Below are 288,358 nucleotides of genomic sequence, written 5' to 3' on the forward strand. Positions count from 1 at the left end.
TTCTGGGATCAGTGGAGGACACAGAGGAGTGAAGATGGGCTAGAAGGGAAAGCTGAGAGGGCCTTCAGGAAATTAAAAAAATGTTTTGTTTATGTGTGTCTTGCCTGTATGCATATATGTGCACCATGTGTGTTCCTGATAACCTGTGGAAACCAGGGGGTATCAGATCCCCTGTAACTGGAGGTGCCCTGTGAATGCTGGAAATCAAACTTGGGTCCACTGAAAGAGCAGCAAGTGCTCTTAATGGCTGAGCTATCTTGGCAGCCCCATTTTTCAACCTGAATGAGCTGATAGGTGAAGATAAATTTACTATAAAGCAGGTATTTCCAACTTTCTAATGTGTCTTTAAAAAGAAGTATTCACTGGGCTGAGTTAAACGAAGCATTTGGTGGTGGAGGTGACAGCCAGGACCTTGCTACTACCTATTGTTACCTTTTGGATTTCTCTGAAGTGGAGGCATTCTAGGTGTGGGTGATTCTTCTGCCGTCTTTATGCCTGCCCTCTATAACTCTGCACAAGACACTTGTATTTCATAGCTCCTGGCCACAGCTGCCTAGACACAGCTTCACTGATCTTTCTGCCTCCATCCTCTACAGCGCTGGGGTTAAAGGTGTGTGTGTGTGTGTGTGTGTGTGTGTGTGTGTGTGTGCATGCGTGTGTGTGTATGTGTGTGTAAGTATGTGTATATGATGTGTACGTGTGTGTATGTATGTGTGTGTATGTACGTGTGTATAAGTGTATGTGTGGTGTGTACATGTGTATGTATATGTGTGTATGTTAAGCATGTGTATGTATGTGTATGTGTGTGTAAGTATGGTGTGTATATGTGTGTATGTGTATGTGTGTAGGTGTGTGTGTTGGAGTATGTATGTGCATGCATGTGTGAGTACGTGTGTGCATGCACGCATGTGTGTGCACATGCATGCCTGTGTGTGTGTGTGTGCGTGTGTGTATGTGTGTATGTGTGTGTGTGTGTGTGTGTGTGTGTGTGTGTGTGTGGCCATGCTCAGCTGTTTACATGGGTGTTGGGGATATGAACTCCCGTTCTCATGCTTGTGCAGTAAGTAACTTTCCCGCTACTCCTTCTCCCACTGCCCCATCTCTTCAGCCCCAGAGACTTAACAGTTTCTATGAGTCCCATGATTGCCATGCAATCATCTGTCATCATGGCAACAGTCACCTTCCCTCGTGGCAGCCAGGCAGCCTGACCTTCCAGGAATTGGTTTGGAGACACTGCAGGCTGCATCAGGACCCTTAGTGGGAGGCGACAAGGTGCCAGCAAGAGCATACTCAGTGCTTTCTTTGTTTCAAATATTTTATTAATCTGTTTGGCCAAACAAGTAATGGAAACTGAGAATAATAATTGGCTAAAAAGTTCAGGTCATGAGTGCCCCTTTCCCCCAGGAAACAAAAGACTCCATGGTTCCAGAATGCACCATTGGGATATGACACCATTTCAAAATCAGGTTCCCATTTATATGTAACAATGTAAACTTCAAAAATAGTAAACTCTAACCCCAGTCCCTCTATACAGATCTATCACAGATAGAAGTTTCTGGCAGACTAGATTGTGTAAGTAAACAGCCCGGTGCTTAAAAGTTTCTTAAAAAGGTTTACAGACTCTGTAAGTAGTGTTTCAGTCTTAGTCTGGAAGTGAAAGCCACCAACAATTCCTCCCACACAGTGCACCTGCTGTGCGTGCTACACACCAACCACCTTCCAAACACACTGGCCACCAGCTTTGTCACTTTTGTACACACATATACACATACAGTTTGTTTTTTAAAGATTTCTACATCTAAATTATAAGACGGCGCCAGTGACATATGATGTCACCTCGCTTCACATAGGTAAGGACAGAGATGCTGTAGAAGGCACTAAGTTCTCATGGTCTTGTGAAGACACAAGAAAGCAGGCCAGCTAGGTCAGATTTCCACTTTCTATTATGTGACCTGGCACGGGCCTGTCCTCCAATTATCTTCATGCCCATTATCCTTGTCTGCTTCGCCTTTCTCTTCCCTTCCCATCCACCCATCTGTCCACCACCCAGCTATCCATCTATCCATCCATCCGTCCATCCATCCGTCCGTCCGTCCGTCTGTCTGTCCGTCCATCCATCCATCCACATTAACTGACAATTATCTTTTGGTTCATTGAAATTCCTTAAAATTAAGTATACAGTTCTGATATAAAACAAAATATGACCTACTGTAGCTGAAAAATAATCACAGTGTACAATGTCATTTTCAGTTGCTAAGAGGCAGAGCATTTGCCCCGGTGTGTCCAGCTTGCCTGCCCTCTGAAGCAATCAATGCAAGGCTCATTTTACCCCATTTTACATTCATTGAAGAAGCACTGAGAGTTTCTTTTCTCCTCCCTTTTGAATTGGTACCCTTAAGTGGAAGGTCTGATGTGGGAAAGTGCAAGCAAATTGGACATGCCAATAAATACCATAGAACTTACTGCAGATTACCAAAACTGTACATGTATGTACACCTCACCCACCTGAGGTTCCTCCCTTAGGAATAGACCTCAAAAACATTACCATGGGGGCATCCCAGAGTCCCAGAGCAGTGGTCTCAGCGAGCAAAGGATGGGCGGGCTCTTCTGCTCCTGCTCTGGGGACCTGTGCCCAAGTCCCCGCTGCTCTCTGCAGTCTCTTCCTTCTTCCTTACTTTGAGGCGGGTGAGCAACTTGATCAACCAGACATCCCACTCTTCTGGCAGGAGCAAGAGGAGGAAACCCAGGCCGATAATGATGATGGCGATGACCCGGACTCCATTGAATACTATCTGACTGGTATAGTGATCGACCACTACGGGAGACAGAGTAGCATTTACTCAGCAGCAGGGCTGTGGACATGGTAATATAGCTAAGCATCCTCTAGGGCAGGATGTTTGAAATCCTTTGGGGACCCAGAATCCTGCCCAGCAGGGTTTTGTTAATGCCTGCTGGGGTTGCCTCTAGGATATCACAAGGAATTTCTTAAGACCTGCCTCCTCTGAGGCCTTGGGTTGTGTGTTGCCATCTGAATCTAATCCAGCACCAGGCTGTAAATGGTGACTTGAGTGTGAGAAGAAAATAAATCAAGAGTAATTGGAAATGTAAGTATAATTAGACATGCCAAGGTTTAGTTCTGGCCAATTTGGGATTTCAGGATGAAAAAAATACTATTTTATTTTTGGTACTTTTTCACATTACATTATACATGACATTTATTTTATAATTTAATCTCACTATATGTGCATATATGTGTGTATGTTTTGATAAATATGATCCTGTTCTTTTAGGATACAATTTGTGGAATTTTAAAGCTTTATTTAGTTAGTTATTCATGTATTTTTGCTTTTATGCTGATGATCATGTGAGTGTTGGGGTGGGGGGGCACGGTGTGGTCAAAGAACAACTTTTGGGAGTCATTTCTCTCCTTCCACTTTGTAGGTACCAGGAATCGAACCTAGGTCACCAGGCAGAGTGGCAAGTATCTTTGCCATCTCAAACCATGCCCCTTGTTTTTGTTTCTTGAAATAGAGTCTCATGTAGCCCAGGCTATCCTTGAACTCACTATGTAGCTGAGGAGGCCTTCCTTCGCCTCCTGAGTGGGGGCTTACAGATGTATGCCAGCATACCCAGCTGTAATAAAGACTTCTTGATATTCCTTGCCCACTGGTTACTGTGAGGCTCTAAGTCTCAGGTGAAGTCCCTTGCTCTGAGGGCTTCCCTGAAGACCCCTGGCTTGTCCTGATGAGCAGTCGGGTGACAGGACTAAATGGGAAGTAGGATTAGATTGATCTATATGAATCCAGTCACTCTCCTAACAGCCCTGATGGTGTTCCCTTCTTTCCTGTTTGGGAGTGAATCTCTTTTCTCCTTGGCTAACACAGATTAGGCCCATTTGAAGCCTGCCTGCCTCAGAGAGATAGTCTAGCCTAAAAACAAAACAAAACACAGAAAACAAAACCTGTCCTCTACTCGAGGGTGCAAACCCTGAAGTTCCCAGCTCTTAATGCTGACTAACTAGGCAGCTGTCCACCACTCACTCTGGTGGGGACTGCTTTTTCCTCTCAGTGTGGCTCCGTTAATTACATAACTTCCTACCTCCTTCTCCTTCTCTCCTCTCCTTTCCTCCTCGTGTTGTCTAACAGGGAGGCAGAGAAGGAATGGGAGGGTAGTAGTTCATCCCAAAACCAGTTCTTTTCAGGGCCGTCCTGTAGACTTTCAGAAGCACTTCAGGTTTTAACGTTGATGGTGTTCTGTTAATTCATTAGCTGGGAACGGTACACCCAGGGCCCCCTGAGCAGATGCCAGGGTGAGCCTACAGGCTGGTGACTGCTCTGCTCGGCCAGTTTCCAGAATGCTGGTCCTTGCCTCCCTCCTCCTTGCAGGAACTGGATTCAGCAGTTGACATGGGATTAATAACCCTCTGCTTTTGGCTGCAGGATGTGGCCAAAAGTAACTCTTGATGTCAAACAAATGTGGGATATGCCTTTTACCATATATTCATGTTAACACCAAATTAAAACACGAAGGTTGCAGGGGAAGCTGTGTAAGAAATGCCTTCCAGGTCCAGGAGCTCAGGTGCCTTAACTTGAAGATCTCTCTCTCTCTCTCTCTCTCTCTCTCTCTCTCTCTCTCTCTCTCTCTCTCTCTCTCTCTCCCACCCTCCCTCATTCCTTCCCTTCTCTCCTCCCTCCCCCCCCAATGCATATGCGTGTACAAGCATATGTGTTCACATGAGTGCTGTGCTGTAGGTGGAGATGAGGGTCTACTTCAGCCATTGTTCCTTGGGTACCATCTACCTTTTGGGCAACAGGGTCTCTCTCTTGCTTCGAACCCATTAAGTAGGCCAGCCTGACTGATCCATGAGCCAAGGGAGCCTCCTGTCTATGTTTCCTGGGGGCTGCAATTGCAAGGGTGTACTGCCATGCTGGCCATCCACCCCCAGCTCTGAAGAGCTGTCTTATGAATTGTTTCCTTTATTTCTCAATAGGGTGCGAAAAGAGCACGCACAGCCTTCGATTGTGAGGGGACAGGCAAAGGGGCTGATGAATGGGGACCAAAGACATCTAGGATGGGGTTGGGAGTGCTGGGCTGAGCCCAGTATTCTGAGGTCTATTCACACTGTGACCATGAGGCACCTGGGAAAGTCTGGCCAAGGCAAGGCATATACAGAACTGGGGGGCAGGGTGGGGGAGGGGAGCCAGGGAGCTGGGCTTCAGGAGAGTCTTGGAATCAAGAGGGACTTTGCTTGGGAATAGGCTATGGGGCTGGGTCCCTGGGAGACAAGTCTTTTAATGGGCTGGAGTCAGGGGCCCAGAGGCAACTTTTCAGGAGCCAGGGCATGAGACAGAGGATTTTGGAGAGGAAATCCAAAGTTCAAACCAACAGTAGGCAGGACGGGAGAGTAGGTGGGGGACAGATGAAGGCAAGCTTTGGGAAGAACTGCCAACTCATGTCAGCTACAAGGCTCCAGGGCAGGACAAAGTGGGTTCCCATACCCAAACAAAGGACTTTCACCCTTTCCCAGGAGGCAGAAGGAAATAACACCCCCGCCTCACTGGAGTGCCAACCTGATTCCACATGACTACCCCGTGTGGCAAAAAAAAATCAGTCATTTTCTGCTCCATGCTTTTCTAGTTATATTCTTTGTTAGAAGAGAGACAGCTTTGGACATTCTATGCTCAACTGGACATAGAAATCTCTCTGTTAAGTAGGGCCTGATGGCATGTGCCTGTAATCCCAGAGGCTGAGCAGAAGGACTTGAAATCAAAGACTATCTGGGCTATGATGTGACTTCAAGGCTAGCCTGGGAAGCTTAGTGAGAAGAACCTGTCTCAAAATAAAATGCTTAGAAAGGACTAAGGAAGCAAAGCTCAGTGGTAGGGAGCTTGCCTAGGGTGCATGAGGCCCTCACTTCCACTCTAAATACTGTAAAATAGGTAAACAAAAGAATATCAAAAAATACAAGTCTGTCATGGGAAAATACTGCATATGCCACAAACAGCATTATACTAAATGCATTTTCTTTCTTTGCAGAGGTTAAACATGCCTTGTGAGCAGCCATAGTTAGAATAGATATGAGTGGCTATGTGAAAGTGTGCTCTCAAGGGTGTGTGAGCCTGAAAGATGGTGTGTTTAAAATGAACAGAGACAGAAATCCATGAAACAATGCTTACCTGCATTCACAGGTACACTGAGGACAATTCCAAGAGACATCAGTGTGGGGTACGTAACAGCGATTCCAAAATTTAATACAATATTGAATGCTGAAATAAAGAATTTAGAAGAGTGCAGTTACTCATAACTGTCCTTCCTTGACCTCTGTGCTGGCGTATTTGACCCCCCAGCTTCTCATGGAGACAGGAGGCAGGCATTATAAGGAGTCCTGTCATTCCATGAACTTAAGTTCTTTCTTGAAGGTCCAGGATTGGGGTAAGAAGAAGAATTCTAACAAGTCACAGAACTTGAGTTTTGGAGAAGGGTAAGGATCTGAAAAAGGTGACCAAAGAGCCAGGGCTAGGAGAGAGGACCAGGCAGTCTGATGGACTCTATGATTCTTCATAGTTTCTGTTCCTGGGGTGGGTGAATAGGGATACAATGACCTGGTTAGCTTTAATTGTCAACTTGACAGCCTATTGTCACTCAATTGGGAGTCTCAATTGAGGAGTTGCCCGAATCAGACTGAATCAGACTGACCTGTGGACCTGCCTGTGGGGGATTGTCTCCATAGTTAATTGATGTATGAGGACCCGGTCCACTGTGGGCAGCATCGATCCTTAGGCAGGTGGTCCCGGGCTACAGAAGCTACTTAAGTGTAACCCAGTGGCTGAGCTCAAGAACAAGCCAGCAAGCACAGTTCCTCTATGATTTCTGCTTCAGGCTCCTGTCATATGTTCTTGCTCTGATTTCCCTCAGTGTTGAACTGTGTGACCTGGAAGTGTTTCCTGCTCTGATTTCCCTCAGTGTTGTTAGACTGTGACCTGGAAGTGTTTCCTGCCCTTATTTCCCTCTGTGTTTGTTAGACTGTGACCTGGAAGTGTTTCCTGCCCTGATTTCCCTGTGTTGGGCTCTGACCTGGAAGTGCAAGCCAGATGAATCAATCCTTTCCTCCTCTAAGTTGCTTTTGACCATTATATTTGTCACAGCATCAGAATGAAACTAGAATGAACTTGTGGGTGCCTTCTCTGCCACTCTCCTTCCTAGCAGCAGCCTTCATCTGGGGGTGGTGATGATGGTGAGACTCTAATAACAGTAATTAATCATTTTTACTGAACAGTGACACTTTAGCAATGCTCCTCGGGTGATTGTTACATTAATTCACTAACCATGGACTGCCATTGTGCTATTCAGAACAGCAGTGACAGTTGCAATGACAATGACCATGACAGTGACCAATAGACCTGCAAAGCTCTCATAAAATCCAAGGAGTGGGACTGGAGAGATGGCCTACAGCTAAGAGTATTAGTTGCTCTCACAGAGGACCTAGGTTCAATTCCAAGCACCCACTTCATCAGACAGCTGCTGCAAACTCCAGATGCAAGACATCTCACAACTCCTTCTGGCCTCCATGGACACCTGCATACATTCATACACACACACACACACACACACACACACACACACACACACGTAAATAAATATAAAAATACGGGGGGGGGGGAGAGATGGCTCAGTGGTTTAAGAACACTTCTTCCTCTTGAAGAAGACTGGGTTTGTTTCCTAGCATCCACATTGTCACTCATTACAGCCATCTGTAATTCCAGTCTCAGGGGATCTGATATCTTCTGCTGACCTCCACAGGTGTCAAACATTTCCTGGTGCACATACAGGCAAGCAAAACTCATAAATATAAATAAACTCATGCACCCTTATATGTATAATGAAATAAATAAATCTTTTTAAAGGTCCTACCTTCTAAGACCATCTCCCAAAAATCTTTTTTTTTTTTAAACCTTAAATATTGTTCTTTAAAAATATCCATGGACTTTGAAAAAAAGAGTGAGAACTTTAGGTCAGCAAGGGACCATGGATTTTTTTTTTTTCCTTCCTAACTTGGGTTTCCAAAGAGTTCTGTGTCTGTTGCTACTTGCTGGGGTTTCTGCACAGGGCGGGTGCCACTTACTCAATAAGAGAATGGAAAACCCACAGAGGTTTCCCCATGGAATGTCGTCGAAGGAGTTCCAGTACTCCACTCTGGTGAAGTAGAGGATGACGGGGATACAGGTGATGAAGAGGATGTTGAATACACCCAGGATGGACAGGAATAAGGCCGCTTCTCCGAACTTGGCACTGCCCAGCAGCAGCTTGAACAGAACCTGCCAGAGAGAGGAAGAGGTGACGGTACCCTGGACACATACATGCATGTGGGAGGAGAGTAGTGCATTCTCGACAAAGCTGGGGCTGAGCACGCAGTGGGCACTATGGTCCCACTGGGTTTGCTTTTCTATGCCTGCCAGTGAAGGCTGGTGATATTTGATGGAGTGCTGCAGCCCACATGTCCTGGTACAGCAGCTCAAGCTGAATTACGTCTGGCCTCACATTGCTCATCGCCAGGAGTCTAATAGGGCTGCATACTGGATGAGGCTGTTCCATGTTGTGCTCGCAACGCTGCCTCCCTTAGAACTATCTGCTGTGATTGTACATCCTCTCAGGAGCCTTCCAATGGGTCCTGACCCAGGACAGTGTGTGTGTGTGTGTGTGTGTGTGTGTGTGTGTGTGTGTAGTGATATGGGGGCCAGAGATTGACCTCAGGTCTCTTCCTGGATTCATTCACCACTTACATTTTATGACAGGGTTTCTACTTGGACCCAGAGCTTGGCGATTTGGTTAGTTTAGCCAGCGTCCTTGGAGGGGCTCCCATCTCTGCTTTCCATGTGCTGACGTTGCAGCTGGGGTGTGCCGCCCAGTTGGTATTTACACAGCACTGGGAGTCTGAACTCTAGCCCCCACGCTTGCAAGGCAAGTGCATTACCGTGGGCAGCAAGTTAAACAGTCACTGCCCCCAGAGAGGACTTCACCTTCAAAGATGCTTTCTCTGAACCCAAGTTGAGGGACTTTGCCAGTCCCTGCTCCATCTTACCTCCCTTTGTAGAAATGACATAGGCCTTATTGAGCTGCTCTAGACTTTGCCCCCTGCAACGTTCTTGTTTGCACACCATTTTGGCATTCAAAAGGCTGAGAGGAGGAACGGATGTGCCTGAGTGGCCAGAGGTTTGACTCAGACATGGCTGTGGGCCCCGCCCAGCCTGGTGCTTGGTGAACAAGGTGTCCAGTCAGGTAAGCATTGACATGGCTGTCCTTCCTCTGTCCCTGTGGCTCCTTTGCCTGTTGTGGTCTCCACATATGTCCAGGCAACAGGGAAAGGGAGTGAAGAGCTTTTGGCCGCCAGTGAGTCCCTCTAAACAGGTATTGTGGTTTGGGTGTGACATGTCCCCATCAGGCTCAAGTGCTGGAACATGCAGTCCCCAGCTGGTGGCACTGTTTGGGAAGGGTAGTGGAAGCTTCAGGTGATGGAGCCTGGCTGGAGGAAGAGATGACTGGTGTAGGGGGCATGACCACGACATCTGACATTTTACAGCCCTGAAAATGTCTGCGTTTTTATTATCCATCTGAGGGGGAGAGAGAGGACCTAGGTGAAAGGAAAAGGCGTGGGGGAAGAGCTAGGGGAAGGGACAGCATGGAACCTCACAGAATTGGTCTAAGAGCTGCACACCCCACCACAGACAGTCATTTGCTGCTTCTAGACTGGCAGCTAGGAAGTACTTTCCAACAGCTTCCAACATTTTGTCAGAACTTTTCTTTTCTTTAAGCAAAGATCTGCTAACATAGCCCAGGCTCTCCACAAGCTTCTGGCAATGCTCTTGCCTCAGAGAGTGACACCATGACAGATATCCACCGGGCTCTTGCCAAAAAGATACTTTAGTGCACGCATTTCACAAGCATTGTTCTAACAACTCGTGGACTCAAATTGGCTGGTGCCCTCAAAACCACATAGCCAAGTATTTACATGACAAAGCTACACACATAATCTAGTCTTCATGCCACATCAGACACAAATACAGGCCGGCTCAGGGGTCCAATCTTTCTCAACTGCCTACCTGGCCCTGACCTGGAGCTGTCTCTTGATGCGTACTGAGAATATCTGCTCACCTCAGAATCCCAGACACCATCCAGAACATCCAAAGTGACAGGCTGTGAGCTCCAGAGCGCTGCTACCCTGATGCCTGCCTGCCAAGAAGGTGGGTTCCTTGTGCCTACCTTGTAGAGGGCTGACATGGAAGCAGAGCCCACCACCAGGGCTATGCCGATGACTGAGTGACTGTGGAAACCATCTGCGTAGGTCATCATGACAATGCCTGCGATGGCGAGGATGGCGGCCACGATCTGCAGGGAAGGAGGGAAACATTGTCAGGTGATGGAGGGAGTTCTAAGTGCCTGCCTGAGAGCTACAATGTTCTTCTACTCATGGGGTTCTTCCAGGTGAAGGAAAGTGGTGTTTCATTCTAAGACTCCTGGGGAGAATGGGCAGAGGTGGCTGATGGGTATCTCTTAAGGACACCTATCCAAGCTTAGCATGACCCAAATCTGAGGCAGCTGGTACAGGGTGATAGTGTAGCTTTGTCTCAGGCTGCTGCCAGGGCTGGTCAATGAGCCTTGGAAGACTGGTGATCATATTGTGCAGACTGGTTGGTGAGTCCTGATAAGGCCTGAGGGACAGTCCTTGGTCAGCACCTGGGAAACTGATGACTCTCCTTCAGTCTTCTATAGGTACCTTACAGGGCCCGGATGTGGTGATTTCCCTCCTCAACAGGGATTGCATGGTGGGGACGGCAGCAGTTGTCCTCATTTGACAGTACCACTGACCAACAAGGGCTGCAGACCACATCCTGCCCGGAGTACGGCCCCTTTCCCTTCTCCTTAGCCTTGTCTTCCCTGTGTTTTCCCTCTATGCTGTTCTTAGCACTTGGAGGTTATAGGTTTGAATCGCGGAGGGGACAGTGCCCTGGCATCCAGTGCAAAGTTCAAGCAGAGGCAGCCACAGAGCTCCCATGGCCCCAAGAAACCAGGAGAGGGGAAGAACTTTCAAAACTGACTGGGGGCAGCATCCAACAGCTAAGCTTCAGGGGGTTCAAGCTAAGCATTTCCTGTGTGCTTCCTCGCTTAACCTTGAAACTGGAGATGGTGTCATTCGCCACCTTTTATAGGCAGAAGGACCAAGACTCAGAAAGGATAAGGAATCTGCCTGAAGGCACAGAGCTGGAGGAAGAGCTAAGACAGAGACTTCTTCAGGTCTATTTGATAACAAAGCTGGTTTAACACATTTAAATGGCTGCCTATCATTCCCAGAGTGTGTGGTTGATCATGATGGTCAACTTGATGGGCTTAGACTCATCATGGAAATGCCAGACCTGTCTATGAGGGAGTTTCTAGATTGGGTTAGTGAAGGTAGGATGACCCACCATGATTGTGAGTGGTCCCTTCCCATGGGCTTGTGTCCTGGATTGAATAAAAAGGAGAATAAAAAGCAGAGCATTCACGTCTCTGCTTCCTGACTGTGGATGGAGTGTGACCTCACCCTTCTGCTACCATGCCTTCCTCACCGTGTTGAACTGCACTCTCAAACCATGAGCCAATGTAAACCCTTCCTTCCTTAAGTTACCTTTGTTGGGTATTTCGTCCCAGCAATAAGAGAAGCAGCTAAGACACACAGTAAGCCACTGCCAGCCATGCTCTTAGATGGAAATAGAGGAGTGTCTGGGACCCACGTAGTCTTTGGGTTAGTAAGAGGCACTGTGGCTGACTCTCCGGCTGAACCACATGTGTCTTCTAGGGCCTGCTTTCTGCAAGGGTTCCACACTGTGCTATATTTACCTATAAAAGAGGTTAGGGGAGCTGATGACTACCAAGTATGGGGAAGCCTGGCCCCATCTGCCTGCTCACCCTTGCTGCGTTTTAGCTGCTTCAGAGTCAGCTGTTTCCCTTTTCATCTAACACACACACACACACACACACACACACACACACACACACACACACACACACACTCCATACACAGATGCTACATAGACTGAGAGAAACTGTTTAGCATGAGGACACGAAGCAGGGATGTCAGAAAAGGAGCATCCCTCATTCTGCGAATGAGAGCAGGTGAAATGCAGAAGGGGGACAAAGCACTCCTGCCCCAAGACCACGGTGCTCAGCTCCTGCTAGGTCTTAGAGGCATCTGCCCAGAGGAAGAATTTAAAGCAGGATGATGTGGCTCAGTTGGTAGAGAGGTTGCCTGTCATGCACAAAGCCGCAGGTTCAGTCCTCAACCTTGCATAATCTGGGAGCGGTGGTGTGCACCTGTAATCCCAGCACTGAGAAGTTGGGGGCAGGAGGATCAGAAGTTCAGGGTATGAAACCCTGAAAAGAGGGAAGGAAGGAGGGAAGGAAGCAGAGAGGGAGGGAGAAAGAGACAGACAAACAGACAATAGATAAATGAGAGATAGGTGATAGATAATAGAGAAATGAGAAATAGCTAGATGATGGACAGACAGATAGACAGATAGAGGAGCCTGATTTCTGATGATCCCAAGAGCATGTATGGCTGACACCTGAAATAGTAATAGAAGGACTTTTTTTCCCTGAAGACTTGCAAGGCAGATTCTAGCCTCTGCCACTCGCTCCACTCTTGGTTAAAAATCAGCAGTGAAGAGCTTCCACCTGAACTGGGCTAGAGGGGTCAGACAGGGCAGGTGATGGCCCCATGGCTCCCCTCGGATGTGGAGACAACACGTAGGTGGCACCAGAGACTGACTTCCTAGGGTCCTGACAGGGGTCATGAGGAGGTCTGTAGATCTGACAGTGGGGTTCCTGCTCTCTGAGTTTCAGCAGCCCCTTTGGAACACAAGGCCCCAGCCGGTGTCAGAAGTGTGTGGACAGTTTTCCACCTCCCTTTCAGGATCCTTCCATGCCTAGGAGTTCAAGGGTATGATGAAGATCCACCTGCTTCATGTTCCAAACATAAGACACAGGAGTTTGTTTGTGTTTGTTTGCTTCAGTGAGAAAGTATTCCCAGCCTGTTTTCTGTGCCACAGTAAGCTCTCCTCAAACCCTGTCAAGCTTGTCCTGGCTTTTCAAGTTCTGGGTATAACTTCTTAATCCAGGGCAGCCAATGTGGCCTCTTCCCTGTCCACTTTAAAGACTGAGTAAGCAAAGGTTCAGACATTGGTGTTCTGCTCAAGGACCCACGGCCTCATCACCTACTCCCAGATGGAGCATTTGACCACCATGCAAGAACTTCTGGCCCAGGCTACACATGGAAAGTACTTGTAAGTAGAGATGGGGACAGTTTGAGTCCTGTTCAAGCAGACACTTCAGCAGCACCTTGTCCTTTGATACCAGGACCGACCAGGGTCTCGAATGTATTATAAGACAATTTCCTTGGTTTTGGACCTGTCTACCTGATTTAGGATGCCCCTTTCCCATCTTCAACAAGCTGTAGCTTGAAGCAAATATTCTAATCACACAGGTTGTTTGCCACCCTCCTACCCCCCTCATCACTGCCCCTGCACACAAGGAGGGGCCTTGGTCTATTCTTCAAGCCTGTGAAGCTGACATTGTTCACTCAGACCCCGGGCTGGAAACTATATCAACTCTTACATCTTTGGAAACTCCCTAGTGGAAGTAGCTGCCTGCTCCAGATGTCTACCTGAATGCTGAGTGATTTACAGCTAGACACGACCTTGGGCCCTCCTCCAGCTGTCTATTGTTTGATTTCACAGATTCCATGAGCTGTCTGAGCTTTGTATTGAACCTGCTGCCTGCAGTGGGAAGCTCCTCATTGACTAACCATGCACTGTTAAAAGGAGACCGTGCCTGCACAGTGTCTTCATGTTACAGCATCCTGTCACCCATGCTGACCCAGTGGCCTCTCCTACAGCACCTACTGAGCATTGAAAACCTTAGCACAAACCTGTAGCGTGCAGTGACCAGCAGAGAGCACTCGAATCAGAGGCTAACGTTAGCAGTTGGAAAGTTCCCTCTCCACCGATGACAAACAAGCACAGATCTCAACCACCCCGTGTTCCATGAGTCTGCTGAGTAGTTCAAGTGCATCCACACCCACACCCCTCAACCTCAGACCTTTCTGTTTTCTCTGCAGCACATATCATTGACCTTGAAGTCTACCTTTCCAGTAACAAAAAATTGCTTGGGACATCTGCTCCATGCCCCAATGCTCTTTGAAGGCTCTTGATTTTTTGACCCCTAAATGAAGCCTGGAAAGGCATGGCCATGGGTCAGTGTCCCTAGGACATCCAAGTCTTTAGCTCTGAGTCTGTGTGAAGCACCTGCAGTCTCCCCAGAGATGTATGTATTAGATCATTTATTTGCTGAAGGCTTTTCTGGGTGGCAGCCCGGGGCGTGAGTTTTTATTCCAAAATTAACCCTGTGTCTCAAAACAAACTCTACCCCCCACTGTAAGCTAAAAATATGAACCAGCAGTTGACTCATGTCCTCACTGCTGTTTGTATAACTCAGGTGGGCGTAAGCCCACCCTTAAGGTGATGTCATTGTTCCCAGGACAATGAAGCAAGGGCAGAAACAGAGGATCTCGAGTCTGTCTCTTGATAGTTGCCAACATGGATAGCTCGAGGAGGCTACTGAGCACTGGGCCCTGAGCATTCAGGAGGAAGGAGGAAATGGTTAGCTGCACCAGTGACCAGTGTTCTGTCCTGCTCTGTGGTAAGGAGATGAACAGCAGAGGCAGCCCCTGGCCACCAGAGGGAGCACCTGTTGGCTCTCCTTGGGTTAGGTCACTCCAGGTTCCTACTAGGATCTGACATGCTCCATGCAACTGTCAGGAAATCTGGCTAGCTTTAAATTTACTACGACTCTCCTGGAAAATGCCAGGCCATTTAAGTGATGTCATTGTGTTTGTTCTTGATCTACAGTTTGAAGTGGAATGCGCCCCCTACCCCTACCCTCTGCACCACCTCTTAGTTTGAACTCAGCAGCAATATTTCTGGCTATATGGTCCGGGTGAGGCTCTAAGTCCATATTATACATGTACGCTAAGGATCCACAGGGTTTCAGATGCATCCTAACCTAAGAGTCAGAAGAGTGTCAGATAGCTCCTAGCTGCGGGACACACACATGCCATGTGCTGCAGATCAGAAGGTTGCCACAGGACAGGAAGAGGGCAGCATGAAGGCATCACCACTCCCTGGCCAACTCCCCGCTTGGCACAAACTTTAGGGAATGCAGTGCAAAGGCTTGGGATGAAAGGGGCTTACACGAACACTTATCTAGCATGGTTGGCAAGCAAGAAAGTTTGCAAATCATAGCAAGAACTGAGTGTGGCTGAGACTCAGAAGGGCAGTGGTCATAGTTGATGCTTGCAGTTTAGCACATGCAGTCACTGGGCAGGTTTTGGTGGGCATGACTGAGAGAGGGAGGAAGACAGATAATAGAGAACTTACCCTCACTCCCATGAATCTGTCCCTGAGAACGATCCATGACAGCAAGAAAACAAAAGCTTTGTTGCAGCAGAACAGCACGGAGACATCTGTAGTGTTTATTTTCTTTATTGCGTGTAAGTATAGGTAGTTTGTGAGAGTCCAAAGAACACCGAATGGTGCTGCCTTGGTAAAGAACACTTTCAAAGTCAAGCCATTGTCTCCAAAAAACCGACAGCATTCCCTAAGACAAGGAAAGAGAGAGAGAGAGAGGCAGCATTACACAGGGTTCAGGGTTCATTCAGACCATGACTTGTCATCTACTCAGCTAGTAAGTGAAAGAAAGTACAGGAGGGCTGTGGGTGTGGTTCGTTCAGTGGAATGTTTGCCTAGCATGCAAGAAGTTCAGGACTCTGTCCCTAGCACAGAATAAACCAGGCCTGTGGCTCATAATTCCAGCATTTGGGAGGTAGAGACAGGAGAATCAAAAACAAGAACAGATAAAGAAAACATAAGAAAGGACAGGGTCTTTTACTTGTTATTGTGTATTTGTGTGTGTGTGTGTGTGTGTGTGTGTGTGTGAATCTAAATGGGTGTGCAGGTGCCCGTGGGGGCCAGAAGATGTTACATTTCTGGAGTTGGAGTTAGAGGTGATTGTGAGCTGCCCAACATTGTGACCTGGTGTCACAGACTGTTCCTTGTGCTTACTCCAAGTTAGGAGCCCATGGCTTGCATGGCAGCTGTGCTGGGACCATCTGCCCTGGAGACTCAGGTCCACAGTGGCTGACTGAGGGCCTCTGTAACTTTTAAGAAGAAGAGAGTCCCTGCCAGGTGGCATCTGATCTGTGACCCACGGGCTGCAGGCTCAACACAGAACCATAAACTTACTTAAACACTGGAATTCCCTTTGCAGCGTGACTGTGTGGCTTTCAAGTATGAACATTGTAGATGAGAATGTCATATCACAATGTCTAAAGTATGAAACACTCTTATGTGGGCTAGACTTTTTATTTATTTATTTATTTATTTATTATTGATGAAGAAGGTGGTGAATAAGAATGGATAGTTTGTCTTTGGGCTCAGGCAGGGATGTGCACTTAAAAAAAAGATTTATTTGATTATGTGTGTTTGCCTCTGTCTGTATTTGTGCAGATGCCCATGAGGGCCAGACAGTGCTGGTCCCCAAAAGCTAGAGTTATATGGTGTTGTAAGCTGCCTTATATGGATGCTGGGAACTGGACTTGGGTCCTTTACAGATGCAGCAAACATCTCTCCAGTCCCTAGACAGGTAATTTTGGTGGCTGTGATACAAACAGTTGGAGCTGTCTGCAAATCTTCTCCCTGCTTTATTCTACCGTGTGACAGTGCGCATCTCCCCATTGCTAAGCTTACTAGAACAGAAGCAGCAAGCGCATCCAGGAAGTCAGGCTTTTGCCAGATGGGACCAGACAGGACATACCACAGAAGAAACCTTTCACACCACTCCAGATGTTCCAAGGGAAGTTCAGTGGTTTAAAGATGTTTGAGGAAAGCAAAGCTGCCTTTCACAGTCAGTGGAAGGAGCAAGGGAGGAGAAGCCTGGGGGTGGTAAGCATGGAGAGAGCCCGTGGAGAGGGAGTACCAGCTGCGGCTGTCTAGGAAGGAAGATCCTGGTGAAGAGAAGGATGACTGGGCAGATGCTGTCCTTAGTAGCTCACCCTGGCTGAGCAACAGCAACTGGCCAGAAAGGCAGGCACCTGGCCTGTGACTTAGAAGTAGATTCAGGCCTTACTAATCCTTACACAGCAGAAGAAAAGACAGTACTAGCTAAATACTAAAAACACTAGAGTTGAGAGTAGTGTGCCTGGGGCCACATAATATTAAAATCCAGCAATGAAACAAAATTAAAAACAGGAGCTAAAGGGGATTTGGTAATACTTTGAATTTAATTATGTTGTTTGATCTAATGAGCAATCTAAAATGCAGCCCGTGTTGTTTATTAGTCAACTATGAGGTAGTCACAGAAGAAACAGGAAAGTTATTAGAGAAGGAACCCAGGATCTGTGAGGTTTGAAGAACATGGCAGAGTATTGCCACCTGCACTGAGCCCAGGAGTCCAGTTTGGCACCCAACAAGCCAGTGCCAAGTAGAATATGCCATTCCCTGAAGAGGTCACAAACTGATTGACAGCAGCATTTCCGTTTTAGTGGGGTGGCAGCACAGTGTCCCACTACCTCAGAGGCTAGTGTCTGCTGAGAGATGCTCTGACAAGCATTCCAGCTTCTTTCTGAAGCCCCCATGGGCTCTGCAGGAGGGGTGACAACTTCCTTCATGTCTGTCATGTTGGTCATTACACAATTCCATGAGTATGCCAACAGGGTTACAGGTTTTGTCCTAGTGTGAATCCCAACTAATTTCTTCTGCTTCATAGGCCATCACCATGTGTTATGGTAGGAATCTCAAAGGTCCCCACAGGTTCATACTTTTTGTTCCCTGGCCAGTGCTGAAATGTGGGGAGGTTGAGGAACCTTGAGGAGGTGGGACTGGCTGGTGAGAGCAGATCATGAGGGATGGCCTTTGAAAGCCGTAGCCAGACCCTGGTTCCTGCCTCAGCCTCTACTCTCTGATCCACCAAGATGTGTATGGGCTTAATCTCAGGTCCTGCCATGCTTGCTCCACCATGTACTGAAACCTTCTGCAACAGTGAACTGAGCTGTTCCTATCAGATACTGTGTTCAACACAACATGAAAGTAACTAATAGGGTGCCAGCAGGACTCCACAATCTACCAGTCTTGCTGCTATAAAGCATGATTCATGCTGTGGCATGGGCCATCCAAAGCCAACCAGGCAGCTTATATCCACCTCCTCTGCAAACCTATTTGACTTCTCCAAAGCCTGATAGTAGTTGGGAAAGTGAGGGAAAGGAGGAGGGGGGAGACATGGAAGCATAGTTCAAGACACACTTCCCAAGCTGCTGGAAAGGCAGAGTTCAGTTGGTCTCTGACACAGAAAGTAGAAATGCAAGGGTTCTGGGTCTGTGGGCCTGGCATATTCAGCATGCACTCAGAATTCATGGCCAGGAAGGTACTGTTCAGCTTGGTGGAACTTGGTTTTAATGAGACCAAGGTGGCAAGCCCATGCTAGGCTAGGGAGCCACTACCTGGTTTAAGACTAAGGACTGAGCACTAATCCATGCCAGCTGGCTTACCTGGGTATGCCTTTGACTGCAAGGGAACCCAAGAGACCTGGGGGTGGGGCAGAGATCGACTTCTGCCAAGGACCCCCTCTTGGTTTACACTGAGTGCTCTTTTGATGCTCACCCATGAAACCGCACAGAACTTCTCTCATCCTTTCTACTCACTGATGCTCTGGACCAGAGAATTACCAGAGGATGGCTGGGTGCTCTCTAGTACACCCGAGTCCCCTCAGATCCTACTGGCCAAGTCAGAAGCTGACCAAGATTGAGATGTATTTGTTTAGGGCTCTGGCTGTGTCAAATGTTCTGGGTATGTCAACTACTTAATTCAGTTCAATATTTTATGGCCCAAGGAAATATAAACACTACAAGGAAGTATGTGTATGGTTTTTCTTTTTTCTTTTTCTCTTTTATGAAATACCAGTAGAGAGCTTTAAGGAAGGCATCCTAAAATGTGGCACTGAGATACTGACATGGACTTAAGTAACGAAACAATAGTGAGGCACAGGACAGATGTTTAAACTATTGGGTATTCCTGTACTTGCTGCTCCGGAGGAATCCCAGCTGGGATGTCCTGCAGTGGGAGGACTGAGCTGGCCTTTTAGTTCAAAGCAGCAAGTGCGTGTGAAGCATTTCTTACACTTTCAAGGCCCTCACAGGGCATCTTCTTGAAAGAAAACAAAATTAAATTTGTGTGTGTGTCTATATGCCTGTGTGTATGCGTGTGTGCATGTGTGTGTCTATATGTATGTGTGTGTGCAGATGCACACGGAGGTCAGATGAGGGCATTGGATCCCCTGGAGCTGGAGTTACAGGTGGTTCTGAGTTGCCTGATATTGGTGGTGGGAACTGAACTCAGGTCCTCTGCAAGTGCTTCGAACTGCTGAGCCATCTCTCCAGCCTGCCCCAACTCCCAAAATAAAAACCTTAAATTAAACTAACCTTTTGTTTTAAATTAAGACATTTTTTCATTTCTTTTTAAAAATTTTCTGCATGTTTTCCCCTGTGTCTTTCTGGGGCTACTTTTAATTTAATATTGGAGATTCCAGTTTGGTCTTTATGACCTGATTTTGCCTTTTGTCTTTTGTTTTTTCTTTCTTATTTTGGTTTTATTTTATGGACAAATACCTTGAGTTGCAACTCTTCTATCAAACATTTATAATTAGTTTTTTTTTAAATTTAATTTTCAAGGGTAGTCCCAGATCCATCTTATAGTACAACTTGGAAGATAGGGCTGATCCCTTTAGTAGGAGGAGGTGCAAGCCTAAATATAATGACATATTAGATGGCACCTTAGCAGAATATGAAGATGCTGTGGAAATCCTCCCTGATGTAGAGAACAGGGATGATTGAGAGATGCCATAAAAGACACAGATTCTTAAGTGATCTTGAAGGATTCACCAAGGTGGGTGAGCAGATAAGGAGATAAATTGTGTCTATAAAAAGTGAACAAGCAGTTGTGGAAAAGGAAGTAATCTTGGAAATTAAATATAAGATAAACAAATTCAAAAAATCAATAGAAGAATTGGGATATAAATAATCTTCCATAAAATAAGAGAAAATAAAATCAGATCAAAACAGGAAGCCCAGTATTAAATCAAAAGAATGTTCTAGAAGAAAAAACAGCAAAGTGAAATACAGGAAATAATAGAGATGTGGGTGAGAGAGTCTCCGGGAACTGGAGGGGAAAGAGCTTCACAGCACAGTGGTCCACCAGGCGCTGAGCAATCACAGAGAACCGCAAGAGAAAGCTAGATAAGCCGGGTCACAGCTATGTGCTAGCAATTGAGGGGCAGAGACAGAGGACCATAAGTGTGAGGTCTGCATGGGCTACAAAGTGAGAACCCATCTGAAGAAAACAAACAATGGAAGAAAACAGTCCACGGGGCAGGAAATCATAACAGGACCAGGCATCTAACAACGAAACCAGAAGCAAAGCAGTCACGAATGCCTGAAACATTAGGGAACATTTCTCTAGCTGTTGTTATGTAGCCAGCCACAGATTGAATGTGAAGATAGAATAAAGATGTTTTTCATGGCACAGCACTTTGACAACTTTGACTCCACAGTCACTGGAGAGACTACATGGCTTCAACAGGAAGGGTAAACTAAGGAAGCAGCAGATGTGGCAGAGGCATCAGCCTCGGGGAGAGGCAGCAGGCAGCAGTCAGGGGTAGCAGCATCAGTCAAGGGCAGCAGCAGCAGGCAGGGGCAGCAGCATCAGTCAAGGGCAGCAGCAGCATCAGTCAGGGGCAGCAGCAGGCAGCAGGCAGCTGGTAGAGATGGCAGCAGGCTAGGGCAGCAGCAGCCAGCAGGGAGAGACAGTGGCAGCAGACAGGGGCAGCAGAAACAGCAGCAGCAGGCGCGGGCAGCAGTAGCAGGCAGTAGTACAGACAGAAGAGAGGCTAGCATGCGCCTGTGGGAGGCTCCGCTGGGAGGGGCATCTCCAGGGCAGCCTTGCTAATCAAGCAAGGTCAGGGAAAATAATCCTAGGTTTCTGAGATGCTGTTGGAAAAATAGCAACCAGTAAATGAAAATCAAGACAAATTAGATTTTTTTTTTTAAAGGCAAACATTTCTGCAGGAGAAATGAGAGGTTATTTGTGAACAGAAGTAGTCAATAGTTAACCTTAGCCTGCTCACGATAACAGAAACACTTTTAACTCATGTTGGGATATCATGATTTTGGAGGGGATGGAATTGAGGAAGCGGAGCTGTGGTAGCACAGAAGCCAGTGTGTTTGAGAAAGGCTCAAAGAACTTCATTGAGCTAATTTGACCAAGATCCAGGGGAGATTATCTATCTACAAGGCCTCAGAGGCTGGGAGGGGAGGAACTGGAGTAGGTGGGCAGAGAGCAGGAGGTGCTGTGTGACTTCCTTCACTACACTTTTGGTTCACAAAATATGTACATGTACTCACTGAAAATGTAATTCATTAAAGACACACAAGAGAAAGGTCAGGTCTCTGTGGCAGAGGCTGACATGGGGCACTCTGTAGCAGCTCTGAGGACTGTGGTTGATGTCAGAGAGTGGGGAGTGAATGACAGAGACGGAGGGAGGAAGAGAGGGGGCAAGGAACAGCCTGATTGGATGTTCTGACCCAGAGAGATTGAGGACCTTCTTCATGTATAGAGCCAACCCTACAGCCAGTACTCCTCTTCAGTGATTTCCCATATCCTCTCTCCTGGATCTTTGCATTCCCATTCCAGTGCATCTATGTGTCTGTACTCTGAGACACCCGTAGAAAAGCAAGCATGTCCTTTAGCCCCTGTTCTCTCTTTATTCACACTTCTGACCTCTCCTTTGTCATTCTCTGGCCACTCTGACCCACTATATACCCTTCTACTCACCAAAGCCCGAGAGCAACCACTCCTAACCTTCAAATAGCAGATTCCAATAGTTATGGTGCTTGTGGTGTCCTTGGAAGCCTCTGATACCATGGTCAAATACCTGACTCCTCCAAGGATGCCCTTTTGGCTTCCAACTCAGCTTGCACCCCAGGATTGTCCCCCATGTTTCCAATTCTAGCTTCATGTGTGCTTTCCGCCCTTTAGAGACAGAGTTCCAGATTCACAACTTCCCATGTCTCTCCACTTGGAAGCATTTCTTCAGGCTCCTCTCTGGAGCCTCAATTCACTTCTGAAGAGACAGTGAACACCCTGACCTATTCTGTGAGGTCAGGGCCCAGCTGATCTCTTCAGTCATTCAGGTGTGTTTGTTTTGAACATCCTGAACACCTTAAATCCAGTTTTCTGAAGAGCCCAATACCTCCCATGGCAATCCTCACTCTAGATGGTACCATGTCTCATGTTTCTATGCAGACCAGCCACTTTTGATTTACTCTTAGTGTCTCTTCTTTCTCCCCACATCAAATTTATCCCTAATCCTGAAGATTATTGCTCCAAAATATTTTATTCCCATGGCCGCAATCTGGACCTATGTCCCTGTCCCTCTCACTTGGGCCACCAGTGGAACTTCACTGGAACTTCATCTAATTATCTAATCTACCATCTGCAACCATGCATACTTCAGTCCAGGAAGGCTAAATTACTTAAAAAAAAAAAAAACAGGATCAAGGGTTCTATCACTTTCTAAAAAATTCTAGGCACCTCACCAGGGACAGAGGGACACTTTTCCCACAACATGATTCACAACAGGTCTTGAGGGGTTTCCAACAGCAGCTGTGTGTCTCTGTCACCATCATAAACTAAGGGCACCGCCTGGGATCATCACTCCCAGAACCCACAAAGCAATTCTGCTTAACTTTGGAGATCCTGAAGAGCCACATCACTGAAAATTTTATGCAAAAAAAAATGAAATATGAGTCACAGTTACTAAATGTGTAGCAATACACAACTGCAGGATATCTAATTTCTCTATACAGTTCTCATAGGTAGCCAAGTTTGCATCCACATAGACTCTCCACTTCACTTAACAATTTTAAAACATTTTGGTAAAACACACACAATGTGAACTTTACCCTCTAATCGTTCCTGCATGGTATAATTCAATAGAGCTAAGTGTATTTGTACTGTTGTGTAATTGACTCCTAGAACCCTTTAATTTGTTGAAATGAACTCTGAATCCATGAAGCAAGAATGTTCCCCTTTGCCTAGGAACCTCAATGCAACACCTGCCTCTGAAAATAACTACTGTAGGACCTTATAAAAAATGGAATGTATTTGTCTGTTTGGAACTTAATTTATTTCACATATATCTTTAAGGTTCAGCCAAGCGATAGGCTGTGCTGGAATTACTTTCCTCTTTAAGGCTGAACAGTGGTCTACTCTATGGATGTGACTCAAATGATTTTTATCACCCTTGGGCAATTAAAACATTTCACAGTGTTCCTACTCCATCTCATGCTTCCTTATTAAATTTTTTCTCTATTCATGGTGTGAGTTTTTATTCTATACATTCTTGAACTTGACACATGCCATCATTGCTGTTTTAAGATGCCAGTGCCCATTAGCCACAGATTTACTCCTTCTGACCTGTTGGCCCTATGTCTGAGGCCATCCTTTCTTCAAGAAGAGTCTCTTTAAGTGTCCCTCATAGTGTGGAATAATCTCCATGAAAGCATCATTATTTTGTCTTCTCTTATTTATTTTAGTTTTGTGTGTTTGTGTGTGGGTATGTACATGTGAGCACAGGTGCCCGTAGAGTGTGATGCCCCAAAGAGGGTGGTGGATCCTCTGGAGTTTCAGGTGGTTCTGAGCCACCAGACATGTGCTGGGAATTCAACTCTGGTCCTGGAAGAACAGCAAGTGCTCTTAATTGTTGAGTCATCTCTCCATTCTGTCCTCTCTTCTTAAAGGCCAATTTCACTGGGCTTAGAAATCCAGGATCACATATATTTTCTGTCTTTGAATTTAACACTTCATTGTTTTCTAGTTTCCAGTCTCTGTTGAAAATTATGTTACAAATTCTTGGTTTTGCTTTTTGATGACTACATATCATTTTCATTTGGCTCCTCTTTAGCATTTGTATGCTTTTTGCTTTGGTATATGTGTTACAATGGCCCTCAGTGTTCTTTACCTCCACAGTGGAGATCTGTAAAACCATGGCTTGATGTCTTCCATCAGCTTTGGGCACTTCTTGGTCCCCACAGTCTCTCTCCTTTCTACTTCTGAGACTCTAATGATATACACACCCGTCCCCTCTGCGTATGTCTGCTTTTCTTTAACATTTCCATCTTTATCTACAGGTCAATCTAGCGACTTACTTTCCAGTTTATGAATCCTCCTTTCTGCTATGTTTAACCTGCAGACTTTACTATTCTGTCATTATGCTTTTCCTTTCTACCATGTCCTTTGCTTATTTTCCCAAGATGACAGTTCTCTGGCAAAATTCTTCATATTTGTGTGTGTTCACGTGACTAATTAGTAAAAGTCACTCTGTGGTCTTCATGTTACAGCTCCAAAATCAAAGGTATCTCTGGCTCTACTTCTAAGTTCTATTTTATCTTGACTTTGTAATTTGATCATCAGGTCCTGTTGTTTCTTTCAAGGGTTTTATTTATTTATTTATTTACTTGATGAGAAACTAATTGTGAAGATCAAATAGCTGTAGATGGCACTGCTTTTGTAGAATTCAGACTGATTTATTCATTTATTTGTTTACTATTTTGGCACGAAGGTTCCACTTCAACCAGTTTTTTTTTGTTTTTCTTTTTTTTTTTTTAATTCTTAGCTCATTGTCCTGTCTCAGGGTGCTACTGAAAGCAATGGTTTCTTACCAACATCTCTCCTGCTTGATGGGTCTGAAGTCCAGTTTTTTTCCCCAGGAGCATGAGACTACCAAAGTAAAGACTTGGAGCCTTTCTGCTTGGTTTCTATGTCTGACCTCAGCTACCCATGGCTTGGGCATCAGCCAGTGCCTGGGTAACCTCAAGCAGAAGCTGGAGTCAGGAGGGCTCTTTCCTGCTTGGATCTTTAATTGGTCTTGACCCATGGCCATGCCGACATCAGTGAATTTCTGGGTTTGTCTTCTGGTTTCAATGGGTGTCACATGGTCTTGGCTGATGTGTTCTGATTGGCTCAGCTGGTCCACTCTGTGAACAGGAAAACTCTGCAAGAGGAAAAAGCAGCAGCAGATGTGAGGCCCGTTCGGTGCTTCCCTCCACTCCGGGTCTTGGTGTTTAAGTCCCGGTTGGACTTTTTCTTTGGTGCCCTCAAATAACTTTTGTGAAAACATTTGTTTTCCAACTTGTATAATTCTTCTCAGAAAGGGTGTTAGCTTGATTGCCATAGACCTGTCCCCTCTGTTTAAGCAGCTAATATTTGGGGCTCTGAGGAGGTAGGGGCATGGTCTGGGTAGGGGATAAACGACAGGTTGATTTAGAGGTAAGAGTGTGGGCTCCTACTTGAACATAGTGATACACATATATACATACTCATGTATAGATGCACATGTAGATACACATACTCATATGTAGATACCTAGTGCACACACAATGTAATAGGAACGTTCACCTTCTTAACAAAGCAGCACCGCTGAGTATACTGTGCTGTTCTTCTGACTTGACTCTCAACCTTGTGCCTTTTGGCCAACTTTTCTCCTTCTGTCCTTACCTCTCACATTTGCCCAGCTCCTAGAAACCACCATTGCACAGTCTGCATCTATGAGTCTAATTTAGTTTTTCTATGTAATTAGGACTATATAATATTTGTCCTCTGTGATTAGCTTGTTTCACTTAGCACAATGTCTTCCAAGGATCTGAATTGTTCTGTTTCTGGCCCACCAGGAAGAGTGCTGTAGGAAAAGAAGGGATGAAACTGTGTCTTCCACAGATGGATTTCAGTACCACTGGACCTACACCCAGGAATGGGGTGATTGAACCACATAGTGGTTTCTATTTTTAGCTTATTTTTTTAAAATCTCTTTACTATTTCCCATAGTGGCTGTATTAGTTTATATCCTCACTAACAGTGTGTAAAATAACACCAACATTTACTATCTTTTGCTTTCTTTCAATAGCTATTCTGATGGGTATGAGATTATTTCTTCTTGATTTTGGATTTTTGGTTTGTTTGTTTCTTTGTAGAGTTGCCATACATAGCCCTGGCTGGCCTAGGACTCACTATGTAGGCAAGGCTGACTCTAACTCACAGAGATCCCCTTGCAATTAAAGTGTATGCCACTACACTTAGCTTAAGGTAATAAAATGCTTTTATTTTATGTGTGTGAGTGTTTGTATGTCTGTGCACCATGTGTATGTGGTGTCCTTGGAGGCTGGAAGAAAGCACTGGATCTGGAATGGGAGTTACAGGTGGTTGTGAACTGCCAAATGGGTGCTGGGAACTGATCCCAGGTCCTCTGCAAGAGCAGCAGGTGCTCTTAACCTCTGAGCCATCTCCTCAATCCCTTCTTTGTGGTTTTGGCTTGTAATTCCATGATGAGTAGTGAAGTGGTACCCAGTTAAGGTTCTGTAGAGGAGCAGAACTGATAGGACAAGTGTATATTACAAAGGGACTCAGTAGATTGGCTTACATGGCATAGGCTAGGAGTCCAACAATGGCTGTCTTAGCCTCAGTGGAGAAACTTCTAGTTTCTTAGCTGGAGGCCTCAGAAGTCCAGATCTGTCACTGGAGACCTGATGGGTTCCTGGAGAGCCACTGCTCTTCAGTCAATGTTGGAAGGCTGAAGAAACTGTGCTACCATGTGAGCAAAGGAGGAAAGCAGCAGCAGCAGCAGCAGCAGCAGCAGCAGCAGCAGGATAGATGCCTTCACTAGGCACAAAGGCAGGGATGCAAGAGCAGTCCTGCATTGTCCTTACACATCTGAAGGCAATGCTCATCGTGTGTGTGTGTGTGTGTGTGTGTGTGTGTGTGTGTTCTTCAGTTAATCCTTCAGAACCCTGAAGATTAGTCCATCTCTTAGATGATCCCAGAGTCTATCAAGTTTTCTGTCAAACACAACTAAGGCTGAGGAGGTGACTCAGTGGTTAGAGCACTTGCACATGAGCATGATGAACACAGCTTGACTCCCCAGTGCCCTTGTGAAATGTCAGGTGCATGTGGTAACCCACCTGTAGAGACAGGGGATGCCCAGAGAGGGCTGGCTAGAAAGACTAACCACATAAATGAACGCTGGGTTTGATAGAGAGACTCTGCTCAATCAAGGATTATTGCTGACATCAGCCAAGGACCTCCACCTGCGTGAACATACTGGGGTGAAAACACGCACACATACCCATGCACAAATCACATACAGGGGAAAATGGGGAAAGGGTGGGGAAGAGCAGCTAATCACAAATGGGAACCCGTCCATGAATATACTGATTTTCTGTATGCTTTCTTTAAAGAAAGATCCTTTCAGGCTCCTTCCCAATACATTTTACTTATTGTCTGTTTGTTCACAAAAATCTGAGTAAACAAATGCTCCAACAAATAAAATTCAAATTCAGGTTCAGGGCATCTGCAGCCTATACGGAGCCTGGGGCCCCGAGAGTTCCCTCTGAAGAATGTTCTAGCCTTAGCTATAAGGCTGTTGAGAGGAATGGTGAGAGACTCAGCCAGACAACAAAAGGGTCTGGGAGGACCAGGAGGGATGCCCGCTCCTGAGTATCTTTGCCATGGCTTCTGGTCATCCTTCCAGGTCTAGATGGAACGACATGACACACCAGAAGATAAGACTAAAGCCTCAAAGATGGCAGCTGCCCACGGCTTCCATCTTCGTAAGCATGGTCCCTCACGTGCTGTTGGGTCTGCATGTGCAGTATTAAATCACAGACCCTCTACCTGACATGTGTGCTTTCACCCCTCCCCCGTTCAGGCTGCCCATCATATTATAAACGACAGCTCTATCTTATTCTTACATTTGAATCTCTTTCCCCCCTCTCCTTCTCCCTCCTCCCGTCCCTGTCTCCCTCTCCAGGTTTTAACAGGAAGCCCATCTGACACTTCAAGATCCTGCCACATCTCCAACATAATATTCCACCCCCCCCACACACAATGTTCTCCTATGCCAAGGCCCAATCGTGGCTCCCCATGGTTTCAAGGCCCTCTCTCCTAATAAAGCTGATTTCTGAAGGGTAATTGGTCTCAGCTTCCTTTTCCATGAACTAATTGAACCTGCACACAGTTTGGAGCAGGCAGACCTTTGGAGCCTGCTGGGCTTCCCCCTCCTGATCAGACAGGAACTGCACTGTGATACAGAACCAGCTTCTCCATGACAGGTGTCACTGCCCATTCTGGGGACTAATGGAAGCATCTGGGATAAGCACCTGGGGGAGACTTGCTCGTGATAGCTCATCTGATCCAGTGACGGTAGGCACGAGGGTTTTTATAAAGTAGAAACACCATCGGAGCCTCTCCTGCAAGCTGGGTTTTCTCTCCTGTAGAGGTTGGCGATGAGCTGTAGTGACAGCTGTCAGTTCTGATATGAAACAGGTGGCCTGAAAGAGCCTTAGCTCTCTGCTTTCACAAAGCCCATCTCTGCCACACAGAGGGACACTCGTCCCACTCTTGCTGAACAGATCCCAGATGACCAGAGCTGCTGGGTTTTCAGTGTAGTTTGCTACCTTTTTAGCTACATCCACCTCAGTGGATCCCCGGAGTTTTGCTGAGCTGGCAAGGGCTGAATCAGGATGCATTTTCATAACACACCAGCCACAACATCTTCATCCCAAACTCGGCTCCTCTGGAAGCAGTTGGGGCCTGGACTTCAGAGGAATGGTAGGTTTGTAACTGCAGTAGCAGAAATGAAAATATTCTAAAGGGACACTTTTGTCTCAATCTATCAAACTAATGAAACAACGGACCCCAAAGGAATGGAAATTTCCCTGGGAATATCATGCAATAGAAAGAAAAGATGCTAGCCAGAGGGGAACTGGGTCTCTTTGTTCTCTTTCCAAAGTGGCCACACAGAATAAACCCCCTTTTCTGCTTTCTGCTATTAACTTGGCTCTCTTTTTATTGGCTTATTGAGATGGATGGCCAGACAGGCTGTGACCCCTTAAGTCCAATAACAGGGTGAGTCAGGATCTACTGTGGTGTGCAGGAATAGGACCCTCCAGCTTGGTTGGCACTTGTGTTCATCTGCAGGTAGTTGTTTATAACTTTTTTCTTTTCTTTCTTTCTTTCTTTCTTTCTTTCTTTCTTTCTTTCTTTCTTTCTTTTTTTTTTTTTGTAGGAATGGCTTGTTTTCCTCTGTGTATTAAATGTTCATTCCATCCATAGTTCAGAGCAGAGATCATGTGGGCCTGGTTGCCATGACAACTGGATAAGTAAATACAGAGGCCACTAGGTCTGCAATAATGGTAACAGACTTGTTATCCTCACCTGGGAGTCCAGCCCCTATTCTATCCTGCCCTCTCCCAGCCACAAGAGACCTTGGGAAACAATAGCATATTCCCGAGAAGGGAACTCCATAATGCAGCTTCCATGAGGCTGTCATGCATGGTGGGGAGGGATTTTGTGATGATACAGATGTTTGGGGGGGTTCACTTGCCTGCCGAGTTGCAGCAATGGAAGAAGTGGATAGACATTTATTCATCTCTCCCCATGGGGTGTTAATGGAAAGCTTTGCTGAGTGTCATAGCTAACTTCAGCCATTAATTCAAACCTAGAATCACCAGGGAAGAGAGGACCTCAACTGGAGGATTTCCTCCATCAGATTGGCCTACATGGTTATATCTGTGAGGCATTTTCTTAATTGCTAATTGGTGTCTGAAATGCCCAGTCCACTATGAGTGGTGCTGCCAGGAACATGGGCTTGGACTTTATAAAAAGCAAGCTAAACAAGCCAGTAAGATTTCCTTCATGGTTATTTTAGGGGCCTGCCTTGGCTTCCCTTGATGATAGACTGTGATGTGTAAGATGTAACAAGCCCTTTCCTACCCAAGCTGCTTTGTGTTATAGTATTGGTCACAGAGGCAGAAAACAAACTAGAAGACTGTGGCGGAGAGAAGAGCTGGTTAGGTCTTGTTAACTTGATACAAGCTGGGGTCATCTGGGAGGAGGGTATCAAGACCGAGAAAGTGCCCTCATCAGATTGGCTTGCAGACATGTTTATGGAGTATCTTTTTGATTAATAATTGATGTGGGGAAAGTCCAGCCCACTGTGGGTGGTACCACGTGTGATTAGGTGGTCCTAGGTTGTATAAGGAAACAGGCTGAGCAAGCCACTGGCAGCAAGCCAGTAAGCAGCATCCCTCTACAGCTTCTGCCTCCTTGAATGATGGAAGTGTGAGCCAAATAAACTCTTTCCTCCCCAGGTTGTTTCAAGTTATGGTATTTATCACAGCAACAGAGAGCAAACTAGGATAGGAGTGCATTTAGCTCATTAGAGCAAGCTTTCCCAGTAACTCTCCAGCAGGCTATCTTCGATTTCAAAGCAAGTGCCGCCTTTTCCCAGGCCTCCTTTCAGATGCCAGGGATGCTGGCAGGAGAGACAAGCAGCAGAACAGCTCGTGCTTAGTTGTTTCTGAAGAAGCTGTAATATTAGCCCTCTCCCTTGCCCCAGCTTGCCTCTTTGCAATGGATATGCTGATGTTTGAGGCTTGGGCAGTGTACTTGCCTGCTGTATGTGTCACAGAGGAAGGCTGCAGCATTCTTCAAAGCCTAGGCTTCAAAAGTCAGCAGTGCTTAGCTTGATGAGATGGCTTCATACAGGGGTTGCATGGATCCTCCCCATAGCTATGCATGAACTGAGCAGCAGGATGCTGAAGCTATCCATTGTGCAAATTGCCAGCGCGACAAGACCTAGAGAAGCCTAGAAGACAGGCTCCTGGCACACCGGAGAGGGATTACCTGGGTTAGATTAGCCTCTGTATGTGCTTGTGGGGACTGTTTTGAATCTTTAACTTAGGTGGGTGGCGCCATTCCCTGGGCCAGGGACCTAAGCTGTATGAAAAGGGGAAGGTGAGCTGCACACGAGCTCGCACCTTCCTCTTTGTTTCTTGGCTGTGGGTGCAATGTGGCCCAGTTATCACAGACTTCTGCTACTGTGGCTTCCCCACCGTAAAGGACTATAACCTTGAACTGTGAGCTGAAACAAACCTTTTCTCCCCTCCCTTAAGTTGCTTTTGGCAGGGTGTTTCATCACAGTGACGGAAGTAACGAAGATAGATTCCCCCAGGCCTCGAGTCTGACTTTTATTATTTTCTTACTTGGGTTAGTACTTCTTGTTGTCTTTGGTTTTTCTCAGTGAGGCCTGAGCAATATCTTGGCCTTGTGATCTGTCTGCTACTACTGGCTACAGGAACCCAGTGTGACAGTACCAGGGCCCAGCTGGGACAGTAAGGCATGGAGAAGGGCATCCTGTCACTCTAGGCATCAAGGTATTTCTCTGCTCTGAGCCCAGCTCGATAAGGCTGTGCATGCATGGGCATCAGGTTATAAAGGGGCAACTCTCCTCCACAGCACACTTCATGACGGTCAGCTGTCTCTTTCTGCAGGGCTCCCACATAGACCCAGGCTGTTCCCAAGCACTTGCAGATTTTCCTTGTGGCACTGACAGAACAAGGGCCTGCAGCTTTAGGTCGGATCCCACAGTCCAAACAAAGCCACATCTCCCTGATGCTCCTTCTGGGACAGAGTTAAGGAGCAGTCTGCATTGTGACTTGACAGCTGCCAATTCATCATGACGGTTCTTCCATGTTCTTTGCCACATACACTATGCCAAACTAAATCATATAAGGTAAAATGGTTCCCTGCTGCTCCTCCCTCCACCTCGTTCTAGAGACTGGCCCTGAGGAGACTCCTCGGGGCGTTTTGCTTAGGGCAGCTCTCTGAAGGCGCCTCTCTGATAGGCGCCACTGGCTTCCCCCTTCCATTCCTCTCATGTTGGCAATCTCCCCCGCACTCCCATATTCTGGAGTAAAGCTCATCTCCAGGTTTTAAATGGGAGCCCCTTCTCTAAGGCCCTCACATGTATTGTGTTGCTTCTGTCTAGTGCCCTCCCTCCTACCTGAGGCCCTATCATGGCCTCCAGGCCCTTTCTCCTCAAAAACTGCTTCCTGTCTGCCAGCTTCCTTTCTAGACTGGCAGCTGCTGCTCACCTTCCATGTTAACATTCTGTGCCTGCCTCTCCATGCCTCCACATAGCTTGATGACTATTTACATGGTTACCCCTTCCAAATGGCCTAATCTTTCAGGAAGCAGGGGCCTTTATCCTAGTCATCCCAAGGCCTAGCATCCAGGAAAGCACTTGACCCAGAACAGCTCTCCAGTAAACAGAACAGAGTGGAGGAGCAGGGCTGATGCTAGGCTGGTTTTGGCATTCTGGGGGCATCTGTATTGGTGCGAAGGTTCCCGTGCACATATCCTAAATGGAAACACTAGTGTAGACTGGGATGTTGGAGGTCTGCTTTCACTCTCGTAGATGCAGGGAAGCTAGCCTCACAGCTGGCACGTCCTGTCCAGGGTCTTTGAGAGAGTTATCAGTGGGCTTCTCTGCTCTGTGCTAAAGCAGCACATAAAGGACCTGTGCAGTACAGGGGAGGAAGCCTGCCTCTGCGCTTGCGTGTATCTGTGTGCTGTGATTGTGTGCCTCTGTGTGTGTGTGCCACAGTGTGCATCCTCCATTCCACCTTGTTTGACAAAGGACCTCCACAGCTGGTTTCAGGAGACACACCCAGGCCCTAGGAGATCCTTGTGTAGAGAGGGCCTTGCCTAACACAGTATGTGGGTGTCCATCTGGGCTCTGGGAGAGCAGCCTGGGAGTCAGACAGAAGAATCACCCCTGCTCTGAGCTGTGAGAAGCATCCACCTTTTCGGGGAGGTCAAGGGCAGAGTGGGAGATGGCAGAAATAGGTGTGTTCTTAGATGCTGAGCTGACATCATGGAGAGACGTGGGGCTCACATGGCCCATCTTCAGCTTGTAGACTGTAAGCACCTTTGCTCTGGTCCAGCCAGCAGCAGACTGGTCTCAGTTTGCTGGATGGGGGTCTTTTCCTGATGCTCTTCCACCCCTCGCAGCAGCAGTTATCTGGAGGTGCAGGGCTCTTCTTCCTCTGATTCTCAGTGACTGACAGGACTATGTGCATCTGGGCATGAGGGCATCAAGGGGGGGCACCCAAAGGCTTTTGCGCTGACTGGCAGCTAAACAGAGTCCTACTACTCCATGGGGACTTTGGGAATAAAAATAACAGCACTAAGCACAAGCTGAGCTGCAACTTCACAGTCAAGGCATGCTTCCTGCATCCTGGCCAGGGCTGGAGCTCTGACAATAATTTGACCTGATGCATGATAGATGAGCGAGGAGTTGGTTAGTTCTGCACAATGCACTGTAATCCTGAGACAAAGTCCACAGGCGTCTTCACACCCACTCCACGGGGATGATTCATGGGATCTGACAACACAGGCTCTCTTTCCCAGCAAGTGGCATTGTCTGTCTGGAGGTCATTCTTGGAGTCCTGAGTTATTTGCCATGTCATCGTGGACCCGATCCTAATTCAAAAGAGACTGGGCCGCTGACCTTGAATTCACTTATGTCATAACTCAGGTCTAAAGATGTTGTCTTAAAGGGCCAGCAACTGTTCTGGTGTTTCTTAAAATTCATGTGGTGTGTGTGGGCATGCACGTGTGTGGAGGCCAAAATCGATGGAGGCCAAAATCGATGCTGGCTGTCCTCCTTGCTCATTCCTCACCTCATCCTTGAGGCAGGGTCTTTCACTGAACTTGGAACTTAACCAATTGCCTAGGTTTGTTGGCCAGTCAAGCCCTGAGATCTGCTTGTCTCTGCTTCCCCAGCAATGGGAGTACGAGATCCTCACGTGGAAATTATACCCAGGCCCTTGTTCTTGTACAGCAAGCTCTTTACCAACTGAGGCATCCACCTAGCTCCCAGTACTTTATGAACTCAGTTTCAGCACATCCCTAAATCCCTGCCTTCCAGAGGAGTTATCCCAGTAGACACACAGGAAGAATAACCCAGAACACTCAGGAACCCAGTTAGCCTACATCTGCCTTTCTTCCTGCCCCACCCAACCTTGTCCTCACTTTATTCCATTTTCTCTTCTTATTTATATTCCACTTTCAGTTGCCTTTGAACTTGATCATTAGTTTAGGATGACCCTAAACTTCTGATCCCCCTGCCTCTACCTTCCAAATTCAGGGATTAAAGATGTACGATTACACCTGGTTTATGCAGTATGGAGGATGAAACCCAGGGCTTCTGGCATGCTTGGCAAGCACTCTACCAGCTGAGCTATCACAGACTTCCCCTCACTTTTAACTGACACACAATAACCATACATATTTCTGGAAGCCAGAGAGATGTTTCAATGCATGTATACAATGTGTAATGGTTAAATTACCACACAGGGAAGGATGAGGTCACTTCATGGGTACAAAAAGTGCACTTAGATGTGGGTGAGTGAGTTAGCTGAGTGATTAAAAATTCTTACTGAGCAATCCTGGTGATCTGAATTCGATCCTTGGAGTACCCGGTGGAGCCCCCAAAGCCAACTCCTGAATGTTCTTTTCTGTCCTACACACATGTGCTATAGTGTGTGCATCCGTACACTCACACACCACACACACACACACATATACACACACACACAGAGATATTAAATAAATGAGTTAATTAAAAATAATTTAAAATTCAATTAATTGGGAGGAATTGATTCTTGAGTTGTGTGCAAAGCTAAGTGACAACAGCTCGCAATAATTTATTGTAATACACGCCTTTAATATCACCACTTGGGAGGCAGAGGCAGTTGGATCTCTGTAAATTTAAGGTCAGCCTTGTCTACAGAGTGAGTTCAAGGACAGCCAGGGCTACACAGAGTAACCCTGTCTCCAAAAAAAAAAAAAAAAAAAAAAAAAAAAAAAAAAGAAAGAAAATAATTTACTGTAAGCTTCAACATAACTACTACAGGAATGACTTGTAAATATTCTGTTCCTCCCATCTTATTCCACATCCCCATCAGACAGCAATAGAGCTCAGTTAATACCCTGTAGCCTCTAGCAGATCACTAACACATTCCTGCTATTCTTTCTCCCTTGCTTTCTAATAAACAGACTGCCAACACAGATTTCAGTTTGGGACTCAATCTATTCAGTGAGGGATTCAAAGTAGGAAGGCTAAAACACAACCACTACTGTCTGTTCAGGTCACAGCCCTTTCCTTATTCTGCTAATGTGCTTGGCCACAAAAGTTGGAGATGAAGACCCGTGGGCTGGGACCAGCAACTCAGAGGGCCCTTCTCTGATGGGTTAGCCTGGAGCTGGAGCTGGGTGGGCAGAAGCAGTTTCTCCTTTAGTGGTGACTAGAGTGGACTTAAGAATGGCATGTTGGAGTCCAGCTCTGCTTTGAAGCTCCCCTCACAGGTACTGACAGGCATTCTGCTAGGATATTGCAAACAAGGCTTCTCGCCTGAGAAATGAGTTAACATCAAAGGGTAGTGATGTTAAGATACTGGCACCAGGTTCATCCTGCTCCCTGCCTCCTGCTGAGCCTTCAAGGAAGCTCTGGAAGCTTGACTACAGTGGTGAATTCTCTCTTCTCTCTAGGATGCTGGAGCCCATTGGGTTCTGTTTCCTAGCTTCATTATAAAGATTCTTTGGTAGCAATCCATTGCTGCCACCCCACCCCTGTACTTCAGCAAGTACACACAACTCTAGAATATTTGTCTTACTTGGGGTTTCTATTGCTGTGAAGAGACACCATGACCACAGCAACTCTTACAAAGGAAAACATTTCATTTGGGCTGGCTTACAGTTCAGAGGTCTTGTTCATTACTGTCACAGTGAGTGGCATGCAGGCAGACAAGCCGCTGAGAAGGGGCTGTGAGTGCTACATCTTGATCCTCAGGCGACAGGAAGTGAACTGTGTCCTACACTGGGAGTAGTCTGAGCACAGGAGACCCCAAAGCCTACTCCCACAGTGACAAACTTCCTCCAACAAGGTCCCTTAATTGTGCCACTTCCTGTGAACCTATGGGGCTAATTACATTCAAACTACTACAATATTCTATTAGAATTAGAAACCACTAATGCTTAAACATGACTTAAATATGAACAGATTAAAAAAAAAAAACACCCCCACCTGCCATCTACACACAATTTCTTCCTCCCTTCTTTTTCCTTCTTTCTCTTTTTTCTTTTCTTTTCTTTTTCTTTTTCTTTTTCTTTTTTTTTTTTTTTTGTAAGCACATGTATGTAGGCTAAAAGTCAATGTTAGGTGTCTTCCCCAATCTCATCTCCACTTTATTTTGAGGACGAGGTTTGTTGCTGGACCTGGAGCTCACTGATTGGCAAGACTAGATGTCCAGCAAGCCCCAGGGACCCACTGCTTCTCCAGAGCTGGGATTACTTGCGCAAGTTGCCACACCTGGCTTTATATGTGGATTCTGGGAATGGAACCTGGACTCTCATGTTTGTGCAACAGACACTTTACCCACTGAGCTGTCTCTCAAGCCCCGCCCCTGTATTTATTAATGGCATGTATCACTGGATTATTTAAAAGTCAAGAAATGACCATCACTTATTGGGATGAAGCATTGGGTTGATAGAGGACCAATGTTTTACTTTTGTGTGTGTGGTGGGGGGTAACTTTTTAACAATACTGTGGTAGTTTGAGATAATACCACCCACAGACTTAAATATTTGCATGCTTGATCCCCAATTGAAGAACTGTTTGGAAGGATTAAGGGGGTGTGACCTTGTTGAAGGAGGTGTGTTACTAGGAGTGGGCTTTGAGGTTTCAAATGTCCACACAAGACCCAGACCCCCACCCCATCCCCTTCCCTCTCTCTGCCTGCTAATTTTGGATCAGGATGTTAAGCTTTCAGTTACTATAACACTATGATGGCACCACGCATACCCCCATGCCCCCACCATGATTTCAGACTAACCTGAAACTGTAAGCCAGCCCCCAATTAAAGGTTCTCTTTTGTGAATTGCCTTGGTCATAGTTTCTTCACAGCAACAGATAGACACTGTGGAGCTTGAGACTGAAATCTTGGATAAAGGAGGCTTTTGCTTTAGGGTAGTTTGTTTGTTTTTCTTTACTGTTAAATATTGCTGTGGTAAGTGTGGTAAGGAGCACTTTCAACTTATACCCCATTTTCCATTTCCATTACAGGTCTCAAAATTGCTCAGCCATGGAGCTTGCTGAAGGAGTAAGAGGACTCAAGTTCAGATCCCCAGAACCCAGGTGAAGGTTGATAAGTGTGGCCACCTCCCTGTAATTGTAGAGGGCAAAGACAGGAGATTCTCAGAGCAAGCTGGCTATCTTGACTAGCATTGTCGGATTAACTCTGAGTCTGTGTGGACAACAAAGGTGGAAGAATGATCAAGGAAGGATTCTGAAGTTAATGTCAAGCTCAGGCCTCCACACACATGTGCATTTGCTTACTTGTTTGTCTATACACATGGATACACATAAACACACTCATGCACATTACAGCCATGCAGAGGAAAAGAAGAAAATAGAGAAAATGACCTCAGCAACAGCAAACACCCAGGAGAACCATTACATCTGTTTTGCAAAAAGAAGCAAGCACACACCAAGGTTGGTCAGAAGTTCACTAATAGTTCCATAACAAATCCCCAGATGAGTGGCATTGGCCTTGTCTATATTATTAGCTCTCTCTACAGGATCTCAGCAACAAATACTTCAAAGACATTCTAACTATCTGAACATAAAGGCCTCAATGGGGCTGTAGACATTCTACACAGCATACAGGCGACAGCCTCTCCTCCAGATCCCCACATCTGATGTGAACCCCTTCCCTACAGCAGACACAACCTTCCCAGAGTCCTCCACAGGAGGGACCACTGGATGTACCAGGAGAGCTCCTGTTCCCCCACATCTCGAAATTTACAGCTAGCCTCCAGCAACTATTTTTAGGAAGTCTATAATTTGAACTCCATCCAATTTTTAATTCTGCAATAAAATATCAAGGAGAGCTCACTCAGGCTTTTGCCACAAGGAACTTTGCTCAAGAATGGCTGAGGTGTCTCTTCTTCCTATGGAAGAAGCCTGTGTTGCAGATACCTGACTCCAGTCAAACAAGTTCTGTGTTTGATCAGTGTCTTGGACACATTTTCCTGGCCTGTGTGATACCTGCTTCCTACCTCCAAAGTCCCACCAGGCACGGGTCATCTTCACTTGGGTTTGAGGGCCACCAAATAGAATGCTCTTCAAGGATGAAATGGAGAATGAGTCCTCATTTTCTCTCCTTTAGAAATCTCTTTTCAGCTGGGCAGTGTTGGCACACCCCTTTAGTCCAACCACTTGGGAGGCAGTGGCAGTTAAGTCTCAGTGAGTTCAAGGCTAGCCTGGGCTACAGAGTAAGTTCCAGGACAGGCTCCAAAGCTACACAGAGAAACCCTGTCTCGAAAATCAAAAACAAAACAAAAAGGAAATCTTTTTTTCTACCTTTGGTTAGAATCGAGATGGACAGGGCTGGCCAGCCCAGGGGTCCTGAGTGGGCTATGATATGGGGCAAGAAATGGTGTCTGGCAGGACCCCAGTAAAAGGAAGGAAAGAGGACACTGAACAGCAGCCATTTTGACCAGAGAATGTCATGCTGACATACAGAACCCCTGGGAAGCAGACCAGTAGCTGCAAACTAGTTATTTATTTCTTTGCCCCACCTTACACACGACTTCTAACATACCTACCTTGAAAATGGCTTGATGGATAGTAATGTTTTAGCTGAAGGACTCCCAGCCTACAAGACTACAGTCTATATAAACCCTTAGTATCTTACTTTACTTCTTTTGAAAACTGTTAAAATAACAGTTTAAGTGTCTGTGTCTAACAGACAAATTTGATGTTATATATTGTCTTTTGTTGTAGTTGCATTAAGTTTTCTGTCTGGGTTTGTAACATCAATACTTTGTGCTTTGTCCTTCTGTCTATTTTTTCTTTTTTTTTTCTACATCCTTATGGACTGGCTGACTTCCTTTACACATTTCACTTATATATTAATATTTATATTTTTAAAAACAGCTACCTTTAATGTTTAAGCACACAATTTTCCTTATATTTTCTTAGGCCTAAAGTTGACTTGTTCTGCTGACATATACTCTTTATTTTTCAAAAAGATTTTATTTTTTATTTCTAATTACATGGATGTGTGTGTGTGTGTGTGTGTGTGTGTGTGTGTGTGTGTGTGTATGTTCACATGAGTGCAATGCCTGCAGAGTCCAGAAGAGGGCGACTGATCCCCTGCAGTTGGAGTTAGAGTTCGTTTCCAGCTGCCTGAAGTTATCTCAGGTTCTCTGTAAGAGTGGTACATACTCCTAAACACTGAGCCCCTCTCCAGCCCCTGTGAGTTACTTTAGAAAAAAAAAAAAACCCACAGGGCCTCTAATTTTCTCACGAAATCTCAACTTTTAGCTTCTGGGAACTCATTACTTTGGTTCCACCGTGTTTTCCAGCCCTATGATGATGTGAATGAGAATGGTCCCCATAGACTCATATATTTGAATGTTTGGGCCCCAGTTAGTGGAACTTTTTGGGAAGCAGTAGGAGGTGTGGCCTTGCTAGAGTGAGTGTGGCCTTGCTGAACAGTTATGACCTTGTGAGAAGAGGTGTGTGACTGACTTTGTGGTTTCAAAAACCCAGGCCATACCTAGCCTCTTTCTCTGCCTACAGCTTACTAGTCAGCAGTGAATTCTCAGCTACTGCTCTAGGCCGGACCCAGGGAACTGAACTCAGGTTATCAGGCTTGGTGGCAAGTGCCTTTATCCACTGAGCCATTTCACTGGTCCTCTCATTATTTTTTTTTTTTTTTTTTTTTTTTTTTTTTTGCAATGATGCGTCTTGGCCAATTTGCTTATTCAATGTGATTTATTTTATTCTGTCTTTCTGAGATGCATTTTAAATAAATATTTCAGCAATCCCTGGGATATATGAACTTTCTTTCCAGGCAAACACAATCTATTTTTACTAATTTAAGTGTGAATGTGTTAAGTAAGTTTTAAGTGTCAATCATCGGAATTTCTGTTTATAGATTTTGTTTGGTGTTGTTCCAAGTCTGTCTCTTTATAATATCTCGTTGGTTGCCCATTGCTGCTGTAACGGCTGAGCATCAATACAGCCTGGGCAGCTGCACACATTTCTTCTTTTTCAGTTCTAGGCTTCTGGAATCCCACACAGATCTGACTGCATTGTAATCAGGAGGTGAGCAGGCTCTGCCCCTTTGGAGATGCTATTCAGTTCCTTGACAAAATTAAAATCCTTGGTGTTTGAGGAACTGACATCCTCACATTCTTGCTGTCAGCCAAATCTGGTCTCAGTTTCCAGAGACCGCACACACGCTTGAGCAAGTATCCCTTCTCCATCCCACAGCCTTACAGACTTCCTATGATGGTCAAGTGCCTTTCTCTAGGGAGTCTCTCTTGCCTTTATCTGTTTTCTTTTTCTTTTTCTTTTGCTCTCCTGCCTCCCTCCTTGATTACCTCATCCTATTTCAGAGATAATTAAGCTGGATCCACCTGGATTCTCCAGCCAGCTTGTCCCACCTCAAGGTCCCAAATGTTAACGATGATGCCAAGTCCCCTTGCTGCAGGTCCATGCATCGGGGAACATGATGTGCTCCACTGAGGGAGAAGTAACTGTTCCATCTACCGCATTGTTGCTCTGAGTCCCGAATCCTGCCTTATCCTCAGTCTCCTGGAGTATGGGCTGGGTTGATGTTAAGGTCACTCTGCACCAGAGTGCAGTTTTAATAGGAGTTACATTTCCATTAGACACCTCTGTCCTTTAGAGCTCTTTCAGTTCTCTTTTAAATTCTTTTTTTCCTGTGTGTGTGTGTGTGTGTGTGTGTGTGTGTGTGTGTGACTTATGTCAAAATCAAATGCCATTAAATAAAAAATACTCTATATGCAAAAAAAAAAAAAAAAAAAAAAAAAAATCAAATGCCAAGGCCCTCCCAAGAAGGAAGAAGAAGAGTGACAGGTTATTCAGAATGAAACGAGCTATTGAAGGAATTACACTCTCCCACTTTTACAAGTGAATTTGAGTTTCAGTTCTAAGAAGTACACACAGGTGTCTCTCCCAACAAAGAGCCAATTATCCACTGTACCTTACATTCAGGGTTGAGGGAGAAAACAGAGGGTCTGAGTCAGCCTCACAGGATATCAAGGACAAACCCAGTGGCCCACTTCTGGGTCACATCCAAGCTTATGCAGATGTGTCCAAAAATGGTAAGACTAAACCTCAGCCAATTAGGAATATACTAATGTGACTGATGCTTGCTTAACCAATTAAGCTTGAGATGACCTAATTGCTCCTGAAAATCCCCTTACTATGCTTAAAAGGAGCCTACATGTTCCTCTCGGGGTTGGTTGACTTTTTGTGGAGGCGAGAGACCCCCACATGCATGTGGTATAATAAACCATTTCTGCTGTTACATACTATTTGAGTCTGGGATCTTTCTTCAGCATTTCCTTGGACCCTACACTATTTCTTTCCTTTCTAGAAGGACCATGCCCTGTCTGAGGAGCCAGTGCAACCAACTCTTCCAGGACAGCCACCATCATCCCATGTGCCAGCATGTACCAGGAACTGGCTGGAGCTTTTACATTTCCTTTTTATTCATGCATTTATTTCCCATGTTTCTTATCTCATATCAAACAAACCTGTAAGGGCAATGCATTAACAGGTGTGAAAACCAGAGCCCAGATGAGGAAATGCCTTGCCCAGATGCACAGTCAACAAGTCTGTGTCTCAGGGGACTGTCCCTTTTCTACCCCACAATCATGCCTCTCATGACAATTAGGGATGTATTTCCTCACTCTCCCTTTCTAAGTAACACTCACTTGTTCCAGGCCATTCCAGAATGCCTTGGAAATGGAGGCTATGCATCTCTACCATTTAACAAAGAGCTTTATATACAGGAAGTGCTAAGCAAATATTGATGGGAGAGAACACCAAAAGCCTCCTCTGAACCCAGCTGGGTAATAGTCCTGTTCAGAACCATGGGGACTGCAGAGATGTCAGTCTTGTGGGGATGGATGGGAACACCCATTTAAGTTTTTGCCCATTGCAACTTGACATTAGGTAAGTCCCTCGGTTATTCTCAGTGTCCTTATCTATGCACATGCGTAGGGATGTGGTGGTACCTCCAAACACCTCATCCTACTAGGATGCTGGGAAAATTGGACATCCACATCCATGAGAATGAAGCAGCTAGCCATATTCCTGATGCTAGCTGCTAGGTAAGGCAAGATCACTACCAGAATGCCAAGATTGACCATATCTCTTTCTCTAGCTCAGAAGAGCACCAGGCAAATGGCCTGCAAAGCTTAACAGCAGCAGATACTAAGTACCATTTGGACCAACATAGTTCCAAACAAAATTAGTTTTAGTTTTAAGGCAAGATGTATTTTAGTTCACAAATCCTTCTATCCTTCATAATTCCAGTTCACTAGTGTCCTGGCTAGCTCTGTTAATTCAGCACAGTCTAGAGTCACCTGAGAAGGGAATTTCAGTTGAGTCTAGATCAGGTTGGCCTGTGGGCATGTCTCTGGTGGACTGTCTTAACTGTTAATTGATGTAGGAGCATCCAGCCCACTATGGGTGGCACCATTCCCTGGGAAGGTGGTCCTGAGCTGTAGCAGAAAGCTAGTTAAACACTAAGAGTGAGAGCAAGCCATCAAGCAGCATTCCTATGGGGCTTTGCTGTATGTCCTTGACTATGAGTGAGTTCCTGCCTTTTCTTCCCTCAACAGTGCACTGTGACCTATACCTTTAAGGCAAATAAACTCCTCACCTTAGCTGCCCTTTGTCAGAGTGTTTTATCACAACAACAGAAAGGAAACTAGAGTGCCAATACTGATGTTTTATTTTGAAGTCATCTCTCTTAAATATGCATCTTGCTGTATGGACTTAAACGGCGGGAATGAGAGAAGCAAGAGAAGTCTGGTGGAGTGTTGTTCTAGAGGGGCCGGGGACTCACATCTGGTATTCCCACTGAGCTATGGAGTGTTGTTCTAGAGGGGCCGGGGACTCACATCTGGTGTTCCCATTGAGCTATGTGCTCATTCACAAAATGGCTTCTCTAGGTTCTATATTGCTTATTTGTAATTCCTCACAGAAATGGAAAAAAACTTGTTTAATATTTATATGGAACCACAGAAAGATGCTCAATAGCCAAAGCAACCTTGAGCACAAAGAGCCAAGCTGGAGGCATTGCATTACTTGAGTTTGCAGTTGCTATAAATCCATATAGCAGTTAATACCTATATTTCTGGCTTAAAAACAGACATGCAAGCCAACAGAGTAGAGGGATTGGAAAGAACCACACACATTTACAGCCAACTGAACTGGGTTTTTTTTTCCCAAAGGGGCAAAGAATATACAATGGAGAAAGGACAACCTCTTGAATAAATGATGCTGGGAAATTGATTGGTTATCCACATGCTGGAGAATAAAACTAGACTTCTACTACTAGTATTGTATGAGGCAGGTAGCTTTAGAGGCAAACTCCTATACCAACCTGCCTCAAACTGTCCTCTTCTGCTTTTATTTGAAAGTTTCCAAGCAGACCTATAGGTTCTCTTGTCCATAGCCTTTATGATGGATGGAATCTGAGCATGCCCAGATGTAGCACTGTCAGCCATCTTTATGACGGTAGCTGAGCAGCCCCCAAAGTGTTCCCTACCACTTTTTTTTTTTGAGACAGAGATTTTCATTGGTCTCTAGCTCTCAGATTTGCTCAAGTTGGCTGGCAAGTGAGCCTGTATCCACCACCCCATCACTGGGGTTTATGTATGTACCACCATGCTTGACTTTTTAATAAGGTTATTGGGTATTGAACTCAGGTCCTCTTGCTTGCATGACACTTTGCCAACTGAGCTAATCCCCAGTCCTCAAAATATTTTTGAGAATACTCTTATGACCCTTCTACCAATGAAAAGGAGGAAGCTCTAAAAATTCAAGCAAAAATTTCTCACAACTCTCAGCTTTTTAAATTCCACCTCCTACATCTGGACACCAGAGTTTATCCCCCAGCTAGAGTTTAGTCTAATCTTTCAAAATTCAAGAAAGGGGTATGGTGGTATAATTTCTGTTGCTGTGACAAAACACTCTAATCGAAATCAATTTAATCAAAGGAAAGTTTATTTACTCTTACAGGTCATGGCCTACCTTGAGTTTATATAAACTGATGATATGATTGCTTCATAGTATGGTGAAGGGGAAGGAGAGAGGAAGAGAATATCCAGAGACATCTGGAAGAATCCAGATCAGAGAAAGACCCAGAACAGACTGAGTCCACATGAGAGATTTAAGAGCAGAGAAGAGAGAGAGAGGGAGAGAGAGAGGGGAGGGAGAGCAAGAGATGAAGACCAATAGAGCACAAGCACAAGAGACACCCAAGAGAGGACAAAAGAGAGAACTAACAGTGTACAGATGAAGCCAGGACAGCTGGATTATAAGGAGAATGTGAAGCTTGGGAGAGAGAAGCTCCCGAGCTGGAGGAAGACCCAGGATGTCAGCATGGACTGTGAAGTATGGAGGCCAGTAAGTGATTCACCACAGACAGCCATTTGTCCCTTCTGACAATGGTAAGGAAATGGCTCTGTTAGAGGGAAGTCAAAGCAGGAACTTAATTAGGAAGTTGCAGACAACACTCACTGTCCCATATTCCTCTAATGAGGGAACTCACTCACAGCTGAGGAAGTACAGTAGGAACCGTGAGAAAGCTGCTTGATGGTTTGCTCAGAGGCCTATGCTTAACTAGGTTTCTGATGTAGCCCAGGATCACCTGAAGAGGGAAAGGTGCTGCCCATAGTGGGTAGGGCCCTTAGGTATCAATTCATTGAGACAGGCAAACCTGACCTAAGTAATTCCTCAACAGCTCTGGAATCCTAAGCAGCATTCATGCAGGGAAAACTACAAGTGCCCTGAGTGACTTTGGGTGGCAACCAAATTCTTTTTTGAATTTCAATGTAAAATCCCACCCCTTAGGTCTACACTTAGGATTTGTTTTCCTTCACTGAGACCGTGGACTCCTTCCTGAGTCCATTGCAGCATTACACAGAGTAGGGGTGCCCCCGGAGCAGCAGTTCTGAATGCAGAGTCCCAGGCCACTCTGGGCAGAAGGAACCAGGCTTTAGAGGTAGGTGGGGCCTTGGAATCACCATTTAGCCAGGTTCTTAGATGAGTTCCCCTCATATGTAGCTCTCAATGCTGTTATGAGCCCCACACCCAGTATTAAGGACCTGATGGTTAAAAGGCAATGCTCTATTAAAATACTATTTCTGATAGGTAAATGCTTCCAAGTGATTTGGACATTTTTTTTTTTCAAAAATAGAAAAACACCCACTTCAAACCTTTTTCACACTGTTTCTTTAGTCAATGTTTTCTTCAGAAGTAGCTCTGCAAACTGCAAATCAATGTCAAAAAACAACTCTCAACACAAGAAGCGTGAATAAAGCTGACGCTGTGACATCATCATGGCTGTGACTTCATCCTCAGACACATCAGCATCCAAACAAAGAGATCAAGGAGTATAGCATTTTGGTTGACAGGGACACACCATCTCAGCTCATCTAGACAATGATGTCACTGCAGACGGGGCATGACTACTTCACAGTGTAGCACCCCAACCCCAGCTCAGCCAGCCCACACCTGCAGGAGTTTCCCTGATCACTGTGCAGCTCAGTTACTATGCGGCAGACTGGATTGCATAAAAGCCAGCTTTGCTCTTACTTCTTATTGTGGGTTTCAATTAGCTAATGGGAGGTGGGAAGCCATTACCTAGCTGCTGAATGTCAGCAATAGGATTTGTTGAAGTCTCAGGAGGTATCAGGGAAGAAGCATAAAGCTCTGCCTAGAATGCTTTTGAAGTAGAGATGTAATAGAACAGGAAGTGAAATCACCAGAGGGAAGGGCACTCAGAAGGTCATTTTGTCTAGTAGGTAATGTTAGAATTTCCCCCTTGGTGTTGAAGGCTTGAAAAATGGCTGTGAGCCTTATCAGGTTAATTTTAATTGTCAATTTACTGGATTAAGAAACACCTGGGGCATTAGGGAGGCACACCTTTTTTGCGGGGCGTTTGAGGGCATTTTCAGAGGTTATTAAATGAGGGAAAGACCTTCTTGAATGAGGACTGGTAACCCATGGGCTGAATAGAGAAAGCTGAGCAGCCATATCCTCAGTTCCCTGCTTCCTGTTCCCAGATGTGAGTAAACAGCCTTCTGCACCTGCTGCCACAGACTCCAGCAGCTCCCACATCATGTCTCCCCCGGAAGCTTGAGTAGAAATAAATCGTTCCTCCCTTCAGTCTCTCTAGAGTCTTTTTTTTTTTTTTTTTGCTCTGTTTTGTTTTGAGACAAGGTCTCATGTAGCCAGGGCTGGCTTTTAACTTTCTGTGTATCCAAGGACAACTTTAAACTACTGACCCTCTTCCTGTCTATACCTCATTGGTGCTTAATTACAGGTCTGAACCACTGTGCCTCAAGGCTCTATGGCTCAGGAGGACTGAACCCAGGACCACCAGTCTGCTAAGTAATCAAGCTCCTAACTGAGCCACATCACCAGCTCTTCTGGAATCTTGTTTCCTCTATGATTAACAGCTGCAAGGCTCTACACCACTCTTCCTACATAGTGGGGTTTACTCTCTGTCTCCCCCACTGTCCCACATACCTTCCTCTGGACACATAGTTAACGTTTTGTGGGAGTTCTGACAGGACTTGTTATTCCACACCATCCACCAAGGTGGCACTTCCTATGAGTCCTAGCTCCACTTGTCAGAACGGTGCCCCTTAATCCAGGCAACAGTTACATCCACGTCTTAGTTGGCTAGCTGATTTGGCTCCCTCATCTTGATGTAGACAAGTACTAAATCCCAGGCTTGTCTCAGCTCCAAAGATGAGCCAGAGGCCAAGCTGCTCTGCCTATCTGTGATTGGCACTGTAAACTTACCCAGACACTGCACATGCCAATTCAATACAATGGCCTGTGAAGTGAAGGCTTGCTAAAACTACCTCCGCTAATTCAGGCCAACCATTTGAAGAAAGCCTATTATATCCTGTTAGCACCTGCTAGCTTCCTATTCAAAAGGTTTTCATCTACATTCATTTATGGGTTTCTTATGTGTGCATGTCATGGCTCACATGTGGAGGACAGAGTTCAACTTGTGGGAGAGGGTTCCCTCCTTCTACCATGTGAATTATGGGGATTGAACCCAGGTTTTAACATTTGGCAGCAAGTGCCTTTACCTGATAAGCCATCTCACCACCAGCCTAACATCTTTTACTTTTAAAATGCATCCTTAGTTGTTAGAGAGATGGCTCAGTGGTTAAAAGTGATTACTGCCCTTGCAGAGGCCAAGTCAATTTTAAGCACCCTAATGGGCAGCTTACAACCTCTTACAATCACACCTCCAGAGTATCTCACACCCCCTGCTGGCCTCTGTGGTCACTGCATTCATATGCACACACACACACACACACACACACACATGCACACACACACTCGATACATTTTTTTTAAAGTCTTAAAAATTCATAAAAGGAAATGCTTTGGATATTGAGGAATTTAGAGGCAAGCTTGGAAACACTTATATGATGTCTAATCTGATTGTCAACTTGACTATATCTGTAATTAACTAAAACTCAAGTAGCTAGGCAAACTTGTGGGGGGTTTTCCTGATTGGGTCATTTGAGGTAGGAATACCAACCCTAAAACTAGGTCACATCTTCTGGTGACAGCCCACATAAAAGGACATGGAAGAATGAAGCTTGTGCTTCCTGTTGGCTTGTCCTTCCTTTAATTGGCAAGTTCACCTATCCTGTGCCAACCCTTCACTGGTGTTAGCATCCACTTCATCTGGATTGCAACATAAACTGACAACTGTCTGTTCTCTAGGACATCTCTGGGACTCCAGCACCAGATTAGGACTGACTGCTGAGACATCCAGTCTTGTGGACTTTAAAACTACTGGACCCTTGACCATTCCTTTGGGAGACAGATATCGTTGAATTCTTGGATCACAACCTGTAAGGTATATGTATGTATTATGGATATGTATGTGTGTATGTATGTATATTCTATTGGTTCTATTCCTTTAGACAACCTTGAGTAATACAACTTGAAATTGTTTTGTGATCATGAAGTAGACATTAAACATTGACTGAAAGATAATGAAATGTGGGAATCATAATCTTGGTATAAGTATGACACCACCACCCCATTTACAAGCAACAAAATACATTGTTTTAAGTTGTTGACTATCTGGGAGTTTTGAACTTACACAGCATGACCTCATGGCCATGATTAGGTGACAGTGTCTTCTCATTACTCCCCTTCTGTGTCACCCTTTCCTCATTCTGAGAATTCACCAGCATTATCTAGCAAATAAATTCCAAAGATATATTTTTAATTTTAAATTATGTGCCTGTGTGGGAATATGCCCACATGTATGCAGTTATGTGCCTGTGCAGACCAGAAAGGGGCATCGGATCCCCTGGAACTAGAGTTAGACAAAGATGGTTGTGAGCTGCCATGTGGGTGCTGGGAACTGAACACTGTAAATGTTCTTGTTAGCTAAGCCATCTCTCTATTCCTTCATGTTAAGACTTTTGAAAGTTTTATTTTATTTGTACTTATGCATATGTGTGTGCCTGTGTGTGGGTATGGGCACGTGAGTGAAGGTACCCATGGAGGCCAGAAGAGGGTGTTAGGTACCCCGGAGCAGGCATTACTGGTTACTGTAAACTGCTTGACATGGGTGTTGGGAATTGAGCTAGGGTTCTCTGCATCTAGCAAGTGGTTAGGAGTGCATGAACGTTTTAGATGGAACTCTCTTCCATGGCATCTGTACTCTTATCTTCAGCATGGCAATGAAAGAGACACAGGCTATTCTGCATCTATCTGTACTTTGGCTTTTTGTCATTGCAGCATGTAGACAGTGGTACCTCTCTGCCCTTTAATCTGCATTTCCCTGATGCCACTGGATGGCTGATACCTTCTCATTGGCCAAGTCTACCGCTATGGTGATGTTCCTTTTACATCAGCCTTGCTTGTATTTAACTTTTAAGTGTTCTTTGTACATTTTGAATGTCAGACCTCTATCAGATTATTTTCTCCAAAGCTGTGGCTTGGTTTTCATTTGCTTCCCAATGTTGTTCATAGAGCAGACATTTTAAATTAGTAATGACATTTTAAGACACACTATCTGATGGAAGGGAGCAGGAAGGAGTCAAAGACAATTGCATGGTGAAAGGTGGTTGCTTCCTGCAGAGCCATCAAAGCCCCTGCTGATTCAGCACATTCTCACACATAAGCCATACTCCCTTTTTATTGACACCTTTCCCTATTAAGTACTTAGCAATTTGTTAATGAGTCATTCATGAGTTTAGCAATGAGTCAATGCTATGCCTATGGGCAGAGAGTCTGTTTTCCACCCTTTTAGAATACCAGGAAATGATCTTCTAAAACACACCCCCTTTTTCTTCTACAGGATATCTCACAGCAATGTTTGCAAGCTCTTTTATCACTCTGGGGTAGAATTAACATAAGCCCTAAACCTTAAAGTTAGTAGGAAGATCCAAATCTAAAGTCACCTTTGGCTACATAGTGAGTTGGAGGTCAGCTGGGACTATGTGAGATCATATCTCAAAGTAAAACAAACATCAGACAACCATGAAAAGGAGACAGCTGAAGCACCTTCATCCTGTCTTCTGTCTTTAAGCGTGAACTCCTTCTGCCATGATGACTCTTGACCTTGGACTTGGCAGGATTTACAATCCCCATGGTAGACAATGTCTAGGCATGTCTGGGAGGAAGTTTCTAGATTAGGTCAATTGAGGTAGGTAGAGCCATTGTAAAGGTTGGTGGTGACATCCCATGGACTGGGGTCCTAGTCTGAATTAAAAGGAAAACCCGAGCTGGCCACCAGCTTTGGTCTCTGTCCCGTGTGGCTGCAGATGCAATGTGGCCAGCAGCCTCAGGCTCCCACTGCCATGTCTTCCCAATCATGATGGGTTGCACCCTCAAACTATGAGCTAAAAAAAGCCTGAAAACTTTCCTCAGGTTGCTTTTGTCAGGCATTTGTTGTATCACTAGACAGTATCTGATACAGCTTCCCAGGGGAGTTCATGCATCTCCCCTTTCCCCACTGGAGGACCGTTCATTGTGAAGTGAGAAGAGAAGGCATCTGTCTCCAGTGGTTTGAGTGACAGGATAAAATTCATATCTGTGTCTCTTGAAAGAAGAGACAGAATCATGGTACAAGCCATATGGGTTGGCTTGGCAGGCCTACTGTGATTGGCTAAAATGAGGTAAAAATGGGTTTTGAGGTATGAACCCCGGTAAGCACACAGGGAACCCCAACACTCAGAGGTTCTGTGGGTGGTGAAAATGCTAAGGACAAGCTTGATCACTGGCAACGTGGACAAGCTGAACACAGGACTCAGATGTTAAACCAAAGGATGCCTTTGCATAAGCCAAGGGACCGGGACAGCCAAGTGGGAGGGCCTGACCTTGCCATCTATACATCAGCCACTGCCTTTCTTTAAAATTAGGTGAAGGGCTGGAGAGAAGACTAAGCAGCTAAGAACATGTACTGTCCTTCCAGAGGACCTTCTTTTTGGTTCCCAGCAACCATGTTGGATTTCGAACAACCATCTGTAGCAATCTGGGGATTGATCCAATGAGCTCTTTGGCTTTCAAGGGCACCTGTGCTCATGTGCACAAGTCTACACACAAGCACAGACATATGCACATAATTAAAAATAAAGTAAAATTTTAAAAACTTTTAAAAATTGGGTGAAGTAGAGGCTCAGGTTCAAGCAAGGTTCATAGGATGGCCAGGCAGGAAGTAGGAACTTGGCTTCTAGAAGCAGCTAGAAGTCTGCCACCAGCCAGCTTCTGCCTTCCGCAGCACAGCTTTTCCTCTCTGGCTATGTTCTCAGAACAATGGCAGGAGAGCCCTTGCCCTCAGCACCTCCCAAGCACAGCTCATGCTGGGGCAACTCCTGTCTTATTTGGCATCCAGCCCCAGGCAGGTGCCTCCAGTTCCATTTTCCGTACATTCGTTTACACAGCGTGTGGTGAGAGAGCGCCTGATGGTTACACAGCTGAGTTTGTTTCTTCTTTCTTAGAACTGCCCTTCATTCCTTTCAGTTTTTGTAAACTTTGCAAAATCACCTACTGCTTTCTGAGAATGTAAGACACCTATTTGTTTTGTTGTGACTTAAGTCTTATTTATAAACTTACATTTAAGCAATACAGTTCTGTGTTGACTGAACCCAGGCCTTTGCATATGCTAAGCAAACACTCTACTGTTGCTTTGCATCCAGCACAGCTATCTACATTTTATCCTGTATGCTTTCCATATTTTAGAAATGATTACTGTGGCTTGCTTTCTCACACAAGGGTAGTTCATGGGATCCTTCTCTGTCATAAAAATACTTAACCTGCTATTTACAGCTGATGCTCTGAGCCTATATAGTATTTTTTAAAGGTGATTTGAATCTTTAGCTAATTACAAAAGTGCAATGGAATTCTTCTCAAACTATGAGCTTGGTGGCATATCTGCTCATGCAAATATTTCTTCTTCTTTCTTCTTCTTCTTCTTCTTCTTCTTCTTCTTCTTCTTCTTCTTCTTCTTCTTCTTCTTCTTCTTCTTCTTCTTCTCTTCCTCCTCCTCCACATCCTCCTTCTCCTCCTCCTTCTTTTTGGTAAATATTTTTATTTTATTACTATTTTTAAAAATTTCTAAGTGTGTTTGTATATCTGTGGAGACCAGAAGAGGGTGCCAGATCCTCTGGATCTGGAGTTGTAGGCAGTTGTGAAATGTCCAGTGTGGGTGCTAGGAACTCAACTTTAGTCCTCTGCAAGAACAGCACAAGCTTTTAACTGCTGAGTCACCTCTCCAGCTCCTAACCCTGCCGCACGCGGGTGAGATAACGGGTGGAGGCAGACACACTCTTAGGATCTTGATAGCATCACCTTGCAAATCCATCCCATAGGCATGCCAGTATGCAAACACCAATGACACACTAGGTGCCTACTTCTTCAGGATCTGCTCACATACTATGTAACCAAAGCTGCTCTTTGTTTTTCTTTTTGTAAGGTTGATGATAAAAAACCAAATATGTGTCATCTCTTAAGATAAGAGTGAGCTGAAACAGTGTGCAGACACACAAGCCATCCCTGTGTCTCCTCCTATGAAGCCTGATCACAGGGTGCCAATGTCTTTCTCTACTGAATTGTGGATTACTTTTATGTGTTGCAAGAGATATTATCTTCCGTGTGATTGCTCATGCCCATAACCCCAGCACTCGGGAGGTGGAGGCAGGAGGATTTCTAGGAGTTTGAGGCCAACCTGGGATACATGATGAGTGCTAGGCCAGCTGGAGCTATTCTGTCTCAATAAAAACCAGAAGAAAAAGCAAAACACAAAACAAAACTCTTCACTATTAGATGAACTCCAGAATGTAGATTATAACTATCTTTTTATAGATGAACTCTGTCATATGAATTATAAGTAACTATTCCAGTTGGTCAGTGTTCTGGCTGGTTTTATTTAAACTTGACACAAGCTAGAGTCATCAGAAAGGAGGGAGCCTCAACTAAGAAAATGACTCCTAGGCTGGGCAGTGGTGGCACATGCCTTTAATCCCAGCACTCAGGAGTCAGAGGCAGGTGGATCTTTGTGAGTTCAAGACCAGCCTGATCTACAAAGCTACACAGAGAAACCCTGTTTCCAAAAAAAAAAAAAAAAAAAAAAAAAAAAAGATTCCATAAGATGGGGCTCTAGGCAAACCTGTGGGTCATTTTCTTAATCAGTGATTGATGTGGGAGGGCCCAGCCCATTGAGGGTAGGGGCATCCTGGGCTGGTGGTCCTGTGCTCTACAAGAAAGCACGTTGAGCAAGCCAGTAAGCAGCACCCTCCCCCTCCATGGCCTCTGCATCAGCTCCTGCCTCCTGGTTCCTAACCTGTTTGAGTTCCTGTCCTGACTTCCTTTAGTGGGAGACTATGATGCAGAAGTGTAAGTGAAATAAACCCTTTCCTCCTCAACTTGCCTTTGTTCATCATAAGAGTAGAAACCCTAACTAGGACAGTCAGTTTATGTTTTCTCATGATAATCTTTGAACTTTAAAATTTGTTTGTTTATTAATTTATTTGCATGTGTATTGTATGGGTATTTTGCATGCATGTATGTCTGTACACCATATGTGTGTCTGATGCCTTTGGAGGCCAAAAGAGGGCATTGGGTCACCAAGGTTGAAGTTGCAGATAGTCGCAAAGTGCCATGTGGGCACTGGGAATTAAACCTGGATCCTTTGGAAGAACAGCCACGGAACTGTCTCTCCAGCCCCTATGTTTAAGTGTATTTTTTTTTTTTAATTTTTAATTTACTTCTTAAAAAAAACAATTTTAGCTAGTGTATTGTGTATGTGTCTATGTGAATGTATCTGACTATGTATGTGTGTATGTCTATATGTGCATCTATGTGAGTGTGTGTCTGTGTGTGTCTATGTATGTGTCTATGTGAGTGTATATATCTATGTATGTGTATATGTCTGTATGCGTATATGTTTATATGAGCAAGTGTCTATGTATGTGGGGGGGCACATGTGTGCCACAGCATGCATGATGCATGTGGAGGAGGTCAGATGAATTTCGGAAGGTGCTTCCCCTCCTAAGAACTTTATCCACTGAGTCTTCACACAAACTCTACTTCTTCTAGTCTCCTCTCTGAGGGCTTCACATCTCTACTTCACATAAGAAGGTTATAATATAATTGTTCCCATATTTTAGTATTCAGAGTTCACACATGACACATGAAACTTGGAATTTTTCTAGGCTTCCCTAGGCAGGAGATGCAGCTAACATCAATTTTTCCTTCTGGAACTTTCCCATCACTGGCTACAGTGTTCACCCCTCCTCACCCATGTGAGATTCAGCAAGTGCACTCCAAGTCTCTCCACATGTATGGATACCCCAAGGTCTTCTACCTGGATAGAGCTGCTTTAGTCACTGGGTTTCAGAGTTCTACTCTCAGGTCTGGTTTGGCCATGGTCCCCCCCAAAGCTACTCTTTCTCCAGGTTTTTCTTGTCTGTGTCTTAAAACAAACTTTTTGGTATTTTAATTGGGACAGTGTTACATTTATAAGTAAGCCTAGAGAGGAGTTGTGTTTTTACACTGCTAAATCTTAGGGGCTTTAAAGCTTTCTTCCAGACAGTCCTATAAACTTGGGCCATGCTTACCCGGGGATTTAAAGTGTTTCCTTGAGCTTATAAATGGTTCTTTCCTCCCATACATTTCCCACCTGTCTGTTGCTCCCATCACAGCCTACAAACGTCAGAGTCTCTGTTAGGATCTGACTGAAATGTCCTCAGTTGGCTTATGTGCTGGAACACCTTGTTCCCAGCTGGTGCTAAGTTTGGGGAGGATGTGTAAATTCTGGGAGGTGGCTTCTCCTTGAAGAAATGGGGTCTCTGGTAGGGCTTGGGAGGCTTGAGGGTTGTAAGCCAGCCTGGCTTTCTCTCTACTCACTGCTTTTCTGACCAGTCCAGATGTGAGTGAGCCCTTCCTGCCATGGTGGACAGTGTTCCTTCAGAGCCCAGATGTGAGTGAGCCCTCCCTGCCATGGTGGACAGTGTTCCCTCAGAGCCCAGATGTGAGTGAGCCCTCCCTGCCATGGTGGACAGTGTTCCCTCAGAGCCCAGATGTGAGTGAGCCCTCCCTGCCATGGTGGACAGTGTTCCCTCAGAGCCCAGATGTGAGTGAGCTCTCTCTACCATGGTAGACAGTGTTCCCTCAGAGTCCAGATGTGAGTGAGCTCCCTCTGCCATGGTAGACAGTGTTCCCTCAGAGCCCAGATGTGAGTGAGCCCTCCCTGCCATGGTGGACAGTGTTCCCTTAGACCACAAGCCAAAGAAGAAAAGTAATTAAGGATTAACACAGTCCCTTAAAGTCTTGCCGTGCCCACTGACCATGAACTGCCTGGCACACACTTCCAGGCACCACATTTGTCTCTTTCGACCTAGTTACAGTTTTTCTTGTTCAAAGAATGCCACTTCTTATTATTCTGTTCATGATAGAATATTGAAACCATCCTAAAGAAGGCCAGAGATTTCCCAGAGTCAAAGCTTAGTGGGGTGAGGTGCCCAGCAATGGATAAGAAGTTGTGCTCCTTTCAACACTGTGGGCTCACACTCAGGCTGGGTCCCTGCGAAGCACAAGTGAGGATGAAAGAGCCTCCCATTTCTCATTTGGAAGGATGAGGAGTGGAAGCTTCTAGATGGGAGAGAGGAAAAACCAAGAGTAAGGTAAATGCACAGGGGAGAAGACAGCTCTTATCCAGCTGTTTTTCTGCCCTGCCACTCCCTGAATGGCCAGTGACTGTCATCAGGAGAATGGGAACGTGTGACAAATCCACAGGTGGTCACATGCTTCCTGGCACTGGTGCCTGTGTCTCACTGGAAGCACCCTTTGCCATGCTAACCAGCAGCATGAGGTGCTGCGGAAGGATCCAGGCAGCATCCATCACATGCACCTGCAGTGTGGGCTGTGGCTGTGTGGAATGCTCGCCCTGGCTGTCACTCTGAGTGGGCTCACCATGTTGACTAGTGAGTGTGGGAATGCATGTTGCCTGTGGAAGCGCCAATGGGAACAGCTTTTGGTTTCTGGGTTCTGACATTCAGGGTACTTCTGGTAGAAAGAGATTTGTATGCCATCCACAGCCTCTGACCAAGATGGTCATGTTTGTGGAATACAGCCCAAGGGGGCTGGCTACCTGCCTCCTCTTCCTTTTTTTCTTTTTTCCTCTCCTTTCTTGAGACAGAGTTGCATATAGCTCGGCCTCATCTCAAACATGCTACAAAGCAAAGCAGCCAACACACCTGACAATTCTCTCTCTCTCTCTATCTGTGTGTGTGTGTGTTTTGCCTCCTGTTCCCTCCTCTCCCCTTTATTCTCTTCCCTTCCCCTTCTTTCTCCTCTCTGTTCTCTCCCCTCCTTTCCCCTCCCCTTCTCTCCCATTCCTGTCTTTGCTTCCTCTTTTGTTTTATACCTCTAATACCCAGCCTTGCCCACATCTCTTGCCCTGAGCCTTTAAGGAAACCATTGTCAGTGTCCCCGCTGAACCCTATTTGGCTTCATACCTGGACTTCCAGCCCTGGGGACCCTGGAACGGTTAAAGCTTGGCTATGGTATAGCTGCTGTGATGCCTACTGTGGGGCCACAGCCTGGGCTTCTTGTGACCCTGCACTGCCTGACAGAGGACCCCGAGTCCTAGTCCCCAGAGCACCTGCTCGCCCAGCTCAGGGCACTGTGCTCTACGCCATTGTAGCCGCTACTTCTGCTAGCATCTTATGTAAGGGTTTTATGAATGCATGGCGGTCTGGCAGCTCAGTGTGTAGTTGACCTGAGTCAGGTTGTAACTGGCTGCATCCTCAGTGGCCTGCAACCCTGTGGCCCTCACACACTGTGTACACTGGGAGTCATTTGGAAACGGAGCAGGTCAACATGCAGCAAACACACCCTGCTCTTTCCTTCCTGTCATCCTCCAGTCATAGCACGTTTCCACTCTCTGAATAATTTATCGACCCTTCTGTCAGTCTTATTCTGCTGGTCTCCATGCGGTGCATGTGTGCGTGCCTGTGTGTGTGTGTGTGTGCATGTACAAACAATGCACATGGAAGCCAGAGGTACCTAACCTTCCATCTTTTGTTTGAGATAGGGTGGATCTCTCATTGGCCTGGAATTTCACCAAGTAGGCCAGGCTAGCAAGCTTCCCGGATCACCTGTTTCTACCTCCTACCTCACTGGGGTGGGATGCATATACATCACTGTGCCTGGCTTTTTACATGAGTTCTGGGGATCTGAACTCATGTCCTCACACTTACAATGCAAGCCTTTATACATGAGACTCAGCCTTATCTCCATCCAAGACCATGAGGACATCTAACTGCATACTTGAGAATGTGGGTTTCCAGGCCGACTCCAATTCCAGGCACAGAGATCATGTTCCCCAGTGTGATGCTGGCTGCCTGTCAAACTCCTTCATTCAGAACTTTAGTTCTGACACATGTCATTGATTGACAGGTACATTGTAACTCTGGAGATTCTCCTATCCCCATCCCTGGGAATCCTGAGTATACAGCTGATGCAGTAGAAAATGCCAGGCTACCTCTTATCTACCTTGCTGGGGGTATCAGTTACTTTCTCATCACTGAGACAAAATACCTGACAAGGGACTTAATAGAAGAAAGAAGACTTTGGACCATGGTTTCAGTCTATCAGGGAGTTCATGGCAGCAGCAATGTTGCAAAGGTTCTCCATATCTTGGGGGATCAGGGAGCACAGTACTCATCTCAGAACAAGAAACAGGTATAATCTCCAAGCCCTATGCCCCTTAGTGACCTGACCTCCAGCCAGGTCTCACTTTCCCCGAGTGGCATTTCAAGAACAGTGCTAGCATCTGGAGACCAAGTGTCCAACACAAGATCCTATGGGAGCATTTAACATCCAAATTGTGGACATGCCACTCTGGGGAAAACTGGCTTGGCCTAAGTTAGAGACAGAGGAAGAATGAAGTCCCTGGCTATGCAGCCCCTCCCTGGAGCAAGCAAGCTCCCATTATGGCATGACTGTCCTAATCTACCCAATCCCCAACCTCAGGAGGATCTGTTCCACACTGGCAATGTAAACAGGATAGTAGTATTTTGCTTAGAACTCCTGGGGTTTGGCTAGGAAACCTAGATGGTGCCAGCCCTTTCTCCTCTCCAGGGAAGGAGTGTTTGCAATGCATATGGGTGTGGCTTCCTCAATTTACCTCAACAATTCCCTTTGCTCAAGACATGTAAGGAAAAACATTCCCCATAACACACAACCCTGCTACAATGGATTTAAACAGACCAAGTTCCATTCTACTTTAATATAACCAAATGCCTAGGAAATAGCTGGTCAGAAGCAGAGAAGATGGCTCAGTGAGCAAAGTAATGGCTTCAAAGGCATGAACACTTGGTTTCACATTTCATACATAGAAAAAAGTCAGGCATGGCTGCATGTGTCTGTAACCCTAACACAGGAGGTCTCTGAAGCTCACTGGCCAGTCAGTCCAGCTTACTCAGTGAGCTCCAGGTTCAGTGAGAGATGCTGTCTCAATAAGTTGGAAAGCAACCCAGAAAGACAATGGCTACCTCTGGCATACTGATACACCAGCATGTGTGTACCTATACACACACATGAACATATACACACTCATATCACATACAACCATCAGCCAGAATTTCATAGGCCACCACGTTCATCTGCTTAATGTCTTTGAATGAAAATTCTCTTCTGCCCTCCCCATGTGTTGGTGAAAGACTGTGCAGAAAGGGTCTGGTGATGCTTTCCTGAGACTATATAAAGGGTCTAATGATATATTCCTGAAACAAGGGACCTGGGCCTTTTCTAGTCCTTTTAATTTCTTTTGTGTTATAAATTAATAATGTATGCAGGATTGAGAGTAACTCATTAAATGTAAGCACCATAAAATTGGGTGCTTAGGAAGGAACTGCAGGAAAAGAACGGGTCCAGATGTTACATTAAGTACAGAGGTTGTCTTTGTTTTCTCTGGGTACAGTAGGGATCAGCAGAGGAGGTAAATGTAATTACTGAAATTCTATTTTAAAAGGTCCAGGAAGCCCAAGAATAGCTTGTACACAGGCATCAGCAAAAGCTGTCTGTTCTGGCCAGTCACACTGCTTGCTTTTCATGACAACTCAACTAGACAGTGTGGGGGGCAGGGCCGCAAAGACAACGTGCACCGAAGCAGCTCCTCCAGATTCATGGCTCCGACTCAGGAAACTTAGAGAAGGGATCTCTTAGAACAAGGCAGGAAGAATGAGAAGAGAAACTAGGAGGTGGAACTCTGCCAGGGACCCTCAGCTAGATGTTTATTCCCCCACTGTTCAGGACTAGATCTGAAGTAGGCAGGGGTGCAGATGGAGAGAGGGTTCTCCCTGGCAGCTGGGCATGTGCCTCACCTGCTCTGGCTCATGCTCAAGGAAGACACAACTATGTCTTGGTGAGTACCTAGCCATGAAGCTGGCTGCATAGCAGGAAGTGGTTCTGTTCCAATGAGTCTTTCCCATAGACTCCCAGTTCCTTTGCTGAGGAAAGCTATATAGAAGGCAAAAGAGCAAAGCAGCCAGAGAGAACACAGGAAGACACAAGTCCTCCTGCCCTGTGGCTCAGGAACCCAAGGACATACACCATGTGGGCTGGGGAGATGGTCACACAATAAAGCACTTGCCTTACAAGCATGAGGACCTGGTTAGATCCTTTAGAACCCATGCCAAGAATAACAAACAAATGAACAACAAAAATTTAGTCATGGTGACATATCTTATACCCCCTGCTGGGGAGGCATTGACAGGTTGATCCCTGGGGCCCACTGACCACTCAGCCTAGCCTAGTGGGTAAATTCTAGGCCAATCAGAGACCCTGTCTCAAAACAATGTGGAGAACAATTGAGGATGACACCTGATGTCAGCCTCAATCCTCCACAGATACACAGACTTGGAAGTGGAATACTGGCACTGATTAAACCCACCACTAATCTGTCCAGCATCGGTAGCCACTGCCAACAAAGCACTGCTCAAAGATCAAGCTCTGAGGGAGGTGATTTGTACCCTAAATTGGAATAGACATTTATACAATTTTCAGTAGGAGAAAACCAACGCTCCAGGAATGCTTACAGCTGAAGTAACCCACGAACACACACTGTGCAAGCTGCAGACTGAGAACTTGAACCAGCCTCATGCCAAGCTTAGGGTCACTTCCTTCCATGCATGGCCTCTTTAGCTTCCTGTGTGCTTGGGGCTGGTGGCAGGGGAGGCACCTGTAGTGCTCAGTTGCTGTGGGGCAGAAAGAAGGACAAGCACTGTGAGACAGCACAGCAGTGTCTTTTCCTATGAGGCCTGGGTCAGCCAAGTCAGCCAGCCTAGCCAGAGTTGCACAGGGTACAGACAGGCTGAGGTGGTGGCCACACAAAAAGAATGGTATGACAAGGGACATATCTGCTCTGGCATGGGCATAGCAACATTTCTTTGCCTTTATTGTTTTAGCTTCACATAATAAAAGGCATATCAAGAGCTTGACAGGACTTTGTGTTCTAGACAAATGAATCACCCCATGTTTTCATCTGCCTCTCAGGTACATTCTGGAATGACTTGACAAGGGGATATACACAGGACTTCTTTCATCAAAGTTTGCTCCAAAGATCATTTCTATTAAGAAACGATTCTGCACAACAGTAGCATGAAATAATGACACAACATTGGCCTCCCTGCCATGGGCTCCACACCAGTTCCATAGCTTTTCTGAACTGAATGAGTCAGTCAGTTTCTCATCCCCATCATCATTTTCCACTATCACCTCCACAGTCATTGTAATCACCACCATCACTATCACTACCAACGTCATTATAATTACCATAATCTAAGTTCATCAATATCACTACTATCATCACCATCCTCAGTACCAGAATTCTCATTGTTATCATTATTATCACCACCATCACCATTTTATTACTTGGGGAGAACAAGGATTAGTTTACTTGACTTTTGGGATCTCTATGTCATGTCCAAGAGATAGGTAGATCAAGCACAGCTTAAGCTTTATGTACTTAATTCTATTCACTTCAAGCTAGTGATTCACAAGAACTGTGGCTTCCAAGGTAGCACCCAATCTCAACACAATGCTTGGAAGTGGGCAGAACAGTCTCCCTTTTTCAGGCAAGCATTGAGGTGTGGAGCTTTAGTTGACTTAACCATGCCTCTGTAGCAAATGAAAACAAAGCTGGTTTCCATTCCAAGCTCTCTTATGGCAAGCCTGTATTTTTGCTACTTAACACAGTGTCCAGAATGTGGGCAGAGCCGCCCCTCCCCTGTTGTTCTACCCTGCCCAGGCACTGTTCCCAGGCTCCTTCATTGAGGAAAGACTGCTCTGGCCCAACTCTTTCTTAGATGTATTTATGGAGAGGCCTAGGGCTGCTGGGAACAATGGACCCCAGTGTGTTTTCTCCGAACACATTTGATATCTTTGATAACATGAAAAAACTGGACCAGATGTTCCTGCAAGTCCCTTTCTGATCATTCTAAGTCTCTGGGCAGAGGACCTTTGCCAAATGTGAGACTTTAAGTTTCACTGTATCTATCATCTGGTTCACCACTTTGACTAAACATAACAGAAGGTGAAAAATGCCTCAACATTAGCAGGTAACACTCAGGGGGCCATCAACTTCTTGGTTATGGACTGTGAACCAGTATACACACGCCGTGTCTCTGCAACATGTACATGTCATACCCACAAGTCTTTCTCATCATCTAACATACACAGTTGCTGGCATCTCCTCCAGATCCGTGAGAGGAAAGGGCTTCCTCCTCTTGGCACCTAGCCCCCAGCTGCTGTATGTGTGTGTGTGTGTGTGTGTGTGAACCAGAAATCAACATGAGTTCATCCCTCATCCTTCAGGTGTGCTGTCACCTTTTTTGTTTTGTTTTGTTTTTTGTTTGTTTGTTTTTGTTTTTTTGAAACAGTCTCTCACTGAAAGCTAGACTGGCCAGTGCCCCAGGTGTCTGCCTGTCTCTGCCTCTCCCGCACTGGGTTTGAAACTGCCTATCACACCCAGCTTTCAGCATGGATGCTGGGGATTGAGCTCAGGCAAGCACTTTATTCCCAGCCCCTGAAGCTAGCTTTTCTTGTCCCACACCTTGTAGGCCCCTGTTAGGCTGACCTTGGCAATGTTCACAGAGACCTTGACACTTAGATCAAAACATCAAGAAGTCTCTTTTCCACCGAGGGGTATCTTGACATACTCTCTACCCCCAGACATAAATCCTCAGGTGTGGCATAGCAGTCACATAAGTGACTTCCATTCTTCAAGCACACGCCTCAACTCGACACAGGACTGACCATTTGACAATGCAATGCAACCAAGGCAATAGCGCAGCAACCAATTCACATAGACGTTGAAAGCACATGTTACAACAGATCGTGTTCTTAAACTGCTGAACTCTAAGCCAATCCCTGTCATCTGTTGAAGGGTTCACTGAGACCCCAGATAACAGATGAAACCAGGAACTGCTGCCTCAGTGCTGACTCTCCCCAGTGCGGCTAAGAAGAGATTCAGGAACGCACAGCCCCCAACATCTGTGGCGTGCTCCACTACCCCATATTGAAGTGTGAATTCAGAGCTGTTTACAGGGAGGTGTGTACGGGCACAGATGCCAGAAGACACTCAATGCGTTCAGAGTGTTGTGTCTGCCTGAGGGTAGCAGAACGTGGAAGGTGCTCTTGCCTTTTATTTTTAAGATTTACTGTTTTTTACTTGACCCATGTGTTTTGCCTGTAGTTATGTCTGCGCTTGGTGTGTGCAGTGCCCACAGAGGCAGAGAGGGCGCCTGATCCCATGAAACAGGAGTTACTGATAGTTGTCAGCTGCCATATGGGTGCTGGGAACTGAACCCAGCCCTTCTGGGAAAGCATCCAGTGCTCTTAGCCACTGAGCCATCTCTCTAGCCCCTTTATTTTTTATTTTATTTTACTTTATTTTATAAAATGAACCCTTGAACAGTTTGAGCATCACCTTGAAACATGGACCTGTGTAGCCATCCTGACTCACTTCCTTCTTTGCTGACACAGGAGACCCACTGCAGCTTCCCAGTTAGACAAAGAACTGCTGCTCCTCATTTGGCCCTCTGCATGTGTGGGCATGCTAAATAGGGGTGGCATTTTGCTGCAGTTGCAAGCCTGAAGGTAGCCCCTTGACCTGAGGATACTCCTTTGTAATTCCCATTGTTAACTACCAAGCTACAGACAGGACCTGAATCAGAAATTGCAGTCTCCAAATGGTATCCCAACCCTCTTATATAAACAAACAACCCAGACACAATATTTGGGACTGAAGTTTTTGAGTTGATTCAGCAACCACTACTACTAGGGCCCCTGATCATTTGTTTCTGGGCGCAGCTGATAATGGACTGCTGGTGGAAATGATGGTCTGAGTGGGCCTGGGGCTCAGTGTGAGTAAGGAGAGGGAAGGGACCCATCAGCTAGAGCTGGCCTGGCCTGTGAGGACTGGTAGAACAGGAGGCAGGAGATCCATGGTAGTGCTAATTCCCGCTGTCCTTCTATGTCTTAGTATTTGCCACAGTGCATGGAAAAACAGTGCTAAGACTTCCTGGAAAGAAGACTTATCTCCACAACTCTGCAGCTCAGCAAACATGGCAGTGGAAACGATTTTCACCAACACAAGGGCGCTTTGGAGGCCAAGAGGAAGCCGACCGTTGAAAGCAAGAGGTCTGGTTCTGCAATTGCATTTATCTTACTTGCTGCTGTTGTTCAGAAATTGAGCACACACTCCTCCCCCACCAAAGAGACACCTGAGCCTCGCCCCACCTCCAGTGTGAAATGTGAACATATGCTGTTACTGGTTATGTAAGCAGCTCCAGGAATCCTGACAATGGTTCTGATGCTATCATTATTCTGCTGAAGACCTTGGAGATCCTGGTTCTAGACACCAAAGCCCTGATGCTAGCGAAGATGGTTCAGTCAATAAGTGCTTCAGCATGAGAACCCAAGTTTGATCCCCAGAACCCACATACAAAAGTCAGGTGTGAGCATGGAGACAGGTGGATTCCCTGGTGCCTTCTGGACAGTCAGCCTAACCTAATCAATGTGTCCCAGGCCCATGAGAAACCCTGTCCTGAAGTGAAAAAACGAGGTGGATGGTATCTGACGAGTGTTGCCTGAGGTTGACCCCCAGTCTCCACATACATGTACATGTGTACCCCCCCCACACACACACAGCCCTTCCTAACTATCTGGCCTGTTCTGACAGGAGAGTCCTAAGATTCACTCTGCCAACTAAGTCAAGCTGGTCTGCCTTGAGGTATCACCCACCTCCTCCTCATGCTCCACTCTGGTTTTCTGTGGGCTTTGTACCCATTCTGTGAGGTCTTTAGGGGTTGGAAAACATGTGTCTCATCCACACCTGCCCACATGTCCTGGGCAGGCAGACATTATGGAGGTGTTTGGTGAGCTAACCTGGCCTGCAGCCCGACTCCATCATACTCTCCAGGAGTGGTTTCAGAACCTACAACCTGGCTGTCACTGCAGTAGCTCTGGGAGTCATGCCAGCTCTGAACCTCTTTTGCACAGAGCAGGGGCTCCCTAGGATCTGCTCTCACCCACGCACCTCCTAAGCTCCCTAGGCTCAGGCTCTCCATCTGCCTAGAATGTTCCATACCTCCTTTAGTACCCAGAAACCATCTGCTTGTCCACTCTCACTTCCTCTAACTTTTCCCCAGTGTCCCATGCCTAGGTCCCTTCATGCAACCCCTCTCTTGCTCCCTCTGCAGCCTTTGAGCTCTGTGAAGGCAAGGCTCTTTGATTGTTTCTTCCCTGTGTCTCACTTTGACACACAGGAATCATTTTCAGAACAAACTAACCTCTATCTGTAAACACTGAAATTCGCCTCTGCAAGGTTGGCACCATTCTGTGGGAACCTGTGCGGGTAGGCAAAGACACTCAGTCCTTGCAGGCTGAAGATGCAAGAATCTGAAATGGCCTTTGCCCCCAAGTGCTGTTCCATGTCTGAGGAGGATCAAAGGCTGGCTTTCAGAAGCCAAGAACTACAAAAGCCAAAGGAAAGCCACTGCTGTCTCCCTGTTCCTTTTCTTTTCCCCCATTTTCTTTTGGCAACTGCATGGTGGTAGAAGGTCTCAACATTTGCTTTTGAAAGCAAATCAGTATGGTTAGAAGTTTCTGGAAGGCCCAATAACAAGGCTGCAAAGGCCCCATCTGTTCCAGCTTAGATTCTGCTGACCTTGGCACTTTTGGGTCTGAGATACCACCTTCCTGTTCCAATGGCAGAGGAGCTGTCTGTTCTCTAGAAACCCCAGAGAAGCTGCTTCATTTATCCAGTCTCTTTCTTGGGGCCACAGGTCTCTGCCAATCTTCTGTCCCCTCAGTTCTCTTTCTGCTAATGCTCTCTACCAAAAGATGCACTGCAGTATCTGCTAAGGCTCCCTCTAGCATCAGTTGGGATTAAAGCATGAAGATGAAGGATGTGATCTTGGTTTTTCTCCACTCTGGGAGTCTTAGATTGTTTCAAGTCATCCCCATCCATCTGAGCTGTGACTTCCTCGGCAAGGTCTACAATGCTGAGACTCTTCTTCTGGCTGTAGAGGGAAAGCTTCTCTTTTCTCCTGTAGTGGCCTTCATTGCTTCCCTGGATACCCAGGAACTGGCTGGCAGATGAGCATCCTTGTCTAGCCATAGAACTCCTACAATTCATGCTTAGAAAGGACTGCATTAAGAAGTAGGGGTAAGCTTTCAGACAGAAATTTGACAAGGTTTAATTGACTTTGTTATCGGGTTATTCCTTCCTCTCCATGGTTCTCAGACAACCTGGTGGTGAGATGAATTTGTTTTTATGGTGCTTTAAAATTTTATTATTCACGTTTGTGTGTGTGTGTGTGTGTGTGTGTGTGTGTGTGTGTGTGTGTGTGTGTGTGTGTGTGTACATGTGTTCTGGTGCCACAAAGTCCAGAAGTTATAGGCAGTTGTGAGCTGCCCAGTGTGGGGGCTGGGAAACAAACTCCAGTCCTCTGCATGAGCAGCAAGCACTTTTAACCACTATCTCCAGCCTCTAAAACCTTTCCAATTACACCTTTTTTATTGTGTGTTTGAGGGTGATAAGGGGGTGGGGTGGGCCAGGTGCATGTGTGTCATGGCATATAAGTGGAGATCAGAAGACAACTTCTATAAGTCGGTTCATCCTTCTACCATGTGGGACTCAGAGATCAAACTCAGATTGTCAGGTTTACAGCAAATGCCTTTGCCTGTTGAGCCATCTCACCAGCCCCTTTCCTTGATTTTTTGGATGCTTTACATAGAAAACCAGTAGCCTGGAGCCCAGACGTTGATGCTTTTCTCTATGTAACTAATTTTTTCTGAGTGACCTTTTATCTTGCCTATCTTGAGCTTATAACCATCTCGAGCTTGACACCACAAAGCATAATTTTCAGTCTAATTGTTCAGCAGTCAACCTTGTCCCTGGGTAGACAGTGGCCACTGCCTGTGTTGTGGTTCAGGGACTCTTGCTGTGGCTGCTGGGAACAGGAGGGAACATTTGTCTTGTCTCCTAATTACAGGCCGATACACTCAGGACTACTTAGCTGTGAAATGCATCCTTTACTGGATGTCTGCTCTTCTCCATGACTCAGGCCATTATTTCCTCCTGGCCTCTGGGGAGTTCTTAGGGCCTCTCACGGTTCCTAAATCTATTTGCTTCCTGTCTTGGCTGCTGGTCAGCAGTGCTGCATTAAGTGCCTCCCCAGCCATTTCTGGCTGGCCCAGGAGCTGTTGCCTTAAGTCAGCATGGGAGACTCCATGGTTTCTGGGTCCTTGTCCCCAGACTCCAAAAAGACATAGGAGGTCGGCCATGGGGCTCAGTGCATGTACCATCAGAACCCCTTCCTTTCAAATCTGCATCCTGTGTCATAGGTCGATTTTCTGAAGGACTCTAGCTCTTATGTCCGTGAGGACACAATGACAGATTCCTCAGGAAAAGCCTGGCTCCCCTGGAGGCTTTCTGAGATGTGAAGTGGGTGCCCAGTGGGATTTGTTAACTCTTCTGGTTAGCTTTGTTTTTTTTTTTTAATTTTTTATTTTTTTCTGTTTCTGTTTTTGCTTTTCCCAAATGGACACAAGCCAGAGTCATCTTGGAAGAGGGAACCTCAATTGAGAACATGCCTCCATCAGATTGGCCTGCAGGCAAGTCTATGGGAGCATCTTCTTGACTGATGATTGAGAGAGGCAGGGCCCAGTGCACTGTAGGCTGTGTTATCCCATGGCAAGTGATCCTGGGTGCTATAAGAAAGCAGGCTGAGCAAGTCATGGGAAGCAGGCCAATAAGCAGGACTCCTCATGGTCTCTGCTTCAGTCCCTGGTTCCTTCCTTGAGTTTCTGCCCTGGATTCTCACAGTGACAGAGGGCATGTAAGCCAAATAACCCATCTCCTCCCCTAAGTTTGTTTGAGTCAGTGTTGTATCATAGCAACAGAGAAGCCACCTTGGACAGCACCTTTAAGGGGACATGTGATGGATGGGTGGTATATGGTGGCAGAAGGTGATGGGGATGGGAGGGAGTGTCTACAACTTCTAGCTTCTGCTCAATCTCAGGAACTAATGAAAGGAAGGTCTCCTGTGCACATAGTGTCATTCTGACCACCAGTCTCTCTTGGGTTTTTTTCAGGTAAGACAGATGGGCCAGTCCTTGGACACAGTCCATGTCAGACACAGAGCAACTACAAGGTATGCTATTTATGGAACACCAATGATTTGGCTCTCAGAAAGGGCTCAGGGGCCTGCTACATGGTGAGGTGTGGGTCATCATAGGATATGATCCATTAGCTGTACACCCTGCCTTATTGGTAGATACTCCAACTCATGCCTAACATACATACTAAGGAGGACATGCGCAGAAAATTGGAAAGAGGCTAAGTAAGGGCAGTGAGCTGTAGGAAGTTCCCTAGTATCTGATTCCTGGCATTTTTGTTCCTACCTCAGCCTGGCTTTATTCACCCTTTCCTGGGAGAGTTCTGCTTCCTTTCTACACCTCCAAGACCTGCTATGGCTATTTCTAGAAGATAGTGCCTATTTCCCATTACATAGAAATGGAGGGTGGAGGGGTGGAGGTGGAGAGTGGAGGCAGAGAGAATTCTGACCTTAACTGCAAGACAGAGCAGTTGCATTTACTGTGGTATCTTACCCTTGGTCCCACCCACTGGCCACCAGCTCTAGTTTCCAGAGTCAACTCAGCAGCCTGGAACTTGAGGAACAGCTCCAGGTGAGTGATTGTTTGTCAGTCTGAGGGTCTCTTACCTGTATCTCTGTTTCACAGACTGCTTCTCTGTTGACTTGCACACATGCCCTGCGTAGTACAATGGGAAGAACAGAAAGTTCCAGTTTGTGGCAAACCAAGTCAGGGTGAAGGGTGCATCGAAGGTCTTGAAAGTCAGTCTGGCGAGCTGCGTGGAGCCAGCCCAGGAAGCACACACGCAGAACACGACGGCCACGCCCCAGAAGACCTTCCTCAGCTGCTCTTGAGAGCATGTCCAGCTGTGCCGGCTCGTTCTCCCACCAGCCTCTGTCCCAGCTGGCGCCTGGGCCTCTGCAGGGCCCGGGGGCTCCCGGGGGCGCTCCTCCCCTGAAGAAGAGAAGGGGTGTTAGCTGGGTTTTTAGGACTTCTGGCTGAACCCACAGTTGGATCCCCGGCAACCATGTGGGGACAGGGAGGTTGGGTGCTTGGCAATGCTCTAGACTGCAACTGGAAGATGTACGCCAGGTTTCCTACCCTGGAGAGCATTGGCCCACAGGGAGGGACCCCCAGGCCAGGCTCGTCATCATCCTTCACCTCTGACCCGGAAGCCTTTTAGAATGGCAAACTTTTGGGCCAGACCTGACTTCAACAGGTGACCTACATGCTGAGTTTGAGGAACATATACCCAGAAGAGATGGAGACACTGAAACATGGGGTCACATATGTCCCAGGGTAACACTGAACTTGCTAAGAAGCTGAGGATGACCTTGAACTTCTGATACTCTCTTTTGTACCTCCCTGGTGCTGGAACTACAGTTGTATGTTACCATATCCTGTTTATGAAATCCTAGGGATTAAATTCAGGGCTTCATGTTTCAGAATATTCCTTTACATTGTGTGAAGATGTGTCACTGTGATTGGTTTAATAAAGAGCTGAATGTCCAACAACTAGGCAGGAAGGGGTTAGGCAGGACTTCTGGGGACAGAGAGGTCTGGGGGAAGAAGAAAGGCAGAGTTGCCAGCCAGATGCCAAGGAAGCAGGATGGGCAGTAGAGAGCAAAGATAACTGAACCACATAAAAGAATACAAATTTAAAAATATGAGTTAATTTAAGTTATAAGAACTAGTTAGGGACTGTAGGGAGCCGTCCCGGCATTCTCCATTACAAGATGGCGCCTGCATCCGGCTGGCATTGAGAGTAAACAAGTCAGTGCACAGTTGCAGGGTGATTTTCCCTCCCTTGGCCTCTGCCTCTCCCATGGCGTCATAAGGGCTGATGGGCTGCAGCCAATCAGGAGGTGACACGTCCAAGGCGAAGGTTGTAAACCTATATAAGGGTTGGGTTTTGGATGTTTGGGGTCTCCGCTCTGTAAGCTTATGCTCTCCCTCTCAAGATGCATTAAAGCTTTACTGCAGAAGGATCCTGAGTGTGCCGCGTTGTTCTTGCTGGCAAGACGGTAGCGTGGGACAAGGGACAAGCCTAAGCTAAGGCCAGGTTTTCCATAATTAATAATAAGTCTCTGTATCATTATTAATGAGCTGGTGGCTCAAACAAAAACCTGTCTACAGCTTCATGCATGCTAGGCAACCATTCTACTAACTGAGCTACATCCCCAGCCTCACGTACTTACCTATGTGTTTGTTGGGAATGCAACTGAGGGCCTCCTAATACTAGGCAAGTTTCTAACACTTAGCTGTAATCCAGCATTCACCACCCTTTTAATTGAAGACAGACTTTCACTAAGATATTTAGGTTCACCATGAACTTACTGTAGCTCAGATTGGTCTTGACCTTAAGATCCTCCTGTCTCAGCTTTTCAAGTATTGGAATGACATGTGTGCACCACCAGGTCTGGATTTTCACCTCATTTATGTCAGTTCACATGTGTTATGTGCTTCTGGGCTGCAACAGGGCCAAGGGATTTCTTGTGGAGGGGTGATGAGCTTTGACACCTAGAAGGTACAGGACCTTGATGGCTGCTCCTTTCTGTCTGGCCCTGAAAAGAAGATGGTTCTCCTTGTATTCTTCACATAGCAGCCACATAGGCATGGCTTCTCCCTTCCATCTACTCCAGCAAGCTTCCTGCAGCCTCACCTCCATCCTTAAAAGCCTCAATCTCTGGGCAGCTGCTGTGTGAGAGACCACAGACACAGAAAGCTGTGTCACTTGGAGGAGTCAGGCTACAGCCCATAGCTGGGCTGTACCATTCCCTGTCCTCAAAGACCCTGAGCAGGCAAGAGAGCCTGTGTCCCTTGTGAGCATGGACAGATGCAGACATGCAAAACTTGGCTTTCATGGCATCTCCCTGGCACTTGGCTGAATGGAGAAAGACATTTGCTTAGAGGTCCTTGTCACAACAAAAGTGCAAGAAATGGGCACCAAACATACTGATTTAATTCTCTGTATTTTACTTAACTCCAACAGCCATTTGAACAAAAGTTTACATGCCTTCTGAAACATTATACTTCTATGGGGCAAATCTGAACTCAAAGAGACCAGTCTGATTCATCTGTTTGAGCCACAAAAAAAAAAAAAAAAAAAAAAAAAAATCAACCTAAGTGAGACTATGGCTAATCGGCTAATCAAGGTCATGTGTTTTAGTAATACACAGCTCAGACTGGGGTGTAGCTCAGGTAGGGGAGTATGTGCCTAGCATGTACAAGACTCTGGGACCCATGTTCACCATTGTACAAACTGAACAGTGGTGGCACACCGCTGTGATCACAGCTCTTGGGAGATAGCGGCAGTAGGGTCAGAAGCTTAGGATTCTTCTTGGCTGCACAGTGACCTTGAAGCCAACTAGGATGGATATATATCTTCCTGTTTCTGACATATCCACGTTCAAGTGGGAAGTTCCCAGGGAAATCACAGTCACGACTTCGATTCGATCTTCTGCATGGCTCTACAAGGGCCTTAGGGTGGGGAGAGGCCCAAGAGAGGCAAGAATAGGCCTGGATTCTTGCTTCATGCCCTTCCACCAGTGGTCTCTGACTTGGCTCATAGTAAATTCTCAAAGCTGAAGGAGAATCCACTTCCAGCAAAAGTATGATGGATTTAACTTCCCTGACTACCTGTCAGGCTTTCTCAGCCTTTGCAGCCCTTCACTGTTGGGGTACTACGAGTATGCAGCCTTATCTCTGCCATGAGCTCATCTTAAAAAAAAAATAATAATGGTGAAAATAAAGATAATGTCTGTTTAGGAATAAAAAGCAGTTTCATGATAAGACTCCCGAGGAGACAGCGGGCCTTCACCGAGAATTCTAGCATGTTTCTTCAACTGTGGCTTTTATTAGTGCAAGTGCAGCCGTCATGCTTTATTGGATTAAGAGGCACCTGGGACGCTGCAGAGGCACACCTTTGGGTGTGTCTGTGAGGGACCTTCCAGGGAGGAGTGACTGAAGGAGGAAACCCACCCTGAATGTAGATGACACCAGTCCACGGGTTGGGGTCTTGGGCTGAGTGTTAAAAGGAAACAAAGGAAAGCCAGCTGCAAGCTGTTCCTGCCACCAAGCCTTTCCCATCATGATGGCCTATGTCCCAAAACTGTGAGTTAAAACAGATTCTCCTTGGTAGGTATCAAGCCAACAGTGGGGAAGTAGTCAGTGTATCAGGGTGATCTTTCTAACGTGGGGGGACTAAGCAGTGATGCTGGGCAGCTCTATGGAGAGACTGCCACCAAATTCTCTCTCTCTCTCTCTCTCTCTCTCTCTCTCTCTCTCTCTCTCTCTCTCTCTGTGTGTGTGTGTGTGTGTGTGTGTGTGTGTATACATGCAGAGGCCAAGGGTGACACCCGTATCTTCCTCAGTCTTTCTCCACCTTAGTTTTTAGACAGTCTCTCACTAAACCTGGAGCTCACTGATTGGGCTCGGCTGGCTGACCTACAAGGCCCAGGGTTCCTCCTATCTCTGTTTTCTCAACATGGGGCTTACAGTTGTACACTGCTGTATCTGGCTTTGCTTTAGCTGGGTGCTGGGGATAGAACTCCAGTCCTCATGTTTATATAGTAAGCACTCGTACTGACTGAATCATCTCTCCCAGCCCCCATCCTCCCGCCTGCCACCACCCAAGTTCTATGCTGATAAAATGCTTCATTGAATCTAGCTACTCTTTAGCTTTGTAATCAAGTCCTCTCACCAAGGGAGTATTCCCAATAACAAATGAAATGAAGACACTCAACCCAGCACGATAACCTCTGAAAACAATAACACTAAGTTAGAGCTTTGTTTTCCCACGAGTAACATAGGCAACTGCATTCCAGCTAGATGGGTTTTGCAGCTGAGTAAGTCTGGAGAACACTAAGCAGAGACAAGTTGTAGGAATACTCAAGGTTAATGGATGATGTGTGAGTCATCATGCTTGTCAGAGTTGTGACACTTGTGGTGGAGTTTAGGGTGCCTTGGAACACACTTTGGACAACCCTGGCCTATACTTATAAAGAACAATAGACAAGGATGTCACCAACCTTATATCATTGCACTGAGCCTTGAAGTCCTGATTACATTAATTCCCTTACCTTTTTCATTGTGTGTGTGTGTGTGTGTGTGTGTGTGTGTGTGCATGTGTGTATACTTGAGTGTGTGCATGTTTGTGTTGGAAGCCAATTTTGGGTGTCATTTCTCAGGAGCAGCTTTTGAAACAGGGTCTCTCAGTGGCCTGGAGCTCAATGGTTCGGCTAGGCTGGTAGGTCAGTGAGTCCTAGGGGTCTACTTGTCTCTGCCTCCTCAGTCTTGAGATTGCAAGTGTGTGCCATCATGCCTATCTTTTTTTTAACATATGAATGTGTGTTGTGTGTGTGTGAGAGAGAGAGATAGACAGAGAGACAGAGAGAGACAGAGAGAGATGTGCACATGTGTTTATGAGAGTTCTCTTGTATGTATATGTGCATTCACACACATTGCAGAGGCCAAAGGTTGACACTGGGTATCTTTCTTTTCCTTTTTTAAAAAAATTATTTACTTATTCTTATTTTGTGTGCATTGGTGTTTTGACTGCATGTCTGTCTGTGTGAAGGTGTTAGATCCTGGGGTTACCGACAATTTGAGCTGCTATGTGGGTGCTGGCAACTGAACCTGGGTCCTCTGGAAGAGCAGACAATGCCCTTAACAACTGAACCATCTCTCCAGTCCCTTTGGGTGTCTTTCCTAATCAGGCTCCAGCATGTACCTTGTATATTGAGGTGTGGTCTTTCACTCAGCCTGAAATTCACCTATTTTGCTAGTCTGGCTAGCCAGCTTGCTCTGGCTATTTCTCTGTTTCCCATATGTCAGAATATAGGCAGGCTGCCACATCCCCCCAATTTTTATGTGGGTTCTGGTGATCTGAACTTTAGTCCATACCTTTGCATGGCAAGTGCTTTATCCACTCAGCCATCTCCCCAGGCTCGGGCTTTTAACATGGGCTTGAACTCAGGTTCTCAGGCTTGTATGGCAAGTACCTTACCAACTGAGTCATCTCCCCAGATCCTATGTAACTTACTCGTAACAATTTTTGCCACTATAAATAAATTATTACTCTATCACTATGTAACAAAAATATTGAGAAGTCAAAGTTAAAGCACTTGGTGGTCATCTCAGCACCCAGAGCTGCCATTGCCCACAGAGGGCTGCATTTTTTCTTCAGGTTTTTGTTTGAGCAGATGACAAAAGGTCTCTCCAGACCTATGCCTCTGCCAACCATTAACACATCCACATGGCAAACATGGAATGGCATCATGTTTCCATCCTGCATTTAACCAAACACACTTTATCCTGGTCTTAGTGTTGTGTCCTGCATCCTATGAGCATGTCAATCATCCAGGGAACCAATAAGAAGCACTGATGCTGAGACCAGAGCACTGGGTGGCCTGTGGTCAAGTCCAAAGCACCATCTCTGTACTTTAGGAACTCTGGGAGTGGCAAAAAATTACAGAGCACTTATGTGAAAATGGCAGCTCTGTATCATGCCAGGTATGTGCTGAGGAATCCAAAGCTTCAACCAAGATTGTCACGATGAAAGAGGTCAAGAACAATTGTGATTTGCCTCAGGACATTCAGCAAGGTGATGAGCTCTGAAAGCCACTGTCACTTGTCACCTGTGATGTTCAGTCATGAAGTGGGAGACTCCATCGGACTGGCTAAAGGACACATGACACTCCTTCCTCCAGAATCATACCCTGTTTAATGAAGGAAGAGTGGGGAAAGGAACTGACTTAGCTGAGAATGAATGCAGAGCAGAGTGTGAATGTGGTTAGCAGCTGCACTTTGTTCCCCACCATGTGAGTGCGAGAAAATACATCTCACCATGTGCCATATTCAGGGTTGTAGTCAATGACCTGCCCAAGTGATGCTCAGACAGGCTTTGGATAGGAGCTATGAGCAGGGCAGCATCCCTCTTCAGACTCCTTTCAAGTCTTCAAGTCTGGGAAAATTTTAGAGGGTTTTACTTCCTCGAAAGTGCAGGGCAAGCTGTGTGTGTGTGTATGTGTGTGTGTGCGCGCGCGTGCACACATGTGTGCATTTGTGTACAAGGGAGCATGCTCTTCTGAACAAGGGTTCTTCCTCATACTCAAGAGTCACCCTAAGATGACAGTGCTGAGGGCTATCTCCCACACAGACATGCCCTGAGGATTGTCTCCTCTGAGAGATTTATAGATGGGTTAACCATTCTCATCACTCTGGTCAGGCAGAACCCAGAACTGGAGGAAACACTATTAGCCTGGGCCATGAGGGATGAGTGGGGTATGTCTCAGGCACCAACCCATTAGGGTACCAAGGGAGACCTTTCATGTTAGGAGATGTCTATGCCTTTCCCTAGAGATAATGATAAATTGGGTGATTTTTGTCTCTCTAGTGGAAGTTACTTCTTGGATGAGAAAGTGAGATTGGAAAGTCATTTTGTGTCTTCTAAAAAAAATCCCATGAAATGAATCTCTTTGAACTTCTAAGAGAACACAACTACTTCTCTGACAAACTCTCCAGACAGCATCTTGTCCCGAGAGGAAGGGACTCAAGGCTGTAGGCTGGCATGGTTCATGTCTCCTACAAAGGAAACAGATGCCACCACAGAACAATGAGAGGCAACAGCTCTCAGCTTCAGCTACATATATGATGAAGTCAATTTCCGTTTTGTTGAGGTATAATTCTATAGCATAAGATCCAACCTCCTTTGGTGCACCCTCGTCATTTTTAATGAAATTATAAAATTAAGAAACAAGCAGTATCACACATATTTAAAGTATCCATTGCCCTCCAAATTAGTCCGAAACCTCATTTGCAATCACTTCCTGTCTGCATCCTCAGTCCTAAGTAACCATGAATCTGTTTTCTGTTCCCATAATTTGCCCTTTTTGGAAATGTCATGTAAATATGTAGGCTTACACATTTGATTTAGTGTGCAGGTTCATTCATATTTTTCATAGGCTGGCAGATTTCTTTTTATGGCTGATTAGCATCCCATTGTAGGGATATACATTTGAGTGTTTTGTTTTGTTTTTGTATATGTGTGCACATATATGTAGAGGCCAGATGTCAACCTTGGATGTTATTCCTCATTGACTTTCCTAGCCTTGAGAAGCATGAGGAGACAAAAGCTGGACTAATGCAAAGGCACAGTATGCATGTATGCTGTCCTCCTGAATACCTAGCACAGGCTCAGATCTGTCACTATGCAGGATTCAGGTGACCAACTGTAGGTGGCATCATCCATCTTCTTTTATGAGACAGTCTCTAACTCAACTAAAGTGTACCAATTCAATGAGGCTGGCTGGCTAGCCAGCTCTAACAACCTGTCTCCACCTCCCTAGGGATGAGTCCATAAGTGTGTCCCAGCACACCTAGCTTTTTATGTGGATTCTGATGATAGAACTCAGGTCCCCATGCTTGCAAGTCTCCTCAGCACCAGGTATTCATGTTCTTACAGGAGGAAACACTAGAGAACCTCTCCCACCTCTCTCTTCACATGCATACATATAAAAAAGTAGGTCAGGTGAGGACATGGCAATAAACAGCCCATGTCAAGCCAGGAAGAGAGCCCAGCATGTCAGGACCTTCCCAGTCTCAAGAAGTGTGAGAAGGCCAGGCTGTGGTGGTGCATGCCTTTAATCCCAGCACTGGGGAGGCAGAGGCAGGCAGATCTCTGTGAGTTCAAAGCCAGCCTGGTCTACAAGAGCTAGTTCTAGGATAGCTAGGGCTACACAGAGAAACCCTGTCTCCAAAAAAAAAAAAAAAAAAAAAAAAAAAAAAGAAAGAAAGAAAGAAAGAAAGAAAGAAAAAAGAAGGAGGAGAAGGAGAAGGCGAGAAGACAAACGTGTTTGGGCTCTGCAGTCTGTGATATGCTAGACTGATTAATTCAAGAGTTCAAGGGGTACCCAGAAGAATGCACATTGTGCTCGTGAACCTAGGCATAGGCCCCGATTAATCCCTATGCAGAACTTGGATGGCCAGCTAGCTACAGGTGGCAAAATCTTTATTTTGATGGTCTTCGGGGAGGAAAGGGAACAACACTGAGTCAGAAGTAGTGGGTTCTCCTTCACAGCTGTTCCCCTTGGGAATTATTTCAATTTCAACAGTGAAATTAAGTCTTTTATACTGGAAAGTGATCTCTCTAGCCAAGAAAGAGACTTGGGAAGTCACTGTTTTATTGCTATGAGGAGACACCATGACCAGGACAACTTATAAAACAAGGCATTTAATTGGGGCTTGTTTACAGTTTCAGAGGGTGAGTCCATGACTATCATGGTGGGGAGAGTGGCGACTGGTGACCAGGCATTCAAAAAAATGAGCTAATGGTGGACAAGCTTATTCAAATTATAGCAGGAGGTGACCAAAAGGGTTTTTTTTTTTTTTTTTTGGAGGGGTGAGGTGAGGGGTGGGCAGGGCAGAGCTGATGTAGGTTCCTCTGAAGTTCTACCTGAAGCAGAGTCCATCTCCTTCTTCCAGCCCACATTCCTGCTAGCATCCTGTGACAGTTAGTCTAGATTGTCAGTTTGAACAGACTGAGAGCATTTCTAGAGATGACAGCAGCAGGAGGGCTCTGACCTATCACAAGTTTGATCCATTGAGGGATTCAGAACTTGATTGGATTATCTATCAGGGAGGGGGTGGAACTGTGGAAAGCAGGACCTGGTTGGAGGAAGTAGATAATTGGGGGTACGCCCTTGGGTTATGTCTGCACTTGCCGCTTCTGCTTCCTGTCCACTGTGAGTTGAACAGTCTCTCCTTCATATTGCTCCCCCCCCCCATGATGCTCTGCTTCACTCAGGCCCAGCATCAATGGTGCCAAAGACTACTGACTGAAACCTCCAAAATCATGAGCCAAAATAAACCCTTCCTCCTTTGAAATGCTAATGTTGCATATTTTGTCTCAGCAACCGGGGAAGATAATGAACACAACTACTACCCAAAGAGGAGACTCCTTGTTGGAGTGTCCCCTCATCCTCATTTTCTCAGAGGTTTCCTGATAACTCCCAAGTGGCTCAGTGTTATTGACTCATGGGCTTAAGGCAGGCCTGGAATTACACAGCCCATGGTCAGTTCTGTCCTGTAAACAGCTGACTAGCCAGCAAAGTCTCCAAGTCAGGCCATCCACACCATGGAGGAAGTCTTGGTGTCTGCTCTGGGAGGGAATGTGTATCGGTTCTTGCCCCAAACATGTGAGCTACCTTGGATCAGCCTTAATCCGCATGCCCTGCTAGTCACAGCCTGTCCAGCAAGCTCAGTGTGCTCTCCATGCCTGAATGTAAGTGGAACTGCTGAGGCCCAAGAGCTGCTTCTGACCTCCACATGCACCCAGGAAAATGAGCACACTCCTTTCTATTTTCTGGCATTTTCCCTGTTAAAGCTGGTCTGTCTAGAACCGTAGATGTCAGGCTTTTGGAATTCTCAGGGCAAATGTGGGTTAACAAGTAGAACTGCCCCTCTAGGAAACAGCCTGCCCCCTGCTGCCTCTGGACCCTTGGGAAGGAGCACCTGACTAATTGTACTCTTGTGACAGTGTGGGCTCTGGGCCAGATAGACACCTCTAGTCCTCTACTTCTGGTTGGCTGGAATAGCAGATGGAAATAAAGAAAAGAACAGAGCTAACCTGCAGCTGAAGGCACAGGCCACTGAGCACTTTATCTCCAATTGAAAGTGCTATTTTCAAAAACTTCCTGCCAATTCCCAGTAAAGAAGCAGTGGCTTCCACAGGGCAAGAGAGAACTTGCTGGTGAGGGATGAAGTGGGGTTGGCCTTCAGGTACTGAACATTACCTCCCAGTGCAAGGGCCTTGTGCACCTTGGGAGTGACATAGCACAGTTCATCCAGAGCATGGAGATTTACACACACACACACACACACACACACACACACACACACACACACACACATCTGTGGCCCAGGTAGCCATACATCTCTCCTTGTTGTCTGGCTTCAGCCTCTCTTTAGGATTGTTTGCTGCTCTTTTTCCTTTCCTTTCCTTTTCTTTCTTTCTTTCTTTTTTTTTTTTTTTTTCCCACCTTGTTATCTGGAGTCCTATCTCAGCTTCCTGGTGCTAAAACTATGGGACAGCTCCAGTCATGCTGCAGGGATTACTGTTCAAAACTGCCCCCAGTGCACGTCGGCAAGTATACACAGGCACATGCTTGCCCATGCCCACACACCCAGGTCCCTGTTTGTCCCTGTCTGGGTCACCCAGAGCTCTACTCTTTGATTCCAGTAATGTTGGCAAAAGGCTTTAATCAGATACACCGATCTCTATGAGTCAGCCACTTGCTGGATTCATGAAATGTTCCTTCTCAAAGAGCGGATGGAAGATCTAGTCCCGAGAATAGAGACAGTGGGTTCCCAGAGGCCAAGGTGATGCATCTAATATATTAATTAGTGAGTGCAGCAGGGGTAGGAAAGAAAGATTGGTGTCCTGACACCTCACCCAGTGTTCTTCCTTCTAGACCCTTCCCCCAAGGCACAAGATGTCTTAACCAGTGGGAAAGCCTCACTCGCCAAAAAGGCTTTTAAGAATTAAATCCCTCTCTTGGCTCTCTCTGCAGAGCTATTCTGAACCTGTTCCCACCTCTTCAAGCTTTAGGTCTGTATCCATCATCTGCAGCAGATGAAAACTCCACTTCCTACGATACAAAGAGCAAAGTATCCTGAACAGGCCTCGAGATTTCCCGCCTCCACATGGCAGGGCTTTTTGGCCCACCATCTCTTTCCCCTGCTTCCTGGAAGGGCTTGCAGCCCTGCTTCCTCTCTACTTGTCTTTTCCTCCCTCGGCCCTTCTCCTCCTCCAGGCCAGTCACCTTGCCCTGGATGCCTATTAAGGAATCAGTTTTACTCTTCCCTTCAAGATATTACAACTCCCCAAACTGCTCATGTGAAGGCCCTTACAATGCCCAGCTGGTGAGTGCTTTCCCATTTCAAGCTAAACAACTCACCCTTCACTACCTGGCTGGTAGAGCAGCATCCACTGAAAACTGTTTCTGTAAAACGCCCTCTCTTGGCAGTGGCTGATACATCACTCACCCTTTTCCTTTGTGGCCTCCAAGTTGCCACATCATGGAGTCTTCTGGTGCAGCTTTTTAGACATCACCTCTATCTCTTACACAGGTGGCCATCAGAACTCGGCACTTGCCCGCTTATTGCCAATGACCTCATTGTCGTTCTGGCTTTGCCACCTGTCTCCCTCCACCTGCCCCTGTAGACACTACTGAGACCTCAAAGTAGTTTAAACTGGACCCTCTCTTGTTATCATAGAGGGGTGTCCTCTTTGCTGTGACCACTAGCAGTGTCTCCGTCTCCTGCACCATTCAGGCTCAGTCTTCCAGGCTTCTTTGGCACTTGCTCCATTCCTAGCCAACTGTTCAGCTCTGGCAACTTGATCTGTTGATTGGTCCTCTGTCCTGTCCTCATCTTGCTGTAGGGAGCCAGGTACAGTGCTTACGACACAGATGCTCATGGCAACAGTCTCAGTATGTCACCTAACTGCATCAAACACTGTTTCTCACATTCACATCAGGAGTCATATGAGGACCTGCTACACAGGGATGTTTTGAACAGTGGACAAGGCAGCCCATGTCCAGGACTCATGGCAGTCAGGAAGTTAATCCTAGTAACTCATGCTTGAATTTCTGCAGTATGTCCTCATCTTCATGAGCTCCTCCCCAGTAGGCTCTGTCTTTTGATTGTGTGTAGGGAGTGTGAATGCATGTGTGTGTGTGTGGTACATGTAGAGGACAGAGGTGAATGTCAGGTGTTTTCTTCAATAATTCTATATTATTATTATTACTATTATTGTTCCCACCTTCCTGAATCTGAGACTGTAGGTACAAACTTCCATACCCACTTTTTATATGGCTTTTAGGGATCAAACTCAGTTCCTTATGCTTGTGTGATGTCTATTTGACCAAATAATTCATCTCAGCCTATCTAACAGGCACCCTCAAGGCTTTTCCTCTGTGGCTTCGAACACACACACACACACACACACACACACACACACGAATCAACTAGCTTACTTCACTTGGTAGATTTGGTGGTGTTTAATCTGCCCTAATTCTCTATAAAAGACTGCTCACTGTGGAGGATGAAGCAACTTCAGGATCCAGGCTGAGCACCCCTGCTCTGCTCATCTGTTTTATTTTTCCCAACTCTCATGCTGTCCTTCTCCTCTCTGGCTCCTCTTCTTGCCTGCTTCAATATCCTTACCCTGTGGAGTCCAGCAACCAGGTTGCCCCAGAGTCTGACTTCACTGTGGCCACTGAGTGCCGATCTATGGGCCTCCCTCTGTCAGCAACACTGTCTTATTACCCCCACCTGTGACAGCCAGGGAAAGAGGTCATATCCTTGTGCATGCCACCCCAATCATACTCCCGGAAGAGGCAAGTGAATGCATTTTTCTAAGCCTGATGAAGAGATGGATCCTGAGGAGGATTTGGAGGCCACATATGGGCTTTGCAGTAAATGGTCTTGTTGGCTTACGTTATTTTCCCAAAGAAGAGGGAATGGTGGCTACAGTGAACTGTGGGCCATGTGAGTCTCAGGCAGAAGTGAGTTCACTCTTGGCTGAAATGTCCCATTTGTTTTATAATTCTTCTACAGACAATAAAAAGATAATGATGGATAATATTTATTTGCCTATCTATCATCTATCCATCCATCCATCCATCTACCATTATGTGGTGTATGTGTAATGGATGTGTAATGGTAGATGCCCCTGTGTTTGTGTAGCAGTGTACACATACGTCAGGGGAAGATGCTAGGTGTGGCTCCATCATTCTCCATCTTCTCCCCTTCAGACAGGGTATCTCACTGAAATTGTAGTGAAGCCAACAGCATGTAAGCCTCAGTGGTCCTCCTGCCACTGCTCCACACAGCTCCAGGGGTATAGGCAGCCATTCAAGGCTTTGTAGATGGGTACTAGGGATTTGAATTCATGTCTACACATAGCAAACACTTACTCACTGAGCATCTCCCAGCCTGTCAACAGATAATCTATTCAAGTAACACCTGACATTTCCTACTTGTTCAGAAGTTCTTGCATATATTAGATAATAGATTTAGCATATAAATTTATATTTAGCATATAAATGTCCCTATTCTCAGATATTTCTGGCCTAGGACTGGCCAACCAGATGCTGTTCTTTGGGTTCAGAGACCTCCCACCAGGAATCTTCTCACACTGACTCAGAAGTATGGCACCTACAGAGGTGTCAGTGTTGAGCATTTTAGCATGAGGTTTTCCCCAGTTTTGGAGCTTGAATATGAAACATCCCCTTGGGTTCATGTTTTGAAAGCTTAGCTCCTATCTTCAGAGCTGCTGGAAACTCTGAGAGGTGGGAGCTAGGCAGAAAAAGAGGTTGGGGTGGTCCTTGGAGAGGTATTATCTCTTGCTCCATCCTGACCCAGTCTCTGTTTCTACCCACTGTGGTGTGAGCGGTCCTCCATGGCATACTCCTGCAGCTATGATGCTCTGCTCTAGTGCACAGGGCCATAAGGCCGCAGGCCGCATCAGTTAGCCAGGCCGGCTCCGGGGGCAGCTGAGATGGCCTCACACCCCTGGAACAGAGGTAATAAGAATGTAATCACCAGTAGCCACCAGTCCTGAGGATCCAGACTACTGAGTCACACCACGGTGGGAGCCCCAGGGAATACACCTTCACTGAGCACCCACAAAGAGCTGCAGGCTCATGTAATTATTGCTCCTCAAATGAAACCCAGATGTTTGAAAGTCTTTGGCATCTGAATCCAAGCCCCCTTGTTTTCTAACTGCATGACCTCACATGAATGGCCCTGGGAGGCTCCTTGTTTGTAAAAAGATGGATATAGCAGTACTCAGTCTTTCTATAGGAAGAATTGGGCTAATAGAACAAGCTCCCATAGGCCACAATCTGTAATATGGTCAGCTTTCATTCATCATTCTCAGTGCAGGATAGCAGTGGAAGTCTGTAATCTCAGCATTAAAGAAGCTGAGACAGGAGGATCATGAGTCCCAGGCCAGCCTAGGCTACATAGCAGCCAAACCCAACAAAAGAAAAGAAAACAAAACAAACACTGGGAGATGGCTCAGTCAGTAAATTGCTTGCCATGCAAGCATGAGGGCCTGCATTTAGTCTTCTCAAACCTATGGTAAAATAAGCAATAAATCTGGGCATAGTGGTGCTCATTTGTAATCTCAGTTCTGGAAAGAACCTCTGAGACTCACTGGCCAGTTCCTTTAGACAAATCTGTGAGATCCAGGCAATTGAGAGACTCTGACTAAAAAAATAAGTACACAAACAAAACAACAACAACAACAACAAAAACAAGGTAGATGGCACCTGAGGAAATATGCTACACACACACACACACACACACACACACACACACACACACAAATCCATACTAACACCCTTCCCACAAAACAACTCACCATAAAAACCACAATCAACAAATCAAAAAACTAAAAGCAAACAGTTAACAGCAAAAATCTCAAAACCAAGCTGAAAATCTCATCACCACAATTTAAAACTATTATTGTCATTGTTAAAGGAAACATATCATCTCTGATTTATACAAGAGAAAATATTCCGGAAAGCTTGAGTCACTCTGCCATGTAAGGGTTGGGCTCTAAACCCTGTCCATTCTCCATCACAGTCGCTCTTGTTTCCACAATGCTGACAGTTGGCCTCCTAGGGGACTTCATTGTATTGTTCTCAACTATTAATTCTCATTGAATGTAACTTTATTGACCTTGAATTAGCTGATTGTGAATATAGATGATTGTAGTAATTGCTACTTTACTAGAGACATGCTATTGATCAATACCATCTTCTCCTGACAGGAAAGCCAGGAAACAAGATATGTTGTTAGAGATGACAGAAGCCTGCACCTGACCAGAAGCCATTTTTTAAGCCTCTACCCTGCCCCCCACCAGAGGGCCAGCCCCATCTCTCTTCATTCTTTAGGACCAAGCCTACACACAGTTTCCTTTGCCTGAAGTACTTCTCCTCCCACTATGCCTAACAGATTCTTCTCACATCCCCTTACTCTGTGGTCATACCTCTACCACAAAGGACTTCTTCTCAGGAAAGCCACATCTTCAGAAAGGCCTCCACTCAGAAGGTCTGTTCCCCAGAAAGCCTCTTTTCAGAAATGTCTGTTTAGAAGGCTGCTCTCCTCAGGAAATCTTCCTTCTCAGAACAGCCTCCTCTAAAGACAGAAGTCTCTTCAAAGAGGTGTCCTTCACAGAGGAGCATCTCATTGGAAAGACTTCCTTAGAGGGTCTTTTTTAAAAAGGCTGCCTCTTCATGCCTTCCCCTTAGAGAAGCCACCTCTTCAGGAGATCCTCCTAGGAGGCTGCCCCCTCCTTAGAAAGGCCACCTCCTCCTCAGAAGACCTCATCAGGAAGGTCTAGATGATTTTCTCAAAATGTCCTCCTCTCAGAAAGGCCTCTTCTCTTCCTCCTCAAAAAGAATTCTTCCTCAGAGAAAGCTACCTCCTCCTCAGCCTCCTCCTCCCCAAAAAGGCTACTTCCTCCTCAAAAGAAAAGCATCTTATCAGGAAGGCTTCTTTTCATCCAGGCCTTTCATCAGAGAAGCCTGATCTCAGAAGCCTGCCCCTTAGAAAGAAGCTTCCTCTTCCAGAAAGATCTCCTCCCCAGGAACACCTATATAGTTTGCTCAATTTTCAGTTTTTCTTTTTCTGTGACATTTTGTTTTTACCTCTGTGCCAGGATACATATGTATGTATGTATAATTTATCTACTTGAAGTATTTGTTGAGAAATGAAGTCATTTTGTCCATCTTCCTGACTTTGAGTTCAACCAAACATTGCATTTTCTATTTTGGTTTTATATGTACCACATGCTGGTGCCTTCTTGCCTTCCCTCAGATGACACACTCCACAAGTTAATAAATATTCCTTGTCTGCTGCACTCCATCCCTGTAGCCTATCTACTACTCACACACAAACAGCTCCAGGATGGGGACCGCCTTATCCTGTGCATTCACGGCAAAAGAAAGTGATTCAATCGTTCCAAAAGATAGCCATAATATGCAAATGGTTTAGAAAAAACATACCTCAAATCAAACTGAACAAAGCACTAAGGAAAAAAGCCAGGCAGGGAAAAATTATTCTATGTAAGCCTAGCCATAAGGAGTAGGTCTGTCAGGCCCTGACCTATACATGTAGAGAGGCAAGATGTTTATGGAATAATCTGGGTGACCGGTGACTAGAGGATTAGCATATCTCTCTCTCTGTCTCTCTCTCTCTCTCTCTCTCTCTCTCTCTCTCTCTCACACACACACACACACACACACACACACACACATACATACCCAAAGCACCTACTGTGTATTATGGACAAGTACTAGGTATTGTCTTTTGCCATTATCGCATTTCCTTCCTCATCAGTCTGCCAAGACAGGCTTTACAGTTGAAGAAACTGAGGCTTAGGGTTCATGATATATACAAGTCATATTGTACAGGGGGCAGAGCCATCCTCCATCCCTGTCCAGGTCTTAATTCTACAACTTTGCAATGAACCACAGTCATGCATATGGGCCATGATAAAGTGGCATGGGAGAGGGCTACCAATTTCATGTCCCATGGCAACCTCCAGGCTTGCCCTTGGGGACCCCCCAAGCAGACCCCATGTCTGCTGTGTCAGCTTAGATAGTCTCATTACTGACAGTGAACTGAGGGATGGCCTCCCTGAAGCTAACTAGGGGTGCTGCAGGAAGAGCTTGACTTCGGTGGAGGAGCTCCTCACCGGCTACTCCAGCTTCTGGTCCCCTCTTTATTCACTCATGCGTGGGAGGAGGCCCAGAACACTACCATCCCCAGGAGAGGAAGTTCTTCTGCTAATGTCTGCTGCAGATAATCAATACCAAGCCTTTCTTGAGATTAGGATGTTGACAGGGGAGACATTCATAGAGAGAAAGAGTGAAGAGAAACAAAGACCTTCACTGCAAACTGCCATTCTGAAAAAATAAAGGATGCCTTTGGAGTTCCACAACTCAGGAATTCTCCGCCTTACATCACCATGTAGCAGCTATCTTGGACCAGTCTGCCACCCTTGCTGACTTCATGGTCCCCATGTGGAGGTAACAGGTGTGGGAACACACGCCTATCAATCAACCTGTTTGGATTTTACTGGTCCTCAGGCTTATTCCAGCAAGGATCAAACAGGTGGATACAGGGGCCTCACAGACCCCTAACTCAGGGTGTGGGCATAAACCAGTGTGTTTGAAACCATGCCTACCCACAGGCAGCAAAGACTTGTATAGAAGCTCTTGGGCCATAGAAGGGGTGCTCCTTTCTACTCCTGGCCAGATTGGTTAGCTCAGGCGAGGAGTTAAAAGCTAAGAAGGACCCTCTCTGTTGGAAAGCAAGGCCAGCAGAATGACAGCTGTGTCTGAGTAACTCACAGCCCTCCTCAGTGGCCCCCTCTCTCTCACATCCCCCGACTGGGGGCGGTTCTGTGCTGAAGAAGACAGACAGTGCAGAAACACTTTCTTGGAGCCTCTCAGAGCCCTTCTCATCCCCGTCAGGCCTGAATACGAACATGTTTACAGGCTGGTGCGGGGATTCCCCTCATCTGCCGCTCTCTGCCTGTCTGCAATCAGCCAGACAGGTCGGGGTCTCCTCTAGCTTCTAGTAGTGGTGGGCCTCACCTCGGGGCTCCTGGGGTCGGGTGCCAGAGGGATGCTCCTCGCCCAGACCACCCACTCTCGTGTGTGTGTGTGTGTGTGTGTGTGTGTGTGTGTGTGTGTGTGTGTGTGAGAGAGAGAGAGAGAGAGAGAGAGAGAGAGAGAGAGAGAGAGAGAGAGAGAGGCGAGCTCGCAAGCTCACTGGTTAGCACTTTCCTCCCTTCTCCCCTCCTGGCACAAGCTTAAGGACAGTCGGAAAAGACACCCAGGGGAGCAGAGTCACCAGGTTCACCAAGGCATTCTGAGCATGCCACTCGGCAGGAGCGCCAGACAGCTGGAGCCTCCAGGTCCCCTCCGGCGGCGAAGCACTGCACTGCGGACAGCGTCCCGGAGCTGCCACCCCCGCCCCGCTAGCAGCCAGGTGTCCCTCCGGATCAGGGACAGAGGTGTCAGGCCCTGCCACCCCAAAGCCACTCGACCGCGCGTTACCTTCCACTTTGGTGAGGGTCAGGACCGGACTGTTACAGGCGCTGAGTGGGGCCACCCGGGCCGAGTGCTTCTTCATGGTGAGCCGGCCGCCAGCAGGAGCGCAGCCGCCGATCGCCTACATCCTGGGGCCGGGCGGGTGGCGCGCCTCTCCAGGCCCGCGGCCTCCTGCTGGCCTTGGCCTCCAAGTCCCCCGGGCTGCAGCCCGGTCCTGTCGCCGCGACTCACTGCGGTGGCCGCCCCGCCGCGCACATCCTCCTGGCCGCGCAGCACTTCACACACGCGCGCACAGCCTCCTACTCCCGGCTTGCTGCAAACTCCAACGTCACGTACAAGTGCACTCCCCACGCCCACCCGGCCGGCTCACCTGCTCCGCCCCCGCCCCGGGACGCCCAGCCCTGCAGCCCAGGGTTGCTCCCTCGCTCCCAGCGGGGTCCTGACTGTGGCCTCAGGCCTCCTCCTCCTCCACCAGCCATCGAATCTGAACAAGATCCTTAGCAGTAAAACCCCTGTGTCGCACCAGTTTAAAGATGCAGGTGGTTGACTCTGCCTGGGCCGGGCTGGAGGGGACCTGAATTGTTTCGCAGAGTTAAGATGGAGGTGGGGTGGAAGCTTGCATTCCCTTCTGGAGGGCTAGAAGGTTATTTACTTTGGCCCAAAGGATGCTAAATCCATAGAAGAAAGCAAAGGCTTGATGGGCGGAGTGAAGGTTGAGTTTGCTAAAAGCACTTGTGGCTCTTGCAGAGGATTAGCTTTTGGTCCCCATCCCTACCCCGAACTCATAGGATGTTGCTCACTAGGCCTGTAATTACAGTTTCAGGGACCTGACACCCTCTTCTGGCCTCTGCCCACACCTGCATGCACACGTTGCATATATAGCCAGGCAATACATATATGTGTAAATGAAAACAAATAAAATTTGAAAGAAAAGACTCCTCGAGAACAAGAAAAAAGTTCTAGGCACTGCTACAGTGGCTTCGCTGTACCCACACTTACAGATCAAAAGTGTCTGGTTAATGGTGCTCCTCAAAAGCCCTCAGTCCTTGGCAGTGGTTCTTGGCTACTATTAAACTGTCACAGAGCATCATCAAGGTCGCCCTGACAATCTCCTTGCTGGTGGATTCACGGAGCTCCTTCAGCCCCTAAACCCCAAGTGTTCTGTTTATCTTACGGGCTCTCATTCAGCCATCCCCAAACCTCAGGGCTTGTCCCTTGCTCTGTCTGGAATCTGATTCAAGATGAATCCTCTTAGATTGATTACCAGAGTTTCTAAGCTTGTCTCAGAAATAATATTCCATTGTATGACATCATTATAATCTCCATAATGGTAACAGGTGTTCTGATACAGGTGGAGAGTGGTACCACAGCAACAAAATTTGCTTGGTGCAGCACCGACCAGCTATTTCTGGTGCCGTCCACTTGCCTATGCCCAGGCGCTCCTAGGGGTATTTTTCTCTTGACTCAGCCTCCTGAATAGCTACGAGAAACCTAAGGATAGAATCTACATCAAGCCAGGGCTCCTGGGGTTGTTCTCTCACCTCTGCCCGGAGGGAGCGCTTCCCAGGTTCCTGCAGAGCCCTCTAGTGTCAGCATCTGCATTCTACACCTTACAGAGCCATTTTCTTCTTCAGATACAAGCATAGGGATCACATTAATTGTCTTCGGTTGTACAGTAATGATAGACATCAAGATGCAGTATATGAAGTGGAGGGCAAGCCATATCCTTAACCAGGCTCTCAGCTCAGGGGTGTCCTCATGGCCACATTAAGACAAAGTTACAGTTCTGAGAGCCACAGGTCTAGTCTTGATCAAATACAGTAATATACACGTATCTGCAGTGCCCCTGTAGTATTTCATCTGCAGGGCTGAAGTGAAATATAGGCTTCCTGAACACTATCGAAGCACAGGAAAAGGTATTAGAGAGCCAGCCACTTTGGTTGAGTTGCAACTTTGCCAACAGGAAGTGATCACCCTGAGCCACTATTTCTGTCACTCTGGCCTAGATTCTACTCTTGGAATGAGGTCAGACTGGACCACCAGGCTCCAGGTTTGTGTTTGTATGGCAGAGTTTTTTGCATGTGTGTACACACGATTGAGACTGAGAGTCCTTGCCCCCCTAAGGACCACTTATCATTTTTGTTTGTTTAAGGTAGGGTCTCTCACTGGCCTGAAACTGGGCACATAGGCCAGGCTGGCCCTAGGTATTAAAACAGAAGCCAGCACCTCCATCTTCTAAAGCATGGGTTCTGGGGATCAAGCCCTGGTCCTTAGGCTTGCAAGGCAAGTACTTTATAGAATGAGCCATGTCCAGATCCTCAACTGTATTTCTTCCTCTCTGAAGATGAGCTCAGCTTTCCTGGTGCTGAGACTGGGAACATGGCCTTGTGCATGCTAGACAAGCATTCACCACTGGACAGTCCTAGCAGGAACTCTGCCCTTTATATCCTGACCTGTCTGCTAGATAAGGATTGTAAAATGGTAGCAGAGCCCCACTGAAATTTGGGGTGTATGGAGTCACCTCTTTAGGTACAAATTATCGAAGGTTCCAGAGATCTCAGAATATTGCCCTTCACCATATGTGATAGCAGACTCTTACTGCAAGTATCTGTCTTACTGATTTGTTTGTACATAGTCAGAAATGCATTTTACACTTAGCAAAAATGTGCACTAGGAGATGGAGAGATGGTCCACTGGTTAAGAGCACTGGCTACTCTTCCAGAGGATGCAAGTTTTATTCCCAGAATCTGCATGGTGGCTCACCATCTGTAACTCCTGTTCCAGGGAATCAGACTCCATCTTCTAGCTTTTGAGGGTACCAGACATACAACAGCACAGGCACACATGCAGGCAAAACACCCTTACACATAATATAAATAAATAAAACAGCAGTGGCAACAACAAAAACCTGTACACTATCCAGGCATAGTGGCAGGCAGAAGTTGGGGCAGGAAGACCAAAAAGTCAAGTCCTGCCTGAACTACTGTGACTTCAAGGCCAGTATGCTCAACCTAGTGTTACACTGTTCCCAAATGAAACCAAAAGGAGGAATGTGAACACTGCTCATTGATGCAGTGTTTGCCCAACAAGTGTGAATCTCTGGGTTCGATGCCCACATACAGAAAATAATTATACAGTAAAAAGGATGAGTTTGTACCATCTATGAGCACACATTATATTACAAACTGGGGAAATACATTAGATATCATAACCTTTACACATAAATGTGTATGCAGGTAAATGAGGTACATAGATAGAGACACACATGTAGCTGCATACATAATAAGTGCATGTGTATGTGGACACACACAAATGCTACATTACTTAAAAATTTATCTTTACCACATGGGAATGTTCTGGTGTAGGATGGCCATTCTCTATCTGCTTGTTGCAAAAACAAATGCTGATTATGATTAGTTCATTTGCCTTCATTTATTGTGTTTTGTGTGCATATGCAGTGTTGTGTGTGACAGAGTGTGAATACTGGCACACATATGTCATAGTGTTTGTGTGGTAGAAGTCAGAAGACAATCTCCAGTGTCAGCACTCACTTTCCACCTTGGCTGGTGGCAGTGTCTCTTTGTTGTTTTTTGGCTCTGTACATCAGGCGGGCTGGCAGTGAGCGTCCCAGTGTTCTTCCAATTCTGCCTCCCATCCTCCCATAGGGGCTCTAGGTCCATGGGGATTCAAACTGAGGTACTGATGCTTGCATGGCAAATGCTTTACCCAATGAGCCATCTTCCCATTGTGAGTTTGTCTTTGTTATTGTCTATTTATGTCTACAGTAGGTCCTGTGAAGCCTTTTACTTAGTGTGCTGAAAATTTTTAATTTTTAAATGCAGGAGGGTTTTCAGGAGTGGGAAGGCAGGCAGACTGCTTCAATTAATTCACTGTGAAACATCAACACTGTCCTTCACAGAATTAAATAGTTAAGAATAACAAATTATTTTTGTGGTTACCGGTACTTAAAAAGAATCACTTAAAGAGGCTCCAGGAAGCAGACGAACCAGAGTGCAGCGCTCGGAAGCTTTCAGAGTGGAGCCTGCATCGGCCTGGCCAGTAGGGAAGAGTGTTTGACTCTGGCTGAGAAACTCAGGTCGGTACTGGGCAGTCTTTCCCTCCAGGGGTGAGAATATGGATGTCCCTTCCAGTCTGGTTCAAGGTCAAGGAAACCTGAGCCATCAGAGTGACAACTCGGTGCCTCTCCCACTACCTATGCCCCTTTCTTTACTCAGGAGCAACAAACTGACTGGTCTTTCTTCAGGATGAGGGTTTGTAGAGATGTGATCACTGGATATCAGTGTTAGACTTCTAGCTATATCCACCATACTCCAAAACAGCCACAACCAGCACATGGTGAAGAGATAATACTTCACCCTGGTGTGGAGCTGAAGCCTAGAGCTAGGGTCACACTGAACACAGTCAGAGAGAGGTTGGATAAGGGTGCATGCTTGCTTTGTGAATCCTTGACAGAGCCCCATTCCGTGTGCCCAGGGGTGGTACCAGGTTGTACCTTCTGGAAGGAACAGCCAGGTATGTGGGAACTGAGCAGAGGGAGCTATCTAGAAGCTGATAGCACAGATCTGTAACTCTCTGCTACTCAGGAGGATAAAGTGATGATCATAAGTTCAAGACCAGCTTGGGCTGTGTAGGGAGACCTTGTGTCAAATGTTTAAGGCATATAGGATAGAGGTGGAATGCTTGCTTAGCATGCATGAACTTTTAGAGTCAATCCTCAACACTGATAAACAATGCCTGGGAGCAAAAAGTTTTTGTTTCCTGGGATTGGTACCTGGGCAGACAAGACTCCCTTCCCTGGACCGTGTGAGAAATCTATTTGGTGGCCATCATGAAAGAGTAGATGTACAGAGACTGACACATTATTGTATATACAGCATGTCCTGGAGATATGAAATATCCTTCTCCCACAGAGAAAGGAAAACACAATCTCCTTTCAGCAGTATGCATCAGTTCAGAAAAGAGTGTTCTTATTAGCTGGACCCCTGGGCAGAGACCTCAGTTCCGTGCTTAGCCCTCTCCTCTCTAAGAAAACCCTCCCAGGTACGACTGAGAAAATTAAAGGGAGTGTGCTTACAACAGTCAGACCCAGCACACATGGGCATTGTTTTCATTCTCTCCCACCAGGCAGGGCATGGGGAGGCAATCTTCTGTCCTATCCCGTGTCTAATGCAGTATGTAGCTTTAATAGCCAGTATTCTCTCTGCACAAGCAAAGAGAAAGTAAAGGACAGAGAGGGAGGAAAGGGGGGAAGGAAGAAGAAGGGGAGGGAGAGATAATAGAAGAAAGAGGAAGTCAGAAGAGAGGAGGGAAAGAGGGGAGATGGAGGGAGGGAAGAAGTGAGGAAGGGAGGAAGGGTATTCTTACAACTGCAAATTCTAGAATTTTCTGGAATTGCCTGCTCCCGGTTTTTGAACAGTTCTTTCCTGCCTGCACGGTGCATGGCTGGGGCAAGCACATAGTCGGACTTCCTCCTGCTTCACCCTCAGCTTCTTCCCACCTTGATCTCAGGGAAGTGTGTTTGAAGACCAAGGCCCCTCAAGGTGAGGAGGGAGATACGGTGCTGTCTAGTTCAGAAATAGCTGCTGCTTGTGTCCGGGTGACTCATCGACCACAGCTGGCCTGTTCTCAGATTCCTCGGCTGCTGCCTCTGTGCAGGCTGTAGAATACTGACCTACATCTGATCCTTGGATACCCAGGACCCACCCTCTGCTGGTGTTGACTTCCAAGGACAGATCAAGGGGATCCAACTAGAATTAGCCTCAGCTTAAGCAAGAGGAGATATCTGGGTGCTGTTCCTGCTGCACCCTGCTTCCCAAGTGAGGAGCTGTCTACAACTTTCCACAAGGACTTTGGGGACTCAAAGTTAGACATATGGAGTCTCAGGAGGCTGACTTCTGGGGCCTCCCATAGATGCAGATGTTGCCCCTCTGAAATCAGAGGTCATCTTCCAGAGTCACCTGTGCACCTACCTGCTCAGCTGCCTCTGGGCTGTGGACTCTAAAGCAGAAACCTTGCTCCAACCACTGACCGGCCGTCTAGAACAGAGGAGTGTGGGCAGACACAGAAAGGCGGAAGGAGGGCCTGAGAGGGGCCCTGCAGAGTGGGTCTAGAGATAGGTGCTGTGAGGGTTGTCTGAAACACACAGGGACAGCCCTCAGAACACCACAATGTTCTCCATAGTTCCCATGGCGCTCTGCAGAGTGAGAACCCAGCTGGTGTGAATGAAGTAGTCACCCCACTCTGCACATGGTTCCTCAGAGCCCAGCTGGATTCTTTCCAGCCTTAGGCCATGGTTCCCTTCCATGACTGTGCTTAGGTCAGTAAATCAAGGAAAGGGCCAAACCCACTCAATGCCTGAGCCAGCTTTGTCACACCAGCCATCCTAAAAATACCAAATGACTTCAGAACCATGGACATTGGAAACTGTTTCCCACCTGTGACAGAACCCTGGTGTGGGAGGGGGGGCAAAGAGACAAAATACAACATAAAATAGTGCCCACTGTTCACAAGCCCCACCCCTTGTCTAAACAACACAGGACCCCTCATCCTTCATTATGGGGAAGTCAAGGTGCAGGAAGTGGAAACAGCTAGTCACATCATATCCACAGTCACCGGCAGAGAGAAATGTGAGCGTGCTTGCTTGCTTGCTCGTGTTCAACTTGATCCCTTATTCTTACACAGTTCAAGGACCCAAACCAAGGAATGATGCTGCCCATTCAGTTATGACGATCAAGACAACCTGTCACAGACAGCCCCGCAGGCCAACTCACTGTGCACAATCTCTTCGTGAGAGTCTCTCCTAGTAATTCTAGAATGTGTCAAGGTGACTATTAGAGCTCATTGTTTCAAGCCTACAAAGATGCGCCTGTGGTTAAGAGCTCTTACTTCTCTTCTAGAGGACATGAGCTCAGTTCCCAGAACTCATGCCTAGCAGCTCACAACTGCCTGAAGCTCCAGTGCCAGAGGATCCAATGCCCTTTTCTAGTTTCCACAAACACCAGCATGCATGTGTACATATGTACACATAGGCCTACACACTTACACATAAGTGAGCTAGATAGAAAAGTAAGTTAAGCATCATATTTTCTTGAAAACTTCTGAACAAAGAAATAATCTGGCTAGGCAGAGGTGTCACTGGCCTTAATCCCAGCACTTGGGAAGCAGAGGCAAGAGGATCTCTGTGAGTTTGAGGCCAGCCTGCTATGCAGGACAGCCAACACTATACAAAGAAACCCTGTCTCAACACTCACCCACCCACCCACCCATACCCCCCCAAAAAGAAGAAAGAAGTCATCTGACATAAAACTATCTTACAAAGATACTCGATCAGGTACTGTTTGTAGTGACGAGTTGGAAGCGTCTGCTAACAGGGAAATGAAAAAGAAAGTGAGGAGTATTTATAGAAAAGAATGGAATATGAATTACATAATGAATCATCTAACAATAAAGAGTTATACTCAGGAGAAAAACATAAACTGTGTCTCATATCCAACACGGACTCCATTATACATTGATCAGAAAGACTCAGTGAACGTTTTATATATATATATTCAGTTGATTTATCTCACACACCCAGAAAAGTCCAAATCGGCAACCATTTTCATTTTTTTAATTGTTGAGTTTTCTGACTACTACAAGCAAGCAGAGTGATTCACTAGCTTTCCCCTTGGGAGTGAGCCGCTCAAGAAGGTCGTCTCCTTTTAGAAGTTCAGTTCCCCAGATTGGGTGGTAGCAGTCTTGGTGCTCACAGAACCATAAAGGTTTTGAGAACCTGCCTCTCTGAGATGTGCTGAGGCTAAGGAGAGAAAGAGATGTCTCAGGAGCAGCGTGTAAAACAAGCCTCAGACTGCTTTTCCTTTTTAAAATAAGACAATTGCTATTGTTCTATAAAAGCTTTTCAGGCCATGCTTTTAAAGGCATTGTTCTCCCCATCTTCTTAGAAATGTTTAAATGAACAGCCGATGTCTATTTTCCATGTTTTGTGTGTATGTGTGTATATATGCATATGTGTGTATGCATTTGTGTGTGTGTGTGTGTGTGTGCACATGTGCATTCATGTGTGCAGGTGCACACTTCTGTGTGTGCAAGTCTGAGGTTGACTTTGAGTGTCTTCAATTGCTGTCCCTTATATTTTTTGAGACAGGATCTCTCTGTAAACCCAGAGCTCACTGATTAGGCTAGGCTGGCCGGCCAGCAGGCCACAGGAATCTTCCCATCTCTGCCTTCCCAGTGCCATAGTTACAGGGGTATGCTGGCACATGGCTTTTTATGTGAGTTCTGGGGATAGATTTGAACTTGGGTCCTCATACTTATGAGGCGAGTAGTTTACTGATTAAACCATCTTCCAAGCCCAGTCTTTTAAATGTTTTTCTTGCTGCAGACAGTCCAGAGCAGGCCAGTAACAAACCAGGATAATGCACAAAGTGCTGCTGAGGGCAACATTGATTGTCTCCTGCAGGATGAAGCAGCATCCACCCAGCACTCTTCATGGGGGCCATTCTTAAGGCCTTTAGATGGTACCACTTTCCACTGATTAGCAGAGAAATAGCCTTGTCTTCCAGATGCATCTGTCTTCACTCTACCTCACTACTGCCTTTCTCCTCTTCCCTATCTCCTCACTTCTGTTGAGCTGTCCTTTTTGTTTTGCCTTGGGGTGTTGTGTGCATAACTAGAAGAGCCACTGTGGCAGACTCTGCGCATGACAGGTGTGTGGGTTGTGTCCTGTGTCCTGTGTTTTGAGCACCGGTGCCCTGGTCCCTCAGACAGGTGTGGGCTGTGTCCTGAGATCATGTGCCCTGGCTCCTCAGGTCACTAGGGAACTTGACTCCTACATTCTTTGTGAGCGGTGGGAAGCCCCTACACCCAGACAGAGTGGGAAGGGGTGAAGAGCCAGAGGACAACCTGAGACACACCATTTTGTCCCTTTCAACTTCAGCTTTCTGGCCTCAGCTTCAGTACACTGTTAGAGGCACTTTTTGGACAACCTTTGTATGAATGGGTTTTTGTGAACCCTTTAAGCTATTACATGCCAGAATGGATTTATTTGCGCAACAACTCAAATGGAATAACGTCACTGGGGTGTAGCTCAAGTATTCACATGTGGGGTTAATGCTGTCACTTAGCAGGAACCAGCAGCACCTGGGAGACAAGACTCTGCTTCTGAGAGAGTTCCTAGATTAGGTTAAACCGAAGTGGAATGATCCACCCTAGGTGTGGGTGACAATGTTCCTGGCTCATAAAAAGGAGAAAGGGAGCTGAGCTGCCTCATTCATCTCTCCCCGCTTCCTGACTATGGACACATGTGACCAGTCCCTCGCTCTTCTGCTGCCATGCCTTTCCCACCAGAGTGGGCTTTGTCCCCTGAAGCTGCAATAAGTCCTACTTCCTTTCAGTTGTTTGTTGCATATTTTGTCAAGGCAACCATTCATCACCCTCTCCTCAACTCTGTTTTTGCCACCATCAAAAGCACAGCTATCATTCATTCACACATTTTTCCTTCCTTCAACCAGCCCTTTCAACAAAAAGAACCCGGCACGCATCCGCTGAAGCATTAGCTGTTCGGAACAGGAGACCAGCAGCACTGAGTGAAACGTTTGCCTTACTGAAACCATTGGTGCTGGTTAGCTGGGAGGGAATTTACAGTGGTTAGTTAAAGAGCAGCAGCACTGAGGTGAAATCTTCTGGGAAGCATTTCCTCAGGGTCAGCACACAGAAGGAGAGGTCCAGAAGGAGAGCAAGCTAATGAGCAGCACTCTCTGTGGTCTCTGCTTGAGTCTCTGCCATGACTTCCTTCAATGATGGGTTGTGACCTGGAGGTGTAAGTCAAATAAACCCCTTCTTCCTATAAGTTGCTTTTGGCCAGCGTTTTACACAACAGGAAGAAGGCCAGGACACCCACAACTTGGGTCTCCAGGTTTCTCAGAGCTGGGAGCTGACCTTAGAGTCTCCATGCTGAGCTCAGCTTATTTTCAGTGCTCACAAAAGAAGCTCACAAGTTTCGGTTTAACCTTGATTTAGAGGGAGCAGACATCAGATACTCCACTGACAGCAGGAGTCTAATTTGGGATTAGCTGTATGGAAAGTAGGGAGGATCACTACAGGTCGGAAGCCGATCTAGAAATAGCACCCTAGACTTCTAAACCCACTTTATCCAGGATCCTCACAGCACAGTGTGCTTTACTCTTGGGATGAATAAAATGGGCCAAAGGGACTCAATTCAACTATCCTTGGGGCTGGTTGCCACCCAGACATAGATGAAACCTTCACTGTGAGCATCCCTGAGTCAGGAAGCACTTGGATTACAAAGTCATCTAAATTCCTAGGAGCAATACAGGCTAGCACAAGTTTCTCCTCATCCCAGTATTTTATTTCTGAATGTAAGCGGTGGTGGTTGTGGTCAGAGTATGCTGGGACTGGAGCCATGGTACCCTCCGCCCCCAGGAAGTCTGGGATACCATTGAGGGTCCCATTCAGTTCACATCTGAAGGCCTAGATGTCAGTTAAAAGGGCAGACTCCTGGAACAAGGGAGGGTTTGGAAATCATCAAGTATGTCATATGTCACTCTCAATTTGAAGCAGGAAGGAACAAAAACGAAGAGGACGATTGAGAAACAAAAAACGATGGCTATTCTGGGAGTGCTAAATAGGAACAGCCTAAATATACCCCCAGAAGTGCACAAGCAGCCGAAATGGCTGGACTGCCTCACAGCTGCAGCCACCCCAGGCCCAGATCGATGGAGCCCGTGGCCTGCTGCATCTCAGATTCTGTTGGGGGTGGAAGAAAGAGACATCTCCTTAGCATTCAGTTTAATCTTTGGGTAAGATCCAGGACATTCATGGCTTTAAAATGATGTATTTTCATAACTGGAAATTCCCTATTTAGGAAAAAAAATCACTTGTTTTTGACTGCAAAGAGGCTAAGTATAGTGGCACACACCTCCAATCCCAACACTTGGGAGGCAGAAAGACCACTGTGAGTTTTATGCAGCTTTGTTTACACAGAGAGTTCTAGGTCAGCTAGGACTGAGTAGGGCGACTGTGGAGATAAAAGAGAAGGACAACAGAGGGCAAGCAAAGGCTGCTAGGCTTAGCACACTCGAAGCTGAGTCAGGAGGATCATGAGTTTGAATCTAGCCTTGAGTACATAGAGAGAGCCTGTTTCAAAACCATAATGCCAAAGAAATAACAAATGCAATGAGCACCTCAGAGTGGAGTGGGCATTTTCGAAGATTCAGAGCAAGTGGACAAGGACAGGGTGGGGATGGTTGGTGATTATGAAGCAGTTTCGTAGAAAGGTGAGCAGAAGACCCAAGAGCAAGCTAGGCCTCATCACCAAAGTGAGAGGCCATCCCAGGAAGAGGAGAACACACAAGCAAAACAGGTATGTGGTAAGAAATTCTTATCTAGAATGTGTAAAGAGTGCTTACAAATCAATTATAAAAAGATAGTTAATCCAACAAAAATGGACAAAGAATCCGAAAGACAGTTTTCAAAGTGAGGTACACTAATGGCCAAAACATTAATGAAAACATGTAACTTCATGAGCTACCAGGGTGCTAATGCTAATCAAACCCAGGATGAACATGGGGTACAGAGAGTACCAACACACAGAACATTCTAGTTTGCTCTTTGTTGCTGTGAAAAACACCATGAGCAAAAAAACTTGGGGGAAAAAAAGGGTTATTTTTTAGCTTACAGTTTACAGTCTATGATAGGGGGAGTCAGGGCAGGAACTTAAGGCAGGGACCTGGAGGCAGAAACTGAAGCAGAGGCCTTGGAGGAATGCTGCTCACTGACTTGCTTCCTCTGATTCCTGCTCATCCTACTTTCTTATACAACTCAAGACAGCCTATCCAGGGGTGACAGCACCCATGGTGGGATAAGCCATCCTTCATCAGATAATTAATAATAATAATAATAATAATAATAATAATAATAATAATAACATACATAGGCCTGTCTACAAGCCAATCTGATGGAGGCAAGTCTTAAAATGTGTCTTGTTAACAATCCAGATTAGTTAGCCTATGTACTCAGCAATATGTCTTAATGGGTATCCAGAGGCAGAATTACTGAATCTCAGGGTGATTCTCTTTTGGGACTTTTGGGGAAGTGCATAGTTTCCAAAGGCTCTGCTGTTTCCATTCTCTTCAACATACAGTTCCCTTTCCTCCAACCTTCTCTGTGTGCTAGCAATCCTTTTGCTCAGAACAGCCATTCTAGCAACTGTGGGCTCATAGCTCTTGTGATTTTAGTTTGCATTGCTTAGAACATTAGAACACTTTTCTTCATATATAGTTTATATTTTATATCTTCTTTTGAGAAGCAATAACTTAATTGTGTGTGTGTGCAGGTGTGTGTGTGTGTGAGTGTGTGTGTGTGTGTGTGTGTGAGTGTGTGTGTGTGTGTGTGTGTGTGTGAGTGTTGTATAGGGAGGTGGGAGGGCAATGTCCACTGTTGTTCCCAGACTCCGCTCTCCATTTCTTTTGAGACAGGCTCTCTCACCGGTGGGTTTGGAGCTTGCTAAGTAGTCTCAGCTTCCTGGCTTATTTGCCTCCACCTCCTCTGTGCCAAGATTACCAATTCCTAGCACCATGACCAGGTTGTTTATGTGGGTTCTGGGGTTGAATTCAGTCTCAAGCTTATGAGGCAAGTGCTTTACTGACTGAGTCGTCTCGCAGGGCCTCTGTCCCTTTAAATCCAGTCATTTGTTTGATTGCAATTGAGTTAATCACTTCTTGTTCCTTCCAGGAAATCAGAACATCTACTTCACAGGCACCAGTAAGTCACACAGAAACCTCCAAAAGTCCTCCTCCCATTACATCCCTGACTCCCCCCCCCCCCCGCTTCCTCTAGGACCGAATCTTCACTGTCAAAGGCTTCCATCCCGCTTTGCATCTATTCTCCTGCTGTCTTTCAGCTCTCTTCTAGGATGCTCCTCTGCCCTCTGTCCAGGCAGCGTAACAATCATGTTACCACTGAGATGCCTTCTTGGACCTCATCTGTATATTTGAAAAGTCTTCTGGTTGATTCAGAGGGAGGACAGAAGCACTACCTCAGAGGGTGATGCTAAACTAACCCAGAAGGGTAAAGCTACACCGGCCCAGAGGGCCATCACACACTAACACAGAGAATGGTCCTCCTCACTCAGGAAGGATCTTTCCTTCCCATATGCTATGCTGCTCTGCACCTACTGTTCACATTCCTACCTTCCAGAGACAGAAGCACAACTCTGGCCACCCTGCCTATGTTTTTTTGTGTTCTTTGGATGGGAACCTGGTCTCCCAGAAGAGCCCACTCAGATGCTACACTCTGAAAGTGGAGAGGCAGAACTGTCCCTTCTATGCTACCTTCACGACCGCCTGTTGTTGTGGGAGGAGCAAGGATAGCTTCCAAGCTGTGTTCTTTGGCATACTAGTCTCGGGCCAGAGATTCAGGAAGAGGAACTTCTGTGTGATTGATACACACATCACTAACTTGAAGTTTCACAATGGATACCAGCTTACTGATGACTCTAAAGTGATCTGCAGTATCTGCTGGATCCATGACATGAATTCCTGCTGACCCTGATCTAACCTGCAGTTGCATGGATCTGTCTCCAAAGCTGGACACTATGGCCCTCTCTTACCTCCCAAGTAGCTGTATTGTTCCCCTTTAGCTGCTTCTTTTCTGGCCTGACCTATGAATGCATGGAGTGCCAGAGACCTCTCCCACGAAGCTTTCAATCTTTGTCATATGGGAAGCTCTTGAGACTTTATTTTCTGCTTGAAAAGCTCAACCATCAGGGGCTGGGAGTCATTGGTCAGTGGCAGAGTACTCCCCTAGCATGTGTGATCCCAGCATTGAGAAAAACAATGTTTTGGAAGGGGCAAGCAAAACTTAGCTTACAGCTGCACTGGCCTATTCTCCAATGACCTGGCAGGTGCCATTGTTTTGTTCTTATGTCCACTGAGTTCCCATAAATGCTCTTAGCTTATGCAAAAAATTCCCAAGCAGGTAACCCACATGGCAAGATCCAAAGGTTTTGCAGGATAATTTCTCACTTGAGTTCTTCTCTGCAGAGATGTAGCAGGCAAAAGAGATATAGGTCCGGCATTCCCAGCAAACCAAGACCATGTGGGAATACTTAGATTAATAGAAAAATGTGTTAGTAGTTAAGTCAGAGCTAGCCTAAAAGGAACCATAGCCAATGACTAAGTTTCATAATTAAAAAAAAAAACTCACTTGAGCCATTGGTGTTCATCTAGGTGTCAGGACAGCCTGTGTTGGGACCCCTGTGGATGGCTGTTCTAGATGCTTCCTTCTTCCTTTTGAAATTTCTTGGTGGCTGGGGCTTGGAATCAAAAGCTGACAGCCTGCAGATGGAATACCTTCCTGTGTTCATATTCTCATCAGGTTCAAGGTAAGGGGACTCCTAGGGGACTGTCATAGACTAGCTCCATCAGGGCCATTGGCCATGTGAGAGGAGGGGGCCAGCTGATCTCCTTAGGAATAGAAAGTATGGGTGTCTCCAACTGTTTTGGTTTCTCGGCTGGTCTCACCACAGTGCAGATGTGTTATTGCTGCAAACACTGGGCTGAGGCTGAAGCGGATGCTTCGGGAAGTTCTATGCCCCTCCAGTCATTGATCTCAAGTCAAGGTCAGAGAGGGGGCTGGCAGCTCTGTGGGGCTTCACTGTTGTTCAGAACTGCAGTGGCTGTGGCAACTAGGCACAGATCTCTGATCTACCACACTTGGCTTGGACACTGTGTGTGTGTGTGTGTGTGTGTGTCAGAGAGAGAGAGAGAGAGAGAGAGAGAGAGAGAGAGAGAGAGAGAGAGAGAGAGACTAGATTCTGAACCTAAAGCCAAACAAAAGCCAGCCAGCTACTCTATCAGTAAGCTATAGCCCGTCCTTTCTTTTACTTACATTTTTTCTTTTTAATTTTGCGACAGGGTCTCATTATGTAGCCCAGGCTAGCCTTAACCACACTCTGTAGTCTACATAGGACTTGAACTTTCAATCCTCTTTACCTCCGCCTCCTAAGTAGCTGTGATGACAAGTTTGCGCCACCAGGCCAGTTCATCCAGGCCTTCCTATGACTATGAGAGGGGCTCCCCTTCCTTCTTGCAGCTCCTTTCTTGTCACCCCCACACAAGGCATGGTCATGGGAGCTTTACTGTGCCTTTACTGTTGCTCTTTGGAGGGGGGTGTTCTATTGATCAGGGGTTGAATGGGAGGCTGAGTAAACCCCATGGGGGCCCTTTGGATCCCTTGTTTCCATGGGTTTCATCTTCATCTTACAAAGACATGAACAAACACTGGCGCTGTTTCTCATCTCAGGATGACCTGTACCCGGCAGAAACAAACCAACACTGAAGTCAGACAGCTGCCTCCCAGCCTCTGTGTGGAGCAGAACTCCGACTTTGATAAATAGCAATTAGTACACCCAGATGCCTTTGTGTTGACTGGCTTTGTGCATAGAGGTGGGGGGGGCACGGGACAGTCTCAGGTGTAGCTCCTTAGGGTCTAATTGCTGTGAAGAGACACCATGACCATGGCAACTCTTATAAAGGAAAGACATTTAATTGAGGTGGCTTACATTTTCAGAGGTTCAGTCCATTATCAGCATGGTGGGACATGGTGGCATGCAGGCAGACATGGTGCTGGAGATAGAACAGAGATGCCTACATCTTTACTTGCAGGCAACAGAAAGTTGTATGAGACACTGGGTGGTATCTTGAGCATTGGAAATCTTAAAGACTGGCCCAACAGTGATACACTTCCTCCAACGAGGCCACACGTACTTTAATAAAGCCACACCTCCTAATAGTGCCATTCTCTTTGGGGGCCATTTTCCTTCAAATCACCACAGGTGTCATCTATCGAGTCTCTCACTGGTTTGAAACTCAACAAATAGGTGAGCCTGTTTGATCAGTACTTGCCAGGGAGCTTCCTGCCTCTATCTCCCTAATGCTGGGTCTGCAACTGAATGCCATCACATTTAGATTTTTAAGCTTGTTGTTGTTGTTTTTGTTTTTTCCACATGGGTTCTGGAGATCTAACTTGTGTCCTCATGCTTTCAAGGTGAGCATTTTGTGACTGACTTACCTCTCCACCCCAACTCTGTACTTTTCATCTTCCTGACTGCCCAAGCCTCCCACATTTGCTCCCCATAACTACTCTCCCTGTTGAAAATGTCCATCTGTTTATCTGCTCTGCACACATGGGGTAAGACCATTCTTCTGCCATCAGTAGTTTTGGGCAAAGCCGGTCCCCACGGCACTAATCCTGCCCTGTGAAGGCCACCATTGATTCTTTGTCCCTCTCTCATTTCCCAGTGACTGTGCATCCTCATGGCTGAACCTTCCAGGTCTAGGAAAAGAGGCTTCCTTTGCTTTTCACTATGACTGATCTCTAGTTAGCTTACTGAGTGGGTACCCAAGCCTAGATTGTTCTATTATCTGACCTTAACAGGATATACCCAGAGGAGAAGTGCTGAGCTCCTAGGACTGAAGCCATTGTGGTGAATGTCCCTGAGAGTGGGTCCTAGTCAAGAGTTCGACTCAGAGAAGTGAATGCTCTGGGACCAATGAAAGCTGCACATGACTGGAATCATGCAAACTCTCAGAACATCCAAATTCAGGTTATGGGATGTGATGTTCTGCCAGTCCCCAAATACTGATTAGCAGAGATGCTGCAGTCTATTCTAAGCAAAGAGCTTGAGGACACATTGCTAATTCGGGAGCACATGCTACATTGAGGCTTTCATTCTTACTTTGGTCAGGGTTTGGCCTCTTGAGATGTTCTAATGTAACCTCCAGTCAGAAGATCTCTCCCAGATTTCAAGAACCAACAGAAAACCTTCCAAGCTTCTCTCTTGGCCACTGTGTCCTACATAACTCCTTGTACTTGCCACTGTATATGAGTTACCTGTTCCTCCCTGATGTGCACTTAAGATTAATTATGATCTTGCAGCCTGTCTCCTGATGCTTCCCTTCTTCATCAGTGATCAGTTGTAGGGACCCTGTTGTGCCTCTTTAGCATCCTATGGGTGTGTGGTGCCAGTACCAGGTTCTCTTGTGTCTGTCTGTGATGGAGCTGAATTTCTTACAGGCTCTCAGGAAGTGTTAGAGTGTGGAGGACCATATGAAGTAGCAAGGGGCTGGTTTTCAAGGCAGCACCTTGAGCATGAAGAATTTTCAGTGAGGAGTTATGTTACCACCCTAGCAGGAGTAAAGGTATGCTAAAGAGAAACATGAGTACCTTATCTTTTGGTTGTTAGCTTAGTGGGCAATAGCACCAAAGTGCTCTGGTTAGGTTGTCCTCAACTTGATATGAGTTTGAGTCATCTGGAAAGAGGGACCCTCAACTGAGAAATTGCCTTCATCAGATTGGCATGTAGGCAAGAATGTAGGACTTTTCTTGATTGAGGATTTATGATGTATGGAGGTGTATAAATCAAATTTCTCTAGAGTAACAGAACTTAGAGAATTAATCTCTCTACATATACATAGAAAGGGAATTTATTAGAATGACTTACAGGCTGTGGTCCAGCTAATCCAACAAGGGATGCCTGTGGAATGGAAGGTTCAAGAATCCAGTAGCTGTTCAGTCAATAATGCTGGATGTCTCAGCTGCTCTTCAGTACATGCTGGAATCTTGAAAGGTAGGGTCTAATTCCAGTGAAGGAATGTACTTGCTAGCCAAGGTCAAGAGCAAACAGACAGAGAGAAGACAGAGAGCAGAGAGGAAGGGAGGGAGAGGAGGGGAGGGGAGGGGAGAGAGAGATTCCTTCTTCCATGTTCTTATATAGGTTGTCAGCAGAAGATGGATATTCCCACCTCAAAGATCCAGATTAGAAGTGGCTCTTTCTACTTCAAATGATTTAATTAAGAAAAAAAAATCCCTTGCCGGGATCTTTAATCCCAGAAGAAAAGAAAAGGAAGAAAGAAAGAAAGAAAAGAAAACAATCTGTCATAGATATACCTAGTCATTGAGTTTCAGTTAATTCTGGATGTAGTCAAATTGAAAAGCAAGAGTAGGCTTCACAGAGGGCCAAGCTCACTCTGGGTGGTGCCATCCGTAGGCAGGTGATCTTGGATGGTATAAGAAAACAGGTTGAGAAAGCCATGAGGAGGGAGCCAGTAAGCAGCAGCACTCAATGGCCTCTGCTTCAGTTCCTGCCTCCAAGTTCCTGCCCCAACTTCCCTCAGTGATGGAGAGTGACCTGAAAGTTGTAAAGATGAAATAAACCTTTTCCCCATTAAGCTGCTTTAGTCCTGGCGGTGTCACAACAATAGAAACCCAAGTAGTACACAAAGGAATTCAATTTTCCCAGGATCTCAGGAAAAGGCTGAAGCTTGGAGTCAGTCAGAGGGGGAACTTATCTACCAGGAAAAGATATCACCCAGTTCTGACAACTTGTCAGACCACCTTGCAGGACAGACTGGAGGTGAGACAATGATGGATTAGTGATGTGCAGGACCACATCATGACCGGACTACTTAGCTTCACACACCTCTTGCCCTCTATTTAAATGTGAACCTCCTGGTAGAACCCCAGCAATGGGCTTGTGGAGTCACTGGGCCTCTTGTCTTTCCAATGTGGCCACATTAAATAAACCTCCTGTCCTAATTTTCACTGTTACTATTGTCTACACAGTTGGCTTATCCAGTCTTGCCTGTTAGCCCAGACTCGGATCCTAACAACTTCCGTAATTTATTCATCAGATGTGACTGTGTTTATTCTTCTGAGTGGCTTGCAAGGCTGTATGCTTAGTCCCTTCCAGGAAACAAATGTTCATAAGCCTTGGAAATTGCACTGAGCATCTGATTATCCCCAAAGCTAGGATGTCCTCAGGCTCCCAGGCTCCATCTGCTCTATCTTGCTGGTAGCATCAGAGTGCTAATCTATTTGCAGCAGGTATCTTAGGATAGTGTGGAGCAAAAAGAGATAACACCAGGCCTTGGGGGCTAGAGAAATTAAAATCTCCTGTTTGTTAGAAAGTTGTTTCTCTACATTTTCTCCACTAGTGATAAAAGGTACAGCCACAGTGAGACAGGATAGAAAGGTAAGGGAGAGGAAGAGAAAGGAGACCCTCCTCTGCAATCCTGTTGAAGTCTGGCAGCAGCCAAGCAAGAATTCTAATGCAGTTACCTGCTGCTCCAAGCATTTCTTTCTTCACAGCATGAACCTGTCATTTTTCCCATGCAGGGAAAGGACATGCATTAAGCCTCTTGTGCAATCTAGTGACTCCTAGTTTCACTTTATTAGACTGTAAATTCATCGAAGGCATCCCTGGAGCCACCTCATGTATACATCTCTTTCATCAAAATAGGACAATAAGATAGAACAAAACCCCTTGGCCTTTTGTCTTAGAATGTGTGCATACTCAGGATACACTCTATTTTAGAAGATTCTATATTTTATAAAATTAATAAGCCATGTTGTCTTAGTTAGGGTTACTATTACTGTGATGAAACACCACAACCAAAAGCAACTTGGGGCAGGAAAGGATTTACTTGGCTTACATATCCTGAATCGTAGTCCACTGAGGGATGCAAAGGCAAAAACTCAAGCAGGGCAGAAAATCTGGAGGTAGGAACTGATGCAGAGGCCATGGAGGAAGACTGCTTACTGGCTAGCTCTTCCTGTTTGTGTAACTTGCCTTTTTGTTTTCTTCTTTCTTTCTTTCTTTCTTTCTTTCTTTCTTTCTTTCGTTCTTTCTTTCTTCCTTTCTTCCTTTCTTCCCTCTCTCCCTCCCTCCCTTCTTCCCTCCTTCCCTCCCTCCCTCCTTCCTTCCTTCCTTCCTTCCTTCCTTTCTTTCTTTCTTTCTTTCTTTCTTTCTTTCTTTCTTTCTTTCTTTCTTAGACAGAATCTCTTTACATGTCCTTGGGTGACCAGTACCTCACTGTGTAGGTCAGGCTCACCCTAAACTCAGAAATCTGCCTGCCTCTGCCTCCCAAGTGCCAGTATTAAAAGGCACACACCACTATGCCAGCTCAGCCTGCTTTACATTTTTGTTTTTTGATATATATATATATATATATATATATATATATATATATATATATATAAAACACCTAGGACCACAGCCCCTGGGTGCTTCCCTATCAATCACTAATTAATAAAATGCCTTACAGGCATGCCTATGGACCAATATTATGGAGGGGTTTTCTCAATTGAGGTCTCTAATCATAGAGGATGTTAAAGTGTGTCAAGTAGACATAAAACTAGCCTGGACACATGTAAAATAGTCTGAAATCTTAAAACACCAATGTCTTAGTTACTTTTCCTGTCACTGTGATGAAATACTCTGACAAAAGCAACTTAAGGGAAAAGGGGTCTATTCTGGCTCACAGTTCAAGGGCACACAGTCCATCACGATGGGGAAGTCAGAGTGCAGGAGCTGGAAGTAACCGGTCACATCATGTACACAGCCAGGAAACAGAGAGGGATGACTGCAAGCTCAGACCAGCTCCCTTTTCCATTTATCCAGTCTAGGATCTCAGCCAGGGAATGGTGCCACCCATAGTGGGCAGGTCTTCCTACCTCAGTCAATACACATAATCAAGATGACCTCCACAGACATGCCCAGAGACTTATCTCTTAGTTGATTCTGTCAAATTAATAATTAATACTATCATCATAGTCAAGCCTATATGAGGAGCAGAGTGTTGTACTGTAAGGCCAAATAGGATCCCTGTCCTTATGGGGAATAGAGAAAAGTAGAAATTTAGACCACAACAGCAAAGAAATACTCCAGATACTAACATAGCTGTAGCTATGTAGATATTGACTGCTTATAGCGCTACTTATTCTTGTCCAGTAGGCCTTGTGAAATTTTCCCCACCCACATGTTGACTGGACTGTTATCATGCAAGTCTTGTTTTGGCAGCCATGTTGTTGAGATTCCATGGGTGCAGCTTCCCTGTTACATCTAGTACTATTTAGCAAGAGACATCCTGGTTCTTTGCCTCTTTTAAGATCTTCCACGATGTACCTCGAACCTTGGGTGTAGAGATTGCATTATAAATGCACCATCTAGGGGCTGGGCACCTCACTGTCACACATTCACTGAAATTGGAACAGTTGTGATCTCTGTAATAAAGTTTCTTTGATGAGAGGAGAGAGCCACATTTATTCAGCTGACTCACACTCCCGTGCAACTCCAGAGGGGCCCAGGCAAGGGCCTCACTTTCTCCACTCATACAGTTAGAATGCTCTGTCTAGGGAGTGATGCTGCGACAGTGGGAGGTCTTCCCATATCAATTACCTTTTCCCATTAATCAACATAATCCCATACAGCCATTCTCAGAGCCCTTGTCATGTGATTTTACACTGTGCCAAACTTGACAATTAAACCAACCACCCCAGAGCCTCACAACTAATCCAACCCCAAAGTGCTATAAGCATCTTAGGAAACACTGATGCGGACATGTTTAGTCTTTCTCTGCACTGTAAAAATACTCATCTTGATGTGGCCTACAGGGTTTCAGGTAGCCTACGGGGCGGGGGTGAGGTCTTTTGTGTTAGGAAGAGGCCAAGGCTGCTCCTGGAATATGGACCTTCTCTCTCTGCTTGCCCATTTCCAGCTTACCCTTGCAAATGTCAGCTGCTTTAGGCTCTAGGGCCAGGTTTGGAAGTGAATTCCTCGATGTACTCCCACCCCTTATGACTCACCCCCAAGAATATGTATAGCTTAAATGAAACCCCAGAGGACCCAAAGTTCAAGCCACATCCTAACCCTGCCCTGAGGATGGCCCTCCTTCCTGCTCAGGGTCCTTTTCCCATCCAAAAGATGAGGAGATGGTTCTGTTTCCCCACTGTGCCCCAAAGGAAGCATTGAAGAAAAAAAAATGATGAAAATAAAGGGGAGGAAAGGAGAGAGAGAGAGAGAGAGAGAGAGAGAGAGAGAGAGAGAGAGAGAGAGAGAGAGAATAAAGATTGTGTCTCTGATCAAATGAAGAGGATGCTCCTAGAGTGGGCTCTGCTAATGCCTCCTTGATTAGCTGGAGACTGGGATACAATGGTGTGTCAAGCCATCAAGAAGAGTTCAAATGAGATCATTTACAGGGCAGGGTAACTATGGTGACAGCTCCACTCCAGTCACAGAAGAAATGGTGTTTATGGAAATGTGGGACTTCATGGAGGGTGGGTACATGGATGCAGCCATCAGGCATGAACTCTTGGTGGGATGTAAGTGTCAGCCCTCTCCCCTCACTCTCTGGCAGCATATTTAGTGGGGTCAGGCAGGAGAGACACAATCCAGAGCTCTACTCTCATGGAGCTCTGCTTTATAGAGGTGTTCCCTCCATAGGTTAACACACACACACACACACACACACACATACACACACACACCATAAACACTCTTACATGCACACACATACATAAACACAGACATATATGTACATGTTCATATACATACATACATATGTATACACATATGCACGCATACATATGCAAATCCATCCATCATGCAAACATATACACACATACAATGGCCTCCAGTCATTTTCTGATAAGTTGTGACAATAAAAATTGCCCTTAAATATTGTCAAATGTTTCCTAGAGTGACACAGTCTCCTGTTCCTCTTTGGAGAGTCATGTTCTAATTCTCTGGCTGTGATTATCACTGACTCACCTGTCTTGGGTTACCTATTAAAACAGTAACACCTAAGGCTCCCCTGTAAATGTTTGACTTGTTGGGAAGCAGGGCCTTTGTTATCCAGCTAATCCCAGTGTTAGAGAGCTGGAGAATAGTGATGGATAGCCCTTCTCCATGTGGCCTCCAGGCAGTAGGAAACAGGCAGAATGACAAGCCTCAGCACCCACATGGTATCCAGAGTCAGAGGTCATCTGGGAGAGAGGGACCACACAGCAATCTGTGTTGCCATGAGCCTTCCAGCAGGTCCTGATGCAAGAGGGCCACTGCCCCAGTTATGTGGCCCTGATGTCTGTTTTCTGATGAGGTTGTATAGTCATAGACCTTTCAGAGAGAATTCTTCACAAGACAGCCAGACTTGGACTGTTATCTCCACAGAGTTTTCATTCAGTGGAGACCTGTCATCTTGGTGACTAAGATACCAAAGAAGACAGAAGAGAGGCTGGCCTGTCTGCATAGACCTTGTCCAGATCTTCTGGACACCCTTGAGTGCTGTCAAGGCTGGGCAAGCAAGGGCAGTACACATTGGCCTCCAAGCCCTCTGAGAACCAAGTCCTTAAGGCAGGGTTTGAACCTCTGCTGTGGTCTATGTTAACCACTGCTGGGAATAATAAAATAATAATAATAATAATTGTTATTGTTATTCAGGAACACAGCAGATACAGGTAGCAGGAGCCTGATGTTCATGATATTAACCACTTTAGGACTTACAAGAAGAAAATCATATGACCCTTTTCCAAGCCAATCTGCATTCTCTCATTCACTCATCCATTGGATGAAAGCTTGGCCCTGGGCAGAAGCAGGTGATGTTTATACTCAGCTGCCATCTTCCTGGGTTTTGTGCTGCCTCATGCCAAGGAAAACCAGGAGCCACAAGAAGCTGGAAGGAGCAAGAGGCCCCCCAAGAGACTTCAATAACAGTCACCACCTTGTTAGACATTGTGCTGTGGGGCTTGTGTGGAGGTCAGAGAACAACTTGTGGGAATTGATTCTTTACCTAAACCATGTGGGTTCCAGGACTGAATTCAGTTTGTCAGACCTGGCAGCAAACACCCTCACCTGCTGTGCCAGCTCACCAGCCACCGTTTACACTGTTTCAAGCAAAGAGTTCTATGGCAATTGGTTTCTGCAATCCCAGGAAACAGAGGTGTCTGTGTTGTTCCTTCTATGAATAAAAGTGGGTTAGATCTCAGTGCACATGGGCATGTTGACATCAGGTTTGGTTTCTCAGGGTGAGTTTGATGCACCAGCTACTTCATACTATCTGAAAAGAAATAAAAGTGTAATCAAAGCTCAGCTTCCTGGGTCAGCTTTGCTGCCACCCAGCATCATTGAAGGTTCCACAAATGTCCATTCATGGTAGGCTCTCCAGGTGATGTTTACACATGCTATCATCTGAGAGGAGCAGAGAATGGGGTTGAGTCCCAACTCCCACAGACCCAAAAACTCAGGCTTACTGATTTCCCTTGGATTTGGTGTGGGGAGAAGGGTAGCCAATCTCATGAGGTAACGGATTGTGATTTTAAAAGCACAGATTGCTAAATGCTGGTGCTAGTGCATTTTGTGTTCTTAAGCATGTTAGGACAAAGCAGAGGTTGTAACCCTCACCCACAAATGTCCAACCTTTCAACATGCAATAGACATCGTCATCTAACAAGGTCACATTTGATATTGTGCAATCAAGTTACAAAACACAGGTCTCTCTCTCTCTCTCTCTCTCTCTCTCTCTCTCTCTCTCTCTCTCCTCTTACACTCTCTCTCCCTCTCTCTCTCTCACATACACACACACAAACCCTCTGAAGTTGCATAGTCTCCTCTCAGATCAACATTTCTCAGCGTATATCTTGTCTTTAATCCCATACAGTTCTCAAATGCAGCTTCCTTCTCCAATCCCCAAAGCAGCTACACAAACCTCCCAGGCCTAGTCTGCCCCTAGAGGAAATACACCAGGGCTGGAGCCTCACTGCCTCTAGAATGTCCTTTGGTTTCCCAGCTGCAGATGACCTGAAGGGCTGACCTGGTTCACACTGTGTCCTGTAAATGCACCTTCCAGAACTTTACAGGTGCCTCTGCCAGAAGACCATGCTCTTGAGACCCTTGGCTGGGGTGGACTGGAAAGAAAGGTGGGGGTGGAGAGCCAAGCTTCAGGTCTGTTATAGGATGTGCAGAATTTTCTATGTGAGCTAATTGTGAGTTTGCAAATTAAATTTCTTAATTGTACTCTTGGCTTCCTCCAGCAAGGCTACTTGGCTTGCCAAGGTCCCTAGAGACTTATTGCCCCCACAGCAGGATGGTGTCAGGGTGACTCAGGAGGAAAGAAAAGCTTTACTGTACTTGCTAGGGGTCTATGACATCCCCGAAAGTTGGCTAGGCAGTCTGGTTTCTTCTTGTGCTGTTTCCAGACCAAAGTGTTTTCAGCTCTGGACCTCAGGCAGTGTATTAGTTACCCCTCTTGTTTCTGTGACAAAAAGAAAGAAAGAAAGAAAGAAAGAAAGAAAGAAAGAAAGAAAGAAAGAAAGAAAGCAACTTAGGAAGAAAGAGCTTATCTTGCCTCATAGTTTGAGGGTTCAGTTCATCATGGCGGGAAGGCATGGTGACAGGGGCATTAGGCAGCTGGTCACATGGCACCCACAGTCAGGACGCAGGGGGATGAGTGCTGTGCTCAGCTCACCCTCTCTTTATTCATTCTGGGGCCACAGCCCACAGAATAGCATTTCCCACATCCAGGTAGCAATTCCTAGCTCAGCGAATCTAATCTAGAAACTTCTCACAGACATGGCCAGAAGTTTGTCTCTTAGGTTGATAGTCATTGTTAGCCATTGCAGGTGGCTCTAGATCTTATAGCTATGAATTTAAATTTTGGGGGGAACTTAGGAGCTAGGGCATGCTCAGAGTTTCAGTGGAGGGTAGGAGGAAGACTTACACACACACACACACACATACACACACACACACACACACACACACTGGAGAGGGGAGAGAAGAGGTGTGTTAGAGAGAGAGAGAGAGAGAGAGAGAGAGAGAGAGAGAGAGAGAGAGAGAGAGAGAGAGAGAGAGAGAGATGTGTTCCTGAGTCCAGAAGTGGTAACTCCTGGGAAGTCATCTTGGGTGGGAATGGCATTTCTCAGTAGGTATCTGTATCTGTCAGCAGTTAGCACGGCCATGGCCAATAAGCAACCCCTAAGAATATATGGCCAAAGCATGTATAAAGGCTGGGACCCTCTCCTCTGTGCCATCTACTTGATGAAAGAGCAACTTTGCTTTGGGCATCAGTTATATCAGGTCAAATTCCCTGGCCTATTAGCAGGTGGACTGAGCCTCTCAGATCCCCAGTGGTCCCTCTGTGATAGGAACAAGGCCATCTTGCTTCCTAAGCCTCCATCAAGGGTTAAAGTGCCCAGAATGTGCCTAGCACAAATGTCTCCCTGGATGACCAGCCTTTCCAGTCTCTCCCCCCCCCCATCTGTCACAGGGTGGCAAGCTCATGGAGTGAGGTTGAAGCAGATCTATGAAGGCATAATGTGTCCATTCTGGGACAACATACTTTCCCATCTTTGCATCCATCCACTGGCTAGGCCAAATTCAGCAGCTGTTGAATTTCAGCTCCCCATGGGTTGGGTACTTTGCTGCTTTCTGCTGCAGGGTCATATGGTTCAGGATGCCCCCATGGCTGGTCAGGGACTTCTCACCAGAATGTTAGCCTAGGGAAGCCATAGGAAGGAATTCCAGAGGCTCAGCAAAGTTCCTAGGCAGAGAGCAATGTCCTTCTGCCTTCCCACTGCGATACAAACAGAATACAAGAGCCCAGGGGCTGTGGTGCAGAAGCTGAGGCCACAGTCAGATTACAGTATACACCAGGCAGAGTCAGGGCTATCAGCCACCTTTCTGTCCCAGGCCAGAAGGACTTCCTGGATGAGGACACACATTCCTGACTACACTACTGAGGCTCCCACACGGTGGTGGGTAATTTGCATAAGCTTACCCCAGCTCAGGGACAACCAGATTGCTGGTGACATCTTGTTTCCTAGTGTGTCTGTGAGGGAGTTTCTGGAGAGATCAGCATTTAAAACCAGTAGGCTGGGTACAGTCCAGTGTGGATGGCAACCATCCAGTCTTTTAAGGGCCCTGGACAGAAGAGGTAGAGGAGGGGGGAGTTACTCTCTCTAAGTTGAGTCCCTATCTTCTGGTTCTGGTGTCTTTGGACTTAGACCAGGAATTACACAGCTGGCTTTCTTGGTTCTTCTGCTAACAGACAGCAGAGTTGGGGACCTCTTGACCTACATCATCGTGTAAGGCAATATCTCACCATGCATTACTAAACATGGACTATTTTGCATGTCTCTCTAGGGAATGCTGACTGGTGTACTCGCATAAGCTATAGACATGGTGAGCTGCCTGGCTGAACCACACTTGCTGGAGGAGTCCACCCACCCAGGGATCTGTCTTTCTTGGTCTACATCAGCAATGGCTGGGGAGGACAATCTGGAATAGACATCTTTCCCGTTCTAGCCAGGCTGCTGCCAGATCCTCAGTCTAAGGTCTTTGGTGCCAGCTCTGTGGAGGAGTCTTAGCTCGTGCTGTTGGCTGTCTACAGTCCCCAGTCCTGTTTCATCTCTCCTTAGACTGGTTGCTAAAAAATTCCATGGCTGGATTCCAGGCAAGACCCTATGTTTCACAGTATAATCCCATGTGTTCAAGGTATCAGACATCCAGCATCAGGTCCTGAATACTACATGGGCTGTCCATGAGCCCATTCTCCTGAGCCACAAGGGAGGTGGGAGGACACACTTCTCTTGTATGACAAGCTCTTTGCCTCAAGGGAGAAGAGGGTGATTCCCTAAGCCTCTGCAGCAGGCACTGATTCTCAGCCACCTTTTTCTCTAGCTACAGAGAGACCCTGTGGGTAACATCATGTTTCACGATTAGGTCCCAAGACTCAAATGCCTCCTCCCTGTCTAGCCTGCTACTGGGACAGTAGGGCATGGGGGACACAGCCTTGGACTTCCTGGCAGAAAGACAACATCAGAGTCATAGGCACTGGGCTCCTCAAGCCAAGAACCATTAACAGCCATTGCTGTAAATAAGGGTGACCCTCTGGCAAGCCATCTTGTCCTGCCAAGCTTGGGAGGGCTCCTCAGAGAGGCTCACTGCCAGTATGGCAAGGTCACTTGGCGGGTGATCTGAGCACAGTTCCACACCTCCCCTCCTCCCATCATTACAGATGCAGAAGAACAGTTCTGAGGTCAAGAGGTGACTGTAGCTGCAGGACACTGTTGGATGACATGACTCTTCAGCAGGGATTTGGAAGTCTCCAGGTAAAGGGCTCCTTGAGGGAGCATCCCAGGTCATCATAGATAATTAGAGGTTGTCTGAAGGTCACACTCTGGTCCTAAATCCAGGAGGCATCCTGATACTGTGGCTGCATACTGTTGCAGGGGAGCATAGCAGGCCACCTCAGAGGCTCTAGACCTCTAAGAAGCAAAGACCAGAGAAAGGGCTGGCACGCACTGACCGGGACTGAGTCTAGCCTCTGTCAGCTCCAGTGGGCATAGTTTTATGTGTGTCCAGGTGTGGCCATTTGCTAAATTTGTCTTCAGCGACTGCTTTCGTGTTATGATGAATGACACTCTGGAGCTAAGGAGTGAGAATGGGGACCGAGTGGGTCACAAAGCCCAGTATCGACATCTGGCTCCTCCCAGAAAGATTCTGTCGCCATGTGGAGGAAGGGGCAGACAGGCTGTAAGGAGCCCAGCCACTTTGGAGAACCTTAGGCAGGTCAGCTTCACCATGCCCCAGCTTCTTCATCTGTGTGGAGAAGTCTGTGTGACTTTTCCAAGCTATGGTGAGCATGAAATGACAGCAATTTTTCATACAAGTGACACTTCCATATTAAACCTTTTTTCTCCTTGCTGGGGTAGGACTTGGGATGACTTCCCTGTCTACTATGAAGATGGTTATTTTGTAATTGTTTTGTGTGTGTGTGTGTATGTGCATGTATGTGTCTGTGTGAGCAAACATGGGTGTGCAAGTGCATGTGTGCATGCATGCATGTAGAGGTCAGAGGAAAGCCTCAGCTATCATTCTCCAGACCCTATCTACCTTGTTTCTTTGAGACAGGATCTCTCACTGGTTCTAAGACTCACCAAGTAGGCTAGTGTGGCTGGCCAGAGACAAACCTTGCAGGGATCCACCTGTCTCTTCATTCCCAGATCTGGGATTACAACATATGCACAGCTCCATGCTGTGTGGGGTGGGGTTGGTTTTTCAGGACAGGGCTTGTCTGTGAAGCACCGGCTGTCCTAGAACTCCCTCTATAGACCAGGTTGGCCTCAATCTCAGATCTGTCTGCCTCTGCCTCCTGGATGCTGGAATTAAAGGTGTGTGCCTCTACTTCCCTACTTCTATATGTATATGTGTATATGCACATATGTGTGCATATATGTACACATACATGTATGTATATGTATTTTTTGTGAAGAAGTTTTTTCTTTTTATTTATTGTGTCTTTTACATCATATATCTTGATCCCATTCATTTCCCCATCCCTTTGCATCTGCCCTCTGCCTCTGCATCCTCCCCAAATAAGACAAAATGTAAGGAAAAATGCAAAAAATAATTTAAAAAGGGAAAAAAGTAAATATCTTGTCATGAAAGCTGCAGTGTGACACAGTGAGTCAGGCTGTGAACCCTTTTGTCTATAAATCTTTACTTGCAAGTGTTCATTGCAGAGTCATTGGTCTAGCTCAAGGCCTCTGGTTTCTACTATACTATCCATGCTATGCATTCACTGGGACTCTTCTTGGATATCCTGTTGATGCCCTGCAGCTTTGGGTGTGCAGGTCAGGTTCCTTCATAGAGGGGATGGATGTTGGGGCTGGCCAATCATAACCCTGGATCTGATCCTGAGCAGCTGCAGGGTTGGTCAGACTGCCAGCTCTCCCCTGTTCTCACCACCAGGGAGAGCTCTCCAGCACTGCCTCAGCTAGTTCATCTTTTGCAGCAAAGAGTGAGGGGCAGGGCCAGGTTTGTTTGTTTTTACATGGTCTCCAGGAATCAAACTCAGATCCTCATTCTTGCAAGGCAAGCACTTTACTGACAGAGCCATCTCCCCAGCTCTAGAGGCTGGGGACTAAGTGTTAAAAACACATAAACTTACCTACAGGGGCCATTTATATCCAAACCATAACAGCTAATTAGAAGAAAAAAAAAATCAGAACGAGAGATCAGCTGACCACAAGATCAAATACTCAGCATGTGAGGAAAGAGGTCCCAGCTCCAGACTATGGCATCACCACTACTATGCTTGCTGCACTGAGTCAGCAGCTTGGGCATTTGCAGGTGGCATGGTAGGCATGGAGCTTTTCATCATTTGTTTTTATTTACCAGGGATCATTTTTTTTTGGAAAGGCACCACTACTTTTTATTACTTCATTATTACAAAACGGAATAGCTGCCCTTCACCAAGACACAGCATCTACTTGCAGACTGCCAGGAAGATATTTTTTCTTAGTTTCTCCATGATGGCTAAACACAACTGCCCTTGAGAAAAGCATCAGTTGTACTCCCATGATGTTTCTACAGTGCACACTGAGAAGTCCCCCTATCTGATGCTTATTCAAATGAGAGGATTCATGTTCATCCCGCCAGCTGTTCAACAGCAACCAAGAAGCCTTGACATGTACATTTTAAGTATCACTTAAGATCCGTGGGCAGCGAGGCCACCACTGTGGTTACTATGCTCAGAAATGCTACAAGGAGGAGCAGTTCTTCTCAGCTGCTATTTAGAGCAAGGGGAGGGGACAGAACAGGAAAGGCTCCTATAAATGTCTGTGGTGTTCAGATCCCTCTGTAGCCGCTCTTACACTTGCTCTAGGACACAGTTTTATGAGGTGGACTGTTGCTCATGAAATGGAGAGGAGACAGCTGACTGAGCTCTTCAGTGCCCCCCCAACCCCCTCATCTCCCCCATCCCACCACAGCCTGATACCTTCCTACCCCACCTCATTTCCTCCACCCCCCACCTTCCAACACTCTCCCACTCCCCTCATATCTCTCTACCCGCCCCTCCCCGGGCACTGAGCAGAGCAGAGAAGAAACAAAAGGATTGTTAGGGAATAAGGCAGCAGAGGGATCCCTTCGGAGAAGGCTGGCCGGGTGGGTCTGTGGCAGCAGAGCATAGAGTAGCTGCTTGCTCACATTTCAGTGAATTGGGAAGCATGGAGGTGACAGGAAGTGGGGGGGGGCTATAAACCTCAAAGCCCCTCCCCACAGAGATTTACTTCCTGAGGCTAGCTGCCACCTTCCAAAGGTTCCAGGTCAGGGAGGCTAGCACATGGCTCTGGAGAGCTTAAGGGCCTCCCACTGAATGGGTTCAATGCCAAGGTCATATGAAGGCCTGATATATCTACTGAGTGCATGCCCTCTCTTCCTTTGTGTTTGTTGGTATTGGATCTTGCTGAGTACCCTAAGCTGGCTTTGAATTTGGGCTCCCCATGTCTCAGTCTCTGTGTGCTGGATTACAGGTATGTCCCACCATGCCAGGCTAAACATGTGCTATGTATGTATTTATTTTTGGTGATGGTATTGGGCCAGGTTATTGCTCTCCAGAAGCAGGTGCTCTACCTCTGAAATGTATCTCCAGTTCTTCAGTATATTTGACCTTGTAGTGACTGGGGGCCTTGAGCACACCTGGTGAAGCTTCTTCAGCCCCTTCTAAGGTAACCAGGGAGCATGTGGATTTGTTACCATGTGAATGAATTTGCTAATAGCAAACAACTCCCACATATCTCGATTCATTCCACATCTTCAAGTTCCCCTGTACTTTTTAATAGATTTTTGGGTGTGACTGGCTGGACTGTCACTTAGAAACTACGTCTTTCTTTTCCCCACTTTGGTTCCATGTTTTCCTTGTCAGGCTAACCCTGTGATCATCTGGCAGAGGCCTCATTCCCCTGTTGTGTTCAGGCAGCTTCATCTTAAGGCCTGCAGTGAGGATTTAGGGCCATCTCGTGGGGCATTAGCATGGCTGAGGCATCCCATGTCCTCAGCCATGTTTTATAAACCTGATTGTTTACTACACTTGTTTATTGACTTGTGTATACACGTGGAGGCATGTGTGGCAGGCAGAGGACAGCTTTCAGGAGTCGGTTCTCTCTTTCCACCAGTGGGTACCAAGGATGGAACTCAGGTTGCCAGGTTTGGCAACAAGTGCCTTCACCCACTGGGCCATCCAGATGGTCCCAAGAACACTTAAGATACTAAACAAAAGTAGACAGTTTGTTTTGTTTTGAGTTTCCCAGTCATGCGCCATGACTCCCTGTTGAATGCCAGTTTTTACTTAGAAGACGGGGACATTTGGAGAAGGCACATGTCCCAAGAGGATCCTTTATCATACATTGGTAGTAATGTTTCTCTGTCTGATAAAGTTGTCACAAGTAAAACCTGAAGCAGGGAAACCTTGAGCCCTGTGTGCAGCAGACATTTGCTTATTTTGCCCTCTAGAGGATTTCTCATGTCATTTACTGCTGGCCACTAGGACTCTGGAGGGAGGAAATAGCAAAGTATCTCACTGTGTTCTCCTAATTTGAATTACCTCGGTCATACTCACCCATTATCCTTTCCTAGCCCTCCCCATTCCCAATCCTAAGAGTCCTATTGATGGTTGATGTCATTTATCATCCCATCAAATCCCACAAGCTTATTTATTTTTCCTAGAAACAAGATTGTGTTCTTTGTGCTTGAATAGTATTCATTCTGTATATGTACTATGTTCTTTATTGATTCAACCACTGACTGTATCTAGCTGGATCCCATGACTTGGTTATTGTAAACAGCACTGTGATGGACATGGGTATGCAGATACCTCTGTGGTCTGCTGACTTTTATTCCTTTGGGTATAACTCTAGGAGTGACTTGGCTGGATCTTGTAATTCTATTTCCAAAGATTTTAGAGCTTTCTCTGATGACTGGATTAGTTTATACCCCCACAAGCAGCTATGGGTGTCTTTTTCCATGCATCTTTGCCAGCATCTGTTGGCTTTGATTTTTGACTGGTAAGATAGTTGAATTGTATCAGTGTTGTTAGGCTGAAGAGTTACAAACTCTTCCTTTGAGCCACCAGGTGTGACTTTGGTGACTCAACAGCAGTGTCACCTCAATGTCCGTTTTGCCATTTGGTCTCCTGAAGCTTATTTTCTAGAAGGTTCTTTGGAAAGGCTCATGGAAGCAGTATTCACCATGCTGTACTGTAAGGATTATGTGATTTGTATCCTTTATTTTTTGATGTAAAATCACTGGGTGACACTGTCTGTACTTAGGTAGGTTATAAAGGACATTCATATTATTATTGCACAGTTAACATTATTTTACAATTAACCAATACTTGACAACAGTTGATTGTTATTTCCTTGTAATTCTTGCTCTTTACAGGTTGGGAGGGCTTGTTGTTTTCTGTAAACTCCAGTAATTTTATAAGAGAATGCTACAGTGTCGGTAACTTTGCCTTTATCATGAATTCTAATTGGTTTTTAATAATAAAAACCTGGAGTCAGATATAGGGGTTAATGCTGAATGATCAGAGAAGCAGAGCAGCCAGCCACTAGTTCTTAATCTACTGAATCTGCAGACCAAAGGGGCAATTGTGTCTCCAGGAATCCTCAGACTGAATGCTGTCTCTATGAAACCTCAAACTGAATGCAATGAGCTCCTGTCTCCTCCCACCTTATATTCCTTTCTCTGCCCAGCCATTATCACTCCTGTCTTCACCTGTCTAGTAATGGGATTGAAGGTGTATGGCTCCCATGCAGTGGGGTTAAAGGTGAGTGCTATCACCTGACTGTTTCTCTTTTAGATTGGATCAATCTTGTGTAGCACAGGGTGGCTTTGAACTCACAGAGATCTGCCTGCCTCTGCCTCCCAAGTACTGGGGTTAAAGGTGTGCGCCACCACTGCCTGCCTCTATGGCTAACTAGTGGTTAGGTCCACACTCTGATCTTCAGGCAAGCTTTATTTGTTAAAGCACAAACAAATATCATCACACAAGCCAACACCAGCTTTGCTACACTGTGTTTACATGGATCTGTGTCCTGCTTCTGGAAGTGTAGATATTCTGCCTCATGTCTGAGCAGTGTTTAAAGGCAGACATTTGTCCCTTTGGAGTAAATCTAGTTCCTTTTAACTGTCTTTTTCAAGTATGAGTGTTGGGTGAGCAAGGGACAACACACGGGGGTGTTTTATTCTTGCATGGGGTCAGGACAAACCAGGCCCACTGGTGGCATGGAGCCTTCCTGTTCCATGGATTGGTACCAGGGCTTTTTCTGAAGCAAGCATAAGCTGTGTGCTGCTGAGGAGTTCCCCACAGACCTGAGAAAACTTCCTGCCAGGATCTCCTGGGTCAACTGGAGGCTGGACTGCTCTGGTGGTTGCATGTTTTGAGAGGCAAAGCAGAACACTTCTCTCTCTCTCTCTCTCTCTCTCTCTCTCTCTCTCTCTCTCTCTCTCTGCGTGTGTGTGTGTGGGGGGTTGCGTTTGCAGGTAAGGGTATATAAGAGGAGAGAATGTTGAAAGCTTATTTTTTTTTTCTGAAGAAGGCAATTATAAGACAAGACATGAAAAAGGCATAGTGTAAAAAAAATAATACCTGAATCTGAGGAAAGAGGTAATATTTCTATTCTTTTTGTGTGCCTCATTTAAATTTACTTTGTTGAGTGTCAATTTATTTGACAAGCAAATAGATTGAGGAGGGAGAGAGGCAGACAGAAAGGGAGTGAGGAGAAGAGCAAGAAGGAGGAAGAAGGAGGAGGAGGAGGAGAAGGAGAGAGAAACAAGGAGAGCGGAGGAGTTGAAGAGAAGAGGAAAGGGGTGATGAACAAGAGGGAAAAGGGAAAGGGAGGGGGAAGGGGGCAGATGACCCCACCTTGCTAGAAGAGGTGAGTTCATTTCTCACTCAGTCTCACACTTCCTCCTGCTCTGTGTTTAAGGCAGATCTGTGATGTCTCCCATCTCAGCTGCTTCTGTGGAAAAGGAAGCCATAGGCTCTCCTCCACCCCAACTCTTCCAGTTTATACATAGTCTAGAATACACAGAAACCATGCTTGTACCAGGGAACTGTATTATTATCACTCATTTACTGAGAGTCAACAGATCTTTATAAAAAGGGGCCAGTGATCTAGCCTAACTTAGGCTGCTGCTAAATTCCTGGCTTCTGAGAACACAGAGCCTGCAAACAGCGTTCTAGTTTTGGGGGGTCTATTCAAAGCCAGTTCCTCCAGTCTCATCTCCCCCAGTCAAGACAAAGACAATAACCAGTAGACACAACACTAAATTTGCTCAGTTCTAGGTGGTGTATGAACTGCCCCTTAATATTGATGCTGGAGGATGGACAGTCCTTTCTTCTCTGCCACTGTGGGCTTAGACACAAGCTTGGGTCATTTCATGCAGGCTCTTCATCTTCCTTGCTCTTTGCCTTCCACTTCACCTTGTCTTACCGTCGACCTTAGCATTAATCTTCCTTGTCTCTATGATCTACTGCTGTGGATTTTGTGTGTGTGTTTGTTTTGCTTTTGTTTGTTTGTCTTTTAGAAAAAGGGTTCTATGTAGCCCAAGCAGGCTTCAAGCTATGTGAAATAGTGGAACTATTAGTCCTCCTGCCTTTACCTCCCCAGAGCTTTGATCACAGGCAGGAATCACCAGCCTTATTTCACACAGTACTGGGGATCAAACCCAAGGCTCTTCACAGGCAAGCCCTCTGCCAACTGTGCCACATCTCCAGCCTTCTGGTTAACCCTAGACCTCGGCCATGCAGTAAACACAATGTTGGAGCTTCGGAAGACGAATGTGTGTTTTGTGTTCATGTGTGCCCATGCAATATTTGAGCAGCATTTATCTTATTTCTAGTATATTCCCAGGCATCACAGAGCCTTCCAGAGTCACACTAAGGAACAGTATCTGTACATGTGTTCTGTTTCTTTTCTGAGGCAAACCTCAGCTCAGTCTTTTCCACAGAAATTTAAGGCACTATATTCTTAACATTTTGCTTTTTATTATGTTGATTTTTGATTCTTGTAATAACCAGCTATTATCCCAAAAGGAGGCCTTTACATCAGTCTACTATGATATCCTAATTTAAAGGAAGTACCCTGGTGTCGGGAGATGTCATTCTGTAAATATGTTTCTTATACTGGTTAATGATTAATAGAAATGGGTTAATATTTCAGACAGAGCCGATAAGAAACAAGTAACTGGCCAACAGCATTATATCAAACACAGAGTCTCTGTGTGTTATTTGGGGCTGGCTAATAAGAACTTCCACTTAAAATTTAACAAAAGCTTAAAAAACAGAGACAAGCAGGCTTCTTACTAACAGCATTTTTCTGTTTTGCTTGAGACAAGCAAAGATTTCTGCGGCTCCTTTAAGGGAGATTTCCTGACTCAGCATAAGCGGCAAAAACAGCACAGCTTTGAAGAAGCACTGCTAACAATTTATTGGTGTGTACAAAAGCTGGCAATGGCAACGACCACATCTCCAATCAGGCAACATGCTGCTGGATGGCAGCGTAGACCAAGACAGTGAGCACAGCTCTCAGTGCTGGTGGTAAAATAGCCGCAGCCATCTTGGATAGACTGCGGCTAACACAGCTGTGACTTTCATTTTAGCAATGTTGTTGTTTACCAGATAAAAGACTTGTGGCCAGAAAAAGATAAAGATTTACAGTAAAGACAGATTCAGATTAAGAAAAACATCTAAAGGTTTACAATGTGTTTTACTTAGGCTTGGAAGAGAAAAAGAATAAAATGGTTTTAAAAAGAGAGGAGCTGGGTGTGGTGGCACAGGCCTTTAATCCCAGTACTCAGGAGACAGAGGCAACCAGATCTCTGTGATTGCAAAGTAAACCTGGTATGCAGAGTGAATTCCAGGACAGATAAAAGTTACACAGAGATACCCTGTCTCAAAAATGAAAAAAAATAAAACTACAAAAACAGAAATAAAAAAGCCACGTAAAGATGGAAAGCACAGAAAAACTGTGGATACTATACACTATTCTGTTATCTTTAAATTGTTTGACTGCTGAGGAAATAACAACAACTGATAAAAGAAATGCTGCTGGATTAATTCAATTTATATATTTTAAAAATGCTTTGACTTCAAAATTTAAGTCTAAGGACAAGTTACTGGGAACAAAAATTTCTATTTTTGTTTCCACAGAAAATGAAAAGCTGTGGATTCCTTCCAGACTAATGTGGTTTGATCAAGCAAGACCCCCTGAAGCAATGTCCATGGGACAATGCAGCCTTACAGACCACTACAGCCAGGATTTCTGCATCTTCTTAGGATCCCCATGACAATGTCCCCTACCAGCAGGAAGCAGTTTGGAAAGAGTGATGCCCAAATTCCCAAATATTATTTATAAATGTTTGTTTTCATTTAAATGGGGTTGGTTATAAATGGTTAATGACCACAACCAATCTCTTTTTAAAGGTAAAAATGGTATAGATATGATTGCGTTGTTTTGGAATGGATTTTCATTTATTGATTACTTTGTTTTGGAATGGATTTTCATTTACTGATACAATTTTAAGGTCAATTTTGTGATATGTATATTTCTCCTTTTGTTTAGGCATTGTGTTTATATAGCTCATTTAGAAATGTAATGTATAATTCAATACAGATTATAGATAGTACCTATGATAGTCAGATATTATAGTTAAGTTAGTTAAGATTTCTAGATATACAGACATATATTTGAGATAAATAGACAGTCTCTAAAACCTACAGAAGATGCCATTTAAAATGGTTTAGGGTTTTTCTTGACAGTGAGACATAAATGCTCCTGGCAACACCACCTGCATCAAAAAAAAAAAAAAAAAAAAAAAAAAAAAGTGACATCAAAAAAACAGGTTATGGAGTTTGCTTCCAATATGGCAAGACTAGCCATTTCAGCAAGATGCTGCTCTTGTCTGGACTGTTTGACTTCATGATGTATAAACTGGACATGCAGGACCCACAGGAAAGTGACTGCCGATTCAAGATGGACATTGCTATAGAGTTCCTGCTTCATGGAAGAGTCTGCCAGACAGTCTGCAGGACACAGAGAAAAGTGACTGACAAAAGTTTCCTCCTTTGCTGAGGAGTCTGCTAGACACACTATGGCCTATGGGCCGAAGATGGAACATTACAGAAGAACTTCAGGTGACTGACCAGACAGTGAGTTGTCTCTGTCATTTCTAGAGTTTATATACTATCCTTCTGTGGTCTTTCAAGGAGTTGAAGACAGATAGTTAGGTTATAGTTTTCCTTAATTAGGATTACAGATAAGTTACATATAAGACTTTAGACTCACAAAGATAGGATAGATGATAGAATATTTTCTTTAAAACTTACTAAATGTTAATGGACTAAATATTGTTAACTGTGATTCTTACTTGATAAGTGTTGTGTTATATATTTTGCTTTGTTGAGGTTAGAACCGTTTTTATTTAGACAAAAAAGAGGAGATGATGGGAGATGTCATTCTGTAAATACGTTTCTTATACTGGTTAATGAATAAAGTACTGTTGGCCAATAGGAAAGCAAGATAGGAGGGACTAGGAGACAAGAAGGATTCAAGTAAGTAGTAGGGAGGAGTCAGCATGGGGAGACTGGAGAGAGCAGAACACTAACTCATTCTCCAGTAAGATGAGACCACGTGGAAACACTTAGATTAATAGAAATGGGTTAATACTTAAGACAGAGCTAGCCGGTAAGAAACAAGTAACTGGCCAACAGCATTATATCAAATACAGAGTCTCTATGTGTTATTTGGGGCTGGCGCTACGGCGGGTCCAGACAGGCAGGAAAACTTACTCCTAACACCCTGGGTTTCTAGCACCCACATAAAATGTTGGTGTGTGCCTGCTATCCTATGGAGGATGAGACAGCCAGTGTAGTCAAATCTGTGAGCTCCAGGTTCAGTGAGAGACCCTGTCCAAAACAGTAAGGTAGATGTGAAGACACTTCCACACACACAGAGATGTGCATCCATACAGTGCAGGCACACACAGGAGCATGTATACCACACACACACACACACACACACACACACACACACACACACACACACACACGTGTGCAGTCTTCTTGCTTTCCAGGAGAGTCAGATTCTTCTGCCCCTTGATAATTTGTGGCTTCACACCACCCAGTTGGCTTAGCTTCCCCAAGAGATGGGTTTCTTCTTAAAATGTATCTGAAAGGATCTTATGCTTCCATCAGCTACTGGGACAGACCAGGTGAGAGGCAGTGAACTTGAGATTTCGGAAACAAGACAAGGAACATCTGTCTCTTTAACCAGAATGTGCAAAGACAAGAGCCATTTACAGGAGGTTAGATGAAGTAATAAATGCAAGGGTGCCTTGGGAAGCTCCCGAAAGCACAGCAAACTAAAAGCCATCTATTCACCAAGTAGGGAGTTGTTTAAGATTCATAGGTGAGCACAGGAAGGAGATTCATTGCAGGTGGGGGCATCTGAACAGGTGTTATAAAAATGAGTAGGCAGCAGTGAGAGGGGATAATTAATGCACGCAGGTAGGATGATGCTCTGGGGAGCCTGCAGAGTGACAAATGTCAGTTCCAGAAGCTGCACACTCTAATTTCCCCTTTCTGTGACTTTTTTTGAGAAATGATAAAATTACATAAATGAAAACCAGATTAGAGGTTACCAGGGATAAGGAAAGGCTGGGGTGGTAGAGGTAGGTAGCTCTACTTTTGAAAGGTCAGGGGTTGCTTCTGAGTCTGGCTATGGTGGTGGACCTACATATGGTGAAATCATATGGAACCAAACACACACACATACAGGCAAGCACACACACACACACACACACACACACACACACACACACACACAGAGAGAGAGAGAGAGAGAGAGAGAGAGAGAGAGAGAGAGAGAGAGATCTGGATGATCTGCATATGTTCCGTGCACCTTACTGATGCCAGTATTTTAGTTGTGACATCAAAGGATGGATCTGCAAGATGACACAGGAGGCCCCTCTTAGAATCATATCATTATCTTAGAGTTCCCCACGCAGGCCAGGATGATCCTGAGCTGATGGTCCTCTGCCTCAGCCTCCTGAGTGATGGGATCAGATGCATGCTATGATAGGACTTCAGGTGGAGATGAGCTGGGTGTGGGTGGGACTGGAGGAGAAGAGGTGGGAGGAGGAGGTGTTGAGCAGGGAAGAGCAACTGGAGTGGAGGTACCTGAATCTGAAAGATGGGGTCCATGCCATAGCAAAGATCCAGTCCTGGAAACAGAAACAATGGTTCAGAAACAAAAATTTCCAAATTATTATAATTTGGAATAATCCCAAAGGAATTATTGATACAGCTATTTATATTTATGTTTAAAATGATCTTCATTCCAGTGAACATGACATAGGCTCTACAGGCTTACAGAAGACAAAGAAGACAACTCTTTGTTATACACAGGTTCCTTGGTGGCCACTGGAACACCAGAATGCTTTAGCTAACCTGTACCAGATTAATTACTGTAAGAGTTAAGAGTGAAACCATGCCAAGCTTCCCTCATGGTTGGTACTTTTCATTGTTGCTAAGCTGTACTAAGCACCTGACAGGTCTGGAGCTCCCGGACAACATGTTTTGACTTGTCCTTAATCACATGACAGGTCTGGATCTCCCCAAGTTTTTTTTTTTTTAACTTTTCCTTAGTCAAGACAGTAAACTTAAATCCTCACATTGATGAGACTATCACAAAAACATTTTTTTTTCTGCTGAATAATAATGGCCCTGCTCTGTTGATACTCATGGGAAACCTGCCCTTTTCTGAACAAAAAGGGAGGAGGAATGGATGGGGGTGGGAGCAGAAGAGGGCTGGGTGGGAGAAGGAACTGGGAGGAGGGGGGACTTCGGCTGGGGTGTAAAACAAACAAATTTATTTAAAAAAAAAAGAATAATGGCTCAAACTCTTCTGTTTCAGGTTTTAGCCTGGCATGGAGACTCACTGTAGTCCCAGTGCTTGGAAGGCAAAGCAGGAGGATCGCTATGAGCTCAAGGCTATCTGAGGCTACAGAGTGAGACTATGTCCCCAAAACATGAAAACAACATCAAAGTTTAAATAATAAGTATTTTTTAAATTCAGTATCTCTTCCTTGAGGAGAAAAAAACTTCATAAAGTTGCTCAAGAATATCTTAAATCATGGAAAAATAAACCCTTTTTTGAGGTATTTGGTCCAGCTGATTAGATTTAGCAAATTCCAAGCTAAGTAAAGCTTTAGTAACAGATTCTTGATTATGAACACAGTTGGTTAGAATTTTAAGGGGGATCAATGAAGAAAATATAAGCAGAATTGAATTTATAGCCAGACATGGGGGTGGGTTCATTCACACAGCCATGACTCTGGCAGAGGGTAAGGAGAGCAGGGACCCGAGTTTCAGGCAAATGAGACCTGTGACACCTGCCTAGCCACCTCGTGTGGTCTCCTGCACTTCTGTGTGAATGTGGTTGCATTGTGCAGGGTAACCTGGCTGCTTTGGGCATAGATAGCTTTGTGTCTTCTGGAATGTGAATGTGCCATTGTCCCCAACAAGGGAGGAGGACCCAGTGCATGTGCACTTGTTAGGAAATTTAAGTACTTGTCCCTTACAGCTCTCTTCCTCCCCACACATTTGTAGAACTCCCGCGCTCTCAAGGTTGATCAAACAAGATTGTTCTCATAACTTCCCGGTACACAGTGCCCATACCTTGACCCAGGTGTGGGTAGTGTATGACTTCCTCCTATGCTTAGCCCAGCCCCTGGCTTGGGTATATAAGCCCATTACTGTCTGTAATAAGAGGTAGCAGCTTCCTCTTCACTTCTTGTAATGGTCTGTTAAGTGTTTCAATCCCAACACCCTCGGCCAAGCTCGGTACTCTGGCTGTGCGGGTACAAAGTTCAGTACAAAAGTATCATGCACAATTCCTAGGTCACAGCAGATGCCCTATTAATGGCAGTTGACATGTTACTATTCTCAGAACAATGCAAACAACATGGCTTGCGGGAAGTCATCGTTGCTAACTTCCAATGTTATGAGCAGAGATTAAATTTGGCTTTCATCCCATGTACGTGGATTCCAACTCCCATTCATCAATGAAAATACCCTTGTAAGGGCTGTGTCAGCTTTTTAACTTGTGACCACGTGCCGGACGGAATCATCTTAAGGGAAGATTTATTCTGGTTCATGATTCCGGAGAGATAGTCTATCATGAGAGGGAAGGTTGGGTGGCAAAGAACAACTTGGCTCAAGACAGCAGGAGGGTGAGGCTGCTCGCTCATATCTCAGTGGACCAGGGCTTCTGTGAGGGGCATTTCACACTCAAACCAACACAAGTGTCACCCTGCCTATTCTGTCACCTGGACTCCATGCCTGAGAAATACAGCCACTGAATGAAGCTGTGGCTCAGGCGGGTGAGCTCACATACACGAAGACCAGGTTCCCACCTCAAGCATCCACTAAAAACAGGTGTGGTGGTGCATACTTGCAATCCCAGCACTTTGAAGGTGTGGCAGGAGGATCTGAAGTTCACAGCTACTTGTGGTCTCTGTTGAAGGAACAAGAGCCCCTTAGCATTCCCGAATCCTGTGGAGGAGGTTTTGAGATGTCCCTGTAAGGCTGTATCTCCTGGTCCCCTGCATCCTCCATGGCAACCTTAGGTGTAGCAAAGCCCACAGAGCTCCTAGTTGGGAAGGTAGAGGGCAGGCAGTGGCCAAGGCAGTCCAGGAATTACAGGCTGAGCCACTGCAGAGAAGCAATTTGCCCTTGCTTACACTTGTGGGAGAGAAAGGTGGGCAGAGGGTACCCCACAGAGCCTCCCACTGTCCCACCTGAGCTAGTTCAGTTCAGAACTAGAACACAAGCTAATTCGAATTTTTTTTTTTTTGTTCCTGAAAATGCTGCCAGGACTGGTGACTGGTGACAGTTTCCTGGAAGCAACTGGTAGAGTTCAGGTTAATATGAGGTGGGGAAAGGAGTCTTATAGGAGATGCTTCTGACAGACAGACTGCCACACACAGAACAACTGCCACATACTTCTGGACCTTTCCACTAATCAGGTACATGCTGCCACAGGCTGGATTACTTCCTGGCATTGTAGCTGTTCAGAGAGTTTTGTTTTAACCCTTGTTAAGACAAGGCTGCCTGTGAGTGTTGCATGCATGTGAGTGTGTAGATACGTGTGCCAGCCAATGTGCATGTGTGGAGACCAGAGCTGGGAGTTTTCAGTGTTCTTTTTTTTTTCTTCTAAAGACAAGGTCTCTCACTGAGCTGGAAGCTTGCTGTTTTCCCCCAAAGCTGGAGTTATAGCATATGCAGCCATGGCTAACTGACCTGCCAGTTTCCAGGGATTTTTCATATCTGCCTTGCATTTCATTTTGGAAACATTTGGTAATGCAGACACTAATTCTAGTGTCAAGTCATAGCCTCATACTTGTGGTACAAGTTCTTTACTCATTCACATCCAGCCCTGCTTTCATACCAATACGATACTATTGACCTTTAAACTTTCCTTTTATCCACAGCATAAACCACCAGTGCTCATCCCATTTCCAAAGAACCACGCCCCTCCCGAGTGCTTCCCGAGGAAGCCAGGCTTCAAAGACACACAGCGCCACCTGGTGCCTGCAAGTAGATTCGATGAAATTTCCTCTTGCCAACTCCCTCAAACTTTATCAGAATTAGGAAACTTTGTTTCTCACTGGTGGTTTGGTTTTGAGAATGAAACAAGAAAACAATTGTAGCTCTCTCTGCAAAGGACGTCATCCAGCTGGGTGTACATGAATCGGAGCAGAGCCTCGTGCAAGCAGTACCTCTGAGCCAGATCACTGGCTGCCGCTCAGTGGTTTCTTGCACCTCAGCCCCTTAACTCTTGACAAATGGCATGGCCAATTGCACAGGTAGACAGCAAGTCCCTTCCATATCTGAACCAGGTCTGTGAACTTCCTTTGAGATGTAATCCCCCCCCCACCTTAAAGCGAAAATTCCCCTTTAGCGAGCTGTGGTGGTCAATATTGACTGTCAACTTGACGGGATCTAGAATCATCTAGGAGACAAGTGTCTGGGAATTTCTGTGAGTTTCCAGACTGATTTAACTGAGGTAGGAAGGAGCAGCATTCATCTCTCTATGCTTTCTGATTGCAGATGTGATGTGAACAGCTGTCTCTCCCCTCTGCAACCACCACTCCCCACCATGATTGACTGTGTCCCTCAAACTGAGCCAAGGGAAACCCCTCTTTCCTTAAGTTGCTTTTGTTGGTGTTTTGTCACAGCAACAAGAAAACTAAGACACTTTAAAAACCAACCTAATTCTGAGATATAGATGGAGTTTCCTGTCCTGTCTGGTCCCACAGCTTCTTTGCCCCAAATAAATACACATTTATAAATTGTTTGCATGATGGCTCAGGCTTCTTATTAGCTAGCTCTTTTTTAATTGTTAACCCATTTCTATTTATGTATTTCTACATGGCCTTATCTTACCAGAGAATGTTGGGGTGTCCTATCTTCCCAGATGCTATATGGCATCTCCCTGGCCACTCCTCTCTGCCTTCCTCTCCCCCGAATTCTCGTCACCTGGTAGCCTTGCCTATATTTCCTGCCTGGCCAATCAATGTTTTATTCATCAACTAATAAGATAAATATATATACAGAAGGACATCCCCCATCACTGAGAGGTGAAGAGAAAACAGGACAAGATGTGGGAGGAGCCAGGGTCCTCTTTGTGATGTACATTACTGTTGCTTAAGATGCCCTGTTCTGAACCTGCCACTTTCATGAGCTGGAACTCAGCAAATGTAACTCCCCCCCCCCACCCCATCCCTCCTTCCAGCCTCTGCCTTGTGTTCTCTTTTAACCTTCAAGGTATCCTCGAGTTCTTTTCTGTATCAGTTCTTAAAGCTCCTTTTTTCTATGACAGAAGAATCTACAAAAAGGAACCCATGTCCCCTGGTGACACCTTTCAAGGTTCTTAAAATACCTCACAGATCCTGAACTCTTCACTGTCAGCAGGGTGTGTCAGGGCTTTGCCTACAGAGGCAAGTTCCTGGAAAGACAGGCAGGGAGCCTCTCCAATTGAACTGGCTCTATCCATTCCTCTGTGTCCCAGCTCCAATGCCAAGTGCTTGTTCCTATGACTGGGGCCATCAAACCCACCACTGGACTGAGGAGTTTACACATGGTAATCATCATAGGCTCATGGGACCCCTGAGAGAAGGCAAAAGCCGTACAGACAGCCACTGAAGCCAATTAAAACTCCTCAGCCACGGCCACCATGGCCAAAAGTTTGCTACAATCCCCAAGTATGATCTAGGAGAACAGGATTTGAGATTTCTTTAGGATTCTGGCCTGGAGGATGAATTGGGACACATGATTAACATGGGAGAGAAAGGCACAGGCTGTGGGCCTTGTTGTTGTTGTTGCTGCTGTTGCTATTATTATTATTATTACAGACTCACATAGCTCTAAGCATAGATTAATCCAGGACAAGCATGGCAAGGACTTGGGATGGTCTGAGGTGCTATGGAAAATGTGATGAGCTTTCCACACAGCCCCACAACTCCAAGCCGGGGCTGTTCCCACACACAGATCTCTATGTGGGCTTATGTGGGCTCCACAGCAAAAGGATGGGCAGCATCAGACTCTTCCTACATGTCCTACAGTGTCATGGATGACAAACACCATTATATCATTTCTTTTATTTGCAAAATCAATGTTCCAGGAGAGCTATCCCTATCCAGTTCCTGCCTGCAGCTCTTGGAATCCTGGTCTCCTAAGGACTGGCTTGTCATTCCTCTTGGAGCCAGCAGAGGGTGCACAGGGCTCATGATGCTACCTGTGCATCCTATTTCCCCTAAGCTTCCTGGTGCAAAGAAGACTCTCTGATGTGCACAAACAAGTCCATGTGAACACAAAACAGGAACTAGATTCCATAAGTTACGTCTGGTCCCACCTCTTAAAAAAGCCAGGTTTCTTTTCTTTCCTCAGGTTATACTACACACCAGTAGCGTGTCCATGCCTTATACTTTCTACGTAGGTTTCCAGTGACAATATTCTGAAGCCACACCACCCAGGGCTAACCCTACCCATGTCATTGGGCTTAAAGTAGATTCTCCATATAATTCAAGAGCCTTTCCATGTTTTCAAATGTTAAGAAGCTGTGCACTTCTGTTGCGTGCACGGACCACAGTGGACGGGAGGACCATCCTCTTTAGGTGACTCAGATTTGTGCTGACAGCCTGGATCTTCTTGCTGGCATTATTTTATCAGACCAACTAGCTATCACATTAAGGCTGGTCTGACAGCCATGAGGCAGACTGTTGTGTTGGGAGAGGAGGACATACACAGCACTTCTGGGTCACAGCTCATTAGCTGGGGGTCTGACCAGGGGGTTCACAACATCTTGTCCAGAATTTTTTTTTTTTATTGTTAGGAAGATGCAAAGGAATGTCCTTTGCCACCATTTATTTGCTTTAAAAAGTCAAACCCATCCATGTATTCATTTCTGTATATGGTCACTGAGTCAGTCGCCTGCTGTTATAACTGGCTTGTTAGGCAGGAATGAGCATGTTCTAAGGGGACTCGTGTCCCTGACTGTTGCTGTCTGGACTATTGAAATAAGGCATCCCAGGGGACTGGAAAGAGATGGACAATCTCCCAGACCACATTGAAGGAAAGACTAGGGCCCAGACGATGATGGGCAGACCTACACCTGGACCAGGAATTGCCCTGACCTCTGTCCCTATTTCCAGTGTGGCCACATTGAATAGATCTTCTCTACTTTTATCTGCTAATTTGGCTTTTTAAATTGGCTTATTCAGGGCCAGTGGCTGAACCTGGCTTGCTACAGCAGCTAGGGAGCAGACTCTGACTTTAAACTCTGTAACTCTATGTGCATGATATTCTGCTAAAGCCCACATCCCCAGGCCCTGCCTTGTTATTTCTTTATCATGTCTCTCACTCTTCCCCCTTTCTGTGGTTTTCTTGGCTCAGGGACTTCCTTAAATGCTGAGTCAAGTAAGTTTCTTCCGGTATCCATCCGGTACTCCTCCAGGGGCACTTGGGATGGAAGAGGTTAACTTAAATCGTTGATAGTGTGCCAGTGCGGAGATAGTAATAACATGTGTGAGCTGGTTTCTTATGACAATATGGAGAACACATGTGCATTTATAATGCAGAATAAGAAAGTGTTCCTGCCTGTCCCTCCAGTCAGTCTCCTATCAGCAGGCATATGAGATCCAACAGGATTTTCCTACTAATTACCCATTTCAGGATGCTGGAACAATCTATCTTTTGTCTTTGAAGAAATCATCTTTTCTCTTCACTTTTCCCTCAGTCCCAATACTGTTCCAAGGCTTTGAGCTCTGTAGCTATCTCTGATCTTGATCTACAGCCTTCATGGTCAAGCCACATCACCTGCCTGCTCCTTTGAGCTAGGCACTCTTTTAAGCAGGTCCCACAGTTTCCTGCTGGTGTACTCTGTGCATCTCTATCTCTAGCCCACTGAAGCCCCTGTGATCATCTTCACAGCCTAGCTCAGATGCCACCTTCTGAGATGTTGTCTCTGGTCTTGTGTAGCAGATGCTTCTGACCTCTGGGCCCAGGAGGCAACCCCTGATTTACCTCCAGAGGGCACAGAGCTGCCCACTCATCCATGGGCCCTTAGTTCTAAATCTGCCCTGAGCGGCAGGTGATGACTCATTTAGTGTTACCCCCTAACTGCTTAAAACAATTCCAGCACACAATAGCTTCTCCCCAAGTTTTTGTAGGACAAATGAGAAAGCACACAGGTAAAGTACCTGAAGCCACTCCGAGAAGTCTATCAACTATAGAGAGAAATGGAGAGTAAAAATAGGAAAGGAGACAGAGTTTGAACTCCCAGGGGTCCCAGAGGCCACCCCATTGGCCACACAGACAGTTGAGTAGGATGAAGGGTGCTTCTACTTTGTTCTCTTAAACTGTCCTGGGCAAGGAGTACCTCCTGGTGATGGCAAACTTTGGGGTTCAAAAGGAAACAGTCACACAAGGCTCCCTACTCTGGACCTAACCTAACACAGGAACAAGCTATCCTTAGCAGAGAGTGTTAAGAGTCTTCACAGCCTTAGGCAATGAAGGAATTCTTTGACCTGGTCTCCAGCCAAGAGCTTGACTCACTCTCACAACTAACAGTGCTTGTAGGAGGGAAATTGTTCCTAGCAGTCCTCACTGCCTTACTATTGATGGGGTGGGGGTGGGGTGCTGCCCAGCAGGGCAGTCAGAGTGGAGTGGTTTCACAAGGAGACTATTACTTCTCTTAAGGGCTCTAATAGGCACTCCAAACCCATCTGGGGTAAGAGGCTCTGCCAGCCTCCCTGCCACCTGCAATAAAGCCCATTAATGACCAGAAAGATTGTGTCCCCAAAGTCAGGAACCATGGCAGAAATTGCTTGTACAGATTTATGCGTGGGCAGGGGTAGACAGATTTGGAGAAATCAAACAAGGCCATTACAAGAACATTCATGAAGGAACTTCAATAGGGGAAAAAAAAAATCAATGAGGGGCTGGTGAGATGGCTCAATGGGTAAAAATGTCTGCTGCCAAGATTGACAACTTGAGTTCAATTCCTGGCCAAAGGTCCACATCAAATATCTTTCTTAATAGCCCTCTGCCTCATTTTTCAGACAGGGTCTCTCTTACTGATTGGATAGGCTGGCTGGCTAGTGAGCTCTGGGGTCCTTTTGTTCTTGGCTCCTTAATGCTGGCCTTACAGAGCAAGCTGCAGCATCTAGCTTTTGTGTGGGTGCTGGAGAGCCAAACTCAGGTCCTCAAGTTTGCACTTCACAGGCTGAGCCATCTCCCCAGCCCTGGCACCTCTGTTTTAATTAAGGATTAGGAATAGCAGACTTTCTGTAAACACGTAAACACCTGCACTTAAATACCTTTGTTCTTGGACAGTTTATGGTTTTGCTACAGTCATTCAGGCCCAGAAGGAATGACAGCAAATGGCCTTGCCTGGCAAGTACTCAAAAGTGCAAGTCAGATTTTCCAAAAACAATCACCAAGATGAAGTCAATGGAGGAAGAAGTCACACCCCTCTCCAAAGCAGACAATGGCTACCAGGGAAGGGCACTGCTGTGAGGTCTATCTGGGAAGGATGGTCTAGCTTAGAGGTCTGGGCTTCATACCACACCTTGGACCACACCTTGGATTTGAGTTGTTGTGAGCCTATTTTGAAATCCCCAAATGTGATGTTTGCTACTGCAATGCTGAATATCTTCTTGGCTCTCTCATACCCTTCCATGCTTGCATCCAAACCGATGGTGTCTGTGCTTCATTTTGTAGATTCCCCACTTTCCAGGAGGGTCTGTGTGTGTGCATGCATACATGTTCGAGCCGTGTAGGCCAGAGGACATCCCGAGTATCATTCCTCAGGAGCCATCTACTTTTTTTTTTTTTTTTTTTGGAAGGTCTCTCATTGGCCTGGACCTTGTCACATGACCAGCCTGCCTGGCTAGCAAGCACCAGGTTTATAATTGTAAACATGTAATGGTTACTATTGATTATCAGATTGACAGAACCTCAGATCATCTAGCTGATGATCCTCTGAGCATGCCTGAGGGGGGAGTCATCTGATTATAGCAATTGAGGTGGGGAAACCTGCCCACTGAGGGTGGTGCCATTCCCTGGCTTAGATCCTGGAGAAAGGGAGTTGGGTATCAGCATGAATCACTGGCCTCTGCTTCCCAACTGCAGATACAATAAAACCACCTGCCTCATGATCCTGCCACCAGAATTTCCTCACCATGATGGACAGTACCCTTGAACTATGAGCCAAAATAAACCCTACCATCCTTGAGTTGCTTTGATCAGATATTCTGTTCTGGTACTGTGTAAGATAATACATGTGGTCCTGGGAATCAAACTAGAGTCCTCATGCTTGTGTGACAAGCACATTACTAACTGAGCCACCTTCCCAGCTAAGAAGAAGGTCTTTGAGGACTCTTACTCTTGTATAAATCTGTAGATCAGGGCACTTCACCCTTACTCATCCAATCTGGGGCCCTGAGCCTCAGAGGGGCAGCCTTGGAACAAACTGTAGCTAGAATTGGAGGCAGATGCTCAGCTTTTTCTGATGAATACTAATGGCAAGACATCACCAGGGAGGCATCAGAGGAGTCTTGGGTGGGGCTCAGCAAGCACAGAAGCCCATCTCTTTGTTGGTCACCTTTCCAGGCACAGGGTCTGACCCTTATTCACAGCTCTCCCCCTCACATGATAACTGAAAGGCCGGCATCCACATTTTTACAGTTCTTTATCCAAAAATTTACCATCTCCACCAAATTCCACCTTTGTATAGTGATTTGAGCCTTTTATGTGTATTTTGTTTTTTCCCCTAATGCACTTGACCAACACTGAACTTTGCATAATGCTGTTGCAATGGGCAGATAACAGTGACACCAGAGAACTTTTCCACATTCTCCCTGTCCACTTTTACTCTGCCTTGCTTGGCTTCTATTTCAGTTACAAGTAGAGAAATGAGCTTGTTTGGCCATCTGTGTGGGTTTGGGGCCAAATGAATTTTCAGAGGTCCCAACTTCAGCTGCGGTGGTCTGGCATCTTCCTGCTGAGTGGCTACAGCTGTTTGACAGGTGGCTGGTGCTGGGTCAGGGTCTGTTACTGCAGGACCAGGAGGGCGTAATGACGTGGTGATACTGCAGGCAGCAGGAACAGCTCGGGTGACACTTGGGGATACTGAGGCTCTTCACAGCAACTAGATTCTCTCCTCAGGACTACACACTCAGCCCTGACTCAGGGAGGAAACAATGTCCACACTTCCTAGACCAAACCGCACAGATGCTGCTGGCTTGCCACTTGCACAAGGCTGGGCTTCTGTGGAAAGTTCTCCCCATCTCCTTCCTTATCCACTGAATGTTCCCTAGTCTTTCATCTGTCATTTTCAAACCAAAGGTTCATAGACCATGTACACATGCACGCACACATGCACGCATGCACGCACGTGCGCGCGCACACACACACACACCAGACTTCTTTTCAACAAAACCTGACTGGGATCAGAGCAATGGCAACAACAAAGGTGTTACCTCCATCACAGCAGAACATCTATTTCCTGGAGAGCTCCCAAGATTCGGAATAGAAGGTTCTGCTTTCCCTCCCACACAAACAGGTGGAGAATAAATTTGTCCCTATGTGACCACTGACAATGCCACTTCCTGCCTCCAGGAACTCCCAGTGTCATCAGGGGTGTAGCAGCTGCCTGCTCCCACTAAGTGTCCATATCATGTGTGAATGGGTCAGTGCCTTTCACAGGTCCCTTCCCATCAGCTGCAGGCTATTTGAATCTGAGGGGAAAAAAAGTTTATCTGGCTATTACTACAGCAAGAACCAAAGGCCTTGCCCATGGCTAGTGGATTCTTAGAGATGAAGACTCTATTTTGGTTTCTCTCCTAGCTCCTTCTTGACTATGAGCATCCCAGCAGCCTATGTCCTGATGATGTGGGTGGAGTATATGCTAAGACTCGGTCTGCTAAGGTTTTAAACTGTGCTTCCCACCCCAGCTTTGATGTGTAAGAATCCTTGAGTATAGAAAGATCCAAGAGGGCAAATGCCTTCCTGGGTTCAGGAAATGCTCAACGCCAGAAGGAATGCTTACCCTGTACCAACAGCCAGTCTAAGTACACACTTATCCAGTCAGAGCAAAGTTGTTTAAACTCAAGGCAATTATTTTTTTAAAGCATGTTTCTTTAAAAAAGATTTATTTATTTTTATTTTTTGTATATAAGTGTTTTGCCTGCTTGCATGTAGGTGTGCTATGTGCATGACTGGTGTCCAAAGAGTCCTGAAGAAGAAATCTTATCTCCCTGAACTGGAATTAAGGATGGCTGGAAGCTACTGTGTGGGCTCTGGGCACTGGACACTGAATCTGGTTCTTTGTAAGAACAGCAAGTGCTCTTAACGGCTGAGCCATCTTGTAAGGGCCTCCAGCCCACCCCTTCTAAATTTTTATTTTTGTTTTGAGACTTAAATTGTCCCAGGCTGCCCTTAAACTCACAATCTTCCCCGGGCAGCTTTCTAGGAGGTGGAGATGACAAGCCTGTACACCACCAGGCTTGGATTCATGAGTCACTGATACGTACTTATTAAGGACTCCCTGAAAAAGAGGATGCACACACATCATCAGGACAGGGAATGCTGGGAGGCTGTGGTCAAGCAGGAGCCAGGAGAAAAACTGAAATAGAGTCTTCATCTTTAAGAATCCATCAGCCATGGGCATGGGCAAGGCCTTTGGTTCTTGTTGTAGTAATGTCCAGATAAACTTGAAATGAGCCGTCAGTTTTCTGCCCCAGACTCATACAGCCTGCAGCTGTGATGTTAAAGGTTTTTTATTTTTTATGCTTTGTGGGGGGCCCACCACCCAGCTCCCAAATAAATCACACATGGCAGTTTATTCTTACTTATGAATGCTTAGCCTTAACTTGGCTTGTTTCTAGCAAGCTTTTCTTTTTAAATTACAAAGTATGTTTTATTTTTTATGTTTTTTAAAATTTAAATTAGAAACAATTTTGTTTTACATGTCGATCAGTTCCCTCTCCCTCCCCTCCTTCCCTGTCCCCCACCAACCAACCCCCCATCCCATTTCCTTTCTGCTCCCCAGGGAGGGTGAGGCCTTCCATGGGGGATCTTCAAAGTCTGTCACATCATGCAGAGCAGGGCCTAGGCCCTCCCCCATGTGTCTAGGCTGAGAGAGTATCCCTCTATGTGGAATGGGCTCCCAAAGTCCATTTGTACACTAGGGATAAATACTGATCCACTACCAGAGGCTCCATAGACTGTCCAGGCCTCCTAACTAACACCTACGTTCAGGGGGTCTGGGTCAGTCCTATGCTGGTTTCTGAGTTGTCAGTCTGGGGTCCATGAGTTCCCACTTGTTCAGGTCAGCTGTTTCTGTGGGTTCCAGGAGTTCGGCTCAGTGCTTGTTGTGGGTGTCTGCTTCTGCTTCTGTTTCCATCAGCTACTGAATGAGGGCTCTAGGATCTAGCTGGCTTTTCTCATCTTAAATTATCCCACCCATCTTTTGCCTTTGGGCTTCTCCTGTTCTCTTCTGTAAATCTTAATTCTTATTCCATGGACTGCTGTGTAGCTGGGTGAACCCTGTGTAGCTGTGAACCCTGGCATCCTCTCCTTCTTCATTTGCTCCTCCCCCTCATTTCTTCTTTATTTATACTGTGCCTGCCAACCCCACCTATCCTTGCTCCTGCCTCGCTATTGGCTGTTCAGCTCTTTATGAGACCATCAGGTGTTTTAGACAGGCAAAGAATCACAGCTTCACAGAATTAAACAAATTCAGCATAAATAAAAGTCGCACACCTTAAAATAATCTTCCCCAACATGTAGCTGATGGGAGAGGACCTGTGAAAGACATTGACCCACTCACACATGGTGTTGACACTCACTGGCAGCTGCTACCCACCTCACTCCTACCCTCCCACCCTGCTCTCTAGAAGCTGGAGAGGGAAGGGGAAGGGAAGTTCATTATCCACACTGCATCCATGGAATGTAAGGGAGGAAAAGCCTACCTGCCTAGTGGTGATCATCACAGTGAGTGCTGAGCCCCCCCCCCCCAATTGGCCTGCTTTAAACGGTGAGGATGAGGGACATGGTAGCCTGTGTCCCAGTGACTGGGAGACCCAGTGGTTGAACTGAGGAGCCAGATGAAGCATGATGAGCAAGTGGACTGACAAGATGGCCACCTGACCGCAGCTGCACAAAACACCAAGCGTGTGTATCAGGGAGCGAGCACAGGCTACAGAGTGACTTTGCTGGACTGCTGGCCCCTTCAGCCATGGCCACATCTGGAAGAAGTCTTATGTTCTGTGGGAAGGCAGATATACTCCAAACCCTGCCTAAGTGTGCCTAAGTGACTGGTGTTTGGCTCCCTGGAGAGGCCAAGTGTGAACTTGCTGGCTTACATATGGATACAAGGGCATCCTCCCTCTTCCTCTCTGCCCCCTCTCCCAGAGAAGCCATGGTGTCTGTGTCCATTCTTTTAATCTATTTATTCCAAACTTGCATAACATTCTAGGATTGTTTAGAGCCATTATAGCAACAAACAGTTTCTTCACCTCTTTAAATGATATGAAATGGTCATGCCCACCATTCCTGTGAGGGAGGAGAGTTATTAAACACCCCGCTATGTCTCAGTCCCATGGACAGGCTCTATTGGTTCTGTCTCTTCCTCCTCTCAAGTCCTACAATGGTGGCTTCAGTGTGAATTCCATAGCTTTTCTCCCAGATCAAGGAGGCTCACTGTAGTCAGTAGCACTTTGTGAGGGGACAAAGGTATGTGTAAGCTTTGGGACTTCAACAGATGGGAAAAAGTGGTACCCAGGGTTCTATGTTGTTAAGATTCACTGAGATAAGTGCTTGGTGCAAAAGAGATGCTCAATAAACAGAATACTCCTTGCCTCTCACAGAAATATTCAGTGATGATTACTACTGCTTCATGGTTGATCTGCCTGCTGCTATTCTGACTTGAGTGTGGTGATATATTGTTTATGATCTAATGAAGGTTGCCTGAAGATCATAATGTAAAGCTAGTCACAGTCATAGAGGCCAGGCAGTGGTGGCACACAGCTTTAATCCAAGGACTCAGGAGACATAGGCAGATGGATCTCTGTGAGTTCAAGACCACCCTGGGCTACACAAAAGTGAATAAACCTCAAAGAGAAACAGAGCTCACACCTTTGATCTCAGCACTTGGGATCATACACCTTTAATCCTAGCACTAGAGAGGTAGAGACAGGAAAGATGTGGCTGGGCAGAGAGAAAGGAATGTAAGGCTAGAGGAGACAGGAGCTCAGAGTATTGAGTCTGAGGATTCGTGTAGACAGGATCACCATTTTGGTCTGAGATAGAGGTTAGAGTTAGTATAGTGGCTGGCCACTTTGCTTTTCTGATCTTCAGCTTGAACCCCAATATCTGTCTCTGGGTTTTTATAATTCATGCTACACTTGAGCCTTCACCATCAACTACACCACGATGAGAAAACATCTTTCTGATGCCTGTGTTTTCAGAGCATAGACTCAGCTCTCACCAACCTCTGAACTCTTTTTCCTGTCCATTGACTCCAGGCCTCTTTGTTCTAGCTAGACAGAGCATGCTTGCTCTATTTGAGAACATCAACCTGGTTACAGTAGATCTATAGCTACATACATACAACAAGGTATGACTAGATGAAGACGGACAATGACACAGAGTAAGTGTTGAGGTGTCATCAATGAGGCTGCCAGAATGACAAACTGCAGCTTTCTAGCCTCATCCTTCCCAGAATACAGCTTTCACAACTGGCCCTTCCTCTGCAGGCTGCTTTTTAGGGAAAACAGGGTGGGTTGGCAGGGTGAATTGTAGGACAAGGGAAGCAGAGATCTTGCCAGAATCATCTGACTAGGACTGTGGAAGAATGCTGAAGTGAGAGGAAGGTAGTTACACATCATGCTAGGACTGGGAAAAGATGCTGAGGGTGAAGGAAGGTGGTCATGGACCACACTAGGGTCTGTGGAAGATGCTGAGGGGGTGGTAACAGAGGCAAAATAAGCTAAGCAGCAGCAACCTCTCTCTGCTTTTGGATTGTGTGTGAACATGACAGGTTCTGCTTCCAGTTCCTGTCACTAAGTCTTTCCAGTTTTAATAGACTGGAGCCCTTGAAACTCAGCCAGAATAAGCCTTTCCTCTCTTAAGTTGCCTCTTGGAAGATATCTGGCCGTCTCTCCTAGCTATACTCTATGGGGCTGCTCACTGTTCTACGGAAGTACAGGGGTTCAGAAAGCAAGGCCTTCAGACCTGGGCCTCAGGGTCAGCTCATTTTTCCACTAACAGATAAGCCTCCAACCAGGAAATGAAGCATCAATCACACACAGTTTCCATGGAAACCACTAACTTTAAGGTTTATAGAAACAAGTGGGAATTGCCTAGAGCCCTCAAGATGGCCTCTCTGATAGTGCTCGGCCCCACTAGCACAGATCTGCCTGAAACACTGCCACCACCACAGAGTCAGCTCCAGGACTGAGCCCACCTCACACAGTCTCTCGCCAGAGCAGAAAGCTGGAGGGTTTGAAAAGCAAGCATGTTCCTTCCAGTTGTAACTGGGCCGGGAAGTTGACTGTCATTTGCTGGTCTCCATCCAGTCCTGGGGCAGAGAAGAGACACACAAACAGCTCCCCAGGACAACAAGCTCCCAAGTGTCTTTCCAAATTGAAGCTGTGGTAGAAATAGGCAGAGTAGAAGTCTGGGCAATAGCCCACTGCCCTGGAATGAAGATGAACTCTCTTCCATGAGCTGGATTCCCAGGGACAATGGTTTGTATTGGGGCGTCAGGATGTTGATCTTGACACCTGTGAGCACAGTGACTGTACACAGTAGTTTCCAGAAGTCTTGCTAGCCAGCTGGCCTCCTGGGTGGTCTGTCCTTGGCTAGCATGTCTATATCTGGCAAAAACATCACACAGCTGCAGATGCCCCCTTAGCCACAATTACAGTTTCTCTTGCATGTCCCAGGCCATTTGGATCAATCTGTCACCATGTGCACAGGGACATAGCATGATGTAGCATGATGGATCTTTGCTTCTGTCCATACTGGGGAAGAAGACAGTGCTTCCTGTTAGCTTTAGCTGGATTGCTTCTTGCTTTGTGTATGTGTCCGAATGTGTGCACATGTATGCATGTGTTCTTATATATGTGTATGTATGTGTGTGAGCACAAAGTAACTTTCTACTTCCTCCTCTGTTTTGATGACAACCCTGCTGAGGAACAGACAATAAGGCAAGGTAAGAAGGGCCCAGGGGAGGGAGTTCTGTGCTCCAAGAGACTATTCCAGAAAGTAAGTCTCCAGGAATGTCCCACTGGGTGATCTCTTTGGTACTGAGAGAGGTGTTAAGCTTTGCAGCATCCTGAATTAATTACCTCCATGCTCCTGGAGGAGGGATGTAAACTCAGTGACTGTTAGTATGCAAAGACACTCCCACAGTGCTTACGTAATTAAGACACAGGAACATTGGTGACAGGAGATCATAATTCTCCACAGCTGGACTTCATCACATCTCTACCAGAACAAAGATCAGAGAGCACCAGGTTTTGTCTGAGCGGATTCTGAGCTGAGCTGTGTTGAGACAACTTTCCTGAGCATGACAGTGACGGTACTGGGAACAGAAGTGAGAGTTGTGCATATCATTCCTGGGGCAGAAGTCTCATTTCTTTCTATCAGAAATCAAAAGGCGCTCTGCCCTGGGGCAAACTCAGTGCAGATCTTCTGCTAGTGTAGATCAAGACAGAGGTTACTGCCGTCTGGAGAGTGCTGTTAGCCAATAGTCAGAGAGGCAACCTTGAGGACACAGGACCTGTCGGCCCTTGGTATGTTGACACCAGCTTCAGATAGATGGAGGAACCTCAGACAGGGTGAAATAAATAATTCAGAACCTCACTGAAATGGAAATATCAAAGAGTCACATAGTCTTAGATAAACTAGAGGGAAGTAACTGGGTTGAGAACTAGTTTGAGAAATCATGAGCCCAGGCATTAACAGCATGGTTTTGTTCACTTTGCTTTGTCATTGTGTAGCATGAGGGAATGAGCCTAGAGCGTCAAGCTCACTAAGCAAGTGCTCACCCACCTAGCTGTATCTTGAGCTCTTATTTCCTTTTTAGTCTGAGACAAGGCCTTGTGAAGTCATCCAGGCTAATCTTGAACTTGCTTTGTGCCTCAGGAAGCTCTTGAAGGTTTGATCCTTGGCTTAGCTAGGGTTACCATTTCTGTGATGAAATACCATTACCAAAAGCAAGTTAGTGAGGAAAGGGTTTATTTGGCTTACACTTCTATGTGATAGTCAATTACTAAAGAAAGACAAGACAAGAACTCAAGCAGGGCTGGAACCTGGAGGCAATAACTGATGCAGGTGCCTTGGAGGGGTGCTGCCTCCTGGCTTACTCATTATGGCTTGCTCAGCTTGCTTTCTCATAGAACAGAGGACCACTAGCCTAGGGAAGGCACCACCCACAGTGGGCTTGGCCCCTCCCCACTAATCACTAATTAAAAACACGCCCTAAAGACAAATCTTATGGGGGGTTTTCCTCAAGTGAAGTTCCCGCTTTTTAGATAAGTCTAAGTTGTGTCAAGTTGGCATAAAACTAGCCAGTATAGTCCTCCTGCCTTTGCCTCTTGAGTAGCTGAGACTAGCTAGCTCCATCGCCTGAGTAGGTGCGCACTGCTAAGACTAGCTAAAAGGAACAATTTCTGAGAAAGATTAGTGATTTGGGCAGTAGATAAAAATGAAGAGGCCATTGCATATATGCATACAGCATGTATTTGCATTTGGTATACTTCTTATGTCAACACATCTGTATAATACTCATGTAACTATAAAACAAGATGAAACAGGAGTGCAGTGTAGCTCAGCAGTAGTGTACTTGTTTAGCTCTTGAGTGGTGCCCTTGGTACTGCAAAAAAAAAAAAAAAAAAAAAAAAAAAAAAAAAGAAATAGATAAAGCTAAGGTGAGGATGTCATTACACCTGGCCTTTGGACTCAGTGTTGTCAGGAACATTTGTAGCCAAGTCTCCTATGGGTGTTGTGACAGAACCATGTGTTCATCCATCTCAACAGCACCAGTAACGCAGGTATTTCTTTCAGACTGTCTGCATACACTATACAGGCCTCTGTTGAGCCATGACTGCATAGTGGGCATGCACTGTTGTGGAGTGATATTTTTGTACAATATAAAGATGTGTCACTCTGATTGGCTTGATAAAAAGCTGAATAGCCAATTGGTAGGCAGGGTTTCCAGGCAAAGAGGATGCTGGGAAGGAGAAGGTGGAGATTAGATGCTGATGTAGTATCAGCAGGATGGACACTATGGAGATGAGTTAATAGAGCCACAAGGTAGAAAGTAAATGAATATAAATGGGTTAATTTAAATTATAAAAGCTAGTTAAAAAACAAGCCTAAGCTATACTTTGGCCAAGCTTTCATATTAATAATAAGTCTCCATGTCATTACTGGTGAGCTGAGGGTCCCAACAAGAAAGTCTGACTACGCACCGACTTGCCTTGGTGCTTCCAGCATTGGACAGGGGGCTTGGGAGTGATGATGACATTGTGTGGATGTCTGACCTGAAGGAATGCTGACATGCACTAGTCACACAGGGACCTGGGTGTTCAGAGGCCACAACCTCAGCTGGCCTTCTGTGACTGCCACTCTGGCAGCCTGAGTCTTCTCTATAATATATCAGCAGCTTGTGCACAGGTTCTTCAAACCAAACTTCATAGCACTCTGCCTTTCCATATACTTAAAAATGCATATGCTCTTCAAAGGAAGGCTGCCTTTAGAAGGAGTTGTCCCTGGTTTGGGGGAATCTGAGCATCAAGGTCTGAATGTCTTCGGCACACTTCCAGATCATTTCTCGTGAAACAGCACATCCCCTCTCCTTCCGACTATGATACAGAGAAACCTACTCCGTGTTACCACTTCCTGTCTACTGGCTGCTATGTGGGCACACATATACTGATTAATGGGGGCTCAGAGCCTCAGACCACCTTGTCCAAAGAAAAAATGGCCTCTTTGGCTCCCTGGTGTGCTTCCCAGCCACCCTTGCTCCTTCCTATTTCATCACAGCAAGATTGGACTACCCCACAGCATACCTGACTTCCCTCCCTGCTCCCTTTCTGCCCATGCCAGAGACACATTGACATGCCACATTGGCCACTGCCTCCCCAAACCATGCAGTGGCTGAACAGCCAACATAGGCCTCTCTTTGTTCCCTTTACCATCAGCATTTAGTGTCCACCATGCAGATGCTGGCTGTCAGCATGATAGCACCTAGGTGTGGTGTATGCTGCTGGTCTCTAGCAGGAGCTCCTTTTTCTCGTTTTCAGGGAAGTTCCCCCTAGTTATCCCCTGCCACAGAGACTCAGTCTTCTCACGTTCCCTACTGGCTTCCAGAGGAGGCAAATCCACACGCCTGTCATGTCCAGGCAGAAAGACACAAGTGTGAAGGTCCAGAGCCAGGAATGACTCTATGTGCTCCATCACCAAGGGAGTCCTGAGCTGTGATGGAGGGTATGAGAGAACAGAAGGAAGGGAGCAGACATGAGGCACCGCACAGGCACAGACAAGTAGATGGCTTTGCTTCTCAGTGAACTTAGAGATCACTAAAGTTTTCAAAAAGAAAAGTGATACGGTTTCTTTGGTACTTTGAAAGGTTGTGGAATCGAGTGAATGAAAGGGTGGTATAATGGATGGCCCGTGGCCTAAGGTCAGAATATCTCTACAAACTTAAGAGGCATGGGTTGGGAGCACTTGATGCCAGGGAGACTTATGCTGCTCTATAAGCAAGAAGGGTCCCCGAATCACTGCCCACCCTGCAGAGCCCTCTCCAGAATATAGAACCAGGGCATGGGACAGTAATTTACAACTCATAGGCACACTACCAGTTCAAGAAGCTTCTCATATTTATCAGATGGCTTGGGTAGGGGCACAGCAGGATTGCCTCCTGGAAGCTTTGAAGAAAGCTGAGAAATTCCTGTTTTATATGACCGACTGTTGGGAGATTCCCCCTCACACACATCTCAGATGAGCATGACACATTCAAGGCTGGGAAGCAGTACTGGGGAGGGTGATGGGACAGAGCTGGTGACCAGAAAGGCACATAGAAAAGGAGAGAATGTTCTTTTGTTTATGTTGACTACCTGCTGGAAGTTCAAATGTGAATGTCAGGATCACTAGCCAGGCTCTGAGAGCTTGATGGACTCTGCCCAAGGCAAGAAATGAGCAGAGTGGCAAGCAAGTAATTATACCTGTGGAGATATGATTGACAGTACCATCCAGGAGTCTGTCTCCTGTTCTGACAATGCAGTGACAATATATCAGAACTTTTCACTGCTGCTGAGCTGGCAGTACCTGTCTTTGGCATAGCCCCTACCTGCCCTCCACACAGCCTTTTATTCTCTGCTGAGTCTGAGTGGACCCTCCCTAACTGCCATCACCTATTCTGGATGTCATGGCACGTATGAGGGTTTTGCAGTAGTGACAGCAGCCAACCATGATTTATCTGGGACAGGCATTGGAAGCCAAATGAATCTCTGATTATCTGTAAATGCATCCCAGCCAAGATATACCAGCAATCGGGAAATCTGTAATTAGTAATCACTAGCAATCAAGCTTCCACTGTGGTACCTGGATGCTTTTGTGGGACTGAATGCATGTCATTACCATTTTCCTTTTGATAAACACGCTTCTCTTCAATATTAGCATTCTGTTATTTGAGGGAAAAACAACTGCAGTTTTTTTTCTTTCTAGAATACAAACATGTTGAACTAATCCAAGTGCAGTTGTGTGTCTGCTTTGGAACCTACCACTTCCCCACAGCTGGCTGTGGACCAAGACCCAACTCCCAGGGACAGCACTCAAACCTGCGATGCTCTAACTCCCTCGTTCAGCATTTTGTTTGTTCACAGTGGTCCAGTGGTCATGAAACCCACATGCTCTAATGAAAAGGAACACTTGCCGTTTTCAGGACACAGCACATGTGTGTTTGTTTGTTTGTTTGTTTTGCCATTGTGATGGAATGTCTGAGGAAATCTCTTAAAAGCAGGAAAGTCTATGTCAGCCCTTAGTTTTAGAGGATCTAGGATGTGGTCACTTGGTTCCACAGCTTTTAGGCTATGGTGAGGTGAGGAGCCTTTGATGGATAGCAACTGACCTCATGGTGCCTAGGAAGGGGGCGGGAGGAAAAAAGAAAGGAAAAGAGGAATGGAAGGAGGGAGGAATAAGAAAAAGAGAGATGGGGAGAAAGGGGGAAGGAAAAGAAAGAGAAAGGGAGAGATAGATGATAGGTAGGTAGATAGATGATAGACAGACAGGTAGATAAGAGGAGATAAGAGAAAGGAAGGGTTTGAGGATAAGTATATACCCCCTTGGAGTTCCATCCCCAGGGACTTACTGCTTCCCACTAGTTCCCATCCCTTTTGGCTCATTCATCTTAGCACCAGACTAATCTATTGAAGATACAGCCCTGATGATGCACTCATCCCTTAATGGCATCATCATTTGAAGACAAAGTCTTCAGCATATGGTTCTCTTTCAAGGGGTACTTCACATCTAAACTATAGCAGCCATGATAGGTCAGCCCCTGGCATTAAGGAGAAAGGGAAAGCAGGGGAGGGATGTCTATAATCGATGCAGAGTTTTCCACATCAATTAACCTAACATAGAAAATCCACCACAGACACAGCCATAGATTTGTTTCTATGGTGATCCCAAATCCCGTCAAGTTGGTAATCAAGAGCAACCAACCATCACAGATGCCCTCTTCACAGGGCCAAGATGTCATGTTACCACCAACATGAAATTTATTAATAACATAAAACACAGACTTTCCCAAATAGATGAGGAGCCCTTGACAGGGGTTTAAGATTTATAAATTTTATGTCTTAGAAATGAAAGCAAATCTCTAAAGGGGGTGCACACTGAAGCCTGGACATTAGGTACACTGGGTAGGACTTGTACCATAGGCTCAAAATGTTGGGTGGATTCAAGCTTGGGAAATACATTACTTGGTACATTGGGGGCTATCTTGGGAAATATGTTGGCTGCTAGTGGTATTTTATGCCTCTTATTTATTTTGTAACACACACTCACAGTTAAATGGGATGCACTAGTCAGCCCTCCCACATAGGGACAAAAAACATCTTTGAGAGAAGCTATTTGTAAACCACCTGCTCCCCCTACCTCCCACATTTAAAAAAAAATCTGTTCCTCATCACCACCTATGGCTAACAGAGACAAAGCCTCAACAGAGTAACAGTCACTTATTTTTAAAGTTGTTTGTACCTGGAAGCTACTTCACCTCTTGTCACCTCACAGTGCTGTTCCCACTCAAGCTGGAAGATCCGCAGACAACTCGGAAGGTTGTCCACTCCAACTACAAGAACACAGGGCTTGGAACAAGCTCTAATGTGAACACAAACTTCTAGGAAGAAGTCCAAAGCTTATTCAGCCATCCACAAGAAATGATTGGAAATTTCTAAAGTAGTTGGGGTCAGGCCACAGAAGGTGTGTGGACACTGTTGAAATCCTGCACATGCAGTTCTGTGTCTGTCTGTGCAGTTCCTAGGGTGCACAGTCTGACAGGAAGCTGCTAGGACAAATGGTGCACAGGGAGCACACACTAAAAAGGACAAATAGCAACAAGATGCTCATGAGTACCAAATAGAGGGCTGGGTTTTCTCAGTTGGTAGAGTGATGGCTTAGCATGCAGAAAGCCCAAGGTTTGAGCTCCAGCATTGCGTAAACCAGGTTGGTGGTGCACATCTCTGTCTTAGCACTGGGAGGTAAAGGTGGACAGCCCAGAAGTTCCAGGTCATCCTTAGGTTATAATATGTTTGATGGTAGCTTGGAATATACAAGAGCCTGCCTCAAAAAAGAAAGAAAAGAAAAGGGAAAAAGGGGACAAAACGGGGGAAAATGAATGTCTGTATTGGTTCATCTTGATGGTCAACTTGAGGGGACTTAGACTCACCATGGACACACACTTCTTGGCATGTTTGAAAAGAGGCTTATAGACTGTGCTAACGGAGGTGGGAAGATTCACTCTGTATGTGGGCAGCACCGCTCCATAGGCTGGGCTCTTGAGAAGGATAACAAGCTGAGCACCAGCATCCATCTCTCATTGCTTCCTGACTACCCATACAATGTGACCCACCACCTCATGCTCCTGCCACCATGGTGGACTATATCCTCTAGAACTGTGAGCCAGCATACCCTCCCACTTCCTCAAGTTGTTCTTACCAGGCATTATTGTCACAGCATTGATATGACCTCAGAGCCTAAAAAAGAAAAGTCATAGCCAGACTGTACAGTCTGAGACAACTGACCAAAAAGTACTCTGGGAATCAACAGTCTTGTTTTGCTTAACCCAGGAGCTCCAATGAGGAACAAGCATGGGTAGCCCAGAGATGACAGAAGGGTGAGACCCAGCCTGACTTCACCTAGATTAAAGGGAGGGAAGTCAAGGAGGAAAGGCATGTGCATTTATCTCCACAGCCTCCTCTTGTCTCACCTAACAGGGTTGTTGAGTAAAGAAGGGGCCTTAGGTCCTTTCCCAGGGGTTGGACTGTTCAGAGATGAGAGGCAGAATGGGTGAGGTGGGCAAAAAGGAGGGAAGCATGGGGGTTGAGAAGCCAGTGGACCAGCTGCATCAGAGTGGAAGGAAGGTCAGAGGATGAGTGATGCAGATGATAAAGCAGATGAAGATCATTGATTATCCGTCCATCTTTCCAAGGGACCAGGCTCTCTGGGACTTATGAGAATGGCTTTGGTGGAATACCAGGGCCACACAGGTACTCAGAAGCCACTTTTGCTATGGAAGCACCGGCTCCTCACTTGGGCACACAAGGTGACTAAAAGCAGGGTACCATCCTGGCACCCCATGTAAATCTGAACAGAACCTCGGGTCCCAAGAATAAGATGACTTTTGAGGAAACATTTTTACTGCAAGGTTGGTGAAAAAAAAAAAAAAGACAGTTGAAGACATGAGCAGTTAGACAACAGGGCAGGTTTAATTCAGGGGAAAATATATATGCAAAAGGAAGAGAGCCTGGGATGCTTACAGGCTAGGACAGTTATAGAGGAGGGGAGGAGTCAAGCAGTTCCCCTTTGGTGATTGGCTGTTCCTAGGAGTGACCACAGAGTGGTGAGTACAGACATCAGGTGATGGACAAATGCCTCTAGGGGCTTAGCTGTTACTGGGGGTCAATAGGACAGGTGAACAGGAATCTAGGGAAACAAATTACTTTGCTTCAGGAAAGCAAATTACTGTAGTTTTGGTAATTGTCACAGTTCAACCAAAATGAAAGAAATTTACAAAATGGCATGGTCATGGCTAACAAAGGCACAAGTAGCTGTCAACCTTCTCTGTCCCCCATTAAGGGTAATTATGTACGAAGTGTGATTCTTCCCTCCAGTAATAATGGCACCAGGTAGGCAAGGCATGAGGCTGAAGTAAGGAAGGAACACTGTAGAGACATCTGGTTGCTATGCCTCCTGAGAGCCAGATGCCCATTTGTGGCTAGGCATGCTCAGTGCTGCAGTTAACTGGCTCCCCTTAGATCAGAAACCAAGGCACCAGGAAATCACCCCCACACATGCACTAATTGAGGGTCTGTGCCCTCAAAAACCCTCCTATCATTGGGATGTCACTTGCTTTATCTTGTTCCCCACCCCATGTGATGTTTTCTAGAAAATCACAGAAAGAAGTACCCTAAAGGGAATTTCTGATCCACCATGATCAGGAGGGAAGAAAAGTTATCCGTAACCCATGAATATACTACCTAACTCATAAATATTTGTACAATTTTTTAAAGTTTACAATGTAGAACCCACTGGGTCACTCCCCACCTTTGGGAGCCGTGACTACAATTTCTTTTGGAGTTTTTGCTTTGCTTTACCAACCTCTGCTGGAACTGTCTCTGTTTCTCACTGAATTCTTTCCTTAGAGAAGATGAGAACTGAGAGGTGCCTATAGCAATAAAGGCTTTGAACTACCTTGCAGGACCACACCACGACAAGGAGATGGCACCTAGACCAGGGCTGGGCACCTTCTGCCACCCTGCTCCTCAGACACTTGTGCACAGCTGTCCTTTAAATTTCACCGGCTCCTGTCTGTGGTCTGGAGCTCCTTCCTGTCCCTTTCATTTCCCCCTTTTTACTTCTCTTTACATATCCTACCTCAAAAATATTCAGGCAAATAAACAAACTGTTCTGTATCAAGCACACAGTCCTGTGCTGCTCAGCCACAGTGTAACCTTTTTCCCTAGGGGACCCAGTGCTGCCTAGCATACTGCACCATTGGTTGCCTGCTTGCTGAGTGCCCCTTACCTTCTCAGGGACTTTGTTCTGCTCACTGCATTGCCTCAGTCTGTGTCTGGTGGGTGGTCAGACAATGTTTGTTGAACAACTTCAGCCCTGAATTCTAGTATAGACATGGCTGGTGCTTATATCTGAATGAACACTGTGATGCCAGCATGGGCTCGGTGGCTGCTTGCATCTGAATGAAGACAGAAGGCAGTATGTGGCTGTGGCAAAATCTTTCCATGAATGATGACCCTCTTCAGAAATAAATAAATGCAGGCACTGCCCAGGTATCCTGATTATACAGGAAAAATTTCAAAATAAAAGATTCTATAAAGAAAATTTTATTTGTCTAGATAGCCTTGGAGTTCTGACAATACATAAGCAGCTGGGCTGTCCTGACACTACCGTGGCTGATCTCCTGTTGCCATCGTGTGCATAAATCTGACCCTGAAGTCATTTCTTCCTGAGAACAAACATTGTTCCACTTCCCTTTAAATGGCTGTGCCCTCATCCAATTCCTTTGTCAGCCCAAGACTATAAATTGCGTCCTGTGAAATGGAATAACATTTTATTGATTATGGATAGGGCTTTTCACTGTCATGACTTATGAGCTAGCTAATAACTTTGGGAGTGGTCCACAGCTACCAATTAATACCAGCTCAGGTTGGCAGCAAGAGGGGCAGAGTCCAGGAGAAGCAATAAATGCATTTTACCCAAAGTCGAGCAACTATGCAGTCAAGCTAAAACACTGCAAAAGTATAGTGTTTTAAGTTGTTTGTGACTTTGTGCCAGGCCATACTGCAGCTATCCTTGCATTTGTGCCAGCTATAACTATCTTTCTGGTTAGAGTTACCTGGTTCAAAGAATTCTACTGTTCACTTTCAAAGCCTCACTTATTTCAGTAAAAGGTTGTGGTATAACGATGGAACGATATAAGGTGAAATGTTGATTAAATAGTCTCAGAGTGCTATCTATTGCCATCCCCAGAGTGGGAATCTGGTAAACTGACTAACTTCATTTGTCTCATTAATGACAATGAATTGGCAGGGCAGGGAAGAACCTCGATTTGACAGAGTAAGGACAGTCCAAACTGGATGTGGTGTTGCACACACATAGCCCAGAACTGGGGATGATGAGGCTGGAGGATCAAGAGTTTGGGGTCACTCCGTTAAAGGGCAATGGACCTGCACAGAGGGATGCCTGTTATAGTGACAGACGGTGATTCATCAAGTGCCCGGTAAATCTCATCCTTCTACATGTAGGGATGGGAGTGACAATTGCTCTGAGAGGACACCTTGAGTGTCCAGATCTCACTTTGTCATCACAAGAGTCTGTCAGGTCTTTGCAGCTAAATGACTCCACTGCACTTCTCATCCTCAGAAGCAAGAGACAGAGTAGGGTACTCCCATGACCTAGCTATTGAGGTCTCCAAGGGCAGCCATACCAATCTGGGCTTTGAGAGGAATGCTAATTCATTCCTTTTAGGTAGCCATGACATGAAATTATAGATGTGAACTAACTGACTGTGCAATAACATAGAAAAAAAAGATTCATGGAGGGGATGTGGGGATGTGAATTATGATGTTACCATAAAGCAGAAATGTTCTTCATATGTGGGAAACAGAAAAAAATGGTCCCAAATATGGATCTTTGTAATAATTATATAATGCTAAAAATGAGATAGGACACATGGACACACTATTTAGAGAGTTAATGAGAAAGCAATTGAGGACACATCCAGTATTCAGTTATAGTTGTCTGTGATGGAGAGTAACAGTATAGCTTTGCCCACCACATTTGCCAAGCTGAAAAACAGTAGGTGGGATCGGAAAGCAGGGCAGATATTTGACAAATGGACTTCACCTTAAGCCTGTCAGGCTGTGGATGTAGCTCTGCTGCAGAGTTCTCACCTGACATGACCTAGGGCCACTGTCCAAGCTCCAGACAATTGATGCCATTGTTGCCTCTGGTCTGGACGTGACAGTGACTGTTGTGATGCACTGACCCATAGGAGATAATCATGAGCAACAGGCTTATGATATTCCCTGATGGAGCTGAGGAAGGGACACGGGAGGCTCACAAGATTTAGGAATATCACCCCAGAAGGTTCTCCATTCCAGAGACTTTGTTCTTGTCTATTTTCAAAAACTTACTTAAAAAATTTTATTGAACATATATGTGAATGTGTGTAGAGGCACAACCCCACATGTGTGAAAAGGCTGCTGTTTCACTCACCATTTTATTTCTTTGAGGTAGACTCTATCATGAACCTGGAGCCAAGACTGACAGCCATCAAGCCTTAGTGATCCTCCTGTTTCTGTCCTGCCATAATAATATCAGGTTACAGATATGTATGTTTTGGCCTGGCTTGTTACATGGGTGCTGGGGATTTGAACTCATGTCCTCATATTTGTGCAGCAAACACTCTTACTGTGTTATCTCCCCATCTGGTGTGTGAGAGTTTATCAAGTTGTAAATAGTTGATTAGGGAAGGGTACTTCTCGCTGCTCACCTATGAGTCACCCATGCTCAAGAAAGTATTCCCAATAAACTCACTGGCTCAAGGAGCAGGGGCATTATTCAGTTGGTAAAGTGAACTTTACCTTCATGCCTTGCAAGCATGAAGACATGAGCTTTGTTCCCACAATCCATGTCTTAAAAATACTGGGTATAGTGGATCATACTTGTGGTCTTGGTACTGAGGATGCAGAGACAGGCTCATGGCCATCCAACCTGGGCTACTTGGTGAGTTCTGGGCCAGTGTGAGAGCCTGTCTCAATAAATAAGATGGATGGTAAGGAATGACATCTAGTATTGACCCTGCCCTCATGCACACACATATACATACATACATACATACATACATACATATACACACACACACACACACACACCACATCAATAAATAAATAGATATGCTCATTGGTTTACTAAGATGAACCTGAATTAAATCCTTTCTAAGGTCTGTTTGTGCTTTCCCTACCTGGGGTGAATTAATATTTCTTTACATCTTCCTAGGAAAAGTCACGTAAGAGCTACAAAGCAGAATACGCACTATGTGGTTATCACATACATGAATACATTTCTCAGGAAATAGACCGCATGGATCACACCAAGGACAGCTAGCAAATAAAAGCATAAAGAGGACACTTCCTACTTTGATTGCTAGAGTCACTGCCAGGGCAGCTCATGAGGCCAACTTGGCCATAATCCACTTGCATGAAGAGCCATTTGAGAGATGCAGGAGAAGCCATCCTGTCCCCAGGATACTGACCCTGGTTCATGGTCCAAAGATGAAAAGCCAATGTTAGACTTTAGGAAGACTTGAGTCTAGAAGCTGTGTGATGCTCCCACATGATCTGTTCTGCATGGTTTCCCAGCACTTGAGCCTGGTCCTAGTAGAGGTGGCAGAGGAAGAGGCGGGCTTGGAAGGTTTGAGAATGAGGCAGCAAACTCCCACAGTTGGGAGAAGTCAGGTATCATCCCTGGGTGCAGGGCCCACAGGCAGGATGAAGCAGTGTCTGGCAGCCCTAGACTGGTCTGCAAAGAGTCAAGGAAGGCTGAGCATGGCATCTGTTGGAAGTGGGAGGGAGGCTGAACCTCCACCCTGTGGAAGAGAGGCAGAAACTGAAGGGAAAGATGAGACTGTGTCCCCAGTGCTAGTGGGGATGGGGAGCACACCTGAGAGGAACAGGGGAAGCTTGGTTGTCGGAATTCTATCGGCAAGATGCTGTTTGAAGTTCTGTTTTTGGCACAAAGGCTGGCTCAGGACTGGAGGCAGAGATCCTTCAGAACGTGTCTCAGGATGCTTGCCACAGCTCTGGTTGACCTCTCTTTATTTTCATCTCTTTCCATCTCACTACGAACAAGGCCTTCATGAACCTTGCAAAGCCTGCTCAGTCTGCAGCCCACTGGGGGCTTTTTATAATTGTCAGAAGCGGGAAAATCTGCTAGTTACTACTACAAGGACAACCAGTCAAGTTGGATCATGGTTAACTTTATTTTAGCAATCATGATAATTGATGTTGATTGAGAGTCCTGGAAAGAGGCCCTGCGTCACAGGCTAGTATAAAAGAGTGCGTGAGAGAAGACCTTGAGCTCAGAGCTACTGGATACTAATTTTCAAGTTCTCAGTCTTGGAGTGAGGGACTATGAAAGCAGTAAGAAACAGGAAGAAGATAGATAAAGATAAGGGTGAAGGCTTTGGGGGACAGAGAGGTCCCAGGGAGGTTGTCTGGAATGTACTCTCTTGGGTTCCAGCAGGTTCTATACGTTGATCAAGGAAGATCCAGGTAGAAACACCTGGTGGGTGACAATGGGTTATTTGTTTGACCCTGAGTGACAGCTTCTTTAGAACTCTAGAACTGGAGGTACCTACAGAGAACAAATTTGTAACCATTCCAGTTCACATCTTGTTGAGCCAAAGCCAAAAATTAAGCAGGACCAATAATAGAGTCGGACCTACTACCTGCAGCTCTGGAGAAGGACACAGATAGGGTTCCCAAGTCTGTGCAGAATTTGAACAAAAGAAGTGGAGGATTTTGCTCGCCCTTTACAGGTTCACATAGAAATTCACTTTCAGGAAGGACACAATGCTGAACATGGCTCAGTATAAGGCCATAGTTCAAGAAGGAAAGATGGTGGACACATTTTTAGCCCATGTTTACACCGTGGGAAACACGTTAATGAAGTTAAAATGGTGAAGGGGAACACGTCTGGATACAGTCAGCTGTGTCTTAAAGATAGTAGACAGGAAAGCCTCTGGCCACGCTCAGTGTGCATCATAAAGATGGCAGACATGGACACCTCTGGGCATATCCATCTTTATAACTTTATCCAAAATCGTCAATGGGGAAGAAAAGGAAAAGACACTTTGGAAGTATGTTAACATAGGAATTTGCCCCTAATGTTGTCTGTTATCACTTAGCCACTACCAGATTCTCCTCTACAAAATTTAAATTTAACTCCATGTTCTCCAGGTGCTTACACAGAGCAACCTACCCTAGCCTTCAGCTCTGAGGCATCACCTCACCTCTTACACTTGGGGAAATCTCTAGATTAAGCTCATTTCTGTAACACAAAAAGTAAAAAACCCAGAGACTGGTATTGGTGTTCAAACTCCAAGTTGAATATAAGAAAAGCAAAGCAGCCGGCCACTAGCTCAGGCTAAAAGGGATGATTCTTGCACACACTCTTCACCAAGTCTCAAACTGCTGCCTTTCCTCAGTATGGCTGGAGAATGAATCTTCTCACTGACCTTGCTTTGGTCTTATATGCTTTTTTAATGTTGGGATTAAAGGTGTGAGTTATAATTCTTTTTTAGACAGATTCACTTTTGTGTATATCTGGGTGGCCTTGGACACACAGAAACCTGCCTATCTCTTAATCCTGAGCCCTAGTATTAAAGGTGTGTGCTACCACCTCCTAGCTTCTGGCTGCTGGAATTAAAGGTATGCTTCTAAGGCTTGTGGCTGACTTTGCTTTTTTGAATCCCCAGTCAAGCTTTAATAAATCATAAATAATATATACAACACATTTCAGCCTGGTCGTGTGGACCAGTCTAGGGAGCAGATGTGCCTCCTTCCCTGACTCTCCTTGACTGCCAAGGATCCAACTTGACACTGGCTTGGCCTAAAGGAGACCTTGTCACCTCTCTGGTGAGAAAAGCTGAAGCCGATATTTAGACGGTAAAGGGGGAGACTATGGCAGATGAAAGGAGGCCTGGAGTCCTTCACCGACCTTCCTGGGGAAGAAGATTGCTGGACTTTCTGTGTTTCTTTTCTTCTTTCCCTTCTGTGTTTCTATAGTGCTTTATCCCCTCTTCCATTAGACTCGTGTTTGTGTGGACTTTAGTATTAGGGAGAGCTGTTACAACTATAATGGGACTTCTATTATAGCTAAAGATAGCCTTTGCTATGGCAGGCCAGGCATGAGAAGAGGAGAGTGGCTACTCTGGACGCATTGCACTTTGCTCTTCCTGGGCTGCATCTGCCCTTAGAGGTTTTTGAAGTATTTTGGTACCCAGGTTTCAGAGACTGCTGTACACCATGGTCAGGGACAGGAGGATGCTCGTGGTGTCTGAATGTTTGGTGTGCTCAGAATGTTCCACACCACCCTCTTCTCGGGGATCCCCTTGTGCATCCTGAGTAATTCTCAGTGGGCAGAACCTCCTGAGAAAGGGATCTTATCAGCCTCTCTTCCAGGCTCACCAGTTGTTAATTACCCCTAAGTGCATAGCTTCCCTAGGAGAGCCTGAGGATTTGGTAATGAAAGTAACTGTGGCTTAATTAGAAGCCTCTCAGTGACCCAGAACAAAGCTAAGGATTGGGGAATAAAGAAAGCCCACTGCCATACCCAATATTTGAAGATCTTGCTGGTCTCTTCATGCCAGATACAGGGTTGAGGCTGCCATTATAGACATCTGTTATAGTTGGAGTGTGAAACTTTCCCCTCTGGTTCACATATTGAACTCTTGTTTTTTGAGCTGGTGGTGCTGTCTGGGGAGACTTCTTTCAGGAATACTAGACAAAGAGGCCTAGGTAGGGGAAGTAGTTCCCTGGGTCTCTGTGCTGTTGAAGGTCATGCATGGTCCCAGTCCCTTCCTCACTCTCTGCTTCCTCTCTCCAAAGATGAAGGATCTCCCCTGCCACACCTTTCTACCATCACCGTGTACTGTCCGAGCAGTCATGGGTTGAGTCCTCGGAAACAAATCTTTCCTCTCATGAGTAGTTCCCATAGGTATTTTGGCGGCAGGTAATCAGACGTGGTTGTTGGGAATGAGCCACTCAGATTTAGAGATTGCGATGCATATTTCATGCTCCATCACCCAGTGGGGGAGCAATGTGGGCAGGCCTCTGCTGGCTGGTTCTCCCTAAGGCCATGCATAAATAGGTGCATGCTGCTATAGCTGTCCAAGCTCAGGGACACGATGTTCCAAAGCAGGATGTTTAATTTTTAGCCTGCAGGTTGATAGAGCACACATATGTTTATTATGTATGATACTGTAACATCTTCCGAGTCCATGCTTCCAGAACCACACAATGCAGTTACCAAAAAGTCAAAATGTTAAGTAAGTTTGCTTTTTTGTGTTGGGCCTCATTTACAGCTATCCTGGGCTACATGAGGCACACTGTAGGCGTACCTGGTATAAGCCTTCTCAATCACTACATGGCCATTGGTGCTGGAAGTTACGTCACCTCTCTCTCTGCAAGGCCTCTCACTCTTCAGAAAGATGCTTGCAAGATTCTGCTCAAGGTTTTAGGACTGAGAGAGTGAGAGTAGAACCTCTCTGAGGTCTTGGTTTAAACCTTGCCCCAAGTCACTTCTAGTGTATCAATTTAAGCAAGTCATATGATCCATGCCCAGAGCTAGGATGGAGAAGAACACTTGGGGTGCATAAGGAGAAATGGGATCACTAAAGACCGTGTTCCAACAATGCTCCATTCAGAGGTCTACATGGAGTCCGAATGAAACTTTTTTTAAAAAGATATATATATATATATATATATATATATATATATATATATATATATATTTCTTATTTTACATATAGATCCCAGTTCCTTCTCCCTCCCTCCCATGCCCCTCTGACCCTCCCTCCCATCCCATCTCCCCCACTCCACAGGGAGGGTGATGCCCTCTAGGAGGGATCATCACAATCTGTCAAGTCATTTGGAGTAGGCCCTCCCTCCTGCCTCTAGGCTAAGAGAGTATCCCTCTGTGGGGAATGTGCTCCCAAAGTTTTTTCGTACACTAAGGATACATCCTGGTTCCACTGTCAGAGGCTCCTTAGACTGCTCAGGCCTTCTAACTGAGGCCCATATTTAGGGGGTCTGAGTAGGTACAATGCTGGTTTCCAAGCTATCAGTCTGGGGGTCCATGAGCTCTCCCTTCACCAGTAGCACAGACACTGAGATTGACAATTAATAAATGGGACCTCCTCAAACTGAGAAGCTTCTGTAAGGCAAAGGACATAGTCGACAAGAACAAATGGCAGACCACAGACTGGGAAAATATCTTCACAATCCCACATCTGACAGAGGGCTGATCTCCAAAATATACAAAGGACTCAAGAAACTAGTCACCAAAACACCAAATAACCCTATTAAAAAGTGGAGTACAGAACTGAATAGAAAATTCTCAATAGAGGAATCCAAAATGACTGAAAGACACTTAAGAAAGTATTCAACATCCTTAGCCATCAGGAAAATGCAAATCAAAACAACTCAGAGATACTATCTTACCCCTGTCAGAATGGCTAAAATTAGAAACACCAATGACAGCTTATGCTGGAGAGGATGTGGAGAAAGAGGAACACTCCTCCACTGCTGATGGAGTACAGTCATTTTGAACAGCCATTTTGGAGATCAGAATGGCAGTTCCTCAGGAACATGGGAATCAGTCTACCACAGGACACGGCAATTCCACTCTTAGGCACATAACCAAATGATCCACCTCCGTGAAACAAAGAGATGTGCTCAACTAGGTTCATAGCAGCATTATTTGTAATAGCAAGAACCTGGAAGCAACTTAGATGCCTCTCAACTGAAGAATGGATAAAGAAGATGTGATTGATACATTTATACAATGAAATACTACTCAAAAGAAAAAAACAAAACAAACAAACAAAAAAACAATGGAATCTTGAAATTCACAGGTAAATGGATAAAACATGAAGAAACTATCCTGAGTGAGGTAACCCAGTCACAAAAAGAGAAACATGGTATATACTCACTCATATATGGATATTAGACATAGAGCAAAGGATCACCAGCCTATAATTCACACCACCAGAGAAACTAGGATACAAAGAGGAACCTAAGAGATTCATACAAGGTCTCTCACAGAAGGGGAAAGAATAAGATCTCCTGAGCATATTGGGAGTGGGGAGGGCAGAGAGTAGAGAGGGAGCTAGGCAAAAGAGAAGGGGAGGAGAGGAACATGTGGAAGACTGTGTTGGGGAACGAATAGAAGAGACCAAAAAGAAAAAAAAAAATGAGAGCGAGAGATACCATAATACCATAATAGAGGGGGGAGCCATTATAGGTTTGAAGAGGAAAACTGACTCAAGAGAAATGCCCAGAGACCTACAAGGGTAACCCCAACTAACAATCTGAGCAAAAGTGGAAAGGCTACCTACCTTAAATGCCCTTCCCTGATAATGAGACACCCACAGCTAAACACTGAGCCGATCTCCTGGAATCCAGTTGCAGAGAGGGAGGAGTGATAAGAAAAGGGGTCAAGACCAGGCTACTGAATGAAACTTTTACTTAAGCTGGGGATGTAGCTCAGTGGATAGCGTGCTTGATTAGCATGCGCAAAGCCCTTGTTTGATCCTCAATATCACAGAAACTAGCACTGGTAGTGCATGTTGGTAACCCCAGTCCTTGGGAGGTAGAGGCAAGAGGATCAGAAGCTCAAGGTCATCTTTGGTCACACAAGGAGCTAGAGGCCAGCCTAAGCTACAGGAAACTCTCATCTCAATCCTGCCTCAATCCCCCAAAAACAAACAAAAAGAAAAACAAAGTTTCACTTGAGTTTAGAGCCCATGGGGTTTGATTGTGTGACAGCATGCTAGAACTGCCATCAGGAGCTTCCTGTTAGCAGGGAGAATGAACATGTAGCAGTGATGGCCAGTGATGGCTGCAGAGCCAGGAAAACATGAGCTGACTCTAGCTGCAAAGACCCAAAGGCCCCTTGTCTATTGGGCTCATAGGCAGTGAAAGCCTGGAGGACCCTGCAGAGTCCTTGAGGCCTTACTAAACGGTGACACAGCAGGCACTATCAACAATGAACAGCAACAGATTGGAACAATACATCCTAGTAGAAGAGCATGTGTTTTAGCAAGATTTTCACTGCAAGAGTTATTACATAAATATTTGGTTATTCAAGGGCCTAGTCTTATTCACATACAACAGTAAATTAACTAAGAGGACTCATCACTGGTGATCCACTTGAAAGTCTGATCAAGATGGGTACACTGGATCAACATTGACGTCATGACTAAAGTATTACACAGCACGTTTGCATGATGCTATCACTGGAGTAAACTAAAGGAAGGGTGCAGAGGACCCTCTGTGGTCTTCCTTCTAATTTCATGTGAAGATACAAACACTTCAAAATAAAAAGTTGAGTTAAATATAAAAAGGAAGTGAACTTGCTCAACGAAGCCCATGTGGGATTGGTTATTGTCCCTATCCAGCCCTTAGCTGCAATGCATGGCAAGGTGACAGGTAAAGAGAGGTGAGACTAGAAGTTGGGTAGAAGAAGTTCGGTAGAAGATTGCCATATTTGCAAGGGTTTTGCTGAGCAAATCAATTTCAATGATGAAAAATTTCTCAACAGTGTTGGGGGGAATTGGCCCACAGTAGGTGGGGTCCACCATCTTGGGGTTACAGGAAACAAAATACCCCGGAAATATAAATATGTTGGAGCAGAGATGCTTGTCTCATGGGTTCTAGGAAGCAGAGAGTGATAAGGAAGGGTCCAGGGATGACATATGCTCTTTAAGGCATTGCCCCAGTGACCTATTTCCTATGACCCGGCCTTGCCTTCTAAAAGCTATTGAGCTATCTATTAATCCACCACTGAAGTAAAACCCTCATAATTCAAGAACCCAATGACTTCTCAAAGCCCATCAGTTATGCACTAAGCTCTTAACACTTGCACTTCTGGGGTACACTCTTAGATTCAAATCCTACCACACATGGTAAAAGCAAGGAAGATGCACCTCTGGATTCCCAGTGTGCTCCACAGACTACGAAGGAAAGACAAGTTCTGAGAGATACCCTGTTGTTCCTGGCAGGACAGACGAACAAGGAGGAAGCCCAAGGAGCAGTGGAGGAGGAGGGAGTGAAGCCCCATAAAGCGTTGGGATGGAAGAGCAGGGGTAAAATGGGAGCCACAGTAAGTCAGGAGGGACCTGCTGCTGTGTTGAGGAAATAAGACCAGCTCCTGCTAGCTCAGGCTTTCTCTTTTTAGTCCTTAAAGATCAACTGGCAGTTGTAAGTGCTAGGGATTACTGGTATAACCAACTACTACTGTCTCTTTATTGAGTCCAGTCCTCAAATCATTCCCAATGATGCTTAACTTAGCAGAATGGTAGCATAAAGTACAGCAAGTTGCAGCAAGGGTAGTTAGAGTTAGTTTTTCCCTGGACAGGGATGGGTGGATGTTTTATTGATCTCAACACCATGCCATGCTTGAGATAACTGGAAATGCTGGTCCCCATTTTCTATATTAACTGATCATCTCAATCAAAATTTGCTGGATTTTCTTCAGTAGAAGCTCATCATACAAACTCTCATTTTTCTAGAGCAGTGGTTCTCAACCTGGGTCATGACCCCTTTGGGAGTCAAGTGACCCTTTCACAGGGGTCCCATATCAGATATCCTGAATATCATATGTTTATATTATGATTCATAACTAGCAAATTATGGTTATGTAGTAGCAACAAAATAATTTTATGCTTGGAGGTCACCTAAATGTGAGCAACAGTATTAAAGGGTTACAGTATTAGGAAGGTTGAGAACCTCTGTTCCAGAGAAACGAATAATTTTGCTAACTAATGATTTGTGTGAAGAATGATGACCGTCAAGGCGTGCTCAAGCTGGAAACCAGAAATGCCTCACTCGCAAAAGGTCACGGGCCCCACTGATGTCGAACACCTGCTAAAGGTGCAATTGATGGATTTTTCTCCTGGCATTTGCGGCTGTCTCATATATTCTGATACAGAAGCATCAGCCATGGAAGGAGAAATGTAAAAAAATCAAGTCTCCAGTCTTATATCTTCTGAGACCTGAAAATGGAGACATCAAACCAAGAGTGGATGTCTGTTTAAAAAATGACTCTTTGTGTGCAAATATCATATCTCTTTTCACATTTCCTCTCGCAAGTCTTATCAGCATGGTTATTTAATAAACTCTCTGGAGATGCACTGACCCCATCCTCACTTTCTGGGCAGTCACTCCCCATATTTTGCATGAGGCAAAGAAAACTTCCCTAACAAGTGATCTTCCTCCCCAGGTACTGTAATGCTGCCAAGTGTACATGATGGGTGTGCATTTATTTGGACCTGGTGTGTCAGGAACTAAACAACAACCTGTTTTAAAATTGATGTGACATACTAAAACATTACATGCAATTAAATATATCAGGGGAGTCACAGATCCCCAGGAGAAATACCCAGCTGTATTCTGTAACAGCCAAAACACACTGAGGGAAAATTTCTAGAATGTTCTTATAGCCTTGGAGCAGAACTGTGGGGACTGCACTGAGTTGTGGAAAATCAGGGCCATTAAAGTTCTCAGAAGAACATTTGACCATGCTGCTAAATAAGTGAAAATTAAATCTTATCTGTGAACACTTGGGAGGCTGAGACAGGAAGGCTGCTGTGAGGCCTGACAAGCCTGGGCTACAGTGTGAGATCTTGTCTCTAAAAACCAGAAGCAACCCAAACAAAACAAAACACAGGACAGCTTCTTCCTGGCTTGTTAACTCTTGGAATGACCCTGAAATGAAGACTTCACCCTAAGACTTTATTCTTTATTCTCTTTGGAGACAGCTCAGGGGTTAGTTTGCCAGTGAGCGGTCTCATTTGGGAGACATTGTGCTGGAAGTCAACAGAAAATCCATGGGAAATATTTAGTTCTTTCTTAATGTGACCAAGAAGCCTCTCCCCATCCCCCAAAATGAGAGTCCTGACTGTGAAAGGGAAAATATAGATGAAGGAATGCAGGTACCCTGGGTGCTCTGGGACTCCTTCGAGTGTGACAGAATGCACTTCTCAATAGGTCTGCTGTCCAATGGAGGTGGGGAACATTAGAGTAACTAACAGGACATCCTGTGAGGAGAGTGTCCACTGGGATTCCTCTGCCCCAGTCCCACTGTGTCACTATAGACAATTGCAGGTGTTATGGTCAAGATTAGCCTCTATAAATTCATATGTTTGGACATCTGGACCATTTGGGCCAGTTGGGTTTAAGTCTAGGGCTGGGACAGGTGACTTGCTCTCTTGCATCCCGTCGGGTCACAGGGAGCAGCCGGTGTGGCTCCTTAGAGAGGGAACCTGTAGCGTATCTGCTTCTTATGTAAGTGACTTCTCCCTGAAATAAATTATATTTAATCTATATTTGAGCCTAGTCCTGTGAATCTTTATCTGTGCATCCACACTCCGAGGCCAGCCAAGGTGCCCGGAATAAGCAGAAACCAACAGGCCTGCCTGGAAGAAGTTTGGACCAACCGAGTCACTTAGACCCTTCCAACCTGTTGAGCTGCCTGCAGGCTGTGCAGTGTGCTCCAGGTTCCCAGCTTTTGTGAGCTGTTACCCATGCTGGGATGCGCTTTGGTGATGAGCTGCATTTGAGTTATTTCTGCTCCTGTAAGTAACCCCAATAAAACTCATTGGCTCACCAAGTGGAACTTTCGTGGTATCCTTACTTGGGTTTGTTGTGGGCTTCCTATCTGGGATTAGTATGAAAGTCTTGTCACAAAAGAGATGGAAGTGGACCAAGGCTTTATGTGTTACAGCCTGGCTCTGGTTCTGGCCTGAGTTCTGCCTGTTTCCTGATGGAAGGAGCCTCGGATGCATGCATCTGTGGCCATGAATTCCACCATGATGGATGGTGTCCTCTGTCAGGCCTTTCCCTTCACAGCAAAAGTAACTGGCACAGTAGTTTCTTAAGCTGCTCAAAGCCACCTGCTGGTGATGCACTCAATTCTGAGAGTCCTGGGAATAGAGACTGTTTTCTGCCCTAGCTCCCAGGTTGGATGGAGTCCCACTTTGGAAATGGTACCCTGGAAAATACTAGGCCCAGACTGTTCTTAACCCTGATCTACAGCAGTAAAGTTCTGTGCCAAAGAGATGACACACAAACATGCATGACCTGGCCCTACTTAATGCTGGGCACAAAAGTGGGTGTGGAGCTCAGATGGAAGCATGCTACTGTTTGCATCCCAGCTAAAAGGACACAAGTTCCTGGGGACCACTCAAGAGGAAATGGACCTTCTTAATAGACTGTAGGTACTGGGGGGGGTGGTTAGTGAGTAAAGCTAACTGATACCAAAAACTTGCTCACGTAGTAACGCGCAGGCCTGGATGCCATCACTATTGAGTCTACCAAACACTGAAAGAAGAATTAACAGCTTTGTGCAAAACCTCCTCCCCAAATGGAGAACATTTCCTAACCCATTGTGTTAAACCAGCGTCATCCTAAAACCCAAACTAGACAAGGATGCTACAAGCACAAGCACAGACTAAATCCTCTTTTGAAAAATAGATCGAAATTTATGACACTAGCAAACCAAATCAAGGAACATATGTAAAAGTAATTCTATGCCACAATCAAGAGGATCCACTCTAGGTTTGCAAGGTTGGTTTAACACCCCAAATTCACTGCCTAAAACATATGAATGTATTGAAAGGTGATAATCCCATGATTGCCTCAACAGGTAAGTGAAAACAAAACAAAACAGAAAATGTTTGACAAAATTCATCACACTTTTAGTTCAAAGTACTCAACAACCTAGGAAGAGAAGCAAATTCCACACCTTAATAAGCATCTACAGATGCCCACAGCAAGCATTATGGTGAGTGATGAAAGATGTCCACTTGGGCAGGTGGAGGACTAGGTGCTTGTTCTCACTATCACTGCTCAATCTACACTGGAGTTCTGACCAGGGCAGCGAGGCATCCAGGTCAGAAGAGAAGACATGAATGTACCCCATGTGTACAGACACATGGTCATGTGTGTGGGAAAATTCCAATCAGCCCACTAAAAATGATCAGAACTAACAACTGAGTTTATCGAGTTTGAAGCTTAAAAGATTATGTGCTCGTGTGTATATATCACCTATCATATGTATGTATACATATTTGCCCACCAGTTTATTTAAATTACATGCATTTCTATATACTTGTAGTAGACAATTTAAAAATGAAGTTAAGAAGCAGTTCTAGGGGCAGCAAGATAGCTCAGCAGGTAGAGGTACTGCCTATATCACTGTGGTCTGAGTTCCATCTCTGAGACCTGCATGGTGGAGATGAGAATCCACTCATTAAAGTTGTCCTCTGGTCTCCACATGCAACAGTGGAGGGTACACACACAATACATAAACACATGTAATTAGAAAACAGGCCCACAGCTAGCCACCCTGGTAGCATCTTGTAATGCCAGAACTTAGGGAGTGGAAGTAGGGGATTGCTTTGAATTCAAGGCCAGAGTGGGCCACACAATGAGTGCCAGGCTAGCTAAGGCTAAACAGCAACACTTGTTTGAAAAATATAAAGACGAAAGAGAAGATAGAGAAGGAAGAAGAGAAGGAAAGGAAAGGAGAAAGAAAACAAACAATCTATTTAAAATTGGTGGACACCTCGTAATATTTTGGAGTATGTCTCAGCCAATTTCATGACAACTTGATCCAAGCTAGAGCCATCAGAGAGAAGGGAGCCTCAACTAAGAAAATGCCTTCATAAGACAGGGCTATAGGTAAATCTGTGGTGTACTTTCTTAATTAATGGTTGATGGGGGAAAACCCAGCCCATTGTGGATAGGGCCATCCCCCGACTGGTGGTTTCTAGTTTCTATAAAAATGTAGGCTGAACAAGCCATGGGGAGCAAGCCAGTAAGCAGAACTCCTTCATAGCCTCTGTATCAGCTCCTGCCTCCAGGTTCCTGCCTTCTTTGAATTTCTGCCTTGGCTTCCTTCAGTGGAGAATGATTCAGGATTTGTAAGTCAAATAAACCCCTTCCCCACAAGTTGCTTTAGATTATGATGTTTCATCAGAACAATAGTAACCCAAACTAAAACAGAGTACATTGGATGAATTATGAGAATCATTTTGTGAAAACTATGCTATCTCATTCAAAAAAAAAACTTAAATAAATAAAAATGAACAGAAGTACCCTGCAATAGTTAAATCTTGGATGTCTTCCTGGTGTGTGCCAAAGGTCTATTCCCCAGCTTGGTGTCATGGATAGGTGATGGGACCGTTAAGTGCTGAGTTCTAGTGGAAAAATTCTTCCAGTTATTGGGGACCATCCCCTTGAAAGAGATAAGAGGACCTATCCATTTCCTATTCCTCCTCCTCTCCTCCCCACCCCCCTTGTGTGTGAAGCAGTCTATCACTGGCTCTCATCACAGCCACAAAGTAAGAAGGCTAATGAAACAGGAACTGTAACCTCTAAATGAACCTATCATGTTTTTAGGTTGACTCATTTGAGGCATTTGTTGCAGTAATGAAAAGGTGATGTGCACAGATCCACCTCCAGTGCATAACTGATAACTGGCTGGAAATAAGACAAATACAATGTGAGTTAGCTCACTAGCAGGGAGCAGAGCTCAGCAGAGAGGCCAATGAGCATATGGAAACATGGCCTCCCCCACGAGCATGCAGGATATTGCTCATTAAAGCCATAGACGATGCCATCTACTTCCCAAGCATCAGACTGGAAAACATATTTAATGTTCTCAATACCAGCTGGGGCTCTAGGATCTTTATATACCACTCATATACTTTTAGTGTAAATTTGATTGATATGCATTGGTGTTCCATCTACAATCCCTTCAACACCAAATCTGCTAGTAACTCTTACCCTTACTCTGCTTTGTCCTGCATAACCTACAAAAATGAATGAATGAATGAATGAATGAAAGGCTTCTTACAACTTTTAAAAATAGCCAAGCTCTCATCTAGTACTTGTCAGAAACAGAAGCAAATACCCATAACTAAACACTGAGCTGAACTAGAATCCAGATGCAGAGGGAGAGGACAAGACCAGGTTGCAGAAACACATAGAGACAGCTGACCTGAACAAGGAGGAACTAACAGCCCCCCCCCTGAATCCAGCATGGGACTGACTCAGGCCCCCCTGAATATGGTCTCAGCTAGAAGGACTGAGCAGTCTAAGGGACCTCAGACAGTGGAACCAGGAAGTATTCCTGGTGCACAAAAGGACCTTGCAGACATATCCCCCATGGAGGGATACTCCCTTAACCTAGAGACACAGAGAAATCCTAGTCCATACTTCAAATGACTTGACAGATTTACATGACCCCACCTGGATGACATTGCCCTACACGTGGAATTGGGGTGGGGGATGGGATGGGAGGGTGGTCAGGGTGCATGTGAGGGGGCAGAGAGGGTAAGAGGGTGGGTGGGAGGGAGAGGGAACTGGGATCGACATGTAAAATAAATAATTAAAAATAAATAAATAAATAAATAAATAAATAAATAAAAACAGCCAAATACTGGAAATGAACTAAATAGTCATCAATACAAAGACAATACGCAAAGCCACAGCATAGCCTTCATCTGCAATGGAGGGGAATATCATAGGGCAGTTAAAAATGTACCCGTCACAAGAATAGTGGGGTGTGATGGCTTGTTCCTGTAAATATGAGGATCTGAGACCAGCCTGGGTTACCCAGTGAGTTCCAGGACAGCCTGGGCTACAGAGTGTGACTCTGTCCCAAATAAACAAAGAAATAAGCAAGCAAAGGAAGCCACCAGCATATCTGTGTATCAATGTTATGAAAGATAAGCATTGAGCAGAGAGTTACTGTTGGTGTATTTTGTGGCTCGTTTGTAAACAGAAACATTCACCGTGGTGCCACAGGTCAACAGATGCAAGGTCTGTCTGTCCTGTTTACACTGCCCCAGATCTTTAGAACTTGAAGTGAAATTGCACACAGGGCTTAGTGTTTACTGTGTTTTAGGAGCCCCCTTTGCTCCTGACTCCATTAGAACCCTCCCTCTTGCATGCAGAGCTGTGTTACCTCAGGCATCTTACTGAAGGTCTCTGTTCTCTAGGGAGCAAGATAAGAGCCAGGTGATCTGCAAGATTTTATCTTCCCATTTACTCAGCCAAGAGGAAAGGCAGGAAAGGGTGTGAAGAAGGAGAATTAAAAATAAAAGCTTCCTCTGTACTCATAGTACACACCGTTCTAAACTGACACCCAGCTTTGCTTGATACTTTCACTGTTCCAAGTTTTATTGTGTGCTCTTATTATGAGGTGAAGATCTTTGTTTCTGATATACCTACCAACAGGTAGGAATTGGACCCAGGGAGGAACTTGGCAGTGATGGGGCTGCCATGGAGTTGTCCATAGTTCTGAAACTCCAGTGAATACGAACTTAGAAAACTGAATTTACTAGACTTTTTCTTTGGTCTTTTGGCTCATTTCTTTGGGGGTGAACAGATGTTTCTTTTATATCTCCCCAGAAAAGTCATTAGGCGCTACTGAGGTATACTTTTATACTCTTTGAAGTAACTCAAGATAAGGGCTGGGCTATAGCCTGGGAGGAGACCACTTTTTTTTTTTTTTTTTTTTTTCATACATGAGGACTGGGAATCAATCCCCGCCCCAAAGAGAAATGCATTTACTTACATTTTCAAAGCCACCCAAGTTAGAAAAATCTTAGGATGGCAAGAGACTCTCACATGAACTATATATCAGAAGGGATGCACAACAATCTGTCCACTTCAGGATTGTCTAGAAAGTTCCCTTCAAGAACTGGGATGCAACAGGGGCAAAGTGCTTACCTGGTATGCACAAGGTCCTGAGTTCCAGCCCTAGCACCTCAAAAAATGAAAAAAAAAAATAATGCACTAACTCCTTTTCTGTGGTTGTGATAAAAACCTTGAAACAAAGCAGCTTGGGGAAGGAAGTTTATTTAACTCACAGGTGTCAGGTCCAAAGGAAAACTCCATTTCTACAGGTTCTTGTGGTTAGACAAAAGCCAGCATTCCTCAGGAACTTGTGATGCCTCTACCAAAGGAACCATTTCCATTATTACTCGAAGGAGAGACAAATTAGCACACCAAAGCACTTGCTGGCATCCAGGCTCGCTTCACAAGTGCCTGTCACACACATTTCAGAGTCCATGCTGGCACCCAGGCTCTAAACTTTTCCAGCTCCTAGGCTTCCCGATCCCCCAGCTACTCATTCTTATAACCCTGCTACTTCAGCTATGCTCATCTCTTTGGTTTTCTCTCTCTTGCCTGGTGTTCTTTGTCGTCTCGTCTCCTCCTCCTCTCTCCCTCTCCCCACTTCTCTGCTCTACTCCTGTTTCTCTCATGGTCAGGTCCAGCCAGCTGGCCCTGTTCAGTCTACTGCTTTCTCTCTCTGCTCTGGACTCTTCCAGAAGCCTCTGGTTGTTCTCGTTCTCATATCTACAGTAACAAACCTTCCTCTTAACCATGCCATGGAAGGGATGCTATCAATTTGAACAGCAGGTTATAATCCATCACCACAGGCATGTTACAGAGGTGAGAGCTGAGGCAGCTGGTCACACCATATCCACAGACAAGCACAAAGAGAGATGAATGCATGGTGAGTACTCAGCTAGCTTTCTTCACTCCTGCGCAGTTCAGGACCCATAACCAGGGAATGATGCCACCCACAGTGGACTGGCTCTTCCCGCTTAGTGACAGAAATCAAGACAAATTCCCCTGATCTGAAATAATCCTTCACTGAGACTCTTTGCAAAGGATTGTCCATTATGTTGACAGTTACAGCTGACCAGCATAATGACAGAAGTTTCATTTCTCTTCCCCTCCCCTTCACAACAGAATCTCACAAAAAGACAAATATTATTTTCAACTTTCTTAGTAAGAGGAAAAAAACTTTAAAAATCTAAATATTTATTTTAAAAGATTAGGAAAGGCATGATGTAGTTGTGTAACTAATTAATTAGTATGTAAGAGTAAAAAATAACCTGAAGTGTTATGAGTTCACAAAAAATGAAAGCAACATTGAGAAGATAGTCGTAATGTCACACATGGAATAGCTCAGCTATATAATATGTTTTGAAAACCAGTAAGCTAATTTAAAATCATGTTTGTCTACTGATGTGTTGCTTGCATTAGTTGGCACACAGATCTCAAAGGGTCTCAGTGACAGTTAATCATGCTCATCAACTTGACAGGCTTTAGAGGCACCATGGAAACAAATTCCTGAGCATGCCTATGAAAAGTTCCTGTTGAGTTAACTGGGATGGAAAGAGCCACTATGAATGCAGGCAGCACCATCCCAGGGGCTGGGCTCTTGGACTGAATGAATAGGAGGTGAACTGTGCAGTGAAATTCATCCACCTCTGCTTCCTGATGGTGGAAAGAATGAGACCAGCTGCCTTACGCTCTTGCCGCTATGCCTTCCCCACCATGATGGACCGACGGTATCTTCAAACTGTGAGCCAAAATAAAACCTTCCTTCCTTGAGTTGCTTTTGTCAGGTGTTTTGCTGTAGCAACAGGACAGTAACTGATGTGCCCCTGAGATTTCTTGAATGTTTTTGTGAGACCAGAAGGACTTTTTTAAAAAAAGTTTTATTTATTATGTATACAGTGTTCTGTCTGCATATATGCCTGCAGGCCAGAAGAGGGCACCAGATCTCATTACAAATGGTTGTGAACCACCTTGTGGTCGCTGGGAATTGAACCCATGACCTCTGGAAGAGCAGCCAGTGCTCTTATCCACGGAGCCATCTCTCTAGCTCCAACCAGAAGGATTTTTATAATGTGGTGGTTTGAGTCTGAAATGTCCTATGTAGGCTCATATTTTGAATACTTGTTCCCCAGCTGGTAGCACTATTTTCAAATGCTGGGTGCCTGGCTGGAGGGAGTGGGTCCTTAGAGGATGATCCTTTGCAGGTTCTCCCCATGACCTGGTGCTAGCCTCATGGAATGTGTCTTGTTCTGCCGTATGAACAGCCTCTGCCCCATGTCCCCACCTACAATGTCCTACAACCCTGTGTTCTCCATCACAGCTTCTCCTGAACCTCACCATCAAGAGGCCAACCTTCTTCCTCTAAAGTTCTCCTGTAATGGAAAAACAGTAACACCAAGGGTTTCCCCCTTTCTTTCTCACAAGGCAATGGCATAGCTACATGACTTATGATATCACAACTGTAGGTTGGACACACAGACCAGAGGACCCAGCTGTCTTTTAGCAGGACAGACATGGAGGACATGTTCTACATGCTAAACAATGGCTACTTCCTTCTACTGTGAAAAATGTGCTTAATTATTTCAATCTTGGGTGTAAATATTGATAGCTATAACATACATGTGATTGCTTTGAGGTCCTCAATTACCTCTAAGGGCACGGATAGGGTTCTGAGACCAAAATGTTTGTGAACTGCTTTTCTAAGAGCACCTACAGGAAAGACAAATATGAGTGCAAGGTCCCTTGGGGGGGGGAGTTGTTTGGGAACAGGGGCCTCAAAGGTATCAGCAACATTACTAAGGTAAGGGAGAGTTGGGAAGATGGCTCAGTTGGTAAGGTGAAGACCTTGTAGTTTAGATCTCTAGTACCCTGTAAAATCTTGGTGTGATGGGAAGCACACTACCTGTAACTCCAGAGCCAAGTGGGTGGAGATGGGTGGCTCCTGAAGAGTCTCTGGCAAGCCAGTCTAGCCAAAACAGCAATCTCTGGGTTCAGTGAGAGACCTTGTCTCCAAAAATAAGTTTAAATGATGGAGGAAGATATAGAAGTTGACCTCTGGGCTTCCCAGCTGCATATGCATAGGTGAGCATGTAAGTACCAACGCACACACATGAACACACACACACGCATACACGCATGCAGGCAGGGCACTGCAGTGTATTAGCAATCACTAAGGATTTTGCGGCTGCTATATTGTAGTTTTATAATTTGGGTATACTAACAATAACTTGTTATAAATATAAATAGCTATAACTATGTTGTTTACAGTTAGGGAAGTAATTACTAGAAACACTGTCAACTAAAATAGCCAGGAAGTTTCCAGAGAGTGAGACAAGAGGTGGGCGAGAGCGTAGAAGATGATGGCTCTTCAGAGCCTGCTAGCGGGCACCATCTCGTTTGTTCTGAGGTGGCTCTTTATAGCGGGTTCGTCCACACCATTTCACTTGTTACTAGGCACACCCACTGCACTGCCACACAAAAGAAAAAAAAATCACACACTATAAAAGTTCACAGATAAGGCTAAAGTCTAGAAAGATGTAGAATTAAAAATCAGTTGTATTTGCTTTTTTCTCATCCCTCATTTTCATGTATTCAGTAGTGTGTTTTCCCAGTTATCCAACTTAAAATTGCTTTCTAATTAGCAGTGGATCAACAAGACATAACTATTCTTTCTCCCAGAAGAAACATTGATTGGGATTGCTAGCAAGTTCCAACCTTTTGTATCTTGGTGACTATGATCATAGATAGAGACTTTTTAAAACTAGTAAACACAAAAGCATGTCTTTTGAGATAGTGAACTTTGGTGATCCATGTGAAGTGGGTACCGCACTGCAGGATGACTGTGGAACCACTCTGAAGTTTCTCCTGACATTCTCTTGCAAACACCCTAAATCAAATACTAATCTTAAGACAAATGTCTCAACAATGATACATTGACCGTTTATAGTTCATTGCCTCAGATGATCAGTGACAGCTGTTTGTTGAAAAGGAACATAGCCCCAAGAATCCAGGAAGCAAGAGGTCACTTCACCAGGCAACTGGCCCGCTCTGTGGGAACCACAACCAGAGCCACCCAGGTGGTCGTTGATCTCAGAAGGTAGTGCTGGCCCTCCTTTCCCTAGGTTATGAGGAGACAAGAAAGCTTACACACAAGTTCCTGTTTTCCTTTGTTTTGGTGTGAATCCTGTCAGAAATGGCTTCCAGGAAATGATGCCAGCTGGCAGTTTCCCAGAAGTCAGTAGTTCTGTTTGGATAAAAATTGAGTAGTATTGCTGTACTGTGGCTGTGGGCAGGTTAGAAGGAAAAAACAAAAAACCCACTGAAGAACAACATTCCACACAGGAATCAAACAGGAAGAGTGATTGAGTAGCAAGGTGAAAGAATATTCCAGCAAGCCATCAAGGGGAGCACAAACCAGGTGAAAGAACATTCTAGCAGGCTATCAAGGGGGAACATGAGCTGTTTATGGCTGCCAAGACAAATGGCCACAGCTGCTCAGCTTAGGACAACAGATATTTATTTTCTCGTGGTTCAAGAGGCAACGATTCAGAACCCAGGTGTTTTCAGAGAAGGTTCTCCCAGAGGCTCTGAAGTGGGGGTGTGTGTCCCACACATCCTTCCAGATTCTGATTTTGTGAACACTCCCTAGTGTCTTTGGCTGGAGGCTGCAACACTTTAGTTTGTACCATTGTCTTTACATGTCCTCTTTTCTGTCTCATGTGCCCTTTCCTCTCCTTACACAGACACTCACCATTGGATTTGGGGTGCACCTTTAATCTGGGATAATTCATTCAAGGTCCTTAATGAATGAGATCTATGAAGACCATGTTTCAAATAAGGTCATGTTCTGGAGTTCAAGATAAAAAAAAAATAAACTTGGGAGCACACATTCATCCAACTATAAAGGAAAATACGTTGCAATTGGCACCTGTCCACCAAGTCTAGTACAAGTCAGGAAGGGGTGTGTTAGCAATAGGCATTCTGTGGACCCCTTCAACAAGAGTACTGGCCATAGAGAACACTGTTCAGCTCTTTCCAGACTATCTTCTTGTTCAGCCTGTCCACTTGTCATCCATTAATCTAAGGATGCATCCATTGCTACAACTGATGGAATATCCATGCATGTTCCCACTGTGCCTGGGTACCACACACACAGTGGAACCTGAACCTCACAGTAATCATCTAGAACATCATTCTCACGTTCTCTTCCCAAGTGGGCTGCAGTGACACAGCTTCCATTCTGAAAACAGAGGCTTTGGCATAAAAGACTCGGGGTTAGGGGAGTATTTGTACATGTAAATACCCTATTTATATTAAGACATCTTAAACAGTTATATAATTTTCTTTAAAATCTGACAGTATGGTTGAATGCTCTGCTGGCTAGTATTTTTTTTTCAATGACACCAACTGGAGTCATCTGGGAAGACAGAACCTCAGTTGAGAAAATGCCTCACAGACTGTCCTGTAGGCAAGTCAGTGGAGGTATTTTCTTGATTAATGGTTGATGCAGGAGAACCCAGTCCACTCTGAGCAGTGCCATCCATCCCTGGGCTGGTGGTCCTGTGCTGTGAGCCAGTGAGCAGCATTCCCCTCATGGCCTTTGCTTCTTCCTGCCTCCAGTTCCTGGCTTGGTTTCTATCCTCCAGTGATGGACTATGATCAGGACGTGTGAGCCAAAGAAACCATCAGGTTGATTTTGGTCATGGTCTGTTATCACAGCAGTAGAAAACAAACTGAAGTAGGTGGAAGGGTGATAATAGATGAAGTAATAGATAAATGATACATATAAATGATACGTACCTAGACGGCAAATCTATAATAAGTGATAGGATGATAGAAGTTTTCTGAGGAAGAAGCAGACAGACAGAGTTGCGATGGAGAGTTGTGATGGAGCTCAGATCCTCTTTTCTCCTCCTGGTTCTAGCCTCTTCTACACATGAGCTGAGTGCATGAGCCTGGGCTCTGATATAGGAGTGGGATGGAGCAAATTCTTTCAACATAATGACCAATGCCATGGCTGATTCTGACCATCAGCTTGGCAGACTGAAAGTGCCAAGAAGATAAAGTTTCCCCATAGATGTGTTTGTGAGTGTATTTCTAGAATTGGCTCACTAAAGACATAGGATCTGCCCTGACTGTGGGCAGCAGCATCCAGCAGGTTGAAGTGGGATGGAAAGGAGGAAGCCCCCAGCCTCACACCTCCTCTGCCCACCACAACTGTTGGAAAACTCTCTAGTTGTGAGCTAAATACCCTTCCCTCCTCAACTGTGTACACAAGGCATTCTGTCACAGCCACAGAAGCCGACCAACGCAGCCTGCAGCCACCAGAGTGGTCTATGGGCTGTCAGTTGGGCACCGTGTACTTGCAGGACTGTATGAAAAAAAGATGCCCAATCTTCAAAATGATTATTTTCCTTGAGAAATAAAAAGCTTACAGAAATGAAGGTTATAAGCAATCTCAAGGTGGCATAGATTTAATTAAGCATAAAAGCCTGCGTACTATATGTGGAAGGGCAAAGTCATGCAGATACCCCCAGTCACACTGGGAAAGTCTTACAGCTTTTGCCTTTAGTTGCAACAGTCCTGTGGATGTCAGAAGCTAAAGTCAACCTCCCAAGCTTGTGCCAGCCAGGTCAGGGGTGTTCCTCCTGATGGCTGGGCTAGTGATCACACTGGCTGACAGTTATATGTGTGGTGCCTGGCTTTGATGTGTGGAAATAAGCAACACACATATGTTAGTAGCCACTAGCCACTTAAGAAACCCAATTGGCCAGGCCTTGGGAAAGCTCTTGAATCGTTTCATTTCACAGAAGTGACAATGTGGAACCAGGTGTGTGTGTGTGTGGTGTGGTGTGGTGTGTGTGTGTGTGTGTGTGTGTGTGTGTGTGTGTGTGTTAGCAGTACTGGGTGAGTGTATGGAGGGTGAGGGGTCTGTTTCAGAATCTAACAGCACAATCTTCCTTGGCCCTATTGCCAGCCTCCTTTTGTCACTGCCCTGCTCAGACATGCATCCTTTGTGTCCACAAGCCCTTGTGGTTTCCAGCATCAGTGGAGACTCCATCATGCCTGAGTTTTGAGGTACTCTGCATGGGCAATGTTCCCTAAGGTCACCAGCTCTGTCTCTGTCAGAATGCTATTTGCAAGGGCATTCTGCCTTTCAGGGCAGGGAGCATGATGCATGCAGCAGAGGAGTTCCCCTGTTCTTAATAAGCTTCCCACAAAAAGAGGCTGGGTGGAAAATCTGATATCTCCATGGCTACGCCTCTGCATGCCATTTGAGAGCCAGCCACTCATTTGCCACATCAGTCTCTTGTTTTTAAGATCCCACAGTAACAGCTCAGGGCTCGGCAGCCATTTGCTAAATGGGCCCTTTAAAGAATGAAGGTTGAAATGCCTTTGTTTGGTGGAGGAGAAGCCAAGGAGAAGTTTGACAGCTGCAGAGCAGGGGCTGCTGGGGACCCACGCTCAGCTTTTGAAATCACTCCTCAGCCTGCAATCTTGGGCCCTTATCCTAGCCAAAAGCAAGAGAACAATTCATAAGAAAGTTCTTCAGCGCTGAAAGGAGTGTTGATAATTAGGATCCTCTCAGACAAATGCCTAAGAGTAATTGAAAGAGAAGGGGACTGGGATGCCAGCTCCTGCTAAGCCATCCCTCCAACTGCTGTTTAGAATCAGGAAAGCTCAGCTATGCAGGGATAAAGGGAGGACACGGGAAAAGGAAAGGAGAGGGAATGATGAAAAAGGATAACAGTAAAGGATGGGGAAAGAAGGGGGAGGGAAGGCAGTGTTCTCTCTCAATTGACTATCCATTTTTAAGACTATTTTATTTTTATTCACGTGTATGTCTATGTGAGTATATACCATGTGTGTGCAGTGTCTGTGGAGGCCAGAAGAGGGCGTCTGATCCTCTGCAATTGTAATCTGCCCAGTGAAGGTGCTAGGAACTGAATTTCCAAACCCAGGTCCTCTGCAAGAGTGCTCTTAACTGCTGGACTGTCTGTCATTCAGTTTTAACTTCATGAAGCATTAAGGACCTTACAATTGCTTGTCTGTGCTGTGGCTTATCTAGATTTCTAAGTACAAACAACCATTCTACTATGCTGGACATGGAAGTACAGCCTGTTAGGGAAGCCACTCAAGGTTAAATATGTAAGAACCATGGAGGAGCAAGAAATATTTGAGGGCCAACAAATGACAAATGAGAAATCAAAACACTAAGAGTAGGTCAGGACTAAAACTGTGAGATGATAATAAAGGGGGCCCTCTCTGAATTTGGGGACCTCACAGATGTCCTACATAAGAGAGATGGTGTGTAAGAGTGCATTCTATCCTCAGCCCTAGTGTCTGGGTCCAGTGTTATCACACTAAATGTGTATTTTCCTGCTGGATATTTTTGGAGCAACAAACAGCAGACTATATGGCAACTCCACAGGCCCTGGAGTGGACTCAGTGATGAGGATGGTAGGAATATGTGTTTTCTGAGGCTTGGCATTTGAAGTAAGTGTGTGTGTATGTGTGTGTTCATGTGTGGATAGGTGCACATGTGTGTGAGGAGGTTGTGCACATGTGTGTGAAGAGGTGTATGTACAAGAGTGCCCATGGATGTAGAAACCAGAAGATAACCCTAGGACTTAGGTGTTGTTTCTCAGACACTGCTTATTGCTCACCAGCCTGGAGTTCACCAAGCAGAGCAGCAGTAGGGCTGGCCAGCAAGCCCCAGGGATCCTCCTGTTGCCTCCTCCTCAGTGCTGTAGTTATAAATGCTTTCCACCCTACTGGCTTTTTAACTTGGGTTCTAAGAATTGAAATCAGGCCTTTGTGCTTATAAGGCAGACATTTACTCAAGTAAGTAATTTCCTGGCCTCTTAATGGTTTTTAATTACATGCTGACCATAGATCCTGGGTCTGAAGCTGTCTAGGGAGGAAGGAGGGAAGAACAGAGGAGTGAGGGAGGGAGAGGGGTGTTGGGGTGGCTAACTCAGTCTGATTGGGACTTTGGGGCCCTAGTACTTGTTCAGATAGTCCAGAAGCTGCTGTAAAGGCAGTTTGTAGAAGTGATTCCCACCAGAGTGAAGCAGGTTGCCCTCTTAAAGTGCTTCGTCCATGATTTGAAGGCATGGCAGACAGAACCAGGTAGTAACCTGACAGAAGGTAAGTACCCTCAAAGGCAACAGGGGCTGTCTTGCCAGAAAGGTTTCCAGTAGACTTGGTTGGAATCAATCTTTTGTCTATGGAATTGGTTCTGGCAGAATCCTATATCCTTGGGGTGGACTAGAGCCTGTTCACCAAGACTGTGTTTGGGGGTGGGATCAAGTTGGAACAATAAGATAGACAAAAGGTGGCTTCACTCTCTGAAAATGTTCAAATATTGAGCTGTGACTTCTTTCTCTGCCTGTATGTGGGTGTTCGTGTGTGTGTGTGTGTGTGTGTGTGTGTGTGTGTGTGTGTGTGTGGTGCGTGTGCATGCACACACACTCTTGTGCATAGAGAAACCAGAGGTCAACCTTAGGAGTTGTTACCTAGGAGCCATCTATTTACCCATCTATTTGGGCTGACTTTCTTTGAGAAGGTTTCTCATTGGGCTAGAGCTCACTGATTAGGAGAGTCTCGCTGACTGGCTCTAGGATTCTAAGTACAAGCTGCCATATGTAGCTTTTCATGTGAGCTCTGGGGATGGCACCCAGGTCTTCATGTTTGTGTGGCTAGCCTTCACCCATAGAGCCATCGTCCCAGGCTTCAAGCTCTTATTGTTCAAATTACCAAAGCAGGTGATACATATATTTCCAGACAGGCTGCATGCAATGTGTGTACACCACTAGTGTGTTACAGAGGGGAACAGGCACTGAATGAAATTAGTAATTGCTAGGGAGTCAAGCCAGGGCCCTGTATCATCTAGGCAAGTGCTCTATCACTAATTTGGTTACTGTGAGACTAAATTGTTAGTCACTCAGCGGTGCCACTCAGACCTGGAGGAAGCAACAGTTAAAACAAAGTGAGCTTTAGGATCTTTAAAATGTTGTTAGAAGACCTGGGGGGATTTTTTCTTTTCCCATTCAATTCTTTGAAGAAAGGCTAAGAAAACACTTAATTTCTTACTTAGGACTTTTCCCTTGGTGAGCTCTTAAATAGTCCCTTTTATCTAAGGTTTATTGCTACTGTGAATAATGAATTTCCATCTTCATGTGCATCGAAGAGGCTGTAAATTTGCATGTGAGAGAATGACTCAGAGACTTTCCAGGGAGAAAAACTATTTGCAAATAAGCAAGAAATGGAGTTATTGTGACTCAGGCAAGAGCAAGGGCAGGAAAGGGAAAGGTGAGTTTCCCAGAGCCGGGCCTGGCTTCTAAGAAGCTCCTTCTTTTACACCAAGAAATGGAAGCTCTTGGAATCTTGGTAAATGTGGTTAGAAAAACAAATTTTATCTTTGAAGAGGCCCTTCACAGCTGCCCGCCCCCTGATTTTTACTTTTATGTGATTCCTTTAGAAGATTTTCTTTCATTTCAAAATTAATTTTTAATTGTGCCATTGTTCTAGTTTTCTTTTCTTTCGGCCAAAACTAACTTGGGGAACACAGCATTTATTATATCCTATAGGTCACACAGTTCATCCCTAAGGGAACTGAAGGCAGGAAGTTGGAGATAGGAGCTGAAGCAGAGGCCACGGAGATGCATTACTTACTGGCTTGATCCCAATGACTCGCTCAGCCTGCTTTCTTATACTGCCCAGGACCATCTGCCTAGGCCTGGGCACTCCCATAGCAATTAGTCATCAAGAAAATGCCTCAGAGACACACCCATGGGTCCATCCAATGGAGAGAAGTGCTCAGTTAAGGTTTCCTCTTCCCAGAGGGGTGAAGTTGACAATTAAGCTTAGCTGTGACAGTCATGAAAGTGAGAGCCTATCCTTATTAAAATTTAGGGCATCACAATGTATTTTCTTCCACACTTATAACCCTTGTGCCATCTGTCACCCTCAATGACATATTTTGGTTGCTCTTCCCCATCTCCAACAAGTAATATTATATACATATGAGACAGCATGTGACACATAATGTATTACCCTGAGTGTTTTACCACACATAATAATAATCCATAGTGTTGTTTTCATTGTGCAACTTGATTTATTATTATTTGCATGCATGTGTGCAGTGTGTGTGAGTGGTATGTGTGCATGTGTGTTTGGAGGCCAGAGGAGGATGTCTCCTATCCCCTATCACTTACTCACTTCTTTCCCCAAGACAAGGTCTCTCCCTGAGCCTGGAGCCAAACTAACAGCCATCAGGTCCCAGTGGCCTTCTGTCTTGTGGTTCTGGGTGCATGAAAATACCTGGGTTTTTGGTGGGTGCTGGATATTAGAACTCAGGTCCTCAAGCTTGCACAGCAACCACTCTTATCCACCTAGCTGTCTCATCAGGCCCTACAACTTGATTTTTAATGGAAGTACTTTTGAAATGTATTTATTTTATAAAGCAGACAGACAGAAAGTTAAAAACAAAACAAAACAAAACAAAAAAACAGTTTTGACTAGTTCCTTTGACTAGTTCATTTTTTCTAATTCCCCTTTCTATTGATGGGATTTGGGATTTAGTTGTCTCTATTTCTTTGCTGTCATGATGATAGAGAGAACATTCCCACTTGTCATCTGTAAGTGAATCCACAACTGCTGGATTCAGGGATAGACATTAGAAGCAAAGTTGCTTAGAGACAGGGCAAATACTGCCATTGTGTTCTGTCACAATCCCCCAAACCCTGTCAGAGCAATCCTTCAGTGTTCCTCCCCCATGAGTAGTGTGCGAGCTCTTTCTTCACCCTTGGCTGTGCTACAGATGCTCCCTGATCCACCCTCTCCCACCACATTCTTTGATGGTCTGACAGTGTGCAATCACTTAATTGGCGTTTAATAAAGAAGTTGCAAACTTGTCACAGTATTTAACAATGTTTAGGTTTAACAATCAACCTGGCACACCTAGGACTCATCTAAGAAGATACTTTCAATTGAGGAATTATTTAGATTGGGTTTGTCTGTGGGTAGAGTTGTGGGAAATTGTCTTGATTAACTGATGTAGGGGGATTTGGCCTACTGTGGGTGGCACCATTTCCTGGGGAGGTGGTCCTGGACTGTACAAGTAAGTTAGCTCAGAACTAGTCTGTGAGTGAGTCACTGAGCAAGCTAGCAAGAAGCATTTCTCCATAGTTCCTGTCTTTATTATGTTCCTGCCTTGTTCATGCCCTGACTTCCCTCAATGACCTGGAAGTATAAGCTGAAATAAACCCTTCACTCCCTCAAGCAGCTCTTGGTCAGGGTGTTTTATCTCAGCAATGTGAAGGAGATAAGAACACCATCTATTACTTAGTTCCATGCTTCTGGTCCTATAAGCCAGGAGCACAGCTCAGCCGCAAGGAGAGTTGAGGAGTGCTATTCAGCAACTGGAACAAGCACAGTGGTTACTCAAGTTGACGAGTCCTTCAACACTGCCACTAGGCCTTCAGAAACTTAGGAGAGCTTGATGATGAGAGCCAATGGCACTTACTGTCCCAAGATGGAGGATCAGGAGGCCGTCTCAGGAGATCTGAAGTGCACATGACAGTGTATAGAGCATACACTCTGTGTGTAGTCTTTCTTTCTTTCTTTCTTTCTTTCTTTCTTTCTTTCTTTCTTTCTTTCTTTTTTTCTTTCTTTCTTTCTTTCTTCTTTCTTTCTTTCTTTCTTTCTTTCTTTCTTTCTTTTAAAATTCTTTTCCATTTAATGGGGAAAAATCCCCAAGCATAGGAACCAAGCAACAGCTTGTTCCCAGCAGCAGGAATATCTCCACCTTATTGCTGACACCCCAGAGAACTTCTGCAGCTTTCATGTTCTTCAGTTTAAAATGAGAACAGCACTTTTTCCACCCCTCCCTCTGCCCATCAGGGTTATATCGAGGTCCAGAGGAAACTGAGGGAAAGTACACAGAGTCTTGCAGAGTCCAGTATAAATGAAACTTTCATCACCATGGCCGGTTATGGCCATCATTCACAACATCACTCATTCAATACTGAAGACCCAATCTGCAGTGTTTGTCATAGGAATAGATGAACAGCCAGCACCAAGCCCCATTCACATGTTCCAGAGGGTTTCAGTACGTACTGTTTGTTTAGTGTCCTCATGGAAGGACACCACCTGCATTACTGGCTGTCCCTACTGGGTATGTTACAACTTTGTGGCATTATCACTATCTCCTTGCAGTTTGTCTTGCTCTAGTCAGCCAAATCTAGCCACTGCCCATCAGAGGAGTTTCAGGGCTTGTCACATGACCACAGAGATCATAGATCTCACACCATTGGGCTCCCTTTCTATGTTAGTCACTTCCTGTACTGTAACAAAATACTTGATGTAAGCAACTTAATAGAGAAAAGGCTTGTTTTGGATCATAGTATTCAGCCCATGGTTGCTTGGCTCACTTGGTGTGTAAGCCCTGTGAGGTGGAATGTCATGGTGAGAACGCTTACTGAAGGAAAGCTGCTCACATCATGATGGGCAGGAAGGAAGGATGGAGGAGAGAGAGGGTAGGGGAAGACGTGGCATTATAATGTCTGCAAGGATCAGGATTCCTATGTGCACCTACCCCCTGGGTTAAGACATGCTTTTCTTCCTTGTCTCTTTAGAAATTAAAGTCTGAGTCTCAATGGGGATGTCACTGTCTCAGTCAAGTGTAGCAGCCATGGCCCACTTGACATCATTATGGCAACAATAGCCAGAGAAAGCAGAGATTGTGTGAATAATTCAATTAGCTTGTCAAGGCCACCCGCACCCACACTGGCCTGTCCCCAGGAACTCTGGCCAAGGCCAAATATCCCAGTGTTGCTTACAGATTTGATGATGCGCTAACTCCCATATCCACCATAATGACCCAAAGCACCTGGGATTCAACATTCGTGTTTGCAGCAAGTCAGTCTTGCTTGTCTTCTGCTCCATCTCCATCTTTGGTCACACAGGGCCACTCAACGGTTGCTCTTGTAATTGAATCCAGCAAATAGTACACAGTGATGGCTCAGACAATGGTGGCACAGATGCCAGGGATGTCAGCATGTCTTCCCCAATAATTCTCTGTGGCACCTACCCCAGGGCCACACTCATCACTGTGTCCAATAAAGACATTTCCAGTGGCTCAGTTTGCTAAGCACATGTTGTGCAGACAACATGAGGATCTGAACTGAGCTCCAGAATCAAGTTAACAAGCTGAGTATGGTTGTACATATTTGTCATTCCAGCATTCAGAAAGTGGAGGCAGAGGGATTGAAGGAGCTAGCTGGTCAGCCAGCCTAGCTGGGTCAGCATGCTCTGGGTAAAAGTAAGAGACTGTCTCCAAAAACAAGGTGGACAGAGCCCTGAGAAAAGACCTGAGAAATACCACTGGCCTCCATTGCATAGGTGCCCATTTGTGTACACACAACTACATATACACCCACATATACATGTACACACACACACACACACACATACACGTGCACGCACACCATTTTAGAGAGCCATGTGAACAGGCAATCCATCTCTTGTCATTGTCTAAATTTGGGAACAGGTCTCCAATCCCAGCACCTGAGAAAAAGGGCAATCACTGTAAATTTGAGGCTAGTCTATGATACATAATGAGTTCTGGCTTCAATTGCATCGAGAAACCATCTTTAAAAGGACAACAATAAAACAATAACAACTGGCAAACAAAAAAAAATCATTTCCCCCAGCAATGTCAACACAACCTAAATCTAAAGCAGCATTCAAATGAATGGCAAATATTGAATTGCATCCTTAGTTTCTGCATTGGGCGTAATCCAAACAAACTGATGATACTGAACTAGGAGTAGCAAGCTGTTTTTTCATCAAGGATGTGAAATGTAGCCACTGTCTCCAGCCATTAGTAGACACTATCGCTGCTGAACAGACCCTTGAGGGGGCGATGCTCACACAAGCCTGTCCTTAGAGGCAAACATTCAGCTTGTTAAACTGGAGTATTCCGTGATGTTAGAGACACAGGGCTTCACTGGGGAAACTTAAGCTTTGTGAGAGCCCATGGATCATTCTTGTAGCATGGAAACTAAGAGACTCAGAGACCCATATTGGGGTTCAAACTTCAAGTTGAAGATCAGAAAAGCAGGGCAGCTGGCCCCTAGCTCTTACCTGTACCTCAGGCTGAAAGGGCTGAGCCACAAGTTCTCCACCAAGCCTCAGGCTGCTGCCTCTCCTCAGTGTGACTGGAGAGAATCATGAGACTGAACCTACTGAAGACCCTGCTCCTGTCTTTTATAACTCTAGTGCTGGGATTAAAGGCAGGTGATACCAAATGCTGAGGTCATCTTTGTGTGAGCTGTTTCTCTTAGCACCAGATCAATTTCATGTAGTCAGTGTAGCCTTGAACTAACAGAGATCTGTCTACCTCTTAATCCTGAGTCCTGGGATTAAAGGTGTGTGTCTGCCTTCTATAGCTTGTTGCTGACTTTGCTTTCTGAATCCTCAGGCAAGCTTTAATAAATCATAAACAATATATCACTACAATTCTAGTTAGGAAAGCACTCTGATCTGAAAAGGGGTCCTTTGTACTGAAAGAGGGCTCATAGCTACTCCAAAGGAGCTCATGCCATTCACTCCAAAGGGGGATCACCTGCTGGGAAATGGAGCTCATATCTCAAGTGTTAAAATGTTTTAGTTAATCACTTGATTTAACAAATCTGTCAAATCTCTGGCGTCTGGCTTGGTGATGCCCTGAAGGACTCAGGGATGTGAAGGCCCTGTCACTGACTTCATGGATTTTAAAATTTAGATAGAAAATACCTGCAAATAAACATACCAAGAGGCCACTCAAACAGATATGGGTTATGCCATGGTTTGAATATGAAATGTACTGTACATGGGCTTCAGCTGGTGGCGCTGTTCTGTGGAACCTCCAGGAGGCGGGGCCAACTGGAGGAAGTGGGTTATTAGGAGGCAGACTTTGAGGTTATGGCTCTGCTCTGCTCTCCAGCCAGCCATCTAGATATGAGAATCCTGGTTCCCCTCTGGTCCCCTCTTCCGTGTCTTCCCCACCATGATGAGCTGTATCCCTGGAACCATGAGCTGAAAGAACCCTCCTCATTTAAGTTGCTTCTGTCACAGGGCAGAAGAAAACAATGAACACAGATTTGAATAAGTATACTCAGGAGCACAGAGGCTCAGCCACTTGTGTGGCAGAGCAGCCTAGTGTGAGTTCTGTGGGGTAGACTTTGATGGCCAGGGAGGTGGGAGAGGTGGTTGCTACAGCAGGATGGACAGGAAAGGTAGAGGCAAGGCAGACAGGAGACAGAGAAAGGGGCTGGAGAAGGGACAGACAGAACAAGAGAAGAACTTCACTTGTGTGTGGGGGGGACAAACATGGAGATGCCTTCACTGAAGACAGAAATGAGGTGAAGTGAGGCTTTGACTTCTAAGGAAGACTTAACTTGAGAAGGTGGCTCAGTGGGTGAAGCATTTGCTATGTAAGCACAAGGGTCTGAGGTCAATACCCAGGATCCCTATAGAAAAACAAGCATGATGGCGTGTGCTGGGGAGGTGGAGACAGGTAGATCCCTGCCCTCACTGGCTGGCTGAATTGATGAGCCCCAGGTAGGGGAGACTCTTGTCTGAATAAACAAGGTGGGTGATTGACATATGCATGCTCATGCTTACAATTGTGTATGCATGCACAATCACACACATGCACATACAAACTCCCAGGCATGCATACACACACACACACACACACACACACATACACACACACACACACAAATGCATGTATAGGCCATCAAAGATTCAGGGTTACAGAAGAACACCATTTAGCAAACTGTGTGCTGTATCACCAGAGACACAGCAGGAAGGATACAGGAGCTGAACTTAGGACACTGATCCCAAGGTCCTTGCAAAAGATAGCCAATAAGAAGAAAATAAGCTCAGAACACTTGCCATGGACAGGTAATGTCCTGTGGCTCACCATTAGCCAGAACACCTGCCACAGACAGAAGATGGCCTGGGGCTCACTGTCAGCCAACACATCTGTGGACATTATCATCTAGGACTCACTGTCAATCAGAACACCTGATGCAAACACCTGACATCCTGGGACTCACTGTCAGCCAGAAGGGTAACCGGCATGAGTGTGGAAGCTATGGTGTCATCCCAGCATGACTCAAGGGCAGGGTTAGGGTGGAGTGCCACATTGTCCTGTCCCCCCCCACACACAGACTTGAAGCTGGGAATTGTAAGTTTTAATGAGGTCTTGAATACCACTATGTAGTATTCAATACTTCCCAGGAGCATTGTGCTAAGGGCTTGGCATGATTACACTATCCAACCCCATCAACAGTGCCCTGCAGATAGGTGACTCCAGCACCCAGAAGGCTGATGCTTTCAAAGGACTTGTGAAATTACTCTCCATTCATGGGAACCAAAATGGCTATTGACAGACTCATCGATTATGGAGTCAGCCTTGGTGCCCTTCACAGATTTAATAGATAAAGAAAATGTGATATGTATGTACAATTGTACTCTATTCAGCCATAAAGAATGAAATAATACCATAGCAGGAAGACAGAAGGAACTAGAGATCATCATGCTAAGAGAAGCAAGTCAGACTGCAAGAGACAAATGCTATGACTTTTCTCTCCTAGGCAGAATCTAGGTTTAAGAAAAAATGGAAAAGAAATGAAAGTAGGAGGCGCTTCTATTTAGAACAAACCAGGGACTGGGTCAAGGCAACGGGAGCAAATGGAGGGTGATTGTGAATAAAGTCCTCAGCTCATGTGTGTGAAAATGTCATACTGAAATCTCTTATTTATACAGCGAGTATACACCACTGAAAATAATATGGACATGTCATCACATCCCACCATCTCCAGACATCAGATATAAACCCTGCCTCTGCAACTGCCTGGCAGCCCCAAGCCACACATGACTGTTTAAATTAGTTAAGGTGAAAAACATTTCTAATTCAGTTTTCCCACAAAACCAGCCAATGTCTACTAAGCTGGTCGTGTAGACTGAAGGTGTCCCCACCACTACACCAAGTCCTTCTGACCCAGCCACTCTAGAATCAGGTCTGACTGATTGGGACAATTCTCTCCTAAGTGGAGAACCACTGTCCTGGACAGGCACAGCTTTGGGAGAGTCAGCCACACCCACCTCAACAAATGACTTTCATGTGTCTGATCCATATGTGAGGCGTGACCCTCACTCAGTGTTGAGTCCCAGAGGAATATCAAATGTGACTTTTCCTCCATGGGACTTCACAGCCTAGTGGGAGAGAAGGATAGAGTAGCTGTAATCGGGTGGTATTTTATTTGTAACACATGTGAGGAGGCACCGTGCCCCCAAACACCCAAGGCATGGGTGCACACCTCACTGAAGTAGAACTATACATTATGCAGTGACTATGGATCATAGACAAAATCAAAATACCAAGGTACAGAGTAACTTCAGAGACAGTGTTTGTGGTAGAAGCCATGAACCTGTAAAAATAAAGGCAAGTGTGCACTGCTAATGGACATGCCTACCTATGCATAGGGCTGTAATTAGAGTGCACTTGAAGCAAACATGAACACATTAGCAGTCTCCATTAGCACTTAGAAAACTCTGTTTCTCAAAATCAAAGAAGGAAGTAAAGGGGTATGGGAGGAAAAGAGGAAAGGGCTGGACTATGGCACAAAAGCGAATGATGCCCACACAGTTCCATTAAGAGAGAGTTCACAATGAGGGTACAAGGATCAAGTCAGGCATGGAGTTGCGTCTGGATAAACACAGACTCCAAGAAAACACAGAAATGGGCAACTGGTTTGTGACAAGTTCTCCACCTCATTAATCTCGACAGAAATGCAACTCGCCATTGCCTGTCATTGACAGAGGCTAATGAGCAGAGCCAGGCACTCGGTTTTTAAAACTGGCCTCTATTCAGAGAGCTGGAAATCAGGGATGACAGAAGACCAGCACCCTGAAGATCTGCCTCATCTCCTCTCAAGGTGGCAGATCACACAGGGAGAAGGGAGGGACAGAGGCATCGTCAGTCAGGCTTGGTCATCGGTCACAGCTCTGAGACTTGAGATGTGTGTGCTTGTCTCCTTCTCATCTGTCACCTTCCTCCCTTCTGTGCAGGTCTGAACTTGGGCACTTTAAACCCTGAGTGAAATTAGTTGCTGTTGGCATCAACCTTGTACTGCTCCTGTATCACCTGGGCTCTAACCCAGAACAGCAACCATGAGCTGTGTGCGTGAATATGTGCTAAGCTATAGAATATGATGCATGATGGTTCAGACTTGTCATCCCAGCTACTCAGGAAGCTGAGGCAGGAGGATAGCAAGTTCAAGGCCTGCCTGGGCTGCAGAATGAGTTCCATGCCAGTTGGGACTACTTTTGGCTACCCTGTCTAGAAATAGAATGAAAGAGAGCTGGAGACTCAGGTCAGCAGTAGAAGGCTTTTGTGAATGTTGAGGCCTTGCATTCCATCCTGAGTGCTGCAAGGGAAATAGGGAAAAGAAAAGAAACACTCTTGGAGGCACACAGCAGACAGACAGCTTTCCTTCCATCAGGAGGCTACCTGGACTTCCAATCTCCCTCCCCCAATGTTCCTATTTCCTCTGACTATCTCTCCCAGCTCTGGCTTTTTTATATGAATTGACAAGTCTTCTAAAGTTTATTCATTGACTGGGCTAGAGCAAAGAATTAGGAATATGTATCTCTCTCTCTCTCTCTCTCTCTCACACACACACACATGAAAGCATCTATGTAGACATATGCATATATTGCAGCATACACACAAATGATACAATGATGGATCTGCTCAAAGATGGCCCTGGCATACCCTCAGGTTGGGTCAGGACACTTCTTTTAAAGCCATTGATACCTGCCAGGCATTCACAACAGAATGCAGGTAAGAAAAACTTGACTTGCTCTTCTCTTTCTCCTCTTCACTCTGATCTCCAGAGCTCCCAGAGACCAACACTAGGCAGTGTACGGGAAAGGAGTGTTACCAGGAATCAGCAGGTGTTCAGTGGGCCCACATGGTCATGCTTCCTGATTGGGGAGGATGTGGTATGTGTCCATGGACCTTCTGAGGCCCCTAGACTGGTGACCAGAGGGAGCGTTGCTGTGCAGTGTTAGGAGTGGGCAATGTACTCAAGATGAGCAGGGGCATTTACAGTCCTCTTCCCTTTTGTCACTGAAAGGTTTGTTCAAGAAAAGCTCCAGTTCTCAGGGCATAGGAAAGTATTAAAAGTGATTCAGATGGCAACTGCCTAGCCTGCAGGCTCACTCAGACTTTCCCATCAAAGAAAGCAATCAGTTTAACAAGCTCTGGGCTGGCATGCTCAGCAATTCATTTAAAACCAGCACACACTCCCTGTCAGAGCAGGCATTAGTGCCTCCAGGCACCAGGTCTCTATCTCACTGGGGTGTCTACCTTCTACTCCCTCAGCCACAGTGTCACTCTGCCAGTCAAGGTTCTTCCCACTCACAACCATTCTCCTCTGTCTGTCAGAAGCATGATAGACCTCTGAGGTCTGACTGTGTGTGCCATGGAAAAATATGTGTGCCGGCATTTCACACACACACACACACACACACACACACACACACACACATGCACGCACGCATTTTTTGAGTCACAGTCTCAAGTAGTCAAGGACAACCTCAGACAGAGGATGACCTGAATGATCATCCTACTCAAAACTCCTGAATTCTGAGGTTACATGAGTGACCCACCATACCTTCTGTATTCTTAATATTATTTTAGAACATTCTCAGCCCTGTCTTCCATTAAGAATGAGGACAGTTGTTGGTGGGATGACAATTCCAGTTGTGTGGTGTGGGCACTGTGCATGCACTAGACTTGAGGCAGATCTTCCTGCTTTCACATACATAACATTGAGGCCTATAGACATTAACTTCATGAAATACAGGAAGTTGAGGCCCAAACCAACTGTGTCTGAATTCTGTTTTCTACTCCTTGGAATAAGGTGCAGTTTTAAATTCTGAAGGTCCCCCCCCCCCGCCAGAGTATTTTTATGTGTGTGTGTGCTAGGAAAGAGGCAAGTAGAAAGCCATGGGCCACACACAATCACAATCATTACAAACTTGTATGAAAATGTTCTTATGAGACCCTGCACTGTGCGTGATAAATGAACACTGATAGTTTATGTATGGAAAACAACCCTTCCATTTAGATTGGGTGTAACTCATTGGAAGAGTACTTGCCAGCACACACATGGCATCGTAGGTAGTTTCCATCTCACCATCTACAACCACCAACAAAACTAAAAGCCTGTCTTTCAGTCTCAAAGTGAGGAAATTGAAGCTACAAAATTGCCTTTTGCAAGCTCATCTGGGAGTTAGTGGTTGAATTACTGCGGCTCTGACTCATTTGCTCAGTTTCCATTAAGTGCCATTTCATTTACACCAGCCTGACATTGTGGTGGCATAAGCCTGTGATCCCAACACTTTGGAGGAGGATACGGAGTTCAAGACCAGCCTGAGCAATAGTACAAACGAACAAATAAAGCTAGTACCAGCCTCTTCAGACCCGGCATTTAGCTATGCTGTGGGATGAGAACAAAGGGTAAAGGCTTTGTCAATCATTAAGACGGAGGGTCCTATTCATGAGGAAGTCAGTATCGCATCCATACTGGACTGCCTGCCATATCCTGGTTCCCTGCCATTTTGGAACATAGACTAGTGTGTGCACAAGAGGATGAAGTGACAAAAACATGTACACATATTGCGGAGAAGCTGAGACGGACCAAATTACAGCTCACACTCCATCATTCTCCCAAGGGATCATCCTCACTCTGGGCTCCTTTGTGAGTGCAGTTATCTTGAGTATCTTTTCTCTGATGCAGTCTTCTTATCTGTAAAGAGCTCATTCTCTTTGGCCAAGGAAGTCCCTTGGCCAGTAAAGTTCTTGCCACAGAAGCACAAGGATCCCCAGCACCCAGATAAAGCTGGGTATGGTACATGCCTGTAATCTCCGTTCTGGGGAGGTAGACACAGGAATTTCCTGGCAGGTCAGCCCAGCCAAATCTGTGATTTCCAGGCTCAGCTGGAGAGCTTGTCTTAAAAATAAGGTGGAAAGCAATAGAGGAAAACAGCTGAGATCAACCTCTGGCCTCCACTCGTAAACATGCACATGCCCATGCATACTCCTAACTGACCTGTTGGGTTTCAAAGATCATGCTCTTGACAGCAGGCCTGGTCCATAGCACAGGCTCATGAGAGTCTGCCTATCTCATGAATCCTATCTATGCAGTCTTTCTCACTGTCCTGTTGCTGCCGTGTGTGAACAGGTGCCAATAATGAGGCAAGACATCTGTTAGGATCTTGGCCCTTGACCCCACTTCTCAGACTTCCTGGGGACAATTAAGCCCCCTTTCTCCATGGCCATGCAGAAGTACAATTACTTTGAATTTTTTCCACTCTGGTAACCAAGCAACTGACAGCCTTTTTGCACAATGAAAACACTCCTAATGCCTCACTCTGATTCATTTCAGCATGTAGGCAGGTCGGGGGCTGACTCATAGGTACTTCCTGAGAGGGACAATTAGGGGCCATGGCTTCTAGAACATTAATCAGCCCCCAGATATCAGCTGAGTTAGGAACAGATGTAGTCTCAAACTTTTAAAGGCTCTCTAGGGCTGGGGACAGAAATGTCTCTGGACTGCCAGGGGAAGATCTGGTCCCGACTGTCCCCATGACCATAGCACTCCAACCTGTCACTGAGTGACTTAGCTCTCTCTCCACCAGTTCCTCGTGTGTAAAATGAGAATGGCAGTGTAGACAGCCCCTCAAAAGCCCCACCCCTGTTACCTAAGTAGGACTCTTGGCACCAGGAAAATTCATTATGTGATTCCTTTCAAAATTTAAAGAGAATTTTGATTCCTTTTTTTTTTATTAATAAAATTGTGTTTTCAAGTGAGGGCATCAACCTTCCAAGCAAGCTTATCATGAAGCTAAAGCAGGAGGAGGTTCAGTTGTAGCTCACTGTTCCTCTTCCAAGGGAGAGCGATGTCAACCACTGAACCAGAAAATGGACCAAGCTAGGCTTTCCGGAAGTCCATAGCTGCATATGGGGACTACACTGGTTACTTTCAGTGCTGCTGTGACAAATACTGACAAAAGGTAGGGTTTGTTTCAGCTCATAGTTTTGGGGTACAGTCCATCATGGTGAGGAAGACAGGGAGGCAGGAGCCTTAAGCAACTGGCCATGTTGCATCCACAGTCAGAGAGATGGATTCTGATGGTCAGCTCACATTCCCCTTGTTATTTAGTCCAGGACCCAAGTCCATAGAATGCAGCTACTCACTTGAGTATGGGTCTTCCTGCTTCCGTGAATAGGGTTTACAAATTCCCTCACTGACATGCCTAAGAGTTTGCTTCTGTGATGATTCTCAACCTCACCAAGTAAATAAACATCATGGAGAGTTTAGTAACACAAGCAGCTGCACCACACCCTTTGGACCATCTTTTCTTTCATTTGAGGCTGGTTGCAGGCTTGGAGGAGTAAGGATTCCTGGGATGAACATCATGCAAGGTGCAGGTAGATAACGATCATTCATACAAGTGTGTTGAGGAGCTCTAGGGCAAGGAGGGCAGGGTGTGTCAGGTGACTCTCAGGCACCAGACCAATATATCTCACCCTCCCAACTCATCTTCCAGGCCCCACTCCAGAGACCCTGCTTCCAAGACATCTCTGACTCACAGCTGGGTTACAGGGCCCAGTGAGATGAGGGCTTGAGAGAATGGTGGCACATATGGATTGATGGATGGGCTCCCAAAGGAAGCAAATGAGTATTAGTTACTGGATTCAATGAGAGTGATGGGGAAGCTGACTTTGAAAGGGAAGAACAGGGAGGTCCTTTCTTCCTTCTGCATAATATGCTCACACTCTTGTTCACAGAATATCGTGACTGCACCCCAGGCTGGCCCTGAGGTAGAGTTCATTCCACTCTATAGCCCTCTGCTGTATCCATGGTATTCCCAGTTCTCCTCTGTACAAGGGGGACATCGATGACCAGACACTCAAGATTTGAAGGCAAGAAAGGGCATTTCTCCTCATATAAGGAAAGTTTGCTAGTGTATGTACTTTTTGTTTTCAAGTTCCAGGGCCTTCCCTATACCAGCAAGTGTTCTACTACTGAACCAATCACGTACCCAAACCTGCTTTTTTTTTTTTTTCAGAGTCTATGTAGACTACACTAGCCTCAAACTCACTCATAACCTTGCTGTTTTTGTCTGCTGAATGTTGGGATTGCAGGTGTGTGCTTTCTTATCTGTCCTGGTTTACATTTGACTTTAACCTAGTTCCAAAATTAATTTAAGGTATTTCATAAAATATGCCAAAACAGTAATATAAACTTAAGTGAAGGGGCAATTAAGACAAGGAGAAAGTAATAGAAATATTAATGAAAATGCAAAGCAGCTGAGGCCATCTGTATGCAATGTTCCTAAAGAGCTATAGAGTATGGATTGTAACAGCTGCTGTTTTTGCTGATAGCAGAAATAAATAATGAGTTAAAAGGTTAATACAGGGCTAGGGGTGTATCTCACTGATTGGGCACTTCCTAGGTGTGCATGAGACCCTAGGTTCAAACCCCAGCATGGAGTGGGTTACACAGAGCTCACAAGTAAGTCAAATCAGCGTGTGTGTGTGTGTGTGTGTGTGTGTGTGTGTGTGTGTCTATACTATGATGCTACATTGGACCAGATGAGATGAGAATCCTGTAGGGCCAAGATGGAAGAATGGTCCAGTAGCACAAGGGGAAAGGGGGCATTGAGCATTTTAAGGCAGGGTGGGTCCCAAATTGTTGACTCTTGTGGTCCCACATTGGTGACTCTCAGAGGACCTCCTTAGCCCTTTGGGGGCTGGGATGGGATCTCTGTTCTTCAGGAATAAGGAAGCCTTTGCTGATCGATAAGGGAAGGCTCATTTCCCATGTCAGAGAGCTGTTTCAGAAGGTCCACCAGAAGCTGAAAAAGAAGGAAGTCACTGGAGAGTTCCAGAATCTTGTTTTGCAAACCAGCTAGAATACAGACATCAGTAGGGATAAGATGTCATCCTGCTTCCGTGCCCGTATCCATTTTAGTCCCATCCCATCTCTATCTTCATCCTCATCCCTATCACTCATCTTTTTCTCCATCCCCAAACTCAACCTTTCCCATCTTCATCCTCACTCCCATCTCCACCTCCACCCCCATCATCATCCCCCATTCCTATTTCCACCCCCATTCTCATCTCCATCCCATCCCATCCTACACTTATTCATGGGTGCTGTTACTAAACTGCTGCTGTCTTCCAGGCATCTGATTAAACACAGTCATAATTTGAGTAAATTTTGATGGCTGTATAGTTTCTTCTTTCAGCTTTACTAAGGCATAATTACCCTAAAGTGTGTATTCAAGGTACACAACGTGATGTTTTGGTACATTTTCACAAAGAACTGCAATCTAACTCATCAGCACATCTGTCACCTGTCATAGTTGCTGTGTGTGTGTGTGTGTGTGCGCGCGCGCGCGCGCGCGTGTGGTGAGCACATGTAACATCCATTCTCTCAGCAAATCTCAAACACACAGCACATTGTCAGATCACAGTATATGTTAGGTACCCAAAAATTGTTCATCTTATAACTCAAAGCCTGGACCTTTGACCAGTATCTCAGCATTACCCCAGCTCCAGAATACCATTTAGATGTAACAGGTTAAGCAAAAGAAAATGCTATGTAAAGTAAGGTGTGGTGACATGCTCCTGTGGTTGCAGCACTTGGGAGGTTAAAGCAGAAAGATTGGGCATTACTGGCTAATGGACTATATAGGGAGACCCTGCTGCCTCCCACAAATATCAGTGTCCCAGTGTCCCATTCCCAGAAGTAATACTGCTGAGATTTGAGCAGAGGTTATTCTAGTTTAAATCCTTGCTTTTAAATCCATGGGGTTTGTTGTTTTGTTTTTAAATTCACAACCTCTAACACTAAAAGTAAAATTTTGAGCAGGCACTTTGGTGTGTTTTAATATAACCAAGGGATATTATAACCATTCCAAAACTGTCAAACCACAGATGTTTTAAAGAACAAGAGAGGTACATAAAGCACAAGCAATGTTTAGTTTTTAAATTCCTTTTTTATTTTTTATAACTATAACTATAAAAAATTGCATGTAAGTAAAAACACCACACACAGAAACTAACCAGCCCCACAGTCTGTACAACTTAATTAACTCATACATTTTCTGTATAAGTATATAAACATACAAAATATCTTTATTACACCCATGCTGTCACTAGTGTTAGAACAATGTATTATTGTTATATTTGGTCTTGGTTTGTTCAATTGAGACAAAGCGACCCATCGATATGGATGTAGGTGAAGCTTGATGTGACAAAGCCTCACAATGGAAGTGTGTATTATATTCAGAGGTGGGCACACATTTTGTCTCTGCTCCTAATAGATAATGAAATTTACTTTTCAGTCTTGCTCTACAGTCAGCCAAAGGTTTTTGTATGAGCTGGTGAAACTCTATTTTGCTCAAAAGGTAAGACATTTGGGTGTTTTGTTTGCTTTTTGTGGGTAGCTTTTTAAATGTGTTATGGGTGTGTGTGTGCACATGTGCACATGCACATGGATTGCATTGCACATTAGTTTTGCAGAGGTCAGAGGGCAACCTTCCACCATGTAGGTGTGGGATAAAACTCAGGACCTCAGCTTTGGCAGCAAGCATCTTCATCCACTGGCCAGATTGCCAGCTCAAAGGTGCTTCTCTTCTTACTTAGTTGGTTATCTATTTATCTTGCTATCTATAGATATAGGCATAGATCTCTCTCTCCTCTCTCTCTCTCTCTCTCTCTCTCTCTGTGTGTGTGTGTGTGTGTGTGTGTGTGTGTGTGCTGGTACATATGATATAGCACATGTGTGTAGGTCAGAGGATGACTCTCAAGACTCAATTCTGCCACCTTGGGATCTGGGATATGCCCTTACATCTACAAGTCTATGAGCATCACAAATTTGGGCTCCTTGATTTATATGAAAAAATGGAATAAAATTGGGAGGGAAAATGGTGAGGAAAGTCTAAGAGGAGCTGGATGAGGGGGTGTATATGATCAAAACACATTGCATACATGTAAGAAATTTCCAAAGAATAAATAAAAATATTCAGATTAAATCTTTATGATAGACAGAGAGAGTTGGGGGGGTGGCTAGGAAGGAGGGAGGCAGAGAGGCAGATCTTATGATTGCTGGGAATTGAACCTGGGTCCTCTGGAAGATCCGCTAGTGCTCTTAACCACTGAGCCATCTCTCCAGCTTGAGGCAGATCTTATGAACAGGGACCCAGGGTGTTAAGAAAGCAGTGAGACATTAAGAAGTCCGAATCACTGAGCATTTTTAAAGATACATATATTATTGGGATGAAAAGAAACCCAGTGTATTAAAATCAGGATGAAAGAGTAAGAGCTACATTATTTGAAACACTTTAGATGCATTAGCTCATTTTCACTTCTAATAACCTTGCGAAGGCAGTGCCCTCCTTGTCCCTTGCCTTTAGACTTGCTTCTGTGAGCTGCCTAAGGTGGCAGGGGGAAGCCAGGACAGAAGGCCTAGTCAGCCCCCTGCCTCCAGAGCCTTCAGTTTCAACCACTCTGCTGTACTAAAAAGGAAGGCCTTGAATGCCAGCCCAGGGACATTTGATGGTGAGACCCCCCCTCTCCCTCCACGCCCACCACCCCGCCTTCTGAAGGCTGGCCCAGGGCTTTCCAAGAGAGCAGTTCTGAGCCTGAGTTCTCTGGATGGGGAGGCAGCTAGGCCCCAATGTTCTCAGCATTACAGTTCTATGCATAATTTTAGCTTAATGAATTATCCAACATGCGCATTAAAAAGTCTCAGTAATGCACCCCTGGAATGTCTGAAGAAAGGCAGCTTGCTGACAGGCAGGCCTGAAAGCGTTCCCCCGTTAGCTGCTACAATGTGCCCACTGCAGTATTCAGAACGGAAGGAGGAAGAACTGAGGGGTCTCAAGATCTCCTGTGCAAATTGAGAGCATGTGGGGAGGGAGAATTAGGAGAAAGAGACAGGGAGAAGAGGAGGGGAAGGTGGGCATAAGGGAACGGGAAGATTGAGTCAGGGAAAGAATAGAGGAGAGCAAGAAAAGAGATACCATAATAGAGTGAGCCAATAAAGATCTAAGGAGAAATGTGGCACTAGGGAAATGCCCAGAGATCTACAAGGATGAACCTAACTAACAATCTAAGCAATAGTGGAGAGGCTACTTAAATGCCCTTCCACGGTAATAAGATTGACGACTAACTTATATGCCATCATAGGGCCTTCACCCAGTAGCTGATGGAAGCAGAAGCAGACACCCACAGCTAAACACTGAGCTGAACTCCTGGAATCCAGTTACAGAGAGGGAGGAGTGATGAGCAAAGGGGTCAAGACCAGGCTACAGAAATCCATAGAGAGAGCTGACCTGAACAAGGGGGAACTCATGGACCCCAGTCTGATAGCTGGGACCCAGACTCCCTGAATGTGGTATTAGTTGGGAGGACTGGGCAGTCTATGGGGCCTCTAGTAATGGATCAGTATTTATCCCTAGTATACAAATGGGCTTTGGGAGCCCATTCTACATAGAGGGATACTCTCTTAGCCTAGACACACAGGGGAGGGTCTAGGCCCTGCTCCAAATGATAAGACAGATTTTGAAGACTCCCCATGAAAGACCTCACCCTCCCTGGGGAGCTGGGATTTGGTGGGAGTGATAGGGGAGGGTAGGAGGGTGAGGGAAGTGGGATTGACATGTAAAACAGCCTTGTTTCAATTTTTTTCACAATTAAATTGTGATTAAATACTGATGAATAAAATTCTATTTTAAATGGAGGGCATACTTCCCCCTGCAGCAGGAAGTTTGTCCCCCAAGCCACTCATCCAGGGTTACATAATGAGGGCACAGATGGTAGTTCTTTTGCCTTGACTAGACTATCTTGTTTTTCTTCATCAAGTAACTAGTTTCAAAAATTATGAAATGTGTTTTCTGAGAGTTGAGATGGGAGAGCAGGCATTTGTTATCTCTGAGGAGACTGTATGTCTCTGTGGTTTCTTTATTGCTGTTTATGTATGTCCTCACTGAGGGACAAGTGAGTATTCAGCAAGAGTAGGCATGCTGTGTGGTCACCTGGAGGCTGTGGGACTCCCTGATACCCACACACATGTGCTTGGGAGGGTTAATATGGATTTGCAGCTTGCCTGGATCTAAAGTCACCAAACAGACAAACCTCTGGGTGTGTTTGTGAGGTCTTTTCTAGATTAAGTTGATTAAGAATGGAACACCATGCTGATTATGTGTGGTGCTGCTGTTTGACTTAGAATGCCTGGTCTGCACAAATGGGAGAAAGGAAACTGAGTGCCAGCATTCATCCTCTCCATCCTGCCATGTGCCAGCTGCGTCACACTCCTGCCAACATGTCTTCCTCACCACGATGAACTGTGTACCCTCAGTACTGCTCACAGTGAGCTGGATCTTCCCATGTCAACTTCCCTTGGAAGGGTGTTCTAATCTGTGTAGGTATAGCAAGAGGGCCCTCAGCACCAGTGCGTATGTGTTTATTTCTGTTTTGGACTGGGGTGTGATGTGACTGGATGTTTTAACTTCCTGTCACCTTGGTGTTCCTGCTCAGATGGACTCTAACCTGAATTGTGAGCTAAAATGAATCTTTGCTTTCCTAAGTTGACTTTTACCACAGAAACAAATAAAACTAGGTCAGTTACTGAGTTTTGGGGGCTTTCTCCTGGTCTGGGTGCTCAAGTCAAAGTTCTCCAAAATGTTGGGAATCCACACATAGTCCTCATTATTCCATTCTGCCATGCCAGCCATCCAAAGCATCGGATACTACCTATGACATAAGATAGTCACAAAAGGAGAAACATTCACACCCAGAACTCTGGATGGAATAAACTCAAAATGAAGGACAATAAGAACCCTTAGCAAATTTTGAAAGTTTTAAGGGGCATGTTTATAAAAAATTTAAATGCAGAAAACCATATTTTTAATTTTATAATATTTCTTTGCATGCCACTATATTTTAAATTAGCTATTGCCACTTTAAATATTTCCAGTAGGGAGCTATTCATATTAAGTATGATGGTTTGAATGAGAAATATCCTCTATAGTCTCAGGTATTCGGATACTTGATCTTTAGTTTGTGGAGCTATTTGGGAAAGATTATGGAAGTTTTAGGATACAGAACCTTGCTGGGGGAAGTGCATCAGTGGAGGGCGGGAAGGCTTTGAGAGCTTGTAGCCTCTAGCCATTTCTAGTGTGCTCATACCTTCCTGTGTGATGCAATGTAGCATCCTGATCTAGCTGCCTGTTGCCATGCCTTCCCTTACCATTATGGACTCCTTCTCTGGAACCATATGACTACTTTAGGACCTAACAGAATATGTGAAGCCAGAGCTCAAACACAACAACCCCTCTACTACTTATCCAGCCAGGACTCTCGGCCATAGCCTCAAACCACACATCTGGATAGTATGAGATGGGGACATGACAACCACCTCTGTTTGCTCAGATCTGCCAATTCACCCCAGCCTCACTAGATCACCTGAATTTGACAGTGATCAGACCAGTGTCAACAACCCCTCACCTGCCACAAGCTAGAACAGAAAACCATGGTATGAGAGACAGCTTCATGAACACACTTCATCTCTCCCTCCCAGACAGATGAGTTTCTTAAACCCATCACTACCCACTGCCTGCAGCTGGAAGCCCATAACTACAGCTGTGTAACATCTGCCTACCTTGGTAATGCCTCTGCAAGATGAATGAGGCTTTTGTCATACATCCTGAAAGGAATGACTGTCCTCTGCTGTCCTTTGTCTAGGTCAAGAAACCAAGAAAAGCTGTCAACCACTAGGACGGTGTGTCCTTCTGCTTGTTCTTCCCCACAGGACTTGTTCTGCATGGTCTGAATAATTCACCCTGTGCTTGCTTTTACCATTCTTTGAAACTCAAATTGCTTTTTTACAAATCATGTATGGTGGTGAGATGTATTAGCCGGGGTCCTCTAAAGGCACAGAACTGGCAAAATGAATACATATGTTAAAGGGGGAATTATTAGACTGGGAAGCAGGAAGTGTTCTGGGTAGCCCAACAACAGTTGTCTCACACAGGAAAGGCAGAGAATCTGGTAGCTGTTCAGCCCATGAGGCTGGAGGCCTCAGCTGTCCCAATCTGGCACTGGAAGCCTGGAGGATTCCTGGAGAGCTACTGGTCTTTAGTTCATGTTGGAAACTGGAAGAAGCTGCTCAAGTTGACAGCCAAGATTAGTCATCACAGAGGTCACTAAAGATTTGCAAATGTAGGGCTGTGGAGATGATTTTGAGGGTAAAGGCTTGCCATGCAAATCTGAGGAACTGAATTTGGATTACCAGAGCTCATAGGCATCTGGGATCCCAGAGGATTCTTATGAAGAAATGGGAGGCAGAGACAGAATCACTGGAAGCTGGAGAGGTAGCCAGCCTGGCATATGCAATATCAAAGATATCTGTCTCATTCAGCATGGAAAGATGAAGATGGGTATCTGAAGGTTGTCCTCTGACCTACACATGTGTACATCAAGGCATGTTTTCTCCCTCTCCCTCTTCCTCACTCCCCCTGTCTATCCTCCCCCCTTTTTCTCCCTCTTTTTCTCTCCCAAATATAAAGAGCGACATGACTTCATTCAGAACTGATTCTATTCTATAGGTGAGGAAACCCAGGCTGATAACCTAGGAAACACTGGGGGTCCAGACAAGATTGAACCTACATTTCTAGACATCATTCTCTACACTCTGTACCCTCCATTTGTTTCTTTGTAGTCACACAAAACAGTCTTTTCTTACTTCCTGGACAAAGAAAACAAAAATGACAGCTCATAAATACCTCAGGGCTGAGTTCTGTGACACGAAGGTGCTCTTGAAGTGCACTCAAGAGGCTTACCCTGATAGACACCCCAGACAGCTGCAGCCTCGGCCTGCTGAGATTTGGTCTGGAAAGTCCAGTTTTTTACATAATGAGCATCTGTGGATTGCCTCAACTCCTGGGACAGCATTAGGAAGTAACTGTGTTCTCTGGGACACAACTCTGTTGGATACATAGTCCCTTCAGAAGGTGACCTAAGGACCCAGTGGGAAGGCTTCGTTAAAAAATCAGCAACCTATATAGTAGATTTGCACCTGTCAAGTAAGGCAATGGCCCTGTTGAAGTCTATTGAGTAGAAAGCACACACAGACTGATAGTGGCCAGCAACCAAGCAAAGTTCTGGAAACTTCCAGTGACCACTGGCAACTCACACTATCTCCTCCATCCTGTCTCTTTTCTATACCTCTCTTTCCTTCTCCAGAGCACTGTCTTGTTCAGTTGCAGATGCCTGCTCACCTTGGCCACTGTGGCCAGCTTCTTCAGAGTCAAGCAATGCTGTTCTAGCTGCTTGAAGATCTGCAATGATGGATATTTAGACATCCTCAGAGACCACTGATGGTCAACTGTGGAGGGAAACCCAAGAGTAGCTTGCCTTTCCTATCTTAAAGTCTAGAACACATTCAGTCCTTGTTTCTTCCTGCTTGCTAACTTCCTGTCTTAGTCTACCAACATCAGACAAAGCTTGTCCGTGGGCCTAGTGCAATCACCCTGGGTTGACAGTTGCACATTTCCCCCTGAAGTCCTGATTTTAGAGTTTATAAAACTTGTGTCTGCACCTACAATCTGAGCAGAGACGTCAAAGCACTGGGAGACAATGGCAGTGGGTTGACCCACATGGAGGGCTATGCTCCCAGGACAGACTTTAGGCTGGACCTAAACAAAGCAGGCAGGCAAAGTGTTTAATGGATACTGTATCAAAGTCTGTCCTTGTGGTTGTGGCCCAAATATCTGACAGCTAAGTGACTTAATAGAAAGGGGTTTATTTTGTCTCACAGTTTTAGGAGTCATAGTCTATCACCCCATCATCACAGATCAGGCATAGTGGTAGGGGCTTGAGCTGCTGTTCATATCACATCCTCAATCAGGAAGGAGAGAGATGGATTGGTATTCAGCTTGCTTTGACCTTTTCATTCAGCCCACGACCCCAGCCTACAGAAAGAAACCTTTCTGAAGACATCTTCATAAATATATTCAGAGGTGTGTTTCCATGGTGATTCTAAACCCAAACCAAGAGGTCAAGAAAGATGAACCACTATGATGCTAAAGGTACCTGTGTCGTTTCTCAGCAGAATACAACAGCACTTAGAATACATGTTTAGTGTAGCCCTCTGTATCCATTAGAACCTCAGGCATTTCATTACTCAGACTTGGAAAAAAAAAACCCAACAGCAGGGATCTGCATCCCTTCCCTACCAGCTGAGGCCAGAGCATGTGCTCTGGCTCACAAAGTTGGACCAGTCAGTGAGCTGTAATAGCTAAAGCCAACTTTCCCATGGCGCTCCTTCTCCTCCAAGAGCAAAGCTGTACTTGGCAACCCTACAGTCACATGGTGATGGATGATGGCTCAGCCCTCTGTCTGAGTTACTTACTAGAACCAGGTACTACAAGAAGTAAAATGAGTCCTTGCCATCTAATGGCAAATGCCCTAGCTGCAAAACACAAGTCCAGAGGAAAGGTGCCAGGATCCTATGCAGAAATTCCTGGCCTCCTGGAGGCAGGTGGACTAGACACTGTTGGACAGACCTGAGGAACATGCCAGAGTCCCTCTCACCATGTGACATGTAGTGAGTGCTTCAGCCTCTTTACCTTAAGCAAGGAAAGACTCATGATGCTGATGTCAGTGCTGGCAGTAGGCCTATGTTAGAGCCTTTGTCAAAAGTCAGCTTTTCACATCTGGGTGATAACTTCTCTTCAAATTTGGTGTTACCATGCTACAAAATAACTGAACATTATGTAGGGTATTTCCAAATGCATTTATTTCAAATATATTTAAATAAGTGTGAATAAAAGTAGATGCACAATAGGCCACTATTGATGATCACCAAAGGTTTAGTGAGTACTCTGATGCGAAGGTCTCACTATACAACCCAGGCTGGCTTCAAACTTGTTATCCCCCTGCCTCTGCCTCCCAAGTGTTGATATTAAAGATAACAATCATGATTTTAGCTTCTTAGAGACAAATATGCCACAGTGGTAAATGGTAAGACTATTTTACAAGACATTCATATGATGGCTAATATTCATGATCAATGTGATAGAATCTAGAGTCACCTAGCATTTTCTGAGCATGTCAGCGAGGGAGTTTATAGATTGTGTCACTAGAGGAGAGAAGACTCAACTGAGTGCAGGTGGCACGTGGCCATGGCCAGAGTCCTTGATGGAATACAAAGAGGAAAGCAAGTGAGCACCAGCATTTGTCTCTGTTTCCAGACTAGACTTGATGAGACCAGCTGCCTCAAGTTCCTACTGCCGGGCCTTCCCTACCCCATGACAGACTGTGACCCTCCAACTATGAGTCAAAAGAACCCTTCTCTCCTTAAATCCTTTTTTGACAAGTATTTGGTCACACTGATGAGACCAAATAGTAGCTAATATAAAAGAGAGTACAGGCACAGTAGTCGAGGGGAACAGTGCTGCTAACTTCTGTCACGACAACGGCATTTTCCTCTATAGCCACTGCCAGGTTTCCGTGATATCGAAACACCTCCTTTAACTTCCTGTCTGTGGACACCCTTTAGCTTCCTTTTCAGCCACTCAAGTGTTTCAATGTACTCCTATAGTCATGGCACAGGGCAGTTGTTTGGTGCAAATTCCTGTCCCAATTTCATAGTGCTGATTCTGGGAACAAGGCATGAGCTCGGAGCCTGCACTGGCAGCTTGGCTCACTTTGTAGACAACAGGACTTCTCTACTGTTCTAGTTTTCCATGGTAGTTTTCCATTCTCTGACCCTTTCTGGGATTTGCAACTTGCTATGTAAAGTAAGGCATGATTCCTGATATTTTCTTGTGGGGTTCATCTCCTTTTGGCAGGATAATCTCAGAATAACAAAGGTACACATATCTCATACAGAGTAAGCACCTGAATCCATGTTGTAAGTTTATCTGGGACAGGAGGAATAGAAACATGACCTCTGAGGAAACTTGGGTGGCTTTCTGGACTCTTTGATAAGCTAATGCTGATGATGGGGGCTGGGGATACGGTCAGTGGGTAGAGTGTATTAGAGTGTACGTGTATTCCCAGATTTCACAAACCCCTCAGTCCCATCCCAGAACCACATAAAACTGGGAGTGGTGGCACATGCCTGCATTTTGGAGGTACAGACAGGAAGAGAAGTCCAAGGTCACCTCAGTCACAGAGCAAGTTCAAAGCTGACTTGGGTACATGAGATCCTTTCTCAAAAGCAGATAAAAGCCAATGATAACATTTGAGGAAATGTAAATGCTTGGTTGTCTTTGGGGAGAATGTTGTCAGGCTCTTTGCTGCGCTTGGCTCAACAAAGCTCAAGATAGCATGGCTGATCGGCCACCTCCCATGCACAGGCTTGGTCTTCTGGGGACTCTAGCTCTGAACCTCCCAGATGACCTGTGACTCCTCCTTGTCGTCACTCAGTTCTCCATGGCGCCTTTCCTTGCCCAGAGGTTTCTCCATGTGACCTCTAGTCTCAGGCTCTGATTTATAAGCCATGACTTTCAGAGACTGTAGATTGCACTGCTAAGATAAATTGTTCTAGACTCTGCAGGGGACAGGGGAGTCGCATACATTTGGTGACTAATGTGGCTACAGATGTGGCCTCTGAGTTTACCATCAGCTAAATCTCCTTGCCTTGAGGAGCACTGATTGCTAGAGATGAAAAAGGTGGCAGGGTAAGGGCACAGAAACACAGCTGTCCCAGGCTCCTCCTAATGTCTAAGGATGACCATGTTGACAGGAGAGGGAATCAGGAGCTGTGGGCTCTGGTGACTTTGGCTCAGGGCTCTCTACAGGTGATGCCAGATCTGCTACTTAGAAACATGGTTCAGTGGCCCTGTTGCTTGAATGTTACCCTCATCTTCTCTAAAATAAGGCAGTTACAACCAAACATCAGGCTTGATTGACAGCAAAATTATATAATGCCTGTATTCAACACAAAGCCTCCTTCAGTCACCCACTCAGAGAAATGGGAAAAATGCCTCTATTGTCCATGCTGACCTGTCCTATGAGCCTGTTGTACTGATGATAATGGTGATAGCCATCCTTTATGGGCCTCAAACACTTTTGCCAGTCTCTACCCTTACGGCTACGCACAGCTTGGCCCATTTGCTTCTCCAGATAATCACACAAGGATCGTCTGTCCCTTCAGGGAGACAGAACATGAGGAAAGAAAAGCACTGGAGGGTCTCACAGCTATGTGCTGGGAAGATGGGACTCACTACACCCCTGTGGCTAATCGTCACTTCTGTCCCCACTATGAAACACTAACAAGCTCTCATTTACCAATCTTCTATATTTCTGGTAACCTGCTGCCTCATTATCACACGGTTAATAATCAGATGTTTCAATAGTCATTCATACCTGGGGTGACTGAGGTAGGATTTGTGACCTGGCCCCCTAACACAGAAGCTCACAAGTTTAACTTCCCCACTGGGTAGCTCCATTGCTGGCAGGAGCCACATTCTGAACTCCACTCTGCAGCTAGTACCAATTAGTGTCTTCAGATGCTTCTGCGTGTAGTCAGAGCTGGGAGTGCTGTCACAGTGGCTATCTGCAGGGGCCCCTCATCCTGAAAGGGACTGCCACATGCCTGTGACTGGCAGGGAGTGGCACGTGTGTATTCCAGAGGCTGCAGTGCAAACTCTTGGTCAGTGGGAGAGGTCCCTTTCCATCAGGGATGAAGCACCTGGGCCATCAAAGGTGTGTTCACCTTTGATGAGGCCACCATTTGCCTCATCACACCTAGCTAGTGCCCATGGTAAACAAACTTGGTCCTATTTGCAATGGGCTAACAGAAGGACCTGGATAGCTTTGACTCTGTGTTCATTATTATAGGCTTTGCACTATGTGACGGTGAATGCTTCTCTCCTGCTGCTATACCCCGTATCACATCCACACCATCCTATCTGCCACCAGGCTGGTTTGAGTTCTCTTCTGTAAGTCTATCCAGTTTTAACCAGAGAACTCTGGGGGAGAGGATTGCCTTTCTCTAGACATCCCTTTCTTCCTTCACCCAGCTGATGATATTGAACTTGGGGAGAGTGTGAGGACAGTGTCACTCCATTCTCAAAGTAGTGTCAGGAACTGGGCATTGGCGATGACATCCTGCCCCTGGACCAGTATCTAGATGCAATGAAGAGGCTAAACACATGTAAGATAAATTCAGACTGAGCCTGGGAAAATAGCTAAGTCAGGAAAGAGCTTACCTTGCAAGCATGAGGATCTGAGTTCAATTCCCAGACCATACATAAAAAACTGGATGTGGTGTTGTACACTTGAAATCTCAGAACTAGGGGAAGCAGAGATAGGTGAATCCCTGGGGCTCATTGGCCAGCCAGCTAGCCTAGTCCTAAGCACAAGCTCCAGGCTAGTAAGAGTGTTTTTCAAAAACCAAGGTAGATGATACCAGAGGGTTGACATCTGTGACTCATCTTCAGCTTACATTTACACATGCACATACATGTAGGAACACGTGTGTACGTATGCACACACATACACACACTCAGCTAGAGGGAGGGAGAGGGGGAGAGGAAGAGGGAGGGAGGGAGGAAAGGAGAGAGAGAGAGAGAGAGAGAGAGAGAGAGAGAGAGAGAGAGAGAGAGAGAGAGAGAGAGAGAACAAAGCCCAAAGCCATCAAGGAAGCAGAGGTAGACTGATCCTATGAGCTTAGGATGCTAACACAGTCCACATCTGTATCTGTCTGCTTGAAGGGCTGCAACCAACAGCCACAGACCCAGTGGCTTCATCAGCATAGGTTTACTTTCTCAGCCTTCCAGAGGTGGAATCAGAGACCCTGGCATCTTCCACCATGGTCTAAGATTCAGCCATATTCTCCAGCTGTCTTCTCTCTGTGTGTCTGAATCTTTTCTCTAGTAGGACATCAGCTAGACTGGAGTGGCACCTGTCTTGATTGATTAGTTCATCTGGACTTAATTACTATCTAAAAATCCTTGTGGACAAGTATAGTTCCATTCTAAGACAACATGTGTCAGGACTCTTAATATGGGACTTTGGAAATGGCATCGTATAACACTTAACACAACACCCTCTAGCCCCTTCAGTTGTGAAGAGTGAAGAAGGTCTAACTTCCCCTCTGCCCCCCCCCCCATAGAGCCTGCCATGGTGAGTCTTGATTGTTGGCTCTGCAGGATCTAGACTCTCCAGGGAGATAGATACATGTCTGGACATGATTGTGAGGGAGTGTCTAGACTGGATTAACCAGGTGAGAAGACCCACCCTAAGTGAGGGCTGGGCCTTGAACTGAATACAAAGGGGAAAGTGAACTGAGCACCTTCATTATCTCTCTCTGCTTCCTGACTGTGGATCCAGTGTGATCCTGCTTCAAGCTCTTGACACCATGCCTTCCCAATTTTGATGGACTGTCACCTCAAATTCCAAGCCAAATAAAGCCTCCCTAACTTTAAGTTGCTTTTGGTCAAGTGGTTTGGCACAGGTATGATTCCATGCTGTCCCACCCAGGCTGGGCTTGCCTGTGCCAGACGTCACCTCCCCCCACTCCCAGCAGAACCTTTGTATACTGACAGGAAACAAACTATCCAAACTATCTTGGGAAAGATTAGTTCCCAAGGATCTCTACAGAGAGTGCATCTAGCATGCTATACAGAGTCTACTGGGCAGGGTCCTCTATGCTATCCTGGGCCACCTCAGAGAGGAGGGAAACCCTCTCCTACTTCTGGCCCTTCGTATGTAGAGAGGGCATGTGTGGTCAGTTACCAGAAGCAGACATGTGGTCCAGAGACACAGAAGAAAGGAGTCTGCCAAGAGTAGGTACAATGTCCTATGTTACCACTATGAACTGCCCATGCCTGAGCAATACCTGAGGAACACAGACTTGTGTGGTCTTTTTCCAGGCATGTGTTAGAAAGCCAGTTAGGAGAGCCAGAGTCCTTTGTGTGCAGTCTATACCCACTACTTAATTACTTGTGGCCTTTATGTTCCTGGTTGTCTTTGAAGAGGCAGGGGAGCTACTCAGAAAGACTTCAAACAGATAATCTTCCTCTTGCTGTCAAACCAGTACAGGGCATCTGGGAAGAGGCAGGAGGAGGCCACAGGCAAGTAGGAAGGGCCCTGGGGAGAAGACAGGAAAGCAAAAGGGCAAAGCAGGAAAAGTGTCACTAGGACTCAGAGGCCCCAATGGCTATCAGACCCCAGAGAGCCACTTCCTCCAGATGGTGGCATGATAGCACACATAGTCCTCTGCCCTTGTCTGTCACCGAGACTCACCAAGCCAGCTCGTCTTGCAACCCCTCTGCAAACAATTCATGGAAGAGTAAGCATTCCATGGTCTAGGAGAGCCACACACAGTGGAAATCTGAAAACCAAAGGCAAGGAACTCAAGAGGAGAGAAACAGCACTGTGTATATTGTGGGTAGCTACAAAGTGCACCTTATGTTATGGGTTGGGCTGTGTCCCTCTCATCTAGCCTCTAATGCCCAATGCTGTGGTCTCCAGAAATAAGTTTAGGGCAGTTGCAAATAAGACAAGTTGTACTGTAGATTGGGCCCTTAGCCTAACAGCCTGGTGATTTCATAAGAAAGCAGTGGAGGCAGAGACTCTGGGAATGAAGTGCCCACTAGAGCAGCAAAGCTGCTAGACCCATGGTTAAGGACAGTCATGAGCCTGTCCAAACCTGTCACCAAAAATAAGGTGAAAGGCTTGAGACAGCCCCAACCTCGTATTAATTCCTTTTCTTGCTGCTGAGAGAAAATATTTGGCAGAAGCAACTTAAGGAAGGGAAGATTTATTTTAAAGTTCTAGGCTTCAGAGACATTTTATCCCATCATGCCAGCAGAAAATGGCTTCATCCAGTGCTGGTGTGAGATGGGACAGTCACATCATGGCCAACCAAACAGAGTACATGAGCCTGAACAAGGGCTGGTGTTACCTTCAAAAGCCCACGCTTAGTAACCCACTTCTTCCAGCCACACCTCATCTCCTAAAATAGCTGGGGAGCAAGTGTTCAAAACACAAACTTATGGGAGAATGTTCTAGAACCAAACCTTAACATTCTTTCACAGTCATAGCAGAACCAACCCCATGATAGCCTGGCTAAGTCCTCCTCAGGTATGAATGTATCTTCATCCTAATATATTCAGCTTATAAAATTTTGTTTACAGCAGCCTTAATTATATACTTTATATTCCACGAATCTCCCATTCAGTGGCAAAACTATGGTTTCCATTTCAAAATATCTTACCTTCCTTTGAATAGAAAAAAAATGAAAATACAATGCATAATAAAAACATGAAGATACTTGTGGATTCTTTTCCCCAAAGGCAATTAAATTTGTCTCAGGCCCTGGGATAAACATGTAATTTTCCTCACAGAAGAGTATGGAAACTTATACGAGAAGGGTTGCTGTTCTCAGACGAAATGGACTTGCTATGAGAGATTCTTCACATGAGGAGTCAGCTTGTGCAGCATAAAATGTCTCCTTTAGGGTCCGGGCTTGGTCTCAGCCTATAAAACACCACCCTAACTGACTCCCATAGGCATAGTCCTTAAAGCTCCGTGACCCCACCAAGGAGGCAGCATAGAGGACAAGTTCAATGTCAAAGGTTACATCCTTCTCATTACACGCAGATGCATGAGACCCTAACTTTACATTCATGATATTCCTTTGACTGGCTAATTGATCGACACATATCTACAATTGTTTTTGTTTTGTTTTTAATAAATAGAGTTTATTAGGAATGGGAAGCACTCCTAAGAATTGGAGTAGGGGGTACCTGTTAAAAGTCTACTATTAGTCTTTATCCAATGAAACAAGGCAAAAATACATGCAGATCCTGTGCCACTGATTCTGGATTTTCTTTTGTAGAGCCTGTGTGTGTGTGTGTGTGTGTGTGTGTGTGTGTGTGTGTGTGTGTGTGTTTATTCATATGAGTACATGTTTGTGTCAGATGTTAACCATGGGTAATATTCCTCAGGCACCATCCACCTTCTGCTTTGTTGTTTTTATTTGTGTGTGTGTGAGTGTGTGTGTGTGTGTGTGTGTGTGTGTGTGTGTGTGTGTACGTGTGCGTGCATGTGCGCGTGCCTGTGTGAGTGTGCATAGAGGTCAGAAGAGGTGTCAGTTCCCCTGGAGCTGGAGTTACAGGCAGTTATGAACTGCCTGATGTGAATGTGGGGAACTAAAGTCTGCTCCCAGGAAGACCAATTTGCACTCTAGGCTAGTTGATCAGTGAGCTTCCAAGAATCTGCTTTTTCCACCTCCCTGGCACTGGGATTATAAATGCACATTACCACACCTGGCTTTTACACTTGGGTTCTGGGGACCATACTCAGGCTTGTAGTGAGGATTTTACAGACTGAACCATCACCCCATCCCCATTTTATATCCGTTAAAGCAGAGTGGATTCCAAAAAGAGAAAAATTCATGTCCAAGGTAGGCCTCAAATTTTCCACTGAGACACCTCTTTGATGAGGCCTTGAGGTACCAATCAGGGTGCCCAATAAAATGAGACCTTTGCTTCAGTCTCTGTGAGTACATATGAACTTTGCTTAGTTAATTCAGAGGGTCTTGTTCCCTGGTGTCCTCCATCCCCTCTGGTCCTTATTATACTCTTTCCACTTCTTCTTCCAAGGGGTTCCCTGAGTTCTGAAGGGAGGGATTTGATGGAAACATATTGTTTAGAGCTGTGTGTTCCAAGGCCTTTCTCTGAGTGATATCTGACTGTGGGTCTCTGTATTTTCTCCCATCTGTAGCAGGAGGAATCATCTAAGATGCTGACTGAGTATTTGTATAGCAGAATATTATCAGGAGTCATTTTAGTGTTACTTTTTTTAAAGACCAGTAGTATTTGGCTTTACCCTGGGTCTTTGGGCTTTCTAGACTCTGGTTCTTGGCCACCCAAGCAGTATCTGGAATGGGTTCCATCTCACAAGCACAGGCCAGACATGTGTCTACACCATGTTCTCTGTGTATATATTATAGGTTTCAGTTTAGTATTTTTAAGGGATTTCTGAATGTGTGAATGAGTAGGTCTATGATTCTTGTGCCTTCTCCTGGGGTTCTTTTTCTTCTGTTGGTTTACCTTGTTCAACTTCAATGGGGTGGTTTTTGTTTTAGATTTATTTTGTTTTGTAATATATTTTATTTTCTTATGTTTTTTTTATCTCTTAGAAGCCTGTTCTTTTCTCATGAGGGACAGAAAGAGAGTGAATCTGGATGGGAGGGAGGGTTGGGGAGAACTGGGAAGAGTAGAGAGAAGGGAGACTATAGTCAGGATATAATGTATGAGAAAAGAATTCATTTTTAATAAAGGGGGAAATGTAAAAACTGTGACTGATGTTTATATCCACAATATATACATTTTTATAATGAATATTTGGAATATAATTGTACTAAGATGGTTTTTTTTACTGTTGACCTAAAACATATACACATCCCTTTGGTAAAAACAGCAGTGGCCAAGGCATGGCAGAACATACCTATTATTCCAGCATTTGGGAAGCAGAGCAGGAGGGTCAGGAGTTTGAGGCCAGCCTCAGCTACATGGGGAATGAAGTTGAGGCTAGACTGGGCTATGTGAGACCCTGCCTTAAAATAAATAAATAAAAAGGCATAGGTGGAAAGCTAAGTCATGCCACCAGAAGCTTCATAGGCACGGGGACTTCAGAAAGAGGAAAAGTGACATCCTGGTACTTCAGTGGAGGAGGAGGTTGTGATGCTCACAGGGACAATGTGAGAACTTGTCAGGGGGCTGAGGGATAACTGGAAATGCCCCTTATTTCCATTGCAGGTTTTTTTAAAAAAATAATTCTCCTTGTGATGGTTGATTTTGTCAACGTGGCAAAAGAAGACTCACTTAGGAAGTGAGTCTCTAGGGATGTGGGTGGGTTTCCTTGATTACATTCATTGGGGTGAGAAGACTCACCTACTGTGTTTGGCACCATTGTCTAGCTGGGGGTCTGGACTATGTGATTGGAGAAGGGGAGCTGAGTAGCAGTGAGCATTCACAGCTCCCTGCTTTCTGGCTGCAGGTGACAGGTGACCAGCAGCTTCAAGTTCCTGCCACCTCAACTTTTCCACTGTGGTGGACAGTGCACACGAACTGTGAACCAGAATAACCCATCTCTCCTTTAACTTTGTTTTTAAATCAGGGAGCTTTATTGCAGCAACAGGACAAGAGACTCAGACCCCCATCTAAGGCCGTCTGGCCCTTGGGGAGGTGAGTTTCCAGGAAGGGAAATCTTGGCTGCTTTTGAATGGCTGACAGTAGCTTTTCTTCTATAAGTACCAGAGACCACTCTCCTACTTTTAAAATACCTTTAGAAATTCTTGGTGGAGGCACACTTGAGAATACTTAGTGGCTAGGCAGTAGCAGTAGCGCACTGTCCCTGACTCTTGGATTTGACCAGGGACCCTACACAGATTGCCAAGAGATGTGTCTCTTCTTTATCATAGATTGTTCATAATTATACATAATGATGGTTTCCTTGTGGCATTCTCAGGTATGTATGCAATGTATTTTGATCATTTACCCTCATTTCCTCTGGCTTTTCTGCTTCCTCATCCTGTCTATGCCCTCTTCTGCTTTCATGTCTTCTTTTGTTACTCAATGAGTTTCATTAGGGTTTTTTACAAACATGAATGATTTACTAGTGGCCAGCCACTGAAGAAAATGACTCAACCAGCAACCATACACCCTAAGAGAGGGGTTGGGTTTTATGACCTCCTTATTCCTTAGCTACTATTAACTGCCTACAGACCCTAAGGCAGGGCAGAGGACCCATGTTTTCCTACTGACAACCTTTGCCATCTCCTGGCCCTTCTTGCTTTATCCTTCTTTATGGCCTTGGTGTTTCCCTTGCCCAGTGCTGGTTCTCCAATGATCTACTGACAGCCCACATCATCACCAAGGGTCTCCTAGGAAAACCAACCCCTGTGTTCTCTGGCAGAGATAGGTAGGGTGAGATTCAGTGACTAGTGGTGGCTACCATGACTGTCACCTTCCTAGCCTGTTAACAGGCTGAACAATGTGAAAGCTCCTGGGTTCACCCATGGCATGCTTACCTTATTCTTGGTCTGGTCCTCTCCTAGGAAATAGCCTACACTATTTCCTGGGAGTCTCCTTCCCATCTACCCCCTTCCCTGAAGCTCTTTACAGTGCAGAGGGACAACCTGGGGATTGGGAGATGAATGCTCACACAGCAGCTCTTGCTATCAAGGAATGAACTACTACTTAATATACAGAAGGCCAAGTCTTAGTGGTACCAGTAACATGTCAGAGACTTCAGCTTCAAGGCACCTCCCCTCTGCTTTGCAGATGGTCTTTCTCTGTGTGCCTGCCGGATGTGTCTAATTCCTCACCCCTAATAAAAGCCTTGCTTCAACTGTGAGACAGAGACAGAGATGACAGAGACAGAGTGACACACAGACAACAGAGAGACAGACAGGCTCCCACTAGAGGGTAAGTCATAGTAGACATTCACCTTGATACTCAGACAGGGCTCTGAAGCCTATTAGCGTACCATATCCCCATCAGTGTTGAAGAGATTTCAGCCAAGCACAAAATCCTCTGTGGATTTTCCAAAATGCTAAGCCATTATGCTACTACATAAGTCACAGCTGCTTTGCTACAAGCCCTGTGCAAGGAGCAGGGATTAATTTATCATTGCTATGCCCAAAAGGCGAAGTTCCTCTTGTGGTCCCTTTTGGCATAAGGCTCAGATCTGAGAATGATGCTCTAGAGAGTGTGGGACACATCTTGAAATTGCACCATTTATGGTCTGGGGTGGCAGACCCTTGAGCTCATGGATTGACACCATCAATCTCATCTTCAGAAATTGTGCTCTATGTCACAAAAAACAGCCATGCCTTGGTGGAGAAAATACACAGGAAAATGCACAGGGCAAAATGCCAGCACTTCAGCTCTGACCTTCTGTAGAAGACCTCTCTTCATAGAAACCCCTCGCCAAGGTTGTATCAGACTGAATGCAGCCAAGCATAATAGCTAAAGGCACAGGAGAGTCCAGTGAATGTCAAGCATGTACACAGATGTTCACAGAAGATAATGTTCACCATGGTATTGCTTGAAGGAGATGGTCTATAGATAGAGCCACTAAATTTCCTGTTTCTCTCTCCTTGTAAGACCTAAATGACAACTAAAGTTCAGTTCCTCTGCAGTTCACCTTGGGGGACCAGTGGGTTGATTTGGCTTTCTAATAGAGGGAAAGTGAGGAGTTACTGCCTGGAGTGTTGCTGACTCTAAAGCATCTGCATTGGAAGGCCACCCAGCACAGATGATGCACCCCCATGGCCACATAGATGGAGCCCCACTAGGTTAACCTTCCCTGCCTATGTACCCTAGCACCTCACTTACGTTCCCAAGGCTATTTGAAGCTGGACTCTCAAGTGAGGGTCCGGTAACCCCCCCACCCTCTTCTTCTAAGACAGAATGTCAACAGTCAACAAGTGCCACCATTGATGGACTCTTACAAGCAGACACTTACAAGCAGAGCTGATAGAGGGATGCTGTTTGCTCAGAGGACTGTGTTCTACAGCTCAGTGGTACATCCATACAATGTTGAAGATGGAGAGCTGTCCCCTTGAGGAACATAGGTCTGTCATTGTGCAGAGATATGGACAGGGCAATCAGACGTGGGAGGTGTGAGGGCAGAGCCTATGAAGAAGTTGCAGAGCCACCCTTAGCTGAGTTCCCTGGGAGTCTGTTAGGATGGAGACTAAAGTTTGGTAGGTCTCAGTGAGACACACGGTCTTTCTGGTGATGTCCAGGATGCTGGGTCTTGGACAGAGGGACATGAAGACAGGGGAGCCCTAGAATGGTGGAAAGAGAGAAGCACAGCAGCATCCAACAGCAACCAAGACCAAAGTGGGGCCTGGATGAAAGGAAGGAAAAGTTTGAGAAGTCAAGTGCTCATTCTCTCACTGTTCCCACACCTGTGCAAGCATTGCAGGATCCCTGTGGGCAGCCTGTGTTGCTCTCAGCAGCCTCGCCCATAGCTAGGGCAGCATCGGCTACCATGCGAGTGGCCCCTGGGTCTTCAAAGAGGCATCTTTATCCCAGAAGCAGCACTGTAGAGCTGATGGTTTTGAGAAAGCTTTTTCTAACTGCCCATGAGACCCAGTAAAACTGTGGAGGAGCAGGCCCACTCACCACTTAGAGCACGTTTGGGCTCAGCTCAGATCTCTATCTTGTTGGTGATTCAGGGACTTGGGTTCTCTCTAGTCAAGGGGAAGATGGTGATGCTTAGAATTCAGGCACAGCCCACTTCAGACATACTTCACATGTCACCTCTCTTGAGGGACACTGGGAGTGAAGCTCTTTACTTTTCCTGTTGCTGTCATAGAATACACAACAGGGAGCTATGCAAAAGAAGAAGGACTTATTTCAGTTCGGAATTTGGGGCTACAATTCATTGTGGTCTGGAAGGTAGTGTTGTATGGTGATTTCCTCCTAATTAGAACACTCTGTCCTGTAGGGAGGAGAGAACCCAGGAATCTCACAGGGATCAGGAACTTGAGAAAGTTACAAGACCCACAAGCCTGCTCCCTGAGGTTATACAAGAGTGATGATATTGTGTAGATGAGATTCCATAGCTGTTTGAGCCTTCTAGACCCGTAAAGTGAGCACTCCAGGAATGCCGCTTCCCACCACCCATGATGGGGTAGGCCTTTGATCCATATCCCTGGAAGTGACCTCCACACCCAAAATCTTGTAACTTACCACAATAAACTCATGAGTCCACCAAGCTAGACTTAAGTGGACTTGTCTGGTGGTGCCCTATCAGGGGTGAGTAGACATTTGCCCACACACCACAGCAGTGGCAGCTCATGACTCTGATGGTAGAAACATGTGGTTGCTGATTCACTTCTGAGTGGACCAGGATCCAAAGAAGGGAAAGGAAGCTGACCTGGGTTACAAGCTTCAAGTCTCAGCCTATATGGAACTATTTCTTCCATCTAGACTCTGTCGCTCAAAGGCTCCTCAACCTCCCAAAGCAGTGTCACCAGCTGGAGATCAAGTGATCAAACCTGAGACACTGACCTTGGCATCAAACTGGCTTCACTGAAGGATCAGCCTTCAGGAGTACACAGTGAGGAAGATCTAACCCAGCATGGCAGACTGAGAGCCAGTGTCTCTCTACAGAAAACAAGGGTTATAAGATGAGATGAGCTCCTTTGCCAGCAGGCTCTGCTAGAGCAGAGAGCCGTCTGCCAGCAAGCTTGGGAGGATTTCTGCCCAGCGGGACACATAGGGCCAGATGATTGGTGAGGTCTTTTCCAAGTGTAAACTCTGAAAGTGACACAGGAGGTAACTGCCGCATGGGTGGGGCAGGGTGATGCTCTGTGCTGGAAAACAGGGACAACAGAGACAGCAGTCTAATGGCCTCACCTGAAGGCCACGGGGAGCTGTCTTGTTTTGTCATCTCCTGGCAAGGTAGTGGAGCAATTCACTTGCTCCTAGAGGAGGCAGGTACAGTGCAGCTGCTCACTTGCGAAGGAAAGAGGGCCAAGGGCACCGGGACAAGGAGGATGTGCACGCCAAGTGAGGACTGCAAATTGAGGGAACCACAGCCCCAATAGGAAGGGGCTCACAGCTGCAGTCTGGAATTGGATGAACCTGTTCAGTCACCAGCCCTAGGGGTGACTCTTTAGGAGGAAGAATATGGAAAGGCACAGAGCAGTCAGGCTGTATTCTGTCCCCAGCAAGGTGCTACTCCGATAAGGAGACAAGGCATGGCACACAGCACAGCACAATGGGCACACCAACCCAGGTCTTAGCTGATTGGCTAATATCAGAATATTCAGAGGAGACTGGATCAATATTTTTAAAAATTCTCTGATGACTCTCAGGTAATCTCCAGAGTTAAGAAAGGACATGGAACTAGTTTCAGCTCTGCCATCAACTAAGCAATCCTGTGTGTGTGTGTGTGTGTGTGTGTGTGTGTGTGTGTGTCTATGTGAGGATGCCTGTATATGTGTGCATGTAGAGGCCAAATGTCAAGGTCAACTTCAGGTGTCACTCCTCAGGCATGATCCACCTTGTTTTGGTGACAGGCTCTTAAACTGTCTTGAGGCTCACTCCATAGGTTAGGCTTGCTGGTCACCAATCCCCAAGATTCTCTTCCTGCCTCTGCCTCCCTAGTGCCAACACACTGCCTTTTTCATGTGGGCTCAGGGAGTTAAACCCGGGTCTTCATGCTTGTGGGATGAGTGAGTCCTCATCCCAGCCCTCATCTAAGCAATCTTGTTCAGGTCCCTTAACCTCCTTGAAAACTTGATGTAACTCTAAATGTGAGAACCACACAGTGCCAAGGCTTACCCAGGCAATAATTGCCCTATTGTTTCATGAGCGTTTCAGAGCTTGTCATTATTCTGCCCTTTTAGTTGGCAAACCTGACTGATGTCCACAGTGCTGAACATGGATACAAACACAGAATCTCATTAGCTTCTGGGTGTGACCTGTTATTTAGAAATATAGCATTTCTTTTCTTCTTGTTGTTATGGGTTGTCAGTCCTCCCTATTTCTTCTTCCTTTGGGCTTGGAGGAAATGAAAAGGCCTTTAGGGAGAGATTTCCATTCTGCATACTTATTACATTTTTTTTCTTTTCTGTAGCAGCTGTGGTTAGGGGCAAAAAGTCATTAAGTATTTTGAACTATCTGGCTGTCAAAGTATTCGTTTCTGGAACTCCTGATAAGACTAAGCTGCTGCCTTAAAAAAAAAAAAGAAAACCAAGTCAATGATAAGCGACTTCAACGTGCAACTGCTACACACAGTTCCATATCTGGGAATGAGCTAAGTGATTAGAAAATAAGAATATGCCATCAAGTTAGTCACACAGGCAAATGCCATTAAGCCGTGTCTTATGTCACTGGAGTCTCTGGGGACAACAGGCAAATGGAAAATCAACTATTCTCCCTAAACAAGAGCTTTTTCATGATTTTTCTTCTTTGCATGACCATTTCCACAGCTCAAAAAGCAATTCATAATATAAATAGTTTGAAATGTTCTTGCAATTTCTACCATGGAAAAAAGGGTAAGTTCTGGGGCAGCAGTTCACATGTTTGTGTTGTACTCAGAGGTCAAGTACAACTTCGGGAAGGTCAGAAGGACTTGCTCGTGTTTCCCTTGTTTTGTAATCTGTGACTTGGAATGGGCCTTGAGCTCTTTCCAGCAGTCCTAAGAGAGTAGCTTTCATTTGGATGTGTGACGTAGCTGGTGAGTGCTATATGCCAACCGTTAGTTTAGCCACATTTGATGTTATCTTAAGATTTTACTATTTATTATTAGTTTGTATGTGTCAGAGAGAGGGAAAGAGAGAGAGAGAGCAGAAGAGGCATTTGTGATTTGTGGCTGTGAGTGTGAGCACACACTTGCTGTAGTACATGTGTAGACTTCAGAGGACCACTTTTGGAAGTTGATTCTCTCCTCCAACCACACAGATTCCAGGGATCAAAATCAAGTCCTCAGTCTCCTACAGCAAATATGCTTACTCACCTACCCATCCCACTGGGACTTGATCTATAATTATAAAACTACATTCTGTATTAGTTGTTTACTCATTGTGGCTGAACACCTGACAGGAGAAAGTTAAGGAAGGAAACTGTTGTCTGGGAGGGTGCAGTCCATCATGGAGGAGCTCACAGTGGCTTGGGGATCCTCACATCTTATTAAAACAGAAAGCATGCCATGCAGGCCAGAAGTGGGGAGGCTAGGCTAACACCTTCAAAGCCTTGCCCCCAGTGACATACTCCCTTAGCCCAATCTCCCTCCCCAAAGGTCCACAACATCCCAAAGCAGGTCTACCAGCTGGGGATCTGTGTTCAAAACATGAGCCTATGAAGGACATTACAAAATTAAAGCATCATACTTTCTCATGGCCCTCACAACACATTATCACACCTCACTCTTTATCAAGGTTCACAAGTCTTTGAGTTAGAATGGACACCAAGAATCACTGTGATGAATTCCACAGGCTCCCTTGTAAAGCCCGGCTAAAACTGGTCCCATAGGAATGAGTGTGTCTAATCATTCATTTGTTCCATGTGTCACATGCCCACACTCTGTCAACACATCCCTTTTAATGTGCTAAAGAAGTAAGACTGAGAGAAACATGACAGTCCCAGGAAATCTTGTCTGCTAGGAAGAAAGTAACAGTTGATCCCGTCTGTATCCCTAGCATCCAAAGGATGGACTACCTTGAGTTGGCAATTGCTATTTAGAGATGATTTGGGGACTGAGAGGATATATTCATCACAAAGATCATAAAAAGCAACAGAGACATACCACAGAATCTTTACCGTGGCAAAGTCCATGGAAGGGATGTCACTTTCATTTCTGACCCAGTCCTCAAACACTGGAGAAAACATGGAGAGAGGCCATTGGTTAGGTGGAATGTGAGGTCACCCCACATCCTCAGTGAATAGTCCACCAAATGGAACCCTCCCCCTCTCATGCTCTGGACCATGAGAAAAGCCTCAAAGCTAAGCAAAAGAGCCATGAACTCAGACTTAATGAGACCACCAAAACACAAACAATAGCCCCATGGCCTTTGTGCCACTAGGTTGTGGCGTATTTTATTGCACAGTCACAGATATGTACAACACTCAGATATGCTCATGCAATTTGGTAGGGATGGAACACAGGGACTCCGACAGGAGGAGGTATCCTGTAGCACTCAGAGGACCAGTCACCATGGAAAAGATGTCACTCCTGCCTGCCTGCCTTGCTTTAACTTTCAGTCAGTCTCCTGTGAGTAGAAAGCTGATGTCCAGGGACTGGGAAGAGAACGCAATCAGTAAGGGGCTTGCTGATGCCTGGAGGAGGTGGAAAGGGGTCCTCTATACCCCCATGCCTGTCTCTCTTAGGGTTTGGTCCCTCGGAGCTGGGGAGAACAGCAGAGACTGTTTGATGGGAATGGCTGCGGTCCACTGCAGGCGAACCCTCCTGTCAGGAATGCAGGTGCCTACCCCCACGGGGGAGGACCAGGCCAGTCTCTGTCACTTGCTATCCCAGCACTGGATGGGGAACTGGCCACGCTTGCTCAGCGCCCTTCAACAGAAAATATGCATGTCGCCAGCCATCAGGTGCAACATGCTGGGTACCCTTTGGCTGCACCTTTCCCCTTCTGTGCCTGCCTTTCTGACTTAGAAAGGCCCAGGGCCCAACAGATGTACTTGGCCTTCTGCCCTTCCCTGTGTGTGTGTGTGTGTGTGTGTGTGTGTGTGTGTGTGTGTGTGTATGGTGCCCAAGGGAAGGAGGAAATGTCTCAACCCAAAGGGTCTTGTCCAGAGAAGAGGCAAGGGAGATGGTACCACACCAGGCCCTCTCCTCAGAGAATCTGGAGTGAAGGCTGACCGTCCAGTATGCTTTTCCTGCTGCCCCCACCTCTGATGTAAGTGATCAGGCCCTTGGTGGGGTAGAATCGCCTTTCCCTCCCCTCCATTCCCTTCCCTGTCTCATGTGTCCCAGGAAGTTCTCTAGCTTGTTGACCCTGACTCCTAAATCCTCTCACCTACACTTCCCTGTGCTGGGACCACAGCTGTTTCTGTGGTGCTGGAGACTGAGTCCTGAGCTGCATGCATACCAGGCAGGGATCCTACCTAGGAGCCACACCGCCATCCCTGGGACATTCTTAAAACTGGACCTCACCTGGGAGTGGCAGGGAGGGAGAGCAGGTTGGGAGAAAAGGAAAGGAGTGTGGTCTGTGGATGAACTACAGGAATCACATGAAAGGTGGGAAGGAATTTTAATCTCTCTTCTACAACCTATAATAGTGTTATCTTTCTCAGTTCAAAATGGACTCTGTTGCAGTTTCTCAACCTGGCCGAGAAGAATATAGAAGCTGCCTAGTCCTGGGTGGGTGAGGCTGCTCAGGGATGTCAGCAAAGACTCTGCCTGCTTCTACCTTCCAAGTCTGCTATCCCTGGCCGGGTTGGGGGAATGCTTCAGATGGAGCAAGGAAGAGGGGACTGCACAGTCAGGATCTCATCTAGGGGGAATGGAAGTCACAGGGGCACTGTCCTTTCTCTGAGGGGCAGAACTTTGCCTGAGTGTCAGAAAGGCCCTCTTGACACATACTTCTCATTGTCTGGAATCAGGCCATGTGGCGGTCCCTGCCAGAAAGATGCTTGGGGACTGCATTCCAGTACTGGAGTCGACAGGAAATCAGGTCAGCAACAAAGGCCCTTCTGTTTTTTGAGTGTCTCCATAGTACCTCCTGCTGGCTGTTCCTTCCCTGGCATTACACCAGGCGTGGCCGGCCATCTTGCTTTTGCCCTTACCTAGTTCCAGCATGTCCTCTCCTGCAGAGGGACAGTGGGTCTGAGGCCTTGGTGATTGGATGGAGGTGGAGTCTTCAGCCTGGGCTACATCTTGCTATTAAACTCTCTCTCCATGCATGTAACCAAGTAAAAAAGCAGAGAGGTGGGTCCCTGGAGCTCACTGGCCAGCTGGCCTAGCCTACCTGGTTAAGTTCCAGGCCAGTATGAGAGCCTGTCTCAAATAAACGTGGAGGTCCTCTGACCTTCACATGCACATGCAAATACATGCATGCAGGCCGACACACATACATGAACTTCAGACACAGACATTTCTTCTTGGTTCTTCTTGGTGTACCTTTCCAAAACTTCCCCTTCCTCCTGGGTTTGCCTCCTACTCTCATCTGTTTCCTTCATTCTATAATTTCATCACTCTTAAAGGATTCATTCTTGACTTCTGACATCTGCTTTTTCCTGTCTCCCAAAGATTCAAACGTCCTCCTGCATGGTACAGGTGACCTGACCTACCTCCTCCATCTCACACCTTCAGAGTCAGGGGTCTGTTAGCCAAGTGCCTACAGCCAGGGCTGTGTGATGCATCCCTCTCATCCCGGGGATGGGGCAGCAATGTGTGAAGGTAATGGGCCACCAAGTGAGTGGAAGACATGGCAATTAGTCATGTGTCTGTCCCGTCTGTCACCTGCCGGTGGTGATAACTGTAGGACTGACTCCGGTTCACTCTGAGTAGAGTTATTTATTTTATCCCCAGTTCCCAGACCCTGCAAACACATAGCTATTGCTCCACCACCCTGATCATCCCACATCACACTTCCTTTTAAATTCCCACCCCTCTTTCTCTTCCCCTCATTAAATCTATGTGGCTTCAAACTGTTATTTTCTTTGTCACACTCTGCACACCCACCCTATTCTCGCCAGCCTCACCACCTTCTCACCAGCACCTTAAATCTTTTGTTTTTCTTGTTTTAGTTTTTCGAGGCAGGGTTTCTCTGTGTAGTCTGGCTGTCCTGACATTCACTCTGTAGACCAGGCTGGCCTCAAATCACAGAGATCCTCCTGCCCCTGCTTCCCAAGTGCTGGGATTAAATGCGTGCACCACCCTGCCCAGTTCGGCTACCATCGCCTTACTTCAGGCCACTATGTTCATTTTTCTCCTGTCTGATGTCACCATGGTTTTCTAGTCTATCTCTCAGGCTCTGATCTCTCTCTATTTTTGATCTCACTTTCTATAAATCTTCCACAGTACTCTCCCTGAGAGTCACCCTTCATATTACCTCAGCACTTGAGAGAGACATTTTAGTGACTAACCATCATTTACAGGCTAAAGGACAAAGTCTTCCATTTGGGTCAAATCCTTCAATTTTTCAGATAGTGACATAAAGCCAATTGTCTTCTCTTACCTTGGAATTTGCCCAAAAGCATCAAAAACATAGAGTAGGAAATGCCACATTTGGTGAAACTCAAGGACTAAAATTCCACAATTTTCAAACAATTGGAAAGCCTGAGCCACCAGGGCTAGACAAACAGGGAGTATGTGTGAGACAGGAAGAAGGACCTGAGGAGGACCACACAGCCAACTGGCCATGCCAGAGTCAAAGTGTACATGCCACAATGTAAAGCCTGATGACTTCTTCAACCAGTGAGGGTGTAGCAGCTGGACCCAGCACCAGGGTGCACCTCAGAGCTCTGCTCTTCCTCTCTCTGTCCCTCCCCCTCCCGCCTTCCCTACCTCCCTTCCTTCCTAACAGGGACTCTCCATGAATCCCATCCTACTCTCAGGTAATGCATTTAATTATTACATGTATATTCTATTAAAAAGTTCAAACAAAAATTAGGTCATTGGGAAAGGCAGTGGTTCATTTCTGACTCAGAGTTCTGCCCATTTGATGTGAGCACAGACCCTGGTTTTGTGGAGCAACAAAGGGCATCTGACCAAGGCACTCTCTGCTTCTGAGGACAACCCCTCAGCTTCAGCAGCTAACACTGGGAGCGTGAGCACACAGGCTTCCTCCACACCCCGCTGCACGGCTTCTTCCTGGGTCTCTTGGCTAGTTACAATAAGAAGGGCTTGAAACCCAGGATCTGCCCAGAAGGCAACATGTGCAGTTCCAGGCTGTGTCTGCTGCAGTTTGGGCTTAGGAGACTGAGGAGAATATCTCCAACATTCACAGTGTGTGTGTGTGTGTGGGGGGGGTCATCACTTCTGGCTTTTCCAGGCATAAAGCCTATCCTTCTATGTGCACCCTGAGTAGTGAGTGAAAATCACAGAACCCTTGTCTGGATGAAATAGCAAATGTGGAAAAAAAAACATTTTTCTGAGTCCCTCTTTCAAAATATTTTCCTTGAAGAGCCTGAAACATCGCCACATGGGAACACTGCTGGCCTTCCACCTATATGTTTAGCGTGTCCTTTGGAAGAGGCACATTTCTGGTCCATCACCGACTGAATAACTTGCTTTTCCCCCTGTTGAGTCAGAGTCCAGAGGCTCATGGTGGTCGGCCAGATGGGCTCTGAGAATAAGGTTACTGACAGGCTGGCATTGGTGTAGAGAGTGCAAAGACCATTTAAATAGCTGTGTCTTTTCTTCAACCATAGCTCACTGGGTCAGTCATTAGTACTGACCTAGAATCACCCATTTCCATCTATCAAGCCAAAGGAAAATTCTCTTCTAAGTCAGTTAAGTGACCTGAGTTTGATCCCCAGAACCTATGTAAAAGAGGAGGAGACAGGGCCTCACTGTCCAGCCAGTCTAGTTGAATCAGTGAGACCACAGTTCAACAAACAGAAACTTAAACAGGTCAGGAACCTGGAGGCAGGAGCTGATGCAGAGGCCATGGGAGGGGGGTGCTGCTTACTGACCTGCTTCCCATGGCTTGTGCAGACTGTTTTTGTTATAGAAACCAGGACCACCAGGCCAGAATGGCACCACTCACTTTGGGCTAGGCCCTCCCCTGTCAATAACTAATTAAGGAAATGCCTTACAGCTGAATCTTATGGAGGCATTTTCTCATTTAAGATTCCCTCTTTTCAGACAATTCAAGTTTGTGTGTCAAGTTGACATAAGACCAGCCAGCACACTTTCCTTCACCTGTAACATATTTTATATTCTCCAAACACAAAGCCAAACACACTGTAGGATGTAGAATGGTCAGTCATTAATCTTCTAGTCCTATGCCACAGATGTGGCATGTTTCAGTAGCGCCATCTAACTAAAGGACTTCACATAACCCTTCTGTCCCTACCACAGTGCCAACAGTGTACTTTACCATTAACCAGACAGCTACTTTTAAAAATTCCTGCACCTGGCATAATTTGTATCTGCTTCTGGAATGAGGGGCCCTTGTGTAGGCCTATTGTTTTTGACCTCTTCTATGACAGCCTGGGCTACAGAGTGAGACTCTGGCTCAGAAATACAAAGCAAAACCAAGCAAGCCCAGAGAGGATAGAATTCTTGTCAAAAGCTTTGCCACAGGGCATCCCCAAGAGATACAAGGGGCCCATCAGAGGGAATGGACATGATTCTTCACTGTGGTGACAGTTTCACAGGTGCATCTGCTCAAACTCATCCAATTGCATATCTTAATCATGTACCAAGTTTTCTATGATTCAACAAAAATCACTTTTTTTAATGCAGTTTCAGGAAGATTGTGAATGGGAGGTCAGCCCAAATTACATATATATCAAGACCTTTGCATAAGAAACAGAAAGCAGTTAGTCCTATGGGCTAACTATCAGCAGTTCCGAAGATAATGATGGGTGAAAGTATTCCCTTGATATATTATGTAAAGGTGATTCCCCAACAGGCATTCTAACAGCAGTGAGAGCTCCAGCAGAGGCAGCCTTACTGGGAACCAAAGCTGGACTAACGCTGTGGATTTTTGGCATTCAACTCTTTAGACTGAATTTAAAGTCTCATCAAAATGTACCTGATTGATTCCACAAACATGCCTGAGGCACTGCACGGTCCTGTCTTTCTGGAGATTTCACTAACATACCTTGCTGTAGTGGGATGGCATCACATTAAATCAATGACCATTCAGCCACAGTGTGAATACGAGCCTGTGTGCTTGTTCCTGTAGCCAAGTTAGAGTACAATGACATCAACTCGGGTAAAGCAGATTTCCTGCAAAGGGTCCTAATGTACCTTGAAGAATGATGACTATATCGGTACAGTCACTGAGGGGCAGAAATGCCATAGTTACAGAAACAGGGAAAGGCAATCTCTCAGGGCCTCGGCACCTTAGTTAACTCCATATAAGGTGTGTAGAAAGAGAACAGTTGTCTCCCTGACTGTTTCAACTGCCTACGCTAAATGGAGGCACAGCACGCCAGTGTTCCTGGGGGTAGAGACTGGAGAAAAAATGAAGATATATTTGTGTCCAGTAGATAAGGGGGCTTGAGAACTGTTGTGAATTCTGGAGTGAGGGTTGCTCACTAGTAACATGAATTTGCAAGTCCTTTGGCCAGGTAATTACATTTCTAGGAACCTATCTCACAGGAAAACAAAACAAAAAAGAAAAAAGAAAAAACCCTTAAGACAAACCCGCAGGACAACACAGAAATAAATGCAAATGTTTGCTCACTGCTTCTCAGTTCACAACAGCAGAGCTATGGAACCAGATTAGAAGAATGGATCAATAAGATTCAGTACACATGAGTGCATACATTTGCATACACATGGTGGAGGAGTTTTATTCAGTCACATGAGGGAATAAAATTATGTCATTTGCAGGAAAGTGGGTGGAGCTGGAGACCACTGTGTTGGGTGGAATCAGCCAGACCCAGTATCTCATGCTTCATGTTTTCTCTCATATGTAGCATCAAGATTTAAGTGTGTGAGTGCTGGGGTGACACCAAGGTAAAAAAGACACTGTGAAAGCAGAGAAAGACATCTGAGGGGGAGGACAAGAAAGGCAATGCAATGCATGTGACATGGAATCAGAGGGGGCAGTCACAGGGTCAGGAGGGGGGTGTGACAGGGCAGTGGGAACAAACAAAAACAAGGTTCAAGGTTCCAAATCTGGACGTGTTTGTGGTTTAGGGCACATGAGGCTAAACCAGCTGGTGAGATGGCCTAGAAGTCTAAATTGCCAGAAAAGTAGAAATCTGCAAGCTGCACAGGCTGGTTGATAGACAGCGACTTGGTCAGGGTTTGGAGGGAAGTAGAGGCAGGAGGTTCTTTAGGTACTGCCAGCGTGGCAGGATTTAGAAGGACCCAGAATATGCATCTCCTAGGTGAGACTGTGAAGGTGTTTCCAGAGAACCTTAACTAAGGAAGGAAAGCATGCCTGAGTGTGGGCAGTATCACCACATGGGTTAGGTCCTGGACTAAATAATAAAGAGAAATGAGCTGAGCACCAGCATCCATTTCTCTGCTTCCTGACTGTGGATGTCATGTGACCAGCTGCCTCATGTTCCAACCACCATCCCTCCCCACCATGATGGTCTTTACCGTCCCTTCCTTAAGTAACTTGTATTGGGCATTTCACCACACCACTAAGGACAATGCACAATGGTCCTTCCTACACATGGCAGCGTGGCAGCAGTTCTCAGCGCTAGGTAGTGGGTGGAATGAACTTCCTTCTTCCTGCGAACAACCTGTCAGAGTCATGCCATTTTCCCAGCTTCTTAACTGAATTTGGATATAATAATCCGAGATAAATACACATACCTGCCCTCACCCCCTGACAAGCCTGAGCTATGCTACACCAGTGACTGGAATGGTGACAGATTCATTTTGAAAGTGTCCCCATTGCCAGGAAGCTTGTCATCTATTGCTTAGATTCACCAAATATTAGATTGATGCCATGGCTCTTTGTATATTCTTTGATCTGTCTATGGACACTTGTTTATGCAGAACTTCTTGAAAGCACATCACAGACCCAACACCAATCTCTTAGCTGTTAACGATGAGGGCAATTGCTCTTAAAACCACTCTAAAAGTTATGAAGCCCAAGAAGATGGCCCTATTTTTTAAAAAATCCCATAAGCTGCAACAAGCAGTTTTTCTAAATTGCCTCCAGGACTTTTTTTAAATAGTTCCCTGAAAGCCAGCCACCCAGACAATGCCACATGGAAAAGAAGGCAGCCCGTATATACACAGAGGCCTGGGACAGAGAGACCTCATACCCTGGAAGACAGCCAGTTCGTTACTTCATGTCCTCTTATCTGACTTCAGTTGGCCAAGGACCATAGTGCCTAAGCCACCACCCTCTGTATATAGAAGCCCAAACTCGTGGTGAAATTGAGGGCATGAATAGGTCCTGATTCCAAGGACCTTAGATCCCTTAGTGACCAGGATAAGCTAGTGTCTCCCCAGAAACATATCTATCCTATGGATTCAGGTTTCACATGCTCCTCCCAATGGAAAAAAAAAGAGGCAAACAATCGGGGAGATGGGAACTCAATAACTGACATTCCCATGAGCTCATCTCAGTCTTTGCTGGCACTCAGCTAAGTCTTTCCGTCACAGATGCACACATGTGGAGAAGTGACCCAGGACTAACTAAAGCAAGAAGCTGCCAATCAAAGATGCTTGGGTTTCAAAGATATGTGAATACGGACATGTACTAAGAAATGTCCCTCCCATCAAGTCTCGTGGACTGGAGAAGTGCTACTATTCTTAGGCCAACAATGATAATCACTTCAGTGATCACTTCTGGGCTTGGGGGCTCTCACCTAAAGGAACTGGAGAAAGTATGGGTACAGGATTCACAGCCGCCCAGGCGAGAACAGGTGTGCTGGGAGTGCATCTCAGACTGCTTGAGTTCTAGTTGGTGTTCTTCCTCACAGATCCCCAGTTAGAGAGGAAACAAGTCTCAGGCTAGCTCCTTTGAGCTCTGCAAAGCAGATGGAGTGCCCGGAGCATAAAACATAGGCAAAGAAAATGAAGCTTAATTTCATTGACCTAGTCAAAGATCTGCTGCATGTTGTCACGAGAAAGAGAAAAAGGCTTGATCTTTTGGGCTCCATCAACAAATTATAATTCTGGTTACAGCATGAAAAAGAAAGTTTACATAAGAAGAGAGAAAATGAAGCATAAAGCTCCACTTGTAATAGGGATGCTGGAGGGGATCTGGGGGAATCTTAGAGCTTGATTTTGGGGATGGATGGAGAACTGAAGCTTGGAGAAAGACAGAAAACCAAGCTGATGGAAGAAGGGATGGGAAGAGCCCTAAAGCTGGAAGTCTGCTAAATGGGTTCTGGCTTGGATGTTTTATGGAGCCCCTGGACCCTCCCACCTCCATTTCCCTATTTATTCTGTTAGGTACCCACCCCCATGCCTTAAATGTCTTTTGCAAACAAGAAGCTGTTATCTCTGGGAACCCGCTGTCTTTCCCTGTCTATCTACCTTTGTCCCTCTAGCTCAGTGGTTTTTCAACCTTCTAACCTTCTTAATGCTTCAACCCTTTAATAGAATTTCTCATGTTACTACTTCATAACTATAATTTTGCTACTATTATGAATTATAGTGTAAATATCTGTGTTTTCCAATGATCTTAGGCAACCCCTGTGAAAAGATTGTTTAATTCCTAAGGGGACGAAACTCACAGGTTAAGAATCTCTGCTCTTAACACTTTCTTGCACTATTTATGATGGTCTATACAAAAGAGTATTGTGTAGTGTTATTTATATACAAAGAGATTAGTTTATATTTGGTCATTATTGATCCAAATTAATCCCAAGATGTTTAGGGATATATATATATATATATATATATATATATATATATATATATATATATAATTCTTGTGAGATGACCCAAAGAGTGAATCTCATACACAGCACTGTTGACTTTAGTAATGGATGTGATGACTATCCTACAGAAGCAGTGGGATTATTTTAATGACTGTAGAAATGAATGATGTTGAATGGTAGATAGATCTGTGAATAAGTGGGTATGCATTTGCAGATAAAAGGTTATTATGTGCCCTTACTTCATCTGCTTTGAGAGGATTCACTCCTTAGAAGATTCTGGAATTTCATGCAGTCATTTTTTCTCAGATGCCTCCTGGTTCACAGGCTTCTCAACAATAACACAAATGGTGATGATTGGGCCAGGCAGAAAATGTGTGTGCTAGTTTTCTGTTGCTGTAATGAATACCTGAGGAAAAAAAATGTCTTAAGGGAGGAAAGATTCACACTGGCTCACAGTTCTGGAGGTGTGAGGTCCATGCTTAGACTGCCAACAAAACAGAATCATCATTGCAGAAGGGCCTGGAAGAAAGTGTCTCTCTTCCTGGCAGACAGGAGGAAGAGAGAAGGAAGTGTCCTTTGATAAAACATGCCCTTCCAAGACAATTCTCAATCAGCAGCCCCCCCCCCAGCAATTAAGCTCTACCTCTTTCTGCCAATGGTAGATTAGTCCAGCCATTGATTGAATCAGAGCCCTCTTGGCCCTTTTAAAGGCCCCTTGAGCTGACTGACAAACAAGTCTTGAACACAGGAGCGTTTGAGGGGACATTTTATACTCCACAGAGCAGAAATCGCCCATTTCTTCTACTTTCTGACCCCATACCAAAACTACTCAAATGTTTTCAGAGGAAATCACTAGATAAATGTTATCTGTAACAGAACAAACACATTTATATATCCATAGCACCACCTTTAGTGGGGTGCTAGAAATAAATTCTAAGTGGCTCAGCAGTTAAGAACACAGAGGACCTGGATTTGGGTCTCAGCACCCAACCTGCAGGTTTCAACTCCTCTATAATTCCATTCCACAGGATGCAACATGTCATTCTGGCCTCTAAGGACACTGCACACATTCAGGCAGAACACCCACACATACAAAATAAAATAAACAAATCTCTTTAAAAAGATTAAATTCCAATTACTTAAATTTATATGCACTTAACTACTGATATATAGTTGCATAAATATATCCACTGCATAAAATCAGAGAACATCTGAAGTATTTTCATGTTCAATATTTGATAAATTGCTGACAGAGTGAAACAGTTTGGATAAGCTCTTCAAGTTTGCTATTCTAGTTTATAGCATTTGCATTAATCTTCAAAACATTTCTTCAGGCAATTGTGTGTGTTTGTGCCCACATGTGTATGTGAATGTCAGAATACCCACATTGCATTATGTGTGTTCATCTCTGTGTGCTTCATTTGCATGTGTAGGTGGGTATGCTCACAGTACGTGTGTGTTCATCTCTATCTCTGTAGGTGCATGTGTGTATGTGTGCATGAGGAACTCAGAGGTTGACATTGGATGTTCTTCTCAAGTGTGTGCAGCAAACAGTTTACAAACTAAGCCATCTCCCCAACCCTCTTAGGTGAATTTTGAGAGAGACAGAGAGAGGAAGGAAGAGGAGGAGGAAGAGGGAGACATTCTTGGTATTGAATATCAACCCAATGTACACCCATCGTGAAAAATGTTTATTAAATTCCGACACATGCATGAACAGCATGAACAGAATGCTGCCCAAACTCAACTCCTTCATACCTGCAATTGTAACTATAGGTACTCTTTGAAAGAAGACAGTATGCTATGTATTTATTGAATATGGGCTACCTCAGTTTCTAAAACGAGAAACATGAAACCTGAGCTGACATACACCAGGAAGCACTTTTCTCCTTGCCTTGAATAAAACTTTTAGGACACACCAGATTTTTATAGACTCTATTATTGCCAGTAGATAGAGGATAAAAATAATTTCCCAACAGATTCAGATCTAGTCCAGTTTCAGAGATGACACACAGCACACTGACTAGAAGAAGATTTGAATGTCACAGGAAAACATTTGTCAAACCAAAGTGTCTGAGAAGTTATACTAAATAAATAGTTCAGCATCCAGGAGACCCAAACAGCCTGTAGCCTTCTGGGCTACAAACCATCTTAGTGAAGTACAGCATCTCCTACAAACACCATACATCAAAGCTACCCCATGCTACAAATAAGAAACATTTATGGTCATGCCCTAGGCAGTTGTTTAGAGATTTGCTACCATCATCCAGCCAAAGAACTTACTGACCTTCTAATTGTCAAGGTCCTTTGTGGTTCTGCGGCCACTCCCTTGTTCTACTGATGGATGCACACTGACTAATGCAGTGGTCCAAAACATCACGGGAAAAATATATATAAGTCTGGGAAGATAACTCAGTCAGTAAAGGGCTTGTCAAGCAAGCATGAAGATCTGAGTTCGATTCCCTGTACTTATGTAAAAGTATAGCGTAGTAAAGCATCCATCACTAAAGAGATGGAAGACAGGTGGATCTCTGGGCCTCATGGATTAGCCAGTCTCTCCTACTTGATGAGCTCTAAGCCAGTAAGAGACACTGTCCCAGAAAGAATGGGGCAGTACCCAAGGAATGACACTTGAGGTTAACCTCTGGTCTCCACATGCAAGTTCCCACATCTACACACACACACACACACACACACACACACACACACACACACACACACCTATTCATCCCTTGACATGGAACAAGCAAATACTTAATCGACTTGGTATATCCGAGCACCACTGGGGGCCTGGGGCTCTGGGGCTAAGTTATGTCACCTAAGAGATTGAGGCACACATCTAGGTGTGCCAGTAAGTAAATTTCCAGAGAAGATTAAAGGGAGAGTACTGACTGTGGGGGAATACCATTCCATGGGGTCTGTGTGGAATACAAGGGGTGGTGGGAAACCAGCCCAGTGCCACTCCCCCACCCCTTTTGATGTGAGCTACTTTGCTCTGCCATAGTGCAGTGAGCTTTCTGAACCCAGCGCTGAAATAAACCCCTCCTCCCTTAGGTAGTCCATGCCACAGCAAAGAAACCAATGTAACTGGTAGAGTGTATCTTCTCCTATGTGGACCTGAGGTAAAAGTGGCTCAGCAATCTCCTCCAGAGAGAAGCCTGCAGCCATACAAAATAAAATCTGGCTTCTGCTCACTGAACATGGGACAAAGAGGCTCTGGCATGAGAGCAATGGTATCTTGGAGGCTTGGAGGAACTTCAACATGACCTTCATCTAGGATAGAGAAAAACTAGACAGACCTGGAAAGCAGCATGGCTGTCTTGTGGCTCACACACCTGTGAAATGTCTAGCTCAGCCTCCCCTGCTTCCTCCCTATGCAGACTGAGAAGTACCGCTGCACATCTTCACTCCATCAACCACCCCAGACTTGACCACAGCCTCTGGGTTTGGCTTGTTTTCTTAATGGTGCTTCTGTATGCTTCCCAGGCTAGTCTCAGTCTATTGGGTTCTAGGGACAATCCTATGCTGAATTTCCAAGTATCTGGGACTATAAGAGTGCCACCAAGCCACCAAGGCTAGCAATACAGTTTCTGATTTCAAATTCAAATCCAAGGAGAGAGATGCTGGTTGAAATGGTAGGGCCAGAAGTTGACTTTGGGCTAATCCACCTGCCTAGGAGAAAGATCATTCCAGCCTTGACATGAAGACATGGTGAGAGGCAGTTAATGACTTTCTATGAGCTGGAAAAGTCTTTCAAAAACAGCTTGGCCTGGTGATGCTCACAAAGGACATAACTTGTTTCCCTCCCCCACTTTATAGATGAAACACCAGAGGTTTAGAGTGGAGAGTAACTTGTGTATATCTATGAAAGAACATGGCTGGGCTCTCAACTACCTTGCTCATCTTTAACCACACTAAAGGACCTGTGAGTGTCCCCTTTACTGCAGAGCTATCCAAGTGAGCATCATGATACACTAAGGGAGGGGCTCAGCTAAGTTCAATGGCTTGTACACAGATAGATTCATTTTCTAATACAACTCACTAGAATGTTTCCAGCATCACAAAGAAACCATCAACCAAGTGCTTTATAATTACACCTGGGAGGGACTTCCAAACAGGGAGACCCTTCTGTGCAGTGGGAGACCCTGGAAAAGGATATTTCCCTGGAGATGGGAGGATGCCTGGCTGGCCATCATCTGAGGGATGTGGGGAGCATGAGACTTCCTGGAGGGTTCTTCATTTATGTGTGTGTGTGTGTGTGTGTGTGTGTGTGTGTGTGTGTGTGTGTGCGTGCATGCCTGCATGCATGTGTGGATGTGAGGGCTTCACTCGACTGTCTTCCTCAGTCTCCCTGTGATGGTTATTCTTGGTTGTCAACTATATCTGGAACTAACTAAAACCCAAATGACAAGGTACAGTTAAAAGGCATTCTTTTCTTAAATATTTGAAGAGGAGAGGACCCAATTTTAATCCACATCTTTTGAGATGGGACTAATACACTTTTAATATGGGCCACACCTTCTGCTGGTAGCCTATATAAAGAACATGGAAGAAGGAAGCTTGCTCTCTTTGCCAGTTTACTCCCACTGGCAAGTCCATTCTTTCACTGGCATTAGCACAGACTTCTTTGGTCTTCAGCACATACTGAAAACAAGCTGAAACATACAACCTCATGGACTGAACAACTATTGGATTCTTGGAAAGTTCCATTGATAGACAGCCAATGTTGGACTAGGTGAACCACAGCCTGTAAGCCATTCTAATAACCCCCCTTTCTCTATATATACATTCAGCCTGTAAGTTCTTTCCCTCTAGAGAACCTTGACTAACACACACCTTCTACCTTATTTTTTTTTAAGACAAAGTCTCTAATTGAATCTTGAGATCACCAATTCTGCCAGAATAACAGGCTAGTGAGCCCCAGGGGTCCTCCTGTCTCTGTCTTTCAAGTGCTGTGGTTACAGGCATGTGTTATTATAATTGTTTTTCCATGGTTGCTGGGGATACAATTCAAGTCCTCATGCTTGCTTGGCAAGTGTTAGGCCAGCTAAGCCATCTTCCCAGGTTCAGGCTCTACGTTTTAATTTTCAAAACTCAGAACACAGTAAACAGTTAATATCTATTTATACTTGAGAACCAAATTTACTCTCTGGCTATAGTGGTTTGAATAGGAATGGCCCCATAGGCTCATATATTTGAAGCTTGGGCATTAGTGAGTGAAGCTACTTGACAGGGATTAGGAGGTGTGGTCTTGTTGGAGGAAGTGTGTCACTGGGGGGAGGGTGTTGGGGTTTCAAATGCTCAAGCCAGACCCAGTGCCTCTCTCTGTCTGCTGCTCTAGATGTAGAACTCTTAATTAACTCTCTCCAGCACCATGCCTGCCTAAATGCCACCATGCCCCCTGCCATGATGATAATGGACTAAACCTCTGAAGCTGTAAGCAAGCCCCAGTTAAATGTTTTCCTTCATAAGAGTTGCCATGGTCATGGTGTCTCTTACAGCAATAGAACTTTGGCTAAGACACTGACATATCAGTCTTCCAATGCTGTCTTCCAATAATCCCCAGACTTGCCACTCACCCACTATTTCTTGTAGGTCTTTTATCTCTTGTATTCCACATCATCAGTTTCATTCAAGAATAGCATGTTATAAGCAAATCATCATTCTCTCCAGCGGGTCATTTCTGAGTTGCTGATTTGATTGGTATTATTCTGAAGGGCCAGGTCATACAGAAGCTGTGCTCTGGTGACCTCAACTGTATTGTATATTCCATTATTCATGAAGCTTTGCTAGCAGCCTGTGCACACAGATCAGTCTGAAATGGTATTAAGTAGCCATTTTTTGAGTTGAAGTATTCAATCCTGGAGGGAAGCTCCTGAAGACTAGCAAAGTTCTGAAAGGAATCTCAATAAGACTGAGGCAATCAAGAAGGGAGTTTCTTATGATCCAGGAAGTAGATAACTCATAAGTCTCAGGAAGTCCCTCAAATTGAGCAGATTCACAAAAATCCCTCCTTCCTTGAGCTTATAGAAATAGGAGGGACTGAGGAGACTTAGCCTAGCCTAGAGCATGGTAGAGACTTTCTACCCTGCTGCCTTGCCTGCAAGTTCTGTAGAAGGCTTCAGGAATGCAACTTCCTCACATTGTCACCCATGTTCAGGTACCTTTCAGTGATTAGCCTGCCTTTGAGTTATCCCTGCTCCTGTACATAACCTCTCACCACACTCCTTGGAATAATATCAATACACTCATGGGTTACCAAATTGGACTTCAATAGTATGGTTCCTTTGGCTGATCATTGATTCCCTATCTGGGGTGATTACACATTTATCACTGTCTTTCCAGGAATGGTGTCACTCAATATCAGCACAGCAATCAAGAAGACTGTCTTCCCCACAAGCCCTCTACCACATACAAAGTCACCACAATGCTCAAGCCAGGAAGACACAGAAACATCAGTGTCCTTTTCACCAGGTGCCATATATTGCTCTACATATTATAAACTTCAGACAGAAATTGTCCATCCTCCTGGCCTAAGTTCACAATGTCCATGGCTGGTGGGAGTGAGCTAGAGATGGGTAGTTTGTAGGGACTAGCTTGCCTTCCACCCTATGAATGAATTTACACAAACTCACCAGCATTCTAAAATCAATGCATGTTTATTTCAACATGCTAGCACTGCATGGAATTAATGAGTGCACGTTAAAATAATCAACCCTCTTTGGAGTATTTTAGACCAGGCACTTTGTGAGGCGACCCAGAAGAAACTTCTGCACAGTGAGGCATGACCCTATTTTCCACATAGCTATTCCTAAAAAGTGCTTCTATTAGGAAAGTGTTTGAGATAGCACCATTCGGAAGCCATTAGGGGACACTTTGACAAAGTGAAATGTCCCTGCTCAATGTAGGCACAATTTCTTAGTTTCTCCTGCACTGACCTTACTGTAGCTTTTGGTTTAAGGCAAGCTGTGTCATCCTTGCTTCTGGATAAAGATGCACCCATGCTAAGAGCTTCATCTCCCATTTTCTGACTCTGTCTTGTCATGGGATGAGTGTCCCCAAAGAGCCTGCTAAGTGAAAAAACACCAGGAGGTTCCATCTGTGATCTCAAGATGTGCTATTTCCCTGTGCAGATAAGCATCCAATTCCCAAGCATCCCGGGTGCTACAGGCTACCTGTCCACATATAGACAGAGCACTCACAACTGCAGACACTTTTCTTCCCATCTAACCTCCCTCCCAAACCATGTCTTTATAGGGAAGGAAGCAAAGGGAAACAGCTGAAAACATCCTGGTCACTCATTTTCCTCTGTTCTGGGCTAAGGAGGCAAAGAATGCTGTTAGGAGAAGCTGAAGAACTGTCTAGAAGCTATCGTCAACCTAGAGCAAGTGGAGGAATCCTGAAAGTGGAGCTCCACGGAGTATTTAGAGGCTGTTAATTCTGATTTGGTTCATCACAAACCCCACGGAATGGCCCAGGAGGACAGGAAAGGTGAAGAGATCCCAGAGGGCATGCTTCTTGTTGTGCATACTTAGGGCTCAGAGTAACCAAGTAGCTCTGAATCAAAGATCCACCCTGCAGAGGGCATCTGTCAGTGCCTAGAAACATTCTGGTTGCCAACTTAGAGAGGAATGACGGTCTTCTGTCATCCAATGAGCAGTAAGCCAGGGATACTGTTCAACACTGGCAACCCCCATACAACAAAGAATAATCTAGAAAACATCAACAGGGCCAAGGTTCAAAGGCTTGGGACTAAACCAAAGCTTAGCATCAAGAGTTCTGTTTAAGTAGCTCAGTTGGCAAAATGATTGTCTAGGAAGCACTGGCGCCTGAGTTCAATCCCCAGAACTCACATGAAAATGCAGGGTGTGGTGTTACCTGTCCAAGCATTGGAGAGGTGGCAACAGGCAGTTTCAGGGGCTTTCTGGCCAATCAGCCTAGACTACTCAGCAAATTCCATGTTTGTGAGAGACTGTCTCAAAACAAAACAAAACAAAGGAAAAAAAAAAAAAAAACCACAAGCAGACAGCACTTAAAAAATGACACCCACCCAAGGTTGTCTTTTGCCCTATGTGTACCTGTGCATGCATGTGTGTGCATACACAACACACACACACACACACACACACTTCACTTTGTAAATCACTGTCTCTTCTAGTTTGTTGAGTTCATTTATTAGACAACAAACTAAGCAGTGAACTGGGGCCCACGGATGGATATGCCTCTGTGTTATTATTTTCAGAGTTGGGTAGAATTGGCAAACAGCAGAGCTCTGCCCTAAAACCTCTTCTGCTGCATGAATAAAACATTAGTGCCTCTAAATTTAAACTTAAAGCCAATTAATTCATCAAAATGTCACTTGTCACCTAAAGCATTTTAGTAGTGAGGAAATACCTTGGAAAAACAAAGAATCCTCACAGGGAGAGAGGGAATGAGTGAGAATTTTGTCCACATGGCAAGAACCTCTGCAGCTTTACCTATTCTGCTTATTTCTTCAGAGAATCCCTGGAAAATGGTTTTTAAGAATATTTTTAGTGGCACAAGTGACTCCCTCTCTATGTGGCCTTTCCTGTGTCTTACTATAAAGTATGTTCAGCACAATTATCATGCCAAAAAGCTGCTCACCAGCCCCCAAAGTCACAAACCTCCACCATGGTTTTCACAGAGTGCGTAGAGCCAGGGACACATGCAGCCATAAAAATAAACCTTATTATGACTTCAGGGGCTGAGAGATGACTTCTCAAAGCCTGTAATTCATAGCATTGCCTTTAGTTATAAGAAAGAGAATGTAGACACGAAACATAGAACATCTATTTTCTAACAGAAGTTCCCAAAGTGGGAAGACAGGATCCTCTCCACAGCCCCAGGAAAGTCTGAAAGCAGGAAGGCAGGATCCCCTCCACAGCCTCAGGAAAGTCTGAAAGCAGGGAGACAGGATCCTCTCCACAGCCCCAGGAAAGTCTGAAAGGCTCGACTTCTTGTTACTTTGTGCTGAGTGACCTTCAGTAACAGAGAAGTCTCTTCTGCAATGGAAAGCCAATTCAGGCAACAATCCTAGCAGCAGAACCAGAGGCAGAGAAGGCATGGGAGCACCAGAAAGACTTATAGTGAGTTATGCACAATCTTCATGGATTTTTAAGGTCAAATCAGGCCATTGAAACCAAGCACTCAAACCCTGCACTTTTTATTGCAAGTAACAAAATGAACAAGTCCACAGCCAAGTGCTTGTACTAGAAAGTGTTAAGAATAATATAAGTAGAGACACACTCTTACTGGTGAATATTACTAAATTATAGAACAAATGTTTAGTGTTTCCCCCCTAAAAAAATACATTCTGTTGTAATTCCCATCAATAAAAGGTTAAAAAATCATTCAGAATTGTCAAGCTGTTAGTCTAGACTTTCTTACAAATGAATGACTCATGCTCACTTCTTAAACCCACTGAGGGGGCAAGTTGTAATCTTTTTGCAGTGTCTAACTACAAAGGTATGACACAGATCCTGATAATATCTCAAACAGTATCTTGTGTTTGTTTCAAAGATCTCTCTCTCTCTCTCTCTCTCTCTCTCTCTCTCTCTCTCTCTCTCTCTCTCTCTCTCAAAGAAAACAAAATAAATGGCCACCACTGAGTCCTGCCCCCACAGGTAATGGCTCAACATAGCAGCCAAGGTCAGCAGCTGATGCCCAGGGTAAATCTGAGTTACCCCACCTGGCCCAAAGAAGCAATCACTCATCTTTAAATATCTAGAAAGATCCAAATAAAATCCTCACATTTACAAACCATACAATCCTTAAGCAAAGAAACAGAGCTAGGTCCAACGAATCTCCATCATTTTTATCTAAGAGACACAGTTAAAATCCAGGCTGCCAAAGCTTGAGTTCTCCTAAACTAAGGGCACCAGGATCCAATCAGAGCCCTACTCAGACAAGGACTTGGATTCTCTGAAGCATTTCTCATGGACAGCGACAACAGGCGCTCCCTCAGAATCACTTAGAAGTGGACAAGTGTCTTGGGGGTGGTGGTGGTAAAGGTATTGTGTTTGGGAAGCAGAAAGTAGAGTGAATGTAATAGAAAGCCCCCCCTCCACTGCCTTCAGGGCAGAAAAACTGCCTCCAGGCCTCTTTATTGAAGTTGCCAATCCGCGAGCAGGAGGGAGGGTGCAATGATCCTTCCCTCTGCACTTCCCTTGCTGCTGAGTCTCTGGCAGGGAAACCACCAGTGTGCAGGGAAATTAAGTGGGGGTCTTACTTTTGTAGCTCGTCGCCCAGGGCTGGTAGCCATAGTAGCCTGTGATGCGCAGAATCCGTTCCTCGATGGACGTGAGTCCCACTGGCCCGCTAGTGAGGTCCTCCACGGATCGCGACCATTTCAGATCCTCCTTGATCGCCTCGTCCACCACCAAGTACTTAAGCTGCCTGAGCTGAGGACTGATGTCGGACAGTCTCCGCGGGCTGACGTCCGGTGACCTCCTCATGCCACTGAGGCCGCGGGAAGGCGGGATGAGTCAAGGGCAGAGAGGGGGAGATGGCAGTGAGGACCGGTGAGGACCCATGGCTGCTCCCCTCCTGCTGCTTGACCTTGCCCTGCTCCCCGGAAACTCCTCGTTGGGTACCGGGCCCTCCCCTGGGCACCTCGGGCAACGTGAGTAGGGGCGAGTGGCCTGGAGATGATGCTGAAACTTCCCTGGCTCCATCGCACAGTCCGTCCCTCCCTCCCTCCTTCCCCGAGCGTGGCTGTGCGGGCTGAGCAGGGTCGCAGATGCCGGGGGCCACCTGCCCACAGCCCTCCCACTCCTGCTGCGCTACTCACACAGCGATGCTCTTGGCCCTGGGAGCGCTGCCTGGAAACTCTCGAATACCCATGGGCGGCAGCAGCGAGTGGCCCCTGGCGCCCAGAGTGGAGCGGGAGGAGCAGCGGCCCGAGCTCCTCGCAGCGGTTGCCAGGGTCCGGAAGCCCGTGAGTCACCCGCGCGGCTCAGCCGGGCTACTCCAGGCGGGTCCCCGTCGCCGGCTGCTGGGAGCCGGTGGCAGAGAAGCGCCGCGCCCCCCGCCTGTCACCGCCGGCGCCTTAGCAGGCACGATCGCGGACGCCCAAGCTCCGGAGAGCGCGCCGGGTAGTGCGCTCAGGAGCCACCGGGGCGGGCGTGAGGCGTGGACCAGGCGGGGGCGCGCGTCCCGATCCCTGCCACCTGGAGTGTACCGGGTTTCGGGCTCCTAGTTTTGCAACCTTAGGGTGCTGGACTTGTCTGGGTCCTAGCGTTCTAGATTTGACACGTGAATCTCAGTCTTTCCCCACACCCACCCCAACACACACACCATATCAAAGAGCAGTGTTACTCCGAAAGCAAAAAAGCAAACTAACCTGGCGTTTGACAGTGCAAACTAAGTGGCAGATTGGACGAGGTGGTGGTTGCTAGGTCAGGCAGGTTCCTCAGTTCACAGGCTCAAGGATAAGACCACTACTGCTTCTATTCTCTCTGCAGAGACCTTCATCCTAGTTAGCCTCCAATCAGTTTTTGTTCCAGGCTCCCAAGCCATTCCAGACTACCAAATCATCTTCCATACTGCTTTTCTGCACTGATTGCAATTTTAGGAAATACACAGATCTACAGAGAAGAAAATAGCTTTATCAAGTCCAAAAGACTACATTGAAATAATTAGACTCTACTCCAGTATTATTTTAAATGTAAGATACATTCCCCCAAGAGAGCAAAGTGCAAGTTGTACTTTATGTATTGATTTAAGAAAAGATGTATTGTTCCTCGGTGAACTGGGAATAAAAGGGAGCTAAGTTCCTCAACTTGATAAAAAGAATTTACCGAGACTTGCTGCTAGCAGGTAAGAAACTGCAACTTTTCTGATAAGAGGCCACCAAGGGGTATCCTTGCTGTACCTCCATAGCATCCTACTGGGAGTTCTAGCCAATTAAATTACTCAAAAGGAATATAATGATGTCATTTAGGATGAAGAAAAAGAAAAATGAAATTGTTTTTGCAGGTGACAGCACAGCTGATGTGGAAAGTCTCAGAATTGATTGGCGATTTGATGTGAATTAAAATCACCATGGGAGCAAACCTTTGGGAATGTCTACGTGGGAGTTTCTAGGTATGGGCAGCATCAATCCATGATGGACTGAATGTATTTTTTAACTGTGATCCTAACAAATGCTTCTTTGCAAAGTTGTTTTTGTCTTTTTTTTTTTAAAGGCTAAAAGAGTCAAAGCTAATGTACAAAGCTTCACCCCTTTCCTGTATACTTACAATGTACAATTGGAATATGAAAGAAAAACAGTACTATTCACAGGACTCCTAAAATGTAAACTTGGTGATAGGTCTAATATTAAATATGTATAATATCTACATGAGGCAAGTTAAAAATTCAAGTGAAAGAAACAAAATTCAAAGTGAACAACATATTGACCAAGGTGCCTTTGAATCTCAATGCATACATATTCCTTTCTTTTAAGAATCTGCCTTCCCTTGGGTTTCTGGGTCAGTGACAGAAATGACCAGGTGGTGGCCCCATCTGGGTTCCTTGACACTTTATTCGTCTTTTAGTGATTTCAGTGTTGAGACCAGGATAATGACAGCCAGACAGTCCAGAAACTATAGTCATTACCTGAAGGAGGTCAGGAGTTTAACATTTTCTATTCATAATAAGACCTCAATGAACACACTCAATGAGCACAGTGTTGTGAGTCAGCCTAATCAATGTCATCGCAATACAAAAGATAATCTGCATATATGTTTCTACAGCCTCTTAAAAATAGAAGATATATTTATTGTTTTCCTTATGTGTGTATTTGTCTACATGTATGTAAATGCATCACATGCATACTGTGCCCAAGGAGGCCAGAAGGCCCCAGATCCTTTGGGGTTGGAGTTACTGACATTTCTCAGTTGCCATGTGGGCACTGGGTATAAAACTCAGACTCTCTACAAGCACAGCAAGTGCTATTGGCCATTGGAGCTGTTACTCCAATACTCTATAGCTTATTCTTTGTACCAATAAATAAACCTCATAAACTTTTATATATTGCTTTATTGAGATATACTTTTTTCAACACGAGAATTGACTTGTTTTTCTGAAAATGTCCAGTGCGCCTGAAATATTTAGAATATTTAGTTGAATGTTCATTTTAAAATTGAACTATGTAAACTTTTACTGAGGGCAGGGCATGTGCTGGGGTCTTGGAAAGAAGCTAGAAGCACCAATAAGACAAATGTTTTCTCCCCCACCCCATGCCCCATTGAGCCTGCAGCAAGATAAACAAACAAGTGAAGACTGGCCCTTGTGGGCCTTGATTCTTGCATGTAGAATCTCTAGAAGCTGAAGGACATGATTCCAAGTCATCATCCTTACTTGGGAGAGGAGGAGGCCTGGATCAAAGGTATGATAGAGAGGTTTTCTTAGGTGAGAAACCAAACTAATTTTGAAAACTGTAAATTTGTCTGTAGATGCAAACGGAAGTTGGAGGAGAATAGGAAGAAGGTGTAGAGAAAGAAGAGCAGGGGAGGAAGCCAAGAGGAAGAGGAGGGGGAGGAGCAAAGTGGAGGACATTGGAGAAGAAACATGCATTGGCTGGAAAGTGGGCCAGGACCCTGTTGGGAGAGTGTGACAGAATTGTCAACTTCACAAAATCTAGTCCCCTGGGAGAAGGGGCCCTAGACAGACCGGGGGGGGGTTGCCTGGATTTTGTTAAGATGTGAAGAAGACCTGTCCATGGAGAGTAGTGACATTCCCTAGGTGGGACCCTGAGCTGAACAGATGGGGAGAGGGAGCCGAGCAGCATTCATTCATTGCTCTCTGCTTCCTGACGATCTGTGAGCTAAAATAAACCATTTCCTCTGAAGTTACTTACCATTGTCAGTATTTTATCACAGCAACTGGAAAGGAGCAAAGACAGAAGATACAGTGTTACAGTAGGAAGTGGCATGGGCAAGGTGTCCTTACAAAAGGGCTTAGTAAACCAAGATCCTCACTTCCCAGAATCCTCACTGGTTTCTTCCTACCTCCTTATCCAAAATAATCCTCTCAAAGGCCAAAAGACCCCTCTTCTGTGGAAAACTTGCAATTGTTGCTTTCTTTAAATCCTTAGCCTTGCCTAACCCACTTGCTCTTGTCTTTCATTCTGCAGCTCTCTCCATCCCTCCATCCTTCTGCTTCTCAGAGTCCCTGGACTCTAGCCTTCAGAACAAAATACACGATGTCATGCCATCTCTGCCCGGAAAGTTAGTGGCGTAGCTCACCTCTATGACCTTGTGATACCCTCACATACCTCACATTTACTCAGAGGCCCTCACTCCAGGAAGCTTTCTCTGGCCCTGATAGAGTGGACTAGTTCCTTCTAACACAATCCTTTAATACTCTATTGTGGCCTTTATAGCCCTTTGTTGGTGCTTTATGACAAGTTAATTTACAGGGTTATTTGATTAATGTCTGTCTCCTCCACTCAGCTAAAAATTCTATGAGGCCAAGATTCCTCTGCCTTCCTCATGACCTTCATATCTATCATAATGTCTATGTAGGCACTGCTCGTAAAAACATTTCTTAAATAAATGAGCAAAGGGGAAAACAGAGTGAAGCAATTTGAACAATAAGATGTGTGAGGGGTAGAAGGGACATGATTTACACAATTTATTTAGACTTTCTGATCCCATCAGTTTGCATTTCTAGGCTAACATTGATTTGCCTTCAAAAGGTTGGCAGGGACAGACTTCTAACTTCTCCATAGCTTATCAATTTGGGGACTCTTACTCCAGCCCTCCTCCAAACCTTTTTTCTCAGCCCAGACAGTGTACATAGCAACCAAATGCCCTGTTTCCTGAGCCAGTTGTGACATCAAATGTTTTCTATTCTCAAAAAGTACAACCTCAGTGTTAGATAGTGTGTCCCAGTTTTGCTATAAAAACATAGTTGTGATATGCATCTCTGATTTGCCTAAAGAGATTTTTCCCTCTGATGTGCTTAAGGAAAATTTTCACATTATGATGGATGGGTGGATGGGCTGATGAGTGACAAATTAATAATACACACTTACCCAGGTGTATAGGTAGATGATAGAGAAGTAGATGGATACTCACACATGATGTGTTTTGTTTACTTTCTTCAATGAGTGGTAGTCTCCTTTAGAGACCATGACTTTCATTTCTGTTCCAATTCATGTAGCACTCAAGCATAAGGGAATTCTGTTGGATTCTCCAATATCATGTGGAATGCTGTGAGTTTCTGACATGGTGCAGTTTTTGTTAGGGAAGTAAGATTTATTGAGACCATGCCGACTAGCTGCAATAGGTATCTTTAGCTGTGATCAGACCATGACTATAGCAACAACAATGCCACATGTGGGCTGGGGCAAAAGCCCAATCACTGAGTTCAATGCACAGAACTCGTGTGTGTGTGTATGTGTGTGTATGTGTGTGTGTGTGTGTGTGTGTGTGTGTAAAAATTTGCAGCATTGTGGTTCATGATTATAAGCCCAGTGGGAAGGTATAGATAGACAGATCCCAGGCACACAATAGTCAGCTAGCCCAGCTTCCTTGGCAAGTTCCAAGCCAGAGTTCTCTCTCCTGACTCAAAAAGAAAATAATGGAGCATGTTAGGAAGGATACTTGAGGATGTTCTCTGAACTACACATGTGCAAACCTGTAAACACACACACACACACACACACACACACACACACACACACACACACACAAACCAGAGAAAGAGAAGGAAAAGCAACCCTTTACCACATGCCTTTATCTCTTGTGGGCTAGCTCCTAGATCCAAAGAATAAAGGATAGGATGGCAAAGGCTCTGATATTGGGCAGTCAGCTTTCTATGGTTATGATCCTCTAACTCCACCAGACTTTCAGGAGTTGCCTTTAAATGGAGAGAGGGAGTATATAGACAAGGAAACAAACAAGGATGGCAGACATGAAGTCACATCTATGCAAGATTTTGGTGCATAGTTAATGACACATAGATCCCAGTGGAAGCCAGCAGGTAAAATTCCAAGAGAAACGCATATTCAAAAGAAATCTTTCAACTGTCAGACACCATTGGCGCTGGCTTGAGGGCAGGAAACAGCTGGAGAAGTTTTATAGGCCTCAGGCAGTGCTTCAGCATCAACACTGACTCCATCATAGCTTAGGAGGGCAGTGGAAAAGGTTGACCTTACAAAGGACAGAGCCAAGGGCTCTGGGGAGCCCTGGACAAGAGTTTCTCCCTGAAGAGTTTACTTAGGACTTGGCTAAAGAATAGGGAACTATTCCAAAGCCAACTCCACAGGGTTTCAGCAACTTCTGCCTATTCCTGCTCAGTCTGTGGCTGTGATCCAGATCCTGCTGCATTGTTATAGTCTGAGTGTGTGTAAGGAACTAGACAACCTTCCCTTTTGCTAAAGATTGCTTTAGGCGGTCACATCTGAATTTGAGAGGTCAGAACACTGAAAACTGACAAGCTCCTTGGAGAGTCTGGCCTTGAAGCTTTTTGCTCCAAGTATGAGGCCAGCATATTCTGGTGATAAAATGAGTATTTCTTCACTGGGAAGCAAGGATGTCACAGATCTATTTGTCAGAAACTATCACATCTTACTTGTGTGCTCTAACCTAGGCATAAAGACTGCATATCTGGGTCCCCTTAGAAGTGAGGCCAACTGATTCCAACAGGGAAGGCAGTGGGCATGGTCACAGTATAGAACATACTTGAAAAAAAAATTGCCTTTATGAAACTCAACTTTATGTAGATGAATATACTCCAATCAAAGATCTTAAAAGAAAAATGCAGCTGTAGAAATGAAGTTCACGGTTCTGGAAGGATTCATAGGGTTAGCGATTCCTTCCTGTGCTATCAATGAAATACAAATAAAACGCCATGGTCCTAATTTACAAGTAAAACTCTGGGGCTGCAGAGATGGTTTAATAGATAAGCAGAGTTGATGTGATTGTGGAGAACCAAGTTCAAATCCCCAGCACTCATATAAATAGCAGGTGTGGTCACTGGCAGTCCTGTCATCCCCGTACTGTATACATGTGTGTGCTGGTGGTAGTGGTGGTGAGGTACAGAGACAGGATAATCATTGTGCTTATTGGCTTCCAGCCTAGTTCTAGATTCCAGTAGACACCCTCTCTCTCTCGAGAGAATACGATGGGAATTGATAGACACGGGACACCTCCTCTGTCTTCCACAGACCAGAGATGCAAGCACCCCCTTACCCAAGTGTGCATACACTTCCCACCTCCAACACATGCACAGCCTTCCCCCATTTCCAATAATATTGCAATAGTATGCACTATGGCTTGTTGCAAAATCTCTCCTTTCAACTGCCCATCCTAGAAGGCCTCCTACTACCACCCAGAATATATCAAAACTGCTGACTCTTGTCAATCAGTGTCAGTTTTCCCTTTAAGCAGATAGCAGAGGCACAGAAAACTATTTCAAACATAAAACCCATCAGCCAGTGTAGGCTGTTTCTGTACCCTACTTCACCTTCTGCATGCCCAGGCAACCCATTTAAAATTCCTAACAATTAAATTCAAATTTTCCACATAGATTTGCATAGTCAGTCAGTCCTGCTGCCTTCTTTGGTGAGCATCCTCTACACTAAACTCTCAGAGAATATTCTGTTTAAATAGTCAAGAGGGTCTGGGAGTGATTGCTTCCCAGAAGCCTTTGCTGTTGATGGATGATTCAAAACTTCAGCTCTCCGTGTATCCCTTGAGGCAGGCAAATCCCTTTCCTTCTGAACGTTCTTTCACCTTTGTTTCTTTTTTCCAATAATTCTCTCACTGATTCATTGAGGGAGGATGTTACAGAGTGCAACGGAGAATTAGTAGGAGCGGAAGTGGAAGCTAAGCTGGTCCAGGGCCTCCAAGGGCAAGTCAAGCATCCCACCCCAGCCTTCTGCCCCAGGCCTGCTGGTGATTTATGCTTTTTTTTTTTAATCTGCCAGGTTCTGGGGAGCAACAACCTCCTCCATTATGGGCTGTTTGAGCTGTTTCACTCTCTTAGGTCACTCCGGGTTTGCAATTGGAGTACTTCCAGGTCCCGCCTGCTCAGGCTCTGGGCTCTTTAGGCCCTTCTGGCTGCAGGGGAAGTTGATGATTGAGTATGTGCATTCAATAGGTCACAACCTTTCCTTTAACTCCTCTGCAATGCTGCTGCTAAGAACAGAAATGTCTTACAACTGGAGCTGGTGTGTGAGTGCACAGACACATGGCATGGAGCTGGTGTGTGAGTGCACAGACACATGGCATGAATTTGAGCATTGCTGTAAGCATCACAAGTCTGCTTGGTTACCATAGCCATGGTTTGAAGTTTTCAAGTTGTATTTTGTTTTTTAGTTATGTGTTTGTGTGTGGGGTGCATATGTACACATGAGTGCAGTGATTTCAGAAGAGGGTACCAGGATCCCTGGAGTTTAAGGCAGTTCTGTGTCTCCTGTCATGAGTGCTGGGAACTGAACTCAGGTCCTCCAGGAACAGTAGCCATTCCTAACTGCTGAGCCATGTCTCCAGACTGATTGGGATATTACACACATATCTGTGTGCACATGCACACAGGGAGTGGAAAACACGTGGAGGCCACAGGCCAACATCAAGTGTCTCCCTCAGCCCGGCTCTACCTTATTTCTTGAGACAGGTTTCTCACTGAACCTTGGTTAGGCTGGACTTATTGGCCAGCAAACCCCAGGGATCCTTCTTCTGCCTCCCTGATCCTGGGGTTGAGGTGTGTACTGCCACACTTAGCTTTTTACATTTATGCTGGAGATCAAAGCTCATGCCCTCATGTTTGTATGACAAGTGTTTTACTGGCTGATCCCTCTCCACAGCCCCACCATTTAGATTTTATGTATTTCTCCAAGTGTAAGTGTTAAAGGCTTTGTTACTAATTTACAGTGCTGTTAAAGGGTATATTCTTTAGGAGACATAGTGGAAGGCGGGAGGGAGGAAGAGAAGAAGGAAGGCAAGGAGGGAGGTGTCTTTGAAGGGAGTCTGGGGGTCCTGGCTCCTCTCCCTCCTCTTTGTCCCTTTTTGTCTTATCATCATCATCATGTTCCCTTTCTCTCCCTCCTTCCTGAGAGGAGCAACTTCTCTGACACACTGTCCCAGCTCTGATGTGCAGGGTTGGCACAGCCCAAAAGCAGGGAGACCACGTGACTATGAACTAAAACCCGAGACTGTGAGCAGAAGTAGATCTTTTCTTATGAGTTGATGACCTTGGGAAATTTTTCCCACAGCAACAGAAAGCTGACTTCCACATCTAGGACCCTCACTGAAAATCTATCTTCAGTCCAGTTAAATTCCAAAAATTTCCCAAGCATCAACTTTGGTCAAACATGGCACTAATTATTGATCAGACATGGATGGCACACAGCACCTCCCCTACAGACTTTCTGGAGAGAAAACAGGCTTCCTATGAATAGGGTAGTCTGTTGCCTGAGGTCCTTGGTAACAAGCCATGATGAGAGACCCTGTATGACCTGTTGGCCTCTATGACCAATGCTATTGACAGCAAGCGTTGCATCATCATACCCTCTATTCTCCAAATTATAATAGTAATACTGGAGATGCTGGTGGTGATTGACTCAGTAACTGTCCATCAATTTTAACCCCTCTGTTCTCTTAAGCCAATCTCTAAGGTCAACTCCAATCGTCCTCCTTCTGTGAATCTATGCAGTTATTTGGATTATGTGTTTGTTTTCCACTTGTCTCATCAAAGTCTCTAGATATAGAAAAGTCTTTGGGGGATGTTTTCAGCATTCTCTGGAGACACCGTGTCACTGTAGGGGCAGATGAGCACTAGATGCCATCTTTGTCCTAGCCACTAACTGCTAGAAAGCCAGGCTGATGCAGCTGGTATGTATCCTGCAGATATGGAGAGGAAGCTACTCCTCTTACACACACACACACACACACACACACACACACACACACACACACAAAGAGAGAGAGACAGAGAGAGAGAGAGAGAGAGAGCCACCAGTTCATCTGCACCCACTCAGTTCACACCCACTCTATCATTCATCATTACCAACATAATAATTACAGAGACTCGGAGGAGGTTTGGGGCAATTGCCATAAATTCAGACTCTCAAATGCTGGATAAGCAAAGGTGAACTATACATTTAGGTCTTGCCCATTTCTGTTCCCATGCCTGACACAGTTCCCTGAAATAAAGCTCTTTGTCTCTCTTCAGGGGGTTAGTCTAGAAGACCCTTGCTGCTGGTAGAAGGGAAAGCAAATAGAGTTTAGGTAGCACTTGAAATCGTCTTCATTACTTACCAGTCACTCACACTCTCACAGCAAGGTTCAGTGTCCCACTTAGGAACACAGCCCACAGAATTAACTGAGCATGGCTCATGGGGGCTCACAGAGACTGAAGCAACAATTGGGGAGCCTAGATGGGTCTGTGCTAGATCCTCTGTGTACACCTTTTACAGTTGTGTGGCTGGGTGTTCTTGTGGGCTCCTAATGGAGAAGAGGGTGTCTCTGTCTCTTTTGCCTGCTCTTGGGACCCTTTTCCTCCTGCTGTGTTGTCATCCAGCCTTGATATGAGGGTTTGTGCCTGGTCTTATGGTAACTTGTTGATATCTCTGGGATACCTGCTCTGTTTTTGAAGGGAAAGAGATGAGGAGAGGCTCTGGGGGAGAGGGGCTTTGGGGAGGGCTACCGAGAGGAGTGAAGGGAGGGGAGGCTGTGGTCATGATGTAATGTATGAAAGAATAAAAAAAGAAAAGACTCAGTGTCCCATCCCAAGGTTCTAGTATTGAGCTTCACAAGACATGTGCCTGGGACCTTGCTGCTTCCCTCCTGTGGGATGAATGTCATACTGACAACTTTCTGCCACGGTTTCCTTCACTCTGCAGCCTCTGGCCTATACGTGGGTACACAAGGGCCATAGCAGTGAAGGTATGTGATATAGGTCACATATACAAATGCACATATGTATGTCCTGGGAAATGCATATGTGTGCTACTTATGTCTACATGTATATGTGTTGGTTATTTATCTCACTGCTGTGCCCAAATACCAAAAAGTCATAAGGAAGGAAGATTTGTTTGAGCTCATGATATGTGGGCACAGTCCATTATGAAAGAGAGCAAGGCGGCGGGAGCACGAAGCTGCTTGTTCATGTCTGTGGTAATCGAGAAGTAGAGAAAAGGAGATGTCAGTGCCCAGCTAATTTCACCTTTCTCCTCTCCACCCCAGACCCTGGGATGGTGCCATTCCTGTTCAGTTGGGATCTTTCCCATTAGTTAATCCTCTCTGGAAATGTCCACACACACACAAAGTTGTGCTTCAAAATGCCCTAGGCATTTCTGTATTTCTTAATCTAGGCAAGTTGATAATGACTATCAAACATCATTACATACAATATATACATATATATAGTGTATGTATACATATATTACATATGTACAATATAATCTACATGTACTACATGTATTATACACACTATGAATATGTACCTAAATGTGTATGCATACATTTATATTATATACATAAATAAACTCTGTTCTATTCAGTATCAGCCTGGCTAGAATTTATTTCAGCCTCTGAGTCGTACAACTAATCCTCCAAAGACATCTAGAACCCTGCTTTTTAAATGCCTTTAGACTCTGTAACACATTATTTTTCAGTCTTGTCTGTGCTGACGATCTTTATTCATGGAAGGTGGCTTTGAGTTTGGAAAATAGCCAACAGTCATTTGGTGCAAACCCCGGGTAAAATGTGGTTGATTAAGCTGAAGTAAAATCAATTTAGGTTTTCTTCTGTTTCTTTTCTCCCTCTCTCCCAGACAGACCTTTCTCAGATAATTGTTAGGAGACAAGAGAAATCAATGGGTAACGGCCATCTTTTTCTTTGCACAGAATCTATAGCTTTTACAAAACAAGGGCTGTTTGATAGTGGAAGACATAACCTATATGAACAATTCATTCTGTCAAAGACACATCATATTTGATTCTTTGACAATTACCAGATTACCAGATGCTTCTATGAATAGGACAGTCAAGACTGCATTTTCTAGCTGATAATTTAGCTTTGGTTTTCAGATCATAATCAAGATAATAAGATAAACCTTAAAACAATTTATGGATGTGTTCTCCAGTGAAACAGAAGCAATACACACACACACACACACACACACACACACACACACACACACACCTCTCTCCTTTCTCTCTCTTTCTCTGTCTGTCTCCCTGTCTCTCTCTCTCAAATACAAGAGATCTGTTTATGAGGTATTGTGCTCTGTTTGGAGTTGAAGGCCAGCTGGCCAGAGAATTGTCTGCAAGATCAGCCTTTAGTAAGCCCTACTTATACCTTCCTTCTCAACCTCATTCAGAACATCCTCCAAGTTGACAACAACAGTTGAGAGTATACTTTTTATAATTTGGGGGTTCTTACACATCTCTTTTAGCCACCCTTAACTTATAAATAAAGACAACAGTACAGTCATGTCTCCACCAAGATGGAAACATCTGTCTCATGTACCACTGGAAAGGCACTAACCCTTTCCTGAAAGAGAACACTGTCCCTGATCCAAGCTCACTCTCCTCGATAGACTGTAATTTAAATAGACAACACTTAGATACAGTTCTCCTTTCATCCCGTTGCTGTGATATAAATACTCTGAGTGACTTTGGCCTTATTCTCTCAAGTGTCTAGACTGTGATAGGCCTGCCTGAGTTGGGTTGTTGTAGTTTGGCCATGACCTTAATCACAGAGAATGTTAGCACTGAAAACCAGAGAGGCTTTCCTTACTCTGAAATATTATTTAGTAACTGTCCAATTTACCTTTTGCAGTCAAGCTCAATCCTGACAGAGCACAGGGCCTCAATTCCCGCCCTTTTGTGTTGGTTCAGAGAAATGAGGATTCCAGAGGAGATGGGTGAAGTTTCATCTTCCAGTTCACTGCAGTGGATGCTTTCACCTTGGGAAACTCAGACCTCAGAGCCAATGGAGAACATGGCTATGGGTTTAGCAAGCAAATATTTGGTTTGTGATTCATTAATGAGAATGGTGAATGTAAACACTTTGTTTCTGTTCCTGAATTCCTAGATCCATCAATCCTGGCTAGGAGGAAACTATACCACATAGTGGATGCAGAGTCATAGGATATGCAACCCCTGGAGATTCTTGTCCCCATTGTACACAGTGCATTGGAAGTGAACCTGCACCTTTACACCACTGTGCCATCAAGCCAGCTACTTTGGGATACAGAGGAACATGCTCATGTTGGAAATGCCCATATGACATTCATCTGTTCAAATGATTCTCAGCCAGTACTACTGCCTGGAATGGCATGATAGTGGCCACACATTCTATATATTCGTAGATGATGGCCTTGGGAGAACTTAAGCACATATAGGAGTAGATAGATAGCTTGTCTCCAAGGTGAGTAGAAAAAACATTGTTCTTTCAATGACAAAAGTGCTCAAGTACATCCAACTTGCCAGTAAATAGCCATTTGATCACCCTGGGAGAATGACACCTATATGGAGCTCAGATTAGGTTTCCCAATGCCAGCACAGTGGGCTATAGCTAAAGCCTGATTGGCTTTTGGGAGTGTAGTTTGTGTTACTGACCCTACACAAAATATTCATCCTTGTACCATGACCATCTTCCTCAGGAAAAGCTGTTGGGAATCTCATGTTTGTTGTAAGTCAGACCCTCACATGATGAGATTGTTGGACTTTTTCCCCACAACCTTGGCTCTGTGGCTTGAGGGAAACTCTCAGGATAGACACCAAAGGTTTCAAGACCTTCATGCAGTACCTGACCTGGAAATTCATCTTCTTCTCTCCCACTTTGTTCAACAATAATAGAAGTAACTAGATGTTTCCATTGTGTAGCATTTTTTAGCTGACAAAAACATCCAAAGGCATCATGTATAATAGTCATTGTGTTGGTTAGTATTTGTCAACTTGCTACAAATCTAGAGTCACCTGAGAATACATGCATATTACATATAAGTGAGAGTAGGAGATCTAAAAATCAGCAGGACTCATGCAGCAGGTTGAATGTGAGCCTGGTGGGCTACAGACTTGATTCTCATTTTTGTTTGTTTGTTTTGTTTTTTAACTTTAAGCAACATTTTACTACACAAAGGGTGTCACATATTTGATACTTCTCTACTTTGTACACAATTATTTTCACTCTCCACAGAAAGGCTGCTTCTGAACTTCTCATCTAGTGATACAAGGGCTACAATCCTGACTGTAGCAGAATAGTAGAAACACCTCAGTGATTTCTGTTGAAAGGAGGACACTGGAATGTGATTCTTGTACCCATATTCAGGAGTATACAAGTGTCTTTATTCAAAAATACAAAATAAATTATCTGTTGGCATGGACAATGACAGCAGCAAGCCATTATATATTACCAATGGAAACGAGTAACTGATGCTTATATGACCAGTCAGCTAGCCTTCTCCTCAGTCATTTTTTTTTTCAAGTGACTTCTGTGAAGTTATCAGCAAGGAACCTGATTTCAGTTTCCTGTCATGGTTCATTGATAAGGGCAAAGCACTATTCTAGGAGTTAGAACATGCCACCTCCACACCCCCTCCTGTTCTTCCCATTGTGCCCAATCCAGGGTCCTTTTCTTCTCTAGGAATTTCTGTCACTACAGTTTCTGCTGGAGTTAGCAAGGAGGCCACCCCAGCAGCATCCAGTAAAGCAGTTATCACAACCTTTGTTGGATCAACGATTCCCTCTTCCACCATGCTCACAAAGTCTCTGAGCAGAGCATCCTAACCTATTTCCAGGAATCCTAGAGAATTTTCTCAAATATCAAAGATCCTTCAACACCTGCATTCTTAGCAATAGTCTTGCAGGAATTCTGAGTGCTCTTTTTAATAATGTATATACCTATTTTCTGATCTTCATTAGCAGGCTTTAAATGAATCCAAGGCTGGGATTCACTGAATGCCTTCTTTAGCAACTGCTCTTGTATCATCGAGAACATCCATAACTCTGGGTTTCTTCTCATTCACTAACTACAACATCCCTTGTGCTCCAACCTTTAGCACAGCTAATCCATCTAAAGGTTTCTGCCAGTCACTCATTCAGCTTTTTCCTTTTCATATTCACTGGTTATAATATTGTTGAATACGTTTTTCAATTGGCGCTTTGTCATTTGTCACCTTTTCCTTTCAAAAGTATGGTATGATCTTTGGTGACAATGATCTCTCCAATTTATCCTAAGTCATGAGCTTGAACATCTTCAGGATTTATAATCAACCTCTCTTCTCCAACTACTGCACCACCAGTAGAAATAGCCATGTCTTAAGCTGGTTCTTCCTATTGCCCCAAACCCTGGAGCTATGACTGCTACAACTCAAAGACTAACTTTTAGCCTGTTCAAAACCAATGTGTTTAGAGCCTCTGCATCAACAACTTCAGCGATTATCATCAAGGGCTTCTGATGGATACTGGCAATTTCAAGAGAAGGTTCAATAAACTGGATACTAGAAGGTAGGCATCTTGGAACTTACAGTTTTGACCTTTTGATGTGTTAATAAAGCATGGGGAAATATATCCTCTGTCAAACTTCACACCTTCAATAATTTCTAATTCACCATTCAGGGGTTTCCCATCATTCACCATGGTGATGCCCTTTCTTCCAACCCTTTTCATTGCATCAGAAAATGACTTTGTCCCCATTTGCAGAAATAGTAGCAACTGACCTGTTCTTCAGGGGTTTAGATAGGTTTATAAGTACAGCATCAACACCCGACATCACACCTCTCTGTATTTCCACTACATTAGCACCGTTACTGATCTTTTCAAAACCCTCATTGGCAATAGGATGTGCCAGAATAGTAGCAGTAGTAGTGCCACCCCCAGCCTCTTCATCTGTGTTATTGGCAGCATCTTGAACAAGTTTAGCACTGATATATTTGTATTTCCTTTAAATCAATTGACTTTGCAACAGTGATCCCATCTTTTGTTACTTTTGGACTTCCTCGTTTCTGTTCAATAATCAGTTCTTCCCTCTGTCCCCATTGTAACAGCTATACCATTGGCTAAAAGGTCTACACCTTGAAGCATTAAGGCTTGAGCATTTACACCAAATTTTACATCTTTGGCATGGGCTCAAATGAGATGTAGAGCCACAGTCTGGGACACTGGTCTCATTTGGAGAAGGACTGTGGGTAGTTCAAGCATTTCTGTGTGAGTATGGGGTGAGGCAGGCTGTTAGAGGCCAGTGAGGGACAGGCTTTAATCTTATTAGCTGGCCTCTTGCTCTATTCAGGTCCTAACTCTTTTGAACAAGACCTACTTCCACCATGGGCCCAATCTATTTAATGCAGTTTCCCAACTAAAATGTCATTTTAATCTAAAAACACCTCATTAGAACACCAAATTACTGTCCCTATGGCCCTGATAGATTTAACAGGTTGATATATGATATTATCAAGAATTCTCTCTCTTCATATTTCCTCATGATCATCCACATGAAAACACAGTTTTGACAAATGTCACTCCCGAGGCATCCAATAGAATTCAAGATTTGTGTGATCACCTGATGCGGCTCTTTGTTTTCAGGTGGCTATGGGGTGGTTAGTTTGAAATGTCAACTTGCTACAACTAAGAATCACCTGGGAAGAATGTCTCAACTGAAGAATTTTCTAGACCAGGTTGTTCTGTGGGCATGTTAGGGTGCGTATCTGTGGCTTAATTATTAATTGATGCAGCCTACTGTGGGTGCTACCATTCCCTGGCTCTGAACTGTGTAAGAGTGAAGAAAGCTAGCTGAGTGAGCAAGTAGACAGCATGGGTGCATTCATTTCTCTTTGCTCGTAATTCTGGCTGTGATGTGGCTAGCTGCTTGAGCTCCTGCCTTAACCTTCCCATAATAATGGACTGAAACCTATAATCATAAGCTAAAATAGACACTTCCTTGCCTCAGCTGCTTTTTCTTGGGCTGTCAAAGCAACAGAAATGAAACCAAGAAAACTAAAAGAGTGAGACTCAAATCCTTCTATTTCTGGAGGGGAACAGAGTTTGCAGAACAAGTTTTGCATCCCTGTGTCAGTGGTGGCTTCCCACCACAGCATCCTTAAACATCCCCCAAGCAATTAACATTTACCTTTCTAGTGAGTTGCTTCCTTACCTACTCCTTTGTAGAGATTCATAGGACACTTGAAACAATCAAGATTTTGACACATTAGATCTAACAAGGCAGACACATGGCTACTTCAAGCTGCAATGGTTCATAATAGCATCTTTTCAAATGTCTTCCAACCTTTTCATACCAATCGAAACATTCATTTGACATTTTCACTGATACACTTCTTTTAATACGCCAGCTGTCTACTTGGCAAATTCACTTAACTTTATGCAAATTTGATGTGAATTCCTTGTTCTGATGAGCAGTTACTCATTTGTACCCTCACATGAAGTAGTGTATGCCCAGTTCCAGTTCAAAGCACCAAGTATTGTACTTGCTGAATCTTCCACTTGAAGCTGGAGAAGAAGAATAGAAAGTTAAGAGGTATTGACTGGAGTTTTACTCATTACTTTTGAGAATGTTAGCAAAAGTGACTGACCCCTAATGCAGGTGGGATTCTTTACCTTTGTGCCATAGTTTACCAGACATGCTATGTGTTTAGACTCTAAACTTTTGACAATTCAGTGCAAAAGGAAAGTTATTGTCCAATCTTTAAAATCTATGTTCTCATCAACGAAAGCCCACATTTGGATGCTGCCATATTGCTCTGTTATGACCTCTTCTTCTCTGCTTCTCAAAAGCTCGAAAGTACTCTTATCTGCTGCTGCTACTATTTAAAAATATAGCTAAAGATCTGTGAGTCCTCCTATTTGGAAGGTCTTGAATAATGCTCATCCTGGGTGTGGGGGAATGAAGAACATCCAACATGCCAAATTAAAAAGGTGATGTCAAAAGTGTGAGCCTGAAAACTCCCCTTAGTTGAGTCCCAAGCCAGAGAATGGCTGAAGCAGACTAAGGTGGCATCTGAGAAGATGGATGCTATTAAAGGAGATCATGCAGAGGGAGTCATGTTTCTCATTGATGTGACATTCCAACTTATGCACCCTAAGTCTAAACTTCCCCAATGGGCATCTCAGCTGGGCATGGCCGAATCACTAGCACCATCATTACTATCCGTGCCACCATCATTATTATCTCCATCATCAGCACCATTGTATTATCATCTTCTTCACCATCTCTTTATTTTCATAGCCATCTTCAGCACCAGCATGGCATCATCTTCATCACACCATCATCTTCACCCTTCTCATTACCTGAATCCTCCTCCTCATGGCCTGCATCATCATCACCAATCATCATTAAAAAATCGTCCTTTTCTACCATGAAATCTCCTTTGGAAATTGTCTTTGTTCTCAATCCACAGCTGCTTCACCCTCCCATAGATTTGATTAAGCTTTGTGAAGTCACTTTGCAATCCCTTCTTTCTCACATCCCATAAAATCAATAGCATATGATGTTTGCTCCACTGTCCTACTTCTACCACAGCCAAAATAACAGACTCTGACCCTCAGGATTTTCCTTTTCCCCTTCCCCTCTAACAGTATTGCAGGCAATCCTATTACATCCCACATCAGAAATTGTGACTCCCATTAGAATTCTCTAATGGTTCCCGTCACAGAGGGAATAAAAGTCAAAGACCTCAGAGACAGTTAACAAATTTGCCTGTTGGGGACTTTATTGCCTGTGTTCCTTATGCTGAGTTCACTTACCTGTATCCACCTGGACCTCCCAGCTGCCTTTGGAAGCCTTGAGTCTCTCTGGGCTTTTTGTTTTGATTTTGATACAGGGTCTTCTCTGTAACCCAGGTTACTCTCAAAACTGCTATGCAGCTGGTGACCTTGAACTTCTGATCCTCCTTACTCTACTGCCTGAGTGCTGGGAATATAGGCATGTGCCACAATGCTATTTATGTGTTATTGGGGTCAACCTATGGTTTGTTCATGAGCAGCAAGCATCCTTACCAGCTGAGCTACATTCCCAGACACCCCCTCCACCAAGCATATGATCTAATGATCTAAATGTTTCCTCCAGACACATAGATGCCCTTCACCCCTACCAGGTCTTTGCTCAGTGATGTCTCCTACCCTGCAACAATGCATTCTCTTTTTCTTTATTAAATAAATTAATTAAAACCTTTTTTCTTAATTTACATATTGATCCCAGTTCCCTCTCCCTCCCAGCCTCCCATATTTTCCACTGACCCCCTCATCCCATCCACTATCCAGGGAGGGTGAGGCCTTCCATGGGGGCTCATCAAGTCATTTGGAGTAGGGGCTAGGCCCTCCTCCATGTCTCTAGGCTAAGGGAGTATCCCTCCATGGGGAGTGGGCTCCCAAAGCCCATTTATGCAATAGGGATACATTCTGGTTCCACTGCCAGAGGTCCCATAAACTGCCCAGGCCTCCCAGTTGAGGAGGTTAAGGGGGTATGGGTCAGTCCTATGCTGGTTTTCCAGCTATCACTATGGGGTCCATGAGCTCCACCTTGTTCAGGTCAGCTTTTTCTGTGGGTTTCCCCAGCCTGTTCTTGACTCCTTTGCTTATCACTCCTCCTTCTCTGCAACTAGATTCCAGGAGTTGGGCACAATGTTTAGCTGTGGTTGTCTGCTTCTGCTTCCATCAGCTACTGGATGAAGGCTCTATGATGGCACTTAAGGTAACCATCAATCTCATGATCAGGGAAGGCCATTTAAGGTAGCCTCTCCACTATTGCTTAGATTGTTAGTTGGGGTCATCCTTGTGGGTCTCTGAACATTTCCCTAGTGTCAGATTTCTCTTTAAACCTATAATGGCTCCCTTTATTATGGTATCTCTTTTCTTGCTCTCTTCTCTTCTTCCCCAAACTCAATCTTCCTGCTCCCTCATGTTTTCCTCTCCTCACCTCTTCTCCCCTTCTCTTTCTCCTAACTCCCTCCCCTCCTAATTTGCTCATATCTTGTCCCTTTCCCCTTCTCTGGGGAACCATGTATGTCTCTCTGAGAGTCCTTGTTTCCTAGCTTCTCTGGTGGTGTGGATTGTAGGCTGATGATCCCCTGCTCTATGTCTAAAGTCCATATAGTCCATATATGAGTGAGTACATACCATGTTTGTCTTTTTGTGACTGGTTTACCTCACTCGGGATGGTTTCTTCTAGTTTCATCCATTTACCTTCAGATTTCAAGATTCCATTGTTGTTGTTGGTTATTTTTTTTTCCTCTGAGTAGTATCCATTGTGTAAATGTACCACATTTTCTTTATCCATTCTTCAGTTGAGAGGTATCTAGGTTTCTTCAAGGTTCCTGCTATTACAAATAATGCTGCAATGAACATAGTTGAACAGATGTCTTTGCTGCATGGATGTGCATCTTGCGGGTATATGCCTAAGAGTAGAATTGCTGGATCTTGTGATAGACTGATTCCCATTTTCCTGAGGTACCATCATAATGATTTCCAAAATGGCTATACAAGTTTGCACTCCCACCAGCAGTGAAGGAGTTCCCTTTTCTCCACATCCTCTCCAGCATAAACTGTCATTGGTGTTTCTAATTTTAGCCATTCTGACAGGAGTAAGATGGTATCTCAGAGTTGTTTTGATTTGCATCTCCCTGATGGCTAAGGATGTTGAGCACCTTCTTGAGTGTCTTTCAGCCATTTTAGATTACTCTATTGAGAATTCTCTATTTAGTTTGGGCCCCATTTTTTAATTGGATTATTTAGTGTTTTGGTGACTAGCTTCTTGAGTTCTTTGTATATTTTGGAGATCAGCCTTCTGTCAGATGTGGGGTTGGTGAAGATCTTTTCCTAGTCTGTGGGCTGCCATTTTGTCTTGTTTACTGTGTCCTTTGCTTTACAGAAACTTCTCAGTTTCAGGGGGTCCCATTTATTAATTGTTGATCTCAGTGTCTGTGCTACTGGTGTTATGTTCAGGTAGTGGTCTCCTGTACCAATTCTCTTAAGGGTACCTCCCACTTTCTCTTCTAAGGGTCTCAGTGTGGCTGGATTTATGTTGAGGTCTTTGATCCATTTGTACTTATGTTTTGTGCATGCGGTAGACATGGGTCTATCTGCAGTCTTCTACACACCATTATCCAGTTGTGCCAGCACAATTTGTTGAAGATTATATAATTTTAGCTGCTTTGTCAAAAATCAGGTTTTTGTGTGGGTTAATATCAGGGTTTTCAACTAGATTATATTGGTCTACCTGTCCATTTTTATGCTAATATGAAGCTGTTTTGAGTACTATAACTCTATAATAGAGCTTGAAGTCAGGGATGGTGATGCCTCCAGAAGTTCCTTTATTGTACAGCGTTATTTTGGTTATCCTTGGTTTTTTGTTTTCCATATAAAGTTGAGTATTATTCTTTCAAGGTCTGTGAAGAATTGTGCTGAGATTTTGATGGGGATTGCGTTGAATCTGTAGATTACTTTTGGCAAGATTGCCATTTTTACTATGTTGATCCTACCTATCCAAGAACATGGGAGATCTTTCCATTATCTGCTATCTTCTTTAAATTCTTTCTTGAAAGATTCAAAGTTTTTGTTATAAAAGCTTTCACTTGTTTGATTAACGTTACCTCAAGATATTTAATGTTGTTTGTGGCTATTGTAAAGGGTGATGTTTCTCTGATTTCATTCTCAGCCCATTTATCATCTATATATAGTAAGGCTACTGAATTTTTTTCTTTTAGTTAATTTTGTTTTTTTTATGCATATAGAGTATTTTTTATTTAATTTTATATAACAAAGTCCAATTAAATGAAAACAAACATTTATACACAATATTTGGGAATTTGGGCGTCGTTCTTTCCAAACTACTTCCTGCTGGTAAGGGGCGCTGTCTTGGGGGATTCGAAGAAGATTCAGATATCCTAGCTGTAGTCTGTAGGGCTGTTTTGTCCAGCTGTTTGGAATGTAGGATCAGCTTGTACTCTGTTTCAGGCGGTCTGGTGTGATCAAACCACATTAGTCTGGAAGGAATCCACATCTTTTCATTTTCTGTGGAAACAAAAATAGAAATACTTTTCCCCAGTAACTTGTTCTTCAACTTAAATTTTGGAGTCAAAGCGTTTTTTTTATTTTATTTTATTTTATTTTACATGTCGATCCCAGTTCCCTCTCCCTCCCTCCCTTCCCCCAAGCTCTCCCTCCCTCCTTCCCTCCCTTTTGCCCTCTCTACCCTCTCCCATGCACTCTAAACACCCTCCCCTCCCAACCCCCCACCACAATACAATATGTAGGGGAATGCCATCCAGTTGGGGTCATGTAGATCTGACAGGTCCTGTGAAGTAGGGACTAGGGCTTCTCTCCTATCTCTAGAATAAGGCAGTTATCCCTCCATGGGGGATATGTTTGCAAAGTCCTTTTGTGCACCAGGGATACATCCTGGCTCCACTGTCTGAGGTCTCTTAGACTGCTCAGACCTTCTGGCTGAGACCCATATTCAGGGGGGTCCGAGTCAGACCCCTGTTGGCTTCCCAGCTATCAGTCTAGTGGCCCTTAGCTCCTCCTTGTTCAGGTAAGCTGTCTCTATGTACTTCTACCGCATGGTCTTGTCCTCTCCATCTGCTTCTGGGTTCTAGTTTGACTCAGTGTTTATGTATGGGTGTTTGCTCCTGTTTTCAACAGGCATTAGTTGAGGACTCCATGGAGAAGTTAGTTGTTGATCTCACTCTCCGGGAAGGGCATTTATGATTTTGTATCCTGCCACTTTGCTGAAGGTGTTTATCAGCTACAGGAGTTCCTTTATAGAGTTTTTCAGGTCACTTATGTAAATTATCATATCATCTACCTTTCCAATTTGTGTCCCCTTGATCTCCTTTGTCTTATTGCTCTAACTAGAACTTCAAGTACAATATTGAAGAGATATGGAGAGAGTGGACAGCCTCATCTTGTTCCTGATTTTAGAGGAATTGCATTGAGTTTCTCTCCATTTAGTTTGATGTTGGCTGTTTGCTTACTGTATATTGCTTTTATTATGTTTAGGTATGTCCCTGTTATCCTTTATCTCTCCAAGACCTTTATCATGAAGGGGTTGATTTTGACAAAGGCTTTTTCAGCATCTAGTGAGACGATCATGTGGCTTTTCTTTTTCAGTTTGTGTATATGGTGGATTACATTGATTGGTTTTCATATGTTGAATCATCTCTGCATCCATGGGATGCCTACATAGTCATGGTGCATGATTTCTCTGATGTATTCTTGGATTCAGTTTGCCAGTGTTTTAGTGAGTATTTTTGCATCTATGTTTATGATGGATATTGATCTGTAGTTCTCTTTCAAAGTTGTGTCTTTGTGTGGCTTGGGTACCAAGGTAATTCTAGACTTATAAAAAGTGTTTGACAATAAACCTCCTGCATCTATTGTGTGGAACAATTAGAGGAGTATTGGTATTAGCTCTTCTTTAAATTTCTGGAAGAATTCTGCATTGAAGCCATCTGGCCCTGAACTTTTTTGGGGGGGGGGTGCTGGGACGATTTTGATGACTGCTTCTATTTCATTATAGGTCTATTTAAATTGCTTATCTGTTCTTGATTTAATTTTGGTAAGTGGTGTCTCTCCAGAAGATTGTCCATTTCCTTTAAATTTTTGAATTTTTTGGAGTACAGGTTTTCAAAGTATGAACTGAAGATTCTATAGATTTCCTCCATGTCCCCCTTTTTATTTCTGATTTTTCTAATTTGCATGTTCTGTCTCTGCTTTTTGGTTAGTTTGGATAAAGGTTTGTCTATCTTGTTGATTTTCTCAAAGAACCAACTCTTTGTTACATTGATTCTTTGTATTGTTTTCTTTGTTTTTACTTTATTGATTTCAGCCTTCAATTTGATTATTTCCTGGCATCTACTCCTCCAGGGTGTGTTTGCTTCTTTTTGTTCTAAGGCTTTCGGTTGTGCTGTTAATTCTCTAATGTGACTATTCTCCAGTTTCTTATGTAGGCACTTAGTGCTATGAACTTTTCACTTAGTACTGCTTTCAAAGTGTCCCATAAGTTTGGGTATGTTGTGTCTTCATTCTCATTGAATTCTAGGAGGAAGTCTTTCTTTCTTTATTTCTTCCTTGACACAGGAATGATGCAATTGTGCATTGTTCAATTTCCATGAGTTTGTAGGGTTTCTACAATTTGTGTTGTTGTTGAATTCTAACTTCAGAGCATGGTGGTCTGGTAAGATATAGGGGGTGATTCCAAGTTTTTTTGTGTGTGTGTCTGTTGAGATTTGCTATGTAGAGAAGGTTCCATGTGTGTGGATGGAATATTCTATAGTTGTCTGTTAAACCCAATTGGGTCATAACTTCTATTATTTTGTTGTTGTTTCTTTTGTTAAGTTTCTGTCTGTGGTCCTGTCTAGTAGTGACAGTAGAGTGTTGAAGTCTCCGACTATAACTGTATGAGGTTTTATGTGAGATTTGAGTTTTAGTAATGTTTCTTTTTATGAATATGAGTGCCTTTGTATTTTGGGTATTGATGTTTAGAATTGAGACTTCATCCTGATGGATTTTTCCTGTGATGAATATGAAATGACCTTCTTCATCTCTTTTGATTGATTTTAGTTTGAAGTTTAATTCATAGCTATGCCAGCTTGTTTCTAGGGTCCATTTGATTGGAAAATCTCCTCCCAACCCTTTACTCTGAGATAGCATCTGTCTTTGAAATTGAGGTATGTTTCTTGTATGCAGTATAAGGATGGATTCTGTCTTCATATCCATCCTGTTAGCCTGTGTCTTTTTATAGGAGAGTTAAGACCACTAGTATTAAGGGAAATTAAGAGCCATTGACAGTTAATTCTTGTTTGTTTTGGATTTGGTGGTGGTGGTGGTATTATGAGTATATTTGCCCTGCTTTTTCATTTGGCTTTTGGTAAAGTGGGTTTATCTATTGTTTATGTTTTTGTGAGTGTAGTTAATCTCCTTGTGTTGGAGTTTTCCTTCTGGTACTTCCTGTAGGGCTGGATTTATGGATATGAATTGTGTAAATCTGGTTTTGTCATGGAATATCTTATTTCCTACATCCATAGTGATTGAGAGTTTTGCTGGGTATAGTAATCTGGGCTGGCATCCGTTGTCTCTTAGTGTTTGTAGAACATCTGTCCAGGACCTTCTTGCTTTCAGAGTTTCCATGGAGAAGTCAGGTGTAATTCTGATAGGTCTTTATATGTTACTTGGCCTTTTTCCTTCACTATTCTTAATATTCTTTCTTTTTCTATATATTTGGTGTTTTGATTATTATATGGTGAGAGGACTTTATTTTTTTTGGTTCAGTCTATTTGGTATTCGGTAAGCTTCTTGTACTTTCATAGGCATGTCCTTCTTCTGGTTGAGAAAGTTTTCTTCTGTGATTTTGTTGAATATGTTTTCTGCACCTTTGAGCTGGGCTTCTTTGCCCTCTTTTATGCCTATTATTCTTAGGTTTGGTCTTTTCACGGTGTCCTACATATCCTGGATATTTTGTTGGATTTAAGATTTTCTTTGGTCAGTGAATGTATTTCCTCTAGTGTATCTTCAGCACCTGAGATACTTTCTTCCATCTCTTGTATTCTGTTGGTTATGCTTGCATCTGTAGTTCCTGATCATTTACCCAGATTTTCTTTTTCCAGCATTCCCTCAGTGTTTTCTTTATTGTCTCTATTTCTGTTTTCAGTTCTTGAACTGTTTGAATTGTTTCCTTCATCTGTTTGATCGTTTGTTTGTTTCTTGGCTTTTCTTGCTTTAAGAGATTTGTTGATTTCTTGCATTTTTTGTTTGTTTTTTTCTTCCATTTCTTTAAGAGATTTTCTCATATCCTCCTTGAGGGCCTCTATCATTTTCATGAAGTTATTTTTAAGGTCATTCTCATCTCTGTTGGGATGTCCAGGTCTTGCTGCATAAAATTCCTAGACTCTGGTGATGTCATATAAATCTTTCTGCTGTTGGATGTGTTCTTATACTGTCATCTTCTCATCTCTTCTTCCAGTGGGTACAGGTGGGGTCTCTCCCTCTTCTGGTGGGTATGGGATGGGTTCAAGGCTCTATCCTATGTTTTCTACCAGAGAGTGCAAAGGCAAGATAGGAATGTGGCCAATAGAAATGTTGTTGGGTGGAGGGGCAAGTCATGGATGGTGGCCAATTGTGGATGCTTCAGCAATGCTTTTTTCTAAGAATCAGATTCAAACCTCGCTACTCAAGTCTTTTATTCTCTTTTCTGATCCCTTGTACCCAGCTGCCATGACCTATAATCTACTATAATTCTGCATACTTTGTTTACCACTGATATATAGAGTCCCCAAGAGCAAGATTTTTGTCTCTCATGTTCACTGTTCTGTCACCTGTATTTCCTGTCCCTTCTGGCTCAAGATAAACACCTAATAAATGTTTGCTGAGTTAAACTGAATGGACAACTCTGTCTCAAATAATACCCTGCTTTCTAACCCCCAGGGAAAGAGCCCCAACACACCCCATCTGACTGAAAGTTACTTCAGAGAATGCTTTGGATTTGGGAGTTCTTTGTCTAGATCTGTGGGGTCCTCTAGGCTTCAGAATTAACTAAAAGCTCATCTGTGAATTGAGAATGCTAGGCATCCTGAACATTTAAATGAAAAATTAATTAGAAAGGGACTCTCTTGAAAGCAATATCTTGACTTTGACTCCAAGCATACACAGAAATGCTTCAACAACCAGAATCTTTTCAACACAGTGTTGAACATCCATGCCACTCCTCTAAAGTTGCATCCAGGTACCTATTCAGGGATGCTGCCTTTGAGACCTGTGGTGGCTGCTCTTGATTGAGCCTATCTTCAGTCAACTAAGAACCCAAGTTTCTAGGTACACAAGTGAGGGATTTTCTTAGTTGGATCAACTTAGGTGGGAAGACCCACCCTAATTCTGGGCCTCATCTTCTGATGGCAGCTGATGTGGGAAAAGGAAGCTTGCTTTTTCCCCCTCATTCTAACTGGCAAGTTAATATATCCTTTAGCTAAGACATTCCTTTGTTGGTATTAGAACTAACATCTTCAGGATTCCAATGTAGACTGAAGAACACCAGCTCTTTAGAATCCTCTGAACCTCTAGAACCAGATTGGGACTGCAGAGACATCAGTCATAAGGATTGAAGAATTACTCACTACTAGAATCTTGCCCTTTGTATCAGAGGAATAGCCATTGTTGGATCGTATTTATTGTATCTAGCCAATAGCGTGTAAGCCACTCTAAAATACTACATACATGCATGCAAACTCTTGCACACATACAAAACACACACACACACAGAGGAAGAGAGAGAGAGAGAAGAATGTTTCACATAAGACACTATAAAATATCACACAAGACACTATAAAATATTTCATAGACAGAGAGGGAGAGATCTGCATACACACACGCACATATTAATTCTATCATTTCTGTTCATTTAGAGAACTGAAGTAATATAAGACTTTTCACACCTTCCAGCCTGAGGCAAACCTGAGGGCCCATAGAAGATTGTTGTGGAAATTTTACCAACTGCTGTGAGGTTGATGGCTTATAGAAGACCACTATTTTCCTAAGTTTAGTACTTAGATTTAAAAGGCCCATCACAAACAATTCTTCATTCCTGGTGGGAGTGCAAACTTGTACAGCTGCTTTGGAAATTTATATGGTGGTTTCTTAGAAAATTGGGAATCAATCTACCTCAAAACCCAGCAATACCACTTTTGGGCATATACCCAAAGGATGCACACTCATACCACAAGGACACTTGCTCAACTATGTTCATAGCAGCAGTATTATACATAATAGCCAGAACCCAGAAACAACCTAGATACCCCTCAACTAAAGAATGGGTAAGGAAAATGTGGTACTCATTGGTACAATGAGATCTTGACATCTGCAAGCAAATGGATAGAACTAGAAAAAGCCACCCTGAGTGAGGTAACTCAGACCCGAAAGACAAATATAATATGTACTCACTCTTAAGTGGATGTTAGATGTAAAGCAAAGGATAACCAGCCTACAGGCCACAGCCCCAGAGAACCTAGGAAACAAAGATGACCCTAAGAGAGATATACATGGACCTGCCTAGGAAGGGGAAAAAGACAAGATCTCCTGAGTAAATTGGGAGTGTGGAGGATGGGGGTGGAGGATGAAAGGGGAGAGGGGAGGAGGGGAAAATGTATAGTTCAATAACTAAAAACTTCTTTAAATAAAAAAAATCAAAATAAACAAGGCCCATCATTAGTGATGCCATGCAGTACGGGGCAACAGACACTGGCCCAAAGTATGTGGAAACAGATTTAGAATCTAGAGTTCTACAGACAGTTAGAACATTATTCAGCATGGTTCTGAAATGAGATAATCTCACACACAGGATCTCTCTCACCGAAGCAGGACTACAGAAGCATGGCACATTGGAAGGTCTTCCTTGGATCAGTGCACTGTGTGAGCTGGGTATCATAGATTTGACATACTAAGAGTATTCCAGAACAGAAAGCGCCAGTCCCAGCCAGAAGATCAGGGTGGAGTGCAGGTGGGTAGACTCACAGATAAGGAAGGACTCTGGTCTTGCATATTGGTACAAAGGAGCAGATCACACCCCAAGTTGCTATTCCAAGTATGGTGCTTACTTTTTAAGGTTCATTTTATTTTGTATTACATGTGTGTATGTTTGTGCCTGTGTATATATGAACATGTGAGTGTCATGCCTGCAGGGGCAGAACAGGGCATCAGATACCTTGGAGTTAGAGTCACAGACAGTTGTGAGCTGCCTGATGTGAGTGCTGGGAACAGAACCCCCATCCTTGGAAGAGCTGCAAATGTTCTTAACTGCTGAGCCATCTCTTTCTGACCCGAGTGTTGTTGAATGATAAAACGAAGCTGTTGTGCTACATGAAGTTGCTTCATTTCCATTGACAGCACCCATGAGCCCCTGAAGTTACATGGTCTACATTGTATTGCATGTACTGAGTGTGTCTCTCCACCATGACAGGCATTTTATGTCCCTATGTGATGTACCCCTGATTGTCATAAAGTCACCTGGTACATGGTGCTTTGCAAATGCACATTGAATGACAAGAATCACAGCATTCCTCTTGGATGAAAGAGAAAGATGCAATCCAGGAGATGGTGTTTCATAGCAGGAAACAGAGATAACTCTAAAACTGGACAGGAAGAGAAAAGGTCACCTTCTTGCTCACTTTGACTACTGAGGAACTATACAAAGCACAGCTCCTGTCACTTAGGGAATGAAGATGCTGCAGCAGTGCCTTGGGAGGAGCCTAGTGGGGTAGCTTTCAAGGGATGTTGATTTTGGAGCTTGGTGACCACACAGCCCTTTGTTTTCATCTAGTCTTATGACAGACTGAGTTGGGCTGATCTCTAAGACTGGCTTATGTGTAGACTGCTGAGATCAACTGGTCAGCCATCTTCATTGTGTTCAAAAAGGAAGAGAAGGGAGACTGGTTTCTTGGGATTCTGGTTCTCTAAGATTCATGACCACCCTGCACCAATGAATCTGTAATACTGCATGGCACAAGGGGCTTCAGATAGCCTAGGGATCCTGCAGATGTGATGGAGAGTGGGATGTGGGACAGAAGGGGCTTTCTACAAAATATGTGTGCATGAAAGCAGGTGGATACTTTGAAGTCTGGGTTGTAAAATGGTGTGGTGGATGGTTTCTGGTCCATTTAATACTTATAGAGGAAGACAATTAAACCAACATCAGACCTCTTATTGATGGCACTGACTGACAGGTTAAATAATTTTGAAGGTCTATGGATCTTCAGTCAATGAAATGCTTTCCATGCAAGCATAAGGACGAAAGTTCAATTCTTAGAATCCATGAGAAAACCCCAAGAGAGGTGATGCATGTCTGTAACCCTAGGACTGGAGAAGTAGAGCTAAGAGACTCCTTGGAGTTCCTTGTTGGCCATCCATCCATCCATGCCAGGTTCAGTGAGAGACATTGTCTCAAAATATAAGGTGGCTAGCAATTTAGGAAGGCACATGCATGTGTACCCACAAATCTACTTCCACACATGAACACTCACACAGCTGGACACAAGGTCTAAAGAGAAGTCACTGGGGAGCACAATCTAGCCAAAAGAAGAAATATTATTTTCCTTCTCAAGAAAGTGGAAGTTGTGAAAAATAGGAATAATGGAAGTGAAAGATGAGGCAAAGTAAGAATCTATCATCAAATGAGACAAATTCATCACTGGCAGATATTAAAATCCCAGAGGCAGAAGATGAATGAGGGAAGGGAGTATGCTCCTGCAGCCAATCTTCCTTCTGGTCAGGCAGGTCACAGGGAAGCTCATGGAACTAAACAGCATGTGCTGGAAAGTCCTGGTTGGTGATAGAAAACAGCTTCCATGGTACCAGGGAGATGATGGAGAACGGTAGGAGGATGAAGTGATGGGATTACTGTACAGAATGTTCTTTTCCATGCAGGGGACTGAACATAGAGCTTTGCCTTTGATGACTGAGGACTCACAGTTCCACTAAATCATCAATCCCCAGATAGAATACTTTTGAAAAGCAAGAATAAGAAAAGAAGGAGAAGAAGATAACATATTAAGTAGAAAAAAATAAGATGAGAGAAATTGGTTAAAGTAATGAAATTAATTACTCCATTAAAAGTACTTCAAGTAGTTTTTAATTATTACTTTAATTTTGAGATTATAATATAATTACATCATTTTCCATATATACTTCTTGCTCTCTCTCAAATTCATAGTCTCTTTTTACATTAATTGTTATTACAAAAAATTGAGTTGGAGGAGCTGAAGAAATGGCTCAGTGGTTAAGAGCACTGGCTGCTCTTGAAGAGGACCTGGGTTTGACTTGCAGCACCCCTGTAGTAACTCACAACCATCTATAACTCTAGGGTCCCAATGCTCTTTTTTTTGCCTCCATGAGAACCAGGCACAAACTTGGTACACAGACATGGATGTTGGCAAAAGACCCATAAACATAAAATAACAAAAATAAAAACTTTAAAAACTAGGTTGAAGATAGAATTACAAGTATGTACTATCTGTAAGAGATTTTAATACAAGCATATTCCACACCATTCTTAAAGTACAGAAGTGAATAGGATACATCACTGTGTGAATTATTTTAAAGTCTGTTTATAATAATAAGCAACATGTAATGTAAAAGAAAGTACTAAATTGAATCAAAGAGCTAATTTCATTTGAGAAACATTTTAGCCAGTGGAGATTTACAAGTAATGATCCTTGACTGTGTTGAAAATACACAAAATGGCAAGAGAACAGCAGATGATGTCTTGAAAGCCCGGCGATGATGGAAAAAGAGACCTGGCTCCAACATGCTACCTTCTGATCTCCATATGAGTGCCATGGCACATGCCCCCAGATAGACAGGTGAGTAGCAAGGGAGGTGATTGCTAGAAAGATGGATGGTGGATTCATAGCAGCAATAGGCAGCAATGCAAAGAGAATTTGAAAACTTCATAATCAGAGTGAAAATTTAAACATTGTCTCTTCTACAAATTAGATTCAAGGGTCCAAAGGTAAAGACACAATTAAATTAATTACTGTTAATCCATACCCACAGATTTACAGACACCCACACACTCTAATAAATAGTTAGAAACATGTATTTTGAATGTGTATGTGAATATGTATATATACATACATAAATACATGCATTACATATTTGAATTTGCCCTGAAATTTAAAAAATCATATAATGACCACGAAATAATCATCAATCATAACTAAAACCTTACTTTGTACAAGTCAGAGAGAAATAAGACAAGACAGCCTCTGATTATAATATGGATATGCAACAACGCACAGCGGGGCTTTGTTCAGCCATAGAGAACAAACAAGTCGCTTTCAGGAAAATGGATGCAACTGCAGTTCACCATGCTGAGCAAAATACGGCAAACTCAAACTCAAAGACAAAGCTCACGTTTGTGAAATTTAGCAGGGAGGTTAAGAAAAAGGGAGTCTGTGAGGGATGTGGAGGGGAAGGAGGAATGATGAGGGGTACTTGTTATGGAAATGTCATTATAAACACCTTATTTTGTGATTAATATACACAAGCAAATAAATGGAAAGAGGCCATTTGACCTAGAGCTCAGCATAGCAAGATTGGCAGATCACCCAGGGCAATGCATTAGGGAATTTTGTAATTTTATAAACATTATTAAAAGCCAAGATATATTAAAAATGTAGAAACCAAGCATTCCCCTCAAAGAGCCAGGCTTATTAACAAAAAAAGAAAAACAAAACAAAACAAAAAAAAAAAAATCAGAGGGGGGGAGTTAATAAAGACAGAAACAAACATTAACAAAATAAATCAGAAAACCAGCCAAGAAGGTTCATTTGCAAAACAAAAGCTAATCTCTAAAAAAGCAAGGAAGTTTCATCAGTAGAGAGAATGGAGGATACAAACCTGGTGGCTCTCACCTGTCATCCCTGAAGGAGGACCTACAGTAGTTCAAAGTCATCCTTGGTGAATTTGGGGCTGCTATGTAGCCTAGGATGACCTTGAACTCCTGATTCTCCTGCTTCCACCTCCTAAGTGCTGATACTACAGGCATGTGTAATTATGGCCAGCCGAAATTACTGATTTTATAGGATCATATGAATTTTTCCAAGATCAAGACTCAAGAATTGGGTACATGTCAAGTACAGGAATTCCGGATGATTCTGCTTTTCCATGATGCTCTGGAGGCTCTGGTCTTTACCCAAGGCAGCTCTTAACTCTTTCTTCTCTCCTCATCAGGAGTCAGCAAAATTCCCTTTCTTTTATTTGAGGAAAGATAAGCACTAGGGATAAGTTAAAGGAGGCTGGAAGTAAGAGTCAAGAGGAAAGGAAAGCCACCAAGTGGCTTTTAAAGTGCAGATTGCCTTAAGAGTGGTCCTAATGCATCAAGTGTAATGGGAAGCTGTCTCAAATCTGCAGCTGTGAAGACTTTCACACAAAGAAAGATAAAGAGCTGTTCATCTGGGCATCAATCAAGCACCTCTTTTCAGCTTTAGTCTCTTCATAGTAACAGAACCCACAGAGTCACACAGCTACAGTGAAGAGAAAAATGCTTGACAATCTATCAGAACATATAACCCTCCTCATCTGAGGGATGCTCGCTATCCTCTGCACAAGTTACTGGTATCTTTCCTGTGTGCCCATTTAAGGGACTTGGGAGATTGGAAGAGAGAGACTCAAACTGTATTGAGTTTCCCTTGTAAACATGAGGACCTGGTCTCAGTCACTGAGGACCAATTTGATGTCATGCTTGGAATCTAGCAGCAAAGAGAGGCATAGACAGGAAGATGCCCAATCTCCAGACCAGGGAGATATCATGTCTCAAAAAGTCAGGTGGGTGGGGACTGAAGAACACCAGCTACTGAGGTGTTTCTCTGACCTCCATATGTGTCCACACATACACAAACATGTTTTTGACTATAATACATGAATATGTACACACACACACACACACACACACACACACACACACGTCTGAGTAGGACACATAAGTTTCTATATAGCTAAATTGGCTATGAGGATCCAAGGCCAATTTTCCAGGTGACAACAGACCATTTATTACTCTCTAGTCACTGTGTGGCATTGCATGCTCATTGGTTGAGCAGGAGTGACTTGGATTTGAGAAAAAAATTAGTTTCGTTATAGATAGATGGGCTTGGGTGCTATCAATAGGCTCGACATGCTGTAAAGACCCATGTGCTGTAGGGTTGTAGGGTGAAAGGAATTGGTCAGTGGGAACCCAGGGGGAGTCAAACACACTGCTCAGTGTCTCTAGGAAACCAATAGGCATTCTCACCATTAGCTTCAACAATCTGTTCCCATGTCTTATAAACTCCTCTTGTCTGGATGTCTTATTGGTTTATGTTGCTCTGAAACAAAACACAACACCTAACTAGTAGGATGAGTGTGTGGCTTGTTGCCGTCTTAAAATTTTGACTAGAGAAGCATCCCTTTCACCCACTCACTTAATTCAGTCATTAACTACCTCCTATGCATCCAGCTTTTATAAGAGCTCAGAATATAACAGTGAAATGCCAATGGCAGAGTTGTCACAATAGAAAGGTGGTCAGGGGTGGCCTCTGTGTGAAGAAGATATGAGCATAAATAGGAAGCTGGTAAGGGGACATGTTGATATTGCCAGAAGAAGCAAGAAGAAGGCAGAGACAGGCTGATCTCTGTGAGTTCAAAGCCACCTTGGTCTATACAGCAAGCTCCAGGCCAGCCAGGGCTGCACACTGTGGCCCTGTTTCAAAAAGTATGGAATGGAGAGGGAGGCAGAGAAGGAAGCTGTTGATTATTTTGAGAGAGGATGTGTTTGTCACTTGGGGAATGGAAATCAGAGTAGCTTGGTGGAGTGCTCCAGGAAAAAGGGAGATGAGAGGAGAGTTGGAAATGAAGCCAGGAACCATACCATTGATACTGGAGTTGTTAGAGTGACAGCAGGGACCTTGGAATACCTGCGAAGCCTGCCTCAACCTTCCAGCCTCAACAGGCCTGTTAAATAACAGAGCTGGTGAAAAGCAGAAAAGGACATTTAATGGGGCCACATGAGGAACAGGGATAAAAATGAGGACCGACGACTCCTCCAAACCACCTTTGGAGTACCGATATAAGGTACAGATTTATGGAGGTCAATCAATGCTGGTCAAGGGTTAATGCTTATCACTGGCCCATCATTGCCTCAGCTCCATTCTGTTCTTCAAGGTGGCCCGACAGGTTGTCAGAACCATGTGAGATCTCTTTCTGGGAGATGAGTTTCCCTGGATTGATACCAGGCTCCAGTATTTCCCTTTTCCTAGCATGAGATTCCTAAGAAACTCCAATTTCTTGGATTCCATTGTTTAAATAGTCTGATACTCAAAATAAGGTGCACGCCTCTCTTTAGAATGCATTCATTCTTGCCAGAAGGATTACACAATGTAGGACCTAGATTTGGACGTTAGTGGGGACCAGACAACTGTGGAGTTACTGGAGATGGTCAAGGTCAATTGTTAAGTAGGAACTCCCTGGCTGGAGTGTAGATAAGTGACTGGAGTGGGGATGGGTAAAGAGCATGTGGGATGCAGGAGGCAGCCAGACTGGCAGATCCTGCAGGATTCAGACAAGACATGGAGTGGCTGTCACCACAGTGGCAGTGGTGGGGACTTGAGAAGTGGGAGAACTTGGGATGGGTTCCAGATGCAGAACTCACACAGGACATGCTGTGAGTTAGATGTGATATTTGAGAGGGGAGGAAGATTTGAGAATGATTCTAAGAGGTTTGGCAGAATAAAGGCTGAAGAGGAATTTGACAAAAGGAAAAATAACAATTATACTTTCACATACAGATCTGAAGCTAAGATTAGGTGTCTGTGGAGGTGTCAAGGAGGCTGTTGGAGCTCAGAGGGGAGAAGATTTAGAGAGTGGTCCCACTGGATGGAAATGAGGTCAGTGAGAGGAAGAGGAAGGGAAGAGATACAAAACCAGAGTCTGCGTGATCCTACTTCCGAGCACGGGACAAGGAGAAGCACTGGGCATCAGGAACTAAGGAAGAACTCCTATGATCTAGTGGTAACCAGAAGAATGCACTGTCCCCCTGTCACCAAAAAAGAGGGAGGAGCTATGGGTGTCATGAGGACTGAGCTTAAGACTGCAGCACTAGCCTAGGATCTGGCATGCCCATGGTTTCCAGGTGTCTTAGTTAGGGGTTCTCTTGCTGTGAAAAGACACCATGATTACAGAAACTCTTATAAAAGACTGTTTCTCCAACAAGGCCATACAACTCCAACAAAGCCACACCTCTTAATGACTCCACTTCCCATGGGGATCATTTTCTTTCTAATCACATTGAACTAGACCAAAAAGAAAGTAGAGAGATACTTGGATAAACCAAAAAAAAAAATCTGCTAACTTAGTGCCGCTGTGGGTACAAGAGTGTTAATTGGCAGTGAATGTAGAAGACTTGGTGACATGCTGGGGTGGGAGGAACCAGGGCTGGGGAATCACCAGGTTGTGAATGAGGCATTGTTTCTACCACAGAGTGATATGAGAGAGCTCAAAAGGAAGGATTCTTTATTTTGGCCATTAGTTTCAGTCCTGGGTCCTTGGCTCTGAGGCCTCTGGGCCTGTGGTAGGAAGCAGAGTGGGAGCAATGGACAAGGGACTGCATGTAACTTTCAAAGATACACCCTAGTGATCTACTTCCTCCATGTAGGTCCCACCTTCTAAAGCTTCCAGAATCTTCCAAAATAGTGCTACCATCTGGGAAACCTAGACCTCAATGTGTGAATCTAGAGGTTTGTGTTAATTACTTGTCTCCTTTCTCTAACCTACATATCTGATGGCAGCAACATAAGGAAGAAAGGGTTGGCTCTGGCTCACAGTTTGAGGGTACTGTCCATCATGGTGGGGAAGACATGATGGCAGGAGCATGAGGCAGCTGGTCACATTGACTCCTTGGTCTAGAAGTAGAGAGATGGACACTGTGCTTGGTTCATTGTCACTTAATCTATTCTAACAGGACCATGGCCCATGGCATGATGCCATGCACATTCTAGGTAGGTCTCCTCATGAAATGAACCCAATCTAGAGACTCCATCACTGATGTGGAAGAGGCCTGTGTCCTACCTGATTGTAAATGCTGTGATTTGACAATATAAACTACCGCAAAGACATTTCATATTCAAATTGTAACAGGCACATGGATATCCACTACCTTGTTATTCTTTCCTTATTTCAATGGGACATAAATCTTATAGATGATTTTGTATTTACTCCATATTGAAAAGTAATTACATGATCTTTAAAAAGTGAAATTGGAAACACAATGAGGCTAAATATCTCAATATGTTTTTTGCAGACATTGTCATAGTATAAGGGTTTGTGATTACCCATGTATTTTTCTAAATGTAAAGCATGTCATGATCAACAAACAGCAAAAACTCTTACAAAATATTAAATCTATTTCAGAGAAATCTGTAGTATCTGGCATCGGTGTGGGCTTCTGTGCAGCAGTTTCCTCTAAAGTGAAACCTTCCTCTAGGAGGGAAGATGGGGCTCAGGAGACATAAGAAATAAAAACTTCACAGGTACAAGAAATCTGAAACTTGAAAGACTCGCCAGGTTACAGAATAGGTAAACAGCTGCTGGCAAAGAATCCCTGGCCAGCCAGGTACTAAGAGGGATCCTGAGACATGTCAAGCTGCCTGCAGGTTCTGAGCCATTGTCTGTGTTGGGGTGAGCTTTCCGATAGTGCATCTGACCCTATAGCTAATTCCTCACCCATGCTCCCATTAGTAAAGCAGTAAAGTCATCAGCTCACCACACTGGACTTGGGTGTAGTCATTATTTTGGTCTGCCATGGGTTCTTTTTCTAAGGTGAGTACATATGTATGCTATGTATCCCCAAGTAAAATCACACACAAAAATGACCCAGAAAGGCTACTGCAAGGATGGCAGCCATCATCTTCAGGCTCACCTGTAGGAGGAACACATGGGAGTGGGAAAGAAATGGGGGTCTTCAGGAAGATGTGAGGGACAAGGGCAGCATGTGCTTAACTGTCTGAGTGCTCCAGACTGTTGAGTCTCGCCCTCATGTCCCCTGCAATGTCCCTCCAAGATCCTGACACACCTGCAACTGGGAGACTTCTTAGAGATATCTATACTGGTGGTCTGCCATCTTTGGGTTTTCACTTTACACTCGCAGGCACCACATCCAAGCAACGTTCCACACCACCCACAGAATCCCTGGTGTCGTTTTGGGGTTGAGGCAAAGTTGGGCCTGGAACCCAGCACTTTGCAATAAACTACCTCTCCCTGGGGGCTGTGGAGAGGATGAAATCCTAGGATGTCACTGGCAGCTGGAAAGGCTATAAGCCTCACTTTCAGAAGAATCAGTAGGGGCTTGAGGAATCCAGAGCAGTGAATAAGGTCAGTGAATAACTTGAGCCAGCAACCACTGGTGTCCAGCTCTGCCTTCTATCCCAAGCAGCCTTTTCCATGGGGATACCCAGATAATGGGAAAAATCAGGCAAAAATTGTATAAATAAATAAATAAATAAATAAATAAATAAATAAATAAATAAATAGTGGGGCTGGAGAGATGGCAGAGAGAGAAAAGAGTAAGGCAAGGCCTGTCCCCAGTGCCAGACTCCCTCCATCAAGGATCCGCCCCTTGATCTGGGGAGCAAGTGTTCTAATACTTGAGCCTATGGGGTAACACATCATCACTTTCAAATCACAACACTCAGAGTGGATGCAGGAACCTCTTCTATTTAGATGAAGCTGCTGCTGCTCATGTCACAGACGTTCATTGCCCTGGCTCTTCTGAAATCCAAGCTGCAGAAGAGAAAGGTCTGGAGAACAAAAAGGAGTCAGAAAGGCAAGATGGAGTCTGTGAGGTCAGTGAATGTGCATGTTAGGTTTAGGGCAGTGAGTGGAGAGCTCCAGTGGTCAGAAATCATGCTGCAAAGGCTAGCAGCTGATGACCTGTGGATTGTGAGGTCACTGCAAATGGTGACATCTTAGTTCCTCTTATCTTGGAGTTTTGCCCTTAAAAGAAGAGATGAGAGGATCGGTTAATTTTAGGAAGAACATTTCTTAATGATGGCTTTGTCTATATTCAGTGCTGAGCAGGGATCTGGAGTCAAGTGTAATGTGGAAATGGAGACCAACACAAAATGAAGGCAGAATTGCCAGGCTTCTGCCTTCCTGGGTTCCCTGGGCCACTCTGTTGCTGTGACAAACACCCTGGAGAAACAACTTACAATGAGGAAAGGTTGGTTTTAACTCATGGCTTCCATGCCAAGTCGGCAGGAGTCTTTGCAGTGAACACGAGGTAAGACTGGATATCATGGTGGTGGAGCACATGGCATGGGCATGGCCAGGAGACAGTTCCTGTGACATCTGCTCCCTACACCTCCCTCTAGTTCCACCAGCCTAGGGGATGGTGCCACACACATTCAAGGCAGAGCTTCTCTACTTAGGTTAATTATCTCAGGAAACTTTCTAAGGGCTGCAGCCAGGGGTGTACTCCAATCCAACTGAGATTAACCACCATGGTTACCCATCAGTCACCTATAAATCATATGACAAAGCTGCAGTCCTTGTCACAGGCTGGCACCTGCTGACTCACTGAGTCACAGAATCACCCCAAAATTTACCATTTTCTTCACTAAGGGAGCTTTCAGAACAGAGGGTCAGCCTGCTTTGGGGGTCAGCCCTGTCAGTAAAGTGTCTGCTGTGCAAGTATGAGGACCTGAGTTCCATCCCTAGAACCCTCGGACTAAAGACTGGAACCCAGGCTTTCACTTGTGATTCTGGTTCCTAGAAGATGGAGACAGGCAAGCCCCTTGAGTAACCCTGCTTCAAAGATGGACAGTGCCTGAGGAACAGCACCTGTGGTTGGTCTCTGACTTCCATGTGAACCTGCACATACATGCCCAGCCGTCCACAGACACATACACAGATGTATAAGACAAGTAAAGCAAGAAGGAGTGCTCTGGTAGTGAGGATTCTGTCATATTTTGGGATATCAGGGAATCCCATCATCCCAGCAGCCCTCAGCCTTCCTTTCATTTTCTCCACAAGTAAAGCCTGATTCTTTCTTGGGTGGCAAAATCACTATTGGCCTGGAATTAAACACACACAACATGGATTTCTTATGTTACCCTGCTCACCTAACATTCTGCAGCAATGGCCAGATGACCAGACTAGGGAAGCCCAGAAGGTGTCACATTAAGTCTGGGGTCTTGCATCATTTGACTTGTGATTACTAAACTTTGAATATCTTGAGAATTGTGAGCTATCAACTATTCAGATCTGGTTTAGTTTTGGAAGGAGCTAACAGTCACTGTTTGAATAGGAAAACGTCCTCCCTAGGCTACTGATTTGAGTGCTCAGTCCCTAGATTGAATTACTGCTTGGGGGAGGTTCAGGAAACAAATGATGGTGGGCCCTGCAGTCATAACAAGCTAGTCTGCACCACTCAGCCTCCAGGGGCCAATTTAACCGATGGGGAGCAGGCAACATTGGGAAGAGGAGCAAAGAGGTGCAGTGACTCCCCTGACAGGATGTTTAGGTTTATAAAGAGCAAGAGTGTGCATAGCTCAGCATAGCTCAAGGTGTGGGCCTGCCCATCACTGACACTTCGGCTTTCAGCTCCAGTTTGGCCTTCATGATGGATGTCACTTCTTCCTGAGAGATAAGCTGCCCCTCTGGCTGTCACCAGGCCTCATTTTCCTCCCCCAACAAGATGTTCCTGGGAAATTCTAATTTCTTGGAGAGCATTGTTTTAATGGTCTGATTGCCAAAGGAAGGGCCACCGTGTCTCTCTTTAGAACCCCTTCACTCCAGTCAGGAAGGTTAAAGGGCTGGCTGAGCAGAAGGAAGGAGGTCACCTGGTGCAGGTCTTGGGAGTGGTTATACCTAGCCATTTCCTGTCTTGCTCTCTGCTTCCTGGCTGTGACCTTCCCTGTGGTAATAGGTTAAACCTTCTAATAATATGGCATTCCCCACCCCCACCCCAAAGGCCTTCCCACCCTTAATTTGCTCTTTGTCGGGGGTTTTCTTATAGCTATGTAAAAGCAACTAATGCAGGGCTTCAAAACAATCCACTGCACTCTGGCTAGATTCCACCCCATGCCCTATAGTCCTTCTACCCACATACCCAAGTCACTTCCTTAGAGGACAAGCCAACTCCCCCCCCCCTTCCCTCTCCCCTTTTATCCTCTGATGGTTCTTAAAGTGAGCTGAACAATGGTCGACAATGGGCCGGAGAGATGGTTGACTTTCCTTATTGACTTAAAGATGAGCTTCTGTGCCAATCTGTGTGGGCATTTCCAGGAAGGACTCACTGGGAGAGAAGACTTGATAGAAAGATGGCCTTGCTGCAGCTGCTGTCACCACTGCACTCCTTCAGTGACACTGTAACTCGGCTTCTTCATCCTTCCAAGGAGGACTAAAGATGAATGGCTCTCCAGGGATTCCTTAGGCCTCCAGCACCTTGCTGGGACTGCTGAGGCATTGGCCTTGTGAACCCAGTAGCTACCAGGTCTCAGTCTCGCTAAGAGGTGGATGGTGAAGCTGTACCGCCCAGATCACATAGTGTAGGCCAACATAATACTATACATTCAGTCCATCAGTTCTGTCCTTCCATGCCACCCTGATTGACATGGCAGGAGGGCACAGAGAACAGGAAGAGGGCAAGTGGGAGCTTGGGATAACTCACAGGCTTCATCTTTATTTCTTTCAAAATCAAGGCTGCCTGTGTACGCTTGGGAGGAGAAAGGAGAAAACAGAACACAATGTAAGAGGGAAATTACAGAGGAGGAATAGAAAATCTCTTTGGGTCTCTACCTTCACTTAAAATATTTAGCAGAAAGAGTGGGTGTCAGGCAAAGGAATCCGGGAAAATTGTTGCCATACAAGAACACAGGCATGTGGTTTCTCCTTCCTTCCTGGCAGCCCGGGTGCTCTGGCTTCAGGTCAGGTGCTGAGGCCAATGAGGCTCTGTGACCCCTGCTGGGAAGGGCCCTGATGGAATCTCCTCCTCTCCTGGAGGCCATTTGCTTGCTGAGCTGACTGCCCTGACCATCAGGCCCCTTTCCTAAAACCATACAGAACTGGTTCCCAGAGAATGATGCAGGTGGGCAGGCAAAGACACAGGCATAGCCTCCTCCTGGAGCAGGGTCCTCACCTCTACAAAGCCTGTCATCCCTACTGAGGTACAACACAGCCCCAAGTCACTCTCTAGAGTGTCGGGACACTGTGCAGCCACTTGATCCTTTTTTATTTGTTTGTTTTTTATTTAAAAGGGTGTTTTTTCATTTTACATACCAACCCCAGTTCCCTCTCCACCTCCCCCCTGCTTCCCCCCATCCCTTCCATTCCTCAGAGCAGGTGTGGCCTTCCTTGGGGAGTCAGAAAAATCTGCCATACCAAGTTAAAGCAGGACCCTCCCCTATGTATCAAGGCTGAGAAAGGTATCCCACCATGGGGATGGGCTCCAAAAAGCCAGTTCATGCACCCAGGATAGGTCCTGGTCCCACTGCCAGCAAGAACCTCCCCACACCCTTCAACAGATCAAGTCTCATAGCTGTCACCCACATTCAGAGGGCCTAGTTCAGTTTCATATAGGTTCCCCAGCTGCCTGTCTTCTGGGAGGGTGGTGCTTGAGAGTGGCAAGCTCCTGTCAGAAACTGATGGGCTTACTGCAGAGGAGGGGCTTCATCTGGTGCTCTGTGTGTGTTTGTATTCTGCGGGGCCAGAGGGAGAACCTGAAGGCTTACACATGTTAGACAAGCACTACCCACCCCACCCCTGCCCCAGCCACATCCCTAGACGTCTTTGTATGCTCTCGTTGTCTGACTGCTTGTGCCTCTTCCATCAGCTCATCCTCTAATCAAAAGCAGGATGTTGCTGCTTGGTCTATGATGAATGCTCAGTGGGTGGTCACACCCTGATCCCCTTCTGTAAGATGCCACCTCTTCCAGAGTGATGAAGTTTAAAATACCAGCATAGAGCCAGTGTGTGGCTCTGCCTTTAGTCTCAACACTCTGGGGGCAGAGGCAGACAGAGGCAGGCAGATCTCTTAGTTCAGGGTCAGCCTGGTTTACAGAGCAAGCTTCGGGACAGTTGAGACTACACAGAGAAACCCTGTCTCAAATAAATAAATAAATAAATAAATAAATAAATAAACAAACAAACAAAATAAAAACCAGCATACACTTTGCCACCTATCCTTACATTTCAGCAAATACTGAGTGTACTAAGAGGCATTTGATTCTTATCCCCAGTTTTTGGAAACACTTCTCAAACCCTAAGAATTTCCTGTAATTGTGTGTGTATGTGTGTGTACATTCATGTTTGTGGTAGGTGGTATGCGTGTGTGTGCACAGGTGTACATGCACATGCATGCACATGTATGTAAAATCAGAGAACAACCTTGAATGTCAGGGAGAACTCAGATCTTGTTACTCAGATGTTGCCCACCTTGAATTTTGTTTTTCTCTGTCCTGGAATTTTTCCAGTAGATTAGGCTGACTGGATATTGAACTCCAGGGAGTCATACACAATCTCTGGCCCCTGGTGCAGGATTGCAAACAAAGGTGATCATATCATGGATCCTAAGACTGGAATCCTGATGGCAAGCACTTTATCAGTAAGCCATCCACCTCCCCAGCCCATCCATCTTTCGTTATTCTTAACAAACCCCTTTCGAGAGTACCTGAGTTTATGCTAATAAGGTGGTTCTTGGTTTCTAGACAGTTTGGGGACAGAGCCTGGTTGCCTGGGAGACAGCCCTGGGAATAGAGGGTGTAGTTTCCCTTCTACAGGGAGGGAGTGTGAGCTGTAGAGTGAACTCCTTACTGTCCAGTGCCAGGGATCTCCTCAGCTCTGTCTGCTCAATGGACTCTATAAACACACAAAGCAGTGGTGTGGAGAGGCCCAGAGTTGGAGGAAGCATGTGATGCTTTGAGGATGACCTTGGCCAAGAGTGAGTGTAGAAGCTGGGCTGTGACCCTGCTCCCCAATACCTTGCTGGTGGTTCTGTTTCTTCCATCTTTCCATGCCTGGGTTATGCCATGCGTGCTGTAGTTACCACTCAGTGGAGTGTTTATCAGCTTCTGAAGGCCATTCTTGAAACTTTTTGAAGCCAATGGATAGTTAAGGGCAGCCCAGCTCAATTTACAGCCATACCAGAGAGGCATTTGGACAATCTTGCAGTGGCCTCATGAGTAAGGGCCATTATGTGGCTTGGATACTTGGAGCATCAGGTACCAACTCAAGGCAGCTGAACTGAGTAGGGTACACAGGGGATGTCAGAGACCTGTATAATCCATGCCAGAAATACTGCCTTTGAAACAGCTGAGTGGAAAGTGGGTCTCACCTTAGGGTACCAGGAATGAGGCTCAGTTGGTGAGGCACTCACCCAGCAGGCACGAGGCCCTGGTTTGATTCTCAGCCCTACACCAACCAGGCTGATGGCACACAAATTTCCAATCCCAACACACTTAAGTCCGAGGCAGAATTATAATGAAAAGTCATCCTCAGCTATATGGAGTTGAGGTATTAAAGACAATATGCTGTCTCAAAAAATAGGTTTTCTTTTTAATTAAAAACAAACAAGTTAAAGGCTAGGGTTGTGTCAGTTTGTCTAGCATACACAAAACTGGGTTCCATCCCCTACACTATATAAACTGGGCATGGCAGCACAAGCCCACAATCCTAGTATTTAGGAAGTAGAGGGAGGAGAATCAGGAGTTAAAGGCCATCTTCAGCTATATAGTGAGCTCAAGGCTAGCCTGAGCTATGTGATTCTCTGTCTTTAAAAAAATCAACACACACACACACTTAATAAAATACATATTTAAAACTGAATAAAAAGAGAGAGTAAGATGAATAAGATGAGAAAATAATTTTTAGTCTCTATAAACTTATAAGGGATTTGTGTTTGATGTTTTAAGAAAGTCATGAAAAAAATCAGAAATTCATTAGCATATTTGGAAAGAGCATGAATTAGCCATTCATAGAACTGAAGAGCTAAAAAGTATTTAAAGATAAGCTAGAATGTGCTAGAAATTAAAGCAAAAGTCAAAACAACTGTGTCATGTCACGTGCTTGGTATTTTTGAAGTTCAATGACCTCAAATTACAGAGGGGACTGGCCACAGGGTCCCCCATGGATAGGCTATCAAGGTTTAATAACGATCAAGAAAAACAGATAGGCTGAATAGATGTTTATTCAGGGAGAAATAACTTACAACAGAGACAGATGAACACCATCAGATTCCTGGTCCCAAGGATGCCCCAGGATGCTCCTCTGTCCCCATGCTGCAAGCAAGAGACAGCTTGGGGGGGGGGACCTTCCCCAGACCTAGTCCTCCCAGGTAATGTCCGCCCGGTCCCTGCCCCCAATGGGGGTGGTCAGTGCCACAGGTACAGACAAAGTGAATATCTCATTACAACTGCCACCACCGAGAATGTACACAGAAACTGGCTGTCTTAGGTTTCCGTTGCTATAGTAAAGAAAGGCTTCATTTCATCATATAGTCTGTAGTCCATCGTCTAGGGAAGTCAAGGCAGGATCTGATGCAGAGGCCACAGAAGGATGCTGCTTACTGGCTTGTTCAGGTGCGTTCTTATATAGCCCCAACACAGTTGCCAAGGGATGGCACTGCCCGCTGTGGGCTGGGCTCTCTCACATTAATCAGCAATCAAGAAAATGGCCCACAGAGATGCCCAGAGGCCAACCTAATGGAGGCAATTCCTCAGCTGAGACTTCCTCTCTCCAAGCACATCTCGACTTGTGTTAAGTTGACAAACAACTCTGAGAGTTCTTAGAGGGTTGGGAGTCAAATGTCATGTGCATGCATTGAAATAGTTTAAGGCAGTGTGGGGAGAAGGCAGCCTGGATGGCTTGCCAAAAACAAGGCAGAACAAAGAAAATCAAAAAGGGAAGATTGCCTGTTTTCTGACATTATCACATCTGTTATAAATATATTCAAATTAACATCACTAAGCTCTATTTAAGTAATGTATTTTCTATTAAGTCAGCATTAGTCATATAAAGAACATATTTAAATTAGGCTATATACAGGAATAATATTGATAATTCTCACAAGGAGTTATAGCATGGATCAATCTACCTATCTGGTACCATTTGCCTGTCATCATGGACAGGCACAGGAGACACAGCAGTGTGGGTCTTTGTTAGGAGGGAATAAGAGCTTGTTCATGGTAGAAACAGAGAGTAGACACCGTGATGTTATGCCAGGAGGGAATGAGAGCTTATAAAACAATACAGAAGAATACACAGGGCCTTGTGTGAAATAAGAGATGGCCACCCTGTTCCACAAGATAGATCACAGGAAAGGATGCTCACAGTGGGTTATTGTTGAAGAACCCCACAGATTGTGCATGTTTGCAAGCCATGCCACTTCAGTCAGGGAGTTCTCATCCAAGCCAAGTTCAGGCTGGGAAGATGGCTCAGTTGAGAAAGTGCTTACCTCACAGGCATGAAGACCCAAGTTCAATAGATACTCCCACTTAAAAATCTGGGCATTGGGAGACATAACTGTAATCCCAAGGCTGGGGATACACAGACAGGAGAATCTCTGGGGCTCACTGGCCAGTAGGCCTACCTTAATTGGTGAGCTGTAGACTCACATGAGACCCCATGTCAAAGGAGGTAAAAAACATTCCTGAGGATGACACTGAAGGATGCCCTCTGGTCTCCAGATGCACACACACACACACATATATATATATATGTGTGTGTGTGTGTGTGTGTGTATACATACATATATACATACATACATACATATATACATAAATACATACATACATAGTGCCCTTCCACAACTGTACACATGCTCTCACATGTGGACATTCTCACACTTGAACATGTACATAAACATTCATAATATGCACATTAAAAATAATAATTCAAGTTCTCTGCCTCTGGTACATACTACCTGAGTTTTTGCCTATTGAAACTTCTTTTTTTCCCCACTCAACTTAAAAAGCCATCCATCTACTTTCTCTATTTACTCATTCAGCAAGCACTTGAAAGGCAGCCACCATGTTTTGGGAACCATCTTAAGGGTCCCACAGTTAGACAATGAAGTAGAAGGAGCCCCTACTGTTGTCCTGGGGCAGAGGACTCCATTATGTGTCTTGTGAGAGATTTGGGGTGAACCTCAGACATTCCTGTTGAAGGGTTGCCTTTGTGTCTGTGGAGAACTTAACCTCAATCATTTGTGTCAGGAGCAGCTGAGTCCATCTGTCCACCCTAATTGTGTGGCCTCCTCCTTGTCAAAAGTTCCATAGGTGGTCTGCTGTTCCGACATGTCCAGGGCATCTAACTGCTTTGGGGCATTAGTGGCCAATAAACCTGATCATCAGTTTGTCTACCTTGGCTGTCAGTGGCCCTAGCATCGTAGGCACCTCACTCCACGGACCAGGTCAGCACAGTGACCTGACCAAGCAGTGAGCTCCAGTAACTGTGCAAACCACACTGTCATGCCAAATCAGGACTGTCCTGGGATGCTATCACTGCAACATTGCTGGCCTCCTAGTGGCCAGCTCTCTTGGCTAATGTGATGTTACCCCCCTCTGAGGTCGGCCCATTCTGTCTTCTGCCATGTTCATACTCAGTCCCCTTTCTGAACATGGAGAAGCGTTTCCTTACTGATGGCTGTTTGACGGCAGCCTTGTCAGCCAGCCAGCAAATGCAGAGGATCCACTGTGAGGAGTGGTGGAGCTATGTCTGCATGCCATCTGTATTGAGTTAGTGACTCCCCTTCCTGATCTGAGTGTTTGGAGACACTTGAAAGGCTGCCTGTGAAGAACTTATGACCCCAGAGCATAGGTGCTCTTTTCTGTCAGGTAGATAATGTATCAGTATTTCACCGTTGATTTTTTTTCCCCCAGTAACTGTCTGCAGAGTCACAGGGCTTATGGGCCTGAAATGGTTTCCTCCTGATGTGTATTAGTTTACTTGGGTGTGACTGGAGTTTAATGAGCACAAGCAGAGCAGGGAAGGGATAACATGGAAGCTGCAACTATGATTGAAGAAGCAGGGGGACACCTGGACAGACCTGAGGGGTCCTCTGCTCAGCTTTTTGATCTGACGTCCATTTTTCTGCTATTGCTTTTTTAAGTGCGGGAGATTTTGACAGGGCTTTGGACTTTGGGGAAAGAGGAAAAGCTAAATATTTGGAAACAGCACAAGCAGATGTAAGCATCAAAATATAACATGATTAGGAGGCTGGGGATCTAGATTAAAATTCACATGCCAAGGCATCACTTAACACCTGCCAGAACAATCCTGGGAAGTTTAGTGAGGGCTCTCTGG

The 288,358-nt window shown here is 45.1% G+C and overlaps 1 protein-coding gene and 1 pseudogene across 2 annotated transcripts; both read right to left on the bottom strand.

Annotated features, from left to right (window-relative positions):
* Nucleotides 1-2,111: 2,111 nt before the first annotated feature.
* Nucleotides 2,112-241,553, bottom strand: Slc35f3 (solute carrier family 35 member F3). Of its 2 annotated transcripts, XM_051201539.1 has the most exons (8): nucleotides 241,388-241,553; nucleotides 240,827-241,056; nucleotides 67,929-68,253; nucleotides 15,465-15,684; nucleotides 10,258-10,383; nucleotides 8,123-8,315; nucleotides 6,177-6,266; nucleotides 2,112-2,815 (listed from the first exon to the last, which is right to left on the bottom strand). In XM_051201539.1, the coding sequence occupies exons 1-8, from the start codon at nucleotides 241,438-241,440 to the stop codon at nucleotides 2,580-2,582; spliced, it is 1,473 nt and encodes a 490-aa protein (XP_051057496.1). In that variant the 5' UTR covers nucleotides 241,441-241,553; the 3' UTR covers nucleotides 2,112-2,579. The 2 variants fall into 2 exon arrangements, with proteins under 2 accessions (XP_051057496.1, XP_051057497.1); XM_051201540.1 differs by lacking the exons at nucleotides 240,827-241,056; nucleotides 241,388-241,553 and adding an exon at nucleotides 86,439-86,811.
* A 13,556-nt stretch (nucleotides 241,554-255,109) lies between these two features.
* Nucleotides 255,110-256,738, bottom strand: LOC127234597 (60 kDa heat shock protein, mitochondrial-like; annotated as a pseudogene).
* Between the last annotated feature and the right edge of the window lie 31,620 nt (nucleotides 256,739-288,358).

The sequence above is a fragment of the Phodopus roborovskii genome, unplaced genomic scaffold, assembly GCF_943737965.1.
Source record: "Phodopus roborovskii unplaced genomic scaffold, PHOROB, whole genome shotgun sequence".
Classification (NCBI taxonomy): domain Eukaryota; kingdom Metazoa; phylum Chordata; class Mammalia; order Rodentia; family Cricetidae; genus Phodopus; species Phodopus roborovskii.

Coding starts and splice junctions, on each gene's coding strand:
- Slc35f3 (XM_051201539.1), bottom strand. CDS start 241,440: ATGGGTATTCGAGAGTTTCCAGGCAGCGCTCCCAGGGCCAAGAGCATC. Junction 241,057..241,387: donor AGGGCCAAGAGCATCGCTGT/GTGAGTAGCGCA, acceptor CCGCGGCCTCAG/TGGCATGAGGAGGTCACCGG. Junction 2,816..6,176: donor CAGTGTACCTGTGAATGCAG/GTAAGCATTGTT, acceptor TGTCTCCCGTAG/TGGTCGATCACTATACCAGT.